We start from the raw sequence: 269,547 nt of genomic DNA, 5'->3' as shown, positions 1-269,547 counted from the left end.
AAAAACAGTCTCCTCAGATACACAAAGTAATTAAATCTAATAACACACAAAATAATGATCTTCTCGATTTGAATTTAGCTTAAGAATAAGTCTCCAATGTGATTAATCTGGTGGCAGAAAAAGGAGAACGCTCAAGAGTTTCCCTGAGTCTGGTCGAGTGCCTATCATTGCAGACAGTTAATCGGTACAGTTTAAAGTTCTGTGAGACACCCGTCACTGTCGATTTTTAATTGGCGAGATGACGATATCCGAGTTGACGAGCGTGTACCTCCCGGAGCGCACAGTCCGAGTGAGGCAGAAATTGGTGGAGGCGAGGGCTCCGGCTGTGACTGAGGGCTGCTGTGGTGAACCTCTGTGGTTGGGACTGCCCGTCCGTGGCTGGATGGCCACTTAAATAAAGCTTCGGCAGAATGGTATTTGCTCTGTGTACTTACACACGTTATTGGTGGTAGCAGGTACCAAGTAAATCTAATTTTAAGTGCAGCTCCTCACATAGGTCCAGTGTGGGTTTTAATTATTGTATGGCAGTAAAACTTGGTAGATATGCTAATGCATTGATGTGGAAGAGAAATTAGTTCCAATTGTGGCCATCAGGTGCAAATCTGGCACTACACTCTGTTTGTAGGACAGTACAATGTCCGACTGTCATTTGAGAAGCCCTAGTATGTGAACATTGTGGCTATTGAGAAAAGAACACATTTGCTGTTAGGGAAACTCTTTTATGTGAAACGGCAGCAATGACTGTGCTCTGCTAAGAGAGTACCGCCGACTGAAATGTCTGAGGAGAGGCCTTACGTCATTATGTGGTTTAAAGATGATGGTTATGAAAATGAAAATGAAATCTGAAAACACTGGTGTGGCACCTAGAAGAGGAAGGCCATCCTATCCCGGTGGAAGTTATTGACGAGGTGGTTGTTGCTGTAAATGACCGTGCAGCATGTGCTATAGTAGTGCTAGTGCTCATGCAGGCTCACAAGAATTGTGCATCCCGTGGTCAACAGTACGGAACGTTTTGTGGTCTATTTTACACTGGTAGTCATACAAGATCCAGACTGGTGCAGCAACTGAAATCTCATTATCCGCAGTGACATTCTGAATTTACTCTTTGGTATCTGGCACGGATTGTAGTTGATAACATGTGTCCAGGCAATATTATATGGAATGAGAAGGCTCATTTTACACTACAGGGTACAATGAATACACAAAGCTGCTGAATAGACAGAACTGCAAAGGTTTTAGAGCTGTGTGACCTGCAAGGTCACATGATCTAAAGCTGAGACACTTTTGGCTCTGGTTATATCTATAAGAACACATTTACCGGGGATGTGTTTGGTCTCTACCTGATCCGAAATCCAATACACAGGAAGACGTCGCTCAGATTGCAACAGAACTGCTGCGAGCAACTGTCGATGTGTCATTTTACGGATACAGCATCTCACTGGTGTCTCCGGTGTTTGCATTGAACAAAGTGTGTAAGCAGTGGTAATAATAAAATCGACATTATGCCTTTCTCACATAGTTGGCCTTTTCTGCCTGTGTCCTGTTCCTAATCCATTACATACGGAAACATTTCTGTCTTTCTTGCATTCACAGTGCCACATTTGCAGCTGGTGGCCAAAATTGGAACTAATTTTTTAATAGCGTAAATGGCTTCCGCATTAATGTTAGAGTTTTGCAGTCTTACTATAATTACAGTCCACACCCGACCTCTGTGAATAGCTGTACTACACCCAGTAGTACTGTGCCTGTCGGGGATACAAACCTTCGACGAAGCAGGTGCTGCTCGGTGTGTGTTGTGGTCGGGCGTACAGTCTTGCCGAGTTAGTCACCGGCAGTGTCAGAGCTTTGCCGACCTGCCGGTCGTGCCTGTATTTCTGGTAGAAGAATTGCCCGATACAGCAGAAGCCGTGTCCTCTTCCTCCTCCACCTCTGTCTGCGTCCAGTGGCTGTGTGATTTCGCTGAAATTTAACCTTTTGCACCAGATTTTCAAATTTACGTCTGCTGCATATCACCACTCTTCGTCCTGTTGAGGGCTCAACGTTTTTGTAGTAAATTTCATTCTTGTAATCAAACAGATCAGTAAACTATATAAACTTCAAGCACTGTAAATTACTTGTCTGGTAGCCTGTAGTAAATGATTTGTACACTGCAATGTCTGCAGTTAGACATATAACACGCCAACCTTAGTTGCACATTGGTTTCTATTTGGAACTGAGGCTGACATGTTATATGTTTAATTATCATAGCTGCTGACGGGGCTGCACGATGTTAAAAATTCTCCAGTTTTACACAAGTGAGGCTGACTTTCACTGAACTTTATTCACTGAAGACTTGGCCACAGTTGACAGCAGCTGTTGAAGCACATCTGTAGGACAGTTACCACTAAATGTCAAAATACAAAATTATTGCATTTTCATTGGCAGCACAAAAAGTCAGGCATACCTGTCTTTTGTATTATAGTTAATACGGAAATCCGTCACTACAGCTGACTTGTTCATCACAAGAGAAGCTGTATACGAGTGTTGTGCCAAAAGTAAGGTTCTCAATGAGCTACAGCCTCGAGGGAAGGTGCTAGGCTAAATCCGACAACAGTGCCATGCGCAGTGGTTCCCTCTCTCTCGAGCCCGTCCGTCCGCGATTTGCTACGTCGCTCAGTGTCGGCTCGGCAGCTGTCGGAGATGGAAGAGTCGATCGCCGCTCCCGCCAAGTGCTAGGTTCGACCAGTAATCCGGTTTCACCACGCGAGGAAGTTACCGCCCGTGGAGATTCGTTAGCAGCTGACTGAGGTTTATGGTGGAGAGAGCATGTCCGTCCAGCATGTCCGCAAATGGTGCAGAGCTTTTGCTGAGGGATGCATGAAAGTTCACAGTGAAGAACAGAGTGGAACACCAGCTGTTTAAGATGCGATTGTCCAGAAGATCAACAGTGGCGCAATTGAAAGAACTTCAAAAGAAACGTTGGTTATCGCAAGGTGTGCACTCGCTGGGTCTCCCCAGATGGTGATTGATGGACAGAGTGACCAATGCCTTGACGGTGCTTGCAAGTTTCTTCGACATTGTGAGGCGGGAGGCAACAAGGAGAAGTTGTTGGACTCTATTGTCATGGGAGATCAAACAAAACAACAATCTCGTCAGTGGCATATCTCCGGTTCACCGCCACCAAAGAAATACAGACAACTGCAGTCGGCAGGAAAGGTTATGGCGACTGTGTTCCTGGGATGACAATAAAATCAGACAGATATTGTGAAACATTGACCGAACTATGGCGAGCAATCCAGAATCGCCATAGAGGAGACTGAAGGAGGGAGTAGTGCTTCTTCACGACAACGCTCGACCCCACGTCGCTCGTCAAACACGAGACCTTTTGAAGAAATTTGGGTAGACTGTTATGCCCCATCCCCCACACAGCCCGGGCTTAGCTACCACTGATTATCACCTCTTCCTAAAGCTAAGGGATCACTTAGGGGGAAAACGTTCAAGAGTAACGATGAAATCTGAGCGGAGGTCACACGCCTCCTCAATAGGTTGGTGGGAAACTTCTTCGACTTATTAATACAAAAGCTGGAGCACCATCTTCAAAAGTGTGTCAAAAAAACTGGTGACTGTGTTGAAAAATAGACAAAAGTGTAAGCTTTCCAACGATGTATAAATTGATAATAATAAACAATGTTTTCTATTTGTAAAAAAATATGGGAACCTTTGGTACAACCATCATATTTGGAAAGAAATTACATTGTTTATTTTCTTTTCTCAATTGCACATTTTTTTATGTTGTTGTCGTTGTCTTCAGTCCTGAGACTGGTTTGATGCAGCTCTCCATGCTACTCTATCCTGTGCAAGCTTCTTCATCTCCCAGTACCTACTGCAACCTACATCCTTCTGAATCTGCTTAGTGTATTCATCTCTTGGTCTCCCTCTACGATTTTTACCATCCACGCTGCCCTCCAATGCTAAATTTGTGATCCCCTGATGCCTCAGAACATGTCCTACCAACTGGTCCCATTGTCTTGTCAAGTTGTGCCACAAACTCCTCTTCTCCCCAATCCCATTCAATAGCTCCTCATAAGTTATGTGATCTACCCATGTAATACTCAGCATTCTTCTGTAGCACCACATTTCGAAAGCTACTATTCTCTTCTTGTCCAAATTATTTATCGTCCCTGTTTCACTTCCATACATGGCTACACTCCATGCAAATACTTTCAGAAACGACTTTCTGACACTTAAATCTATACTCGATGTTAACAAATTTCTCTTGTTCAGAAACGCTTTTCTTGCCATTGCCAATCTTACATTTTATATCCTCTCTACTTCGACCATCATTAGTTATTTTGCTTTTCAAATAGCAGAAGTCATTTTTTCATACAGGGTGCAAATGGTAATGGTTTTCATTATGTTACAGTGGTGTAGAGAAAGTCAAGATGAGGAATTTGTTATAGGACACTTGGGGTGTATCAAATATCTAACTCAAATCGGTCTAGAGCAACCACCTAAACCACAGCACATGCACGTCACATCAGATTTTCAGTATTTTCTCGCTCTCTTCGTGCAAACTATTGGCCCTAGGGGAACAAAGGGAATAGGACCTTTTTAGTAGGAAATTAAAAGTAGTTTAATTTTGTCGTGGATACGTTTTCACTAGAGGCCGCCACTTGAGAGTTATTAAAGAGAAGCCTACAAACTTAACATTAAAATGCAACCCCACCAGCCAGGTTGATGATCACAGTACTCCTGCTACTACACTACAGAAATGTGCGACTACACAAATTAGTTCTCACGTTTGACTGTTTTTGGTCTTCATTGACTAGGCTATAATGCCGCTGGCTTAGTTGTGGTCTTACAGACTGTAAAACTGACTTTCGTGTAAATGTTTCCTCACTATTTGGGCATTTTAACAGTGTAAAAATAAAAATTAAATTATTTTGTTTGCTTGGCCTTGTTAAAAAAATGACTGTGCTTGTAAGGGTTCATCTGAGATTGATTTGTAAATATATTAGGTTGGTGCATTAGTTCGCAGTGTTTTTCCATAAGTTTAATAAACACATTAGATACACATAACAAAGACTTAAGTCATCAAGAATACATTCTCCTTCACTGTTTACAACAGTCTGACAACACTGGGGTAAGTTTTCGATTCCACAAATGTAGAAACCGTGTGGTTTTGATGTAAAGAGCTTGTGGAGCCGTGTTCAGACCACACTGGAAAGGGAGTCCCTGGAAGGTTGTTTGATAAGAGAGCGGAAGAGGTGAAAATCTCAGGGTTCCATATCAGGTGAGTAAGGTGGCTGCGGAATGATTTCCCAGCCCTACTTCTGCGTAGTGTTTTTTGTCAGTCTAGCACAATGCGGTCAGTAGTTATCGTGGAGCAGTCTTCCTGCTTGTTGTTCTCAGATTGCATCTGCAGGATGTCTCAGTTGTTGACAGTAAATGTCTGCAGTGACGGTTACACCGTGGGGAAGCAATTCACGGTACACCACACGGTCGCTGTTCCACCAGAGGCAGGACATTATCTGTTGTGGATGTGCGCAAGTCTCGTTACGGGAGTTGCTGCTTTGTTTGGGCTCAGTCGTTCTTTTCTTTTCCTTACGTTAGCATAAAGACATCATTTCTCATCACCAGTAACAGTACAGGATAGGAACAGTCGTATTATTGCCGAGCTAATTGGTGGTGAGCAAGCAGAGATGCACAAATGGCCACGTGATGACTTTTGTGATTTTGGCTTAGAGAATGTGGTAGCCGTACACGCAACTTTTGAACCTTCCCCATTGCACACAAATGTTCCACAGTGGTGGAATGATGACAGTTCATCACGTTTGCAGCACTGGAGTACACTGATGTGGACCATTGTGGATTAATATGTTTAAACAATCTTCTTCAAACACCAAAGGTCACCGGCCACAAAGGGCCGAGTGGTTCTAGGCGCTTCAGTCCAGAACCGCGCGACTGCTACAGTCGCAGGTTCGAATCCTGCCTCGGGCCTGGATGTGTGTGATGTCCTTAGGTTAGTTGGGTTTAAGTAGTTCTAAGTTCTAGGGGACTGCTGACCTCAGATGTTAAGTCCCATAGTGCTGAGAGCCATTTGAAGCCCAAAGGTCTTCCTGAACGTGGATAGTCACTAATGCCAAAATGATCCTATTTAAAATGAGAAAACCAGTTCCTTGCTATGCCATCTGCAGTAGCATTATCCCCATACAGGGTGCAAATGTTTCTGGCTGCTTCCGCTGCTGTCACTCCTCTGTTGAACTCAAACAGAAGATTATGTCGGAAATGTTCTGATTTCTCCACTCGGCACTCCATTTTCTAACGTCCACAGCTCCACTCACTACCACCAAATGCCAAAATCACAAATGTAAACTCGGCTAACAACAGTGAACTACAAATTAAAAATTATAATCAATAAATAAATCCATAGCAACCTGAAAAACAAAAACACTGTGAACTTACGCATCAACCCAATAATTAGATTTTGCAAAATGGTTAAAGTTTTTTTTTTCTTCATTACCCTCACATGTAAGCTTAAATAATAATTTTAATGAAATAGCTAACAAAGCTGGTGGCGTAACAGGCCAGGCAGTGAAAAACAGAAAAGATGCCTCTCATTTTGCCTCTAGAAATCAACAGTTTTCACTAAGAGAGCGAGAGAATATTGAAAATCTAACACAATGTATGCACACTGTAGGGTAAGGGGTTTTTGAAGGCCAATTTGAGGTGGTTTTCCAACTTGTAGACCCAATTGTCCCACATCAAATTGTTCATTTTGACTCCCTCTATAACATTGTGGTACATGGTAAATGGTTATTTTTTACACCCTGCACATAGAAAATGTAAAACTGAGTTGGCCAAATAAAGATTTTTAAAACATAAATACATGAAGTAATTTATTTTACTGTGGACTATTATACGAGGTTTTCAGTGGCCTAAATGGTAGGTTCTGTTTCATGTAGTGTAATTTTGGGCATCCCCAAGATTAGCATAGCCTACAAACAATTGTCTGGAAACTCAAGCATTTTGACTGAAGTATTTCTTAAACTAAAACGTTGTTCTAGTAAAAGGGTACATTTTTGGAAAACTGAAAAATTTGGGCAACAGGACAATAACACTTGATTTTTGAGAGGGTTACATTTTAAATTCCAACATCCTTGAATTCTTATGCTAGCAACTACCCACATCATAAAAAATTTTCACCACCTCAGTTCTGAGAGTTCCGGAGATCAACATAAACATCATTTTTGCACCTTTTATTGCTCGTGAAAACCACACATTGCATGTTGTACCACCATACAGCGAGACCTTCAGAGGTGGTAGTCCAGATTACTGTAGATCCAGTAGCATATCCTCTTGCATTGATGCCTGTATTTGTCGTGGCATGCTGTCCAGAAGTTCATAAAGGCACTGTCGGTCCAGTTTGTTCCACTCCTCAACGACGATTCGCCATAGATCCCTCAGACTGGTTGGTGGGATGTCGTCCATAAACAGCCCTTTTCAATCTATCTCGGGCAAGTTCGATAGGGTTCACGTCTGGAGAACATGCTGGCCACTCTAGTCAAACAATGTCATTATCCTGAAGGAAGTCATTCACAAGATGTGTGCGATGGGAGCACAAATTTTCGTCCACAAAGATGAATGCCTCACCAATATGCTGCTGACGTGGTTGCGCTATCAGTCGGAAGATGGCATTCACGTATTGTACAGCCATTAACGGCACCTTCCGTGACCACCAGTGGCGTACGTCGGCTCCACGTAATGCCACCCCAAAACATTACGCAACCTCCACCTTGCTGCACTCGCTGGACAGTGTGTCTAAGGTATTCAGCCTGATCGGGTTGCCTCCGAACATGTTTCCCACAATTGTCTTGTTGAAGGCGTATGCGACACTCATTGGTGAAGGAATGTGATGCCAATCCTGAGCGGTCCATTTGGCATGTTGTTGGGCCAACCTGTAAAGCGTTGCACGGTGCCATGGTTACAAAGATGGACCTCGTCGGGAGTGAAATTGCCCATAATGCAACCTATTGCGCACAGTTTGAGTCATAACACGACATCCTGTGGCTGCACAAAAGCATTATTCAACACGGTGTCATTGCTGTCAGGGTTCCTCTGAGCCATAATCCTTAGGCAGCGGTCATCCACTGCAATAGTAGCCCCGGGGTGGCCTGAGCGAGGCATGTCATCGACGGTTCCTGTCTGTCTGTACCTCCACCGTGTCCGAAAAACATCGCTTCGGTTCAGTCCGAGACGCCTGGACACTTCCCTCGTCAAGAGCTCCTTCTTGGCACAAAGTAACAATGTGGACATGATCGAAATGCAGTATTGACCGTCTAGACACGGTTGAACTACAGACGACACGAGCCGTGTACCTCCTCCCTGGTGGAATGGCTGGAACTGGTCGGCTGTCGGATCCCCTCCGTCTAATAGGTGCTGCTCGTGCGTGGTTGTCTACATCTTTGGGCGGGTTTAGCGACATGTCTGAACAGTCAAAGGGACTGTGTCTGTGATACAATATCCACAGTCAACGTGAGGAGTTCTGCGAACTGGGTTAATACAAAACTTTTTTGATGTGTTTATGTTGATTAATGACGCTTGGGTGCGCCGAAAAGTCCTGCCTCCTAATTTTTATGTGAAAGCTCGTAAACTTTTTAAATAAAACAAACATTATTAACATTCTACAGCTTTATTTTTCATTTCGACATATTTATTTATCAATATAGCCAACCTGGTGACAAATACATCTATCCCAGCAAGAGACCCGTTTGTCGATGATGTCACTGTAGAATGTTTGACTTTGTTGACAGAGCCACAAACTCGTCTCCGATTGCACCGCTTCATCACACTACCAAAGTGAGATCCTCGTGGGTGTTCTTTAAGTTTTGGAAATCGGATGGGGCAGAGTCTGGACTCTACGGAGGACGATCGATGACAGTGAACAGAAGGTGTCGGATTGTTGCAGGTGTCGCAGCACTCGTGTGTGGTCTGGCATTGTCATGCTAAAGAAGAGGGTACTCCATGTGTGGACAGTTACAAACTCAATACAGCGCACTTCCTCGTGCGGTGACATAGTTACATTACACATTGCCACGTTACATACTAGAATTCGGAGCCCTCTAGTGGCACAAAGTTGCAACTCGTTTCAGTGAAGTAAGAAAGTCAACAGAGTAACATGTGACATGCTATACCTCAACCAATGTTGAAAGGAGAGTAAAAAATTTGGAGACCTTACTCTTGAGCCCACCCTCATATTATAACAATCAGAAAGTCTACAAAGAAGACAAGGTCTTTGTTAGAAATAATAAAATTAGGGATTTCAAATAAGGTATGCCAAACGTAAAACAAACACTTATTTGCGGAGTCGAATTTTCAGTTGCGTGTAATTTCTATGAATTATAAATTTCAAATATTTCATTAAAGAAAACGTTTCTGCATGAACTGTTTATACTATTATCACTTGTAGTCCATAAATTATAATGTATTCCGCACATCTGTGTCCATATGGATGTATGAATTATATACAATTTTTACTTTGATGTAACTCGATAATGGCATGAGGGTGAAATAACTTGTCGCTAAATTACAAAGTAAAGTGGTTATTTCAAAACAAAACAACCTGTGGAGGATAAGGGCCTCTCTCAAGAAATAACTGTCGCTGCAGACCTGTACATAAGAAAGACTTCTGCTTCCTATTTTCCAGATACAAAGTGAAGTGTACCATCTTAGGCAAGAGTGTTGTGCGATCCACAATCAAATGCTTTGTTAAATCAAAGAAAATGCCTACTCTCCGCCTATCATTAACACTGTCAATGTGTTGCACACAAGAGAATAAATAGCATTTTCTTTGGATATTCTTTTTCTGTAGCCAAACTAAGAGTCGTAAGTTTACACTAAGTATATTTGTATTTGTCAGGGAACTAACCACAGCAGAAAGACAAATTAAACCAGTTACAGTGTACAGAACTAATACTGGTTCACAGATCATAATTCTACTTGAAGCTTTATCAAAGCTGTTGGAGTCTTCAAATGATGTAATGATTGACTCAGTTTCATCTTTGCTTTTTTCTTGTAGCTAAACATACAGGGTGTACATAAAGTCTGGGAACACTTTCAATTATTTATTGAACTAAACATTGTACAGATGTCATACATAATGCATTTTGAAGAGAAACTCAAAGTTTTTTTACAAACATTCAATATGTGAACCATGAGTGATCTGGCAGACGTCAATACAGTAATCGAATTTTTGCCATACCTGTCCCAGCATGTCATCGTCAACTTTGGCAGTCGCTTCCCGTATTCTCTCCCACGTCACGTGTTAGAGGCGGTACATCCACCAGATCTTTAATGTGTCCCCACAGAAAAAAATCACACAGAGTGAGATCTGGTGATTGGGGAGGCCATTTCGTGAAACAGCTGTCGCCTTCTGTAGTACGGCTGGTCCATCGACGTGGCAGCTCCGTGTTCAGGTACCCCTGAACTTCACGATGAAAATCGGGTGGAGCCCCATCCTGCTGAAAGATGAATGGGGAGTCCGACTGCATTTGAGGCATCAGCAATTGCTGCAGCATGTTCCAAGTAGAATATCCAGTGACTGGTCTCGGCGAAAAAGAATGGCCCGTACTGTTTTCAACATGACAAGGCACAAAGAACATTTATCTTTGCAGAATCAAGCTCAAATACAATGCATTTGTGTGGATGCTTTGTACCCCAGATTCGACAATTATGTCTGTTCACTTTCCCATTAGTGTGAAAAGTGGCTTCGTCACTAAAAATTAAGTGATCAACAATGCCGTCCCAATCCTCATTCAGTTGTTGCAACTGCGAACAAAACTCAAAACACTTCTCTTTGTCATCATCATTGAGCTTCTGCACTAGCTCCAATTTGAATGGTTTCATAGACAGCTTCTGTCACAGGTCTTTCCACACTGTCATTGGAGCAATTTCCAAGTTCACAGGATGCACGATGCACCAATTTCTTTGGACTCCTTACGAATGTCTCTTGTGTGCGCTCCACATTCACTACACTGACACTGGGACGTCCGCTTCTCTTTGCCGGGCACAAGCAACACGTCGTAACGGATTTGTTGAGCCAGAGGTAAATGGCCTGCCTTGTTGGTGGCTTCTTACTGTACTTGGTTCTAAACATCCGTCGAACAGCTGTAGCACACTTGTTTTTGTCGAACTCCAACACACACAAAGCTCGCTCCGCACCTGAACTGGCCACATTTGCAACTAGCGCCGACTATTGGCAAATTACCAAACTAAGCTGTGGTGGTATACACGAAAAAAGCTTTCAGGGTTTCTCTTCAAAATGACATATGTATAATATCTGTACAATGTTTGGTTCTTGTGCAATAAATAATTGAAAGTGTTCCCGGACTTTGTGTACACTGTGTATAGTCGTCTCGGAATGCCATCTCTTGAAAGTGTTTCCTATTTATGTGTACCAACAAAATTTTGATTTATTGCACTCCCCTGGGACACACAAGACTTTACTTCAGTACCTGTAGATGACACCCCTTCCAGGATAATGGATCATGGTCCAACTGTCAACAATTTGCAATCCAGTCGCAAGCCTGTTTTGATAGCCCACAGGAGTGATAGAAGAGGTCGATGAGGTACCAGATTGAAAGTTTTCCAGTCATCTAAAAATACAGAATAAATCTGGTTCCCATTCTCTGTAACACAGGATAATGTGTACAAAGAGTGTAATTTCGAAAGGTCGATGTTTTCCAAAATCGCGCCAGTTGCCACAGAAAAGGTTGCAAGTGGGTGCGAGTGATAATAGCATACATTTGCAGGCGGGTGTGACCGGCGTTCTTTCACAGTTGCAGTAAACCTGTCTCCGCTGAGGGATTTGCAATAAACTGAGAGCAGAGCGTACTGGGTACCTGTGGCAGGGCAGTATTTAAGAGTTATACACTCAAAGACTGAACTTGTGGTATGGGCACCACCAGGGGAAAATAGCATTTTAGAGCGATTTTCATGCTGAAAGCCTATAACACCAGCAGTTTAGGTTTATACGAATGTGTGGTGTCTGTTCTTTTGAACATGTCTAAAAGAACAGACACCACACAGTCGTATAATTTGACAGGCCTAGCTGAGCAATGAATACACCTCCTTCAATGCAGATGCACGGACACGTCAGCCCTCCTGTGGGAACCACAGAAGAGCAAATATGGAGGAAACGGGCAGGGGCTGTGGATAGGGGGCACTCGATGGGAGTGAGGATCGGCCGTGAGGCGAGGCGAGACAGTCCGTGCAACTACGATAACGCTGTGTCCCGGATGGCGCAGTGGTTACCGCACCTGCCTAGTAAACAGGAGGGTGCCGGGTTCAAATCCTGGTCCAGAGCGAACGGTGTGGAGCAACTTGCTTATTTAAAAATTCAATTTAAATAAAGTAATGCAGATATATATTTTAATTCTTTAACTGCATCAAGTACAATATTAAAATTTTATGTTAACACAATTTTAGAGATCTCCTCAGGCTGTATCCTCAATACACTGTGTTAATCAAACTCGGAAGTTTTGTTCACCCCTTTACAGCGTATAGACAGGTATGTTGGCAACAGATTGTCAAATATTGGTCTTCACACAAGTTGCCGGCCGGAGTGGCCGTGCGGTTCTAGGCGCTACAGTCTGGAGCCGAGTGACCGCTACGGTCGCAGGTTCGAATCCTGCCTCGGGCATGGATGTGTGTGATGTCCTTAGGTTGGTTAGGTTTAATTAGTTCTAAGTTCTAGGCGACTAATGACCTCAGAAGTTAAGTCACATAGTGCTCAGAGCCATTTGAACGCACGTTACGGACCTACGACGACGTTGTAAATGAGTGACTTTAGACGGCCTCATCAAAATTAGCCACAGAAGGCTAAATCAGTTGACTGCACTGGCCAGTGCAGAATGTCCTGGGAAGTGTTGCTGCAGAACAGTCATTGACAAACGCACTGTGTGTGCAGTGGCACTGTACTTCTGGATTCGTACATTTCCCACATCCATCTCATTGGGTGTTGGCAGCAAATTTACTTAGTTTGTTACATATTTAATAGATTATTTTAATGATTGTTTCATTGAAATGATGTGGAACACATCAGTTTACAGCATATGTATACATTATTAGTGTTAATGACAATGAACACACTATCGTTCTGTTCTTACTCGTGCAACTACACATTGAAAACACTGAATTATGTGGACATAACGGTCCCCTCCCCTTCCAAATACCGTGGATAAGGTATTACAACTTGCGATAGTGAACACCGAACAATTACACATTGTGAGTGTAGAAGACACTGGTGAAATTGTCTGATGTAATCAGGGCTTCAATAATGCACATTAGCCTTATTCACAGATCCCAGAAGACGGAAGTGAGCATTATCACTGAAGAAAAATAGTGTGTCATGAGACGTGCCGAGACGTTTTCTCGAGCAACAAAATCGTGTGGATTAAGTTCCTGCACGGCAACCAACTGCAAAGTGATAAAATTTCAGTTATTCTCGAAGGATTCACCTTGCAGAATGAGAAGACAACCCAAATAGCAGGTGCACATTTGCAGCCAGAGCTCCGAGGGGATTGCAAAACATAAAACCTTAACATTTCAGTGTTTTTGGTAGGTGCGGGGGATTTGGAAAGTGCAAGTTTGCATCACAGCCAGAAAAACACAGTTTCTTCAAATTTGGCTACCTTCCATACCATAGCTTTGTTGGAATTTTTCCCTCTAAAGCTGAAGCTACACTACAATTAATGATAGAAACAGCTGCCAGTAACGCTTCTATCCAAAATTGCTTTGTAAGTTTATATCCAAGAATCGTACAACGCCACTCCATTTTGCTGAGGTTTGTACATAAGGGGAAACTATAACTGCACTTACTTTTCATCACACAATTTCGCCATTTAGTTTGAAATGTATTCACAGCTATTGTCACGTCTAAATCACTTTTAAAATGATCAGTAAACATTCCAGTGTATACTTTAAAATAATGAAATACTTCAGACTTTGAAGAGTATAAGCTCTGTAAAGTAAGTCTAATTGCAAGTGAAAGTTAGTATATATTTCTTTACATCAAAACAAACATGTTGTAGGACCAAGCACATAACTGTGTGCCAGAACAAGTGTTTGGCTCGAACATCAGACTGAATGTGTGGTGATTGTTTTTGTTTACCCTCTGTGAAGGTCAAACATTTATTTACGGGTTTCGAAACCATTACTTTGTCCATTCTCTCCGATAGATAATGAAGTGTCTTCATATTCTTCAGGTTCAATTATCCTCAGCATTTATGTCACAACTCCATACCACTATCTGAAACCCAAGTACTGCACATGGATCTCTTAGTATGTTTGAACAGAGTATATACGTGCTCGAATCTTTTCTGTGAGCTACATCTGTAACTTTATCACCCTTTCGAATTGAACCCACCGAATTTTCAAAAACAATGTAGTATCCAGCCATTTCTAGTTTACACACAATAAATTATTTAGCAAATGTGACACTACAAGAACAGCTTTTATTTCTATTTGAGATTTCTTTCCAGAGACAGTGCTTTCAAGATCAACTTCTCCAACCTTTCTGGCAAACAAAAATGTGTGTGCTTTGACAATGTTTACTCTTATTGGATTTTTCAGTTCCTTCAATTTCATCAAAGGAAGAGAATCGTTAACTAAAAGTTCTGTTGCCTCGAGTCTAAAAATCACTATACTTTACCATCTGGAAAACTTACAGCGATAGCTGAGGAGGAAAAATTATTTTCACTCCCACCTACTTCTTGCACATTTTTTGTTACATTTGCAGAATTGTTACTTTTATGCTGAGGAAGAAAAATTATTTTCCCTTCCACCTGCTTCTTGCACTTTTTTTGCTACATTTGCAGAATTGTTACTTTTATGCTTTTGTGACAATTTAACTGTGCCTTGTAACTAATATGACCTGGTTTCCCACATCTGTAATAAATGTATTTAGTCAGAGCTTCGATTGAATCGTACATACCTTGAGAGTTGGTTGTCACTAAATACTTTCTTTGGCCTTGCTGAGACAAATACTATCTATGAAGACAATTCATTTAATGATTTTTTTTGTTACCTTTAGGAATACACATTTTGTTTGTTCGTCTAGTAGTTTACCCTTTACAAAACTCAGTTTAAATTGCTCACTTGATGAGGTTTTGAGAGCGGCAACTACAACTTTTTGTTGGGTAGGCATTGTTAGTAACAAAATGCACACTATATCAGTTTCTTCAATATTAAAATCATTGTGGTTAACAGCTGAAGCATTTTCGACGAAGTGTTGAGCAACAGAAAGCTGGGTGAAATCTAAAATTGACAGAAGTGAGATTTTTGGGGAAAATTTTAGTGTATATCAAAAGGATTGCCTAATGGGATATGGAGGTGGTGTATTTCTCACAGTAGGCTAGGAATTCAGATCCACTGAGACAGAAATTGAAGCTGAATGTGAGGTGGTTTGGACGAGACTCAGTATCAAGCACGGTCATTAAATAGTAATTGGATCCTTCTATTGTCTACCAGACATATCTCCTGATGTTGCTGGAAACTTTAGGGAAAACCTCAGTTCTATTGTACAAAAGTTCCCTAATCGTACTGTAGTCATCGGTGGAGACTTCAATCGTACAACAATTAATTGGGAAAATTACAGTTTTGTTAGTGGTGGGCATGATATGACATCCTTTGAAGCTTTACCAAATGCTTTCTCTAAAGACTACCTGGAACAGATAGTTAGGAACCGCACTCATGATGGAAATGTATTGGATGTGATGGCACCAAATAGACCCGCACTCTCTGATGTCCACACTGACACTGGTATCAGTGACCATGATGCAGTTGTGGCAACAATGATTACCAGGGTACAAAAGACAACTAAAACAAGCAGGAACATATATATGTCCAGTAAACTAGACAAAAAATAAGTAGTGTCATATGCGAATGAGGAACTTGAAACTTTCAGCACAGAGCAGGAGCATGTAGAGCAACTCTGGCTCAAGTTTAAAAGAATAGTTGACCATCCACTGGATACATATGCACCCAGTAGAACAATAGGAAGGACCTCCATGGTATACAGTCACTGTAAAGAAACTTCTAGAGAAACAGAGATTACTGCATAATAGATGTAAAATAAAGCATAGGGCTATAGATAGAGTGTTGCTAAATGAAACACATTTGGCTGTCAAGAGAGCAATGCATGGTATCTGCAGTGATAATAATACCGCAATATTGTCAAATGACATTTTGCAAAATCCAAAGAAATTCTGCTCGTATGTAAAGGCTGTTAGTTGTACCAAAGTTAGTGTCCAGTCCCTAACAAATGAGACAGGAACTGAAACTGAGGATATCAGTGCAAACATTGAAATGTTTAACTCCATTTACAAATGTTCCTTAACAAAGGAAGACCCGGGAGAATTATCCCAGTTTAATTCTTGTGCTACAGAAAAGATTAGTAAAATCAAAATCAGTATCAATGTCAATGGTGTTGAGAAACAGCTGAAATGGTCAAAATTGAACAAAACTTCAGGGCCCGATGGAATCACTGTTAGATTTTATACTGAATATGTGACAAAGTTAGCCTCTGTTCTAACTATAATGTATCGTAGATCCCAGGAACGAAAAACCGTGCCCAGTAGATGGAGAAAGTAAAGGTCACACCTGTCTACATGAAGGTCATTAGAAGTGATCCACAAAGCTACCATCCCACATCCTTGACATCAATTTGTTGAAGTTTCTTAGGACATTTTCTGAGCTCAAACATAATGAGCAATGTTGAACAGAATGACCTCCTCCGTGCCAGCCACCACGGAGTCCGAAAACATCGAGCGTACGATACCTGACTCGTAGTTTTTTCTCTTGAAATACTGAAAGTTGTGGATCGAGGCAGTCGGGTAGATGCCAGAATTTCTTGATATCTGAAAAGTATTTGACTCGATATCACACCTACATTTACTGTCAAAAGTTCAACCGTATGGGGTATCGATTGAAATTTTGTGACTGAACTGAGGACGTTTTGGTAGGAAGGATGCATCATGTTATCTCAGATGGAGAGTCATCATCAGACGTAGAAGTAACTGCATGTGCCCCCCCAGGGATGTGTCTTGGGACCCTTGCTGTTCTTTTCATGTGTTAATGACTCGAGCGGTAACCTCACACGTCTTGCAGATGATGCAGTTATCTGTAACGAAGTACTGCCTGAAAGAAGCTATATAAATATTCAGACAGATCTAGATAAGATTTCAAAGTGGTGCAAAGATTGGCAACTTGCTTTAAATGTTCAGAAATGTAAAATTGTGCACTTGTCTTCAAAACATGAATAATGGCTATAATATCAGTCACTCACCGTTGGAATTGATGAGCTCATACATATACCTGGGTGTGCCACTTTGTAAGAGTATGAAGTGGAATGATCACATAGGCTTAGTGGTGGTTAAAGAACGTGGTTGTCTTCATTTTAATGGTAGGATACTGGGTAACTCCACTCAGTCTCAATGGAGATTGTTTACAAATAACTCGTGTGACCCATTCTAGAATACTGCTCAAGTGCATGGGATCTGTACCAAATAAGACTGACAGGGCATACTGAATGTGTACCAGAAGGGAAGCTTCAATGGTCACAGGTTTGTTTAATCCGTGGGAGAGTGTCACAGCCATGCTGAAGAAAGTGATGTGGCAGGCTCTTAAAGACAGGTGCAAACTAACCCGAGAAAGTTTCCAGAGCCAGACTCTAGGAATATACTACAACCCCCTATGTGTTGCTTACGTAGGACTCGTGAAGATAAGATTAGAATGACTACTGCATGCACAGAGGCATTCAAACAATCATTTTTCCCATGCTCCATACGTGAATGGAATTGGAAGAAACCCTAATAACTGGTACAATGGGATGTACTCTCTACTATGCATTTCGCAGTGGTTTGCAGAGTATATATGTATCTACAGATTAGCACTCAACACTTTTAAATCATGTAGTAACTTACCAAACTTAAAAAAAAATAGTATTATAATTTGTGTTAAACTTCATTGTCAACAGAGTCTTTCTTAATAAAAGTTTATTAACCCTTCCTTCCCACTCAGAAATTTGAGTTAACATTTGCCACAAATCGTAGGCAGTTTCCTTGTGCTTGGCGTACTCCAATAACTGTCTGAAATTCTTTTAATTATTTGTGACTTACATTTCTTATCATTTTTGTTAAGTTCTCCCAGAACATCTCTTGCACAATGTCCAGCTCCTTGATCCTGTACACATTTCTGTGTAGGGCTTTTCCACAAAACTCTGTAATTCCAAACTTCCGGTTGCTAAAGTTTGTCATCAAACAGTGGTAGCGTGTACTTTTCCATCTCCCGACACATCTTTGTGAATTGTGTACTGAACTCAACTGGCTTTTACGCCTTTATTTGTTGTACTACAACGCTTGACACCTCGGCCCATAACCTGTTGTTAATGATAGACATTATCAGGTATTTAGATTAGTAATATCAATTTATTATTTATCACAATTATGACCATGAAGATGAGGTACAGATAGAAGGAAACAAGCACATATAAAAAACAAAGAGAAAATAAGCAAAAAGCATAATCATTAAACTATCATTACTGCAACTTGGGTGCTATCTATTCATTATTGAAATGTGTTTTACCTATCTCCAAAGAAATAAATGGGCAGCTAACATTTGCCCATAGGAAGGTACATTGTTCACTGGAGGCGTGACATCTGCAACACTCGAATATATTTATGTACTTATGATGCAGCAATACATTTATAAAGATTTGATGTAGTACTTTGGGCAATAGTGGAGTTACTTTTGTGATTTTGTGTTTCCTTGCTAAAGTTGTGGGATTCCACCATAGCAGTGCCTATCATTATTATGCCCCGTTGTTACATTTCAGTCATCTGTACTGCTCTTGCTGTTTTATAACTCTGTTCAGTAACAGAATCTCTAGCCTCGGCTACAGTGTGCAAAACAAGAAGTGTCAGTGAGAGCTAACAGTTGAGGAATGCAAGAGTTTAGATTAGTGTGTGTTCCTGGTTTATAGGCCTAATCTGTCTCTGCAGTTGTAGCTAAGTGAAGGCAACAGTCACTAAGCAAGTTACTGTATTAATCGTATGCTAAACGGTATGACTGGTAGGTCTATAATCGCTGTTCCACTGTCAGTTCCATTCTGGTTTAGATAAACTTTATCTCTGCTGTGTCGTGTTATCCTCTCTTCAGAACAGCCTGAATCTTCTGGAGTGTGTGGATTACTATTTCTTATGGATTACACCCTACTCTGAAAGAAAAAGAAAAATTAATTTTACTGTACTTTTGGCACAGGTGACTTCTGTCAGTGCATCAGTCCTCCCTTCTCACAGCCTCTGATCTCGTTCCTGCTCTCTGCACACAACACACTCAGTTTCGTGTTTCAGTCTAGGTATGACTGTATAAACCTTATCTAGAACCTACATGGTAGAAAAGTGTCTAGAGTGCAAAAACGTGAGACATCGGAGCTTTTTTATGTATGCCTGTGCACCACAAATCTGTTATCTGTAAATGAGTAATTGCCTGTCTTTAGTTTTTGATGTGAAATTCTAGTAATGTAATTGGTTGGACATTTAGATAATAGACTAAGAAATAACCATCGTCACTCATGAGTGGAAGAATAAGCAATAAATCGAAACACCAGGTTGAAAAATCAACAATAAAAGAAAAAGGAACCGATGCTTGAGGTCACTGCATTTTCTATTGGAAGGGAGACACCACTTGATAGCAGATTCATATGTAGGACAAAAATCCCCATGGAATGAAAGCAGCTAAAGAGTCATATGTCAGAAGATTTATTCAGGTGCAAGATTTCATACAGTTGTGGGCTATCAGTACTTCGCTATTATGTTTGGTCGATGTGGCCACGTGGCTCCACTGGAAAGATCACTTCGTGCATAGTTGTTTCGTCAGTTGATACAGAAAGCTCGCTAATCGTAGGTCACACATTACGTACCAAAAGTCAGATATTGATGACACACTGTTTTACAGTGGCTAAAGATCGTGCTATTTAAACATTGCTTTAGAAGTTACAGTGAACCTCTACCAGATGCTGTAAGCCTGATGGGCATTGTTTTAGACCACAATGAATGAACTCTCGCCACATTTGACATTTAGTATAGTATTGCTATTTTGAAAGCACCCCTACTAGTCAGAGTCTATAGATTCCGGTGTGGGGATGGGCTTATAGTTCACATGTTGTAATATGTCTTTTCTTGTGGGAACAAACTAGCAGCAATTTTTGCAGACATAATTTGTTCTCACTAAGTAGCACTGATTGTAAAAGAAGTACTGTATTGGTCTCTCACATAAGCCTCTAGACATTGTTGTCAGATAAATCAGTCCTGAGATTCTTAGATATTGTCTCCCATAACTATAAAATAACTTCCTTTTCCATTAAGCCCCTGACTGAGTGAACAAAAGTGTCAACTATCAATGATAACTTTAGGCACAATATCATCTATTGTTCAATGAAACATCCATTAAAAAAAGATTAATATACTTCACTTTTTTTATACTGCTTGTGTGTTTTACATATGCAGTCAGTCAAATTTTATGGAATATTGTATTTGTTACCAAGAGGAGGACTAGGTATCAATTTTGTCCACGTTTTTACGTATAATTATTGTCCCTCAATGCCCTGAAACCATTGAAACAGATAAAGAGAAGCAGAAAATGCTACATATGTAAGATATATTAAGTATAGAACAGTTATCCCTTAACAACCTGGCTGACTTGTGTCAGTGCAACTAAATTATTCGTCATTTCTAAAACAGTGTTATATGCTACTAATTGTTCAAGTCTACATAAACCTTATGATTTGATGTTCATTTGTACAGTCAATGCAATGAAGAGAATTTTGCTTTGATACAACATACTTTTCAGATATAGTGCACTTGTGTGCTTCTCTATGAAAATGACTTAGTTTTGGGTAATAATTGTGAATTGAGCTGTCTAATGTGCAAAATCAACTGTGATGTGAGGTCACAGATATATTCAAGAGTTTAAGAATCAGTCTCAAATTATATAAAACATGTTCCTGCATCATTCCACATTTGTAGCCTCCATTATCCTCATCAATTGATTGTTTACTGAAACTAATTTCTCCAGAACAGTTTGCCAAATAATAACATGCTCTGTGTAGTAAACACTTACCACTGTTTAAATAATTCAATAGTTCTTGAACATTCTTGATATGTAACATTTACTCAACAGTTTATTTAATAGTTCTCATTTCCCTGCCTTAAATGACTACATAACCACACTCGAGGAAACTTTGTGCAGGATGTTTGCTCAGTCACAGCCTCCAACTCAAGTACTGCACTGCTTTTATTTGGTAAAAGTGGATGCCAAGTCCCTCACATGCATTTCTCTAAGCTCAGCTCCAACTTTTTACTATGGGAATATGTGAAGCATATTCTGTACTCAATATCAACAATAACAGTAATTGCGTTTTTTGAGTATAAATGCATCTTTCATAAACTGTTCTACAGAAATCTTAATAATAATTTCAGCAACAGACTTAAAATGTCACTAAAGCTTCATTAGTACTTAATGGCACTATTAGGTTTATATTTCAGTATACACAAGCATATGAAGGCTGATTAGCACCATTCACTACTACCAGATAGATCAACCTTTTTTTTTCTGCAAAATGTTTTCATTGTACGCATATTATCAGTGGAACATTATTGCGCACGTTCACTACGACGCCCAAATCAACTCTCACTAAGGCACTGCTTTTGATTTTTAGCTGTAGGATGATCATGCCTCTACATCTGAATGAAATAATGAGGGGCGTAAATTTTTTAGCACAAATAGAACAGTTGACTGACAGCTTGAAAGCTTCTTTATTGAACAACAAAAACTGATTTTTCACACTCTTTACAAGACTTATAACATTTAATGTACAAATAATTGTACAAGTTGGATCTCGCCATCTCGTCGCTTTATAGGGTACCTAAGGGATGTCGCATTCTCGGAATGCTGTACAACAGTTCGAGCAAATAACATTAGTAGTTTTATTTCGATAAAGCAAATTGACAATATTTAACTTTGGAGTTACATCGGTGTCACAAGTAATGTGCAAACAGTAATGTTCACAGCTATAGACAAAGTTCCTGCAAGTTGACACACGTTACTGGTAACTAACAACGGTCTACAACTGTTCCTATACTGTCCATATACTGAGCCGAGGCTGGCAGGAGTGGTGCTTATATTGACTTCTTCGCAGAGGGCGCTCCTGGCACGGCACGGTCCTTGTCGGCAGGCTACGGGCTGACATCGCCGCATCACCTTCTCTGATTTCGTGTTCTTGCTCTTCGTTCCGGCACTTGTGGTTATGCCAGGACAGTACACAGAAGAATTACATTACAGTACATAATTTTAACAAGACTGATGAAATGCAGACTCAGTCCAGAAGTATCAACATTACTTGTTACAGTATTTCATAAACATAGTTTTTGCTTTATATCTACACGAGACATTGCCTCGATTTTACCAGCTGCATCATTAAAATATGAAACATGGTAATACAAACATAAATGTTGTTTCTGACGTGTCTAACATCCTATAGTTTGGTGCAGGGAGTAATTCTGACAAAAATATTTTCAGTTATCTTTTTTTATGTTAATACTTCATAATATTACTTAATATAAGTGTACATAATAGAGTGACTTGATAAATATGTTCCAGTTGGCATCTTAGCAACATTGGTTTGGGTCATAGGTGAATGGTATACTTTGAATTAACACAAATTTTAGTATGAAAGTTTTCTTGGAGAATGCCAGAAATTTCTTTTGAGTTGGCTTTTGTTGGGGTGAGGTGTTAAACCTTTATACTGCATCACCCACAGGTTGTCGGGAAAACGTCCCCTTAAAAAACTGGCACCAGGATGACTTACGGCATCTGCTTTACAATGCAACACATCATCTCGAGGACAACTTCAGGTTGTCAATTACAGCAGGTTGACGACAGCATCGGCTCGGTAATGGCAACGAGTTGTCGATAGCAAGGAAATGGCAATAGGAATGTTGGTCTGCGCGTTGTTCGGGACCTCGCGATGGTGCTGGTGATGTACAAGGAACAGGTTATATGACAGGCATTAGTTTCACACCACAGTAAACAACAGCAGGATCTCGGAAGCATTTAAAGGTCCCATACATTCACATTACAGTCGTGCGGAAGCAACTTTCACACTGTGCGTCACTGACAAGTAAAAAGCTCAGTCAAACTCTGACTGTACACAAAAATTACTACAGTATGATGTAGAAGGTAACTGAAAGAAATACACAATGAGATGAACAGAAATGATGCTTTCACTCGAGGACAATAATTACACTAGTCTGCACAGTATCAGTCGACTGAAAACTAATATGTGACACTACCTGAAACTTTTACGCAGATTCCAAATCTGTTTTCAGTTTTTTGCTATCACGTACAGTTTTGCCACAACTTGACTTCAAAAATATATTGCTGTGCCAGTAGGTTATGCGTATTGTTGGAGGGAAATTTCTCAATATGGGCCTTTATACCTTTAGGTTGTTACACCTGTTGATCCTATTTGTTATTGTGTGACACTGAAAGTGTTGCTTATCTCAGAGACTTCAATTAATTACCAATGCTATATTTTGATTCTTCTGTATATTTAAGACAGTATTAAGAAACAACTTTGCCCACTGTTGATAGTTACTACAATGTCAACACGCAAGTGTGTGGAGAGCCTATATATTTTCTGTTACATTTTTGAGAATTATGCAGTGGCCAAGCAGACTTTGTGTAAGAAGGTTACCATGCTTATTTGAAAATGAACCTTGGTGATCAGGACAAGGGATGGGCACCAGTGACAGTTTGCCACTGTTGTGTGGAGAGGTTAAGATTGTGGGCAAAGGGAAAGGAAACATGCATGCCATTTGTGATTCCAATGATGTGGAGGGAGCCTAAAAGTTACCTTAATGACTGTTGCTTTTGCTTAGTTAATGTTCAGTGCTGAAATTCGAAAAATAAGAGATAAAGTGTGTATCCAAACATTGATTTAGCCATTATGCCAGTTTGCACGCAGAGAAGATCTGATTCTTCCTCTTCCTCCAGCTGCTGTAGAGAACATGGCAGAAGATGATGAAGAAAATGAAGTTGGTGCAATTACAAAAGACGATAGTGATATCGACCAGCCTAAATGTGACTTTACTCCATAACTGTCCTCTCTAATCTCGTACGAGATTTGAAGTTGCATAAGGAATCTGTGAAACTACTCGGCTCCCGGTTAAAAAGCAAGAATCTTCTGGAACCAGGAATAAGTTACTCGTGGTACAGATGTAGAGAGAAAGAATTAGTTCATTTATTCTCATATAAAGAGTTAATGCACTTCTATGGCATTGATCATGATCCTACACAGCGGAAACTTTCTAGACTCGTCAATGAGGAGTCTGAAAGGCACGTTATTGCATAATGGAAACGTGTATGCGTCCATTCTTGTGGCCCATTCAGTTCAAATGAAAGCGACATTTGAGAACATGAAGTTACTCATAACAAGCATCCGTATGAGGAACTCGCTTAGCTTTGAAAAAATGACTTGCTTTCTATGCGAATGGGACAGTCGGGTAAAGCACAGTCATTGGAGTGTGAGAATTTGGTCAGAGAGGAGAAATTTTGTGCCTGTAACTAAAAGTATCCTGCATGAACTGCTTGTAGAAAAAAAAAGTCTTGCTTCCACCTCTAAAAGTAAAACTGGATTTGATGAAGTAATTTGTAAAGGCTCTACCACTGGATGGACAAGGCATCAAGTACCTTTCCAAGAAATTTCCCTTCACCACACAAGAAAAATTAAAAGCTGCAATTTTTTTTTAGTCTTCTAATAAAGAAATTGATGAAGGACAAAGATTCTGAGAAGACAATGAAGAAAAGGGAGAAAGTTGCATGACTGTCTACTGATCAGTTACTGAGAACTTCCTACGGAATAATTCAATTTGATTCAATTTATCATCGTCCATTTTATCATATACATGATATAGGAATTGTCATATAGAAAGAGGGAGAGAGAGAGCACGATTTATATTTTTAACAATTAAGGGAAATAACACTTTTTAAATTACGCTTTACATATTTTGTCTTTTTTTACATGCAAGATGAAAATAATTACAAGGTGTATACAAAAAAAAAATCCATTAAGGGAAATAATATTTTCTTAGTTACAGTTTAACATTTTCTTAATTACACTTTACATATTTTGTCTGCTTTTTACATGCAAGTTGAAAAAAAGGAAGGTTTATACAAAAAAAAATCAAAAGATGAGTACTATCTGTTTAGATAGCAAAGAATTTCAACAACATTATAGAAACTTTGACCTAATAGTAGTCTCTTTAATTATTTTTTAAATATGTGTAAATTTTGTATGCTTTTTATTTCTTTTTTATTTCTTTTGGTAAGGCAATGGACATTATTTTGCCTAGATAAATCACAGTATTTTGGTACAAGGCTTTTGAATGTATGGAAATCGTGCCTATTTCTGGTTTGACAGTTGTGTTCTTCTCTGTTTAGAGAAGAGAATCCTTGATTTGACCTGAGGAAGCACACTGATTCACAGATGAATAAACTAGGGAGGGTCAAAATTTTCAACTCCTTAAAGAGTCCTCTAGATGGATCTCTGTAGGAAACACCCTTCAGAATATGAATATCTCTCTTTTTGAGCTTAAAGCAATATTCTGTGAAATCTGTATTCCCCCAAAATATAATACCATATCTTAGATTACTATGTATGTAAGAGTAGTAGGCACATAGTACTGTTCCAAAATTGATGTTTTCTTAATATATAACAGTATTTACTAATTATCGAACGAAAGCGCTGGCAGGTCGATAGAGCAGTGTATGTGTGGATGGATATGTGCGTGTGTGCGAGTGTATACCTGTCCTTTTTTCTCCCTAAGGTAAGTCTTTCCGCTCCCGGGATTGGAATGACTCCTTACCCTCTCCCTTAAAACCCACTTCCTTTCGTCTTCCCCTCTCCTTCCCTCTTTCCTAATGAGGCAACAGTTTGTTGCGAAAGCTTGAATTTTGTGTGTATGTTTGTGTGTCTATCGACCTGCCAGCGCTTTCGTTCGGTAAGTCACCTCATCTTTGTTTTTATAATTTTTCCCACGTGGAATGTTTCCTTCTATTATATTGATAACAGTATTTACTAAGTTTTTTATTCAATAGTTCAACACGTTTTTCCCATCTTAAGTTACTGTCTAGCCATACGGTTAAAAATTTTGTAAAAGAAGTTTGTTCTATTAGACATTCCCCAATCTTTACTCTTATGTTACTTTTTACTTTCTTCCTTATGTGCCTAAAATTCACCCAAGTGTTTTTTTGTCATTTATAATTAAGTAATTGTCCTTGAACCATTCAGCTGCCTCATTCATTGTTGAAGTTATTTTTTCTTGTAGGTCAGCTTCACTAACTCCCTTGATAAAAAGGCTCATATCGTCTGCAAAAAGTACTGATTCTTGTTAGAGTGTTGGGAAAATCATTAATAAAACTAAGGAGAGCAGAGGCCTAGAACTGAGCCATGGGGTACATCAAGTTGACTTTCTGGTATGTTGAGTAGTATTTTGTGCCATTATGTATTATTTCAACACTTCGATATCTGTTGCACAGATACAATTGAAACCAGCTGTTTGTTTTTCCACAGACTCCATAGCAATACAGTTTCTCTAGTAAAATATCATGGCTGATGAGGTCAAATATCTTGGATCGATCTAAAAATATTCCACAGTTTAGGTCCTCATTATCCATTGCAGTTAAAACCTGTTCCAAGAAGTGATCTACAGCTGTTTCTGTAGGCCTGTTTCCTGAACCCAATTTGTGTATTGGTTAAAATTATGCATTTGTTTGTGGCCGAGTGGTTCTAGGCGCTACAGTCTGGAACTGCGCGACCGCAATCGTCGCAGGTTCGAATCCTGCCTCGGGCATGGATGTGTGTGATGTCCTTAGGTTAGTTAGGTTTAAGTAGTTCTAAGTTCTAGGGGACTGATGACCTTAGAAGTTAAGTCCCACACTGCTCAGAGCCATTTGAACCATTTTTTATGCATTTGTTTAGGAAACTGAAGAGTCTCTTATGCATAATCCTTTCAATAACTTTAGCAAAACCTGACAGTTGTGACAATTGTCTATAATTTGTGTAGTATATGGACAGTCTTTTCTATAAAGTGGCTTTATTATTGATTTTTTAAGCGCAGAAGGGAATTCACCAGTTTTAAATGATGTGTTAATAATGTCAACTAATTCAGTTATTGTTTCGTTTGCACTATGTTTTATGAGCTTATCAGGAATACCATCACATCCACAGGACATTTTATTTTTCAGCTTATGAATTGCATTTCTTACTTCTGAAAGCATAACTGGGTACAAACACATTGTCTTTTCATTTGTGGGAACTTTTGACTTACCACCTTTTGAGTTCCCCAGGTTCTTAATAAGATTTTGAGCAGTGTTAATGTAGAATTCATTGAACATATTGGCACCACACAGAGGGTTTTCAACAACATTTCCTCCTTTTTTATAATAATATTGTCACTTTGGATTTATCGATGTTATGGTTTATGACCTTCCAAACTGATTTGGTTTTATTGCTGCCTTTTCTGACAATTAAATCATTGTTCAGTTATTTTGCTGCATGAATAACTTTTCTGTAACATCTAAGATATGGCTTTAGTTCTGCATTACACTTTGAATGCCAACCCAGATCTCTAAGAGTACTTGCAGATTTCTTAATTCCTGCAGTTAACTGTGAAATAGATTTGAGAGAGATTTTTAATTTTATAAAGGGGGAAACGACATCAAAGCAGTATTTATTATCAGAGAAAAATTACTCATATTTAGCTTTGTTTGGGTCTCTCTCCCATTCGACACTATGCAACGTACTATGAAAATTCCTGACTACTTTCTTGTTTCTTCTACTATCTTGTTTCTATATAGTTTCCACTGCCATGTTTTTTTCTAACCGTATTTTTTAGAAAGAGCTTGATTAACATGTGCTCAGAGCAACTGGTATCTGTTAGTTCAACCTCATAACTACAGGTCTCTTTGTTAATAAACACCTGATCAATTGTTGTCTCACACTCCTCTCCATACTTGGTGACATCAGTGACTGTGACTTCTAAATTATATGAGGTGAAGAGATTTAGCAACTGATCCATGTGTGCATTATTATTACTCCTAAAATTGATGTTGAAATCACCCAGTACAACTGTTGATTTTGACCTAAGTCTTAATTCATTCATTAGATCCTCAAGATTTTTTTTTAAAAATAAAGGAATATTCCCAGAAAGTGGCCTATATATACAAACAATTGCCAAACCACAATCAGTCAGTTCACAGACACAGTATTCAAATTATTTTTCTATACACTTCACATTGCTTAACTTAATTAAGATTGTCTCTAACATAAATACATACACCTCCACATCTGTGCTTTTCTCTGCAAAAACTGCTTTTATTTATTTATTTCATGCTCTGTAGATCGTGGAAGCGAGTGAAACGCAAGGATATGGAATGTGTCAAATTGTAAATAGTTCAAGCATAACTTGTATAAATACATACAATAAAGATATGATGTAAATAAAATCAATAGACAACAGCACAATCAGTAAACAGAAAATTGTTTTTCACATATTAAGGATAAGTAATATATATATATGATACAGCATGTATTTGATTGTACACACCTGAAACATATCTTACATAAATGCAACAAAAAGATAAAATGTAAATAAGATACCAACTAAACAACAGCACATTCAAATAACAGATAGTTTTTGTTTCACATGTTAAGGATGAGTAATATATACAGGAATCAAGATAAGTTCACTATTCCAAAGGAAATACAGAAATACCAATAAACGATTTTCATATGCCTATTCAAAACAAAATTAATTACACTATTTATACAATGCTAGCAAGTTTAGTGATTATATACATTTTCTTTCACATATTCATCAATTGTAAAAAAAAGATTTCTCTATCAGGTACATCTTGAGAGTTTGTTTGAATGCTGGCAATCTGTTGTTAAGGCATTTGATGTGTGGTGGGAGAGCATTAAACAGCTTAATACTGGAGTAGTAAGCTCCTTTTTGAACCGTAGTGAGACTTTTCAATTCAATGAGCAGACTGTTTTTGGTCCTTGTGTTATAGTCATGGAATTATGATTTTATATTTGGAAAGGGCTGCTGTACATATTTGAGAGTTTTGTAACCGGTGTTCACTGACACATTCAACAGATACTTGGTTAAAACTGTCAGTTAACAAGACTTCAAGTTCACCCAACTTCTTACGTAAACCTCATACATTTTGATATAGGACTCAAAACGCAAAGTCAAATAAATTATTATTTATCTTAACGCTGCTTTCTTGAGGTTCTCTGACACCAAAAAATTCCTTGAGTTGTTTTGGCTGTTTCACACTTCTTCTAATTTGTAGCTCAGAAATTATTGCTGCCACTGCTGTCGGTTCTGACGAAGTGGTTCCTGAAGCTGGTTGTGGTGTTGGTTGGGCTTCTGCTGTTACTGGACTGCATACTGCTGCTGATGTTGGAGTACCCACTATAGCAATGGTCTCTTCATTCTTCTTTTTATCTAGCAATTGTGCCATTTTATGTCCAAGTAGTGACTTTCCACTTGCATGCAAATGCGACCCATGTTTAGTAAAGTCTTCTCTCTGCAAACAATGATCCTAATTACAAGGCCAGTGTTGAAAAAAAGTTCCAAAATTTCAAGAAGACGGTTTGTTAAATGAGTGTGGAAGTTTGCTTTATACACTCACATATCGACTACTTTCTGGAAATCTGGCACATTATATTAAAGAGCGGAGTGAAAGTTTTCACCGAGACATTAAGAGGAGATACCGCCACCGCAGCACGACTGCTGTCAGACGTCAGAGAGGGACAGTCACCGTATACGAGGATATACGAGGAAGTCGAAGAAGAGAAATTTTAAAAATTTATAGAACATTGTTGACTTGTATCTGTACAAGGTAGTCACGAAGCAAATTAGGAGATTTCTGAGGAGTATTTTTTAAATGTATTTAATTTTTTAAACGTGTTTTCATTAAAAACAAACTTCGTGTGAAATTGTGTTAGAATATATTTGTGGGCTCAGAAGTGAAAATCGTCAAAATGTTACATCTTATTTTGTGTATAAACCTGACGTGACAGACAAAAACGGTAGTTATTTCTAGAATCGGCATAAAAAATTGATTCGAGAACATCTACTTTCAACAATTCGTCTGACAAAAAGTTTTGAAATGCAGACTAGTGTTATACTAAAGTCACTGCGATTTATGATGGTTGCCTGGATATTACAAAAAGCAGGATATGGTCCTTAATAGAGACAATGTACATCATGTTTCTATGCAATCTCCCTCCTTCTCAATGCACTTGGCCCAGTGGTCAACGAGCTTACTTATTCCTTCCAAATTATTGGTCTGCAGTCGGTCGTGAAGCCACTTTTGCTCCGCATTTTGTACATCCACATCTGAGGCGAGTCGGCAACCGTGCGAAACATCCTCGAGTGGCCCAAACGACTGAAAGTCACTCGAAGTGAGGTCTGGGCTGCAGGGAGGGCGTTCCAGTACCTCAAATTTAGTCCTGTTGACGGTTTCAGTAGTGTGACAGGCTGTGTGTGGCCGTGCATTGTCGTGCGACGACGACACCTTCTGTGACAGCAAACCCCAGCATTTGGCGTGAATTGCTGGCTTCGGCTTCTTTTCCGACACTTCACTATACCCCGCACTGTCGACAGTCATTGCCTTTTCCGTGAACTCTGTCAGTATGGGCCCCCGTGAGTCCCAAACCCCGGTTAACATAACTGTAGTAACCAAAACCAACCGCGGGAATGCCTCGGGCTGCGGATCGGAGTCGCCAGAGGGGGAAGCCGCCGGCAGCGGAGCACTCACCAATGGGTAAACACAAGGACGAGTTGGACGACAGACCAATGACAAGCGGCAACAACCGACAACGACCGACTATGACCGACACAAGAAGCAAGAGATAAACAACGGAGGCTTGTAGAAACCACAACACCAAACACCAACAGTAAATCCACTCGAAACCAGAGCCAGGCAAATGTCAACAACGAGCAACGACCAGAACGCAGTACCGCCGAGATAGAGACGCAACCCAAAGCGAGTACCAAACTGACTGGACTAGGGCAGAGCGGGTCCCTATATACGAAACCGGAGGGAGCGGCTATTGGCCGTGGTCTGCACGTGGTGTAGCGGTGGCGCCCTCGCTGTGCGAGAGCCACTGCGCGGAAGAGCCGCCGCGGATGTGGAGCACACTATAGGCTGACCACGTCCATTTGTTCTGGTGCATGTTCAACTTCCGCAGTGGGCGGTACTAGAGTAACCTTTCCTGCGGATGGCCCCGTCTCGAATTTTTTTCCTCAGTGGCGATCCAGGGTGTTTACACAGCATACTCTGGCTCTTTGACTCGGGCTCATAGTGATGCACCCAAGTTTCACCTCCGGTGACAGTTCTGCTTGAACGTGCATCACCTCTGTCGTTGAAGCGAGCGAGTAAGCGTCGACAGAGCCTAACACGGGTGAGCTTACAGTTGTCGGTAAGCTTTCTCGGTACCTACGGTGCACAGATGTTACAGAAACCGAGCTAGTCGTGAATGACGTGATGGGCGTAGCCGAGGTTGACGTTCAAAGCGGATGCTACCTCATCGATAGTGATTCGCCAGAACTGTCTCTCGAGCTTGCCGAATGTCGTCACCTGTAGAGGAGGTCGACGGCTTTGCCGCTCCCTCTTCAGACGTTACACTTGTTCGACCACTTTTAAACTTCTCGATCCACAAAAACACAGTTTTACGTGATAGTGCACTTCTCCCATATTGCGATGGTAGTCTGTGATGAGTATCTGGCCCTTTGACACCCTCTGACCAGAGGAATCAGATCTCTGCCTGTTGTCCCTCTTTGGTGCACACTTCTAATGGAGACTCCATGCTGTATCTGTAACAGAAGGAAGAACCGTGGTGGAAATAAGATCAAACTATCGCAGCATTACCACAACAGTATAACAATGACATTTGTGAGGACAGAAAATAATGTGTGCAATGTAACAAACGTTGTGGCAAAAGTGTAGGTAATTTTTTAGTTTCCCTCATACATTTCCCCAACACACTCTCAATGCAGTTAAAGTTAAGGGAATGGGCAGAGCAGGCCGTGCCATTTGGCGAATATCCACTCTTTCCGAAAGCTCCTGCTCCTGCGCTGTTCGTTGCAACTGCAAATTGTCATCTGTAAAAATGAAGTCGGAGGTGATTACACTCCTGAAATGACAAACTTTGGGAAGTAATAGAGTGTCACAGTGACGACTGGTGAATATACTGTGTTCAAAGATTTGGAGGCAGTAAGCCCATGCTTATGATGGTCCAAGTAGAGAGGATATAAAATGTAGACTGTCAATGGCAAGGAAGGCGTTTCTAAAGAACAGAAATTTGTTAACATCGAATATCAATTTAAGTGCCAGCAAGTCTTTTTTGAAAGTATTTGCACGGAGTGTAGCCATCTATGGAAGTGAAACACGGACAATAAATAGTTTAGACAAAACGTGGTGCTACAGAGGAATGCTGAAGATTAGATGGGTAGATCACATAACTAATGAGGACATACTGAATAGAATTGGGGAGGAGTTTGTGGCACAACTTGACTAGAAAAAGGGATCAGTTGGTAGGACACATTCTGAGGCATCAAGGGATCACCAATTTAGTATTGGAGGGCAGTGTGGAGGGTAAAAATTGTAGAGGGAGACCAAGAGATGAATACACTAAGCACTAATGCATCACTAACTCTAGGTATTTTCCCAGACAGGTTAAAATATGCCATTGTCAGGCTTCTCTACAAAAAGTGGACACCACAGATGTCAATAATTATTGGCCAGTATCCTTGCTTACAACATTTTCATAAATCTTCAAGAAAGTAATGTACTCAAGAGCAGTTAGCCATCTCAACAGTGATGGGATACTTAGTAAATCACAGTTCAGACTTCAAAAATGCTGTTCCACTGAGACAGCAATATACAATTTCACTGTCCACATAACACGGTCTTTAAACAGTAAAATGTCACCAATAGGAATTGTCTGTGACTTGTCCAAAGCATTTTATTGTGTGAACCAAGACATTATGTTACAGAAATTACAATTCTATGGTATAAATGGAATAGTGTATGAGTGGTTTAACTCATACCTACAGAACGGGAAGCAAAAAGTTTCCTTATATGGGTCAAGTGATTTAACTAAGTTTGCCACTTCATGTAACTGGGGTTCCACAGGCTTCAATCATGGGCCCTCTTCTGTTCTTGATATATGTGAACAACCTTCCTTCCTACCGGTATCTGAAACAGGAAACTGAAGTGACACTGTTTGCTGATGATGCAAGCATCATTATTAATCTGGTAAAAGAAACTCCAATTGAAAATGATACAAATAAGGTCTTTGAAAAAGTCATTAATTGGTTTTCTGCAAATGGGCTTGCTCTAAACTTTGAAAAAGCACAGTCCAATTTTCTGCTGCAAAAGGTACAGTTCCTTCAATAAATATAACGACAGAAGTCAGTAGGCAGGGTACAACATACTAAGTTTTTCGGGGTACATACAGATTAGAATCTTAATTGGAGAATTCATGTTTTGGATCTTCTAAAGTGACTAGGGCCATCAAATTTTGCAATCAGAATAATTGCCAATTTTGAGGATATAGAAATTAGTAAGCCAACATACTTTGCATGCTTTCACTCTCTGATGTCATACAGAATAATATTTTGGGGTAACTCAACATTTAGACAAAAAGTATTCACTTCTCAAAAGAAAGTGGCTAAAATAATGTGTGGGGTTTATGGTCACACATCTTGTAGGCATCTTTTTAAAAGATTGGGAATTCTTACAACAGCCTCACAGTACATTTACTCACTAATGAAATTTGTTCTCAAGAACATGGACCAGTTTAAAAACAACAGTGACATTCATGATTATAATACCAGAAAAAAGAAAGACTTACACTATCCTTTACTGAACCTATCTTTGGCACAGAAAGGGGTAAAATATGCTGCAATAAAAATTTTCGACAAATTACCAGATGAAATAAAATGTCTGATAGACAGCAGTAATAGCTTCAAAAATAAATTGAAATCATATCTCCTTGGCAACTCCTTCTATACCATAGATGAATCTTGAATAGGAATAAGTAAATCTATAAATATAGCATATGCATTTTGTGTCATTTAAGGGAATGGGGTAAATAATAGAGATATTAATCTTTAACTCTGTATTGTAATACATATATATTAAAAAAATCTTGTTTCATATGTGCATTTCTTGTGCATTTGACACATTCCACATCATAACAGCTACTGTACTGTGTGACTGATCAATGGAACATGCCATCAACCAACTAACTAGCAGATTCAGAAGGATGTAGGTTGCAGTAGGTACTGGGTGATGAAGAAGCTTGCACAGGATAGAGTAGCATCGAGAGCTGCATCAAACCAGTCTCTGGACTGAATACCACAACAACAACAAGCCGATGCAACATTGTGTCACCCCTACCCCTCCTCCCCCCAAGCCGTAATACCTAGTGCACCAAAACAATCAGCTTCGACAGTGTTCTCGGGCACATTAAATGTTCTCACCTCTCGCCATAGGGGGCCACACACAGTGCACCCAGGAACATTGTCGAACATGATCATTTTGGTGTGCCAGGTGTTACGGTGTGGGGAGAAATAATGTTGCACGGGCGTACTGACTCCTAATCTTTGAACACCACCAGTCAACAGCCTTGTAGCAGGCTACTTCCCGATATTTTTCTTTTGAGTAGTGCCTTTGGCCTCGACTTCATTTCTGTGGATGACAATGCGGAACTTCACACACCTGCACTGGTAAGGAACTCTCAGTACGAGAAGATATACGGCGAATGGGGTGGACTGCCAATTCCTCTGCCTCAACTCCAGTAATACCGAGGCATTTTCCATAATGGACATTACCGAGGGGAGGAGGGATACTTTATGCCACCCTTAAAAACACAAATACAAAACTTAATTAATTGTTGTTGAATTGTATTAGCTACATACTTTTTAAAGACACACTGGTGTGTAAGTTGGGTCAAGAACCTGAAAATACTTATTAGCACACTCTTAGCAATATTAATGTAGTTTCAATAATATGTTCTACCAATTTACTGAAAAACTGCCAAAAATAATTTAAAAATTCACATTTGGTTCATTGTTGATTTTTACTCAATGTAATGTGTAAGGCCCTGAACCTAGAAATATTGAATATAATATTCATCAGGAAAGTGACATGTACTACTGAGATTTAAACTTTTGGGTTAAGTGTAATTGAGAAATTTAAAACGTACTTGGAATCTGGAAGAAAATTCAACAATATTTTTTTTCAAAAATTTAAAATATAAAGTAATTGACTAGATTACAATATTTTCAAAAGGTGGGTGTAAAGTATCAAGGGTTAATTCTCATTTAGCATGTCATATACTGCAGCACATCCACACATACCGAGGACCATCCTGCCACTGTCAACTGTGCCCGTAGAAGAATGGAACGCCGTACGACAAGAACTCCTTACCGAGCTCGTGGCCCGCCTGGAAGCGCATCACAGAGCACACGTTGCCGTCTGTGCTGACCACACATCCTGTTGAGAGATATGTCCAGTCTTTTGTAATATCCAGACTTCTGATTGAAGCTCTAAACATACAAGTGTCAATTATGATAATTTATTGGTCACTTAACAATTTTGTGAAATCGCCTTAACCGAGAAAAGACACTTAATCCTGGATTAAAATCAGCATAACTGCACCTCACAACTGGAAAAACGCTTTTCAGTCTAATGGGAACAGGTGTGTGTGTGTGTGTGTGTGTGTGTGTGTGTGTGTGTGTGTGTGTGTGTGTGTGTGTGTGTGTGTCCCCACCCCCGCCCCCTCTGCCCTCACTTCCACAGAATATTGGCTGAGTCGATGATGACGTGACAGACAAATCTGTCGCATCTCCTGAGGTCTAGGTTAGATTGATGGGTGGCAATTTGGTTACAAGTCTGTGAATGTTATATAAGTAGCACAATCCGATTTTGAAGTTTCCTACCGCAAAAGTACAAACCGATACAAATACAACAAAACATACTGTAAATATGTTATCTTACTTGCCGGAGACTCCAACTCCGGTTTTGTTACTATTTCTTTTCCATACACATTTCCCAGATGGGATCATCATTCCTGCCATTTCGAGCACATGTAAGCTTCACACTCTGTACTTATTAAAAAAAATCGGACGTGTGGTAAGCATTTTCATAAAGCAAACCAACAGTGTTCGTATTAATCTTTGCACGATAAACACGACAGTTTAACAAAGGAATGGTATACGTGCTAGGCATATTATTAAAGAAACCAATACATTATTGCTGTACGTAGTCACACAACATTACAGTACATCATATTATGTTCAATACTTTCCTTACCTGTCTAGACCAGTGAGTTTTCATATGTGCATGTCGAGAAAATCCACAGATTTGTCACAAATGTGACAGTTTTATCTGCCTTGCTGTTACCGTAGAAAATGCACATATGTTTCCATATGTTATCCCTGTGGGCAAAACTCTTCCCACTACAGGGTGGAGAAAAATTGTGTCACTAAATTTTAACTCTTTAGCCAGTAGGAACCAAAATTACTAATGTTGTGTACGTCAACAATGCACCACTTTTAAACTGCAGGAACTCGGTGCTACACACTCCGATTGGCCACAGGATTGCACTCTCACCATTTGTCGGTTGACAGACAATGCTGCTGGTGTCAGTTCACACATACAAACATCCCTCAGCCCGTCACTGCCCCAATGTGATACGCACACTTGTCGAGTAGGTCTCGCTGTTTGTCAGCACCTCACGTCGGAGGCATACACACGTAAGCTCCGCTTCGGAGCACACACGTCACCTGCGATTTAGTCGTACAGTAAGCACGGTGGCACAGTATTTGTTTGAAGAATGATGAGATATGGTTTTTGTTTATGGACAAGCCGACACTAGTGCACACAAAGTTCGACAGTTGTATGAGGAACGGTACCTGGCAAGTCTCCACTCACACCTGCAAACATTTACAGCGTTCACCAACGACTTGGTGAAACAGGCTGGAACACCTCGAACATGACGGGATACTGCATTTGAAGAGACTGTTCTCGAGCACTTCGAGGAAGCACCTACGACAAGTCCTCGAGTGGTTGGACACGATGTGGGGTCACTCATCGGTTAGTCTGAGAGGTTTTGAGGGATGACAGCCAGCATCCATTTAATTTCCACCCTGTCTGAGACCTAAGTACTGTGGTGAACTGTGAACACAGGTTTGGGTTTTGCCGGTGGTTTCTGCAACGTGTTGCACGAGACCCCGACTTACTCGCCATGGTGTCATTTACCGACGTGTTCACCTTCCATCGGGATGGCCTTTACAACACTCGAAATATTCATTACTGGGCAATGGGAAATCCTCATGTCATATATGTCCACAGACACCAGGAACAATTTTTGCTCAACATTTGAGCAGGCGCTGTCGGTGACCAATCTGATTGGGCCAGTCCGTCTGCCTCCTCGACTTATTGGGGCGAATTACCTTCACCTTTTGGAAGAATCTCTATACGGCCTGCTGGAAGATGTTCCCCTGGACATATGGCTACATCTGTGGTTGCAGCCAATGGGGCGCCCAGCCCACACATAACAGTCGTACGGTATATTTAAATGAACTCTTCAGCGGTGGGGGAGTTGGCACGGGTGCTCGTAGGACGTGGCCCCGGCGATCACCAGACCTCACGCCACCAGACTTTTTCCTGTGGGGATTTTTCGAGGTTATAGTTCACCCACACGGACGCTGACTGTGTAGAATAGAAGAGGAATTAATGGATCACATTCAACATGCCCCCAATCACATCAGGGCAATGCCAAGAATCTTTGAAAGAATTCGCCAAAACACCGTTCGATGATACTGAGCTCGTGTCGCGTCAGAGGGTCACCAGTTTGAGCACCTGCTTTAAGTAAACAGTGCCCTAGCTGCAAAAAAGGCAATTTTCAGGACTGACACAATCTGTAAAAGACTTGCTGTATGTGAACTAACAGCTGTCGATGGGATTGTTCCCGGCACATCTTATCGTGAAACTGTAACGGATATGGCGCGACCCTGGCGGATTCGCCCCTGGGCCTCCAGAGTGGAAGGCTGCCTCACTACTGACGAGTGAGCAAATGCCTCGGATACATCGTGATCTCCGGCAGGCAAAGCATTCGCGGTCACGTGTTGTCCAGAACATCTGGAAACAGGACAATACCGTGGTCAATCGGAGCGTGTGGCGTCAAGTTTCCGTAGTTTAAAAATGGTGCGTTGTCGACCTAAACGACATTAGTAATTTTGTTTCCTACTGGCATCAGCTATCCAGGGTTAAAATTTCGTGACACACCTTATCTCCACCCTGTATAGTTGGAGCCACAAATGATTGCAGGCGAATTTAGGCTTGTTCCACACACCTAAAGCTGGGTTTCACTAGCAAGTCGCTTGCAGAAGTTACTGCTGCAAGTTATTGCCAGCCACTTGGAGCTGTGTTTACACAGCAGCGCAAGAACTAGGCAAGATTCTTCCACAAGTTCTTTGGCAAGAAACTTGCGTCAACAACTTGCTGATACTGTTTACATATGCTTTCAGTACCACTACGAGTGACAGCCGAAATGTAAAATGACAAGTAGGTGGGTGAGATATGCTGCAGCTCTTCTAATTGTAATGAAAAACGTGAAAAAGAAATGCCTATGCTAACCTTTTGCAAGAACTTAGTATCGAGAGCATGGATACTTCTGAAAACTTTTGCAGAACGTCCTCAAACGATCTAGAGTATTTATTGACGTTAATAGCGCCCGTCATATCAAAACGAGACAAACTTCCGTACTGCCATTTCAGCAAAGTAACGTTTGCTAGTTATTCTACAATTTATAGCTACAGGTGAGCTACAAATAAAATAGGCATTTCCTTTATTCATGTGAAACATACAACCAAAAAACGTTTGAATTTTGAAATCTTTTCTTTGTAGGAGACTTGTACAAGTCCCTAATGTACTTGTTTCATATTCCCATCAGCACGGTTTCTCTGATCGTATCCGATGTATGTAGAGCCATTTTTAATGTCTTGAAAAGGGAATATTTGAAGATATGTGAAAACACAACAATGAAATTAAATTTTTATTGAAATAAACTGCATTTTACAGGATGATATGCTTATAAAAATGTTTTTTTTTCTAATGTTCATAAAATGGAAAGTGACAAGCTAATTAAATAGAACATGTAATAATTACACATCGTCTTTTTCTAGACTCCTAAAACAGCAAGCGAGTGACAAAGGGGTCGTGTCTTCAAGTTACGCTACTTTCTCTGTACTTCTTTCACAGATGTGTCGAATATCGACGAGATTTCATTTAATGCGCTCATCTACTTCACTCTAGCCTTAAAGTCTCGGTTATGCACGTTCCATATTTCGGGGTAGCTCTCCACGGCTTCAATAAAATGTTCTGTATCCTGCTTCATCCGTTCCCGTTTCTCCTCCATTTCTGAAATTTGTTGGCATATAATACGTAAGATGGTTGCATATATTAAGTCACAACATTAAGTAAAATGTTAAATATGAGTGTTATGCAGACAACATACTTACTATAACTTGCGCTTCCTACTTGCAGGAAATAGAAATAAATCCTAAAAGCTACAAGTTACTTGCACATACTTCTCGCGTGGTGTTCACACTGGAAGCGGAAAATGTGCAGCAAGTCCCTTCTGCAATAAATTGCTAAGGTCGCAAGTCGACTTGGCGATACGTTTACACTTGCAAATCGCACGGCAAGTTCCTCCGCGCAAGTAAATTGCTGCAGTAACTTGCTAGTGTAAACCGAGCATAAGTCACGCATTCTCCGGCAGCTGACGAGTGTTCGGCAGTATTCTGAGCGCTCTGCTGCGAATGTTATATGCAGTGCAAGCATTGTACACAATTGTGGCGAGTTATTTAGTGAATTTTTATTCCATTCGTTGTGAGTTGTCAGGACTGGTCGTGGTGCTAAGTGAAATTTTGACCAAGCAATCGAGAGACATAATTTGCTTTCACCAGTTGCAAAGCACCTGTGGGTGAGCACCGTAAGTGCTGCCCGTAACCAGCAGCAATACAGTCCCTGTCAACTTGTGCGAACCACCATCATTAGTGGATCGGACTGTAACATCCCAGGCCGCGACACATTTGACCCGTAGCTAAACCACGTGGATTGAGCCTGTATAACGTGTACAAAACACTCGTCGTATTTGAAAATTGAGCATTTTTGTTGGCTGATGTAATCTCTATCGTCATTGACTGACTGTGATGTGGAGCAAATATTTTTCGAATGTAAAGTATTTTAGGTTGAGGAAATAAGCACCCGTACTCCAAACTTATATGCTATGACTAAACTAAGTACCACATGGGACTTTTTCTGCATTTTGTGTCGGTAATCGAGCTTATCTAGGCTAGACGCATCTTGTTTTCATCTTCACTGAAGCACACCTGATCAAAATAAGATTTTATTAAACAGTAGCAGCCGCTGTGTAAGAGATTAGATTAATACTTGTTCCATAGATCTTGAATACGACACTTCGTAATGATGTGGAACGTGTCAGGTTAATAAAAGATGTCTGTACAGGATATTACATTACACAAAATATTGCATGACACTAATGTTTAAGTTTTTTTCCCCTTAATTTATATCTAAAACTTCAGCCAATGAGTAGAAGGAGTTGTCATCCAGAAATTCTTTTAATTTATTTTTAAATGTTAGTTGGCTATCTGTCAGGCTTTTGATGCTGTTTGGTAGGTGACCAAAGACTTTTGTGGCAGCATAATTTACCCCTTTCTGTGCCAAAGTCAGATTTAACCCTGCATAGTGAAGATCATCCTTTCTCCTGGTGTTATACCTATGCACACTGCTATTACTTTTGAACTGGGTTGGATTATTAACAACAAATTTCATAAGTGAATATATATACTGTGAGGTTACTGTCAGGATCCCTAGATCCTTAAATAGAAGTCTGCAGGATGACTGTGGGTGGGCTCCAGCAATTATTCTGATTACACGTTTTTGAGCAATGAATGCTTTTCTACTCAACGATGAATTACCCCAGAATATGATGCCATACGAAAGCAGTGAATGAAAGTAGGTACAGTAAGCTAATTTATTGAGAACGTGAACATCCTTACTTTCAACACCTTGTGGATTTACTGTTTTTTTTTTTTATCCTGTTAAATGTAATGCAGGCGCAGCAGTCTGAAAGATACAGCACTTAAATCTGCTGCCTCACTAGACTCTGTGAGCACACCTTCAGTTGCGCATGTTTTAAGCAGCTTTTGCGCACGTGCAGTTGACGTGATGGATCTGATAAAAACATGCACGGTTCCTGTTGTGCACAGCTAGCTGTTACTACTCAACTAGAAGTTTACATCAGTGCCACCAGGTGGTAACACACTGCGGCAAACTTTTGTCCCCGTTCACTCGTCATAAATCCTCTAGATGATAGCACACTCCCTAAATACGCTAATTAACTCTCTATATACTGCAGTAAAATTAGATCGGACATCAGTATATGTTAAAATTGTACTTGCAGTAAACCTATTTTGTGGGTTTATGAATGAGTTATAGTACATTAAGGTACGAATTTTATAATACATTAATTCATTCATTCATTCTTTATCGATCCACTGAATCATTTTGTGTACAGAGAGTACTACACAATATGGGACAAGTTATTAAAGTAGTTAAACATTTAAAAAATACATAACACCAAATTAAATACAGATAGACTTACACAATTGTATGATAGTTATAGATTTGTCGTACACTCTGTTGTTACACATCCATGACAATGCTCGCCCACACACTGCTGGCACAACCCGATGGCTCCTCGAACAATTTCAGTGGGACATTTCCGATCTTCTGCCGTACAGTCCTGACCTGGCAGGACACCACATTTTACAGTTTGCATATCAGAACATGAGACTGTGGATTTTCCTGAAGGGGTGGCCTCCCATAACTGCACATACTCTTTTCTGTTTAGTAGGTAGCTTGCAAACCAATCATAGGCATTGCCCCGCATGCCATAATTACATAGTTTTTGTAATACACCCTTCAAGAAAAGTTTTGCATCACCTCGGTTCCGAGAGTTCCAGAACCTCTACAGAAAATTGGAATAGAGATGAACATAAACATCATTTCCGACCTTTTTATTGGTAATGCAAACTACATATTGCATGTTCTAGCACCGTACAGCGAGACCTTGAGAGTTGGTGGTCAAGATTTCTGTACACACCAGTACCTCTAACACCGAGTAGCACATCCTCTTGTATTGATGCATGCCTGTATTCATCGAGGCATACTATCCACAAGTTCATCAAGGCACTGTCAGTCCAGATTGTCCCACTCCTCAACGGCGATTGGACGCAGAACCCTCAGAGGGGTTAGTGGGTCACGTTGTCCATAAACAGCCCTTTTCAACCTATCCCTGGTGTGTTCCATAGGGTTCATTTCTGGAGAACATGCTGGCCACTCTAGTCGAACGATGTCATTATCCTGAAGGAAGTCATTCACAAGATGTGTGCGATGGGAGCACACATTGTCGTCCATGAAGACGAATGCCTCGCCATTATGCTGCCGATGTGGTTGCACTATCGGTTGGAGGATGGCGTTCACGTATCGTACAGCTGTTATGGTGCTTTTGATGACCACCAGTGACGTACATCGGCCCCACATAATACCATCCCAAAATGGCAGGGAACCTCCACCTTGCTACACTCGCTGGACAGTGTGTTTAAGGCATTCAGCCTGAAGGGGTTGCCTCCAAACACATTTCCAACGATTGTCCGGTTGAAGGCATATGCGACACTCATCGGTGAAGAGAATGTGATGCCAGTTATGAGCAGTCCATTCGGCATGCTGTTGGGCCCATCTGTACCCTGCTGCCTGGTGTAGTGGTTGCAAAGATGGACCTCGCCATGGATGTTGGGAGTGAAGTTGCGCATCATGCAGCCTATTGGGCACAGTTTGAGTCATAACACGATGTCCTGTGGGTGCACAAAAAGCATTACTCAACATTGTGGCATTGCTGTCAGGATTCCTCCGAGCCATAACCCGTAGGTAGCGGTCATCCACTGCAGGAGTAGCCCTTGGGGGACCTGAGCATGGCATGTCATCGACAGTCCTTCTCTCTGTATCTCCTCCATGTCCGAACAACATCGCTTTGGTTCACTCCGAGACGCCTGGACACTTCCCTTCTCGAGAGCCGTTCCTGGCACAAAGTAAAATGCGAACGAGATCCAACCGTGGTGTTGAACGTCTAGGCATGGTTGAACTACAGACAGCACAACCCATGTACCTCCTTCCTGGTGGAATGACTGGAACTGATTGGCTGTCGGACCCCCTCTGTCTAATAGGCATTGCTCATGCATGGTTGTGTACATCTTTGGGTGGGTTTGGTGACATCTCTGAAGAATCAAAAGGACTGTGTCTGTGGTACAATATCCACAGTCAATGTCTATCTTCAGAAGATCTGGGAACTGGGGTGATGCTAAACTTTTTTGATGTGTGTAGTATTCTGTGGTTTACAGTATAAAAGGCCTTTGTAAGATCAAGGGACAACCCCACAGCAGGTTGTTTCTTATCCACAAGAGTGAGAGTTGTATTTAGAAATTTATAAACTGCTAGAATCCATATTGAGCTGGAGAAAGGATACTATATTTATTCAGAAATGATTTTAGTCTGTCAGCCACAACATACTCAAATATTTTACTAAACACAGAGAGGACTGCTATTGGCTGAAAATTATTTTGGTCTTGTTTAGAGTCTTTTTTTGTGTGTGTATCGGTATAATGTTTGCTATGGTAAGTAATTTAGGGCATATGCCTTCCATAAATCAAGAATTAATGATTTGTGATAGAGGCTTACTTATTATACTTAAACATCTGTGAACAAGGAAACAGGGAATTTCATCTTGTCCAGTAGAAGGAACTTTTTTTATTTTTTGGCCAATTGTATTTTGATTTCTGCTTCTGAGGTTAGTGATAAGAATAAGCAGTCTGGTTTCTCAAAAGAAGGGCTGGCATAGGGTTATTCTTTAAGTGACTAGTAAGGTTTTCAACAGAATTTGCAAAGGAGGAGTTAAATTCATGAGCCATTTCTTTTTTGTTAGTGATCAATCTTCCATTTATTTCTCGGTTACTGTTATTTGTAATGTTTTTAGTCCTACCTATATTAGTGAAAAATATCTGCCACATACATTTACTTTTGTTGGTTGAAATTTTGAGAAGTATGTCATAATGAAATTTTTGGGCTGCCTTGACAACATTTCTGAATATCTTTTTATAATCAGTGAAGTATTTTTTAAACTGAACACTCCTGCCAAAGTTTGTTTTGCTCAGGTAGAAAAGCTCCCTCTTTCTTTTGGAGGAAGTTATAACGCATAAAGTGGTCCACTTTCTGTAATAGCCAGGGACAACTTTTTTTAATTTCGAAGTAAAGTGGTAATTGACATAATTGGAGAAAAAGGCTTCATACTTATCATCTACTGTTCGTGATTGGTAGACTGTCTGGCAGTTTTCTTTACTCGTGTGGGATAGAAAATTTAGAATATTGTTTTCTGAAGAAGTTTCTGCTTTCTCTAAGGCATCCCTAAGTGCTAACTTTGCATTTATAATTAAAGCATTGTGGTCTGATAACCCTAGGTGTACAGAGTTTTCAACACATTCTATGTTAGTGGCTACTTGGTCAATACAGCTACTACTATGGGATGAAATTCTAGTTGCAGATTTTACTTTCAACTGAAGGTTAAAAGAATTCACCAAATTTATGAAGGCTGTCTGGGTGCTGCCATCATTCGAGGAGTCAGTATTAAAATCGCCGCAGATTAAGATGTTTGGAATGCTTCTCTTTGTTGGAGTTTCAAGAAGAGATGTAAAGTTTTTAAAGAATGAGCCAATGTTTATAGAGGGTGGTCTCGAAACAGTTATTAAGAGTAAATTGAGGTCAGTACATTGAATTCCAGATAATTCTATATACCACTGAATCTGCTTAATTTGTAAGAAGGAAAGGATCCCAGAAGAATGGGAGACATCTGTCATCTGCCCTATACTAAAGAGAGGAGACTCAATGAGACATAGCAACTATAGAGGAATCACACTACTATGCACAGCTTATAAGATCTTGAGCCTGTTGTTACTGAAGCGACTAACACCACAGGTCATGAATGTACTGGGATTCCAACAAGCAGTTTTCAGAAAGGGAAAGTTAACCGTAGACCATTTACTTAGAATATGGCAAATGCTAGCAAAAAGCTGGAATCCCACAAAAATGTTCACTGCCTTTTTGTGGACTTCCAAAAACCATATGATCATGTGAAGAGACAATCAATATGGTAAGAACTCGGAAGGGCTCAAGTTCCCAGAAAACTTATAAAACTGACACGGATATGCACTCATGAGACAACATACATGGTGAAAGTGACTGGAAAAATATCAAAGAAGTTCAAGATGAGGACTGGAGTGCGACAAGGAGACTGTCTCTCCCCTCTTCTGTTTAACCTGGTACTGGAGGGAGCCCTGACAGAGGTAGCAAGTCTGGAGGCAGGAATACAGCTGGGAAGAAGGAGCAACAGCCTGGCCTATGTGGATGATGCTGTTTTAATAGCAGAGAAAGAGCCAGACCTGGTTCAGATGACAAGAATATTAATGGAAAAGGAAATGAGAGCAGGCCTGAAGCTGAATATGGATAAGACAAAATACGATGTAGTTAGCAGAGAAAATGACGACAGACCCCTGAAGGTGGAGGACAAAGTTTTGGAAAGGGTAAAAGACTTTAAATATCTTGGGGCTATACCCGACAAAATGAAAAAGATAGAACAGGAAATTACCGCTCGAATACAAGCAGGAAACAGGTCAAGGTTTTCACTGGGAAAGCTGTTAAAGTCCCGGCTTCTATTGCGATCCTCAAAGACCGAGATCTACAAGACTATAATACAACCTGTAGTCTTATATGGAGCATAGACCTGGACCATCACCCAAAAGGTGGAAAGAAAACCCTGACATTTGAGAATGCCATGCTCAGACAGATTTTTGGGCTAGTGAATGATGGAGATGAATGGAGGAAAAGAAAGAACTGTGAATTGCAAGAGCTATACAAGTCTATGAACATCGTGGCATTGGCCAAAGAAAGACGACTGAAGTGGGATGGACACGTAATGCATTGAGAAGGCCAGATCACCAGGCAGGTAGTTTAGGAAGATATTAGAGGCGAAAGACCACAGGGGAGACCACGACTCCGATGGATCGATCAGGTCAGAGAGGACATGAGTACGCTGGGGCTGTCTGAAGAAGAACACATGGACCGAGGACGCCGGAGGAGGCTGACTGGTTGCAGTTTGTGTGGCCAGTAAAGTAAGTAAGTAATAACTATAACATATACTGACATCCTATCTAATATTAGTATATTGTGAGTGAATTTGAATATCAGAGCAAGGTGATAACGTCTAGCAGGGCTTACGCCAAGCAAATAGGGATACAAGTCCGTTGCAGTATGCTACCACCTGGTGGCATTGATGGAAAATTCTAGTTGAGTACTAAGGACTACCTGTGCACACTGTCAACTGTGAACATCGTTTACCAAATCTGTACCTATTTGGCCTGTACGGCAATTACGTCACATCAGTTGTGCATTCGCAAAAGCTCCTTAAAACGTGCACAACTGAAGGTGTGCTCATCACCCTGATGCCAAGTTTCACCGAGTCTGGAGAAGCAGTGTATCATAGCACAGTAGATTTAGTGCCACGGATTACAGATTACTGCATCTACATTAGGTTTAACAGCATTCAAAGAAAAATCAGTGAGGTGTCAAAAGTTAAGGAACCTTCCTACAACCTTATCACATTGTCTGCACCTCTCCCTATGTCCTTCACCAGACTGATAGTCCTCGCCCCTTGGCGTAAGGTAGGGTCACTATTGGCTACCTTAAGTATATCTTCATCCGTATTCAACCCCTGCTCAATGACCCTACTGAACACCTGATCCTCAGCACATTCCCCCCCCCCCCCCCCCCCCTCACCATCACCTGTGCCACCATATATGTCTGTCCGGCTCTTTCCATCCCCTACCTCTCCCATGCTGACCACACCTTCTCCACCTACATGATTGCTGCAGACCTTAGCATTCATAGCCCCGACCCTGCCACCATCTGGCAGTGGCATAAGTTCCTTTCCACGTCACGAAGCGATCTTGTCCCCCTCCCTCGGCTTACCCATCTGGAAAGAAACACGACCCCCTGATGTCGTTCTCACTTCCCCATCTCCTTTGCACTTATCGCTACCGTAGTCCTTGATCCCAGTGGCATTGACCACTTCCCAGCCCTTTTCACTATCTCATTTGCCTCTCACCCTCCCCCAGCTCCATGCCCTGTAGCCCTTCCGAAGGTCATTCATGACTACCGCTGTGCTGGCTGGAATGCCTACCAGAGCCATTGACACCCAAGTCAGAATCCACGATCTTCATTTCCACCATCCCGACAACATTGTTCACGCTTTGTCCTTCCTCCAAAAGACCGTCCTTGACGTTATGCTGGCCCACATTCCCACCAAACTTATCTGCCGCCATCCTACCATTCCTCCACAGGCTGTACTCTTTCTCCGTGAATCACGCTGCCTCTACTGTTCCTTCCTCCACACTCTTGACCGGGACACACTCCTCTGCTCTCAGAAATTACAAAGATGTGTTGAAAACCTTCTGATGACAAAGAAACACTGGGACCGGCACCATACATGCATACGACTCAATGGCACCCCTCTTCGTCAACTCCGCCAAGTACTGGTAGCCACCCTGCCTCACATTACCCAATCCTCCATGACAAAAGCCTCTTTCCTCCAAATTCAGTAAATCTAAACATTTTGCTTCGCATTCTCCGAAGTCTTCTCCACACCAAATGACCCTCACTTAGGTTATTCCCTCTTCCCTGATGTCCTCGACTGCATCAATACCACTGACCCACCACTCGCTCACAGCTTCCAGTACTTAGACCAGTTACTGCCCTCAGAATTGAGCACTCCTATCACAGTACAAGACATTTAACTCATCCTCAGCTCAAAACGCAACACTGCCCCTGGTCACGACTGCATCGCCTACCGCCACCTCAAGGAATGCCCTCTCTGCTTCCTCACTGCTCTCGCCACCCCACACAACACCATCCTGTCCACTGCCTTTTACTCCGACCAGTGGAAGACTTCCCACATCCTGTTGTTCCTTAAACCTAACAAACCTCTTTCTGACGCCTCCTCCTATTGCCCCACAAGCCTCGCCTTTGTGTTGAACAAGGTCTTAGAGTTCATCCTCTCCTGCTGTATCCGTCACCACCTAACTCGACACCACTTCCTCCCTCTTACCCAGTGTGGCTTCTGGCCCTCCTACTCTACTGACAGCCGCTTCCATAACCTTACCCATCTCCTCTCCCGCCAACTTAACTTCTGTCACCCTGCTATTTTTGTTTCCTTTGACCTCCAGAACACCTATGACCATGTGTGGCATCCCGGACTACATTTCCAGGTCCAGACCTACGCCCTTCCTGTCAATTCCATCCATCTCTCTGCCTCATTCCTCTCCCAATGTCCTTCCTATGTCACCATTCGTAATACCAATTCCCATATCTTCTACCGTACAGTAGGTGTGCCCCAGGGGTCTGTCCTTTCTCCTCTCCTATACCTCCTGTAGACTGCTGATATGCCCAAACACCCCCACATGTCCATCTCCTTCCTTGCCCTCTATCCTAACCTTCAACGGTCCCAGAGCTCCCTCCAAACCCACCTAAACCAGTTTATCACTTTGTGCAACCAGTGGCTCCTTCAAATCAATCCTTTCAAAATCCAGGGAATCATGATAGGTTGTACCAATCCTTCCTTCTGGCTCCACGATTTCTACCTCGCCGTCTATGACCGCTCTAGTCAACTTACCCCCACCTCGAAATACCTTGCCCTCACCCTCGACCATCGCCTCACCTGGACTTCCTATCTCCTTACCATCCAAAGCAAACCCAACAGTAGGCCAAGCCTCCTGAAACTCCTGTCCGGCCAGACACGGGGATTGCATTCTTCGCCCATCCTTCATACCCACAAACCCTCGATCCGTCTCCTCCTACACCAGTGTCCCCTGAGTCTCCGCCGTCCTAAATTCTATAAAGCCCTCTAAGTCCTTGAATGGCATGCAGTCTGCCTCACTTTTTGTATCCATCTCCCAAACCGCACGAGGATCCTCTATGGCCTCATCCCCTTCCCACATCTTCTCCTATTTCTTGAACACATCTCTATCCTCTACACCAACCACAGTCTCACCCATTGGTGCCTCTTTTCTCCCCACTCTCCACCTGCTGTTGCTCCTTTACCAATGTGTCCCACCTGCTTTCCTCTTTACACCCTCCACTTCCTCTCCCAAAGGAATTCCAACATCTCCGCATCCCGGATGATGTGCTTCAGCCAGATATTTATCCTTCCTTCCAACTCTGACCCTCCTCTTTGCCTTCCCTCCTCCTTTGGGCTCCCCCCCCCCCCCCCCCTCTGCTGTTTCCGCCCTCCTACCCCCCTCCCCCTTGTTCTTCCCACTTCTCCATTCCCAGTCCTTGTGCTCTCTCCTAGGCTGCTCCCTCCCCACCCTCCCTGTTTCCTGCCCCTTGGTGTGCTACTGGCTTCCTCCTTTGTACCCCATCCTGCCCCCTCCTCCACCAACCCCCATCTATCTTTCTTCTCTCTTCCCTTGGCAGGTCCTTCCGTTTTTAAGCCAGTTACATTGTCATGTTTTGGTGCTCACTGTGTATGTAACAAAAAAAATGGTTCAAATGGCTCTGAGCACTATGGGACTTAACATCTATGGTCATCAGTCCCCTAGAACTTAGAACTACTTTAAACCTAACTAACCTAAGGACAGCACACAACACCCAGCCATCACGAGGCAGAGAAAATCCCTGACCCCGCCGGGAATCGAACCCGGGAACCCGGGCGTGGGAAGCGAGAACGCTACGGCACGACCACGAGATGCGGGCTGTATGTAACATCATTGCAGTGTGTGTTCAGTGTCGATGTCCCATGTGTCTCTCATTACTGTGAACACCAATTGTAATAGTGCTCTTCATGCCAGCAGTGTTTATGTGCTGTGTCTTCATCAAGTAGAATTTTAATTATATGTGGATTTTATATAAATGTGCCCCATGAAACTAATTTTTTGTATCTTTTAACTGCCATTGTTTCCCCTGTCGTGTATAACCTTCATCTTTTATCCCTGTATTTTATGTATGTACTGTTCTCCTGTGTTGTTTTATGTAGTCTCTTGACTGAAGAGTGGTAAATTGTGCTGCTGCCAGCCCACACCTGCCCACATGGGGCAGGGGCATGAAATAACAATAGAGGAAAAGAAAGTTAAGATGTTCACGTGCTCTTCTGCTCTTACGCAGCAGCCGCCACTGCTGTGAAGTATTCAGTTGTTCAGTATTTCCCATTTCCAGGCAACTTTAAAGTCTTCAAGCGTTTTAGTTGTAATTGATTAGGAAAAGAGAGAGAAAGAGGCCTACAAATTTATGAAAACTGTGGCGAATATTTATGCTACGGCGGCTTAATAGCACAAATCTCGCATCTGACACCTCAACGAAAGAAAAAGATGGGGTATATGGTGTCCCACAACAAGCTGCTACAATCTAATAGGGAAACTATGGATGAAAACAAAGAAAAAATACAAATTTGGGAAACATGACCTCTATTCTAAGAGATTGTGGACTCCATTATGTTTCCGAATTTGTCGAGACCGAGGTAATTGTTCTATGTATTATTTTTTTTAATTGAAGTTGTTTACACAACATTTTTTATGAAAGTAGAATACAAATGACACACTGAAAGTCACTTAACCCTCTAATGACTAACAATGTTCTTTACGTATTTCCCAGATTCAAGAGTACTCAGTAAAATGTTCTGCTCTTAATTGCAAAATAAATAAATAAAATAAAAAAATAGTGTTATACAGGTCACGGATGGGCATCTAATGAAATATTATTTTACAAGCGTTGCCGCTGCGTAAATTGCATTAAACATAGTGTTTCTTGGTTAGAGAGACAAGTTCTCAGTTTTCCAAACACAGCATCAAAATCTTGCTGTGACCTCCTTCAGAAGTCTGCAAGCAACTCATAGCCTTCATGTTGCATTTCTCATACAAGTACTACCTCTGGTACTTTGACACTGTATCACCTCTTGCTGCCTTTCAAAGCAATTAAAGCAGTACAAATTGCCAAAAAAACGATGTTGAGCCTTCTTGTGGAAAACACAATGTAACCATTCATTTTTGTTTCCATTCATCTGCTGTAGCAGAAGGGAAAACATAAAAGCTCCATTAACAAAAATGATCAATGAACCATTCAAATCCGGCTGTTTCCCAAGCACCTAAAACAAGTGAAAGTAATACCCATACTTAAAAATGGTGATGTGAAAAATGTAGAAAACTACAGACCAATCTCTCTCTACTGTCAACCATTCCCAAAATTATTTGAAAAAGTAATGAAAAATAGGTTAATGGAGTCTCTAAATAAGTTTAGCCTTCTTTGCATAGAAAAACAGGCCCAAAGGAGGTACAGAATCGGCCATTGCACAGCTTACACAGGTCATTCTTGATGCATTAGATAAAGGTGATCGTGTGAATGGAATTTTTTTGGATCTATCAAAGGTATTTGATACAGTGGACCACATAATTTTATTACATAATTTAGAGTTACTAGGAATAAGAGGTGAGATTAAGGAGTGGTTTCAGTTCTACTTTGAACATCGTATGCAGTGTGTTGAGATTTCACATACTTCAGGAAGATTTGTAGTAAAACACTTATCAGATCCAAAAAAATCAATATAGGCGTCCCACAAGGTAAGTGTATGAGGTCCAATCCTTTCTCTTATTTACATTAATGATTTTCTGCAGAGTATCAGACGTGGGGAAAATTCACTATTTACTGATGGCAGCAACACAATGACGACAGCCAAAACTCCAACACAGTTGACAGAAAAGGGCAATGCAGCCTTCATAGATGTTCACAAGTAGTTACTGAAAAACAAAGTAACTTTAAATGCAAAGAAAACTAATTGTATTCACTTCCAGTTCAATAAAAGACACTTGAACACAAAATCTTCATGCCAGCACTGCAGTTTAAGGCAGCGTGTTGCACAAGAAGTGGGTGCCTCAGAAACCGCGCCAACAGGGTCACGTGCAGCGGACTGCTGCGTAAGCGGTGGAATGTCACTCGAGGTCACGTCGGCAGCACCAGCAGGCGTGGTGCCGGCGATAGCAGGCAGATCGGAAGTGTCCATATGCGGTTCTGAGATGGACCACGCCGGTTTTAAGTGTTTAACGGAAACTGTTTTAAGTCATCCATTGAGATGTATTACGAAAGTACTCACTCCGCGACATCAGAAGTGATGCGGGTCCGTGTAAGGCAGTTGCAAAACTGGACGCTCGGAGTCGTCGTACAGCGTCACAAATTCACACGATGGACGAACACCAGTCGCGTAGTATGAGTGTGAGGTGGGGGTGGTCGCAGGTGAGCAGCTTGTGCACACACCCATTCCACAAGGGCTGGGAGGTCAATGGCGTCAGCCGGTGGTGCATACTCCACGAATTCTGCATAGGATCTCCACCAGTGATGCATTCAGGTCCTCCTTGTGGGGGCAACAGATGCCGAGTAAGACAAAAAGGAGGGCCTCGGACCACAACCCACCGTGGCACACGAGTGCGGCGTGCCAGCACTCGACCAGGCTGTTCACCTGCAGGTGATAGGCCGTAATGTAGAATTTTGCTACATCGCACAGATCGCACAGTCGAGCAAAAAGCTCGGACTCGAATTGTTGTCCTCGATCAGTAGTGAGTGAAAGAGGACAGCCGAACCTCACGGATAAGAAAGCGTGGTCTCTGCTGTTATGTTGACGAGAGGGACTGCCTCATCCCAACGGGTTACGCTGTCCGTCATAGATAATATGTATTTGTACCTGTCAGAAGGGGGCAGAGGATGAACCACATCAATGTGGACCCCTTTGGATGCCCAACCGGCCTAAAGGAGGCTGCGCGTGTCTGCCTACTTTACTACATTATCAAGGGACACACACGTTCGTCCAAGTGTGGCAATTGTGTCGCACACAAGGCCAGATGATTCATACGGTGACTAGTATTGTCGTTTCCCAAATTCCTCGGTGGGTCAAGTTGTGCAAAACATCAAAGATACCGTACTGAAGAGTTGATGGCACCAAGGGGGGAGGGGAGCCTGTAGAAACGTTGCAAAGGACCGGGGTCACTGACCTGTGCACGACAAGAGGTCGGATAGAGAGCAAAGACTCGTTGTCCGAAACTAATCACTGTTTATCGATGTCTTCAGTCTCCAGTCAGGCATGGTCATCTAATTTCAACGGTGCAGCAATCGCCGAGATAGGAGATAGATAGTCAGCTACAACATAGTAGATAGTGAAAGGGTGCCCCTCCAGATTGTTCCAGAAAAGTGTTTGATTGCCTTTTAAACTGCAAGAAGCTGGTGGTCAAAAGCCGACCACTTACATTGTTTCCTGGTTAGATTTTTGTTTTTTAAGTGGAGCAGCTGAATGGAGTCGGTGGTGTGCTGTTGCAGGCCTCAGGTTCAGGGTGGGTGCGAGTGACAGCTTTCGCGATGGCAGATTTCAGATTATCAGATGCATCGAGCATGGGTTTACTTCCCCCACGGTATTTTTACCAGAAAGGTCGTTGTCAAGGGCTGATTGGATGGAGGCAGCCTGAGGGATAAGGCGATGATAAAAGTTTAGCATACCCAGAAAACGTTAGAGTTGGGCATAATCTTTAGGAAGACGGAGTGCGAGATTGGTGAAAGTCTGTCGGCCGTGACAGCATGGCCTAGGAATGTAACTGATGTAGAGCAGAGTTGAGACTTATCGTGATTGATCACCACACTGTTGGCTGCGAGAGATGAACAAACTGCATCAAGGTGAAATGGTGCTCCTCAGCAGACGAGGAAAAAATTAGGATGTCATACGAATAAGAAAATGCGAAAGGCAGATGTAGCAAAATGGAATCAATGACACGTTGCCTCTTCTCTGCAGCATTTTTCAAGCCGTAATGCACATAACAGTATTCAAATAGGCTGAAGGGTGTGATGATGGCAGTCTTCAGAATATGCGGCGGGTTCATGGTAATTTGGTGATACGACTTCGAACAATCTAAGAGAGAGAAGAACTTAGAGCCAAGCAGTAATTGCGTTAAATCCTGGATGTGAGGAATTGGAGAGTTGCCAGTAATTGTCTGAGCATTAAGGGACCTGTAGTCCTCGCACATGTGTAAGGAGACACCCTTCTTAGGAACAAGGTGGATAGGTGAAAACCAATTGGTGTCCGATGGTCGGAGCATACTGGAAGCCTATACATCCTCAACGATTTCTTTCGCACGCAGAAGTTTGGAAGCATTTAAGACACCTAGCTTTATAACATACAGGTTGTCCCTCCGTGGGTCGGAGGGGATTGTATGACAAGTACTTATGGCCAGATCCCGCAAAGAGCGGTAGGTGGGGGGGGGGGGGCTCGAGTGCGGGGTCAGGTGTGATGACGGTTCACCGATCTTACTGGACCAGAAAGGCGTGCACGGGTGTCAGCAGCAGATGACGATGGAGGACATAGTGCGGCAGCCATGCGATGCGAGGTATTCCATGAAGCGAGAACATGAGCGCCCTGTAGATTCATCTGCGCCTCTGTGGACAGACTGCAAATCCTATTCCATGCGTGTGATAATTCAGAGAGTCGTGCAGTAATATGCTCGATCAGAGATGCACATTTGGAAAGTGTAGCCAAGGAGGCGATGAGTGGAGTCGTGCTGAAGTTGTTCGACCATAGAACGGTATAACAATACATGTGGTGGAGCGTGGCGGCCTGCAGGTCTGGTGAAATTTCGTAATGGTGTAGGAAGTACAACCCAATCACAGGTTCATCCACGTCGGCAATGTGCAAAGTCTGAGGGAAGGTGGCGACTCGTGATAGGTGAAGCAACATCTTGATGGAGCCTAGGCCCACGATAAGAGAGTAATTTGCAGTGATCATAGCGAGGTTAGCACAAGAAAGCATGTCGCCCGTGTGTTTGGCCGAGATAACGCCGAAGTTAGCGGTCATATCGAGGAGTAAGCGAGTCCCCAACGACAAGTCCGTGACGTAGAGGTGTCACGCCACTGGAGCAAGTGCAGCGGCTTTGGACGGTAGGCTCTGTGGACGAATGTGGCAGGACGTGGCGCATAAACGTGCACGCCTAAATAGTTTGGGTACGTGCAAGGCGGGTAGCAGTTGTGAGTGTCGTCTCCGAAAGTGGCACGGTACCAGCATAGCGGGGAAGCTCGGAGGTGGCATTGTGGAGTGGGCGGGGGACGCAGTGACTGTGTCATCGCTCGATACCGCTGGGGCGGGGTCGCCTGCTGTCAGGAGGCCGCAGGCAATACCTCCTGTAGGCCGCAGGTGGCAGCACCTGACAGGCCGCCGAGGTGCTGAGGCGAGCACACCGATGGTGCAGGCGTGCCAACTGGTGGCGACGGGCATGTCGCCTGTGACAGGCAGTGTCGGTGACGAACGTTTGCATACGTTCGATCGGCCACGCGTAGGCGAACCTCGAGAGGGTCGGTGATGTGAGGTAGCAGGTGAAGTTGTAGGACTGACAGCAGTATGACCATCCAAAGCATGGCATCCGGTAGTGTTTGATCATCAATTAATGCATGAAGGCACTGGCAGAGCTGCAAAGGCGTGCGGTCGTCAAGGTGCTCGTCACGGATATTGTGCTGAATAGCCTCCCCTGGTGGGCAGGAAAGGCATTCGAGGAGCAATGTTTTCACTGTTAAATACTTGGGTGAGACAGGCGGTGAGAGGAACAGATACACTGATGAGGTCTGGATGAGCATGGAGGTGGCTCACCAGGCAGACGAAACGTGCTTTGTCGTCCGAAATCCGGTGGATATCCATTACGTAATCCACCAATGCGAACGAAGTCTTAGGGTTGTCCTTTTGCAAAGCAGGCAGCTTAGGAAATCTGCCAGGTAACACATGTCGATGCAGCACTGGTAGACGAAGGTCTTTGTGTGCAGGGCAGGAAGCCCCCAATACCGGGAGTGCAGTAGTGGTGGACGGTGCGTCACCTGAGGTCTGCTAGGGGGGGCCGGCCGGAAGCGGTACACGATGTGGAGTGAGCAGGTGTGACCGACGGCACGATGTGTCCCAACTGCAGGCCCGATGGCGAATGTGGATCGGATGTAACAGCCGGTGCTGTTTGCGACAGCGGGTAGAGGGCAGTAGCAGTGGAGCCATGGGGGCGTTGATCTGATAATTGCGTGGGTGGATGGCCACTGCCATTACACAAGCGGGCGGATAGCGATCGTGGTGCGATCAAGGAGCGACGGTCACAGAAACTGGTGTAGTCGAGGAGACTGGCGTCGCCGAGATGGCGTGTAGGGGGGAGGGGGGGTGTGGGTGTAGTGTCATAAGGCATATAAGAATGTGTGACCCTGTGCACTTGAACGTCTGAATTACAGTTCTTGAACTTCTTCAGCACATCAAACCAAACCAAAGGAGACTGTGTAGCCGAGGGATGAACTACAACGACCTTCATTCGATTATCATTCACAATGCCACTACGTGGCGTGCACTGTCCATGTAGCAGCCATTAGCCATTGCTGTGTAGTTGCACTTCACGGTGACCATGTTGTGCTGGTTAAGATCAGGTGGGCTGGCCGTAGGTAATTGTTCACTTTTAACCAAAGGCACTTTAGGTACACCTGTAGCTATGCTAGCACAGATAATTGGGTGTGAGGCACTAGCACAAAGACATTGGTAAGTTCATTGATCTGAAGATAATGTAGGCTGGCACACGAAGTCCGTTAATGATGAAAAGAAGCACAAAATAATTCGCAATCACACGACAACGATGTCGGGGTCATCACTGTGGCTATTATGTGTCGTAGAGTGGTAATAACACACTTTAGATGTCGAATATACATTTATTTAAGTGGAGAAGAAAGCTAATACTACATGGCTGTACAAACGTAGTGTGCCGAGAGAGAATAGACGAAGGTAAATCAAAGATGATCGAGTCAAAAGATATGGCACTTTACACCAGAGGCGCCACAAGTATTTAGAATAATTGTAGATAGCTATTTAGTAGACACAAATACTACATAAAGCTACATAAGGGACAGTATCGTACCAATCGCTCCTTCCTGCTCCTTGATTTTCCCCTTACAATCTGGGCTCGTCCTGTCCGCCTCTCCCCCACCCTAACATACCTTGGACTTACCAATGACCACCACCTCACCTGGATCCCTCAACTCTGCTCTATCCAATCGAAAGCCCACAACCACCTCCACCTCCTTAAACTCCTCTCTGGCCGGACATGGGAGTTGAACCCCTCTACCATCCTCCACACCTACAAATCCTTGATCCATCCCATCCTCTGCTATGCCAGGCCCTCCTTTATATCGCCCCCCCCCCCCCCCCAAATTCTATAAGCCTCGATCGCCATGCCTTCCATATATGCCTCCCATCCCCCATGCGGATCCTCTATGACCTGATTCGTTTCCCCAATCCATGAACATATCTGCATCCTCTATACCTCCCACCGACTTGATCCCCTTCATCCCTTGCTTGCTCCTCTCCTCTCCAACCCCTGCCCACCATTGCGTCTCCACTACCCTTGACCTCTACACCATTCATCTCCTTTCCCGAGGTGGCTTCCACCAACTCCCCCTCCAGGATGATGCCCTCTCTCCCTATATTTATCACTCCTATCAACTATGATTCCCACCTCCATCTCCCTCCCACAGTGCAGTGTTTCCGTGAGTGTTCAGTATTGTGTGTCCCCTTTTTAAAGTGTTGTGAACTGACACCAGACTGACACTGTGTTGTTTCATTGTGCCTGTCTATTTCCTAAGTGTTTTTAATCAGTATCACTGGCCCGTTTGTTTTTTGTTTTCTTTACACCTTTTCCTTCATTTCACTCGAAATATAGTACGGACGTCAATGCGAGATGCTTTTAATAGTTTCGACAATGAAACATTGCCTCAAAATATGTTAGAAAACCCAAATAGATTTTGGTCGTATGTACACCAGTACCAAAAAACAGTCAACTCCATCACTGCGTGACAGCAATGGAAATGTGACCGATAATGGTGCCACTAAAGCAAAGTTACTAAATACAGTTTTCCATAATTCCTTCACGAAAGGAGATGAAGTAGATATTCCAGAATTTGAAACCAGAACAGCTGTTAGCATGAGTGACATAAAAATAGATATCGTAGGTGTTGCGAAACAACTCAGAGCACTTAAGAAAGGCAAGTCTTCCAGTCCACATGGTATACCGATCAGGTTCATTTCAGAGTATGCAGTCACAGTAGCACCTTTCTTAGGAATCATATACAACCGCTCACTTGACGAAAGGAATGTTCCTAAAGACTGGAAAGTAGCACAGCTCACATCAATATTGAAGAAAGGAAATAGGAGTAACCCATTGAATTACAGACCCATATGACTGACCTCAGTTTGCAGTAGGATTTTTGAGCATATACTATACTCGAACATTATGAATCACCTTGAAGAAAATGACTTATTGATACATAACCAACACAGATTCAGAAAATATCGTTCTTGTGCATGAAGTAATGAGTGCTGTCGACAAGGGATCTCAGATCGATTCCATATTCCTAGATTTCCAGAAGGCTTTTGATACCATTCCTCACAAGCAAATATTAATCGAATTGCATGCACATGGAGTATCATCTTAGTTTGGTGACTGGATTCGTGATTTGCTCTCAGACAGGCCACAGTTTGTAATGATAGATGGTAAATCATCGAGTAGAACAGAAGTGATATCTGGCGTTCTGCGAGGTAGTGTCATAGCCTCTCTGCTGTTCCTGATTTACATAAATGATCTAGGTGATAATCTGAGCAGCCCCCTTAGATTGTTTGCAGATGATGCTGTAATTTACTGTCTAGTGAAATCATCAGATGATCAATTCCAATAACAAAATGATCTAGAGAGAATTTCTGTATGGTGCAAAAAGTGCCAATTGGCACTAAACAAAGAAAAGTGCGAGGTCATCCACATGGGTACTAAGATAAATTTTGGGTACACGATAAATCGCACAAATCTAAGCATGTCAATTCGACTAAATACCTAGGAATTACAATTACGAGCAACTTAAATTGGAAAGACCACATAGATAATATTGTGGGGAAGGCGAAACAAAAACTGCACTTTGTTTGTAGAACACTTAGAAGATGCGACAAGGCCACTAGAGAGACAGCCTGCATTACACTTGTCCGTTCTCAGCTGGAATATTGCTGTGCCGTGTGGGATCCTTACCAGGTAGGATTAACGGAGGACATCGAAAAAGTGCAAAGAAGGGCAGCCCGTTTCGTGTTATCGCGCAATAGGGGTGAGAGTGCTACTGATATGAAATGCGAGTTGGGGTGGCAGTCACTGAAACAAAGGCGGTTTTCTTTGTGGCGAGATCTGTTTGCAAAATTTCAGTCACCAACTTTCTCTTCGGAATGCGAAAATATTTTGTTGACACCATCTACGTAGGGAGAAATGAACATCATAATAAAATAAGAGAAATCAGAGCTCGAACGGAAAGATTTAGGTGTTCCTTTTTCCCATGCGCAATTCGAGAGTGGAATAGTAGAGAAGTAGTATGAAAATGGTTCGATGAACCCACACCCACGCCCACCCCCACCTCCACGCCCACACCAACGTGGTGACCAAACCAAAAGTTCTACTGTCACCTCTATATAACATGTTAGTTTTTGAACCAGGAGCTACAGGATGCGGGCTGTGATGTTATCCATCTGGGTAAGATTACTAATTAACATGGTCCATCAGGAGATAGAAAGTGGACGAAAGTGATCGGAGGGTAGCGGTTGTAATGGCAGAGGAAGAAAAGTGCCAAGGCAAGCGCCAAGGGAAAAAACCTCTGCGACAGTGCATGCAAGTTGTGGTTACGTTAGTGCGAGGTATCGTGCATCGTTACTTTTGTGTACAGTACGGTTTCCCTGCGGTTGCCTGTTTTTCGTCGGGTCGAGCATCTGTGTTGCTGGGGCTCGCCTGTACTGTGGTATTGGCGTGCTATATAGACCATAGATGTTTAGTTCCTACCCAATAGTGTCTTTGGTCCGTTATGCTTCCATCTATTTTTGTGGTCGTAATTACCCAGAGAAAGGATAAACGGGTTGCGCGAGTCTCTCGGGTTATTGTACAGTCGTGTGGAGAGTTTTAGGAATACCTGCAAGATGGTACCTAGCCGATATTCCCGGTGAAGGTCCGCGATGCGTGTGTAGCACGGAGCGTTGCTTATGATTTTGAGTACTTTGTTCTGTATGAGCTGCAGACGGCGCAGGCGTGTGGGCGCAGCGTATCCCCAGACAGGGGCTGCGTACGTCATCAGGGGCCTCTGCCAGTCACTTACGTGTGAATTGCAGAGTAACCATGTAGATGTAGATGTACCAGTTTTACACTGTCACCGTTTTATCACCTCTTTTTGTTATAACCCCTCACTACGTTTTTTAACTTTATCTGTAGGCTGCAGCTCGCCCAAAACAATAAAGAAAAAAAATGCGACAGTATATAGCATAATTACAAATATTGTGAGAACTGACCTGTAAAAATTGTAAGAATTGAATTGTGAACATAGTAAGAATCCATGTATGTTTTAGTTCGTAAGACACAATTGTAGACATCCATAGAATTTGCATTGTTATCCGGAGGAATAAATATATCAATCAACAGATCAGATATCGCATTAACACTCGTTCATGACACACCCGCGTATATACTTCTTTAACGCAACTTACCATTTTGAAACTGCAGCCTCTATTTACCTGATACTTACAGCCTTAGACCAATATTTATCTAAGGCCTCCAAAAATTAATTACCGCTACACTTTCTGTGAAGACTGCAAGTCTCTTCAGTCCGTGGACAGTGGTTCCTTGGTATAATATTTTATACTCCAAGAAGAAATGCAATAAGTGTGAACATATTTGCTTGATCCATGATAATTTTTCAAAGAAGTGAGACGTTCATGTACAGAAAAAAAAAACAAAAAATAGTGTTAACCCAATATAAATGGTTATCAATTGTTTAGTTTATCGCAAAATTTTGTATATCTGTAACGACTACGATTACATTGCTTTGCCGCCATCGCGCGGCCGAGCCGAGAACTAGGTTATCAAAAGACCCAACAGATGTCACTCGCTGAATCAGAACGGCAAGATGAACGTAAATTACATATATGCTAACCGCATGTTACACATACACGTAACTAAAAGGTAACTACAACCAGCATGTGAGTTGTTTCGGCTTTTGCGACTGCAGTAATGTATTTTCAGAGCGTCTCACTTTCTTTTAAAGCATTTTCAGTGAAAGGCATCTGGTCTAAATACGACGTTACCATGTAGTCGCAAAAGTGGCTTAACTCATATATCAATTCTGCGACTGCAACTGTAAAAATTACTGAAAAACAATAAAAGAAGCAAACAAGTAAACGATTAATATTTTGGCAATTTCGTTCACTGTCCACAGACACAGCACAGGAAAAGAAATACTGACATCAGACGTGAAAACGAAACGCTCTCGTCGAAAAGTGGGAATCTGGTGCTATGCACCATGCTGTCTAAAGACTTTTTGGAAGTAAGAAAATCATCTGTTATGACTACGGACGTATAAGCTCTTTGGGAACGTTTTAAACACGTAGGCCTACGTGGCACAATATGAAATTAGAAACCTTCCTCCCTGCCACCAATAAACCGCTTTAGACAAAAAGTTGTAATTTAATAACAGCAGTTCTGACACACTTTTTCCACTCAAACCATACACAGTCTTCTACTACACACTCACAGAGTAGAGAAACAGTAAATAGCATCAGAAATGTTCTCATTTTGTTCTGGTATTCAGTCCAGAAAACGAACAAATTTTAATTAACCGTAATTTGCATTTAGGTCTCACCCAGTTGAATCTTTAGTGAATAATGAAGGGTACGAAAGAAAGCTGTTAGGCCTACTGTCTGCAACACATTGAACCAAGCAAATTATTTGATATAGTGTCACATGACATAATGATCAAAAGGTTAGGATAGTTTGGCACCGAAGTTAAATGACTCCATTTATTCAAATGTTATTCAAGTGATAGGTTAGAGCTTGCATAATAAATAAGTAGAACTCAGAAATACTTTTAATAAAAAGATGAATTACCGACGGCACTGTTCGTGGACCATTCCTGCTCATTGTCTGTATTAATGAGTTTTAAATTATATCCTGTGTAAGAATGTACTATACGTTGTCAATATGGTGATAATGACGTTAGGAGAGAATTTACGAACTGTTCTAGATAATAAAAGGGAAATGTTGTAAATGACCAGTCACTGGTGTCAGATGATAAGCAGAAGAAATAACTTTTAATCTGCAGGTAATTAAAAATGATAAACAAACAGTGAAAATGGTTGGACTGCACATAGGTCAATAAGCTGCCTGGGTAATGTAACATGAAACAACAAATTAATTAACACCTTTTTGTGTCCAGAGACTAACGTTCAAAGGTAAGAGACAGTTTGTCCAATTCCGCATAAGACTGAAGCAATTACACTCGGAAGTTACCTTATTTGACGTTCACTTTTCTTCTGTCTTCTTTTGATCTTCTCGAGTTGGTATCTGAGCAAACATATCGGAATCCATATATGAAGGTAGTGTGTGTTTCTCAGAGAACAGTTACCGTTGATGACCTTGCAGCTTTCATTAGAATGAAATGATAATTAAATGGACACCCTAGCTGCAAACAGGCAGTATGATGGGCAAACATCTATTAGGCGCACTACGACTGCAGTGGACATGTTGAGAATGTGCGTCTCACGGGGAGCGTGCAAGGGATAAGTCCCTGCAGGCGCCCTCGGTGACTCAGATGGATAGAGCGTCTGCCATGTAAGCAGGAGATCCCGGGTTCGAGTCCCGGTCGGGACACAGATTTTCAACATGCCGAAGTGAAGATTATCAGTGCTTGTTTGCAGCTAGTGTGTCCATTTAATTATTATTTCATATCGGAATTCGTCACTGCTCTATGTTAATTCTAGTCAGTGAGTTTACTAGATTTAAACTGCTGTATTAATAGGCCAGGAGCACAGGTACTGACGCACGAATTTTGTTGAACGCAGTAACGGAAAGATGCAGAGAAAATACCTATAAAGAAAAAATAACGTTTCTTTCATGTTATTATTAACCACCGTATGGAACGCACACACAGTTTTATACCTGTTTTTAATATGTTTAGGATCAGTTGTTATGTTATGGCCACCTGCACATATCCCCTGAGGTGTCGACATCAACGAAGGTACATTATAAAATTCGCACCTCTAAGACGTCATTGTTAATTTCTAATTTTTGTCGAGAGAACCATTAACACAAGCATCAGGGATTTAAATGTAAACAGTTGGCTGATGGAATCAAATTAATACTATCACATGTATCTATATAAGTAATATAAATTGTATATGTTTGATATGTTTTGGAACTTTAATATGCAGATGCTACAGGAGGAAACACAAATCAGCCACACTGCAAATGCGCTCGTGTAATTTTTTATTGCGTAAATTGAAAAGGAGTGTTAGCAAACAGTTTTTGCTACACTCATACACTGTTTCTTCCTTTCTGAACGAAATATTGCTTTGGAACTACAGCCCAACAGGAAAATTTATTTTCATATGGATTTCTGATGTACCGGTATTAGCATCCAAAGAGTCCTAGAGGAACTACCTTAAATACCATTGCCAAACTATTACTTAGATAACTCTTTGACGTACACTAGAGGAAATCTGTAAAATTTCAAAATGAGATGTGGTGTGAACTTACTTACTGTTCCAGTGTGTCATACGTGAATGGAATAAGAAGCATCCGAATAACTAGTACCGTGGAGAGAACCTTCAGCTACACACTTCACAGTGGTTTGCAGTGTGTGGATGAAGAGCAGTGGCGAGCAGTAGCTGGCAGCTGTGATGTCAGGAGGCAGTGGCTGACTGATCTGTGACCAGACCTGCCAGGTCCGGGGGAGATGTTCAGGAGATGCTGCCAGTCTGATAGCGACAGTCTAGATGCTTCCCTGCTTTGGAGGCCCTAGGCAAAAGTGTGCGGACAACCCGAGGAGTTGAAGAATACTCTGCCAATAGAGGTGGGAAAGTGTAAACTAGGGTTAGTAGTAGCGAGGGGTTATGCTGAAACGTCAGAGGAGGCTCTTCTGCTAGAGTCGGCGCTCTGGAGTGAAATGTGTGAACTATTGCAGAACTCCCTGTGCAACAATGCCGAGTAACTCCTGTTGTATTTTTAGGCCAAGGGCAGGACCCAAAGACGTCACCTGTGTTTTAGGATGTGTGAGAAAAATTTGTAGTACAGAATGTTGGGTACTGCAAACAATTTTGACAGTAAGCTTAAGTAGGCGATGCCGGCCACATCAGTGGGAATGTTCCACAGAGATGTGAAGGTTGCGTCACTCTCTGAGTGATATTGTAAACCCTGGATGTAGTGTTCTCTGGAATGTGAGAGGGACATTCACACGTGAGTGTCGTCGGTGAATTGTCGCTCACATTGTTGTATCAAGTAAGGCATGGTCTGTATGTGACTGTTTCTTGTGAGACTTTACTTGCACAATTAATTTCCTGAAGCATCTAGTGTAATTGGAGCACGGTCCCAATCAGTGCGATTCCCGATATTTTCACCTAGTGTTTCTTAGGACAAATGCTTCTGAAAGACACAGCTGCGAAATCACTATAGACACAGTTGTAATAATACTTGCAGGTATAAAAACGCCAGCCGTGACTTTGCAGGGGATAGCAATTGTAATACATATGGACGTGTATGTTAAAATATAAGAATCCTGTTATATATAAAAAACGAACTCATATTAGTACAAGAAATTGAAAAATGTAAATGTATATCTACAGATGTGCTGTGTATAATAATAGAACATGACTTGAAAATCACAGAGATTACATAGATGCACACAGACTGACACAAGTGAGTATCATATTATTGTAGGCACATTATGACTGGGGGGTGGGGGGATGGGTGGCTATTGCACAGAAAGTGGAAAAATTTCCCAGTCATATATTCTTTGAATACTGCGTTTAACACCTGTTTAAGTTCTGTACTCCAGGAATAGACGTGGAAACATCCAAAATAACCGTTCTGACAGTCTATAGAACCCAACAGCAAATGTTTTGGACTTCACCAAGCAATTACTAGAAATAACTGAGATGCCATAGTATGTGGATATTTCAGTATAGATTATGTCTCTGATACTCATGAAGTATTGACATCTGAATTAGATTTGCCCGCCACAGTAAGATTCCCAATAAGAATATTTCTAAATGTAATAGTTTATAATGAAATGGACATCAGATCTTTAACAAATAGTATATCTGACGATTTTAGTTAAATGGCAGTAATGAAACCTCCCCATCAATTCGGTTTAATTAAGAAAGGAAAAGGAAAATTTCACGGAATGGTGAATGCTGACTCTCATTACTCAGAGTATTAGCAGGATGACAAATTGGAAAGGAGTTTTCGAAGGACACACAGTAGATTGGAAATTTAATTCTTTCTTAATTACATAGCGTACGTACATTGTTATAATTCCAAGTGTTCTTTGTAGTACATACAAAAAACTCAAAATTCCAAGCAAAAGTCAATGTCAGTTTTTAGCTGTATTAGATACAAAAAGAATAAATGCAGCAATTGAACAAGTGTTGAACTCCCAGATGACACTGGGAAAAGGACAGATGACATGAAAATCAAGTTTCTGGCTATTAATTTCAATGAAATCTTCCTAACAGCATCTGGAAACCCAGGGCAAAATACTGTCAATTGAAAGCACATCCAGTAAATGTACTTAGACAAGTAACACATATTCAGACATCAGATACCAATGTAGCCAACTCAGATATATGACAAAAATTATCAGGTTACTATAAAGTAGTAAGCTTTGTGGCTAGTGTGGTATCTCAGGCGAAATGCTAAAATTTAGCTAGGATTTGTGTTTTATTTAATATACAGAGCAAATTTTCCCACTGTGTAGAAACTCTAGGGAATGATCGATGAGAGGATACAGAACAAAAAAGATGTAATGAACTTATGTGCGGAAATGCGTGGTTTCCATGCTAGAGACCATTTCTTCAGTCACACTTTGTTACAGAGACCGCTGTCTAATATGCGCTGTACCGTGCAGCCACGGTTACAGTATCTGTGGTGCTGTTCCTCATACGTCATGCCCCACTACCCTCTCCTGCTATAGTCATCGGTAATGTTGTGTCCGATTCACTTCTCTTGCTGACCCACACTACAGTGGATGTGATATAGCTCTGTACACAGTGGTCACGTATTCGAATCGAGATCTTTCCGACACGGTGTTTACTTACAAAAATGCAAATGCCAATGATCGGCGGCAGCAAGATTGTATCAGGAGACCTAACCCACCAACAACAACCACAGCACTCAATGCTTGCTACAGTGTTTCACCATTTGAGATGGGGTCGTTTCAGGAAGCAGGAAATCGTGAAGGACACGCCCTAAATGTTCGGTCACTGTACTTTGAGGAGTATGTGATTAACACTGTGGAAGCTTACCGCTGTGTCAGTACCGGGCAGATTGCCCACCTGTACGGGGTTAGCCAGACAAGAGTGTGGAGCATTATCCAGGGCAGTTGTTACTAACCTTAGCATTTACAGCATGTGAAGGGCTTACTACCGACAGATTTTCCTCTTTGGGAGTAGTTTCGTCACTGGTTTCTACACCAGGCAACCAAAGTTCCGTGGTTTTTGTTGTCCATCATATTCACAGATGAGGCTAACTTTATGCAGAGTGGTATCTTCAACTTTTGTAACAGTCATCTGTAGGATAGTATGGAGATTTCCCACGGTATGGTGACACCGTATCATCTGCATTGCAGCTCGAATGTGTGAGCCCGGATAATTGGTAACTGCATTTTGGGACCAGTCATACTTCCACGTTGCCTAACAGACCAGAACTACCGGTGTTAGCTTTAGCTGTGGGTGACTTTGTCACACCTGCTGGAAGACGTTCCAGTGATGATTTGAAACATTATGTGGCTGCTACGTGGTTGTGCTTCAGCCCACTTCGCTGTTAACTTCCAGGCGCATCTGAATTGTGTCTTCCCTGGCTGTTGGGTCGGGCAAGGGGGTCCAGCTGCATTGGCTGCTTATTTACTGGATCTCAGTACATGTGATTCGTGGTTATGGGACCATCTCGAAAGTACTGTGTGTGCAGAGTCCATTCCAGACGTGGAGACACTGGAGCAGCATAATCGTGCTGCCTTTAACACTGTTCAGATGCAGCCTGGCTGATGTGAACGTGTCAGACACAACATGCTACGGTGTGTACACGCATGTGTTCAGGCACGTGGAAACCATTTTCATCACATTGTTTAACTGTGGCTGCATGTACAGCACGTATTGGACCGCAGTATCCATAACAATGTGTGACTGAATATTTGGTCTTTCGTATGGAAACCACGTTTCCAGACATAAGTTCATTTGATCTTTTTCGTTCTGTATCTTCTCATTGATCGATCCCTAAGTTTGTACGTGGTGGGAAAAATCACCCTGTATATCTAACGGCAATATTCAATTAACATTTTCGCCCCCTCGGTTTAAATGTTTGTACGCCAATGCTTGCTCAGGTTCTTATTAATTGGAAGCAAGTTGTATGCCATTTTAAATTTATGTAGTCTAAATTTTCTTTAGTGTAGAGTTTGAGAAATGAAAAACTGTAAATCAACAAAGGCCTCATCTTTTGATCTGAAGTACACTGCAGCAAATTTGGCCATCATAAGTAAAAGAAATTAGTATGTGTGATAGACTGGGAAAATTTGTAATCAGTTCTACTGTAGTCACAACATTAAAAACCAAACTTCCTACAAGACTAACGATTACATTCAACACACGTAACTGTTTCTTATGATCCAGTTCTATGAGATAAACCTAAAACAAGTTGCTTGAATAGCAATGTTTGTGAAGAGTCTACATATGGGATAACTGGGTATCATTCTTTAGCTAACAACTTTTGCTACATTGCTGCTTGCTCACATTACGTATACTAAAACAAGGCCACCAACACAAATGCTCAAAATAACAAGCTCATCACTGTCAATTCTCACTCTCTTGTTTTATTAACTTTGTTTTTGAGACCATTAGCACAACTTTCCTATTTGATACACATTGCCTCTCGTTCAAAGTTTTGTTAACATACCCAAAATGGTTATTGCTGGTGTAAATGCAGCAGTTAACGTTGGAACTGTTTTCTATTTATTTACAATGTTCTATGGATGAGGGATATAATACTATTACATCAATAAATCATTATATTTGATGCAAACGAACAGTTTTCTACCATTTTACACATAGTTTCTGTGTTTGTTAGGCACAACTTTTCTTCAGTCCTTGCGTTCATTGAAGCCCATGTTACAGTGTGATAAACTTTAAATATTCAAAAATACTAAAGTCTCAAGCATCTCACTCACATGTGTACGAAGTACTCTTCAGGCTACAGTCATGAAAATATACTGCACATAGAAAAACCAGTTTTCTTGTATCCATGTTTTATACTTACAGCTTTTTTTTGTTTGAATGGGAGAAAGTGTTTAAAGTAACAAACTACATAGCAATATGTTCTTGTATCTGACATGGGCACTAACCGTATAGCAAGAAGATTTAGTAACTTCATATGAATAAAAGTAAAATCCGGGATGAGAAAATAGCTGAGCTTTCTTTTTGCTAGAGTTTTCCATAGGTAGGCTAGCATATTGTACATATAGTACAATAGTATCGGTGACAGAGCATGAGAGTCGAAATTGTAACCCTCCAATGGACTGGCTGCTGCTTTATTATTTAGTTAATTAATTTCTTGCAAATGTGGATAAAATTAAAGAATTCAATATTGGCCCCATCAGAACATACAAATGCAACTACACAGAGAATACAAAGTGATGATTATGACTATTCATCATCTGTATAACTGTTTTTTTATGATTCGATGATGATTATAACCTGGGACTGATTAATGTACAAATAAATTTTAATGGGACAATGCCTGAATTTCACATCGAAGGTAGGCTCCATTTCACATGTTTCCTTCTATCAGCCACCAAATGGCAATACGGAAGAATGAATATTACTCATCAACACATGCTTCGAAATACGGAGCTTAACTTTCTGTATCCACTGAAAATCACAGATTTTCAGTAATGTAAGACCCAAAATGGGAACAGCAAAAATGATATGCCACCACTTACCAAATGTGCTGCATACTGCAACACAGAGCAGCAGTGTGTGTTTAATGACCAAATCTTTTCATTGTCAGATCAAGAAGAATGTCCACCTTTGGTCGGAACCTATGTAAGACATGCATTTTTCACAGATTTTGTGATTTAAATGTGATTTGCCCCTAGTTGATGTCCACTGTAATGGCAAATTACCGCAGATATGCTGTCTTTTATTTTAAAATGATCCCAACATGTAAGAAATATGTTGAAGTTCACTTTCAACAGCTGCTGATATATTGGGAAACAAGGGCAGAAAATTATCTTCACTAAAATAGAAGTTATTGATTGTATTTCAGTCTCTGTTTTGGCAAAACTATTGGTTGCTAAAACCATAGAATTTTCTAATTTAGACTGAAGTGCAGCGCACTTTTAGTAAGGAATGCACAGGAAAAATAAATGTTTCAGTCAGAGCTTGTCACATCACTGATGTCTTTCTCACTCCAGTTCCTTTCGCAGATACTCCCACAACTTTTCTGAATAGTCCCCAGTCTCTTCTTGCTGTTCCAATCATGATGATTTGAACCCAATTTCCCAATTTAGGTAAATTTTACTACATAAACATGAGTTTTAAACTCACTTCTCATATCTGCAGTTAAGGTGCATTAATGTGTTCTCTCTCATCCTACAGCAAACATTTAACAACTATATTCCTGTGCATAGTTATCAAGTTGCTGGATTTGTAGAAATTATAGTATATGGCTATTATTCCTTCTATGTCGTGAAAAGTTTTGACTTTACTCCCGGGAATCTTTTTAATTACATGTAGGTCTAAACCATCACAGCTTTTACTTTTATGTTTCTTGTGGGTATGACAAACTAGTATAGTGCTTATCTAGACTGGATTTACAAAATAAATAAAATGCTATAAAGAAGTAAATATTTTGATGAGAATGTAACTATTTTCTTAAAAAAATATTTTGTCTAAAACAATATGCATTATACAGAAGAAGAGTAACTACTTTTTTTAATTTGTGTCAAACTCATGAATTACAAGTGAATTAACTGAAATTAACAGTTATAAAACTTGTGAGTGGACAATGGCCATTGACATGTAAACATGAAAAAGGGCAAAGAAATCTATAATTAACTTGCTTTTTCCCAAAAGTGAGCTACATTCAAAGCATTACAGTTAGCATACAGTTAGAAGTAATTGTACATAAATCAACATTCATAAATACACTTAAGTATAGACTAAGAGACACTGAATTAAATTGTATTCACCCAGAAAATTTCAACGTCTAACTGGGCAGCACCAACTCTTCTTCTGTGCACAATGACGCGCAGAGATGGCAGTAGTGCAGGGGAGACAGTGAATAGTGAATAATGTTCCTCTCCACACTCACAAGTTGAGGGTCCTCTAGCGTATCCCCATTTTTCAAGAGTCGCTTTACACCGTCCAACACCAGTTTGTAATCTGTTGAGGACTTCTAGGTACACCAGCACTCATTATCACCGTGAGGTATTTCTTCTTTGGTTGTCTCCAGCCGAGAGGAGCAGTCTCTACTTTCTTTCGCCACATGTATAGCATTTGGTTTGTGTTGTTGTTCTTGTTGTTTACATAGACCATTACAAAACTTTTTCTGGACTTCAATCGAGGTGATGCTGGCGGATGGCCAAATAATTGGTGAGTGTCAGATGTCGAGGCTCTACATCCTCCTGCTTGAGCAGCTGCTTCACGCCCGATGTCGGGCAGAGCTGTACCTGCTAGATGATACTTTAGTGGGTCTCTGGCAACCGGTGATGATGCGGCACGCCTCATTCAGAGTGGTGTCCACGTGCCTAGCACGGCAGGAGTTATGACAGACAGGCGCTGCATATTCGCCTGCAGAGTAGCACAATACTAAAGCCGAAGTCTGAATAGTGACTGGCTGTGCACCCCAGTTAGATCCCCATGGTTTTTGTACGATATTATTCCTTGCGGACACTTTAATTTTGGTGTTTTGACTATGCGTTTTGAACATCAGGGTCCGATATAGGGTCACCCCAGGATACTTTGGGGAAAATATAAGTTCAAATTGATATTTAGTTGATGGTTGGCCAGTCTGTTCTTTAGGTGGAAAGCACAGACTTGTGCTTATTTAGGGCTCGGCCTTAAGTTATTATTTTTGTAGAACCGTCCTAGTTCTTCCAGTGCTTCAAACAGCTTATTTTTTGACGTCATGGAAGTCCTTTCCCTTGGTGGCCAATGCGAGATCGTCTGCTTACAGAAAACTCCTGGTGTACAGCGGGAGTGGTTGATCATTCCTATACATATTAAAGAGTATAGGGGCCAGAACACTGCCCTGGGGTAGCCCATTCCTCTGTAATCTCCATCTACTGTGCCATCCTTGAAATTCCACGAAAAATCTCCTGTTGCTAAGGAATTTGGCTAATGAGGTGGTTACAGTAGAGTCATTAGTGATGTCATAAAACTGTTTCACGAGTATTTTATGGTTCACAGTATCGTACACAGCAGACAGGTCAACAAAGGCCACTGCGGTTACTATACGTGATTTGAAACAGTCTTCAATGTACTGGGTGAGACTGAGGATCTGTGATGTGCAGCTTTTTCCTGGTTTAAAGGCAGCCCATCAAAGCATGAACGGAGAGTCAGTTGCTTCTCTCAAGCGGTTGAGAATCACTCTCTCCAAGATTTTATACAAATGGTAAAGGAGAGATATTGGACAGTAGTTCTTAACGTCATTGTTCTATCTACCAGGTTTAAGGATAGCGATGATATCACTCTTTGACTGTAGAGTAACTGCTATCCTATTGCTAAGCACACTTCACAAAGTTAACTTAAATTCATTGTATTTTTTGAAGTGATGATGTATTTTGAACCTATTGTTAACCAAACGCATTCAAAAATGCTGTTGTTACTTAATATTGATTTGTGTGATTTTAAAATGCAGAACATATTCATTTATAGAAAACGATATTTGATATTATATTAAAAATAGAGAGTGGTAGCAAGTTGTTTTATTATGTCACCATCTGCAGATGTTTTTGCAGCACATGTTTTACCCCATATTAAAAACAAAACTGTTGAAGTAAGTAGTAAGAGGGCACGTTGATTTCTCTCAGGAGCATTTATGTGAACCTACTTTTTATGAACAGAGAAATGACAAATTTTTTATATAACATATTTTATTTTTATTTTTTTTGTATTTTTTACTTCATGTTTTTATTTTATGTTTTTATTTTATTTACTTTATTTATTTATTGATTTTTATTTTTAATACTTCCAGCAGGAGGATATTATTCCTCTGGAATTCCATATAAAAAGCATAAAATATGATTAGTAATCAATATAGTTTTTTTCTTGAAATATGGCAAGGTGAAAATGGCATTCACACTAAAAATTCCAAACCATAAAATTCATTATTACTTTTCATTGTCTTCAGTCTATTTTATCTCAGTTTAACCTGCCCGCCTTCAAAAAACAAAGTTTCAAATATCTGTGCGGGAAAATAATTTTAAAGTCATTATTAACCTCCATGCAAATTTTCTACCATATTTAGTATTCAAATGTTCACATACAGTAATGTTAAAATTGCGAGTATTTTTGAATTTCTTGATTAGGGGCTCCACTTATATAGAATGAATTTGTATTAAAAAGATTTAAATTTAGTTTAAAATAGCAAAACTCCAAGCCATATCAGACAAACCTGGAGGCCCTTTCCTTGATGTTTCATGTGTGCTGCTTATTTTCATCCTCCGGGTTTTTTCTAGTGCTGCTGATGTGTCATTTTTTCTGTGACACTGGTGCCATCTCATCTTCTTCTGCTTGTAGACTGACGATCTGCCAGAGTTCTTATGTTCTTGAATGATACAGGACACCAAATGATTTAGTAATGGCCAGCCAAACCATTAGTTAATGCAGCAGCCTTGCCTGTGCGGGCTAGCAAAAACCGGTTACAAATCTGATATACACTAGTTGGTATTCCGAGTGGAAAAGTTGATTCGAGAGCAAAAAATGAGACACCTTTTAACAGTTTCCTGAACTAGCACTACACGACAAGTTTATCTTTAGTGGAAAACAAAGGCAGAGGAAGTTGTGATCTTGATATCTAGAGGCAGCATGTGGCGCTGTATCATTCACGGACACTTCTGAAATCGGCTAGTCGAGTCAGTTCTCTCGAACAGGAGAGACATATATATTGCAGTACTGTTTCTGAGCTCCAGAATAGAATGAGTTTTGTTTACTTCCCAGCCAAATATTAGCAGATTTTAAAAATTTAGAAAGCTACCAGAATCTAAATGAAAACGACTATTCAGACATAATAATAAATCAAATCTGATATCATCTTCTAATTGAAATAATAAATTTTTTTATCTAGCTTTTTCGAGTATCATAAGTTACATTTCTTTTACCATAATATATTATGTAAGCAATAGTTTTCTTGGGAATTTTATCATTCAGTGTGGCAAACAGCATAATTGTTGTCATCTGTGTGGCAAATACATTCATTCTCTTTGACGTATTTATGGCATAGGTTTCATGTCTTCTGGTAAACCTTGCGGGATGTAAGGTCGTGGTCCATGAAACTCCGTTTCGTCCAGTGCTTCGCTGGACATCTTCAGAGGGGTGTTTCTCCTCCGGTGAGTCTTGCCGACATCTGAAGATGTCCAGCGAAGCACTGGACGAAACGTTAGGAGCTGAAGAGTTTCATGGACCACTACCTTACATCCCGCAAGGTTTACCAGAAGATATGTCATCCGGTCGTGAAAGCCTTCATACTATGATAGGTTTCATGATTTGTTATAAAATTCTATAGGTCAATATTAACATCACCATTCAATTTTATAACTCATTTGATGTGATCAGACTGGGATGAGTCAGCACACTGACTGTTTTTTTTATTAGTTTGAAAAATGGCAAAAATAAAATAAAGCGTACCAAATACTGCGGAATTATAGTAATTGGTGATATCTAGCTCAAAATTTCTCATTCGATTCACTTTAGCAATCTTTACAGTTTGTGGTACGAAGAAGGATGTGGGAATCTTCAAATTTTTTAAATCTTTCTTGCTCTAGCTCAAGTGAATATTCTGGTTCATATGAGCTACAGGAATGCGGATTTTCATTGATTTCACAAAAATTTTGCCTTCCTTAGGACGTGTGTTCACATTCTAAACTCCAGCTCAGTTACAGTCATCCCATCAAAGATTGGCTTCGTTTCCACTAGAACTCCAAATAAAAATTACAGGAATATCTGCTTTCCAAATCACTCCATATGTTGTTGCTGTTGTGGTCTTCAGTCCAGAGACTGGTTTGATGCAGCTCTCCATGCTACTGTATCCTGTGCAAGCTTCAGTAACTACTGAATCCTACATTCTTCTGAATCTGCTTAGTGTATTCATCTCTTGGTCTCCCTCTACAATTTGTACCATCCACGCTGCCCTTCAATACTAAATTGGTCATCCCTTGATGCCTCAGAATGTCCTACCAACCAATACCTTTTTCTAGTCAGGTTGTGCCACAAATTCATCTTCTCCCCAATTCTCTTCTCCCCTCCTCATTATCTAATCTTCAGCATTCTTCTGTAGCACCACATTTTGAAAACTTCTATTCTCTTCTTGTCTAAATTACTTATCGTCCCTGATTCACTTCCATACGTGGCTACACTCCATACAAATACTTTCAGAATAGGCTTTCTGATACTTAAATCTATACTCGATGTTAACAGATTTCTCCTCTTCAGAAATTCTTTCCTTGCCATTGTCAGTCTACATTTTGTATCCTCTCTATGTCAACCATCATCAGTTATTTTGCTCCCCAAATAGCAAAACTCATTTACCACTTTTTTTTCGTGTGTCTCATTTCCTGATCTAATTCCCTCAGCATCATCTGATTTAATTTGACTACATTCCATTATCCTCATTTTGCTTTTGTTGATGTTCATCTTATATCCACTTTTCAAGACACTGTCCATTCCGTTCAACTGCACTTCCAGGTCCATTACTGTCTCTGCCAAAATTGCAATGTCATCGGCAACACCTCGTAGTTTTTATTTCTGCTCTGTGGATTTTAATTCCTACTCAAATTTTTCTTTTGTTTCCTTTACTGCTTGCTCAATATACATATTGAACTACATTGTCTCACTCCCTTTCCAATCACTGCTTCCGTGTAATGCCCCTTGACTCATAACTGCCGTCTGGTATATGTCCAAATTGTAAATAGGCTTTTGCTCCCTGTATTTGACTCCAGCCATCTTCAGAATTTGAAAGACAGTATGTCAACATTGTTATAAGCTTTCTCAATGTCTACGAATTCTAGAACTGTAGTTTTGCCTCTCCTTAATCTTTCTTCTAAGGTAAGTGGTAGCGTCAGTATTGCCTCGCGTGTTCCTACATTTTATGGAATCTAAACTAATCTTCCCCAAGGTCGGGTTCTACTAGTTTTTCCATTCATCTGTAAAGAATTTGCGTTAGATTTTGCAGCTGTGATTTATTAAACTGATAGTTCGGCAATTTTCACACCTTTCTTTGGCATTGGAACTGTTACATTCTTCTTGAATTCTGAGGGTATTTCACCTGTCTCATACATCTTGCTCACCAGATGGTAAGGGTTTTGTCAGGGCTGGCTCTCCCAAGGCTATCTGTAGTTCTAATGAGATGTTGTCTACTCCTGGAGCCTTGTTTTGATGTAGGTCTTTCAGTGCTCTGTCAGATTCTTCGCACAGTATCATATCTCCCATTTCACCTTCACCTACATCCTCTTCCATTTCCATAATATTGCCCTCGAGTACATCGCCCTTGTGCAGACCCTCTGTATACTCCTTCCACCTTTCTGCTTTCCCTTCTTTACTTAGAACTGGTTTTCCATCTGAGCTCTTGATATTCATACAGGTGGCTCTCTTTTCTCCAAAGGTATCTGTGATTTTCCTGTAGGTGGTATCTATGTCATCCCTAGTGATATATACCTCTGCATCCCTACATTTGTTCACTATCTATTCCTGCTTAGCTATTTTGCACTTCCTGTTGATCTAATTTCTGAAAATTTGTATTCCTTTTCACCAGCTTCATTTACTGCATTTTTATGTTTTTTCCTTTCATCAATTAAATTCAATATCTCTTCTGTTACCCAAGGGTTTCCACTAGCCCTCGTCATTTTACCTATTTGATCCTCTGCTGCCTTCACTACTTCATCCCTCAGAGCTACCCATTCTTCTTCTACTGTATTTCTTTCCCCCATTCCTGTCAATTGTTCCCTTATGCTCTCCCTGAAACCCTGTACAACCTCTGATTTAGTCAGTTTATCCAGGTCCCATCTCCTTAAATTCCCACCTTTTTGCAGATTCTTCAGTTTTAATCTACTGTTCACAACGAATAAATTGTGTTCAGGGTCCACATCTGCCCTTGGAAATGTATTACAATTTAAAACCAGGTTCCTAAATCTGTGTCTTACCATTATATAATCTATCTGAAAACTTCCAGTGTCTTCAGGCCTCTTCCACATTCCACGTATACAACCCCTCACCATCCAGGGGGGTAACCACTCTTTGGCAGGTTCGGTGCCCCAGCCTTTGCAGTATTTTTCCATTCTGTGCTGCATGTCTATCCTCTTGCTATTCTTTTTCCTCTCCCTTGGGAAACATGTCTGCGGAATTATTGGGAATGTTCTGCATTCTGTCACTGACATACGAACAGTCTCACCTTTAGTTTTGGCTCCCTTTTCCTTTGTTTGTTTCTCTTCTTCTCTCATTCCTCCGCTTCAGCATTTGAGGATCATTTTTTTCCCTTCTTCCTCCCTGTGCACTCTTGAACGCCGGCCCACGCGTACCAGGTGACTGTGTAATGCGTAATTCCCAGCCCCAGGGGCGACAGGTAGGGTTCACACGTATCCCCTATTACGGGCCAGGCCTAGGGAGGCGTGATTGCCTGAGCTGCAACCTTCCCAAATTACCGATTGGTCCCTCTGTCAGATTTTTGGGAGGTGTTACCTGAGGTGGCTGTGCCCCCTTGTGAATGGAGACCCCAGTTGGAAGAAGTACGCCATCAGATACGCTGGCAATGGTGGTGGATTTTCTCACAATGAGTCATTCATCTTCCCAATCAACGTCTACAAAATGTAAACGAAATGAGGCTAACACTTCAAAGACCCTTCCAGCTGCACCACGATTCCTCGTGGTCTCACGTACTGGAGACGGTCAGTCCTTCGCCATGATCAATCCGTTTGTTATTTGGCAAGGTTTTGATGCAACTGCTGGACCTAATAAATCCTGCTCTCATTTAGAGAATGGCACTTTTCTGATGGAGATGGCTTATGATTCTCAAACACAACTGCTTGCTGCCTCGCTTGTCCACAGCTACCCTGTTCATGTCGAGGCCGACAGAACTTTGAATTCTTCACTTGGTGTATTTTACACCACACTGCTTGGCAGTGTAACCGAGGCCGAAATACACTCTTACCTCTCTGGTCAGGGTTTCATTGCCGTCCATTGTGTAATGAAAAAGATAGATTCCTCCTTAGTGCCCACCTGCAGCCTTTTCCTCTCCTTTGATAGGGTGGTCCTACCGTCCAAGCTCAAAGCAGGCTATGAAATTATCAAACTCCAGCTGTACATTCCGAACCAGATGCGCTGCTACCACACTGGAACATCTTGTCGACAACCAGCCAAATGTGTAACCTGTGGCAGGGATGCAAACGAGGGCAATTGTCCGCCTCCTCCTCCCTGCTGTATCAACTGTAGTGGCGGCTGTGCCATCTCCTCTCGGGATTGTCCCGTGTATCTAGATGACCGGGCTGTCCGAGAGATTCGGGTAAAGGAAAAAGTGCCTTACCCAGTAGCTCGCAAGTTACTGGATAGTCGCAAACTCTGTTTTCTCCCATCTGGCACCTACAGTTCTGTTCTCATTACCCCTCGCTCCGTGAATGATGTGGCCACGCAGACACGCGACATCAGATTCGGCTCGGAGATTGTGAAATTGCCCGGTGTCGAGGTAACATCACCGTCCCCCGTCCCGCTGCATGACAAACACTCAAACTCCTGGCTCGAGGGGTGAAGCCACCGACTACACGACCGGCAGGCAGGAAAGGACAGAAGATGTACTCCCGTGAAGACTTCCTCCGTCCCTCCAGCCAAGCAGTACCCGATTCTTCCTCTAACTGGATAGGCTCAAAGAAGTCCGCTAAAGGCAAACGGTCTTCTCCATCGCTAACTCGGAGATCCTGTTTGACTGTGTCGCCATGTGGTACCTTAGCCCAGTCAGTCTCTGTCTCGCCAGTGCACACCACCGACTGTTTTTCAGCATTGGACTCCTCAGACTGACCACACAAGCAAGCCGATGCTTCTGTGGACACCACGGTGCAGGATCCTCCTGTTCCTGTGCCCTGTAGTAGTGACTCTACACCGGGTGTCACTCAGTGGCCGCCAAGTTGACACCCCTCCGTCCCTTCCTCCTCGTGACTGTCCTCCAATGGAATGTTCGGATCCTTCGGTCCCACAAAGAGGATTTACGGCTGCTTTTAGCATCGCAGCATCCCCTTGTCCTCTGCCTTTAGGAAATGAAATTGCGCCCTCATGACCGCTTTGAGCTTTCACATTACTTACCGATCCGTTTTGAACTTCCCCGTCACATGGGGCGTTATGCTGCTCATACTGAATGACCTTCATAGTGAACCCATCTCCCTGACTATACGTCTTCAAGCTGTTGCAATTCCCCTTTCCCTTTCCCACCTGACTTCCTCCCTCTGTACCATTTATGTACCTGCGTCATTAAGTGTCACCGGGGCAGACTTCCTTCAGCTTATTAGGCAGCTACCTCCCCCATTTTTGCTACTCGGCAACTTTAATGCGCATCAGTCAGGCAGTAGTAGCCAACCGAGACAGGTGCAGCAACAGGGAAGTAACCGCTTTTCTGACATTTACGAGTTTGTAACAAGGAGCGAATTTTATTATATCATCTGTGTGCTTTAATAGTTTAGTTTCTTGAGTCTCTGCGTGTAAATTTAATATCTAATAGCCACAGTTCTCGCGTTTTCGTTTGCATCGGAAAGTAAACCGATTTTATGACGTATTACAAGTTCCTAATCGGGGGCGAGTTATTTAGTTTCACCCGAGTGCTTCGGTAGTTAGGTTTTTGAATATCTGCGTGTTATTAGACACAGTTCCTGTGATTTCATCAGGGTCTACAGTAGAGTTGCGCAGCACATGCCGATAGTCCGTTTACGTGCACGGTTTGGTTTTCCATGGTCTTTAGTATGGAGAAGGTGTGTGCAGATGTGTGCCTAGTTGGTGAGACTTTGCTCTCAGCTTCAGGCTGTGATGGCTTCGGTTACACAGCTTGAGGCTGCAGTGGATGGGCACTGCCGTTGTGGTCCAACTGTAGGGATGTAACAGAAGTCCAACACATCCAAGTCCTCTGATTGATCCAAACTGGTGACCAACACAGTTACTGCTCGCACCGAGATTGACCCCTCACCTGTGGTCGAGTGGGAAGTCACCCCAGGGCGAAGCAGGTGGCGAAAGACTTCCCAGGCGGCCGCACGTAATGCCTCCCCAGTTTGTCTGACAAACAGGTTCCAGGTGCTGTCTATGGCTGACACTGTCGCTGAGGCAGATGCTGTCACTGTCATGTTTCAGAGGAAACCACTCAGCCTGCAAGATCCAGGCAATCGCAGACGGTGTGATTATTGGTGGGTGGGAGCTTCAATGTTGGGCGAATTTTGGGACTTGGCTGACAAGAAGGGTAAGAAAACCAATGTGCACTCCGTGTGCATACTGGGTGGAGTCATTTATGATGTGGAAAGGGTCCTCCTGGTTGCCATGAAGAGCACAGGGTGCAGCCAACTGCAGGTGGTTGCTCACGTCGGTACAAATGATGTGTGTCACTTTGGATCAGAAGAGATTCTCTCCGGTTTTGAGCGGCTAACAGAAGTGGTAAAGGCTGCCAGTCTTGCTTGCAAGATGAAAGCAGAGCTGACCATTTGCAGCATAGACCACAGGACTGATTGCGGACCTCTGATACAGAGCCGAGTGGGGGGTCTGAATCAGAGGCTCAGAGGGTCCTGTGACCGTGTAGGCTGCAGATTCCTCAACTTGTGCCGAAGGGTGGTTGAGTTTCGGTTTCTGCTGAATAGGTCAGGTGTCCACTATACGCAGGAGGCAGCTACACGGGTAGCAGGGGCTGTGTGGCGTGGACTGGGCGGTTTTTTAGGTTAGAGGCTCTCAGGAAAACACAAGAAGGGCTTAAGTCACAAAGGATGCAGGCCGAACACAGGAAGAACATAGATACAGGAACCATCCACGTAACAGTTGTAAATTGTCGTAGCTGTGTTGGGAAAGTACCAGAGCTCCAAGCGCTAATAGAAAGCACTGATGCTCAAATCGTTATAGGCACTGAAACCTGGCTAAAGCCGGATATAACCACAGCCGAAATTTTTGCAAAGAAACTAACGGTGTTCCGAACGGATAGGCTAAACACGGTTGGCGGTGGCGTGTTTGTTGCTGCTAGAAGTACTTTAACTAGTCGCAAAATTGAAGTAACTACTTCCTGTGAGTTAGTATGTGTAGAGGTCATTGTTGCCAACCGGAATAAAATAATAACAGGATCCTTTTACCGATCTCCCAATTCAGATGATACAGTTGCTGAAAGGTTCAAAGACACCTTGAGTTTGATTTCAAATACGTACCTGACTCATACGATAATAGTTGGTGGTGACTTTAATTTACCCTCGATATGTTGGCGAAATTACATGTATAATTCTGGAGGTATGGCTAAAATATTATCCGAAATTGTGCTAAACGCATTCTCTGAAAATTCTTTTGAGCGTTTAATTCATGAGCCCACGCGAATAGTAAATGGTTGTGAAAACACACTTGACTTCTTAGCAACAAATAGTTAATAACGAACATGAAACCGATTCAAGGATTAGTGAACACAGGGCTGTCGTAGTAAGATTGAATATTGTAATCCCCAAAAATAAGCGAACGATATACCTATTCAAAAAAGCAGATAAAAATTCACTTGACGCCTTCCTGAGAGACAATCTCCACTCATTCCAAATTCATAATACAAGCTTAGACCAGGTATGGCTTGAATGCAAGGAAACAGTAGCGGCAGCAATTGAGAGATTTATACCAAATAAATTAACAGACGACGGAAATGATTCTCCTTGGTACACAAAACGTGTTAGAACACTGTTGCAGAAACAACGAAACATACATGCCAAATTTAAACAGATGCAAAATCCCCAAGATTGTCGATCTTTTACAGAAGCTCGACATTTAGCGCGGACTTCAATGCAAGATGCTTATATCAGTTTCACAACGAAACTTTGTCTCGAAATTTGGCAGAAAATCCAGAGATTCTAATCGTATGTGAAGTATGTCAGCGGCAAGAAACAATCAATGACTTCTCTGTGCGATAGCAATGGAGATACTATCGAAGACAGTGCTGCCAAAGCTCAAAGCTGAGTTACTAAATACAGCCTTCCGAAATGCCTTCACAAAAGAAGACGAAGTAAATATTCTGGAATTCGAATTGAGAACAGCTGCTAACATGAGTAACGTAGAAGTAAATATCCTCGGAGTAGTGAAGCAACTTAAATCACTTAACAAAAGCAATTAGGTTCCCTCGGAATATGCTGATGCATTATCTCCATACTCAACAATCATATACTACCACTCGCACGACGAAATACCCGTACCCAAAGACTGGAAAGTCGTAGATGTCACACCAATATTCAAGAAAGCTAGTAGGAGTAAACCATATCTTTAACTTCGATATACAGCAGGATTTTGGAACATATATTGTGTTCAGACATTATGAATTACCACGAAGAAAACTATCTATTTACACCCAGTCAACATTTGTTTAGAAAACATCGTTACTGTGAAACACAACTAGCTCTTTATTCACATGAACTGTTGAGTGCTATTGACAAGGGATTTCAGGTCGATTCTTATTTCTGGATTTCCGGAAGGCTTTTGACACTGTTCCACAGAAGCGGCTTGTGGTGAAATTTCGTGCTTATGGAATATTGTCTCAGTTACGTGATTGTATTTGTTATTTCCTGTCAGAGAGGTCACAGATCGTAGTAATTGATGTTAGGTCATCGAGTAAAACAAAAGTGATTTCTGGCGTTCCTCAAGGAAGTGTTATAGGCCCTTTGCTGTTCCTCATCTATATAAACGATATAGGAGACAATCTGAGCAGTCGTCTTAGGTTGTTTGCAGATGTCGCTGTCATCAGATGTTCGAAACAAATTTAAAAACGATTTAGAAAAGATATCTGAATGGTGCGAAAATTAGCAATTGACCGTAAATTACGGAAAGTGTGAGGTCATCCATATGAGTACTGTACTAAAAGGTATTCCTCAAACTTTGGTTACATGATGAATCAGTCTAATCTAAAATCCATAAATTCAACTAAATACTTAAGTATTACAATTACAAACAACTTAAATTGGAAGAAACACACAGAAAATGTAGTGGGGAAGACTAAGCAAAAACTGCGTTTTATTGGCAGGACACTTGGAAAATGTAACAGATCTACTAAGGAGACTGCCTACACTACACTTGTCCGTCCTGTTTCAGAATACTGCTGCGCGGTGTGGGGTGCTTACCAGATAGCACTGACGGAGTACATCAAAAAAGTTCAAAGAAGGCAGCACGTTTTGTACTATCGCGAAATATGGGAGACAGTGTCACAGAAATGATACAGTATTTGGGCTGGACATAATTTTTAAAACAGGCTTTTTTGTGTTACGGTGGAATCTTGTCACGAAATTCCAATCACCAACTTTCTCAATCGAATGTCAAAATATTTTGTTGACACCGACCTAATGTGGAGAAACGATCACCACAATAAAATAAGGGAAATCAGAGCTCATACGGAAAGACATAGGTGTTCGTTCTTTCCGCGTGCTATATGAGATTGGAATAATAGAGAACTGTGAAGGTGGTTCGATGAACCTTCTGTCAGGCACTAAAAAGTGATTTGCAGGGTATCCATGTAGATGCAGATGTAGATCATCCCCTCTGGGGCTCTCCCAGGACCTGTAAGAGAGGTGTCCTATTGGCTGACCACCTTAACCAACTTAACCTCTTCTGCCTTAACACTGGAGCACCCACTTTCCTTTCCAACTCTTTGCAGACATATTCCCATTTGGACCTATCCTTTTGCACTGCCCAGCTTGCCCATCATCCTGAGTGGTCCGTTCTTTCTGTCACCTATTCAAGCGGCCATTTCCCGTGTGCTCTCCATTTGCTGACTCCTACCCCATCTCCATGCAAGCCTAAATGGCAGCTTACTAAAGCTGACTGGCAGCTTTCCTCCTTTCTGGTGACTTTCACAGAACTAGATTTCCCCAGTTGTGATGACCAGATGGCCTATCTCACGAATGTTATCCTTACTGCTGCAGAACATTCCATTCCTCTCACTTCCTCTTTACAACGTCATGTTCCAGTCCCTTGGTGGACTGAGGCATGCCGCAATGCAATCCGCACACAGAGACATGCTCTCCCATTTTTTAACTGCCACGCTACGCTGGCAGACTGCATTCATTATAAACAGATGCACGCAATGTGTCATCACGTCCTTTGGGATAGCAAACGAGCTAGCTGGCTTTCATTCACTACTTCCCCTGTCCTGTGGGCCAACTTCCCATGGCTCTCTGGGACCAAGATCCATTCCCCAATTTCCTGCCTGACAGTTGCAGACAATGTTATTGTGGACCCTGTTGCTGTCTCCAACACCCTGGGCCACCATTTTGTGGAAGTTTTGAGCTCTTCACACAATCACCCTGTGTTCCTCCATTGGAAAAGAGCGGAGGAGGCTGGGGCGATACACATCTCTTCTCCGAATCGTGAGTGCTACAATGCCACATTTACTATGAGGCAGCTCCATAATGCTCTCATTTCATCCCGATCCTCCACCCCTGAGCCAGACGCCATCCACATTGGGATGTTGCAGCACCTTTCTCTCGCAGGCAAGCAGTTTCTGCTTAACATTTACAACCGCATCTGGGCAGAGGGCACATTTTTTCCTGGACGCCGGCATGAAGCCACCATCGTACCCACACCTAAGTCCGGCAATGACAAAAACCTTCCTTCTAGCTACCACCCCATCTCTCTTACCAGTTGCGTTTGCAAGGTGATGGAACATACGAGTCATGCCTGGCTGGTTTGAAGGCTTGAGCCTCGCACTTTACTGACGAATGCACAGTGTGGATTTAGAGCACAGCATTCTGCAGTTGACCATCTCCTTACTTTGTCCATCCATGTCATGAACGGTTTTTTGCAGAAGTCCCAGATTGAGGCTGTGGTTTTCGATTTGAAGAAGGCCTACGACACCTGCTGGAGAACTCTTTACACGTGGGGCTTCCGTGGCTGACTGCCCTGTATCCTTGAGGCATTTTTACAAGATCAAGTTTTCAAGGTGCGTGTGGGTTCTGCCTTGTCGGACACCTTTAGCTAGGAAAATGGTGTGCCTCATGGTTCTGTCTTGAGTGTTGTATTTTTTGCTATCGCCATTAACTCTATCATGGCCTGTCTCCTACCAGGCATCACCGGCTCCCTTTTTGTTGACGATTTTGCCATCTGTTCAGCTCTCCACAGATGTGTCTAACTGAGTAGCGTCTTCAGCACTGTCTTGATCATCTTTACTCCTAGAGCACTGATAATGGATTTCGCTTTTCCCCTGACAAAACCGTCTATATGAACTTCTGGTGGTGCAAATGGCTTATCCCACCATCTCTATATCTTGGGCCTGTTGCCCTTCCGTTCGTTGTAACTACTGAATTCCTGGGGCTCATGCTGGATAGGAAACACTCTTGGTCCTCCCATGTGTCTTACCTGGCAGCCCAATGTACGCGGTCCGTCAGTGTCCTCAATGTAATTTCCTGGGGGTGCTGATTGAACCACCCTCCTCCGTTTATACCGATCCCTTGTTTGTTCGAAACTCGGCTATGGGTGCTTTGCTTATGCATCTGCACGCCCATCCCTCTTACACCGTCTCAATACTATCCACCATCGTGGCATCCAGTAGGCCACGGGCGCCTTTTACATCAGCCCAGTTGAGAGTCTGTATGCTGAACTACGACAGTCCTACCGCCATGACTTTCTCCTCAGCAGGTATGCCTGCCATTTGTCTGCTATGCCTGGCAACCCCTCTTATGCCTCCCATTTTGACGATTCCTTTCAACGTCAGTACGGGGCTCATCCCTCTTCTCTGTTACCTCCTGGAGTCCGCTTTCGCCATTTGCTATGGTGGCTTAACTTCACACTACTTGCAACTATTCCAGTGGGTGTGAACCCTTTACCACCTTGGTTTCGTGAAGCGGCCCACGTTAACCGTGGCCTTCATTCGCTTCCCAAGGACACTAATTCAGTCTTGGTCTATCGCCTCCAGTTTCACGAACTTCCCATGGAATTTGGCGATAGTACCTTTGTCCACACTGATGGCTCTCAGACTGATCGTGGTGTCAGGTGTGCCTTCGTCATTGGCACCTGTGTCTTTCGATCTCTGCTTCCGGCACACTGCTCAGTATTTACAGCCAACCTCTTGGCACTGTACCAGGCCACGGAGTATATCCGACAACACACACTTTCCAATTGTGTCCTCTGCTTAGACTCACTGTGTCCTCCAAAGTCCATGTGCACTGTACACTACTCATTCCTTAGTGCAGGTCCAGGAAAACTGTCACTTGCTCACTCTTTGTGGAGCTAGTGTCATGTTTTTGTGTTTCCCTGGTCCCTGCCGTCTGTCAGGAGGTGGTGTCCCTTTGGCATCGCCAATGGTCCTCCCCTCACGGGAATAAACTTCGGCTTATTAAGCACCTCCCAGCGCCTTGGACGGCCTCCCTCGGCCCTCCCGCCAGGAGAAGATTATTTTAACTCTGTTGTGTATTGGGCACTGCCTATGTAGCCACCGACATTTGCTAAGTGGTGCTACCCCACCACTTTGTACACATTGTGCCAAAATTTTAACTGTTCGAGCAAAGGACCTGTGGGCTGTTGACCACATTTTACTTTTTATCTGCCGAATCAATATGGTGAAGACCATTTAAATTATGGTTTTGGACCTCCATTTCTGTATGGTATTTTTTTTAGCCATTTTTCCATGTGCCTGTTTTAAGCTCTCTCCTATTCTGTCCATAGGGAGTGACGTCTAGTCATTTAAATCTTCTCTGTGTTCGTGTTCTATAGTTTTGTCTTGGGCACGTATGACAGCAGTTATTTCTGCACCATAAGCAAAAGCAAAAGCAAAACAAAAACAAAAAACGTATGCAACCTTCTTTCATGATTCTTAAACCAAGCTTTAGCTATGATTAAGTTATGCTCTATACAAAATTCTACCTAACCTCCATTCCATGTTCACCTACTACCTTTCCTTCTCTTCCTACTATCGAATCCCAGTCCCCCACGAGTGCTAAATTTTCGTCTCCCTTCACTGTCCGAATAGTTTCTTTTATCGCGTGATACATTTCTTTGATTTGTCAGCTGTGGAGCTAATTGCTATATAAACTTGTACTACTGTGTTGGGTGTGGGCTTTGTGTCTATCTTGGCTACAATAATGTGTTCACAATGTTGTTTGTAGTAACTTACCCATGCTCCTACTTTTTTATTCATTATTAAACTTACTCCTGTGTTACCCTACTTGATTTTGTACTTCTAACCCTGTTCACCTGACCAAAAGTCTTGTTCCTCCTGCCACTAACTTCACTAATTTCCACTATACCTAACTTTAACCTATCCATTTCCTTTGTAATTTTTCTAACTTACCTGCCCAATTAAGGGAACTGACATTCCATGCTCTGATCTGTAGAATGCCAGTTTTTTTTTCTTCTTATAAGGGCATCCTCATGCCTTGCTTTCAGCCACTCGCAGTCCCAGCACAGCAAGGCCGTTTTGGTTAGTGTTACAAGGCCAGATGAGTCAATCATCCAGACTGTTGCCCCTGCAACTACTGAAAAGGCTTCTGCCCCTTTTCAGGAACCACACATTTGTCACTTCTTTATGCTCTTTAAATAACCCACCAAGCAAGTCTAGTGAAAAACGTACTTTATTTTTCATACTTTTTAACTTTCCATTACTGAGGATATAGCCTTCCACAGTTAACTTATTGGCGAGAAACGAAGTCAATCACATAAGAACAAATGAAGAAATAAACAATGATCCATTCTAGACGAAAGATTGTTTCCTTTCTTTATTGTGATAACCTCAAGCAGCTTTGCCACATAAGTTATCAAATAATTTTTGTTGGATCTTCCATCATATGTTATATAATCTGTGCCATCAGCTCCAATAGGACTGAAGCACATATACAGTTGGGCATGATTACGATGAACCCAATGATCCCTAATATTTACATTGATCTGTGTGTTCTTGTTGGGAAGATTTAGGTTATTTTTAGTCTCTCATTCACAGGGAATGAGTAAAACTGGTAGCTCTAAATCCTATTCATTTATACAGGATAAAATTTTATTAATTAATTTCTAGAATGGCTGTTACAGTAGACTATTGAGGTCATCATGTTATCATTGTCACCAGTTACAGTTATTTCCATGTCCTTAATTATCTTCAACTGGAATAAGAACGTACAGGGTAATGTGGATCATGAATTAATCTACATCTACATCGATACTCCGCAAGCCACCCAACGGTGTGTGGCGGAGGGCACTTTACGTGCCACTGTCATTACCTCCCTTTCCTGTTCCAGTCGCGTATGGTTCGCGGGAAGAACGACTGTCTGAAAGCCTCCGTGCGCGCTCTAATCTCTCTAATTTTACATTCGTGATCTCCTCGGGAAGTGTAAGTAGGGGGAAGCAATATATTCGATACCTCATCCAGAAACGCACCCTCTCGAAACCTGGCGAGCAAGCTACACCGCGATGCAGAGCGCCTCTCTTGCAGAGTCTGCCACTTGAGTTTATTAAACATCTCCGTAACGCTATCACGGTTACCAAATAACCCAGTGACGAAACGCGCCGCTCTTCTTTCGATCTTCTCTATCTCCTCCGTCTACCCGACCTGGTACGGATCCCACACTGATGAGCAATACTCAAGTATAGGTCGAACGAGTGTTTTGTAAGCCACCTCCTTTGTTGATGGACTACATTTTCTAAGCACTCTCCCAATGAATCTCAACCTGGTACCCGCCTTACCAACAATTAGTTTTATATGATCATTCCACTTCAAATCGTTCCGTACGCATACTCCCAGATATTTTACAGAAGTAACTGCTACCAGTGTTTGTTCCGCTATCATATAATCATACAATAAGGGATTCTTCTTTCTATGTATTCGCAATACATTACATTTGTCTATGTTAAGGGTCAGTTGCCACTCCCTGCACCAAGTGCCTATCCGCTGCAGATCTTCCTGTATTTCGCTACAATTTTCTAATGCAGCAACTTCTCTGTATACTACAGCATCATCCGCGAAAAGCCGCATGGAACTTCCGACACTATCTACTAAGTCATTTATATATATTGTGAAAAGCAATGGTCCCATAACACTCCCCTGTGGCACGCCAGAGGTTACTTTAACGTCTGTAGACGTCTCTCCATTGATAACAACATGCTGTGTTCTGTTTGCTAAAAACTCTTCAATCCAGCCACACAGCTGGTCTGATATTCCGTAGGCTCTTACTTTGTTTATCAGGCGACAGTGCGGAACTGTATCGAACGCCTTCCGGAAGTCAAGAAAAATAGCATCTACCTGGGAGCCTGTATCTAATATTTTCTGGGTCTCATGAACAAATAAGGCGAGTTGGGTCTCACACGATCGCTGTTTCCGGAATCCATGTTGATTCCTACATAGTAGATTCTGGGTTTCCAGAAATGACATGATACGCGAGCAAAAAACATGTTCTAAAATTCTACAAGAGATCGACGTAAGAGATATAGGTCTATAGTTTTGCGCATCTGCTCGACGACCCTTCTTGAAGACTGGGACTATCTGTGCTCTTTTCCAATCATTTGGAACCCTCCGTTCCTCTAGAGACTTGCGGTACACGGCTGTTAGAAGGGGGGCAAGTTCTTTCGCGTACTCTGTGTAGAATCGAATTGGTATCCCGTCAGGTCCAGTGGACTTTCCTCTATTGAGTGATTCCAGTTGCTTTTCTATTCCTTGGACACTTATTTCGATGTCAGCCATTTTTTCGTTTGTGCGAGGATTTAGAGAAGGAACTGCAGTGCGGTCTTCCTCTGTGAAACAGCTTTGGAAAAAGGTGTTTAGTATTTCAGCTTTACGCGTGTCATCCTCTGTTTCAATGCCATCATCATCCCGTAGTGTCTGGATATGCTGTTTCAAGCCACTTACTGATTTAACGTAAGACCAGAACTTCCTAGGATTTTCTGTCAAGTCGGTACATAGAATTTTACTTTCGAATTCAATGAACGCTTCACGCATAGCCCTCCTTACGCTAACTTTGCCATCGTTTAGCTTCTGTTTGTCTGAGAGGTTTTGGCTGCGTTTAAACTTGGAGTGGAGCTCTCTTTGCTTTCGCAGTAGTTTCCTAACTTTGTTGTTGTACCACGGTGGGTTTTTCCCGTCCCTCACAGTTTTACTCGGCACGTACCTGTCTAAAACGCATTTTACGATTGCCTTGAACTTTTTCCATAAACACTCAACATTGTCAGTGTCGGAACAGAAATTTTCGTTTTGATCTGTTAGGTAGTCTGAAATCTGCCTTCTATTACTCTTGCTAAACAGATAAACCTTCCTCCCTTTTTTTATATTCCTATTAACTTCCATATTCAGGGATGCTGCAACGGCCTTATGATCACTGATTCCCTGTTCTGTACATACAGATTCGAAAAGTTCGGGTCTGTTTGTTATCAGTAGGTCCAATATGTTATCTCCACGAGTCGGTTCTCTGTTTAATTGCTCGAGGTAATTTTCGGATAGTGCACTCAGTATAATGTCACTCGATGCTCTGTCCCTACCACCAGTCCTAAACATCTGAGTGTCCCAGTCTATATCTGGTAAATTGAAATCTCCACCTAAGACTATAACATAATGGTCCACTAAACTCAGCATTAGACTTGAACGAACCAGTAATATTAGTTTCGTGATAAAAGTGATCAGTCTGACTCTCAAACATTCCGTCAGATAGATAATAGTTTGTTGATTAATTCGAAAGGAATAATTTTAGGAACATTGTTAGCAACAGTCTTTCTCCTCCAAACGTGAAAATATTTTGTTGATGCTCTGACCTACATAGGAAGAAATGATCATCACAATAAAATAAGGGAAATCAGAGCTTGCACAGAAAGACGTTTGTGTAATGGAAATACATGAAAGGGCGTTAGCATTCTGCCACGAGCATTTTGCTTCTTTTTCTCTGTGAAGCGTCGTCAGTAACATGTCATATACGCATGTTTTTGTACATAATTGTGTTAGGAGGGAGAGTCAAATGAAAACCTTAAATTTGTAATAACAAATCGAAATTTCACCCCGTTATCCTGTAAGTTGGTAAGTGTGCTACAAACAGCGTGCAGAATGGCCTGTACGGGGGTAGCATAGTGCAGATGCACACATACCATCGCAGTAACAGTATAAAGATGGCCGCCCCACTTGCGACTTGCGCCAGGGAAGGAAAGAGTTCTGTTATTCGGTTTTTGCATAGTGAAGGTGTGAAACCTATTGAAATTCAACGACGAATGAAAGTTCAGTACGGTGATGCATGTTTGTCACAGCAGCAAGTCTACGAATGGAGTAGGAAGCTCACAAATGGTGTAAGTTCAGTGGAAGATGCTCCTCATCCAGGTCAGGCACAACGAGTTGTGACTCACAGAACATTGCAGCAGTTGAAGCCATAGTGAAGGAAAACGGGCAAGTAACACTGAATGACATTGCAGCATGTTTACAGACTAGTCATTGGTCAGCATATCACATTGTCCATGATGTGGTCCAATTTCACAAAGTGTCTGCAACATGGGTGCCTTGGCAGCTGACTCCTGAAATGAGAGAACGACGTGTTGATGCTTTTGAAGAACTACTTTGGCACTTTGAAATAGAAGGTGATGGCTTCCTTGCATGAATCGTTACTGGGGACAAAACCTGGGTTCACTTCCACCAACCGGAATCGAAGAGAGCGAGCAAGGAATGGTGCCATTCCTCATCAAAACCAAAGAAGTATCGAACAGAACCATCAGCAAGGAAAGTTATGCCGACACACTTTTGGGACGAAAAAGGCGTCATGTTGGAGCGTTACATGCCTAGAGGGACCACTGTCACCAGTCCATCATACACAGATCTCCTAAAAAATCATCTGCAGCCTGCAATCAAACCAAATCGATGTGGATTGCTGTCAGCAGGTGTCCTTTTGCATCACAATGCAAGGCCCCACACTGCCCATACAACAGTTGCAACAATCACAGACCTCCATTTTGAGTGTCTTGCTCATACATTATACTCACCAGACCTTGCCCCCAAGGACCACTCAACGATGCAATGGGAGGAAAGAAGTTCCGTTCTGATGAAGAGGTACACCACACGGCACGTGAGTGGTTGCGCGGACTACCGAAAGAGTTTTTCTTTTCCTAAAGGAATTTACGCACTTTGTAAGTGCTGGAGGAATTGCATTTAGCGTGGGGGAGATTATGTTGAAAAGTGATACAGCTTTGTACCACTTCTGCACAATAAATAATATTTTAAAAAATATTTAAGGTTTTCATTTCACTCACCCTTGTACATAACAATTACAGATTTTTGTTATTCTATTATTTTTGGGTCAGAAACAACTTTTTGTGGCACAAGTTATGGATGTTAAATTACTATTTGTTTCTACATATGACTTGTGATATTTATCCATATGTGCCGTCCTGGAGTTATGCTCAGTAGGTCTTCATACCCAGAATGTCAGATACCCCAAGGTACCTTTCCTGAACACTGTCAATGTCTTGACTTTTTGATGATAATTAAATACTGATGGCTCTGAGACGATTGTCCTGTTGAAGGAAAAGGAGAGAGTGGGGCCGGAGGGGAGGGGTCGGAGTGGAGGGAGTGAGGCGGGCGGGCGTGTCGGAGTGAGGCAGAGAGGCAGACCGGGCAGGGAGGGAGGCAGACCGGGAAGGGAGGGAGGCAGACCGGGCAGGGAGGGAGGCAGACCGGGCAGGGAGGGAGGCAGACCGGGCAGGGAGGGAGGCAGACCGGGCAGGGAGGGAGGCAGACCGGGCAGGGAGGGAGGCAGACCGGGCAGGGAGGGAGGCAGACCGGGCAGGGAGGGAGGCAGACCGGGCAGGGAGGGAGGCAGACCGGGCAGGGAGGGAGGCAGACCGGGCAGGGAGGGAGGCAGACCGGGCAGGGAGGGAGGCAGACCGGGCAGGGAGGGAGGCAGACCGGGCAGGGAGGGAGGCAGACCGGGCAGGGAGGGAGGCAGACCGGGCAGGGAGGGAGGCAGACCGGGCAGGGAGGGAGGCAGACCGGGCAGGGAGGGAGGCAGACCGGGCAGGGAGGGAGGCAGACCGGGCAGGGAGGGAGGCAGACCGGGCAGGGAGGGAGGCAGACCGGGCAGGGAGGGAGGCAGACCGGGCAGGGAGGGAGGCAGACCGGGCAGGGAGGGAGGCAGACCGGGCAGGGAGGGAGGCAGACCGGGCAGGGAGGGAGGCAGACCGGGCAGGGAGGGAGGCAGACCGGGCAGGGAGGGAGGCAGACCGGGCAGGGAGGGAGGCAGACCGGGCAGGGAGGGAGGCAGACCGGGCAGGGAGGGAGGCAGACCGGGCAGGGAGGGAGGCAGACCGGGCAGGGAGGGAGGCAGACCGGGCAGGGAGGGAGGCAGACCGGGCAGGGAGGGAGGCAGACCGGGCAGGGAGGGAGGCAGACCGGGCAGGGAGGGAGGCAGACCGGGCAGGGAGGGAGGCAGACCGGGCAGGGAGGGAGGCAGACCGGGCAGGGAGGGAGGCAGACCGGGCAGGGAGGGAGGCAGACCGGGCAGGGAGGGAGGCAGACCGGGCAGGGAGGGAGGCAGACCGGGCAGGGAGGGAGGCAGACCGGGCAGGGAGGGAGGCAGACCGGGCAGGGAGGGAGGCAGACCGGGCAGGGAGGGAGGCAGACCGGGCAGGGAGGGAGGCAGACCGGGCAGGGAGGGAGGCAGACCGGGCAGGGAGGGAGGCAGACCGGGCAGGGAGGGAGGCAGACCGGGCAGGGAGGGAGGCAGACCGGGCAGGGAGGGAGGCAGACCGGGCAGGGAGGGAGGCAGACCGGGCAGGGAGGGAGGCAGACGGGGCAGGGAGGGAGGCAGACGGGGCAGGGAGGGAGGCAGACGGGGCAGGGAGGGAGGCAGACGGGGCAGGGAGGGAGGCAGACGGGGCAGGGAGGGAGGCAGACGGGGCAGGGAGGGAGGCAGACGGGGCAGGGAGGGAGGCAGACGGGGCAGGGAGGGAGGCAGACGGGGCAGGGAGGGAGGCAGACGGGGCAGGGAGGGAGGCAGACGGGGCAGGGAGGGAGGCAGACGGGGCAGGGAGGGAGGCAGACGGGGCAGGGAGGGAGGCAGACGGGGCAGGGAGGGAGGCAGACGGGGCAGGGAGGGAGGCAGACGGGGCAGGGAGGGAGGCAGACGGGGCAGGGAGGGAGGCAGACGGGGCAGGGAGGGAGGCAGACGGGGCAGGGAGGGAGGCAGACGGGGCAGGGAGGGAGGCAGACGGGGCAGGGAGGGAGGCAGACGGGGCAGGGAGGGAGGCAGACGGGGCAGGGAGGGAGGCAGACGGGGCAGGGAGGGAGGCAGACGGGGCAGGGAGGGAGGCAGACGGGGCAGGGAGGGAGGCAGACGGGGCAGGGAGGGAGGCAGACGGGGCAGGGAGGGAGGCAGACGGGGCAGGGAGGGAGGCAGACGGGGCAGGGAGGGAGGCAGACGGGGCAGGGAGGGAGGCAGACGGGGCAGGGAGGGAGGCAGACGGGCAGGGAGGGAGGCAGACGGGCAGGGAGGGAGGCAGACGGGCAGGGAGGGAGGCAGACGGGCAGGGAGGGAGGCAGACGGGCAGGGAGGCAGAGAGGCAGACGGGCAGGGAGGCAGACGGGCAGGGAGGCAGACGGGGAGGGTGGGAGGGAGGCAGAGAGGCAGACGGGGAGGGTGGGAGGGAGGCAGAGAGGCAGACGGGGAGGGTGGGAGGGAGGCAGAGAGGCAGACGGGGAGGGAGGGAGGGAGGCAGAGAGGCAGACGGGGAGGGAGGGAGGGAGGCAGAGAGGCAGACGGGGTGGGAGGGAGGGGGGGAGGCAGAGAGGCAGACGGGGTAGGAGGGAGGGGGTGAGGCAGAGAGGCGGCGGGGAGGGAGGGGGGGAGGCAGAGAGGCAGACGGGGAGGGAGGGAGGGAGGCAGAGAGGCAGACGGGGAGGGAGGGAGGGAGGGAGGCAGAGAGGCAGACGGGGGTGGGAGGGAGGGAGGCAGAGAGGCAGACGGGGAGGGAGGGAGGGAGACAGGGAGGGAGGGAGACAGGGAGGGTGGGAGGGAGGGAGGCAGAGAGGCAGACGGGGAGGGAGGGAGGGAGACAGGGAGGGAGGGAGACAGGGAGGGAGGGAGACAGGGAGGGAGGGAGACAGGGAGGGAGGGAGACAGGGAGGGAGGGAGACAGGGAGGGAGGGAGACAGGGAGGGAGGGAGACAGGGAGGGAGGGAGACAGGGAGGGAGGGAGACAGGGAGGGAGGGAGACAGGGAGGGAGGGAGACAGGGAGGGAGGGAGACAGGGAGGGAGGGAGACAGGGAGGGAGGGAGACAGGGAGGGAGGGAGACAGGGAGGGAGGGAGACAGGGAGGGAGGGAGACAGGGAGGGAGGGAGACAGGGAGGGAGGGAGACAGGGAGGGAGGGAGACAGGGAGGGAGGGAGACAGGGAGGGAGGGAGACAGGGAGGGAGGGAGACAGGGAGGGAGGGAGACAGGGAGGGAGGGAGACAGGGAGGGAGGGAGATGGAGGGAGAGGGAGAGGGAGGGAGGGAGATGGAGGGAGAGGGAGGGAGGGAGGGTGGGAGACGGAGGGAGGGAGGGAGGTGTGTGTGTGTGACAGAGAGAGAGAGAGAGAGAGAGAGAGAGAGAGAGAGAGAGAGAGAGAGCGCACAAGTCTGTAAGTTTGTGGTTGACTGAAAGTGTTTCTCTCAAAATTATGTATTTCTTTAAAAACAAACTGTGCTATTATACTTGCCAGAATTTCAAAATTGATGGAGGACATTCGGGTGAAGCTGTGGAAATCTAATCTGTCTTCGATAGTCACCTCCCATAACAAGTTATCATCACCACCACTTGTTCTTTAGTACTTTTTCATCCACAAAAGATGACATCTCTCTTTTTGTATGTGTGAATCTTCAGGTATTAACAGTGTGGAACCACATATCAGTACTGCATGTGCAAACCAAGTTGACACTTCATGCAATTTCGTGCCCACAATCAGTCGGTTCACGTCCTTGTCTGGCTTTCGTTCTTGATGTGTTTGGATCCCTTTTATTTCGCATTTCATCACACTTGTTGATCACAGCAAATGGAGTATTCCCAGCAAGTTCCCAGCACCCAGAAACATGCAGCTTCCTGTTCGATAGGCATCAGCACATATTAGTTGATTATATAAATCTGGACTGCAGTTACACCACTTCTGTACTCTACCCAAAAGGAACCAGTTAATAATTACAAAACTCAGTGCACCATCCCATGCATTGGCCAAATTCAGATAATATCATTCCAAAGTTAAAGTCTTGCAACTTCAGGCCTTCATTTTATAATACCAACAACATATCAAAATTTTTGTTCAATAGTAAAGACAAACTGCAACATTTGGCATGGAGGGGTATGTACAAAATCACATGCAAGCACTGTGGTAATGGGTCAGTCAGGCGAGCTGTGGCGATTAGGTTATCTGGACACGAGCTAAGCTGGAAGTTAAGAAAGACAGTTTCAACGTTTACCAAACACGTCTCTTCATAAAACCACATCTCTGACGTAGAAAGTGAAGTTTTGCATTCCGTTAAGAAAAACAGAAAAATGAGCAGAATGCCAGCTTAGTAATAAATGACCAAATGCAGTTTCCATTCTCCCCCTCTCTTAAATAGTTGCAGTTATACAAACATTACAACTGCAAATTCAACTTTAATTTTTATCTGTTATTAAATATAACACCACATCAATAACTTCAGGTTTAGTTTTATGTAATAGTTTCTGGGTGACAGAAAAATGTAATACTTGGCTTTGTAAACATCTCACTTGTCTTAATTCTTGCATATCCAATATTTTTTGTATAAATACAAGGTGTAGAACTTTTCTTCTGCCATTTGCTGATAGGTAGCGACAACGGTAAGTAGCGGTCGAAAGAAACAGATCGCCGATATAACTTCATTCAAACGTTAGTCGATCTGTGTGTGCATCGCAATGTTGTTATCGATTGAAAATGTCAGTTTACGAGCCTAATTCTCATCATTTGTGAGAGGTGTTACTGTTTTGTTTGAATATGAAGAAAACAGGAGCTGAGTCTCATCGAATGCTCTCAAGTACGTATGGTAAAGACGCTATGAGTGAAAGAGCGTGTTGTGAGGGGTTTCAATGCTTCAAGAACGGTGATTTTAATGTCTTAGACTGGCATGGTGGTGGGAGAGAGAATGTTTTCGAAGATGCAGAACTGGAGACATTGCTGAGTGAAGACTTGCGTCAAACTCAAGAAGAATTGGCAAGATTAGTGGGAGTGACACAGCACTATCAGTTTAATAAGTCTTGGCTTCAAAATACTAACACGAATTCTTTACAGACAAATGGGAAGACTGGTAGAAGCCAACCTTGGGGAAGATCAGTTTGGATTCCATAGAAATGTAGGAACACGCGAGACAATACTAATCGTATGACTTATCTTAGAGGAGAGATTAAGGAAAGGTAAACTTACGTTTCTAGCATTTGTAGATTTAGAATGTAGATGGCAATGGCAAGGAAAGCATTTCTGAAGAAAAGAAATCTGTTAACATTGAGTATAGATTTAAGTTCAAAATGGTTCAAATGGCTCTGAGCACTATGAGACTTAACTTCTGAGTTCATCAGTCCCCTAGAACTTCTTAAACCTAACTAACCTAAGGACATCACACACACCCACGCCCGAGGCAGGATTCTAACCTGCGACCGTAGCGGTCGCGCGGTTCCAGACTGTACTGCCTAGAACTGCTCGGCCACCCCGGCCGGCTACATTTAAGTGTCAGGAAGTCTTTCCTAAAAGTATTTTTATGGAGTGTAGCCATGTATGGGTGTGAAACATGGACAATAAATAGTTTAGACAAGAAGAGAATAGAAGCTTTCGAAATGTGGTGCTACAGAAGACTGCTTACGATTAGATGGGTAGATCACGTAACTCATGAGTAGGTATTGAACAGAATTGGGGAAAAGAGGAATTTGTGGTACAACTTGACTAGAAGAAGGGATTGGTTGGTAGGACATGTTCTGTGGCATCAAGGGATATCCAATTTAGTACTGGAGGACAGTGCAGAGGGTAAAAATCATAGAGGGAGACCAAGAGATGAATACACTAAGCAGATTCAGAAGGATGTAAGTTGCAGTAGTTACTTGGAGATGAAGAAGCTTGCACAGGATAGAGTAGCATGGAGAGCTGCGTCAAACCAGTCTCTGGACTGAAGACAACAACAACTACAACAAAAGCCATGTCATTGTAACATGTATATTAAAACATGAACTAACATGAAAAATACTATTATTTGTCATCTCACAAAAACAGTATTCCACTATCTCTGCAAGTTATATCTCCAATCTGCTTTGTATCAAGGTTTTGGCAGGATGAGATGCATCATAGGAGGCAGTAAGGTGGCTAAGCAAATAGAGTGGAAGGGCATGCTACAATGCAGTTATATAATTCCTGATGTTATTTGACAAAGATGTTAACAATGGATGGATGTACAAAAATAAACACTCTGTCTGTCTCTGCTGGATTTGAGACGGTATGTGCCAAGGTACAGTGTACCACCACCTTTGACGGAAACAAAGCATTAAAAGCACATTTTAAGATATTTACATTTAAAAAATACACCCCTTCTGCCCCCCTCCTTTTTGTTTTACAAATCAAGCACTTATATAAGATTGTTATGAATTATGAAATTAAAACAATTTAAATTCTGACTACTTAAAAAAATCTAAAATTATTGATTGCTTCTGTTTCTTTGTGACAGAAAGTAGCTCTACATCTCTCTCCACAGTAAACAAAACATCAAACGCATTATCACCACCTCATGCACTACCAATGTACTGCCTCAAAATATTAATAACTTCCATAGTTTCTCCACTGTTTGGCACAACTGGGTCATTGTCTTGCTGCATCAAACGATGATGTCCAAATGAAACACAGAAGCAAATGTCATTCGTGAAACCACATTAAAAAGATAGCTGGGGCCTAATGTGAGACTTACTGAGAATCATTACAAAATTATGGTAAATAAAAACTAACAAAATATTGCTTAAAGTACTAACATTGTCAGTCTCTGTAAACAGAGAACAATAGGCACAAAATCTACAGGTTGTTGCTGTCAAGGAGGTCACTGGGCTCAGGGAGTCCCGGGTGAAAAAAAGAGGACAGAAATTATTGTCATTTTACAGAGCAGCCTGAGGAGGAATGCTTATATCTGATGTCAGGTCATACCAACCTAAGACTGTGCGCCTAGTATAGATTAACGTATTTCAACGTGGACGTAACGACGACTCGTGAAAGCCCATTACAGAGATGGCAGCCTTCAAAAGTGGTGTTTATTTGTTTAAATGACTGTGAAATTAAAGAAAGTTGTTCTAATATAACACAATGAGTGGAAGGCAGGATGCTACTAGAGTCACTATTATCAGATCACAATTACCATTAAGGCAGTGACTCAGCATCCTTTTCAATCCTTACATACACTGTGAACCTACAGTACAGGCGGCCGTGACCAGTGTGCCTACAGTGAATATCTCGCTTACTGCACTAACGGCACATTACGAGATCGATAACTTTGCTTGTAGCCTGTGTTTTCTGCTTTCCTCCGAGACTGACTTTGAAAAGAATATGAAGCAATTTTTGCAGCAATCTGTATTAAAATCAGTGTTAAAGGTCAGGATAATGTCAAAGAAAACTTAAAATAAGGAAACGTTGTAACACAAAATCATTAATAATGGGAAAGCATTGTATAGAGACTAGGACTTCTCTCGAGACTGACAAAAATGAATGTAAAAAGTGGGAAAATGTAAAATGCAGGAACATAAAAATGGGGTTTCGCTGTATATATTGGGTGATCAAAAAGTCGTATAAATTTGAAAACTTAATAAACCATGGAATAATGTAGATAGAGAGGTAAAAATTGACACACATGCTTGGAATGACATGGGGTTTTAACAGGGGGGGGGGGGGAGGAAATAAAAAGAAAGTTCACAAAATGTCTGACAGATGGCGCTCCACAGCAAAACGTCAGTGAGCGCTCCATGGCAAAACATCAGTGACTGCGCATGACAATTGTGTATAAAAGGAGCTGTAGTAAGAGAGAGAGAATCAGATGCGCCAGCAGTCGCAGTATGTTGACGTTACCTGAAAAGACGCTTTTAGTGAAGCTGTATTATCAGAATGGGGAATGTGATAGTTCAGCGTTACGATCCTATCGCCATAGGAAGGGGATTCGAACGGGTAAAGGTCAGTTGACAAATGCAGCTGTGGCAAGAATGATTTCGAAGTTCGAAGCCACGGGTTGTTTAGACGATAGACCCTGTAGTGGCCGACCGAGCACGAGGCGTAATGCTGCCGAGGCAGTTCAGGAAAAAATGGAGACTGTAGCGGGTTCGTCTATGCACCGGGAAGTCAGTGCTCGTGTAGTTGCATGTCGCACCGGCATTCCATACACTACTGTTTGGTTGTCACTGAGGTGTACCCTCCGATGCTATCCGTACAAAATACATCATCATCATGAACTGTTACCTGGCGATTTAGTGAAGCGGAGGGCATTTGCGGTGTGGGCGTTTCAAAAGATGGCGGAAGATGAAGATTGGTTGAGTAACGTGTTGTGTGGACCGACGAAGCTCATTTCACGCTCCGAGGGTCTGTCAACACCCACAACTGCAGAATTTGGGCTACCGAAAATCCTAGAACTGTCGTGGAAACTCCATTGCACAACGAGAAAGTCACGGTATGGGTTGGATTTACCATATCTACAGTTATCGGGCCTTTTTCTTCGAGGAAATGCGTGATTCTAGTTTTGTAGCTCCTACCGTGACGGGTGAGAGGTATGCCGATATGTTACAGAATCACATCATCCCCAGCCTGGCTTATAAACACCTGCTGGAACGTACGATGTTTATGCAGGATGGCGCTGCACCCCATATTGCTAGACGTGTGAAAGATCTCTTGTGCGCGTCGTTTGGTGATGATCGTGTGCTCAGCTGCCACTTTCGTCATGCTTGGCCTCCCAGGTCCCCAGACCTCAGTTCGTGCGATTATTGGCTTTGGGGTTACCTGAAGTCGCAAGTGTATTGTGATCGACCGACATCTCTAGGGATGCCGAAAGACAACATCCGACGCCAATGCCTCACCATAACTCCGGACAAGCTTTACAGTGCTGTTCACAACATTATTCCTCGACTACAGCTACTGTTGAGGAATGATGGTGGACATATTGAGCATTTCCTGTAAAGAACATCATCTTTGCTTTGTCTAACTTTGTTATGCTAATTATTGCTATTCTGATCAGATGAAGTGCCATCTGTCAGACATTTTTTGAACTTTTGTATTTTTTTGGTTCTAATAAAACCCCATGTCATTCCAAGCATGTATGTCAATTTGTACATCTCTATCTACATTATTCTGTGATTTATTCAGTTTTCAAATTTATGCCGACTTTTATCACCCAGTATATTCACAAACTGAACAAGTCAATAACTTGTCGGGCCACCTCCGGCGCCTACGTGAGCAGCCGTTAGGCTCGGCACCGATCGACAGAGTTGCCCGATGTCCTCCCGAGACGTATCGCCTCAAATTATGTCCAAATGGCGCATCTGACTGTCAAAATCCTGAGGTGGTTGGAGGGCTCAGCCCACAATGCTCCAAACCTTCTCAGCTGGAGCGAGATCTGACGACCTCACTGGCCGAGGTAGGACTTGGCGAGTGTGAAGACGAGCAGTAGAAACTCTTGTCGAGTGCTGGTGCGAGTGGGGGTGGGAACTGTCTTGCTGAAACTTAACCCCAGAATGGCTTGCCACGAAGGGCAACCAAAACGGGGAGTAGAATATCATTCACGTACCGCAGCCACAGAATGAGTCCTGCTACGGAATGAAGTGGCACCCCGGACCGTCACTCCCGGTTGTCGGGCCGCGCGGTGGGTGACAGACAGGTCGGTATCCCACCCCTGTCTGGGGCACCTCACTGCGTGGAGTAGAACTGTCTCTAGTAATGTGTCCTGCTTTGAATCAAATCCTGATGACCCGCGAAGACTTGCTCAATTTGTGAACCACTTTCTCCTCTGTACATCATCTGTGTTTTCTGAAATTGGAACCATTTGTTTGTCTCTACAAGTACATCTCATCTACCAGTTTCTGCCTCATTCGGATACTTTCTGTACGTCTCTTTGTTTAGGCTAGAGTGTATTATTAAAAATCAGATGTCAAAATTAAATGAAAACTGCCAGTTTCTCATGTCGTGTGCAAAATACAAAGGATCTAGGCACCTACGAGAATGCCTACGACTGAAAATTGTCGAGAGCATAAACCGCCCACAAAAAGAAGTAAAATTTATGTTTTGCTTCCCGTTCTTGAATAATTGTGCACTGCAACAAACTTTTTTATTCTGGAGAAAACTGTAATTACAGTTAAAATTCGTGTACATCCTGTAGTCGAGAACAATAAAAGTGAGAGCATTGCCCACTGCCGACGCGCGGGACGATTACCGCGGCCCCCCGGAGACTTCGTTTGTATCGGACGGGTTACACAGTCGTGGTCTGGGAAAGTGGGACGGTGTGGAAAGCAATCGTTAAGAAAGTCACACGGGAAAATAAAAACCACACATTTTAATGAACACTTGCCATCTTAAATATATGTACATATAAAACGCCTGCACGTTTGTACTTGCCGGCCGAAGCCTCTCACTTACTAGACGACAGCCTTACGTCTGAGTTTAAAAATACACAGCGTAAGTAAGCGCACACGCACGCTAAAAATATTGAAAAATCTGTTTGTGTACATAAAAGTAGATTAGTCAGTGCCTCGCAGATACTGTGCAGAATTTCATTCGGACACTACACGAACGAAAATTTCTTTACCTGGGTGCTTCGCACAGGCAGCAGTGGCTTTCGAGGATCTTCCAGTTTGAATTTGTGGCCTACTACATTCGCGACATCAATTGTCCCCAATACAAACAGTATTACTATTGACAACACATTTAAATTATACCCATTTGCCGTCAGGCAAACACAGAAGACAGAGACGTAAAGTAACTGATCGACCTTTTGACCTTTATTCGTAAATATTGCGAACATTAAGTTGACTTTAAACTGCTCTTAAGAAACACTAGATATTTTAGAATAAGATATTTAAAGTTAAACATGCAAGTCTTTCTTTTGTTTCCTTCACAGACCACTGAAGAAACCTAAGACTGTTATAGGAATGACATTATGTAAGTCTCTAAGGTGCTGTTTGATTATTTTTTAAATTTGTGACTACATTTGTTCAAAGATCTTATTCCAGCACTTCTTGTACGTATGCTGTGGATACAGGAAAATTTTGGATGAAAAGGAATGTTTCATAATTGCAGTAAAATTACAGGAAATATTTACAGCTTTCTGGTAATAGTAAGAGTTATACATACAACCAAAAATGTAATATTTACAAATAATGTTTAGCCAAGCAGAGAGAGATGCACAGAGTGCCAATGACTGACAACCACCCAAGGAAAACACAAAGTAAAATGACAAAGAGTTGTAGTTGGTCGAAACACTTAACGTAAAAAGGCCACAGTCGCTGTGTTCTTTCTACAAGTATTATTCTCGAAACAAGATATAGCAAAAAATTTCAATATTTTTATGTTTTTCAGTTCGAAGTGTTTGTTCAAAACAGAATTTGGTTCTTTAGCAGCTTCTAGCTCTTCCATGCCTCATGTAAAATAACAGCATTATCTTTAGTTTTATCCAGTACAAATTTTTCACTAAGGTTCGTTTGTGATTCTTTGTCATTCTATTTTCAGTGTTCCTTGGACAGATGTCTATAATTGGCAATCCATGCATCTAGTCCTGTACATCTAAACATTATTTCTTTACATATATTATAATTTTGACATTGTTTTATATATAAATTCTGCTGTTAACAAATAACTCTTAGTATTGTTTGTATTTTTAGGAAAATTTTCAAATATCCTTTTCATCTGAAATTTTCCATTATCCATGACATGTACGGCAGGTGGTGGATATGACTTTTGACTGAAACCAATTGCACATTAAAAAATAAATCAAACAGGGGCTTACAGTATTTAGTGATGTCATTGCTACGATTTATCAAACTAGTCAAACACAGCATTAAGATTTATGTGAAAGATGTTTTAGATGAAACAAAAATGAAACTCAGTTGTGAAGAGTGGGTAAGAGTTGTACATCTACAAAATAAACAGTACTTCACTGTTTGTTTCTTTTGGCCGATTGGTTTAACTGCCGCCCTGCTCCATTTGCTTCTATAAACACATTAAATTTCATTAACTGACACATCACAGACGAAGAGCAGTAATTCATGTATGACCCTTTCTCTATTACTAACTGAAGAACCTCGTGACTACCCGTTTTTGTGAACCATCTGATACTAGAGATCTATTTCGAAACTACAGGACAAAGCCGAAGGTGCATTTAGTGCAGAAACGAGCCCGATATGCTGAAAAATATGCTGTCAGTCGAGTTGTTTGTATGTCTGTGAAGATCCTCTGCAGTGGCAAATAACATGACACGACACGACACGTGAGCTGGAAGCAAAGTGTCGCGCAGCTGCACCTGCCAGATATACCGCAACATAATCGAGTGTAGTGAATGTGAAATTTTGCACAGTACTTTTTCTTTTTTAAAAAAAATCACAGCATTTCAGCCTACAACTACTGCACTACAGCTAGCCGATTAATTATTAAAGTTGCCTCATTTCTTCCACACTCATTATTAAGCATACAGAAAGACTAAGGGGATAGGAACACAAGAGAATATGTACCACACAACTCTCAACAACAAAGTATTAACATCCGCTATTACAAAACATTTCTCTGTTGCCACCTGTAAATGTGAAACACACACGCTCCAGTTATTAATTAAATCTTACAGTGTCATCCACAGAAAAAAATTAAGTTGAGGCAAGTTGGTAATACTACATTGTAAGTATATACACTGAAGACAGTTCAAAACTTAAAGTGGAACAAAATGAAACACAATACAATACAATAATAATGATGATAATAATAATAATAATAATAATAAGTCATGTCCATAAAAACAGTCATATGAAAACCCCTTTAAAAACTCTTACATTAGAAACAGTGCACGAGAAAAATTAATCACAGCAAGCTTCCAATACCCTCCTTTCACCGATTTACCACAAATGCCGACCAGAAACGTAAGATTAACAGGTATGTGTACAAACGACACGAAATGAAGTAGCCGCGATTGTGCCAGCCGAAATATTCATTTGTGCATAAAAATATTGCAGCTGTGTACAGGAAGTCAAACATACAAATAGCGCATCACAGGAGAATCACTTTGTAATATCTCAGCGAACATCTTCAGTTCAAAATCTTATCCAATGCTAGGTATTCCAAACACAACTCTGTCACCATTACATCACCGCAGTGGGAAGTGTGGAACTAAGTGCTGTTCAGTAATCTGCAGTGAATAGTTTCTTCAAACTTCGAAGTGCCGCACATATTAGACAGAGCTTTGCAGTGTACATTGTGGCAATGTGATGTACGCACTAGGCACCTATAGCATTAGGCAAAAATATTGCAGTAGTCACATTTGTACAGAGGTGTAAAACTTTCTCGGTGTCCGTGTTGTGTAACATCCGAGCTCAAACTCCAGCTTTCAAAGATGCGCGCCATTTCCTTCATCAGAAGGTGGGACTGACACCACCACCACGTTTCACACAATTCCTTAGCCTTTTATGGCCAGTATTTCAGTGCTCGGTGAATTTTGTAACACCTCGTTTAAGGAGCAAGAGAGCAATTGTCATTTGGGGGACACGGATAAATTGGCAGTAGCAATGATGGTGCCCTAGGGCTAGAGAACCACCAAATTTGTTTCTCCGATACTGTGGTTTCATCTGAAGCCAAACTTTATTGTGCTACGATGAGCAGAGGGGCCATTAAAATTCAAAACAAAAAAAGACAGTTTTAACAGAAAAGAATAAGCATTGATGTTAGCCACATTTTGGGACTGAGTGCTAAATAAAACAAACAGTGCTAGTTCTTCCCCACCCCGAGCTCCTAAATACACAGTCCGCGAGATGCCGCGACCTCGGGGAAGCAGCCGAATTTCACGACCTGACCATTGCACTGGTACTTATAAACAGTTCAACTTGCAGAGTTCAATTAATTTGTAACCAGTATCTCAGCCTCAACCCTCTGATAATATCTCTGACATTATGAGGCAAAATATTAAGCACAAAAATACCAGTAAAATGTTTTTTTTTTGGAGCTTTTCTTTTGTGTTAGGGGAAAGCTGGACACTGAAGAAGAATGAAAGAGACAAAACTGAAACATTCATGATATGAATTTGGAGGAGAATAGTGAAAATAAAATGTATGTGTGAAGTGAGGAACAGTAAATTAATGGAAAGGCTAAAAGAACAAAGAACTCTACTAAACCCAATTGAGAAAAGTAATGCAGACTGGGTGGGGCGACACTGCAAGGAAAAGGGCATTCTCTCGATAGTTATCAGAAGTGCAGCAGAAGGACACGAGAAGATAGAAAGGAGAAGGCTAAAAATGCCTGATGAAGTGAAAGAGGAAGTCTCAGACTACAAAACCACTTACTCTGGAACAGGATCATATGGAGACTGCAATGCTTTCAGGAACGTGTTAATAGGCAGAAAACCTGATGATGATGCTCTGCTTATAGTGCCCAATACCACATTTCACTGAGGTCTCTGTTAAATTTACTGGGTCACATCCAAATTCCTACAACCTTTTTTGTTATAGAGTATGGTGAAGCACAAGATAAGATCTTCATATCCTCAATGGAACAAAAGATCTCCTCTCGTGCTTCATCTTACTGGAAGTCTACAACAACAGACCGATACAAATTCAGATGTGAAGTAATAATTTTAACAGGGAAATCAGCTACAGTGGCACTAGACACGGACCGTACGCAGGACGTCAGAAGTAGAAAGTTTCACAGGAAAGATGTAGTACTGGGTGCGATCAGCCTGTATTGCTTCCATTCTGTAATCCTGACTTGAGGGCACAGGAGAGAAAGATTTACTCCATTCAGTGTCTCTCCAGCTTCCAAGAGAGGAGACAGCAAATATCTCCAGAAGCTCCAGCTCTACCTCGAATGTGCGATACGGACAGAACACCGAGACAATTTTACACGCATTTGCTGGAGAGGAAAACTTTGAAACGACATCTGTACACAGTTTATGTGGGTGTATCTACAGAAAAGAAAATAATAATTATTTGTGTCACCCGTGAGACGAGAAGAGTTTTTCTCGAGACACGGATGGGCAAATAAGCTGGCAGTCGGGATAAAAATTGTCACTCGAAGCTTTACAGTTTTTTAAGTTTCCAAACACGGGTTGTCCCCACTTCTACCACAACTCTGTAATCGGCTCCCACACACCAGTTGCCACCGGTTCGACCCGTCGGGCAGCAGACAGAGAGGTGCCGTCGACCTGCAGACCGTGGCGGCAGTGCGTCCGACAGCACCAAAGCGGGAGGCGGAGGTGTGGAGCACGCCCTGCAGCCACGTAGGGCGGGACCTCCGCAATCTGTGACTTCCGAGGCCTCGGAGGAAGACCGTCTACACGTCCTGCAGTCCCTGAAATGTAGAATAACTTCATGTACAGGGGAGAGGAGACGGAGGGAGGTGGGCTGGGAGGGGGGGGGGGGGGGGTTATCATGGGGAGCATGAGCCCATCACAAAAAATGTACACAGAATGTTTCTCAAAGTCATTTAATACGGGCAGTAATGGTAAACGTAGAAGTGGAAAGCTGTTTGCTGAGGAAATAGCAGGCAAATGATGCGAGCAGCTTTCGGTAGCAAATGAGAACGTCAGTAAGTACGAGATGGGGCAAATAAAAGTGGCCCAGATGAGTGGATACGACTGGCAGCATTAACGGAAGAGGAAAAAACCTACAGATACTCCCGACACTGTGGAACGACTGCCCGTACGACTCCTGACAGAGTCGTTAGCAGGGGTCAGTCTGGTAGTGGCCCTAGCTGGCCACTCCGGTCACCCGATCTGTCAGTGTGCGATTACTTCGTGTGGGGAGCTCCGAGTCCGAGGTGTATCGCAATGACACTCGTAGCCTTCCCACAACTGCAGCAGAACATTTCAGATGAGACTTTAGCGATACCAGCAGTTCAGTTACGATCTAGCTTCGGCAACTTGCTGACCAGAGCCCAAAAGTGCCAACTTTCAACATCCGCTACAGTCAGGGTAGTACTGTATATCTTTTCTTCTGCCATGTTTCTTTGTATCCGGAAGTTTGTTCTCGGGGTCACTTTCATTTGCCCCACCACGCATATGGGCAATGCATTTGGGGGGGGGGGGGGGTTAACTTATGAAAAGTCACATAAAATGATAAAGCATGAAGATAACATGACTAATAAATGTATGGAACAAAATATTACTGCAGAAGTATGAACTAAAAGAAAATAAACAGGATAATTAGTACGAATAAAATGAGTAAGAATACATCCGATATATGGGACAAAGAAAATATGTGACTCGATAAATTACATGCTTTAGATTTAACAGACAATAGTGGTGAGAATCAGAGGCAGTGACAATATTCAAAACAAAGTTTCAAGTAAAAATGCTAAATTAAAGACAAATATTTCTGTTGTTAAATAAACCATACCAAATGTAGACTTACTTGTTGTTTAAAGTAACAATAACGTAACATAACATAACACGCATTAAAAAACAAATGCCACACTATACAAAACAGTACCAAAGAAGAACAAAAATGAACGGGAAGATTTGTACGTCAAAAGTATCTGTTGGGAGAAAAAAAGGGGAGTTTCACGATGTTGAGTCTGTCTTGTAATGACAAATTTCTATTTAATGTTACCGGTACTGGACATCATTACTATTTGTGTAAGCATACGAGAAAAGCTGGGAATGTCAATGTGAGGAAATGTGTGTATGTATGGCCAAAGCTGTAGGTAGTATGTTTACATTATAAGGTTACAAAGAAAAGTGTTAAAAGGAAATGTCAGTGTGTCACTGCTGCATTTTGTGAAATTGTTTCGCAGTGAAATGCAGAGGTATTACACACAATCAAATTATGTCCTCGGTAACAACAGATTGCGCAGATGGCAACGGTAAGGCAAATTGGCGCCGCGAGCTGTGTAGTATGTGGTACTGTTTCCCTGTTCTTTGTTCTTATGTGCTTCATCGTTCTCCTTCTCTTCTGTGTGCCTTTTTCTGCCACTCTGTCCCCACTCTGATAAGTAGTAAGTGTTGACATGCTAAAATTTATTGAAAATAACCTCACAATAACATGGAGAATTTAAACCTCACAATAACATGGAGAATTTATTTACAAGTATTGCTGAAAAGCAAAAATTCTTCTTGTTCTTATGAAATGGAAGCTGTAATTAATTGTTTCTAATTTGAGAATACTTCACAAAGTAATGACAGTATATTTTGTATTTCTGTTCTGTCAGGGGTCAAAGGTGTTTATATGTTTGAATAGCGACTGAATTTAGGAAATTATTATGCTTTATCAATGACATTAAGGTATATATGGGAAATACTATGAGTTGTTTAAAAGAATGTGGATATGTTCATAGTTCAGGAATTGGAGGCAGCAAGTGAAGCTTGTTCATTTATTGTCATATTGTAGGGCTGTAGCCACCAAATGTAATACGATTATTAATGGGGAAACTGAAGCATTACTTAGTAATGTTGCGAGTAGACAACTTGCAACGGGAATTTCAAGTATTTTGACGACTTTGTTATTTCGATTACACACTGAAATGAAAGGTGATTCGAGAAAGGAGGTTGTGTACAAGACCAGGCAAGTAATGAAATTTTGAGACCTACGTTTTATATGAGAACTGTTTGAGTAAACTGGAATAATGTTGAAAATGCTTACAATAAGAAGGCGAAAGTTTGTAATACATACTACACAGTTATGACAATGGTATGAAAAGGATAGTTGCTACTCACCATATAGTGGAGATGCTGAGCCGCTGATAGACACAATAGAAAGACTGTCAGTAAGTAAGCTTTTGGCCTTATGAAATGAATATGAATACCCTGCGTTCAGAATGATTTTTATAATGGGAGTCTGATGATGATGATGATGATGATGATGATGATGATGATCATGAATGTTGATATGAAGTATATATAATATTGAAGTATGGTGGTGATACAGATGACGATCGTGGTGGTGGTGATGGTGATACCAGTGTTAGTATTCTTGATTCTGAATTGTGGTAGTTCACATTAATTATGTCAAGTGATATGTATTTACAGCAATGCTTGAGATAAGTTTGTGATCTGACTGTATGTCACATGATTATAAGAAGTGCCTCTGGGATGAAGTAATTACACTCATGCTCATATATTAAGGATAATGATGATACATGATGAGACAACACTCTGGTGGGCAGTTTGCGGGTTTAAATCACCTCGGGGTATGACCGTGCATTGCATTTGACCTGCGGTCGTCACACGGTGGTGCTGGCAGCAGTCCACGTACGCAGAGGTGTGTTGGTGCATATCAGAGTACAGAGCAGTGAGTAAGTGTGCAGACATTTTCAGACGTGCTAATGGTGACTGTGTGTGTAAAATGGCTGAAAGAACACATATTGATGACGTTATGACGGGCAGAATACTTTGGGGACTGGAGGCCGGTCAAACACAGCAGGTCGTGGCGTGGGCCCTCCGTGTGCCACAAAGTGTGATCTCAAGATTATGGCAACGATTCCAGCAGACAGGAAACGTGTCCAGGCACTACAGTACAGGACGTCCACAGTGTACAACACCACAAGAAGACCGATATCTCACCGTCAGTGCCCGCAGACGGTCACGGAGTACTGCAGGTAGCCTCGCTCGGGACCTTACTGCAGCCACTGGGACAGTTGTCTCCAGACACACAGTTTACAGATGACTGAACAGGCACGGTTTATTTGCCCGGAGACCTGCGAGGTGCATTCCGCTGAGCCCTGGTCACAGGAGAGCCCGTAAAGCCTGGTGTCAAGAACAAAGTACACTGTCATTGGAACAGTGGTCCCAGGTTATGTTCACGGACAAGTCCAGGTATAGTTTTAACAGCGATTCTCGCTGTTTTTTCATCTGGGGTGAACCAGGAACCAGATACTGACCCCTTAATGTCCTCGAAAGGGACCTGTACGGAGGTTGTGGTGTGTAGGGTGGGATTATGATTGGTGCACATACACCCCTGCATGTCTTTGAGAGAGGAACTGTAATAGGTCAGGTGTATCAGGACATCATTTTGCACCAGTATGTCTGCCTTTACAGGGGTGCAGTGGGTACCACCTTCCTCCTGACGGATGATAACGCACGGCCCCACCGAGCTGCCATCGTGGAGGAGTACCTCGAAACAGAATGGAGTGGCCTGCCTGTTCTCCAGACCTAGACCCCATCGACCACGTCTGGGATGCTCTCGGTCAACGTGTCGCTGCACGTCTTCAAACCCCTACGACACTTCAGGAGCTCCAAGAGGCACTGGTGCAAGAATGGGAGGCTATACCCCAGCAGCAGCTCGACCACCTGATCCAGAGTATGCCAACCCGTTGTGCCGCCCGTGTACGTGTGCACGGTGATCATATCCCTTACTGATGTCGGGGTACATGCGCAGGAAACAGTGGCGTTTTGTAGCACATGTGTATCAGGACGGTTTTCTCAGCTTATGACCAATACCGTGGACTTTCTGTGTCGTGTGTGTCCCCTGTGTGCCTAAGCTATTAGCGCCAGTTTTGTCTAGTGCCACGTTGTGTGGCACCACATTCTACCATTATCCTTAATTTATGAGCTTGAGTATATATAACTGTATGAATATGCATATTACTGGAATTAATTTTTTTTGCATACTATTTATAAAATCTATTTTTCATGCTTTTAAAATAATGTGAAGATGTATAAAGAAGTATACGTATGAAGTATGTTCAAAAACTAATGCAAGATTTTTGTGAAAGCAGGTTAGTTTTATTCAGGGTTCCAATACACCATATAATTCCCCAGTCTTTCGACTATGAGAACCTATCTTGCAACACAATCTCCATTCAAAGCAATGGCCTTACACCACCTTACCGGGAGAGCCTTTACGCTTGCACAGTACTACTCTACTGGTCGACGTCTGAGCCAATATCTCGCTGTACTAATAACCTCCTCCGCTTCCCGCAGAGTGCATCCTTCTCTGACCCAAACAGATGGAAGTCAGAAGATGAGAGATTTGGGCCGTAGGGTGGCCGGGAGGGACAGTACAATTAATTACTGTGAGCTGCTCTCAGTTGCACGAACGTGTGCGAGGCCTCGCGTCGTTACGGAGAAGGAGAAGTTTGTCTGCATTTTTATGGTGACAAATGCATTGCAAGAGTCAAAGCTGCGTGCGGCTGGCGAGAGAGCAGCAGATCTGACAGATTAGCGTGACCTCGCCGTGACAATGACAGGTGCCTCACCCGACGACTCGCCGTGCTCTCCTTCACTGTCAGCTCTCCACAGACGTTCTGCGAGTGCCCACGAATGTCGGCGATGCGCCGGTTTTTTGCAAAAAGAAGCTCAACGACAGCTCTCTACTCGGAAAGCAACTCCGTTACAGATGTCACTTTGGAGGCAATGTATAGTGCCACTAGCTCTTGGAACTATGTGAAACTAAGGGCGAAGTAGGAACATTCCAAGATGTCCCACAGCAAATTCTTAATTTTTTCAATTGAAACTGGCCGAGGGGGGGAAAAAAACCGATGTGGCATTACTTATTGAATGCTCCTCACATTACAGTAAGAAGTATTTGAGAAGCTACAAATTTAAAAATTCATTATGCAAACATAAATGTAATTTTTTCCTTGTGGAATTTCTCCTTCACATTTTCAAGTTCTTTATGTAATGTATGGTATTTATGTTCTGCAGGATTTTATCTCTCTGTAAATTTTGCCACGAGATGATCATCTTGCCAACTGTGTGAAGGTTCTTGACACAGGTACATTTTGGATGTTAAGTAATGACAAAGTGGACAAAGGTTAGTTTAACTGCTACGTGAAGCAGATATCCCAGGTACTGGCGTCTGGTTACAAAATTTATGAACATAGTGCAACTGATCTGAACATAAAAAGTTTTCTTATATTAATGTGGATACACCAGGGAACTATCTTAAATCACCCAGCAAAGTCACATATGGTATTTCTAGATGAGTAGATGTGGAATAGTCCTCAACATTCAAGATTTACTGGAAGTAGCAAAATCACTGCTTCCAGTACTGAGGAATTTTGAGTCTACATTTGGTATGATTTTACTATGATACATTGCCTGTTTAAGTGTGAGAAGTTTATTTTTGTGATTATTTGTTATGTGTGTTTATGCTAACAAGTGTGATGACCCCATTTTGAGTTTTGAAGGGGAATAAAATAGCGGACAGTTGTGTTTGGGCGGTGTATTGAGTAGTTCAGTAAAATTCTGTTTCCTCTACATATCAAATATTCCATTACAGTGTCTACTTAGATATACGTGGTTAGCTACTGAGGATTTATCAAAGTGCTTGAGCCTACTCTTTGGGTTGTGTACAGAGTTTTCCTGCGATTTTGACTACGTACGACGCAGGGCGGCTATTTCACTGTAATTTACATATTTCTCTGTCAGCACGTATACGCTGAGGGGGGGAGGGGGGAAGTACAAAAAGCCACGTTTTGGAAAGATCTTTGACGTACTGCAACATGTACGCTGCATATTTTCATATTATGAAAGTACATATTCGAATTCCACCAAACACAGCACGTTAGTGTCGAAAGTATTGAAACTGAGATTGCGGTGGGCTTTTGTAAGCCAACCATAGCTCATGTCACATGATCTCACAAGTTGATTACAGCACATATTCAGAGCATAGGACACGTGACGTAGTCAGCCAATAGCAACATCACTGTTAAGCAGCGCGAACACACAAATAGGAAAAATTAATGGTTTACATTAATATACATAGTACAGCTACAAGAAAAGCTAAGCTTAATACGTCAGTCAAATGTGCCAGCAAAATTTTAAATAATGACATAAATGTCTGGTCAAATGTGCCAGCAAAATTTTAAATAATGACATAAATGTCTGGTCTTCTGGGCTCAAAATTCTTCTACGTGGCTTGCCCTCACCTTGTTAAGCTTTAAATTGGAATCAAATGCTCTACGATTTCAGAAATTGAGAGCACATTCGCACACGTAATGTAACTCATCTTGCGTGAAATGAAATCTACTTTGACAGTAACACTTTTCAAAACACCATTCACAACATTTTTCTGTGACCGGTTAGAATTCTTTTCAGCAATTGTCAGAGAGCACCAGAAAACGGTGTTGCTGTGCATGCGCAGCTACGATGACATGTATGACATGTATGTTTGAACGTATATAGCATTAAGAGCTCTAAATTACATCATAAATGAAAAAGGACATCAGAGGATACACCAAGAGCATCAAAATTTCGTAAACCAAACTAAAATGCATAATTTGGCTGAAAGTGCACATTCGTATGTCCAGATTCAGGCCCAAACATGATATTAAGATTTTCAGTGTGGTTTTCAGGATGCAAGTTTTCTTGGAGTGCCAGTACAGTATTATTTCATGTTTGGTTCTTTTTTATGGCATAATGCCATACATGCCACAAGATAAAAATGTGCACTCTGAATTCAGCAAACAGTTCACACTAACCATTAGTATTTCAAACAAACTGACTGTCTCTGGACAAAAGATGAATACAAGCCAAATTTCTTTAGGAAATTCACAAAAACAACTTCATTGTTCTACAAGGCAATTAAGGCCCCACTGCCAAAAACCTGGAGATAAAATAAAATAAGAAAACTGAAACTATATCTTATTTTAGCCTTCCATGACTATGTGAATGTATTTTAATTCACTTGCTAGCTCCGGGCTACAGGAATCCATTTTGTTTTCATTTGATGTGAGAGCTGTAAACAAAGAGGAAACAGCAAAATCATTAAATGTAAACACGGGTTATGTGGAGACTACCCCCTACCCACTACAACTCAGACTGCTCTGCGCACACGCAAATCTGGCAGCTTAGGCGCGACAGAAAAATTTTCCCGGGTAGCATCTGGCTGCTTGTTGCTACTGCTGATAACGGCTAACAGCCACACTTCACGCAGCCAGATGGGAGAGAAGGTACTGCTCACACGTGACTCGACAGCGCATGTGTGTGTGACCCGCTGGCAACTGCTCAAACAAACGTAATCTAAACTGTTGTGACATCACGCTCATTGGAAACTGTTTATTGTTAAGAAGTAGTGCATAGTGTTCTTCCTATAACCTTTGACACATTTTGCTGTTGGCAGATGCTTGCCCATGCATTGTGTTGTAAATAGCCATTTCCTTTGTTACTTAAGTTTTATTTTGGTTTTTTCCCTCGTTTATGTTTTATTGATGCAGTATTATTCTGCAGTAGCGGGCTAAAGTATCTTCCAGAGTATCAGTTTTTACCAGTCAAAACTACAAAAACTAGAAAGTATAGAACAATGAAAAATTCCCAGTTTTCTATCAGATGAAAAAAATTCCCGGCTTCTTCCCAGATTTCCCGGGGAGTATACACCCTGTCTGTGTTCCGTTATCGGGGTTTACAGTGCGAGACAAGTGGTGTCGAAGTTTGTTGTTTGCGGAGAAAGATATTTTTATATTGGTATTTCTAAAGACGACAGAAATTTTTGAATTTTTTGTGATGCGATTCCAAAGTAGGAATTGTTCGTGAAAATTTATAAGTCAACAGCTTCTTTTTTGTAGTGCTTCTTTTATTGATGTCGGGCAGTTTGTCAATCGACTTTTGGAAAAATATAGTCTTCACAATTCTGGAGAAACAGGCCAGACAAGCACGAAAGCTGTTGTTCGATCAGGTTAACGACTTTTGCATAAAGCATACTGACAAGAATAAATAACACACAGATAAATTGTAAAGGTAACTAAGTATTGGTAAATGAAGATCAGTTTAGTTTTAGGAAAGGTAAAAGCGCCAGGGAGGTAGTTCTGATGTCGCCAACAATAAAACAAACAAGGCTCACGAAAAATCGCAACACATTCACAGGATGTGTCGCAACCTCGAAAAAAGCATTTGACAATGTAAACTGGTGCAACTGTTCAAAATTCTCAGAAAAATGTAAGCAAGCTGTAGGGAAAGGTGGTTAATATAAGGTGTGTGTTCAAGTCATAACATGTGATTTTTTCCCTCACAAGCTAATCATAAAAAAAAAAAAAACCTTGTGTCTCTTCTAGAGGCAATCTCTCTGCAGTCTTACACATTTTTGACGATGATGATGCTGTAATTCTGTAGTCACACAGGAAAATTGTATCCACATCTCATCCACCGTCACCCTCGACAAATAGGGAGTTCCATTCCTGCCGTCGTCATGCGTCAACATTGCACGACAAAATGTCAGATGCGAAGCCTTGTCGTCTGCAGTGCCCAGCTGGAGGACATTTTTCGTCATTTTAAGTATCAAAAACTGACCTCATTTTACCGCTAGAGTTCAGCGCGCTATACAATGCCGCAGACTCGTCACAAACTCTCAACAAGTGCACACGTATTTTAAAACAAACTGCATATTTATATCTGTTTCCAGTATTTAGGAGGAGTAATTGGAGATGGTATAGCTCGGATGCACCTTGTACAATAATTGAAACAACTGAGAGGGAACAATAAGAATGGAAGACCGAGAATGAAGTGCTCAGATAAAAGAGGGTAGAAGACACGAATGCATTTTGCTCCTACTGTTCAATCTACACGTCAAAGAAGCAACTGTGGAACTAAAAGGCAGGTTTGAGAATGTGATTAAAATTCATGGTGAAAGGTTATCTCAGATAATATTCACTGATGTCATTGTTGTCCTCAGTGAAAGCGAAGAAGAATTACGAGACCTGTTGAACGGAATGAACTTTCTGACAAGTACAGAATACGGACAGAGTAAATTGAAGGCAGACCGAAGTAATGAGGAGAAGCAGAAGCAGATTAGTGATAAATTTAACGTCAAAATTGGGGAATACGAAGTTATAGAATTCTGCTACATCAGAAATAAATAACACAGGACTACGAATGTACGAGAAAATAAAAAGTGGACTAGCACAGGCAAAGAGGACATTCCTGGCAAAAAGAGGCCTATCAGCATAAAACAGAGGGCTTAATTTGAGGAAGAAATATCTGATGATGTACGTGTGGAAGTGAATTACTGACTGTGTGAAAACCAGGAAAGTGAACTGAAGAGAAGGTGTGATGCTATAGAAGGATTTTGAAAATTAGGTGGACTGATATGGTAAGGAAGCAGGAGATACTCTGTAGAATTGGTGAAGCAAAGACCACGTGGAAATACGGAAAAGAAGAAACAAAATGATGATAGTACTTGTGTTAAGACATCAAGAAATAATTTCAATGGTGTTAGAGGGAGTTGTAGAAGACGTGCGGTGCGAGTGCTATTCTGAGGTGAGGACCTCGGCACGGAAGAGGAAGCCGGTGGCGGGAAACTGGTGACGTTCGCCATACCCGGTACTACGAAGGAGGTCCGTGGCCGTGGAGGTGCCCGCGACTGCCCGGGTCCAGCAGCGGGGTGGTCTCGACGCTGCGTGGGGAGTGCGTCGTCCAGAGGTCGGGCGCGCTGCTCTGCTGGTAACCTTCTCCGGCCCCCACCCCCACCGTGCCGGAGGCCGGTCCCCCACCTCCACCGCCGACACCGACTGCCGCCTCTAGTCGACCTCCCTGGTGCACCTGCGGGCATACGAATGAACACTACACTGGTCCGTTTGTAAGAAGTGCTCTTCGATACTCATTTAGAACGCTTGACGGCAATTTTTGTGTTACTCTATGACCTCTGTATAGAGTTTATCAAACTGAACCTCAATTTCGAAGCAGCTCTCTCTATTCGCGTGTCGTGTGGGAAAGTATTCCGACACTAATTGAAATGGCCACCGGTGCAGACAGAGCATTTCTCACACTGAGCTTAGCACTGTGTGAAAGGGGAAAAAGAAAACGAAATGCTGGGCCAGGGAACAGCTAAAATTGAAAGATAAATATAACCAGGAAACTCTGCTTAAGAAAATATTACATTCATACCTGATTACATAAACTTTCTCTAAATGAACTCTTAATAACTTTTACTGTTACATAATAAGTCGCGCAAATCTGAAGGCTGTCAGTTCGACTAAAAATGTAGAGATTACTATTACTACAACTTAAATTGGAATTGTCGCACAGGAAGTGTTGTAGGGGAGGCGAATAAATGACTGTTTTATTGGCAGAACACTTAGATCATACAACTTGGCTACTAAAAGGACTGCCTACTCTACACTTGTCCGTCTTCTTCTATAATATTCCCATGCAGTATGGGATCCTTACCAGATAAGATTGATAGAGGAGATCAAAGAAAGTTCATAGAAGGGGAGCTTATTTTGTATTATCATGAAATAGGGGAGAGAGAGTTACAGGGGCTAGGTTGGCTATCATCAAACCAGAGCCATATTTCAGTGCGGCACGATCTTTTTGTGAAATTTTGATCACTAACTTCCTCCTATGAATGTGAAAGTATTTTGCTGATGTCCACCTACATAGGAAGAAATCATCATCGTAATCAAACAAGAGAAATCAGAGCTCACACGGAAAGATTTAAGTGTTCCTTTTTTCCCGTGCTGACTGAGAATGGAATGGCAGAAAAAATAGACTGAAAGTGGTCCGATGAACTTAAACGTTAATTGCAGAGAAGCCATGTAGATATAGATGAACTTGTTGGTATTACTTTATCCTAACATTGAGAAAGAAGACACAGTTATGCAAAAATTTATTCTAGTTTTCTCAACAATTACAGCTTTGAGATTTATGTCTACTGCAGCAGATCTCAAATATGAGTGACATTATGGAAACATATGACGCAATAAATGAGGTATTAAAAGAAAATACTATTTTGCTGCTCTCTCCCTTGAACATAATGTGTAGAATATTCCATATTTTTTCTTTGTTTTGAATCGGAAAAAAATCAGACACATGTAGTATTTGATTTTTGTCCATTTAATCCTTTGATCTTAGTTTGCACAATTGTGGAAACTCACGACACAAAGAGGTAAACTGAAATAAATTTTCTTCCATACTCAAGATATAACATTCATCCTGTCGTTATTTTCTAAGTCTGGCAAGCCAAATAGGAAAAAAAAGAAAGTATTAGAGAATCCTGCTGGACATCAAGAAAAATGCCATACATGCATGACTCTGAAAAGGAGAACAGGGGGATAAACTTTTAAAAAAGGCCTATTCAACTTTGATGTAATCAGTAACACTCAGCTTATAAAATTTTGCATCTTTTCACAGTAATAGATTTGTTGTATTACTTTCATGACTCGTATTTTTTATTGAGATTTGGCTTAACTGAAGTTGAACAAAATCTGTTTCGAACGCTACCTTTTTTGTGGGCTCATTAAGTAAAGCGTAGTCCAAAACCAATGTATGATTAGATGAACGTGGGAAACTTCCCAAAACAATCCTCAACTTCACCAACGGAATCAACTTTACGCACCCAGTACAACACCGAGGTAATGCTCATCTCTCCAAATTGTAACACTATTGCGCAACTTTCCACTGCCTAAAATATCAGATGGAGTTACTTCTGTGACAGCTTACACAGGCAATCGACCGTACAAATGTCACATCTTTTTCCCGTGTCTTCTAGCACAGAAAAGGGTTCTATTTTTGAAGTCCAGCTACTTTGAAGCCTTTTGCGCGTAAAAAGCTTTACTTCAGTTCTTTGACAGATCTCAAATTTTAAAATTATGTTGAAAGGAAGCATAATTTTCCTTAAAAAAAGGAGAGAGAGAATTTTAAAAAAATCCCGGAGGTGAGTTCTCGAGCAGTCTCACATGAAATTCACTTTTGTATTGAAAAGTGTGAAGTATGCTGGCATGCAAGGGGTATGCTGCAACTGGGGAAATACTAGTTTGTTTCTTTCCTGCCTGTTTAGCTGGTAAATTGTCCCATCTTCTCCAAAAAATCTTCTAACCCCATGTTGGATGATGCTTTATTGTTAGATTCTTCTGCACGAAAGACGAGATTAAGACAAATTAAACAGAAGCAGATGGTAATTACAGCAGCGGTGTCTGTAGCAGCAATATTAGTGACAAAAAATTGGAGATGACTGCAGAGTATCTGAATATTAATCTTCTTCAGACTGTTTCCAGTCGGATATTTCTCCATCCTATCCATAATTGTCGAATTCTTCCTCTCGAGCTTCCAGAATTTCTCACTCGTTTAAGAAACGTGACACTTGTAGCAGAGTTACAGCAAACTGCGGGACGTAACAGGCGCATCATTCACATAAACATGACATCATTAAAAATTTAACTCAAAATTCACTTTGCCTGTCCTGTATTAGTACACAGTGCACATAGCTAGAATTGACCATAAATGAACGGAAACTCTAAGAAGATCCACGTCGGTCATTCAGTCTATCGTCTTCAGCTGAAAGTTTGTCAGAACAGTGTGCACTGATGAAGATTTTACTCGTTTGTCGAGAATATAAATTAACAAAATAGTAATGACGTGTGCATTTTCCCCACGTTTACATTTTTTCCTGTCAATTCTACGGGCTGGATGAGTTACTTTGCCTTTACCAGTGCTGTGCGTTAGTAGAGCAGAGGCAAAGTCATTTTTGTGTTATATTTTTGATAATGTCACGTTTACATGAATGTTCACGGTGATAGGTTTCTAAATAGTTTTGAGATGCTATTGAGATGCTATTTAGATGCTATTTGAAACAGACATAGTGCACATAGTTTTCTGCAAAGTGAGCTAGATGGGCAGGGGGCACTTCCCACCTGCTAAAATTTGGGTGCAGCCTTTTTATTCGTTACTGAATGAATCACGAATTTCTAGCAGCGATTGTCTGCGACTCTGCTAAACTGCAAACTAACGTGATGAGAAATATTGCAACTTTAGCAACCTCGAAGTATCTCAGGCTTTCTCTGTTGTTGCTGTGTTCTCAGAAAATAGAGACAATTCCTCGGTGCGACTGCAGTTTCAGTGCCGATCTGCAGTAGAGATGGATACGAACTTTTGCAGAACCGTGCCAAAACTGTATCTTTAGTCTTTTTCTATTGCTGCCCCACTTGTCTCTTATGAAACACCAGAAACACTATTGACAAAATAATGCAGGTGAAGATTTATATGAAGTGAGGTTTATAAACAAAATGAAATTCAAGCAGAATAAGTTATAGAAATAATTATTGCAGCAGGCTGGACAAATATATAAAATGAAATTATTGACAGTTTTGAGGTTCTAGTCAACAAAAGAATTACCAAAATTTTTAGTTGCAAAAGAGGGCCACTGAGGTGAATGACAGTGAAATGTGATACTTGGGATGTTGTCTTCATCACTGTAAAGATGATTTAGAAAGTCAGTCCCACCTCTGGGACCTGTCCTCACAAGAGTACTTAAAAAAAACAGGGCTTTGACGGGGGAAGTAGAGTCGAGTGTCCCAGGTCCAGTACTCAGTGGGAGGCACACTGACCCCAACTACCCCGCCCCTTGTCCCAAACTGCAGTTTAAAACATTATATCTGAGAGTAAACTCGAGTTTATTGGAGGAAATGAAGAACCCTGTGAACTGTACGTACATCACCTGCCACCGTTAGTGGTGTAGAATTTCGAAGACTGAGGTCGGCACAGGGCAGGATGAGTGGGTATTCCATCAGGATGTGAGCTACTGTCCATAACGCTCTCGAACTAGAACATGCAAGTGCTACAATTTAAGTACACGTTCAGCTGTAAGACTGATGCAGAGGTGAACAGGACTGTGGATTCCCTCTGGGAGGAAACGAAGGGACAAAGGTTAAAAACGAAGGGCAGGTGAGGGATGACAAGGGGATGATGACTGGCACTCGTGCAATAACTATGGGAAATCAGAGTCACTCAAGAGACACAGCATCAACTATAGGGTTAAGAATGAGCAGAATAGAAAGTACGTTCATTTGTTCTGTTGTAGGGTAACTTAAATTACAACACAATTATTTATTCAGTGTCTGAAGTGACTGGTATTCACTACAAATATGACCTAGCAGATAGGAACACGGAAGCAGCACGTCAGCTTTATGCCGAACAGAACCGCGGTAGGCAGTTACCGGGTGCGAGAATGTCTGTACGACTTCACTGACGCTTTCGAGAGACGGGCTCATTTCAGAAGTGTGTGGCACGGGATCTCCAATTACCATAAAAATCACTCGTGAGAGTACAAAAACCCTCACGAAGTAAGACGGGGCAGACACCGACAGAGGTTCAGCCTCGGCGTGTGGGGCAGACTCTTTCGTGATCGTCACATACGCCTGTATTTCTTTATGCAATGTCTCGCTGAACAAACTTGTCCGTAATTTCTCTTACATCAATTCCTTCAGTTACTCGATGACGTACAGCAACATGTCATCCGAGAATCTTGGCTTATGCACTGTGGCATTCCAGCTCACTTTACACTGACAGTTTATCAGCATCTTGATAACCAGTTTCTAAACCGGTGGATTGGTCAGTAGAGACCCATTGTGTGGCCCACCTGATTGCCAGATCTGAAACAGATGGTTGTTTTTTCTTTTGAGATATTTAAAACGCTCAGCTTAGTCAACTTCTGTACCCACTGGGAGGATCCATATTTAAAATGGATTTGACTAAACATGCAAAACACCGGGAGCTTTCCACAACATAAGGCAAAGTATGGAATGCAAGGTCAAGGGATCTATGTGTGACAAACTAGATTGGCTCCCACCACCTTACTTTATATGCACTCCTATTTCATGTATTAATGTCTATATTAATTTTTTTTTTTTTTTTTTTTTTTTTTTTTTTTTTTTTTTTTTTTTTTTTTGCTAACTTTCTTTTCAAAATTCCAAAGTTAAACTTCCTATTTTAAGCACACGTCACACAAATTATCAGAACTGTCAAGATAATTAGTTTTGTCAGAAATAATGGCAATCAATATTTATTGCAATTATAATATTTCATCCATCCAGCTGTAGGGATGTCTCATGCTAATAGATAAATTTGAAAGGGAAGATCACTTCCAAATTAAAGAACTATTTTTCCAATTTTCAATAAACTTAATTAGCTTAAAATGTATGCATAATTGAAGATTTGACCTGGTTCAAATTTCCAGTAGCAATTATAACCAAACTACCATAGGTTTCCGTTATTTCTTGACACGCTTCTGACTGCCAGATTTTTCTGAATCACAACTATATGATGGATCCCATGGTCATAAACTCAGGATTTCTAACTGCATTAGTATAAATTAGTACTGCATATTTTAATAGATGCTGATCATGAGAAATTATATGCAAACAAAATTAATAGCCAAAAAAGATAAACTTTCTGGCCTATAGAATTTGGAAACTATTATTGATTAATCAAGTTGAACAATATCATAGAGGGAGTCTTTGTAAGGCCAAAGCTCATACCATTCCAGTCAGTCTTACTTTAATTTTCACTCAGGCTAGTTACCAGCTGCATACACTGCTAATTTTGCCCTTTTCTTTGTTCAATTTCCTTGCCTGTCACAACTAAAGAAGTTTAATTGAAAATTAAAATAATGAAAAATTCCCAAAATTGTAAGACATTCTCGGGTACATCCTGGATGAAGAGATTCCAGAGATTTTCCCAGATGTCCTGGGGCTTATACACCCTGAATAAATCCTTTCCCTAACAAAGGATTTTCAGACCCATGTTCATATGAATTTTCATAATATGTCGATTTCAAGAATAAACCTGTAAAGTTCCTGAAGCACGTTTCTATAGACCCCGTATTGCGAGCAGTGAGCAGCCTTACGTACCAGGCGGTGGTGGACCTCGTGCAGGTAGAGCGCGCTGAGGCTCATGTCGGCCGCCGTGCCCTCCGCCCCCGGCGCCAGCAGAAGCAGGTCTTCGGGGCCCGCCGCTCCGCCCCCGCTGCCACCGACGGCCGCAGCCGCGGCCGCCACTGCCGCCGCCTCACCCGCGGGGCCGAACACGGACGCGCCCATCGACAGCCCCTGCTGGTTCAGGCTGTGAAAGGGAAGCGACCGAGTCACCGCGGGTTCTCCCGAGAGTGAATGCAGTCGACCTACACACTGTCTACGATACGAGTATTACAGTTCGGCATAATAGAGTAACTCTGGAATCGATAATGTGAATAATAGTTTGTTGAAAATTAATAAGTGATGTCCTCCGAGTGGACTGTCACTGAGCTTCCGTAGTGCACAAAGACTGAGCACACCGTCAGAAATAATGCGTGAAGGTAAGTCAGTCTCAGAAGTGTTTTCTGGTATTGGAAGAAGCACTGGTACAATTTATAATGTCCAATGGGAGACTACTATGAACAAAATAACATTAACAAAGACAAGTAATTGTAAAAAGTAAATTTTTACAACCAGAAATTTCACAATTAATAAAATATTTCTGACTATTATGTTGTGATATCCACGACAGTAAAACCCAATGTTTCCTCTCCTTCTGCAGAGTACTTTTTCGAGGGACAACTGGCCCTCGTCAATTGCTGTCATCTCCCGTTACTATCACCCCACGGTCTAAGACTTTTAAGCACCTTCTTCGACAGTGGGCTCTAGATGTCATTCAATTTCACACCCACCTCCTTCATACTGAAATTCCTGGGGTGTTTAACAATATCTATGGCCTCTTGTACAGCCTTTCTTGGTATCTGCTCGTGGCTGCCAGTACCAGAGTCCTATCAAAATGAATGTGGTGGTTTCCTGGCTGCAAAGCACATTCCACAACAGCTGATCTGTCAGTCTATCCATCTACATCATACTCTGCAAGCTACCTTATGGTGTGTGGCAGAGGGTATTTTTGTACCACTAACTGAGGCCTCAAACCCTGTTCCACTCACAAATAGCGCACGGGAAAATTGATTGTCGGTAACCCTCTGTATTTGCTCCATTTTCTCGAATTTTCTCCCGGTGGTCATTACACGAGACATATGTGGGGGGAAGTAATATGTTGTCCGATGCTTCCTGAAAAGTGCTCTCTTCAAGTTGCAATAGCAGATCTGTTCCTGATGCACAACTCATCTCTTGTAATGTCTGCCAATCAAGTTCGTTGAGCATCTCCGTAAGCCTCTCGCGCCGGCTACACGATCATGCGACAAAACACGCCGCTCTTCGTTAGCTCTTCTCTCTCTCTTTCACCAGTCCTGCCTGGTAGGGATCACAGATAGAGGAACAGTACCCAAGAATCGGTCAAACAAGTGCCTTGTAAACCACCTCTTTTGTGGATGAGTTTAAGATTCTTCCTGTGAACATGGCAACTGCTTTTCGCAGTATTTGCTTTACGTGTTTGTTCCACTCAAGATCGCTCTGGATAGTTACACCTACATGTTTTACAGTACACACTGTTCCCAGCAAATTGTCATGCATATTGTACTTTTACAGAACGGGATTCCTTTTCTACACACGCGCAGCAGGTTACTTTTATTTACATTCAGGATCAACTGCCAGAGACCGCGCCACTTATCAGTTCTAGCAGCAAGGAAGTCTTGAATCCAGCTGCAAAGCTGCTCCAATACTTGATAAGCTCTTATTTTTTCACTAAACGGCAGTGCGGGACGGTGTCAAATGACTTCCTGAAGTCGAGGAACACGGCATCAACCTAAGCACTGTTGCCCACAGTGCTGTGGATCTCGTGGAGAAACAGAGGTAGCCGAGTTTCGCAGGCTCTTTGTTTGCAGAAACCACGTTGACTTTATAGAGGAGATTGTCCATCTCTAAAAACATCACAATTGTTGACCACAAAATGTGTTCCATAATTCTACCACAGACTGACAACAACTGTGCGCATCTGTCGTATGGCCCTTCTTAAAAATGGGAATGACCTGTGCTTTCTTCCGGTCGCTAGGTACCCTTTGTTGCTCAAGCAATCTACGATAAATTACTGTTAGAAGGGGAGCAAGTTCTCTCACATAACGTTTGTAGAATCTTAAAGGTACTGTATCTCATCTGGTCCTAACACCTTTCCACTGCTAAGCAGTCTTTTGAGTGAAACTTACTGGCAGATTAAAACTGTGTGCCAGACCGGGACTCGAACTAGGGACCTTCGACTTTCACGAGCAAGTGCTCTACCGACTGAGCTACCACAACAACATGGTGCAGGTTGCAAAACGGACTACTCCGACTAGTCCGTTTTGCAACCTGCACCATGCAAGTAACGAGCAGCCCTTAGTGGCTCACCATCACAATTTTCTTTATCTTTGTGACTAATGACCTTTTGGCATATTTGTTATTTTATAAATGACATAAGTACTGCCAGTACTTGCACAGAGCACAATATAATCATAACTAACACTTGGTTTAAGAATCATGAAAGAAGGTTGTATACATGGAAGAACCCTGGAGATACTAAAAGGTATCAGATAGATTATATAATGGTAAGACAGAGATTTAGGAACCAGGTTTTAAATTGTAAGACATTTCCAGGGGCAGATGTGGACTCTGACCACAATCTATTGGTTATGACCTGTAGATTAAAACTGAAGAAACTGCAAAAAGGTGGGAATTTAAGGAGATGGGACCTGGATAAACTAAAAGAACCAGAGGTTGTACAGAGATTCAGGGAGAGCATAAGGGAGCAATTGACAGGAATGGGGGAAATAAATACAGTAGAAGAAGAATGGGTAGCTTTGAGGGATGAAGTAGTGAAGGCAGCAGAGGATCAAGTAGGTAAAAAGACGAGGGCTAGTAGAAATCCTTGGGTAACAGAAGAAATATTGAATTTAATTGATGAAAGGAGAAAATATAAAAATGCAGTAAGTGAAACAGGCAAAAAGGAATACAAACGTCTCAAAAATGAGATCGACAGGAAGTGCAAAATGGCTAAGCAGGGATGGCTAGAGGACAAATGTAAAGATGTAGAGGCCTATCTCACTAGGGGTAAGATAGATACCGCCTACAGGAAAATTAAAGAGACCTTTGGAGATAAGAGAACGACTTGTATGAATATCAAGAGCTCAGATGGAAACCCAGTGCTAAGCAAAGAAGGGAAAGCAGAAAGGTGGAAGGAGTATATAGAGGGTCTATACAAGGGCGATGTACTTGAGGGCAATATTATGGAAATGGAAGAGGATGTAGATGAAGATGAAATGGGAGATACGATACTGCGTGAAGAGTTTGACAGAGCACTGAAAGACCTGAGTCGAAACAAGGCCCCGGAGTAGACAATATTCCATTGGAACTACTGACGGCCGTGGGAGAGCCAGTCCTGACAAAACTCTACCATCTGGTGAGCAAGATGTATGAAACAGGCGAAATACCCTCAGACTTCAAGAAGAATATAATAATTCCAATCCCAAAGAAAGCAGGTGTTGACAGATGTGAAAATTACCGAACTATCAGCTTAATAAGTCACAGCTGCAAAATACTAACACGAATTCTTTACAGACGAATGGAAAACCTAGTAGAAGCCAACCTCGGGGAAGATCAGTTTGGATTCGGTAGAAACACTGGAACACGTGAGGCAATACTGACCTTACGACTTATCCTAGAAGAAACATTAAGGAAAGGCAAACCTACGTTTCTGGCATTTGTAGACTTAGAGAAAGCTTTTGACAATGTTGACTGGAATACTCTCTTTCAAATTCTAAAGGTGGCAGGGGTAAAATACAGGGAGCGAAAGGCTATTTACAATTTGTACAGAAACCAGATGGCAGTTATAAGAGTCGAGGGACATGAAAGGGTAGCAGTGGTTGGGAAGGGAGTAAGACAGGGTTGTAGCCTCTCCCCGATGTTGTTCAATCTGTATATTGAGCAAGCAGTAAAGGAAACAAAAGAAAAATTCGGAGTAGGTATTAAAATTCATGGAGAAGAAATAAAAACTTTGAGGTTCGCCGATGACATTGTAATTCTGTCAGAGACAGCAAAGGACTTGGAAGAGCAGTTGAATGGAATGGACAGTGTCTTGAAAGGAGGATATAAGATGAACATCAACAAAAGCAAAACAAGGATAATGGAATGTAGTCTAATTAAGTCGGGTGATGCTGAGGGAATTAGATTAGGAAATGAGGCACTTAAAGTAGTAAAGGAGTTTTGCTATTTGGGGAGCAAAATAACTGATGATGGTCGAAGTAGAGAGGATATAAAATGTAGACTGGCAATGGCAAGGAAAGCGTTTCTGATGAAGAGAAATTTGTTAACATCCAGTATTGATTTAAGTGTCAGGAAGTCATTTCTGAAAGTATTCGTATGGAGTGTAGCCATGTATGGAAGTGAAACATGGACGATAAATAGTTTAGACAAGAAGAGAATAGAAGCTTTCGAAATGTGGTGCTACAGAAGAATGCTGAAGATTAGATGGGTAGATCATGTAACTAATGAGGAAGTATTGAATAGGATTGGGGAGAAGAGAAGTTTGTGGCACAACTTGACCAGAAGAAGGGATCGGTTGGTAGGGCATGTTCTGAGGCATCAAGGGATCACCAATTTAGTATTGGAGGGCAGCGTGGAGGGTAAAAATCGTAGAGGGAGACCACGAGATGAATACACTAAGCAGATTCAGAAGGATGTAGGTTGCAGTAGGTACTGGGAGATGAAAAAGCTTGCACAGGATACAGTAGCATGGAGAGCTGCATCAAACCAGTCTCAGGACTGAAGACCACAACAACAACAACTGCCAGTCTTTCACGACGATTCCTTACTTATACTCTATCATACGTTTTTAGTCATAATTCTGTGACCACGTTATAGAATATAGACCATTCTTTGTTTTAAATTCTGAGGAAGCCTCTCCTAGCAGTGTCGAAACCAGGTTAATTTGTTAAAAATAGTGACCGAGTGCTGAATATCTTTCAATTGTAACTTCAGACATTATTAACTTCGTTATTTTCTCTGGTGTTATATCTGGTACTGTTACAAGTATGCCACTGGGGTAATGTGGAGAGATGACACGTAGCAGAGGACGAGACCTGTACAAGAGGCCGCGGTCCGGGTGCAGCAGCGGACCCTCGGCACGGTTAAGGCCGCCCCGCATTGCCGGCGGCTGCGATGACGCCATTGCCGAAGTCTGCTGCGACGACGTCGACAGCTGCTGCTGCCGCTGTAGCTGGTGCTGCGAAGGCAGTGTTCCGAACGTGGGCACCAGACTCGGCAGAGGGTCAGGTTTGGCGAGGGTGTGGCGAAGCGCACTCGCCACCACACTGTTCAGCTGTACGGGAAGGGCCACATAAAAAAAGCAATTAGGTGAAAATTATAATGCACACAAGCACAAAACTCAGCAAGCCCAAATTGGTAAGTGAGAAAAATATGTAGCTAATAAAAAATGCTGGAAAGAATACCAGAATTTCAGCTGGGGAGGGGAGGAACACCATGACAAATACAAAGAAAGAGAGAGCACCGCAATACATAGAAATACAAATAGATCCAGGCGAGATCAAATTATTAGACTGAAGACATTTTTTCCAAAACTTTACATTTATTACACATTTACATCCAAATACAGATTATATTTGTACATTCAATACTTTGTATGCATGCCTTTGCTCTTAATCAACATTTTTGTCATGTTTAGCATAGTTTTTATTCACTTTTCACATGACATTCTAGCTTCTCTGTGAGTTCTTGTTTGGCGGTTATTCTAAATTTCCTCATCCTCTGATTGACAATAGCCCATTAATTTTCAATTGGGTTCATATCATGGCTTTTCTTCCATGGACTTGGAAGCTCTTGGCTTTGTGGCAAAGTGCCCCATCATGCATAAAAATAGCATCTTTATTAGGAAACCACTCATTTATTTGGGGGAAAAGTTCCTTTTCAAGGATTTCTCTGTATTGTTTTTGCCTCATTGTCCCTTCAACAAAGTTGAATCTACGAGGACCTTTCACGGATATCACACTCCAGAATATAACGGAAGTTGGATGCTTCACACATTGCTGCACACAGTCAGCTTTTAACTGTTCTCCAGGTCTGCAATGAACATACTGGCTGATTTCTTCCATCACAGTGAATACAGATTCATCACTGAAGCATACCGGAAGCATGTGCACAAAATTGCAAGTTAGAAAAGTGGGGAATAGTAGCACAGGATACCTCAACAGTCACAAATTCAAATGTGCATTTCTTCATTATTAATAAAACATCACAATTTCAAGTCAAAACTTCTAAATCTGAAGATCAGACCCACTTAATTTACCATATCATTGCCCATACCTTGGCCCAGTCTGCACTTGTCCACTCCTGAAGTAGTTTAGCCCATTGCAAGCTTTTGGTTTTCACGGCAGGTGTGATTTTCTGTTTTTTCCTCGGTCAGCATGCCTTTAAACCACATTCAAACAGCCTCACCCTCACTGTCATGGGTGAAACTTCAACACCAAAAACTTTCAGCTGATGGCTCATGTCTGTAGAAGTAAGTTTACGCTTCATTATGCCATGTTTGGAAGTCCTGTCATTGTTCTAGGACTGATTTTTCTTTTACGCCCACATTTTCCTTTCCTGTTTGGCCTGTATTCACCACCTCTCTGTACCGACAGTTTGATTCTGCTGACAGTTTTCCGTGATTTTCTCATTCTGTCAACAATTTATTGCTGTGTATAATGATTTTCAGCAAGAAGTGCTACTACAACCAAAACTTTCTGAGGTGAAACATCTTTTGTCTTCCCCATAACCTCACTTTCTTTGGAAATTCCGCTGGGCTTCTCGCCACCTACAGAAGATCACAAAGAGCGACAGAGGACCATCTGTGCAGAATAGCTCACGCATTGCGAGGCCGGCTGTGGCAGTTTTTTATCGGACGTCATTGCAGGTGACAGAACGGGGGTTCGTCCCTCCAAACCGGAAACAAAACGACAAACCACAGAATGGTGCCACATCGGCTCTCCTCTGAAGAAAAGGTTCGGAGCCACACCCGCAGTGGGTAAAGTTGCGGCAATAGTCTTCTATATGAACTCTGAAGTGTATTCCGCTACCCTCAGGAAATTGAAGAAACACCTTTAGCGTGTCTCTTCTGAGATTCTGGAGAGGTTATTCTATTTGATGTCCTCTCTCTTGGTGCAATGATCGACTCTGAAGCTGATGATGGCTGAAATACAGAGGGGGGAAAAATGTACACTGTCTACGACAAGGCACACATTTCTGAAAAAGGGAAATTTATTAATACGGAATATAAATTTAAGTGTCTAAAGTCTTTCTCTAACGGTATTTGTCTCAAGCCTAGCCTTGTACAGAAACAATATGTGGACAATAACAAGTTCAGACAAGAAGAAGACAGGACCTTTGGAATCTTACGATAATGATAGAAGTTGGGAATGAATTAAAATTTGTGCCACGGCTGGCACTCTGACGTGGGTTTCCTTGGTTACTAGGCAGGTGTGCTAGCCATGACATGTCCGCAGCAGTACACATAACACAGCCAATACCCTCCCCTTAACACAAATTTCAATTCATGTCCTCAGCTGATCTGTAGATCTTATACAGTTAACTTTTCCTTGAGATATAAGAGTCTCAACTTCATCTACACCAATGATACAAGCTGCGGTGGTGTAATGGCTAACATCTGTGTAGTCAGCAAGGAGACTCTTGTTCAAATCCCGGCCGTGGCACGAATTTTAATTCATTTCTTCATCTTCTATCATTTCATTATCAGATATAAAGTTGAGACTCCTACGTCTGAAGAAAATTTAATTATATGAGATTTTCCGAAATCTGTTACTATAGAAGAATGCTGAAGATTAGGTGGGTCAGCCAAATAACTAATGAAGTGATGTTCAATCAAATCGGTGGGAAAAATAAATAAATAAATAAAATAAAAAACTATTGATGGCACAACTTAACTTGAGATCTGTTGCTAGAACACATCCTGAGATATCAAGGGATTAATTTGGTAATGGAGGGAAGTGAGGGGGGTGTGTGTGTGTGTGTGTGTGTGTGTGTGTGTGTGTGTGTGTGTGTGTGTGTGTGTACTTGCACAAGCAGACCTAGGCACAAATACAGCAAGTAGGTTCAATTGGATGTTAGCTGCGGCAGTTATGCTGAGCTGAAGAGGTCTGCCAGATTAGTGTGGGGAGCTGCATCAAACCAGTCTTCAGACTGGAAGCAACAACAACAACAACAACAACAACAACAATTAGGAAAAAAGAAACAGAATTAGGAATGTAAAATCAAATGAATATGAAGTACTACCAATAGAATTACGAAGGAAGAAACAGAGTATTAAACTAAGCTTCCTGGCATTTGCACATAATTTTGCTATGCTATCTGAAAATGTAGCAGGTGCAGAAATGCAAAGAATAGATATAGCCTGTAGAACATGTTTAAGAATCTCTGTGGAAAAAAAAAAAAAAAAAACAAATTTACTAGTAACACAAAATGTGCATCAAAAATTTTACAGAATAGAAAAGTTCACAAATTTAAAATATGTAGTAAAGTTGATTCAGGGAAATGGGCCAAAAATTGAATATCAGAAACTGCAAAAATAATGCACGACAACATGGCAGTTACACCAGAGTGCCTTCACACAAACTAGAAATATTACACACAAGAATTGTGAGAAAAGTTTTAAGTCCAATAATAACAAAAAACAAATAAAAAAGAAAAGGAAGCCTAGAAATTATGAAGCAATGAGGAAATGTATCAAAATATAGAAACTATAATAAGAACAATATGGAGTAGAAGACCGACGTTTTCCAGACAGTTATATGGAAGGGGTGATCCGTCTGGATAGGTGAGCATTTACAGGGCTCACCTCTGGGGCACTGAGAGGTGTGCTGGCCCCAGATCGAATCCATCTCACAAATTAATGACAAAGGTCAATACTGACCAGCCTGGATGTTGTTTCGCACATCCACCGATATAAAAACCAGGCTGGTTCCCACGCTCCAACCTCAAAGACAATGTGCAAACACTTTGAAAAATGTTGTCACATTCGATTGTGCTATGTACACAGACAGAAGGGGTAACCGATTCCCGCTGGCAATAGCTTTAAAATGCCTCTGGGAGTGGCAAGCACACCACCACAATAATAGCATATATTCACATACGCCTTTTTTCTCCGTGAAACTGACAAAGTACTGTACCGGTCCCAGACTAGGACTGGTTGTAAATGGCACAAGACAGGGAAGACAGAACACAGAATGTAAAACAACTGGCTGAAAAAACAAAACTCCAAGACAACTGGCTGAAAAAACAAAACTCCAGGTGTCTCTGAAAAAATAACTTAACAACAAACTGGGCACAAGAAGTTAAATGAGATTTAGGATACACAACGTGAAAGGACTAATTTTATGAGCAACCTAACGTTAAGAAAACAGATGAAAGGAAGTAAAGGCTGTGAAGAAGATATTAGGAAATAGCCCAATCTAAAACATTTAAATTACACAGTAACATGGAGCTAAAATTACAGGCGACATTAGGTAAGGGTATCTAATACTGAATCGGCACATCCACAGCATTGGGAAATTTGAGATCTTATGTAACATACAAGGATGCTACTTAATCTGTTTGATGAAATACAAAAAAACTTCGTATCACAAAATTTATCATTAGCAAATAAAAAACATAATATAAGAGACAAAAAAGCTATAAAATAATTATTATTATATATATAAAAAAAAGACGCAATTTCTGCAAAGGTGACTCAGAATAACTCCCTCTATTTTACTCTACATTGCATCACTGGAAAGTGCACTTGAAACATAAGGACAGAAGCAAATAGGACACAGTAAATAAAATCTGTACAACTAAACTGGCTGTAACATGATGACATAAAACAGTGCCATAGCATATGCAGTTTACTTACACTTGGAGTGTACAAAAAATATGAGTGTAACTGGTTGCACGTGGATGTGCACAACCTAGAACCACACATTTTACATTCCTACATGTAGCACTGTAGACACGTACTATTGAAATGGTTCCAACTACGATTGTTTAATATGCAATGTAAGTTAACGAGCTACATTTCATACCTGCCGATGAGACAAAAAAATTATGGTAACTGCTCGTTGCAAGATGGGATTCCGCCTGGTGGTGTCATGAGAAAATGATGTGATAAGGATGTTACAATGTAAAGTTAAGGGTCGATACACCACTTGGGAGCGATAGAGCAGAGATGGTGTGACAAGACGTCAGCCAATCGTACGCTGATCGACCCCCGTCCAGGACGACAATGCGAAAGCAGCGGCCCCTATGTGAAGAGCACAGAAGCACCGTGCTCGACTGGTAGCGGCCCTGTTGAAAAGGAGCTTCAAGATTAACAACCTGAATAGAAGTGTCAAAGCTCGTTACTTCACTTGTATTAGAATTGTTATACCGAAGAAGCTTGTTTATTTCGGATTGACGGCCTTTGCTTGTGTCACTCCTATGCAATTCTCAAAGTTAAGTATTGTCATTTACTTTTCGCAATAAAACTCATTAATACGATTTGCTCGAATTTTTGTCTAGTGATCTGAGAAAGGTTTCCCAGACACCCCATATTCGATGAATAGGCAGGATTCAACAAAGGAAATTATGAGGGACAGTCAAATGAAAATTAAAAATCTGTCACATGCCCATGGAATGGTTCAATTCAAAAGTAATCAGCGCAAGTGTTACATCATTTATCCTACTGTTAGACGAGACAATTAATTCCCATTTTGTCGAACGTGGTCGGTTGCCAACAGACCCACAACCGCACCCGCGCCCGCACACCCAATTACCACTCATTTGTAGATATAAATAGCTTCAAGCCACAATCCATATAACCTCTACAAGATGTTATCAAGTAATGATAATTTTCAGGAAGGAAATCAATAAAACATACTGAATTTAGCACAGAAAGTGCTGAAACAGGTATGGGTACGACAAAATCAATGAAATGGTACCTAGCAATTTTTTACATAAAAAATAAAGCAAGACAAGACCCAGTATCGATACCCACAGTACACCTGTACCGAAGTTGCAATTTTGTCGTGAACACACCCGAGGTTTCTTAAAGCGAGTTTCTGCATCCTTTCAATCAGACAGGCCGATACACAGTTTGCGGAAAAAAGCGCTACATTCGGACACAGAAGGAAGGCGAGCTCACCCCCAGTCCGAGCCCGGAGATGGAGCCGAGCGACTCCGAGTAGTCGTAGGCGGGGTCCGGCAGGCGGTGCGGCCCCAGACCCAAAGCGGCTGCCGTCGCGGTGTCGGGCGACACCCGGCCTTCGGCGTCGGGGGCGACAGTCGCGGGGACGGCGCCGCCCGGTCTCGCGACTCCTCCGGCCGCCCCCACGTCGCGCAGAACGCGCTCGCGCAGCGCCGCCACGAAGCCGCGGGCCCCCGCCGTCGGCGGCCGCCACTCGGGGTTCGTCAGCGTGAAGTGCACCAGCGACAGCTCCGTCTTCCCATCCTCAGCCTGCCGGTGCAGTGGGAGCTGTGGTCAGGATTCTGACATGCACACAAGCACTCTCTCTCTCTCTCTCTCTCTCTCTCTCTCTCTCTCTCTCTCTCTCTCTCTCTCTCTCTCTCCTCCCCCCCCCCCCTCCCCCCCTCATCACACTATCGCAATGACCTCCTGCATACTGACAACACATTTAATTTCTTAATACCTTGAAACGCACCATGATTGGTCACCTTGAGGTGTTATGCAGCTTGCCTCCCACCTTGCTAGGTCATTACCAACCTCTCAGGAATGGAATATTTCGCCACTGGTGGCAAAGAAGCACTGTTTGACCTATCCCTGAGAAGAAAATGACCAATCGCCTTGTGAATACTAGCCAATTAGTATGTTACCCCTGTATCAAAAGCCCTGGAATACACTGTTCACAAATGACTGACTGAATCGTGTTGTATGACAAATGCAAGCGCAGGGTTCTAAGTACCACAGTGCCAAAAGCACTGCACTAGTTAAGGTAACTGACGACCCAACACTTGCCACAGACAACTTCGGTATCACAATACTGACATTACTACATTTCTACAAAGCATCCAAGATAATCAGCTTTGACATTCTGCTTAGAGAAATTACACACCTGAAATGTTCATATAGTGTATTGACACAGTTTCAAAGTTACTCGAGTAACAGTTACCTGTAAGAACAAGAAGTTGCCCTAGCAACATATTGTCTCTGGGATGCCACACGGGTGGGTGCTGGACTTACTATTGTTCTCCTCATTTGGCAATGACACCTCGTCAGTTCCGTCCTGCAAATATCATTTCCGTGCCAACGACCGTGAGCTTCATTACGTGCTGAGCTTGAAGATATCGGCACTGTCGTCATACAGACAAATCACAATTTGTCTTTAGTGTTGAGGTGGGCACAAAACTTACAACTTAAATTAAATACAAAGACATTCCAAGTAATTTTAATATCCCGTCAGAAATTATTTCTGCCTCCTGTTCTCCTCAACAATATCACATTTTCACTGCATCAGAAGAAGACGAACAACTCGGGTACAACTTTGGATGGGCACTTTAAATGGACAAACAGTACGGTTCCCACAGTGAAGAGAACTTCTGTTTACTGCTATCCCCTCCAGGAGTTTCAGAACATATATCTGCAGTACATGAAAAATACACCTGGGGAATCACTTGTTCATTACTTGTTCTGCAAAATGCCCACCATTACATTCCAATGTAATCCAACAGCATGTTTGATCTCTGCTTAAGACAGTATTACTACTCAGGGCACATATTGGTTGAAAGCACCGATGATGGCTGTTAATCAGTTGAAATTGATTTGCAAAAGTGAATAAATAAAACATGATTTTGTGACTGGTTGCTGCAAATTTTGTAATTTTATGGTTTATGGTCACTGCACGACTTGGGAACCACACACAGGCCACCATTCATAAGATGGCAATGATTGTGTATTCTGTAGGTCCGATTGATCCTCGAGACAGCCAGTAGCACATATCCCAAATGGCTCGGTCGCAAGGGATGGATTCCTGAAATACTTTCAAAGTTGAGTTGGACCACTGAACTAAATGCCCATGACTGAGGTTATGCTGAGATTTTCAGTGCCTTTGGGCCAAAATTATATGTCGCCGAATCCAGAGTGTTGTTTCACCAGCCTCTCCACACAGGCTCTGAACTGGGATGGTCCGACAGGCTCAGTCTGCATCTGAATGCCCTAATAGTGGACAGCGTCTAACATCTCGAGGAGGAAGTACGAGCTGATCTGTAGAGCGTGCTGCCATAATCTCAATGCGATTGAACAAATGCCCTATGAAACTGCAGGAAGCGGGACATGTCAGTTCCCCATGCTTTTTCACTACGGCATTTCAAAATGTTCTATGACTGGAAGCCCTTTGTTCATAAGTCTTTCAGGTGTGGGAGCCAAGTTTATATTGAGTCAAATAATAAACAAAAAAAGCACAGAGTCTCCTGAAAACATAAAATACTGTCTCCCACTGTGAGGTCTGGTCGATTAAAACTTTGACAAGTACAGTTAAAATTAACACAGGTAGTCCCTCTAGTGAGAACTGAAAACCAGTTGTCTTGGCCCAGGTTTCCAGCCTCCTGACGGTCAGCTGTAGCTACCTCATTGTCACCGTAAGATTGGAGAAAGAGAAGACGATTGCGAAATCATCCGCAAATGAGGAGATTTTGACACAGCTCCTCACTGTGGAGGAAATCACCGATAGCAACGGCAAACATTGTGACAGTGAGTACACTGTCTTGCGGGACCCCATTCTCTCAAACACAGCAGTGAGACAAGGCATCACAAACACAATATCAAAAGAGTCGGTCCGAGAGGGAGAACTGGCTAAGAAGTGGTAGACGTCCACGTAGTCCCCACTCGTGAACTTGGCGAAGAACGTTGTACCCCCGAGAAGTTCTGTACGCTTTTTTGAGGTCACTAAATACACAAACCAAATGTTTTCGACATAAGAAAGACTCCTGTAACACTGTATCCAGTAGAATTAAATTGTGAAGGGTGGAACGGTAGTGCCACTGTCAAAGTGAGGGTACTGCTTGTATCTTTGCAAATATTTTCACTTTTATTTCTACGTTATTCACATATTTTTAAGAATTTTTTATACTCCAACACAGATCCTTCCTCGTTCCATCTGCACCAATACAGAAAAGATTCCTATCCCTAGTCAGAACCCAGTCCCACATACTGTTCCTGCGCGGTTGTTTAGCTCGTGGAATCCTCCCAAATGGCCTTACTGTCAAATTACTGACCGCTGGCTGCGAGCCGTCCTGCCCCTCTGACCGCCTGTTCAGTTTCCGCCAGTTCTTAACCCTCACCAACACAGCCCTACAAAACAATGAAAATCAGGCCCAGACTTCCTTACAGTATCTCCTCCTCTCCATTTGTAAAATTCTTCAACTGTGCAAGCCTAAATTACTTGATCCCATCTTGCACACAAACCCTTGCCCTCCAGGAACTAGAGCAACGCACACAGAACCATATCAAAACACTCTCCGCCCTGCTCACTTGTGACTCCCATCTTGGTCTACCACTCTCCACCACCTCTGTAACAACCTCCAAATCTCCTCCACATCCACTCATAGCAGACAAACTCTGCCTTGCAGACGAACACAATTACCCCAGCTCAAAAACTCACACCCACCACTACACAAAACCCAGAACCCAAACAGACTAAGTACAGTCATGAATCTTTCCTACAAAAGCCTTAGTCCCACAGAAGTATCAGCAGTTCTTTCCACAGGCCTCAACTTTTGCCCCTCACCTAAATTCAATTATGCAGGATTTGTTAAAGACCTCCTCTCCTTCTCCTGGTGGGAACATATTTTCGCCACCAACCCTACCGATCGGGTACAACCAAACACCGATGCTGAACCCTGCCTGACTCAGTTCACTCCTCCATCCACCCCAGTGCCCCCAAATCACCATGCTTTAACTTTTCAGAATTTCTTAATTTTGAACCTTTCTCACAGTCATTCCCCAAATTCCTCAACATGCAGGCTAACCTTACATTTGAAGAAACAACCACAATTCACCACCTCAAAATGGATGCAGACCTTATATCCTACCTGCTGACAAAGAGTCCACCACTTTTATTTTGACCTGCAACGATTACCTGGCAGTATCAGGCAGGACTCCACACGGTGTCAGATTCATCCACTTAGAAAGCTTGCCACAATAACCCCACCCCAAAAATCCAGCAAGATCTCTGTCCCTCCTCAAATCCTTAGGCCCGTACAAAACCTCACCCCAGAGTCAGTCTGCCCCCTCACCTCTACCACTCCCCGCACTCGTACCGTCGACACGCTTTCTGACGTCCATACATCCGACCACACAGGATGCCCCATTGTAACTGATAAGTGCACCCCCACTGGGAGAATCTCTGCTCTCGTAGGCCGACACCTTCGGACTATCACCCACAACCTACTCTCCTATATAAAAGATTACGATTTCCTGTTCCTTTACCACACAGTGCCCTGCTCACTATTATTGGTGCCACCTCCCTTTACACTAACATCCATAATGCCTGTGGCCTTGCCACTATTAACACTACCTTCCCCAATGAATTCCAAACCGACAACCTCCTTCCCAGTCGCCACAACCAACTATATTCTCACCCAGAATTACTTATCCTTTGAAGGCATTATCTAGAAACAAATCCCACATATGGTAATGGGCACCCGTATGCCACCATCCAACATCAACCTATTCTTGGGCCATCTAGGGGAATCCTTCCTAATCACACAGACTCTCAAACCCCTCATCTGGTTCACTGATGACACCTTCATAATCTGGATCGAGGCTGAGGACACGCAATCCACATCCCTCCAGAACCTCAACATCTGACCTCCAAGATGCCTACATCAGTACCTCCATCCGTATCAAACCTACCACCACCAGTAAAACCTCCACTTCAACTGCCGCCACTTATTCCGTACTGAGGAGTCCCTTCCGTACAGCCTAGCCACCTGTGTCTGTCCCATCTGTAGTAACAAGCAGCCCGTCTCAAAATATACCGAGGGTCTGACTGAGGCCTCCACACACAGTAATTACCTTCCAAAGCTTGTACAGAAACAGACCTCCTGTGCCTTACCTCTACAGTCGTCAACCACCTCCCAAAGTCACACTGTCTGGCCACAGAGGAGCATTCCCCTCATCACTCAGTACCACCCAAGACCAGAGCAACTAAATCACATTCTCTGACAGGGTTTTAACTACAATAGTGCCCTGAAAGGAGGAATTTATTACTCAGTATCCTCCCCAACCCTCCCACAGTGGTATTCCGCTACCCATCGAACGTACACAATATCTTCTTCCCTCCGTACACAACGCCTGCTCTCAACCCCGTGCCTCACGGCTCGTATCCCTGTAGTAGACCTAGATGCAAGACCTGTCCCATACATCCTCCCGTCACCACCTACTCTACTCCGGTCACAGGCATCACCTGTCTCACCAAAGGCAGGGCTGCCTGTGAAAGCAATAATTTGATCTACGAGCTAAGGTGCAACCACACGTGGGCCCGACAACCGATGAGCTGTCTGTCCACACTAATGGCCACTGAGAGAGACTGTGCCCGAGAAACAGCTGGACCGTCCAGTTTCTGAGCATGCTGCCAAACAAAACTTTCTTCACTTCAATGACTGCTTCGCAGCCTGTGCAACCTGCATACTTCCTACAACAGCAGCTTTTCTGAACTTTGCAGGTGGGAGCTCTCCCTCCAATATATACTATGTTCCCGTAACCATCCTGGCTTCAATTTCTGTTAGACGCGGTCCTTCACACATCTATAGCTTTGCTGTTTCCACTACACAGCCTTATATTCCACAAGTGCACTCACAATCATTTTAGTACACAAATGTTTTCGGAATAATGTTTTCCTTATAAGACTTTTAATTGTATGGGTGGTGAACACATTAAAATAAGAAAAAAAAGAATGGAAAAATTATTTGAAATTGTTTTTGGTGAAATTCCTGTAGCGTGACTCAATTCATACTCAACTGCAAGCACCAGTTTTCAGAAAAGTGAACTGTTATGCATGGAATGCCGCAAAATTATTGCTGACAAGTGGAACCTTTGGCAATTTTACCAAATTTTCTTTTCTGAGTAAGGCTCATACGAGAAATGTTGCTGTGGTAAACCTGCCATTGCATGATACTTTGATGCTAAGAATTTCTGTTTCCCATGTTTCTGCGGTCAGCATCATCCACGGGGATGTATACAAACTTCTTGAAGAATAAACATAAAAATAAAATATTTAGAATTAATAATTCATATAAGAATATGTGAATTAAGAAAGACATACACCCCCCCCCCCCTTGAAAATAACACACACACATTGTGAAACCTAATCGTAATTTTACAATTACTATAACACACCTGGATCCCCAAACTTTATAAGAAACATACATGTAGACACAGGTAGATACATGACACAGTTAGATATATGACAAAAATAAAATAAATAAATAAACAAACAAATAAATAAATAATCAGATTTCAAACACTGGTTGCGAAAGTGAGAGGTCGAGTCGCTAGCCACTAGGCTACCAGTTGGACCCATAATGTCATGTGCTAAAAGGCATCTAATTTCTGTCGCAAAATCTTCATGGTCATTTTCTCAACAAGTATATACAAATAAGCTGAAAGGTTTGTGCTTATTTTGACTCCTCTGCCACCGAGTGAAGTTTCTCAGATATTGGATTGTGGCACTTGCCATAACACTTCAGTAGCAACACTCATCAACAGCCTTATAAATGGTATACTCCTAAATTAGCTTTATCTAATAACATTAGTTTTACGACAATACACAAATTAAGTTTTACGATAATATGTGTAGAGTAAATTAAGTATATCTGAACTGCCGTGCCTCTCATCCACCAACACTTACGAGGTACAGAGGGGGGACATTCTGTTACCTAAATTCCCAAAAGACTTCTGCACATTCTCACAGCATGTGGTAATTTATCAGCCCTCACTGTTTCATCAGCGAGACACACATTGCAACGTTTTGACATTCCTTTTCATTGAGAAGGAATCAACCTCTAATCGTGTCCAGTGGACCATAAGTGAGAGACCGAATGTGGGCGACAGATCGCTGCCAGCAATCTGTCACTCGTGCACGAGCTCCTTACACTCCGAGACCGAACTGCGCACGTGTGGCACCGACCTGGGCGTAGGGGTCACGAGCCGGGGTCACGCCGACGTCCGGGTCGGGGGCGCCGGCCTGCCAGGCGGGACTGCCGTGCCGGCGGACGTCCATCTGGGCAAACGAGCAGACATCGCCGACGCCAACCACCTCGACGGTGAAGTTGCGCAGGAAGTCGACGATGTCGAGTGCGTGCCTCCGCAGCAGGAAGATGATGACGAACGGCGTCACCAGCGGCGAAGCCAGTTCCTCCAGTACGTATACCTAGGGCATGAGGCAGACTGATACTTCAACTTTTCCATTTTTTCCCCTTTTTTCTCATTGATTTTTAGTTTCCTTAATTTTTTTTGTCTCAGTTCGACCAACAATTTGGAATAATGGTAACCAGTTTCTCACATGTCCACTCATTATCAAACCATTACCTGACTGGATGTGAAATTATTAATGAAGTAACATTTGTATGTTTCAAGCTCTTCACAACTGTTCAACTTGAAACCCAATGTAAGTGAAATGTCTACAGTTAGGAACAGTACAGTACAGTAGGTACTTAAATTAAGGACACAAGAATGTTCAAATTTGAATTTTGTAAATAGTCCAAAATGTACATTTGTTATTTCATTAATCATTTCAGGCCGACTCGGGTATCGGTTCAATAATGAAACACATTCGAAACCAGTCACCATTAATCCAAACTGTCGACGCAACTGAGACAGAAACACGAGGATAAAATAAGACTGAAAATGTTACTGATCCTTTGGTAATATAATGTTGGAATTATTCTTTCATAATTGATCTCTCTGCCTTTTCTTTCTGTGATAGAGTCTGCACCATTGCAGAACTTCCCAGTGGATGAAACTGTGTGCCGTATCTGGATTCAAACCCAGAACTTCAGCAGCCACTTCCTCCACCTGAGCTGGATAAACGCTGACATAATGTATGTTTCACAGAATAGTAACAGGCACAGGGAATCTTACTCTAAATAGTGGTGTGACACTGACAACACACTAGGCAAGTTTACGCATCTACAACAACACTCCACATTGTCTTTATGTATGTTCATTTGTATTTATTTAAAGGGACTGCAAAAAGTAAGTGACATGTTGTTATGGCAGACCAAGTAACTTTTGCTATTATGCTGTGAAGTCTAAATGGCACATCGGGCAATATGGAATATTTGGTAAGACGCGGGTTCACCTCGAGTGTGCAGGAGCTGGGAAAGATCATTACATTTGCGACTTCAACAAATAGATGAATGTAAAATGAATCATCTTGACTACATAAAGAACATCGTTTCAAGTTGTAAACTTAGACGTGTTACCAAATCAAATTATTTTTTGTTACTTGTAAGTAATTCTTTTAAGTGGTTAAATTAAGAGCAATCACTGAATTGTATTTTGTCTACATTAAATATGTTTTCCCCACAGTTACACAATTATCTGCATTTTTAACACCAAATTCCACATTTCCCACATAAACCATTCCCCCCCCCCCCTTCTGCGAGGGGGGGAATCAAGATTTTTTTTAAATTTTATTCAGAGAAATGTCAATACTGACTGCCAAACAGTTGAAGTTTGTCATAAAATATGCTCAAAAGCTAAGAATGAGCTCACTTGTAGATATAAGTTCAAAAGTAAATGGTATTTCATAACTATTGAACTTCCCATGTGACACTATTTTTAACATAGCACATCTTCATAAACAACGTATGCTCAAATCCTTGTTGGTAGAAATCTGTTTCTCCATCACAGTGCCATTCAAAAACCACTGTATGAACATCGTAATCATTGTTCCATTTTTGCAAATGTATGATACTCTGTGAGTGTTTCCAAAGAATCTGGCTAAACTTAAGTAAGCACACACCTAAAGTCTGTGGTTCAGTAAAAACTAATTCTGGTGGACAGGTGACGTAATAAGGTGAATGACTGGCAGATAAACAAAACCTGATACATAAGTCCACAATTACATTGTTTGAAGATTCTTAAACTGTAATAGCACAACACACCCAATATTTTGTTGTGAAAAAAATTACTACTACTACTCTACTACTACTACTACTACTACTACTACTGTTCTAGTGCTAGTCCACTACTCACCGCCTTGTACTGGAAGAGCTGGGCAAACTCGTCGCGGACGCGCGCCGTGTGCGCCTGGCCGCGCCAGCTGTCGGGCAGGTAGTGCGCGTGGGCCAGCACCGCTGTCATCAGCTTCTCGGGGCAGAACACCAAGTTCTCATCCGGGATGAACGATCTGCCGGAACACCGTTCGAGCAGACAGCTAAGTTAGGGGGACACTTCGACATAAAAAAATAAAAATAAAAAATTGAGCTGTCGTTAGGGCCACAAACTGAGAAAGTACTGCCGCAATGTGGGGTACAGCTGTTTGAAATGTTATGAAGAACAATGCGCATCTGGTTGTTGTATTAGGAATTTTGTGTTTGTGTGTGTGTGTGTGTGTGTGTGTGGGGGGGGGGGGGGGGGGGGGCGGGTGTGTGGGCGGGTGGGTGGGGTGGGGGGGGGGAGGGGGTTTGGGGAGGGGGGAGTGCATACGCCCATGCACGCAGTGATTCACAGCTCCCACACTACAAGTGTTGAGCATTTCTTATGATTTGCTACCAATGACCGGTAGTTGATGTAGACAACAAATGGATAATAAAGTAAACTCAAATTTATTGAAGGGAATGAATTATCTTAATTCAATAAAGCACACATTTTCTTATGGTTCTTGAAGTTCTTCCGGCAGATACATACTTCATCGTATTTCGGGTGGGCAACTGGGACAGTAATAAATCTTGTTTCAATACTTGGGAGGATAATCGTACAACTGTCTTCAGACAAGTCAGTGACCGAATTAAAATCACCTGTCACAGCGATACAGTTTGTTGTAGACGTGTGTACACCAGAGATAAGGCAACTGGCACAAGAGTGTCCAATACCCATATAATTTTATGTGTCTAAGGATAAAATGTAGCAACTGCCGAGGCAGCAAATCCACAGAAGGCGAGTGTCGGAATGCCAGGCAGCAAAGGTGTGGAACAGTAATTCCTCCGAGAGGGCTGAGGTGAAACGAGTGCATCAAACAGTTGGGATACACTCACCTTCCACAGCCTGGCGAGTCTGCTGTGGCTCAACACTGTACCTCCAAAGATTACGGGAAAGTCGAGATACTGGTCACAGCCGCACCCTATCGGGATTCGGTGCTCGAGGAACCCGCGGAAATACGATCGCCAGATGACTCGCTCGACAGAGACTAGGAATTTCAGCTCGATAAATTGCGGAAACCACTCGCTTCACATCTGCACTCTCACTCCCAGGGAAACCTGCCATTCCGTCTCTATGCTGCCCGAGATTCGAATTAGTGTCCTTTATTTTAATAATTAACCAGTTAACTTGCAGGCACTGTGCTCTTGCCGACTCTGGGGCCTGCCGTGTTTTATTGTCACGAGGAGACCACACGGCACTCAAAATTTTGCAATTTTCTATATCTATGTTATGAGAAGTAAACACCTCAAACGTCAATCTCTCAAAGCAACTCTCTGTAGTGACTGCCACTTCACATCGCGGCCAGATACGAAGAAGGGAGACAGTCCGAGCAGTGATAGCCCCGTGGCCGGCTACAACTACTTCGGGCAATCCACCACAGAGATCGACGACGACATCACTAGGCACAGCATACGAGGAATCGCTGCTGGCCACGCAGACCGACTCGAATACGGCCGATAGAGGGCGAACCGTAGTGATCCGTAAGCGATTCTCGCATTTGGCCACCGCCACGATCGCGAAGGCACAGTTACTGAGAGTGGCATTACTTAAATGAATGCGCCCGCCCTACAGTCAGTTCATCTCGCTTCGCTGTGCTGTGCTACGTTGCTACCGACGTTGACGATCGACAGCTAGGACCGCACTGCGGATTATAGACTAGCGCTCTGGCATATTCCGTCATTCATTGTCTACACTTCATCAGACTACCTGGACACTATTTATCAGAATGGACTTAAGCATGCGAATTTGGTTTATATATTTGTGGTGTGAATAATAAATAATGTCAGTAATTGATTCTGTGTTCTTTCAGTCCTAACACAGAAAGTGGCACTGTTTAATAATGGATTCAACTCAGTCATACGACCATACTGTTCAAGTGAGCATTGCGCAGGTGATGGCACAGCAAAGGAAGCTGAGAGAGGCACAAGATCCGAGCACTTAGAAACACAGGCAGACGCAGCAGCAGTCACCAATGACATGTGGCTCAGAGATGATGAAATGGTCGTAATTTGATCTCGCCAGCAACGGCAGGTTGCAAAAACACTGCACAGCAGGCCAACTTTCCAATTGAAGTCGAAAAATTGGGGACCACTACTGTCGTGCCCCAACTGTTTTAAGAAACGCTGTCAGGACGACTGCTCAGCTCGGTAGAACTTTTAACACGCTTGCAACTGAGAGGGGTGTACAGCCTCTGCCTGCAGAGCAAAGCCCCTCTTCCCAGCAAAGCAGACCCACGGATGTTAACAAGATTGAAGAAAGGCTAAGCTTTCTATCGACCTTACAATTAAGGACAAAACAATCTGGCTTCCCTCACACCAGCCCTGTCAGAAAGTTCTAGTGGTAAATATTCCCCGAGGCCTCTCTAAATTTTAGACTGGGGTTTGGCACCACCAGCGCACCTGTGATCTTCCGGCATTTTTTGGAGCAGCCAGATCAGGATGTGCAAGTGCGACATTGTCACAACCGGACACACGCCGGAAGGACATTTAACGAATGTGAGACTGTGTTTCAGGTCCTGCAGGAAAGTGGGTTCAAGAGCAACTTAGAGAAGTGCAGTTTTTTCAAACCACAAATCGAATACTCGGGCCACATTAACTCTGCTGCACGAATTTGACCGACCGACAAACAGATATAATCGACAGCCGTGCTGACCGGGCCGACAGCTGTGAAGCAGTTACAGTCCTCCTTAGGGACAGTATCGTACTACCGAAAGTTCCAGGGAGCTCCAGCAGACACCACACATTGGTTGTGTAAAACAGGTAATCCTTTCACGTGGACTGGTCAATGTGGACGTGTATTCTGCCCAGCAAAACTGGAAATATGGTCCGTGTCAGGTACATCTTCGTATACGACGGTAAAGAGAGGTGGGCTACATAGTGGTGTGGCAACAGTCATCGTAGGAAAACTGGACAGGAGAAGAAACGATTAACGAACAATTAATGTAACAAATTTACTTTAAGCTTATTTTTCCTAACGTACGGAGACTCATTACAAATTATGTAGCAAGAAACGGAGTCCAGCTCGTACAATAGAAAGGACGACAATGTCAGAGCTGCGACTAAGCGGCGTCCGCACAGAGTCCCTTAGTGAAGTGGCTCCGAGTGCGACAGGGCAGAATTGCCGCCACTGGCAACTCCTTTGTGGCACTAGAGGACACACTTAGTCCAGAGCCGCCACAGGAGTGAAGGCTATACAGAAAATCTGGCAACGTGCCGAGAAGTTCATCTCCAGATCACTAGAGCCGCTATAAGAGTCGTGAAGCTATCTAACTGTCCAATTGGAGCCCACACGAATATCCGACAAGCTGTCCGATGGGATCCAACTGTGTCATTCTGTACTGCAATCTGCAGTTTGGTTTCTTTTTATAGTCTTTCTCATTTCATATCTGCATATGCAAATTATATTTTGTTACATCCTGGTTATAATAGGACCGTACACTTAAAATTCTGTAAGATTTACCGCTCAAAAAGAGTCTACAATTAATACTGATTTAAGATATCTGATTTACAGTATTTTAATTATTTATAAATGAAATGTATAATTTTTTTATCATGAATTAAGCTGTGTGGTTTTGTTTTTGTTTATTTAAATAAGATTGATGTGTGATTAACAGTTGTTACAGTGAATATATTGAACTATTTTTCAGAATATTTCATGAACTGAAATACTCCTATGAATTCCCATGCTTTTCATCTGGATATTAACAACCAGCATTCCTACAGGTTTCCCCCACAAAATCTCAAGAGTCGCTTCTGCTGCAGGAAAGTGTTTGCAAGCTGTCACTTGATGTGGACTGTCATACCGCTTTTGTTTGTGAGGACCATTTCTTTGAAGAAGATTTTATGAATAAAAATTAAGCATGTGCTAAACAGGTGCTAGTTTGCAAAACATTTGACGAGTGTTCATTATGGAGCTGCTAATACCAGAAGTGGATCGGATGAAACCAGTGTTAGTAAATTACCGAGCACTAGTTGCGCTGAGCCGTGTAACTCTCTGATGATACACTGTGTAAATTTTTTGTTCCCTCTCAAAATGAACCTACAGATGGTCAGTATGCATGCTTAGCTGAAACATCTTTTAATGAGAAAAGTGGAGTTTTGAGTAATGGAAGTTTCAAAAGCAGACTTATGTCCCAGAAAATCAAAAATGTACAAGATTCATAGAAATATTTTAACAGGGCTAGAAAAACTTAAAACAAAGCTACATCTTGGAAAAAATGAACTAAAACACTCAATAATTTGTATGGTAGCAATATTTTCTCTTTCACAAAAAAAATTAAATTATGTAGCCAGAGTTTTTGCAAACAGCCAGTTAAGGACCACCCATTGACCAGCAATGTGGATGAGGTATCTGCTCTGTCCCGATACGAGAGAAGCCCTCGCCTGTCAGTTCATCGTTGCCTACCGTCTGTGAGGCATCTGTTGTCTATTGTACCTTTCGAGCCCACGACTGAATCCTGCAGTGATGAATGTAATAAATGCAATTTGCAACAGTGTCAAATGTTGTGCTTTGCTGTTTGCTGAAATGTCTTTGGAGAGACATGCATTGTTACTCCTAGTCAGGGGCATACATGAAAGTTGGAAGCAGGTTATAGCATATTACATCACTCAGAACTCAGTTTCGAGGACTACTACAGTTCTCATTACCTATTTTATAAGGCAACTGCAAGAAATATGGCTAAAGATAGTTCGTACAGTCTGGTACCAGGCTACAACTGACCAGAGAGCACATAAGGAACTCTACAGAGCGAAATTAGTTAGTGATGAAGCTACCGCTGTGATTTATGTCATTCACACTTACTAAAGAGGAATGGTCTACTACGAAATAAAATACAATTTGGGTTTTTAAAAAAAGAGGCCATTTATGAATTTATTCAGAGGACTTTTCTCCTGGATCAGCAGATGATGTTGAAGACTTTGGCAAAATTGCAGAGGAGTCATTTTGACTTTAAGGTTTTTTTTTTTTTTACGAAGTGGTTGCAGCCCAGCTTAGTCACACAGTTGCTGCCGTTATTGAGACCTATGGAACATTTAATATTTTACCTGCAGAGGCAATATATACCGCAGAATTTGTTGAAAAGATAGACTGCCTATGCAATTCACTAAACAGCTTCCATTGTTATCCACAAGATGGCAAGTCTTCCAAGTGTGCCCTGGAACTGAAAAGTTGAAAAGTGCTGAAGCTAGGAACAAGGAGAGACAAGACAACAATGTTCAGTTTTGTAAGTGGATGGCAAATTAAAACAAGATTACTGATATTCATTTGAAACAGTTTTTAAAAAATTGGCTTCAATTTTTTAAGCATGACAGCCTTCAATTGAGATCCACTGGAAAATGTTTTTTGTTGTGCGAGGCAACATGGTGTCTCAAACACCTACCCACCCAGCTTTCAGTTCAAAGCAACACTGAAAACAGTTAAAATCAACAACATGCCCCTACCTACAAATTCATTAGGTGACTGTAAGGATGTATGCCATTAAGCGATTTAAGGCAATTTCTGGTATCACGTAATGAGAGCTTTCTTGACTCCACTAAAGACTATTGCATAGCTGACAAAAATGTTTTGTATAGTGTCCTTGCTGATGGTGGTGGCGGTGGCAGTGGTGGCGGTGGTGAAGAGGCTGATGTAAGGAATGCCAGAGAAGCACTTGCATATGTAGCTGGTTACATACTGCAAAACACGAGTTAAAAACCTGGAATCGACTCTGATGACTGTGAGACGACTCTGCTTTCGCCAACACTCACAGAGTATCATACAGTTGCAAGTTTCAGGGAATTTGGTACCTTAAACAAACAATTACTGTATGCAAGTGACAGCCTAAAGCATTTTTAACTAACATTGACAGACAATTGTATGCATTTTTACATAAATATGGGCAACAGGAAAAATTGGAAGATAAATTCCATTCACTGTTTAGATTTCTAGAAGGGACAACATTTTGTAAAGCCTACTTTCCTGAGAAATATATGTTATGAAAATGTGTACCATTTTTGATTTACAAGTATGTCAGAGATTGAAAACACACCATCTGTAAGCAAAAAAAGTTTAAAGCTGTGATAAATTTTACTGTGTGCTAAAAAAAACTGGCAGTTCATTTTTGTTTTCAGTTAATTGCTTTTACCCCCATGTCCTATATGTGACACTTTTCTCTTAATTTTGATGTTGTGTCTGATTTTGTGTTTAAGCATTTACACTACTTTCAGGATGTAGGAACATTTTAAAGGAAGTCATAGGTTAATAATGCAAGTTTCTTGAAGTAGTCCTACAGTTGTGACAAATTTTAGATAAAAAGTAGGCCTACGTAATTCATCTGCTTGTGCTGTTGACATAGAAGCTAAGCATGGAAGAGATGGAACCATTTCTCTGTGGTGGTGCAGTAATTCTGATCATCGAAACGAAAGTTGTGAAGGTCAGCTGGAAAAATTACGTACTAACAGGTTGCGAGATGTAAAAATTAGCTATTTATGCTACAGTTACTGCTATAAAGGTATGGTAGAGGATATTTTTTACTCTTGGTAAGAAAAGCTCAATAAGACAGTTTCACAAACTGTTAACAGAAGCCATGTGGGAGACACAATATGCCAAGTACAGTAATTTGTTTGTCTGCAGGTAGGCCTACTTTTCAACACACTCATTCTCTGGTTACATAGGCACGTGGAAAACACTGAAAGCTGTATTATATAAGTTGTTTGATGCCTTTAAAGATCCAACTGACTTCAAGATGGCATAGTTTCTGTTGCATAGAGTAGCAAAGGAGGCAAAATAACTATTTCCTTCAACAGTTACAAAATACTTAGCTTACATACTTTGGTATGGCAGAAAGGTCACAACCGTGTTCAGCGGATACCCTGATGTCACAACTGACAACAGCGCGAAATCAGCTGAGTGGCTGCGCAAAGCCACCCAAAGAACTGCACCAACTTTCGTGTTTAATGAAACACCATTAGTAACGGTGGCAAAAGATTTGTTTCTGTCAAAAAAAAACAGCACCCGATTTCTTTGCTGACTGCACAACTTAAGGGTACGCACTTCAATATGAAGCGAGCAGCTTCTGAACTCGACATTGCTCGGCACTGTGTAGTAGTTTGAAAGACACTGACCTTTTTGCAATTCTGACCTCTTCATCCAAATAGTCCCCAACATTTTTCTACTGCTGTCATACAAAGACAGACAAGGCGACATAATCTACTGCCCCATAAATTTCAAGTTGTCTCGAGTATAGGAAGATGGCAGTCTGTTCTTACACACATTTATAGGCTGCGTTCCGGCTTCGTCATTTTTTGGCAAAGGAAAACATACTCCTCGAGGCACTGGAGACAAAAAACAACCTACAGAAAGCAGCAGAGATACTCAGCAATTCCCGTGCTACTGCCGACGAGACTTACGATACGGGGAAGAAGTTCATAGCAATGCACTGTACTTTGAAAATGAAACAAAGTCACTGACTAACGTACTTCGTTATCAAATCTTCTAATAAATAACTGTTGAAGACAACATTCGACCTCACCTCTTCGCCTCCTACACGAGCAACTGCTCGACAGCACTCTCTGAGAATGTGCTTGCAGGTGGAAGTTTCGAAAAACTGACCCACTAGATTCACTGCAATGGGATCGGAAGGCTTCAAAGTTTGGCCTCTTGCCTAGTCCCACCAACTAAAGAAGCAGCACCTGCAAGACAATTTACTGCACACGTGGCTTGGTGTGCCGTGGAGATTGTTCCTGCGGGAAAAAACAGCAAGAAGTGTTTCACCCTTTATATACTCTGCGAAGACCACCCGTACTCTGACGTTGCAACTGATATCCTTATTATTGGCGTTAATGACTGTGACACGGGTAATGAATCTTGGAGGAAGGGAGAAGAGATCCCACTGAGGATATTAATACAGAAGAAACGGTAGAATTCGGATTAATGTTATTTGGTCCCTCTCCCTCCAAGTGTCATAGAGAAGTAACAGTTTAAAAAAAGGAACAGTTGTATTTAGCTAAATGTTAACATTTTACACTAAGTTTGTGCTATTCTGATGCAATTTTACATAATCCTATGAAACTCTGTTTATTGTTAACTGAACTAAGTTTCTTTATTCATAATCTAACAAGAATAAACGTAATTTATTTCTTGTCATTTACACCCATGTAAACAAATTTTTGGTCCTATATTCAGGTTGTTTTAAAATCCTTTCCACAAGCCCCTAGAGGCTGTAAAGAGGACTTTATCGAGGACTTCATCTACCAAGTCCTACATAGGAACCCACTTCTGGAAAGTTCATCCGACGACACTACAGAGCGTCAAAATAATAGGTGCTTGTGCCTGTAAATTTGTGTGTACACAGGGTGGTTCTACAATGATGTTACAGACTTTCAAGGATGATGGAGAAGGATAAATGTATCAATTTGAGGTAAGGGTCCCTGTGCTGGAAACAAATGAGTTGAAAGTTGTAACTGAAAACCGTTATGACACCTCTGACAGTGGAGAATACATGTACTACTACTGTTGTTGCTAAGATTGTAGGTAGGAACTTTCAGAGGTGATAGTATGGACCAAAACAAGGTTAAAAAAGTCCAGTAAACATGGGCCCTAAAATGCATACCTTAAGAGCCATGAGCACTTGTTCAATACAGGAGATGTCTTTGACAGTAATGAAAATGAACAAGTTCCCATAGCTCTTAAGATATCCTTTTTAGAGCCCACGTTTATTGGACATTTTTAACCTTGTTTTGGTCCATACTACCACCTCTGAAAATTGCATACCCTACATTCTCAGCAACAAAACTGCTGTATATAAGTGCATGTAGAGGATCACTGTACATCAGTTTTGGCTCACAAGATGAAGTAGATAAAGCAATAAAAGGACTAAAAAATTCCAACTCTGCAGGCACTGACTGCATACCTGCAACAATATTAAAGAAGAGTGCATCAAACCTAATTGAAATACTCACACATTTATGTGACTGCTCACTTCAGGCAAGCACTTCCCCTGATTTATCGAAAACATCAAAAATTATTCCTGTATATAAAAAAGACGATAAAGATAATGTAAATAACTACAGACCTACCACAATTTCCTCCTGCATCTCTAAAGTATTAGAGGAGTTATGTATGACAAACTTATGAAACTTGTAAATAAGAACAGTATCCTATGTAATCAACAACACAGATTCTGAAATAAGAAGTCAACGACAACTGCAATTTACGAGTGCATCAATTCCGTCCTAAACCTGATGGACAAAAAACAGGAATCAATAGGAGTATTTACTGACTTGTCAAAATCTTTTGACATGGTGGCTCATAAAATTTTGCTATCAAAGCTTGAAAGATACAGTATTCTAGGTCTGTCCGACAAATGGATCAGTTCCTTCCTTAATAATCGTAAGCAGACAGTGTGCATCAAGCACACAAATATTGGACTAAAAACTGTATCTGAACACTTATCTAACTATAAACAAATTAAATGTGGTGTACCCCAAGGAGCAGCAATGGGGCCCTTTCTGTTCCTTCTGTACATAAATGATCTAAACTTAAATGTTGAAGCACATAAAACAATCATATTTGCAGATGACACCGCAATACTACTAAAAGGAGACAGCAATGAACAGCTACAGCAGTCAGTAAATGCAGTCAGTAAATGCAGTCATGAAACAACTTAGCAGCTGGGCACAGAATAATCAGCTTGTAATAAACAGCAAAAATGCCATTGCACTAAAATTCCACAATGTTCTTGTCAAGGATATGTTTATCCCATTCGTCTCTATCAATGACGAACCAGTTAGTAACAGTACTGAAACCAAATTCTCAACACTTTGGCTGCAGAGCAACGTCAGATGGAATAAGCATATTGAATATCTCAATTCAGAACTGAGCAAAACATGTTACCTTCTTTGCTCATTAAAATCATGCTGTAGTGAGAAAACAGTAATGAATGCGTATCATACCTACTTTCATTCTCATCTTAGATATGGGGTCACCTTCTGGGTAAACACTGAAATATCTAATAGCACATTTAAACTGCAAGAAGAGCTATTACAATCTTGTTTCAGTATAAGCCTAGAGAATCTCTTGAACCTCTGTTTAAGAAATGTGGTATTCCTCTGTTTCCATGTGTACACATTATGTAATCCCTTTTATTCTTTGAAATAAATGTAATAGGTAAGGACTGCAGTCTGCAAAAAAACTGTGATACACGTGATCACTTACCAGACAAAACAGAAACTTACATATAACTCAAGTCAGCACAGCTCTGTGCCGAAAAGGTACTTTTCACAGGGGAATTAAGCTTTATAACAAACTTCCTGAAAATGTAAAAGCTATTACTGAGATCAATACCTTTGCAAAATCTCTAGTCATATTTACAGCACCACTGTTTTTACTCCATTGAAGAATATTTAAATTTATGAAGTGTGCTATATAAATACTTATGCATAAAGTGTGTTATTGTAACCTTAAATAAGCATGCCTAGAAATGACTTTCAGCTGTATATTTATAACTTGAATTGTCCAATGTCTTATGCATAAGCTACTTTGTAGACAACAGGACCAATAAATACAACAACCACAACAAGAACAACAACAACAGTGCCGGTACATGTATTCAACTGTCAGGGCTATAAGAATGATTATCATTTGTACTTTTAACTCATTCCGTTTCAAAACCATATTTACCACAAATTGATGCATCATCCTAGACAGTTTGCATCATCATCATCATCATCATCTCAGAATCATCCTCTATATACATACAGGCACCAGCAATTATAATTTTGACGGTCTACAGCATCATCGGATGATGTTTCTGGGCATTGGTCCCTAGGTACAACTTTAACTACTAAGCCCACTTTACAACCTCTAGAAGTGTACAACATGAATTATGAAACACCCTGTCTAATACAATATATTACTATTATTATTATTATTATTATTATTATTATTATTATTCTGTTTCCATAGTTTCAAAACTATTATTTCGATTACATGTGGGTTAGGTATTAAGTATCAGTAAGAGCAATAAAAGAGTGAATGCTGTGAATTTTCATAGAATGAAAAGTAGAAAATTGATGCTGGTTGCTAACCATGTGATTCACTTGTAATTGTATAATGGTGATATTTACGACCTGCTAGGATTTTTGGCCACTTACTTTGACTTTCTGAAAACACAATTTGACATTCTACAATCATTCTTCTATCAAATTTTTGCATCAAATTAGTCAATTCTTACGATAGAGTGAATTTTATAGCAACAACACATGGTTTTCGAAAAGTGTAAAGGTCTTCTGTTTTCTGATGTAATTTTTCTATAGGAAAATTTAATCAAATAGCAAAGTTTTGTGCTCCATTGGTGTAGAATTTAATACTCTACACTTTTTGTAACTTCAGAATTTTCAATTAAATGCTTGGTTTTCGTGGCAGAACCAGAAAAGGCACAATATTTTGATGTGTTTTATTTATTTATTTTTAATCACAGCTGATGCTCCACCCACAAATCGGGGAAAACTCAGATCATTCACATTTGACCTACACTTGAGTATTGCTCATCAGTGTGGGATCCGTACCAGGTCGGGTTGACAGAGGAGATAGAGAAGATCCAAAGAAGAGCGGCGCGTTTCGTCACAGGGTTATTTGGTAAGCGTGATAGCGTTACGGAGATGTTAAGCAAACTTGAGTGGCAGACTCTGCAAGAGAGGCGCTCTGCATCGCGGTGTAGCTTGCTGTCCAGGTTTTGAGAGGATGCATTTCTGGATTCCAGAATTCCACTAATTTTTTGAAAGCTGAACTCTAATTTTCTTGGCTTAATATTTCAATGTTTATGAAATCATTTCTCATGAACTGTGTGCCAAACGTGCAGGTACATTCTGTGGTATATGTGGGTACTGTTTGCAAACTGTGTTTTGAATAGAGTTACTAGTAAAGAAGTAATAAATTAAAATGTCACAACCGATGTTGCCATTTTACTGCAAAAACAGCAAAAATTTAGTAAGTGATGAATTTTTGTCAGTTTTGTCTGGGGTGTCAGTGACAAAAAGTTTCAAAAAGCTTTGAGATTATATTTAAGGTATGCTAGAAGTTATTACATACTACCATCCTTAAATACTCCGTGAATAAAATCTGGGTACTCGTGTGCCAGAAGTTATGCTGATCCGAGTCACTGACACACTAAACAAAATGATGAAAGGAAGAAAGTTATTGCTTACCAAATTCTTGCTACCTGAGAAGTAAAAAGAGGAACATCGGGCAAGATGTTTTAATTTATTACTTCCGTATTACTTATTCTAATCACAACACAGTTTGCAAACAGTCTCTATCTTTATCATTGCACAACATGTAGTTCAGAAACTATGACTTTATAAACACTGAAGTGATGAAAACTAGCTTTTACTTCAAATGGATTGCAAATTACTCGGATTATATTCATTCAGCGTTTCATAATGGCAGCACTTAGCAACTACCAACAAACTTTAACCCTCGCAATACAAGGTGGGGGAGGTGGGGGGGAGTGAGTGTACTTTATGCTTACTTTTTGAAAGATTTGCAATCTAATCAGTAACTTTATATTTTAAAATTTTAGCACAATATTTGTCATTTTTAATGAATTATTCTACCAGATTCCACATATGCTTTAAAATTTTGTGTTAAACTTAACCCACAAATTTAAATCTCGGTAGCAGATGTCACTTTGCCCAATGTTATATTCAATATTTTGCGATTCAGGACCTTACTTACACATCAATATCTTTTTGTAATGCATGTTGAGAGTAAAAGTCAGCAACAATGAATGAACTATGCATTTTTTTAATTTTTTTTGTGGTGGTCATGAAGTTGGTAGTACACATTATTAAAGTGCGTTGGTATTGCTAAGAGTGTGCTAAAGGTATTTATCTGGTTCCAGACCCTACTTACACATCAGTAGCTCTTTAAAAAGTTAATGGAATTCAACAGAAATTTATGATTTTTCCCCCCTTCTTCTCGGGTGGACATAAAGTAACCCCTGGTAATGTGCATTATAGAAAGTGCTTCAGTATTACTAGGGAGAAGGATAATGGTGACACGGACAATAACATGATGGTGGATATTGTAAATAAATAGTTTTACAGTTAAAGCTGACCACGAAATCCTTTAAAAATTTTTACACAATTATGAACCCCAACAATGAGGACTTAATTATTGGACTCCACAGACCTAGAACTGTGGGCAAACACAAGACCAAAATGTAAGTGTACCTAAGGAAGTTGGAGATTTGAGAGACAACTAAGTGGGGGGCTGCCTATTTTTTCTGAAATAATAAATACACGCAAGACTTCTGCACCCTCATCAGCTATAGTGGGCACAGAATACCGCGGTCAGTAGATGCGCAGTGAGCAAGGCACGAGTGGGGAGAGCGGCAATAGGAGAGTTAACCACAAGTGCCGAAGGGAAAATGCTGAGCGCTGGAGGGGGAGCGCCATTCTAAACTAAAATCTGCACTCACACTTTTTCTAAATATTAAGTGAAGCCCCTCCACACCCACACTTGCATGGTGACCATTCAAAAACCTCTATCAACCTCTCCTTTGGTTAGTATCTAAAAAGAATTCTGCTGAGAATGCAGCAATTTATTTTTGCCTGGCTGGTTACCCATTTGTAACTTTCAGAGGAGCATCATGAGGCAAATTTTAAGTAAAACCTACACAATTCTCTGATTGCCGTGTTCTAACTTGCTTCTTTGCCAAAACACACACAATGTCATCTCCGTAACATGTTGCGCAGGCGCAACTGTGAGAGAATTCTGGACCAGTGGTTTATTGAGTTCATTAAGTGATGAAATGAGGAAAAGGAAGGTCAGTAGCCTATGAAAAGGCACATCTTCAGTACAAAGTAGATGTGTAATGTCTTCACTCATGTTGTTCCAAACCCATAGCATTTTTCATTTCTGAAGCTTTTGATGGCCCTTAAAAATTGCATTCTTTCAGCCAAGAAGTCTGTAGTTAGTGAAATAACACGGTAGATAATGAAGTTTTGCATATTAAGCATATCACAAAATACTCTCCTCTTTGCGTGCTACTATTTGCCAAAATCTCATTTCGATATCTCGAACAGTTTATGAAAATATGAGGAATGTTGCGGACATTTCACTCTGCTGCTGTGTGATCACAAATGAGTGTGCTACATCTCGAGGTTCGTGACAGACAGATACCTCCACCCAAGTCTAAAGAAAAATTCAATATGTTATCTAAATTTCATATGCAGCAACACATTATGTAATATGCACTAAATGCAAAATCATAACGACACCTATTTTTTCATTGTAAACTTTTTAAAATTTTGCACAGTATCTTACTTCCACTTAAATATCACAATAACTATAGCCATTAACGAAACTAAGGGCACATAATCACGAAACTGATATACAGAGTTTCAGAAGCAATGGTCAGTATTCAAGAATATGACGGGAATAATCATTCGAAACAAAAAAGTCAAGTAAACAAGGGGGCTAAAATGCATACCTTAAGAGCTATGAGGAATTCTTGATCTTCGATACTGTGAAACAAATCTCTTCTACTGCAAGCTCTTAGCTTTCCATATTTTGGGAAGCGATAGTATGGGCTAAAACAAGAAAAAAAAGTCCAGTAAACATGTGCCCTAAAATGCATAACTTAAGAGCTATGAGCACTTTTTTATCTTCGCTATTTTGAAACATAACCCTTCTAATGAACAAGTGCTCACAACTTTTAAGGTATGCATTTTTGAGCACATGTTTACTGAACATGTTTTTATTGTTTTGATCCATACTACCACTTCCCAAAGTATGGGAAGCAAAGAGCTTGCAGTAGAAGAGATTTATTTCACAATATTGAAAACCAAGAATACCTCATAGCTCTTAAGGTATGCATTTTAGCCCCCATGTTTACTTGACTTTTTTGTTTCAAATGATCATTCCTGTTATATCCCTGAATATTGACAACCACTTCTGAAACATCCTGTATAAAGCAATAAGTAACGCAAAAATGAAATTTTTTTACCAAATAGTTTTTGTAAAATCATTTGAGAAAGATTGCAGAGCACGCGCCTCAATTCTGACATCGCCGACTGGTCGAAAGGTAGCAAACACTGATGGCCGCACCTTCCAAACAAACAAATGAACTCGCCCAGCACTAGCAATGAAACACTTTCACCACACATCGCCCACTGTATCCTTCACAGACTCTTACTACGTTTCGTGTGAGTACGATTCGGGAAGAAGCAACAGAAACAGTGGGACTCACCGGCAGCAGGCGATGATGCCACCAAACACGGTGATGGCAGTGAGGACGTGCTCCACAGTCAGGACATCCTCGTCGTAGATTGTGAGGATCAGCAGCACGGCCAGGAAGGCGCCCGTCATGAAGGAGACATTCCTAAGGGCAAAAACACCGACAATGACAGTAAATTTAACGGGGCTCCATGTCAGGAGAGCCAAAGGCGAGGAGACTATAAAGTTCGATTTAAATTACTTAGCACCTGACGGTTAAGGCCCAAAGGCGGAACTTGACAGCAAAAAGTACTGTGTGGATACAGTTTGCAAAACGCCAAATTTTGCACAGTGACAGAAAATCATTTTAACAGTTTGACTGCTAACCCCATTAATTTGTGGGTACAGAAATTTCAGCAGACAGCTGAGGTCATCAGTCCCCTAAACTTAGAACTATTTAAACCTATCGACATCACACACATCCGTGCCCGAGGAACGATTCGAACCTGCGACTGTAGCAGCAGCACGGTTCCAAACTGAAGTGCCTAGAACCGCTCGGCCACCGCGGCTGGCTGCGTTGAATGTCGACATTTCTGTCGTAGCCCCAAATATTTAAATGACCAAGAGAGATAAGTCACAAGAAGAAAACAGCGTGTCCAAATAAAAATGGAAAAACTTGAGAAACAAGTTTTACATAAGCAACGTCTTCAAAACTTTGTAAAATGTATAATGTTGGTACACTTGCCGCAGAACTTTAAGATAGTGACATGTGCATCCAATGCGGTGTGGTTGCAAAACCTAAAAACTGCTATCTCGACAGCCACTTATAACGTGCAGGCCTGCGTGCATTCTATGATATGCTTGCTACACTGTCAGCACGATAACTGATGACGTGGCATCTAGAGGCCTTTCTTTTCCTAAATGTGTAAGTGACTGATGGTGCAGCATCTCATTTTAAATACCGCTTTCAACTTTATGAGCTTGGAACACACTGTAAAAAAATTAAGACAAAAAACTGATGTTTTCAGCAACAGGGCATGGAAAAAGTGCATGTGATCGGATAGGAGGTCTTTGTAAACAACTTGCAACAAGATTTAATCTCCAGCATGAAGCTGTTGATACTTTAGGAGGTGCTATTGGATTTGCACAAACCATATCAAAATTACTACAAAACACGAAAATCTTACTTCCAAATGAAAATACGAGAGCTGTCCAGAAAGTAAGTTACGATTGATCGCGAAATGAAAATCACAGTGAAAATCAGAAATGTTTCATTTGTAACAGTTAGCTACACCTTTCAGCTACTTCTCTACGTAGTCGCCATTCTGACTCAGACATTCGTCGTAGCGTTGTACCAACTTTCCAATAACCTCATCATAGAAGGCATACACCAGTGCTTTCCGCCAATTCTCTACGCTGGCCTAAAGCTCGTTGTCCGTGCCAAAATGTTGTCTTCATAGCCAGCGGTTCGTTTGAGCAGAGATGAAACTCAGTGGGAGACAATTACGGGCTGTATTGAGGGTAACCAAACATTTCCAATTGAAACGATGCAGGAACATCTTCATTGCCCCTGGAGAATGAGGCTGAGAATTGTCTTGAAGAAGAAACCGCACGACAGTTATGTAATGTTGGTTGCATAGCTTCAGGGGAAAATTCTCACCAGGCCCTCGTACTTGGTGGGAGACACTATTTTCTATAACATCTTTACGCGCTCACTAAGAGCTCAGGAATGAAAAGAGTGACATAATCCTACCTAGAGTCATACTGCCCAACGCATCTTTGCAAACCTTTATCGGATTTTCATAGTCGTTTCCATTTCGTGACCGATCGTAACTTACTTTCTGGACAGCCCTCGTACATTAGGGGAATTCCATTTAAAAAAGCGACAACAGTAGTCTGCTATGAAGCCAGTGGTTGGAATTCAGTCAAGTCAGTGCTGGGATCTATCCCGGAGTGGCACATACATTGCAACAACAGTTTTCCACAAAGTGCGGCCTGTTACTGCGTGTGAAAGGTAGGTACCTCAGTATGAGTTAGCAAACATTGTTGTAACTTCCTTCTGTGGCGGATAGGTAGATAATTAGACCCTCTCATGTGGTGCAAGATGTAGCCGTCTCCTTTATGACACCATCATCCGGCAAATTCTTTCAAGCGGCCATCATCAACAGCTCAGTGTGCAGTTCCCATTTCCCAAATACTCCTCTGATTGGATCATCCTTATCCACATGCAATTTCAGCTCAGGAGCAGATGGAAAAAAAAAAAAAAAAAAAAGAAAATCAAATGAACCCTTTTCAACAGTGCAGTGTTGACTGTTAGGAGTGTAACCAATTTTAATTCATGGAATATGATAAGGAAGTAAAATCATGACACAAGACAATAAAAATTTGTGAATAATATCAGAAACAGAAAAATGTATATACAAAGCGATTTCTATACCTAATTTTTTTATGAAGTGCTTGAACAAAATGAACAGTTGTTTCCCATTCACTTATATGTAAAGTAATTATGTTCACTATGATATAATGATTTGCATCACATTTACTCAACATCTGCAATCGATTTAAATTTTTAAGTGTCCTGGATTTTTTGACTTTAAGAGTAGCTAGGTCTAACATAAAAATTTCTGAAATTTTACACTGCAAAATATTGCCCACTCCACTTCTACCCTCCATAAGTACAGTGTCCAACTAATGCACAACCCAATTTTTAGAATATTCAGGATGGGGGTTCTAGAGAAAAATAATTCATACAAAATAAAAAAAATTCACATACTCTTATCTTCACATAGAAACATTTTGATAGTTTAAGAATTTCAGGTGTTGATGCCATAGATGGTAGTTAGTAGTCTTTCCATTTTATCAGTTCTCAAGGCAGTTAACATCCTATGATTATGCATATTTTTCAAAACATGGAAGTTTGCTAAAAGTTACAAATGATGAAGGTTTTTATTAAAAATAATTTCACATTTCTATCGCTCATAGTTTTCTTATTACATTTTTCCCCATATCATCATGACATTTTCACAAATACTCTCATTTAGAGAGGTTATAACATTTTAACAAATCATCAGAAAATTAAACAATGAAAAATCCAGGATGGAATGTAACTATATTATGAAAAGGAAACTTACTACTCACCATATAACGGAGATGGTGAGATGCAGATAGGCCCAACAAAAAGACTGTCACAAATAAAGCTTTCGGCCAGTAATGCCTTTGTCAACAGTACACACACACACACACACACACACACACACACACACACACACACACACACACACACACACACGTACATATCTGCAGTCTCAGGCAACTGATACTGCACACACTCTCTCTCTCTCTCTCTCTCTCTCTCTCTCTCTCTCTCTCTCTCTGTGTGTGTGTGTGTGTGTGTGTGTGTGTGTGTGTGTGTGTGTGTGTGTACTGTTGACGACGGCATTACTGGCCGAAAGCTTTATTTGTGACAGTCTTTTTGTTGGGCCTATCTGCATCTCACCATCTCCGTTATATGGTGAGTAGCAACTTTCCTTTTCATAACATTGTTACAGCAGAAAATTTAAATATTTCAGTATTTGAAAGGTGTCTCATGGAATTTCAATACACCATTTTTTTTTTCAGGGAACTTGGAAATAACAATGTAACACACTTGCTCTTGGCCTACATGATTTGAGATGAAACTGCCCTGATGCCTCAGCAAATGTCCTATCTACCAATCCTTTCTTTTTCCCATTCAGCTGAGTAGCACTTCATTAGTTACTCTATCTACCCATGTAGTTCTCAACGTTTTTCTGTAGCACCTCATCTCAAAACCTTCTGTTCTTTTCATGTCTGAACATTGTGTCATGCATGTTTCACTTCTGTGAGATGCTACACTCCACACACATCTCCAGAAAAAGACTACCCAACACAGTAATCTATACTGAATATTAACAAATCTCTCTTTTTCAGGGGTGTTCTTTCAGTGTCTCACTTCCTAAGCTAATTCCCTCTGCATTGACTGGTTTAAATTGTTTCACTTTTTTCTCTCTCAGCTGGGCCCACAGCATACATGATGTCAAAATATGACATTTTTATATAAATTGATTCCCAGCTAGTTGCGAAATTTTTACTGACTCGTGCTGGCCATATTTCTTCACAACAAGCAGGTTTTTGCTAGTATGCCATTGTTGAATGTACCTGTTGATGTTACAGTTAATATAGTATTAATAATAATTAATAAGTATAATAATATAGCCTATGTATGTTTCATATAAAGTTGTTTTACTAATTTAATTACATGGTTCACGATGTGGGTTCCTGTAGTCATGTCCTAGTTCATGAACCACGGGCAACGTATGAGTGGCCAAGTAAGTGGTCCCGACAGTCGGGATACCAGTTACTTTGGAATAAGACTGGGCATCTCTGACATATTCTGGGTCGTGGTCACCTTTGTGCTCATACGGCAAAGACTACCAAATCCTCCAGTTAGTCCCTCAGCCGTTAGGGGTAAAACCCAATGGGACTCGGGGCAAGTAAGGCTAGCAACCTGCTTCCCTGGTATTTTAAATATGATGCTGGCAACAATCAGAGCAAAATGCCTCGGACCTTTGGAGGTGATGGAGTCCCACCTCTAACTGACAAACCAGGGACTCCTAAGATACGACTTGGCAAACAAATGGTAATGAGATGGGGAGAGCTATTAATATCAATGGGGGCTACTCTGGGAAGAAGGTAGAGCTGGCAGAGGCTGCAAGTAAGATGGGGCTGGACGTTTTAGCTGTTAGTGACATTCGGGTAAGGGGTGAGAAAGAAGAGGAAGTGGGAGAATACAAGGTCTACCTGTCAGGAGTCAAAGCAGGAATAGCACAATGGGGTGTAGGGCATTAGATCAGGAAAGAAATGGAACCCAGCGTAGTTGCAATAAGGTATGTAAACGAACGACTGATGTGAATAGATTTGACAGTGTCTAGCAAGAAAATTAGGATTGTATCAGTATATTCGCATTGTGAAGGGGCAGATCAAGATAAGATGGATAGTTTTTATGAGGCACTCAGCGATGTAGTTGTTAGAGTAAAGGACAAGGACAGGGTTCTGCTCATGGGCGATTTTAACGCCAGGATTGGAAATCAAACAGAAGGGTATGAAAAGGTAAAAGGTTATGGGTAAATTTGGAGAGGATATGGAGATGGAGACCAACAGGAACGGGAAACAACTCTTGGATTTCTGTGCCAGTATGGGCTTAGTAATCACAAACTCCTTTTTTAAACATAAGAACATTCACCGGTATACTTGGGAAGGCATAGGAACCAGATCTGTCATTGACTATATAATAACAGATCATGAATTCAGGAAGGCTGTGAGGGACGCACGTGTATTCAGGGGATTCTTTGATGACACTGATCATTATTTAATCTGCAGTGAAATTGGGATTGTGAGGCCGAAAGTGCAGGAGGTCAGGTCCATATGTAGGAGGATAAGGGTGGAGAAACTTCAGGATAAGGAAATCAGGCACAAGTACATAACAGCGATCTCAGAAAGGCACCAGTTAGTTGAATGTAGTCAATTACAATCAATGGAAAAGGAATGGACAAGTTACAGGGACACAGTACTAGAAGTGGCTAAAGAATGTCCTGGAACAGTAGTGTGTAAAAGTAGGATGAAGCAAACAGCTTGGTGGAATGACACAGTCAAGGCAGCCAATAAAAGGAAAAAGAAGGCGTATCAAAAATGGCTACATACTAGAACTCAGGTAGACAGAGAAAGTTACGTTGAAGAAAGAAACAAAGCCAAACAGATAATTGCAGCATCCAAGAAGAAATCTTGGGAAGACTTTGGAAACAGGTTGGAGACTATGGGTCAAGCTGCTGGAAAACCATTCTGGAGTGTAATTAGCAGTCTTCGAAAGGGAGGTAAGAAGGAAATGACAAGTATTTTGGACAGGTCAGGAAAACTGCTGGTGAATCCTGTGGATGCCTTGGGCAGATGGAGGGAATATTTTGAAGAGTTGCTCAATGTAGGTGAAAATACGATCAGTAATGTTTCAGATTTCGAGGTAGAATGGGATAGGAATGATGATGGAAATAGGATCACATTTGAGGAAGTGGAGAAAATGGTCAATAGATTGCAGTGCAATAAAGCAGCTGAGGTGGATGAAATTAAGTCGGAACTCATCAAATACAGTGGAATGTCAGGTCTTAAATGGCTACACAGGATAATTGAATTGGCCTGGGAGTCGGGACAGTTTCCATCAGACTGGACAAAAGCAGTAATCAAACCAATCTTTAAACATGGAAACAGAAAAGATTGTAACAACTACAGAGGCATCTCTTTAATCAGTGTTGTGGGTAAAATCTTCTCAGGTATTGTTGAAAGGAAAGTGCGAGTATTAGTTGAGGACCAATTGGATGAAAATCAGTGTGGGTTTAGACATCTAAGAGGTTGTCAGGACCAGATCTTTAGCTTACAGCAAATAATGGAGAAGTGTTATGAGTGGAACAGGGAATTGTATCTATGCTTTATAGATCTAGAAAAGGTATATGACCGGGTTCCTAGGAGGAAGTTATTGTCTGTTCTACAAGATTATGGAATAGGAGGCAAACTTTTGCAAGCAATTAAAGGTCTTTACATAGATAGTCAGGCAGCAGTTAAGAGTTGACGGTAAATTGAGTTCATGGTTCAGAGTAGTTTCAGGGGTAAGACAAGGCTGCAACCTGTCTCCACTGTTGTTCATGTTATTTATGGATCATATGTTGAAAACAATAGACTGGCTGGGTGAGATTAAGATATGTGAACACAAAATAAGCAGTCTTGCATATGTGGATGACTTAGTTGTGATGGCAGATTCGATAGAAAGTTTGCAAAGTAATATTTCAGAGCTAGTTCAGGAATACAGAAATACAAGTCGCTGAGGAATGAAATAAATAGGAAGTGCAGGGAAGCCAAGACGAAATGGCTGCAGGAAAAATGTGAAGACATCGAAAAAGATATGATTGTCGGAAGGACAGACTCAGCATACAGGAAAGTCAAAACAACCTTTGGTGGCATTAAAAGCAACGGTGGTAACATTAAGAGTGCAACGGGAATTCCACTGTTAAATGCAGAGGAGGGAGCAGATAGGTGGAAAGAATACATTGAAAGCCTCTATGAGGGTGACGATTTGTCTGATGTGATAGAAGAAGAAACAGGAGTCGATTTATTAGAGATAGGGGATCCAGTATTACAACCGGAATTTAAAAGAGCTTTGGAGGACTTACGGTCAAATAAGGCAGAAGGGATAGATAACATTCCATCAGAATTTCTAAAATCATTGGGGGAAGTGGCAACAAAACGACTATTCATGTTGGTGTGTAGAATATATGAGTCTAGCGATATACCATCTGACTTTCGGAAAAGCAACATCCACACAATTCCGAAGACAGCAAGAGCTGATAAGTGTGAGAATTATCGCACAATCAGCTCATGCATCGAAGCTGCTTACAAGAATAATATACAGAAGAATGGAAAAGAAAATTAAGAATGCGCTACGTGACGACCAGTTTGGCTTTAGGAAAAGTAAAGGGACGAGAGAGGCAATTCTGACGTTACGGCTAATAATGGAAGCAAGGCTAAAGAAAAATCAAGACACTTTAATAGGATTTGTCGACCTGGAAAAAGCGTTCGACAATATAAAATGGTGCAAGCTGTTCGAGATTCTGAAAAAAGTAGGGGTAAGCTATAGGGAGAGACGGGTCATATACAATATGTACAACAACCAAGACGGAATAATAAGAGTGGACGATCAAGAACGACGTGCTCGTATTAAGAAGGGTGTAAGACAAGGCTGTAGCCTTTCGCACCTACTCTTCAATCTGTACATCGAGGAAGCAATGATGGAAAGAAAAGAAAGGTTCAGGAGTGGAATTAAAATACAAGGTGAAAGGATATCAATGATACGATTCGCTGATGACATTGCTATCCTGAGTGAAAGTGAAGAAGAATTAAATGATCTGCTGAACGGAATGAACAGTCTAATGAGTACACAGTATGGTTTGAGAGTAAATCGGAGAAAGACGAAGGTAATGAGAAGTAGTAGAAATGAGAACAGCGAAAAACTTAACATCAGGATTGATGGTCACGAAGTCAATGAAGTTAAGGAATTCTGCTACCTAGGCAGTAAAATAACCAATGACGGACGGAGCAAGGAGGACTTCAAAAGCAGACTCGCTATGGCAAAAAAGGCATTTCTGGCCAAGAGAGGTCTACTAATATCAAATACCGGCCTTAATTTGAGGAAGATATTTCTGAGGATGTACGTCTGGAGTACAGCATTGTATGGTAGTGAAACATGGACTGTGGGAAAACCGGAACAGAAGAGAATCGAAGCATTTGAGGTGTGGTGCTACAGACGAATGTTGAAAATTAGGTGGACTGATAAGGTAAGGAATGAGGAGGTTCTACGCAGAATCGAAGAGGAAAGGAATATGTGGAAAACACTGATAAGGAGAAGGGACAGGATGATAGGACATCTGCTAAGACATGAGGGAATGACTTCCATGATACTAGAGGGAGCTGTAGAGGGCAAAAACTGTAGAGGAAGACAGAGATTGGAATACGTCAAGCAAATAATTGAGGACGTAGGTTGCAAGTGCTACTCTGAGATGAAGAGGTTAGCACAGGAAAGGAATTCGTGGCGGGCTGCATCAAACCAGTCAGGAAAGGAATTCGTGGCGGGCTGCATCAAACCAGTCAGTAGACTGATGGGGGAAAAAAAAGAAAGAAAGAAAGATCAGAAATGTAAGGACTATGGTATGAAGATTAGCATCTCCAAAACGAAAGTAATGTCAGTGGGAAAGAAACAAACGGATTGAGTGCCAAATAGGAGGAGCATAGTTAGAACAGGTGGACAGTTTCAAGTACTTAGGATGCATATTCTCACAGGATGGCAACATAGTGAAAGAACTGGAAGCGAGGTGTAGCAAAGCTAATGCAGTGAGCGCTCACCTACGATCTACTCTCTTCTGCAAGAAGGAAGTCAGTACCAAGACTAAGTTATCTGTGCACCGTTCAATCTTTCGACCAACTTTGTTGCATGGGAGTCAAAGTTGGGTGGATTCAGGTTACCTTATCAATAAGGTTGAGGTTACGGATATGAAAGTAGCTAGGATGATTGCAGGTACTAGTAGATGGGAACAATGGCAGGAGGGTGTCCACAATGAGGAAATCAAAGAAAAACTGGGAATGAACTCTATAGATGTAGCAGTCAGGACAAACAGGCTTAGATGGTGGGGTCATGTTACATGCATAGGAGAAGCAAGGTTACCCAAGAGACTCATGGGTTCAGCAGTAGAGGGTAGGAGGAGTCGGGGCAGACCAAGGAGAACGTACCTGGATTCGGTTAAGAATGATTTTGAAGTAATAGGTTTAACATCAGAAGAGGCACCAATGTTAGCACTGAATAGGGGATCATGGAGGAATTTTATAAGGGGGGCTATGCTCCAGACTGAATGCTGAAAGGCATAATCAGTCTTAAATGATGATGATGATGATGATGATGATGACATCTATGTGGAGGGACATTTATAAAACACATGCCAACTAAGTAGCAATGGTAAACTGTATTGTAGGTACAATTGCAGATATGTTCATTAACACCCTAGAAAAAAATTTTTCATTTCTAATTGGTTACACTTATCTAAATTACAGTAGTGATATATAGTTTTGCTGACATATTACTAATAACAGCTGGAGACAATAATGACATAAAAATAGTTTACCACAGTTAAACACCTTAGTCCAAAAATAAAATTTACAATAGAAACAGGAAAAAATCTATACATTGTGGACTTACAAATAAGTGATAGCAATAACCGTGACATATTCGAGGTCTACAGGAGAACAACCATTATAGATAACACCATAAACAAAAATGCATGTCATCCAAACTCATACAATTATGCACTTTTCAAATCAATGGTTAATAGAAAATACAAAATGAACTTACAACACCAGAGTACATAGCACAAAAGGATAATTTCTACTTAGAAATAGTGCTCAAATTATATGAACCAGACACAAAATCTAAAACAATACTCATACGTAAAGACATGATAAATGAAAAGGGAAAACAGACATAAAATGAGGCAAACATACATAGCAACAACACACTTACGCAGCATATCAAACACAGTGAATAAATTAACAATGTAGGAAAAGACAGATTACTACTTTCCGTAAAGAAGCGTCAAGTTGCAGACAGGCACAATTAAAAGACACTCACACAAAGCTTTTATTCACTGTCTTCATCAGCAAGATTTGATGACTGCTTGGCTGTTGTTGCAGGGTTTACGAGAGTGAAGTAGACAGCTGAAAGCTTCAGACGCCACGGAACTTCAGTCAAATGCACAATGTGTGTTTGCTCTGAACGTGTATTACAAAATCTTAGTTAATTTTGTTAAATGTCAATGCACATTTACATCAAGAGTTTAATTTACCCCCACTGTCTTCCATGCAGTCTACTTATGTTTTCTAATAATGTTCCGGTATTGTCACCTGTCGATCACCTTAGATAATATCTCAAACCGCACGAACATCTCTACACGTAATGCTGGTCCGAGGAAGGTAATTGTGTTGCCAATTTTCCACACATCCTCGTTCTTCCTCAAACTCTTTACGCCAGGCAAATACACACAATCACGATGACGTTCGATCACCAAATGGTGCAGTCAATTGCTGGAAAATTTCTGTCGCTTGCACTCCTTCACAAGAGGGAAAAATTTATAATTATGCACTGCGCAGCAGAAAAACACACCTGTTGCTCAGACATCATGAGCGTTACTGATGACGCCGACAGAAGTATGTAACAGTCGGCTCCCCTCACTCCTAATGACCCCATCGAACAATACTAGAAGCGTGGGTCTGCTCCTAGCTGATGCTCAAGAAGAAAAATCCCATTTATTGTTTATCTTTAAGTGTGCATGTGTGTGTGTGTGTGTGTGTGTGTGTGTGTGTGTGTGTGTGTGTGTGTCTGCCGTATTTTCCTGTGAGAAAGTGTATTATACACTCCTGGAAATTGAAATAAGAACACTGAATTCATTGTCCCAGGAAGGGGAAACTTTATTGACACATTCCTGGGGTCAGATACATCACATGATCACACTGACAGAACCACAGGCACATAGACACAGGCAACAGAGCATGCACAATGTCGGCACTAGTACAGTGTATATCCACCTTTCGCAGCAATGCAGGCTGCTATTCTCCCATGGAGACGATTGTAGAGATGCTGGATGTAGTCCTGTGGAACAGCTTGCCATGCCATTTCCACCTGGCGCCTCAGTTGGACCAGCGTTCGTGCTGGACGTGCAGACCGCGTGAGACGACGCTTCATCCAGTCCCAAACATGCTCAATGGCGGACAGATCCGGAGATCTTGCTGGCCAGGGTAGTTGACTCACACCTTCTAGAGCACGTTGGGTGGCACGGGATACATGCGGACGTGCATTGTCCTGTTGGAACAGCAAGTTCCCTTGCCGGTCTAGGAATGGTAGAACGATGGGTTCGATGACGGTTTGGATGTACCGTGCACTATTCAGTGTCCCTTCGACGATCACCAGTGGTGTACGGCCAGTGTAGGAGATCGCTCCCCACACCATGATGCCGGGTGTTGGCCCTGTGTGCCTCGGTCGTATGCAGTCCTGATTGTGGCGCTCACCTGCACGGCGCCAAACACGCATACGACCATCATTGGCACCAAGGCAGAAGCGACTCTCATCGCTGAAGACGACACGTCTCCATTCGTCCCTCCATTCACGCCTGTCGCGACACCACTGGAGGCGGGCTGCACGATGTTGGGGCGTGAGCGGAAGACGGCCTAACGGTGTGCGGGACCGTAGCCCAGCTTCATGGAGACGGTTGCGAATGGTCCTCGCCGATACCCCAGGAGCAACAGTGTCCCTAATTTGCTGGGAAGTGGCGGTGCGGTCCCCTACGGCACTGTGTAGGATCCTACGGTCTTGGCGTGCATCCGTGCGTCGCTGCGGTCCGGTCCCAGGTCGACGGGCACGTGCACCTTCCGGCGACCACTGGCGACAACATCGATGTACTGTGGAGACCTGACGCCCCACGTGTTGAGCAATTCGGCGGTACGTCCACCCGGCCTCCCGCATGCCCAGTATGCGCCCTCGCTCAAAGTCCGTCAACTGCACATACGGTTCACGTCCACGCTGTCGCGGCATGCTACCAGTGTTAAAGACTGCGATGGAGCTCCGTATGCCACGGCAAACTGGCTGACACTGACGGCGGCGGTGCACAAATGCTTCGCAGCTAGCGCCATTCGACGGCCAACACCGCGGTTCCTGGTGTGTCCGCTGTGCCGTGCGTGTGATCATTGCTTGTACAGCCCTCTCGCAGTGTCCGGAGCAAGTATGGTGGGTCTGACACACCGGTGTCAATGTGTTCTTTTTTCCATTTCCAGGAGTGTAGGTGTAAAACTGATTCATTGCCTATCACAGCAAGAGGTTGCTATCACTATCCACAAAACCTGCAGATAACTAAACTAAGCTAAACTAAAGCAGAGCTGAGCAGAGAGTAGCATGACTCACTTGGCGACAACGGTGAGCAGTGGCGAGGTGAAGCTGCCCATGTAGCGCGAGGCGGGCCGGTAGGCGCGGTTGAGCCGCGCGTTGAGCTCGTGCTCCAGCTCGTTGAGGTGGCGCAGGTAGAGCCGGCCGAACAGCGACCAGCGCCGCGTCCCCAGGCTGCCCGGCTCGCGCTTTATCATCTGCGGGCACGCGAGCGGCACAGATCACTACGGAGCACCTCCTCGCGCCCCGAGAGAAGTTCGTAGAGCGCTAACGAGCGACCGAAGTTAACGGAGACGAGTAGAAAAAGCGGTCCTCGCAACACGAGATTATTTCCGAGCTCAAAGGGAATTTCTGAATGGAAAAAATATTCTTTTCGGAAAACAATATTCAGGTGGTCTGACTTGAGTGAAAAACTATAAATACGATGTAGCTTAGACACTATACATAGCTCTTGCCATTTGTTGAAGTTTTAATACTTTGCTCGTCTCACATGTACATATGAAAATTGGAATTGTTTTAGTTTAACAGAATTAATGTACATTGAATTTTAAAAGTAACCGTGAATTACTTGACACTGTATTTCGTCCAGTCATAATAAAAACAACATTTACTATATTCAGGGGCCTGAAGACTGTGTAAGATAACACCAAAATCAATTGCAATTAAAGTAACACACAAAAATACAGCTAAAGGTGTCATCGTTGTTACATATGTAATATAACAACAATTGTCACCCCACAAAGTATTGAAAGATGGAAGTACCAAAATCTAATTAAAAGTTGTGGGTATGTATTACCAACACACCTACATACCATAAGTATACCTACTAATACAAATCATAATGATTGTCAGAAATATCTCAAATATGGGACAGCAGTTGGTAATAAGAGATCACAGAAATGATACCAGAAGTGTGTTCCAAAAGCATCACTAGTACAAAATATAAATACATGGAAACTGAAAATGAAAATACCAGTTAATAGGGGCTATAAATATTTTATGCATAGTGATACACAAATAAGAATGATAATAAATAAAATAAACTTAATTTTGTTCTTCATAGATGTTCTATACAACTCCCCTTGGTCTGACAGACATCTAGGCAACAATCCAAGTCTCACCATACATTGAGGGCGAGTGCAGAGTCACAGACGTGCACATCAGAAATGCATATTTTGAGTTATGTACTAGTTTCTGGCAACAGACCCACATAAGCAAGGTCTTTCACATAATCCCAAGAAATCTCTGGGTGTCACATCCAGCGATCTAGGTCATCGAGGACAGAGCATCATCATTTTGTCACACTGCCAGTACCCAGCACACTACAAAGATAAATATCTTCTGCAAGACCCATCTGAAGACAAGCTTGAAATCCCTTGATAACTGGTTCACAGAAATGGACAAATCTCTATTTACATTCAGTCAATAAACACAAGAATTCGACAGAGCTCTGAAAGACCTATGTCGAAACAAGTTCCCTGGAGCAGACAACATTCCAACGCAATTATTGAGATACTCGAAAGAGCCAGCCACGGCAAAACTATCCCCCTGAGGTGCACGATATATGAGGTACACGAAACGTTCTCACACTTCGAGAAGAATGTAATAATCCCAATTCCAAAGAAGACAGTTGCTGACATTTGTATTATTGAACTACTAGTTCAATAAATTGTGCCTGCAAAATATGAACATAATTTATTTACAGAAGAATGGAAACATTGGTGAAGATTATGTTTTAGAGAAACACAGCCCACAATTTATCTCAAGATGATAAGCCAAATAAATTTCAACTTACGTTGTAGATTTGGAGAAAGCTTTTGGCAATTCTGACTGGAATACATTCTTTCAAGTTTTGAAGATAGCAGGGACAAAATACAGGGAGCAAAAGGTTATCCACAACTTATACAGAAATCAAATGGCAGCTACAAGAGTCAAAGGACACGAAAAGGAAGCAGTGATCGAGAAAGGACTCGGGTCATAACCCGTCCACGACATTACTCAATCTGTACACTGAGCTAGCAGTAAAGGAAACTATGGAGAGCTTTGGAAAGGTTATTAAAGTTCAGGGAGAAGAAATAAAAATGTTGAGGTTAGCAAATGACATTTTAATTCTGCAAGAGACTGCAAAGGACCCTGGAGAGAATTTGAACAGAATGGGTAGTATCCAGAAAAAGAGAATATAAAATGAGTACCAACAAAAGTAAACGAAGGTTAACTGACTGTATAAGGGGAGTCAAATGAAAACGAAGAACTTGCCACAACGGAACCACTGAATGGTTCAATTCAAAAGGAATCACCACAGTTTTCCACTGGGATATGAGACGATCAGTTCCCGTTTCATAGAATGCAGTTGGCCACTGACGGATCCACAACCACTCCCTCTCTCGCACTTCCTCGTCAGAGTGAAACAGACACCCGTGCACGTCTTTCTGCAGGTTGCCAAAGACACGAAAAATCACATAGTGAAATATCTGCACCGCACAGAGGATGCCACAGTGTCCCCCACTGAAATAGGTGAAACGTGGCCTTTGTCGGGTCGGAAGTGTGGGACTAGGCAATATCGTGCAACAGTACGATTCTACCCGACAGAATTCCCAGGTATTTTGACTTCACCGTGTGTCGCACTTTCTACAAAGTCTCTTCGTAACACTGTGCACCGATTGCAGTTCCACACTCGAGCAACTCGACAAGCAGGAAGACCCTGCAGTTGAAGGAGGAGTGTCTGAACAGCTTTGGATATTTTGCCAGAGGAAATGTCGGCTGTCTCTGCTGTCGGCTTTGGCGTCTGCACTCGGGCTGCCGGATGGAAACATCCTATCGCACGATAATGCCCGGCCTCACACTACCATTCCAATGAAGGCTATGCTTCAGTGATTTGAATGGGAAACACTGCAACATTCTTCATAAAGCCCAGCTCTCTCACTGTACAAATTTCACATCTTAGGTGACCAGAAGAAAGATATGCATTGATACTAGTTTCACTCAGACAAATAAGTGAAAGAGTAGATGTGGTTGAGTATCCATCAGCAGCTGACAATGTTCTATAAAACACGAATTCATTACCTTATCTACCAGTGAGATAAACGTCTTCAACTGTGTAGTGAGTGTTTTTGAACAGAACCATTCCGAGGTCCCGTTATGGATACCCCTCGCAGTCAAATTAAATCGGTCAATGCTGGGGGAATTAGATTAGGAAACGAGACACTTAAAGTGGTAAATGAGTTACATTACTTGGGAAGCAAAATAAATGACTACTGATGAAGTGGAGAGGGTATAAAATGCTTGGCTATAGTGAAGTAGGCATTTCTGGAAGAAGGAGAAGGGGGAAAAAATGAATAAATTTAAGTGTGAGATGGTCTTTTCTTGAGATATTTGCCTGCAGTGAAACCTCGTACAGAAGTGAAACGTGTACCACGAACAGTTCAAACCAAAAAAGAACAGACGCTTTTGAAATGTGGTGCTATGCAAGAGTGGTGAAGATCAGAAGGGTAGATTGATTGATTAACACATGTTAAGACATTTATCCCACTGGAAGATGAGACGATCAGGGAAGTGTGATAGGACCGCTGTTGTTCCCTAGATATATAAATGATTTGGTGGACAGGGTGGGCAGCAGGCTGCAGTTGTTCGCTGAAGATGCCATTGTGCACGGTAAGGTGTCAAAGTTTAGTGACTTTAGGAAGGTACGAGAAGACTTGGACAAAATTTCCAGTTGGTGTGATGAATGGCAGCTAGCCCTAAATGTGGAGAAATGGAAGTTAATGCTGATGAGTAGGAAGAACAAACCTGTAATGTTCGGATACAGTGTTACACAGTCGAGTCATTTAAATATGTGGGCGTAACGTTGCGAAGCGATACGAGGTGGAGTGAGCGTGTGAAAACTGTGGTAGGGAAGGCAAATGGTCGACTTCTGATTAATGGGAGAATTTTAGGAGAGAGTGGTTTACCTGTAAAGGAGACCGCATATAGGACCCTGGTGTAACCTTTTCTGGAGTATTGCTCAAGTGTTTGGGATCCGTACCACGTCAGATTGAAGGAGGACATTGAAGCAGTTCAGAGGCAGGCTACTAGATTTGTTACCAGTAGGTTCGAACGACACATAAGTGTTGTGGAGATGCTCCGTGAACTCAAATGGGGATTCCTGGAGTGAAGGCTACGTTCTTTTTGAGAAACACTACTGAGAAAATTTAGAGAACCGGCATTTGAAGCTGACTGCCGAACAATTCTTCTGCCGCCAACATGTATCGCGTGCAAGGACTATGAAGATAAGAAATGAGAAATTAGGGTCATACGGAGGCATACAGACAGTCTTTTTTCCCTCACTATTTGCAAGTGGATCAGGAGGGGAAAAGACACATAGTGGTACATGGTATCCTCCGCCAACAACCGTACGGTGGCTTGCGGAGTATCTAGTAGATGTAGAAGTAGATGTAGATGTACCGAGCTGGATTGGGGAGAAAATAACTCAAAGGCAAAAGTTAACCCTCTACTATCCTGGTTACATATATGTAATTTAAATTTTGTACGGGTTTTACTGGTTTTTAGCCAATGCTAATTCACCAATTCCCACTGTTACACATTTATACAAGCCATGCAGTGCATCCTGTGACGAATAATTGGAACTACTGTAGAAATATTATCTTTACCATATTTGTAACTTCTTAGGTGCTCCAGGGCAGAAGTTGGTCGCCATCATGTCACACAAAGTATGTGGGCTCCTCTGTGTGGATAATATGTTTTTAATCAGATAAATACCAAATATTTTCTCTCTAAATAAGTACTAGTGGACCAATTATTTGTATTCTTTTGGTTTTGCATATTGAAATACCCTAGGAGTGTTGAAATGAACACGTTGTGTATGTGTAACAGTGGGCATTTAGGGTTACGTTTATGAATGTCCATATTGTGATGTTTAGGCATTTTCTTTTACTTCCAGTTAACGATTCTTGAGGTTCTAAATAATCCCGATACAACTGATTTTTATAAACTTGACGATGAGGACGATGATGAAATTCTGACTAACGGTAGCACGTACTACGACGGTGGAGGAATTTCTGCTCCGGAGGTGTTGCAAGAGTCGGCAGTTTTTGATTCAGTAAATCCTGCAGATGTTCCAGAAGGTACAGAGTTGTCATGTACCGATGGTGACTTTTCTCCAGAAATTCATCCATTTGTGCAGCTTCCAGAAGAAGTGCTCACCCCTCTGCAGTACTTCAGATCTCTTGCAACACTGTAGTGTTCAACAAACTAATATTCCAGAATGAGATTTTCACTCTGCAACGGAGTGTGCGCTGATATGAAACATCCTGGCAGATTAAAACTGTGTGCCCGACCGAGACTCGAACTCGGGACCCTTGCCTTTCGCGGGCAAGTGCTCTACCAACTGAGCTACCGAAGCACGACTCACGCCCGGTACTCACAGCTTTACTTCTGCCAGTACCTCGTCTCCTACCATCCAAACTTTACAGAAGCTCTCCTGCGAACCTTGCAGAACTAGCACTCCTGAAAGAAGGGATATTGCGGAGACATGGCTTAGCCACAGCCTGGGGGATGTTTCCAGAATGAGATTTTTCACTCTGCAGCGGAGTGTGCGCTGATATGAAACTTCCTGGCAGATTAAAACTGTGTGCCCGACCGAGACGCGAACTCGGGACCTTTGCCTTTCGCGGGCAAGTGCTCTACCATCTGAGTCACCGAAGCACGACTCACGCCCAGTACTCACAGTACTCACAAAACTGTGATTAACAGGGGGAAATGCTTTACCATGTTAACATGTCTTCTTTCGTGTGGCGTCCAGGTCTTCAAAAATCTTCTACTTCGTTTCTGCGTGAAAAGTAGCAGCTGCTCCGAAATCTTGCAATCGTCCAGGAATCACTAATTTATACAAATCAAAATTGTCTTGAGATTAAATGCAATGTATTTTATTTTGCTGCTTCCATCCTCTGAATTTCATACAATTTTCCACAGTACATCTGCACATCAATAAGTTGTTTCTCATCTTAATCAGACCAAGACTAGCTAATAAGTTTTTACGTCTGCCTTAAGCTTCCACTCTCTAGAGACAAAAGACGGATAGAAGACAAAAAGAGTTAAATTTTTAGTACTTTCCTTTTCTTATATACTTTCTCTTTGAGAATCACGAAGCTTTTGACAAAATTTGCTGCAGTATCTCTCAACACATTCAGTCATCTCGAGAGAATCGGTAATCCGAGAAACACGTTGCGTAGCACCTCACTCAGTGACTGACAGGCAGCGACTGACGTGCTGTAAGGCGGGGACAAGATTCACGCATGCGCTTAAAAGGTCTCTTCCTTTACTGTGTACAGTGGCGCTGTGCTATCGTCTCTATTTTGCGCGGGAAAATCAAAGGTCGGGTACTTTTTAGACAGACCTCGAACAATTGATATTACTTGTTGTGGGGTCCTAGAGGGTTAAATAAAAGGAGGGAATGGTTGATAGGAAACACGCTACAACATCAAGGAATTGTCAGTATGGAAATGGGGGTGGGTGGGGGGCGAGAGTGGTCAGTATTGCAGAAAAAAAACCAAGACTAGACTACACTGACGTGGCAAAAGTCATGTTATAGCAATATGCACATATACACCCAGACAGTGGTAGTATCGTGTACACGAAGTATAAAACGACAGTGCATTGGCAGAGCTATCATTTGTCTCAGGTGAATTATGTGAAAATGTTTCCAATGTCATTGTGGCCACACTATGGGAATTACGATACTTTGAACGTGGAATGGTAGTTGGCGCTAGATGCATGGGACATTCCATTTTGGAAATCATTATGGAATTCTGTGACAAAAAGTGTTAAGAGAGTGCCGAGAACACTCGATTTCATCCGTTATCCCTCACCACGGGCAACACAGTGATTGACGGCCTCAACTTTATGAACGAGAGCAGTGGTGACTGCGCAGAGTTGTCAGTGTTGACAGACAAGCAACTCTTGTGAAATAACCACAGACATCAATGTGGGATGTAAGACAAACATATCCACTGGGATAGTGTGGCGAAAGTTGACGTAAATGGGGTATGGCAGCAGATGGCTGAAGCAAGTGCCTCTCCCAAACTCACAATTGTACCAGTTGGGTCCTGGTTCGAGAGTGGTGCAGACTCCACTAATCAAGTTGTCAACAAAGCACCGAGTAAGCTGTTCGTTGTTCCATAATGGTGTGGACTGTGTTTACATGGAATGCACTGGGTTCTCTGATCCAACTGAACAGATCATTGAATGGAAATGGTTATGTTCAGCTACTTGGAGACCATTTGCAGAATTTGTGGACTTCGTGTTCCCAAACAAGACTGTCACGTTACCGTGCCACAATTCTTCGTGACTGGTTTGAAGAACATTCTGGACAATTCGAGTGAACAATTTGGCCACCCAGCGCCTGATACAGATGCAGCAGAGATCACTATTACTGCAATGACTTGTCGAGTCCACGCCATGTCGAGTTGATGCGTTACACTGGGCAAAATGAGGTCCGTCACAATATTAGGAGGTATACAGTAACATGTGCAGTAAGAAGCTTCAAATGTATGTGGGTTGCACAGATTCGGAGATGAAGAGGTTCGCACGGAATGGAGTAGAGTGGAGAGCTGCATAAAACAGCGGTCATCCACTGCAGTAGTAACCCTCGGGAGACCTGAGCGAGGCATGTCGTCGACAGTTCCTGTCTCTCTGTATCTCCTCCGTGTCCAAACAACATCGCTTCAGTTCCCTTCGAGACGCCTGGACACTTCCCTTGTCGAGAGTCCTTCCTGGCACAAAGCAACAATGCAGATGCGATCGAACTGCGGTATTGACTGTCTAGGCACGGTTCAACTACAGACAACACGAGCCGTGTACCTCCTTCCTGGTGGAATGACTGGAACTGATCAGCTGTCAGACCCCCCCTGTCTAATAGGCACTGCTCACGCAACAATACAAAGGGTAGTTAAAACTTTTGCCATTTCATTATGGGGCTGCTACAGCAAGCAGTATGTATGATATGAACAAAAAACAGTTTCGGTTGCAGTGTTATCATTTTCTAGTACTTCCCGAAGGCGCATTTCACCTCGATTTTGGCATCTTTGGATTGACCGATATTTGGTAGCAAAGGGTACACGAGATACTGTACATAAAAATATCCCAGCAGTTAAATGTTGCTTGTCAAACCTTTAAAAACGCTAAACAGTGTCTTTATTATGGCATGTGGCAATTTAAGCCAAACGGGTTCAGGCCTATAATAAGTCTTTACATTATAAACATACCGGAGACATAATGCATACGCGCACACCTCCGAAACGTTATTGACTTAAGGATTCGTCTCGGGCCCGATCCCGTTCGGTTTGCTTCGGACTGCGCCACGTGCTGTAATAAGGACACCGTGTAATGTAGTACTAAAGTATACGTGACCCGAAGGACACACAAAGGATCGGCTCGACGTACTCGCGAATGTGTAAGAGTGGCAAACTTCCAAAGCGGGTGCGCAACTGACCTCCGTGTAGTTGAAGACGGAGTAGAGGATCTGCCAGAGTGTGATGACGGGCATGAGGGCGAAGTTGGCGACGCCGACCCACAGCATGTGTGTGGCGAGCTGTCGCGCCAGCTCCTGCCGCCGCGCCGCCTTCTTGTAGTCCTCGCGCAGGTGCCAGCTGTTCTCGAACGGCGCCCACGGGCCCCCTGTCGGCAGACGGCCCCGCTGCAGCACAGTCGCCACACACCACGCGGTACCACTCTTTCGCCGTTTATTGTACAGTGCACAGTCTAACGGCAAAAACTCGTCTTACATTAATGATCTTTCCTTCATTGGGGACCACAGTCTATAAAGGTTTTTAAGGAATAACTCTGCCGCCACGTAAGTGGCACGGACTTCAATGCGAGATGCCTTTAATAGGTTCCACAACGAAACATTGTCTCGAAATTTGGTAGAATACCCGAAGAAATTCTGGTCGTATGTAAAGTACACAAGTGGCAAAACGCAATCAATACCTTCGCTGTGCAGTGCCGATGGTACTGTTACCGACTACTGTGCCGCTAAAGCGGAGTTATTGAACGCAGTTTTCCGAAATTCCTTCACCAGGGAAGACGAATGGAATATTCCTGAATTTGAAACACGAACAGCTGCTAGCATGAGTTTCTTAGAACTAGATACCTTAGAGGTTGCGAAGCAACTCAAATCGTTTGATACGGGCAAGTCTTCAGGTCTAGATTGTATACCGATTAGGTTCCTTTGAGATTACGCTGATACAATAGCTCCCTACTTAGCAATCGCATACAACCGCTCGCTCACCGACAGATCTGTACCTACAGTTTGGAAAATTGCGCAGGTCGCACCAGTGTTTAAGAATGGTAGTAGGATTAATCCATCGAACTACAGACCTATATCATTGACGTCTGTTTGCAGTAGGGTTTTGGAGCATATATTGTATTCAAACATTACGAATCACCTCGAAGGGAATGATCTATTGATACGTAATCAGCACGGTTTCAGGAAACATCGTTCTTGTGCAACGCAGCTAGCTCTTTATTCGCACATAGTAATGGCCGCTATCGACAGGGGATCTCCAGTTGATTCCGTATTTCTAGATTTCCGGAAAGCTTTTGACACCGTTCCTCACAAGCGACTTCTAAACAAGCTGCGGGCCTATGGGGTATCGTCTCAGTTGTGCGACTGGATTCGTGATTTCCTGTCAGGAAGGTCGCAGTTCGTAGTAATAGACGGCAAATCATCGAGTAAAACAAATGATATCAGGTGTTCCCCAGGGAAGCGTCCTAGGACCTCTGCTGTTCCTGATCTATATAAATGACCTGGGTGACAATCTGAGCAGTTCTCTTAGGTTGTTTGGAGATGATGCTGTAATTTACCATCTAGTAAGGTCATCCAAAGACCAGTATCAGTTGCAAAGCGATTTAGAAAAGATTGCTGTATGGTGTGGCAGGTGGCAGTTGACGCTAAATAACGAAAAGTGTGAGGTGATCCACACGAGTTCCAAAAGAAATCCATTGGAATTCGATTACTCAATAAATAGTACAATTCTCAAGGCTGTCAATTGAACTAAGTACCTGGGTGTTAAAATTACGAACAACTTCAGTTGGAAAGACCACATAGATAATATTGTGGGGAAGGCGAGCCAAAGGTTGCGTTTCATTGGCAGGACACTTGGAACAGGCAACAAGTCCACTAAAGAGACAGCTTACACTACACTCGTTCGTCCTCTGTTAGAATATTGCAGCGCGGTGTGGGATCCTTACCAGGTGGAATTGACAGAGGACATCGAAAGGGTGCAAAAAAGGGCAGCTCGTTTTGTATTATCACGTAATAGGGAAGAGAGTGTGGTACATATGATACGCGTGTCGGGATGGAAGTCATTAAAGCAAAGACGTTTTTCGTCGCGGCGAGATCTATTTACGAAATTTCAGTCACCAACTTTCTCCTCCGAATGCAAAAATATTTTGTTGAGCTCAATCTACATAGGTAGGAATGATCACAAAAATAAAATAAGAGAAATCAGAGCTCGAACAGAAAGGTTTAGGTGTTCGTTTTTCCCGCGCGCTGTTCGGGAGTGGAATGGTAGAGAGATAGTATGATTGTGGTTCGATGAGCCCTCTGCCAAGCACTTAAATGTGAATTGGAGAGTAATCATGTAGATGTAGATGTACACCTTTTATTTCTTCGTCCGCCTCCGCAGCCAAATTGTCGGCACAGACACCTGTCTCGTCATAGATCTGGGTACCGTCAGGAATTTTTCCCGCATGCGAGGACCGGTACTGGTCGTACTCGGCCCCGAGATACCGGCCGAGGAGTTACTGCGGCGTTTAGTTGCAGCTCCGAAGCCTCTTAACCCGACAGTGGCCGGGAGACCGGTGTGCTGGCTCGAGCCCGACTCGCCGTATCCAAGTGACGCCTTCGGCTGACGGGTGACGGGGCAGTCAGTTGCGCCCCATTGGCCGTCAGTGGCCAGAATGGCACAGCTTTCCTTTGTTTCCTTTTATTTTTCTTCTATGGCAATTCTTGCTCTCGAACCATTATCGAGAGTAGCTTACGTAAAGTGTGGGCTTCTATCGAACACCGGGCCGAATAAACTATTTCCCACCGTACTGAGGACTATCTACGTAACACAATCTTACAGTGGTTTGTATCACTTACTCGAATAATGATCCCTGAACTGTCACAGGTAACACTGCCAACTATCATTTAGACACTTTTGTGCATACAAAAGCTCTACGTTTGCTAGTATTAGAATTGTACAGGTTGTGAAACTGTAGCTGCTATGCACAATGTTAATAAAATGTAAACTTCATGTACAATCTGTTCATATATTTTATGACAAGACATCTGGTTCATATATAGAGAAATGAATTGTAATATTTTGAAGACAATACATTATGCAGACATGTGACATGTACTATATATCATAAGAAATGCTCCGTGCCATCAGGCTTTTCACGTGTAATCACAATATGCCCTCTATTTTAGCCTTTACACATTTTATTGCTTCCATTTTCCGAACTGCAGTCGATACTGACTGGAAAGCCAAAAATTGTGGAAAAAATAAAATGGCAGCAGTTTTACCATTAAGGGAAGGAAAGTAGAAAGAAAGACAGAAATTGTGATAAATTGCACAGCACACTGCTCTCCTCACATTGGTTTGACACTGTCCACTCTACAACAAACAGTCCAAAAAATCCACCGACAATGGCCACCACTGCCCAAGTGATTGAACCTATTGATATGTTCCGGAGATGTGGTGCCCAGGTATTACAAATCTTTTGTCAGTTGGTTGGTCACAATTTAAAATATATAGGATGATTCTGCTGCACTGTTCACCTCAGATAAATCCCGAGTTCTAAATATTGCAATTTCTTCAAAACATCTAATCCAACTTTGAAAAGTAAAAAGCTGCTGATTTAGCCTATTTTAGACTACGATAGTTGCAGCAGAAATAAGTATAGTTTCATTTGAAAAAGAAATGTTGAAAACTCTACTACAGCTAAGAAAAGAGGCTGTATGTCATTTAGTGAGGGGATTTCGGTGAAAACAGAATTACGATATCTTAAAGGTTTCAGGAAGTATGCAAAGTGTGGAACTTAACTGGGTCACCATGTACACACATCACAAAAAGGTTTGCATCACCTCGGTTCTGAGAGAACCGTAACCTGTACAGAAAATTGGAAAAGAGATCAACATAAGCATCATTTCCACCCTGTTTATTGCCCACGAAAACCACACATTGTATGTTGTACCTCCATACAGTGAGACCTTCAGAGGTGGTGGTCCAGATTGCTGTACACACTGGTACCTCTAATACCCAGTAGCACGTCCTCTTGCACTGATGCAAGCCTGTATTCATCGTGGCATACCATCCACAAGTACATCATGGTACAGTCGGTCCACATTGTCCCACTCCTCAACAGAGAATCGGCGTAGATAGCTCAGTGGTTGGTGGGTCACATCGTCCATCAACAGCCCTTTTCAATCAATCCCAGGCATGCTTGATAGGGTTCATGTCTGGAGAACATGCTGGCCACTAGTCTAGCGATGTTGTCCTGAAGGAAGTCACTGAAAAGATGTGCACATTGGTGGCATGAATTGTCATCCACAAAGGCGAATGCCTTGCCAATATGCTGCCAATACGGTTGCACTACCGGTCAGAGGATGGCCCTCGGGTATCATACAGCCATTACAGCGCCTTCCGTGACCACCAGCGGAATACGTCGGCCCCACATAACGCCACCCCAAGACACCACGGAACCTACACCTTGCTGCATTCATTGGACAGTGTGTCCAAGGGGTTCAGCCTGACCGCGTTGTCTCCAAACACGTCTCCGATGTGTGTCTGGTTGAAGGCATATGTGACACTCATCGGTGAAGAGAACGTGACGCAAACCTTAGCGGTCCATTCGGCATGGTGTTGGGCCCATCTGTACTGCACTGGATGGTGTCGTGGTTGCAAAGATGGACCTGGTCGTGGACATCAGGAGTGAAGTTGCGCATCATGCAGCCTACTGCGCACAGTTTGATTCGTAACACGATGTCCTGTGGCTGCACGAATAGCATTACTCAACAAGGTGGCGGTGCTGTTAGGGTTCCTCCGAGCCACAATCTGTAGGTAGCGGTCATCCACTGCAGTAGTAGCCCTCGGGCGGCCTGAGCAAGACATGTCTCAACAGTTCCTGTCTCTATCTCTTCCATGTCCGAACAACACTGCTTTGGTTCATTCCATGATGCCTGGACACTTCCCTTGTTGAGAGCCCTTTGTGGCACAAAGTTACAATGCGGACGCAATTGAACTGCGGTACTGACTATCTAGGCATGGCTGAACTACAGACAACACGAGCCGTGTACCTCCTTCTTGGTGGAATGACTGGATTAGAGAAGGTTCAAAATATGGTTAAAGTCTGTTGGAAGTTGCTAAGTGCTCTTATTACCAAATATTGGATGAATATAACCTTGGTAATGTGCACTCATTTTAAGCAAAAGCAAATTTTTCACGCATCTCAATGTTTATGACACCGTATCTCCTGAACAGTTTGCCTACAATAACACAAGTCTGTGGGTACATCCAGTGGTATATGTGGACACTACCTGCAACCTCTCTTGTGAATCCAGTTAGTATCAAAGAAGTAATAAATTAAAACACCACGTGTGATGCCGAAGTTTTATAGCATGAATTGTGAAAATTTAAGATAGTGATAAACTTTTTGCTTCCATCATTTCTGGGGAGGCAGGGACAGGAGTTGCCAGTGAGGAAAAGGTACGTAAAGGTTTGAAATTATGTGTAAAGATTGTGGTACGTCACCTGGTGCTCTCATCTCATGTAATGGACATATAAGGTCCAGGTATTTGCACACCACTGGATACGCTGCATCGAGATAAACACAGTTTCTAGATGTAATACTTGTCTTATTGTGTTAATTCTTAATACAAGATTATACCTGTCATCATAACAATTTTGTGTGCCTCAATGGCCCGGTGCAAGTTTTGCTATCTGACACTGCTTGAGCAACTAGCGTGATCTTAACCTACCCCAGTTACCTGACTTGGGAATAGGGAACTACAGTTTAATGTGGAATACAAGGTGAAGGCTAGATTAAAGCGCAGAGCGTTAACTCTGAGGTCCGACCGGCTTTTGACCCTTTGACCACTCTGTTTCTAGTCTAGTGCCTTACCGTTAGACCACCCTGCCTGTCAACACACTACCTGTTAAGAAGTAGGTTACGACAGCATTTTGAAATAAAACTGAAATTTAAAAACGTTTGTATGTCCTCTATTCAATTTGAAGGTGGAAAGTACTTTATTGTATAATGATGTGACAATAAGGTTAAGCTTACATTGACAAATGATATGCAACAATTAGACATCGTGTCTTCGGCACAAATCGATAGGTTCGATCAGCAGGGCAATGGTGGCCGTTGGTGCTACACCTCTGAACTCCTGTTTGTTGTAGACAAAACTTTGTAAGATCAGCACGATGAGAGCAGTGCTGTGTGCATGTACGAGTTTTATCTTTACTTACATATGCCACTGTCATAATACTTTTATTTGAAGGGTTGACATTTGTGGAATGTGATAGACACACACTGTCTACGCCTTCATACTCTACTTTGGATACAAGGATACGATAACACTCGGCACAAATCACACGGCATGTACATGTATGTAATACAGACTGCCCCAGTGATTTATGAACATGACATTGTATGATATGTGCAGTATGTATTATACATTGCTTTCAGAGCAAACATTTGAAAATAGAATGTCATCAAAATCAGCTGACAGCATAAAAATAAATGGCTGTGGTCATATCGATGACAAAGGAATCCTACTTTAATAAATTTGTGGTCGTGGCACCCGATACGAAAAAACATAAAACTGTCACGATACTCACTGTTGCTCTACGTTGTCAATGTCTGACAGATGGAGTGATATTGACGCACCACCCCAACTGCAAGAAAGCTATCTGTCCTATTAATTATGTTCTTAATTCTTCCTTTCCATAATTTATAAAACAGTTAGTACATTTTTGCATGGGTATGTGTATAGAATGTAATTACTAATTACACGAAACACAAAATGTCTTACTGCTAAGCAAAAAAACACACAGTGCAAACAATAGCCATTCACAATGTCCCACACCGGTGTGGAGGAAGTCAAAACAAACTATTTGATGTAGGACAGTTCCGGTCTATCAAGTTGGGAAACTACCTCAAATTGGCCTACAGAACCACTTAAGCTGCAGTGTATGCGGGTCGCATGAGTTTTTCAGTGTTCTCTCACTCTCCTCGAGTGAACTATTAGTTCTAGGTAAAAAACGAATTGGGCCTTCTCTGTACCAAATTTAATGTGGTTTAATTTTGTACTGGGATACACTTTCACTAGAGGCTGTGGTTTTTGAGTTAGTCGAGAAAAAATATATGACAGTGATCTTCAAATGCATTCCTACCACACACTCACCTCTCACCAAACAGGACTTTTAATATGTCGTTCACGGCACTCCCTCCAATCAATGTACAAAAATTTGTGATTACACGAACTGTTCCCCAAATCTGATCTTTTTTTTTGTCTATTGCTCCACCTACTTAATCGTGCACTATCAAGTTGTGAATTTTAATGGCACAAAATTAATAATGAAACTGTTTTGTTTGTGTGGCCTTATTACTATGAAATTCCTGTGCTTGTAAGGGCTAAGTTTAGTTCAAATTGTAAATTTAATTAGTTTTACCATAATATTTACAAAAGGCTTTTTTCTTTCATTACCGCATGGGAAATTTTAAATTGATACTGTTAATGAAACAGCTGACTAAATTGGTGGCGTAATAGAGTGACAGGATATTGAAAATCTCTCAAGTTTTGCACGCACTGTAGCTCAAGTTTTTTTTGCAGGTCAATTTGAGGCCATTTCGCGACTCGATAGACGGCAAGTTTCCAACAGTAATTTGTTCACCTTGACTTCCCCTGCAACACTGTGGTATGTTGAAAACAGTTACTCTGTGTGTGTTAATGATACATCCACAAGGTGTGATCAAAAACTAGGTCAAACAAATCCTTTTAGCATCAAATGCTGACACTACGACCATGCAGTGTAATTTATCTCATAATCTGATCTGTTAAGAAAGGCAGCATCAAGTTGAAACACGTTCTCACTTGGCAATCGGCATCCAGGGACACTAGAGTGAGATTGTGTTTGTCACGTTCGTCCAGCATTGTGGATTTCGAACAACATTTTAATATTAAGTTCTGTTTCGAGCAGCAAAAAAATGCCGAAGAAACAAAATGTTTAAACTGGGTTTTGATGATAATGCAGTAAGTCTGAAGACTGTTTACCAGTGGCATGAGTGATGTGAAAGTGGAAATAAGTTTGTAGAAGACGAGCAACATTTGGTAGGTCCATTAATCTCAAAAACAGAGAAAATGTGAAAAGTGGCAAAAATTGCTAGTTCAAACAGGTGAATAACTACCCGAGAGCATCTCGTACAGGTCTGTGCAAGGCATTTTAACTGATAATTTGCAAATGAGACGAGTGAGTGCAGAATTTATTCCCAGACTTTTGAGTGACAAACAGAAAGCGAATTGTGTGTCAGTTTGTACAGAGCTGAAGGATTGTCTTTGCTCAGATCCGGACTTTGTGTCGAAAACTGTAACTCGAGATGTAACTTGAGTCTACACGTATGAACCTGAGACAAAATTTAAGAGTTTACAACGTTTAAAAATTTTAAAAATAATTTTAAAAAAATAAATGGAGTGGGGGGTGGGGGAATCCTCTCACTCTTAACAAGGTATGTCAGCCAAAATCAAATGATGATGTCAGTCTCCGTGGAGAGCAACTGTACATGCCCAATTTCACAAGGGTATAATATGAAACGACGTATGAAGAAAGAGACCAGAAAAATGGACCGACGGTTTCCTCCTCCGTTACAACAATGTGCCATGCCGCATCGCATTTCCGATTCACGAATTTTTGACCAGAAAATGCGTTCCTGTCTGTCCACATCTGTCTTATCAGATTTAACAGTGTGCGACTTCTGGCTTTTCCCAAAAATTAAGACTGCCTTAAACGAAAATGTTTTGAGAGCATTCCTGACACAGAGTGGGCTACGACAGACCAGCTGAGTGCCCTTCCAGTCTCAGATTCAATGTTCGTATGACTGCACTGCTCACTAAGGACAGTACTTTGAGGGAGATTAAACCAAATTCCATGTATGGTTATTACTTTATTTCTAATACAATTATTCACTGTGTTTTTTCTTATCACACCTTGCATACACAGTGTGTTCCTCTTAAGAGCTATCAGGTATATTTTCTCCGGTGTTTCGCCAGATATTTGCATTTTTTATTTATTTATTTATTTATTTATTTATTTTTTGCAGTGTGTAGCTGGATCAGCCCAAACAAACACAGCTCATCACGGCCTTCACGCAACACACCGTGCCGAGGCAAAGCTTCAGTTCATTTCCTGTTTGGGACAAAATTTTTTTTAAACAGAATTTTACACATCCAATCGATAAAGCATTCCCACATCAGTCTATTGTGGTATTTGTTTTATCGACACTTATCGACAGGGACAGTAAACTGAGAAGAATAACCAGTACTCCAGCAGCGACAGAGCAGCATTGTTGCAGAAAGGTAGCAATGAGCAGCACAGGCCATGGTGGTGCCGTCGCTGCGGAATACCGGTTATTCCTCCCGGTTTACTGCCCCTGTAGATATGTGTCGATAAAACAAATATCGCAGCAGACTGATGTGGGAATGCTTTATAGAATGGACGTGTAAAATTCTGTTTTAAAAATAATTTTGTTCATAATGGAAAACAGGCAGACACTCTGCATCAACAGTGTGAGTTGCAGGAAAGACTCGATAAGCAGTATTTATTTGGGACTACTCCAGCTACGGACCGCTAAAACAAAATCACACATATCTGCAGAAACACAAGAGGAAATGCGCCTGATGACTCTTTGGAGGGACACACGGTACACTTAAAGAAACAATTATTTACTTACAGCAGTGTAATCCTAGACACTTACTTACCTAGCATCTGAGAGTGGAAACGACAACTAGCTTGACAGCAGGATTTCTGTTTGCAAACAACTTACCTCTCAGCAGTAAGAACAACAAATAGGATGCACTACTGCCACCAGTCTACCTGCCGCACAGCGCAGGCGCGGTACTCACAGAAGAGCAGAAGCTCGATGTTGTACTTGAGTCCGCGCGTCAGGAAGACGATCTCCCCCAGGAAGGGCACGCGCCACCGCAGCGGCAGCACTGACTTGTTCACCATCGCCACCATGTAGTTCTTGAACCTGCGGGCCGAGCCGACGAGTCACTCGTAGGGCACGGGTGTGCAGAAAATGACTGCCACATCGCGACTCGCGTACGAGAATTTTGTGGGAAAATTTAATATTGTCAGATTAAACCCGTTTGGCTTCCAGGCAGATGGTGTACAATATATTTCTGAAAACAGACATTGTGACAAATGCAGCTGCAGCTAAATTATAAGAAATACACTTGGTCCAGTAACATTAATGTGAGCGTGTTTGATGTCAACAACCAATAATGACTCACAGGAGGCAGGTAGCAGCTAACAGCTCCAACAGTGAAAGGAATATGTCGGGTGAGCGGTGGTGTTTTGCAGTAGAACCCCAACATGTGGCCACATGGGCCCAGATCCTTGTCTCCTCTCCAATACTATTCTGCGACACTTCTAAAGGCAACCAACTTCCCCATTTTAAATAATGTCCCCATTCATCAAACATTAGGAGTTCTTTTACATGTTCGAGTTTGATTCTGTAAAGAATCTCGGTGCAGAGTTACTGGTCATCTCTAAAATGACGTAGTTATGAGAAGAAAAATATTGTCACACATCAAATTGAAATTTTAATGGAAAAACAAATGTACATTAAATGTGTTCTACCACAGAATCATTTACAACAGGGCATATGTGTATATAAAGTTTTTGTTTCAATGGGCATTCATGTCATATCCCTAAATACAAACCATTCCTACTGGGAACCTTGTTTCTGAGGATATGACAACAGGTGTTGAGCTCACTGAGGTCCTCCTTGCACATTCGCACTCAGCCCCCCCCCCCCCTCCCCAAACACACACACCCACACACCCACACACACACACACACACACACACACACACACACACCAATCAGGTGCTCCCTCATAGCCTTTTTCATTACTGTGGAAAATGACCCTTCACTCTTTGTTCTTAAAGAGTATGACACATAACATACCAGTATCATTTTGTGATCAACACTATCAAATTCCCACATTAAATCTAAGAATATTGCTAGTGTTTTGCAACTTTTTGTTCGACCTGTCCACTGCCACAGGGAGAAGAGAGATTGCAGCATTTTCAGTTGTTAAAGCACTTCTAAACCTCAACTTTACATTTGATACCAAATTGCAGGTATCGAAATGATTAATTACCCTTGTATAAACAGTGTTTTCAATACCTCTGCAAACACTGATGGCATAAAAATAGGTCTGAAATAGTCTAAAACATCCCTTCCACATTTTTTTACAAACCAATTTCACTATTCACTGCTTTCCTTATTCGGGAAACTGGCTGTTCCTAAAAGAAGAACTCCAAATATGGCTAATTAGTGGGCTAACACACACTACAGTGCTCCAGTCCGTATGCTGCTACATACCCCGTTATATCCATCAGAGTCCTTAGTCTTCGGTGATTTAATTATTGACTCAACCACGCTCTTGTGAGCGTCACAGGGGTGTAATTCAGATATCAAGTCTTGGAAAGCTACTTCCAAAGAGAGTTATACCATTTCCAGTACAGTCCAAGCTTTTATTTAATTCAGCTGCTACATTCAGAAAATGATTGTTAAATATGACTTACCAGTAACAAAAATATTTTGAATATGTATTGACCTTATGCTGTTACCAGACACTTCACAACTGACAATAGGGTTTACTTGTACCTTGAGAATTAGCTATTCTATTTGCGTACCGCAAGCTTTTTGCCTTCCTAATAGCATTCTAAGAAATTTACAGTACTGCTTGTAATAACTTACTGCAGCTCAATTGTGACAATTTTTAATGTCCTGACATAACACCCACTTTTTTCTACACAATATGATCCTATCAGTCAGCAACCCGTGTCAGCTGTTAGTGACAGTACCCTGTTTTAGAAGTTGTAGTGGAAAGCAAGCTAAGAGAATTATATATATTATTTATGTTATTGGTACTATAAACATCCTGCCACTGCTGTTCTTTAACGAGTTTTAAAAAACTCTGTTGTTAGTGGATAAACATTTCTAAATAATTTTAAATTATATTTAATGTGTGTGTATGTGTGCGCGCGCGCGTGTGCTCGAACTGCCAAGATTCAAGATCTAAACCCCTACTCTCACGTCTGAACCTACCCTACAAAATGTGTGTAAAACCAACCACAATGCACAGTCAGCTTCTTTTGTGTACAGTGATGTCAAACTTGTATTTGGGTGACACTGAGAGAAAATTATCTGCTCTCACAATTATAATATTAATCCATTGTTATGCACAGTATAAATGTGAATTATTGTTTACGATGTAGAAGGTTTCATTTTAGTGTTAAAATTTGTGCATCGTGGCCGAAAGGCATTTACCCTTTTACTAAAGCAGTGCCTATGCTTGTGAAACTGTTCCCCTGCACTTTAGTTGAGACGATATAAATTACGGAAACCTCCCAACATTCTTTTCCTCGCACTATAGCTGATGACACTAATATTGAAGTTACCACATACAACTAATTTTTGGTACATTGTATAAAGTAAACCGAGAACTCTCTCTAGCTCTAACAGAAATGTTCTGGAATCCGAGATACCCGCACCACATACAATGAGCCGTTCGGCACAGTGGTAGGCACTTTACTGGGACAGGGTGTGACGGACCGACTTCCTGCCAGCTGCGACTGACCTGAGAATGCGGTGGTAGATGTCGAGCTCACTGAGGTCCTGCTTGTGGATGCACATCTGCTGCTCGCGCTGCACCTCACGCACACGCCGCTGGACCTCGTGCCACGTCAAGTTGTCCAGCTCCGACTGCAATGTCAGTTAGTAACACTTCTGTTATTTGATATTTTGCCATTAAACTCTGAAAAGACACTCTGTATACAGTTCAAACTTTTAACTCGTTTCCTCCCAGTAGTAGTAGTAGTAGTAGTAGTAGTTGTTGCTGTTGTTGTTGTTGTTGTTGTTGTTGCTGCTGCTGCTGCTGCAATCTTCATTTCAAAGACTGGTCCGATGCAGCTCTCCGTGCTGGTCTATCCCGTATGTGACATCCTGGTGCAGCACCTCTGGACAAATTCTGCTACATGCCAGGGTAGTAACCCTCGTAGACACTAAAAATTCATCCCAGTTCTACCTCGGCAGCTCCCAGAAACCAAATTGCCGGGGTCGATGACCGGAATACTGCCAGCTACAGAGAAATGCAGAAAGAGTTGTGGCAAAAGTGGAAGTTGTTGCGGCACAGTGGAACAAACCGAGCACCCGAGTCAGCGAGTGAAGAATAATGGTGCAACGTATCTCTCGGCTTCTGCTATACTATAGTCCGGTCGTCATATAAGAATAAATCTGATGTGAACATTGCACTGTGTATTCTTCTGCATTTTCTGGAACCTCATTTGATTTCTATTTCAAATGGGACTGTAGCCAAGCTGTCTCCAGTACTGTCAAGTAGGATAATAAGGGTACATGTTGTGCTGTGCGTTATGTGCACATCGACTGGGCGACAACACGGGACAACAGCTTTACCGGCTGGTACAGCTAGCCTGCAGTGACGTGGCCAGCTGCAGTTCACACGTAAAAAGAGACGAGCAGAGGAGCAATACAGCTACGAATGTAATTTAATTTTTATGAAGAATGCTGCAAATATCCCACAATATGCTCCTTAGACGACTAGACGAAAACCGCAACACGTTATCGATTTTAGCTAATGTACTATTGTAATTAATAACAAGAATGATGAAAATTCCTGACTTAACCACAGGGTGATTTTTCTGCATAAGCTATGTATAACATAAGAGTACTGAAGGATATCACCGTATAGTTAAATATTGAAGCCACTGAAGGTATTACCTACAATCAGTTGTGTGGTAATCTCTCAGCTCCTTTCTTATCCGAATTGGAGAAATACGTTTCAGTTCTGGAAGTGTCACCTGCTAAATTGATAACAGACCTATCAGCAACAGAATCCACAAAGCCAACCTGGCACAGCATTTTCTCTTCTTCTTTTATAAAGAGCCATTCTACATCCCACCAGCGTTCGGGAGTGACGTGTGAAAAAGCTGCGTGCGTTAGTTCCAGCATGTCTAGAAGCTTAACAGTCTCGTTACTTCTCCAGCCAAATCCCTCAGCTTGGCTCCAGCTCAGTTCTGTTGGGTTCATATCAGCATTTGCATGATGTGCACGATGCTGTGAAAAGGATTGTTTTTCATGGTTTTACGATACTCATCTACCTCTGTGGTATAAAATGATGGACATGGTCCAAATGAAGAGGATTTGGCTTTTCATTGTTGTCCTAAAAATTAAATTTTTATGTTTTCTTAATTTAAACAACTTTTATGAACAGTATTTCATTAAACGTTGATAATTAAGAATTTTTATTTGAAATGGAAACAGGAATTTTGCATCCAATATGTAATTAGAAACAAGACGATGTGCATTATTCATAAAAAATGATGATGAGTTTTACAATCACAAGATGTGGGTATTTCAAATTGAATGAGAAAACAAAATGATACTAGCGTGATTTGAACCAGCACACGAATAACCACAATTCGTTCACATTGTATTACACTACCGACAGTGCTACACTTTCAATGAGGGTTTTTTTATCAACTGCAGTGTATACAGAAAAACTTCAAAGCCAATTATGTCCATAAATTTAAGAAAAACATTAAGAACAGCCTATTTCTCGGCACTTTTTAACCGTGTTCCACGTGCATGTTTCACTACGGAACAGAATGCAGCCTCATAAGTTTACATACTGTGCATTAACAGTGCGACAATCAGAGCAGAATGCTGCAGAAGCTGTGACTGCACACAATTTTTGATCTACGTAGCTAAAGCGTGATTAAGAAAAATGTTGATGGCTGTTAATACATTTGAATATCTTAAAGTTTCATTTAACGTAACTCAGTAATAAGATATCTAATAGATAAGTAGGACCTACTTCTAAAAGCGTAACAGCAGTAGTGTGCATGTGTGCTACGGCTTCTGACCAATCATCCCATTTGTGTTTGTTTACATCAGGTTTATTCTTATGATGAACAGATTATAATGGCAGAGCAGTGTGTCATAAGAAAGGCTAGGTACAATGTGACAATAAGTACTAAGGTGGTGAAACGGCAGAAAAGAGTTTCCAAAAGGTGAAGTTGCAAAAGTCTGAAGCCTCTAGGGGAGCTGACAGCGAGAGAAAACTGACACACACGATGTCACAGCCGTCCCCACTATCACAGAGCACACGGGAAGCGCCAACATAAATACCCCTCCCTCCTTAACAAACGTCCGAGTGCAAATTGGTGACTGCCCAGTGAGTAGTCTCGGCCCTCGTGTCAGTTGCAGGTATCCAGTCAGAGGGGAGGCTACAGAGGTCGACCCTCGGCACACCTAGCAATCTCCGATCGTCTACGGAGCCACGATTCCGGCCCAAAGGATACTGCCGACTTCCAAAGCCACAATGACAGGGCAGCCACCGTCACCCTTTAGGCTTACCAGAGGCTCGACGTGCGTGGCCCAGACACTGACTGCCATCCGCTTTGGAGACGGACTGCACCAGAGTTGCACATCCCGTTTTCCGTGGTCACACCGGTGCCGCCAGTTCCCGTTTCCCGAAGGGGCACCGAGAGCCCACCCCTGCGACCTGGCAAGTACTTCGAGTGGACCCGGGGCACGACTCCCGAACGGAAAGCTTCGACATCGACGAGCGCACTGTGGAGGTCGATACGTAGAGCTGTGGCCGCCAGAGTCCACGGGGCGACAGCCTCCCCGTGTGTAACGACCGCCACCTGACGCGTCACTGCACCGTCAGTACTGCCAGACGGGTGCACACTGACCTCCCGGTGCTGACGAGGTGCCGCTCTGCCGGCCCACAGTGTTGTGGAAGAACTCTAGTATTACTGGACAATAAATGTGTTATTGTTAATGATGTTTTCTCAGCACTCTCGAGCACTCTAGATCCTCACTGCAGTATCCCATCTGGTTCCCTCCTGCCGACTGGGATCGGACTCCTATAATTTGGCTGTTGGCTGTACCACAACATATTCAGCCTTTCAGTGCCTGTCCCCACCCCAACTCTACCACCAGTAATAAAACTAGAGACACGACATTAGGGATGACAGTTATTGCTGGAGCGACTGCTACTCAGTCATACTGGTTTTCTCCATCTCCAGTTTCACCACACTGTTAAAACCAGTCAACAAAACCAGTTTCTGTATAACCAATTTTTGATTTTTTTTACAGTTATTATTTCCACAAATAAATTTAGACATCGGGCAAAGATTCAAAAATCCTAAGACTCCTTCAGACTTTTGTATTATATGCACATTTCAAGATATGTAGAATTAATATATAATGCTATTTGGGCATTACGAACAGTCAGTGCACGATGGTGAAAACTGCTCGCCGCCAGGCTGTTGAGAAAGTCATGAACATCTTCCTTCACCTCTTAGTGGGAGCTGAATCGCTGGGACCACAACTAACAGTGACAGGTACTGTGAAACTGTGAAAAAACTCAAACGGGCAATTCAGAACCGGAGAAGAGGACTGTTGAGCAAGGGTGTACACATTCTCCATGACAACGCTCACCCTCACATCGGTCGGCAAACCGTTGCTCTCCCGCAACAGTTTCAGTGGAACATAATCACCCGCCAGCCCTATAGTCCTGACTTGGCACCCAGTGACTATCACCTGTTACCTAGGTTAAAAGAACATTTGGCCGGAAAGTGATTCAACTGCGACGACTAGGTGAAAAAAAGAGGTTCGTAACTTTCTGAACGGGATGGCGGCGAGCTGGTATGACATGGGCATACAAAAACTGCCACAGCGTCTACAAAAATGCATCGACAGAAATGGTGATTATGTCGAAAAATAGCTAAATGTTCAAGCTGTAAACTGATGTAAACTGTTGTATAAATACACTGGTCTATGTAATTATAAAAAAATAGGAGACCTTTCTATTGGGATTGCCCTCTTAGAACTACGATGTTTCTTCACTACAAGTGAAGTTTTCATCAATGGCATTGCAGACATTTTTGTATTCCATAAGGACAGAGTTTCCAAGCTCAACCAAGAAAGCACTGAAGTCATTTGCAACCTCCTATCTCTGCAAATGTGGGTGTTTGGCAGTGACTGTCATTAAAACCTAGTGCAGTTCGAGAAATGAGGATAGCTGTACCTAATTTGGTTCCAAGATTTGATAAGTTGTGTAACAAGCCGCAAGATCGAATGTTACACTGACGTGAGTGGTACTTTATTCATAACTCTTTTTTTATCAATTATTTCTGTTCTTACAACGTATCCTAGAGGGGAGCAACAGGGATACCATGAACTTAGCAAGTCTGCAAACAATGGCAATAAACCAATTAACATTTCAGGCACAAAGGGTTGTAAAGCAGTGGGGGAAGGGGGGCGGATGTCTTATTAACTGATGTCATCAAAGTGAATCAACATTTTTAAAAGTTTATTTCCTGTTTTTATACTTTCAGAAATACCATTCAGTGACAGTTTTTGTTTGTAATTTTTCTTTATAAACAACAGGATTTCCTTGGTCAATTTGATTTTTTTCCTTTTTACCTAATTAAGATTTTTTTTTTTAATTTTCAGTGTCATCTCAACATTATTGGTGCGTGAATAAAAATACCCACAGAGAGAATTTTACAACTATATTTCCTATCTGGCTGGATACGCTGGATTTAATCATACGTGAACGTAACTGCAGATTTTTAAATGAAAAACATGGCATCACTAACTGCAACAGTAATGTTAATAGATATACTTTCCATATACTGATAAAATATGTTTACCTTTTAGGTACAAAAGGTATCTGCATTGAAACATATTTATTGAGCGGACAATAATCTGTCGGACACAACACATTCAAACTCACCAAATTAGTTACATCAAAAATAACAATTCTAGAAGTCTCCTGTCTCTTGGATATATTTGTGTGGACGCCAACGATGGTATGGACAGTCTCTTGAAAATAGGTTGAACACTAATAGAAAGAAGACAAAGGTAATGAAATGTAGTACAATTAAGAACTAATCAGGCAATGCTTAGCGAATCAGATGAGGGTGGCAGGGGGAAAGGGGCAGGGAGAGGAAGATGGGAAAATACACGGAAACAGCCGAAGTGTCCCGCAGATTAGTGATAGCAGGAAAAGTATTTCTTAGAAAGAGAATACAAATTTGTGTCTCAGGAAGTGTTTGTGGTGCTACAAGGATGTTGGAGATTAGATGGGCATATCAAATAACCGAGGAACAACTACAAAATTGAACCAGACAGAAATAAACTTTTGGCATAACTTGATTAAAATAACAGATTGATTGACAGAACATATTCTGAGGCACCAACATTTAATCAGTTTTGGCATCAAGAGTGTAGAGGGAGACAAAGAGACGGATAAAGCAAGAAGATTCAAATGAATGCATGGTGTAATAGCTATGGAGAAATGAAAAGGTGAGCACAATATAGACTGGAACGAAGAGCTGCATCAAACAAGTCCTTCGAACAACAACAACAACAACAACAACAACAACAACAACTACTACTACTACTACTACTGCCATTTTTTCACACAACTGAATCCACAGACATGGATCTCAGACAAGATTAACATGGAAAAATTAACAAATGCATGGCCTCACAACTCTAGCAATAATTCTGACAGTGTTAAAAAGTAAACAAACAGAGAGGAGGGAGCCCCCTGTCCCCCTGGAACTCACATCGGGGATGCGCAGGGCGCTGTTGAAGAAGGCCTTGATGTCCCAGAACTGGACCAGGTGGTAGGCCACCTTGACGGCACGCAGCAGCCAGAAGACGCCCGCGACGAACAGGCAGAGCCACGTGACGGGCGCGACTTGCGCCACGCACTCCCCGCCCACCACGACCGCGTCCGGCAGCGATACCTTGGTCGCGTTGCTCTTGCCCCTGGAAAAGTACGGCCAGGGTTGTCATTTTCATCTTCTGCCTCCCTGTCTAGCTTTTAATGACATTCGTCTCAAACTACTTCAGTCAGTATACCAATTACCTCAATGGCGATATACTGTATTCGTTACAATCCTGTTCTATCTCAATTTCTTCTGAGACTGTCTGTTGTAATATTCCTGTTCTCTTGCTAAACAAATAAAACAATTGAAATTTGAATTTTAAATAGGCTGTGCCTCGGCTATTGATCGAGGAGAATTGTAAATCGTATAAATCTTAGAACGACGTCTCGTCCCACCAGGCAAGTCTCTCTTGCCCGAAGGTCCTGGGTGACTTGCTTGAACTCAGCCCCTTTTCCTAACCCTCACCAGTCCACTTCCTTCACCTTCAACCCTTCTGCCAGGAGGAGGAGCCTCTGCCTCCAAAAGCAAGCAAACTGTAATATCTCTCACACGTGTGTTCTCCTGCCACCGCTTGGTGAGTTGCTTTTTAATCTACTCAGTTACTTATATTCATAATAGGAAACGCTATTTTCAAAGTCCATACTTAGACTGTAATATTCGTTGTTGAAATACACTGTTGTCCATGTCTGTTCACTGCAGAAATCCTGTTGTCTTCACTTTTGAAAAAAATGCAGAGTTCTGTTTTTCAATTTATGAAGAGTAACTTCTTGAAATTATGAAATTGGACACATCTTAACTGATGACTGATTCGTTTATTTGAGCCAACTAAATGCCTTTTACAAATTGTTTCTGTTGACTAACATTAACAACCGCTGAACTGCCCTCCTAGTCAGAGTCATGGTCATTTGTATGAAGACCGGGCAGTACAATATTCTTTTAAATTCGACAACTTTATTTTACCTAATTACAAACTCATAAATATTTTATTACGTATTATTAAAATTGTGATTTTGTCAATCATGTTTTGTGTTTATTGTCAGTTGGCATACAATGCACAATTCTGTACTGTACCACACAAATCTCTCACGCAACATTAAACAATGAATAATAAATGTGAAATGCGGTCACCATGTATTACAATACTCGATACAGTGTATAGAGTACAAAACTGAGAGCTACCTATTGTACATTCCAATACCAAACTGGAGGCTATTATACGACAATGTCTATAACCCGACTTTAGCCTAAAAAATGCACTGCTCCGACTCCAGTAATAGCAGGAATTTTTGCCTCGTGTGCTTACTCAGTCTGTGAGATGATCTGCAATCACGATTTGTAAGCCCCCCATCTCTAAATCACAGCAACAGGTCGGCACAGATACAAGACTATTTCAGTCAAAAATAATCTGTTCAGCTCTCTTTTCACCAGGCTGACAGATGTGTTAATCCGGACTAGTTGTGGCACAGCAAATCCTCCACAGACTCCACACGAGCCTGGCTACTGCTGCTCATATTTCGTCCAGGTGACATTTAATGTTATACTCTACGTTACCAGCCAGGCTGTTCCTGACTCCTGCTATAAGCACATGGTCTCTACATATAACTGTACCACACAAATTACAATGTATAAAAAAATTTCATTTAACACTTTTACATTACTAGAATTCAGGATATCAACATGTATTTGGACATAATATAAAGAAATATAGCAATTAAAACAAATGCTTCGGTCCAGCTTCAGAAATGCATCCTGTTTTATACCACTGATGTACATTTATTCAAGTAGAACATATACTAGAAATAACTATTTCTTTTCTGAGTGTTTATCCCATCTAATACGGGGTCTGCTTTTTCAGGATTTGGCAAATTTTATTTTATTACTAACTGGCCACGCACTTCACACGGTTTTCATTTTTATTTGTTTCCTGCAATCTTCCCAGACCACTCAAGAACAAAGAAAAAATTAACATTCAATAAACTGTAAAAACATTAGTATGCCATATTAAAAAGTACTCTCGTATGCTCAAAAATATTCTCCAGCAGTCTTACATCCACTATGTATTCAGTTTAAAGTACGGCAGTAAGGAAATTCAAAAGCGTGCTGCTAGCTTAGTTATCAGGAGGTTCAGCCGAGGAGCGAGTGTTGGGTAGAGGTTTTGTGCACTGAAATAGGAACGTGTGGAGGGAACATGTTGATTGTCAAACACTTTTGAGAATGTTTAGAGAACAGGGATTTCCAGATAACTGCAGAACAATTCTACCGACACCAACACACACTTTCGTATGGGCCTCTAAGTCAAGACAAGAGAAATGAGGGCTCTTTCAGAGGCATTTAACAGTGGTTCCTCCTTGCTGCATTTGCAAGTGAATAACAAAGGAAGTTACCGGTGGTGGTACACACTACTCTGTGCCTTACACCATACAGCTGGTTGCAGAGTACATATGTAGATGTAGATGAAGTAAGGTACTGGAATGTTATGACCCGAGTATTGAACAATACTGTTGTCATATGCAACAATTATATGTGTACGCGAATGTAAGTCAGTGAAAAGCTCTCAGGACTCCAGCCAGATGGCAACATCAAAATACCGTGGGATTTCTGACGATGTGTCGTGATATGCCGATGCTGTGATATTTATACTAGTTCAGCTGATCGTGTACAGCCCGGCCAGTGGGCCGGCGGGGAGGGGCGAGGCTGCAGTGGCAGGGTTAGCGGGAGCTCCGTGTGTGCATTCCGGCTGCATCTGGTGAGTCTGACAGTGCCAGGTTCTATGCCACACTTAGTCAGTATCCTCCATCTCCGTTTACCCGACTGTCACGAATCCATATTTTGACGATTCCTCCGTGACACTGTCCCGATAGTCAGTCGCTCGGCAAAGCACCTCGGTGTTCCGAAAATCAGAGGTGAGGCATTTCTCAAAGTTACGTTCCGCTGCTGCCGATTTTTCTGTCTGTCCCAGTTGCACGTGCCCGAAGCGCTCCTGGCAGCATTTTGAAAAACAGTGCCGCGTTTGCCCAATGTAGTGCCGGCCACACTCACGACCAATGGCACAGACTCCTCGTATGTTCACTTCTGGTGGTTCTTAAGCAGAGCCACTCTTTTGTCTTCAGCGGTGGTCACAAGACAGTTTTTGTGCCATCTTTTGAGTAGCCTCACAATTTTGGCTGACAGCAGTCCCAAGTACTGCAGGAAAGTAAATGCTCTTTCTCTTCCCAGTTTCCACCATTCTGTCGCTTCTCGAATCGAATACTAACATGTGCTTTCCTGCAGATGTCATAGTTCTGTCCGGAGGCTTATCGGAGAAGACACGGGCCCTACGTGCCTCGGTTGTCGGCACTGTTCCCCGTTGCGCTGGATGGGGGCAGCTGGTCGTGTGCAGGTACAAGTCTCATAACTATTGGAGGCAGTGAAGAAGTGGCCGTGTCCAGGGGCGCCGGCATCCCCAAGCCTGTACCGACTACGGAAAATCGACAACGGGGGCCTGCCTCTGCGGCCAATACCAGACACCTTCAATTCACACAATTACAGACTAGCCAAATATTTTGCTACACTTTTAAAACCTGTAGGCAACACTCAGCAACACCCACACTAGAGAAGCAATAATAAAAGCAAAAATTGTCAGGATATAAGGAGGGTGATACTGAAGACTCCACAGCTGCCACTAGACTATAGATTGCTACCAGAACGAGGGGGCACTCAGGACAGAGCCATGTGGGACCCTGATCTCTTTGATACAGGGGTACTGACAGAAGCAACCACTTGAATCTGGAACAAATGCGGCGACAGGAAGTTCTTAACAGGAATCTATAGTGGACCCCGAAGAACCCACTCTTGTAACGTAGTAAGGATGTGGTGATGTGTAGTGTCTTGAGACTTTACTAGGTCGAATAGACAGCAATGAGATGCTGACGATGTGCAGAGGCCATCTGGATGGTGGAATCCAGATGAATGAAATTTTCATCAGTGGAGCGACCTTCGAGAAAACCTCCCCGAGATGCATCCAAAATGTCCCAAGATTCGAGAGGCCGACACAGCCACTTGCTCACCCTGCATTCGAGCAAGTTACAGAGAACGTCAGTATGGCCGATTGGGCGATAACTGTCCACTACCGGAATTATCGCACTTTCTAGCCACTGATATGGGAACTCGCCCTCATTCCAGATCTGATTAAAGAGGGTAAGGATGTGACAATTACAATCCACTGGCGGATGTTTCAGCATTTGATTGTGAATGCGGTCTGGTCCTGGGGCAATATCAGGGCAACAGGCTAGGCACAAGAGTCCCACCCACTGAATGGGGCATTATATGGCTCCAGGTGGTGGGTAGTATGAGCCAAAAGACGGGGTGATAATTCTCAGACACAGAATGCTCAGCAAATTGTTCGGTGATAACACCTGGATCAATATAAATGGCGCCATTAAAGGAAATACTTGATACACCTGCAGGGGGCTGGAAGCTGTAGAAGTGTCTTATCGTTGCCCATACCTGTGACGGAGAGGTACACAATACACTTGTGTAAACGTACCATTCTCAAGAGTCTCGTTTTAGTCATTTTATGAGGCAGTGGACACAGGCATGGGGCCCTTTAAAGGCAATGAGGTCTCCAGTGAAGGGTGCCGCTTATGGTTACAATCTCTAATGGCCTCCGCCATCTCTGGGATCCTCCGGGACGCCGTCTTCAGGCAGAGGGTTCCCGAGGAAGAGGGGATGGGTCGGTCGGCTGCCAAATGAATGGCTCCCTTTGTACGCCAAACAGCCACATCGATACTTCCTCGCTACACAGAACTAAAGAGAATGACAGAAGGGAATGCATCTCTGCCAGCATTGCGAACCCAGCTGCGTGGGTGTCCAGAGGACCGACACTCGGGGGAGGGACAGAAAGATTGGGAAGTGGTCTCTACGACAAAGTTTAGTGTGGACACTCCAGTGGGTAGACGGTAGAAGACCAGGGCTCCACAAGGAGAGATCAATGGCCAAATAAGTTTCTTGAGCCACACTGAAGGGGGCACCAGGCAGAGAGGCACAGTTCGAGACGTGCTAGTAAAGTTTTGGTATCTTTACCACCGCCAGTGATCATTGTACCACACCGAAAAGGGTTATGGGCATTGAAGTCAGCCAAGACTAGGAAACATGGGGGAAGCTGAGACAATATTGCATACAGTACATTCCAGAACACGACATCATTAGGAGGGAGATAAACATTGCAGATGGTAAAATCCTGATGTGCCCTTACCCAAACAGCCACAGCCTCCAAAGTTGTATCGCAAGGCACAAGGTCACTGTGCAAGTCCAGCACATACATACAAACTCCACCTCTCTCACAGTCTGTACAATTCTTAAAATAACCTCGGTAGCCACAAAGGGCAGCAGTTCCAGTTGCTGGAAAATGCGTTTCCTGGATGGCAATACAGAATGCAGGGTAAAGCAGCTGTAGCTAATCCAGGTGGTGGAAAAATTCATTACAGTTCCAATGGAGTACCGACTGAATACTGTGGAGGCTTGATGTGATCAAGGGTCATGTGCTGCCACCAGTTGAAAGATTAGAGGATCCACTGACAGGTTCTGCGGCACACTGCCTGGGGATATTGATGTCTTAGGTGCCACTGGGATCTCCACATTTAGCACGGAAGGAGTACATGCAGAGTCCACTGGCGTGTGGGCCACAGAGTTTCCTTCGACATAGAAGACTACTACTTGTCTTTCTTGCTCTCCTCCTCCTTAGACGATGAGGACTGGGAAGGAGTCCCCGAACTGGTTTCACAGACAGCAGAAGAACGAGAAGTCCGACAGCCGGCAATCTGTGGTTCCTTCAGCCACTGACTGGTATCTGGCTGTGGACCGGCAGGAACTTTGGAAGGAAGAGCCCCGAGGGGCCTCTTCGTAGCTAGAGAAGCCGGAGGAGGATGAGGTCACCTCCGGCTGGAGGATGGGGGCCAGTGTGCCCAGCAGGTGGGGAGCCGGCCGATGCTGAAGAAGTGGATGAAGTGGAAACACCAGAACAGCCCGCCTAACCATGTGGGAATAGGGATCTGCAGGTGGCTCTGAAGGCCCACTGTAAGAGACGCAAAAGAGGAAGGCACCGTCGACAGGGAAGGCGACGACATTGCAGCTGTGGCATAATATTCTGTAATTTGTAGGGGGTTAAGACGCTCGTACTTTTTCTGCCCTCTCGATATGTGAGCTTATCCACAGTCTTTTACCGCCAGATTTTCTTGTCACAATTAAAAATGGAGTAATCTGGTGAGCAGGGAGCTCGCTGCAGTTCACACAGAAGGGAGGAGCAGAACAAGGAACGTTTGCACGCAGCAGACGTCCACAAGCCTTGCAGGCAGCGGTAGTGGTGCAACGGTAAGACATATGTCCGACTTCATATACCTAACACATCTCATACAATGGGGAACATAGGGTTTTATGTCACACCAGTAGATCATCACCTTGACCTTCTCAGGCAACGTATCACCCTCAAAAGGCAAGACGAAGGCCTCAGTAGCAACTCCGTTTTCCCTCGAACCCCTACGGACACGACAGATGAAATGCAGACCCCGTCACTCTAAGTTGGCCCGCAGCTCATCGTCAGATTTCAAAAGAAGATCACAGCGAAAGATGACAACCTGGGCCACACTGAGACCCTCGTGAGGAGTGACAGTCACGAGAATGTCGCTCAACTTTTCACAAGAGAGCAGGGCCTGTGACCGGGCAGGAGATTACGCTTGGATCAGGAGGGAACTGCTCTTCATCTTGGAGATGACTGCAACTTCACTAATATTCTTCTTCATTGCAGTCCACAAAAAATTCAGGTTTTGTGGCCAGAAAGGCGTCCCTGTCGGGCTCGATACAGATCAATATCGGGGGAAGGATTTTGTCATCTAGTCCTGCACTCCTCCCACAGTATGGCAAGGGAAGGGAACGCATTGGGATTGTATTTTGTTGCACTGTATGAGCCCTTTCCATCGGACGAGACAGCTGGGGCCGTGTGTACACCAGCAAGAGAAAGTTTAAGTCACTCCATGTCTGAATTATCTGCCACAGTGCCACCCACTCTGACAAAGGGCTCTCCCGTGGGTGTCACCCAGCCACAGCAACCTCACCAGTATTCTGTCACTGGGAGTCCCTGTGCCCCAGTCACGGCGGGCACATACTCCACGGCACACGCGGGGAGTGTGCAGTGCGGGCACCGACAATGTGATCCCCGTGTAGTCAGGGGGCTACCACTGTGCACGTACTTGATGAACCCCCACTCCCCTCCACCACAATACGATGGCTACTGTGCTGGGTTTCGGACAGACAACAACAGAAGGAAGGGTGCCAGGGTGGAAAGGCACAGAGGTGGAGCATCCACCATGGCGGGTGACCTTCCCTGTAAAATTTGGAAAAGATGGCAGGTCAATCCCAATAATGGAGACCATATAATCGTTAATGAAAGGTGAATGGAAGGTGACTGCAGAGCTGGGGGTGAAAATAGAAATTGAGACCAAAACTGTAAATGAAGTCAAGGAAGGGTCTGCACCAGAAAACATCTGACAGAACATTAGAGCAGGTAAGAGGTAGTCTAAGGGTAGGTTTGCAGCACAGAAAGAGGGGGTGGTGGTGCTAAAGCTGGGGCCCAATGTAGTTGAGCACATACTCACCAAAGAGTGGTGACCCTCCTGCAGGAGCGGGGGAGGGGGGGGGGGGGGGATTTGGAAAGACACACAACATCCCAGCCAATCTTCCGTGGGTGGGGGTTCCAGGCCACCAATGCCATATGATCATTTCATTTCTAAACTGCACCACACGGACAAATCGATTGCAATCCCACAAATAGTCATAGGGCAATGCAATTTGCTACATTGTTACCACACATAGCGGTGTACCGATTTGAAAAGATCAGTCATGTTCAGACGATGTCGGTCATAGACAGAATCCGTCGGTGTCAGTTGCACTGCGATCAATCTTCGGGCTACGGCCAGGCGATTTTTGCGGCGGGGTCGACCTGAGAAAAATGTGGCAGGAATTTCAGTTAGTGTGCACCTCCTGTGCAGAGGAGGGTGTTGTCAGATGACCACACTGCACAGAAGCAACTGCTGGAGAACTGTGGCTGACAGTGTGTTTCGTTAGAAAGGGTTTCAATTCCTACTCTGCATTTAGACCTCTTCCATTTGCATTTGTGGCTGATGAGCTGTTTGCCCTGTGTGAAAACCTCATAAGACATATTCCAGCAAAAAAACTTAGTGAGAGAGAGAGAGAGAGAGAGAGAGAGAGAGAGAGAGAGAGAATGTGGTGGGGTGGGGCTTTTGACTACAGATTATAAAGAGCAAGGCACTTTGCAAATATACATTTGGCATTTTAACAAATGAAAAGGCCAACAAAACTAAAATGAAACAGATGGAAAAAAGTAAGTAAATTGTCTGTTGTTTCAAAAGTAATCCCCATACTGTTAATACATTTATCCTGCAGTGAGGCAAGGCAGTCAGTGCATCCGTGGAAATGTTTGTGGTTGTCTACAGAACCACAACTATACAAACAGTTACAACTCTTCATCTGAAGCAAATCAACGGCCACAAATGCCTTTCCTCACGACTGGAAAAACACGGAAATCTCACAGGGAGAGATCGGGACTGTACGGAGGATCTGTAAGAGTTTTCCAATGAATCTCCTTCAACATACTGAAAAAGATTTCGGCAACATGTTGCCAACTTGTGGCAAGGCATTATCCTACAGCAGAATCATTCTTAGTTGTTTTTGCATCCTAAAACACAACAAAGTTCATACGCACCTATGTCAGAACTTTTGAACACTAATATGCAAAAGAGAGCTAATGACAAGGACTTCCTCTTTGAGAAAGGTCCACAAAATACACCCTAGAGACAATGGAGGTCCCAAACTAAAGATTAAATGTCCTTCGTATATTTCCACAATGTATAAAAAGTAAAACACAGTCAACACACCGTGTGTTCTTCGATGAAACGGCCAATAACTCACACGGCAGACGTACATTACAATGTTAAGTGGTTAAAAAAAGGGCATTCGGTCAGGCAATGGTGAACAGTCAAAGGTTGTTGACAGTGAGCACAAAGTGATGGGGGATCACCACTTAACAAATGGCTACAGTTAAAATGATAGTGCTCAATAAGCAACCCAGCTAAAATGATTTCACAGTGAGAGGACCGAGTGGAGGTCGACCGATGCGATGGGAGCGGCTTAATAACCCGGAGCTCGTTCCCGTGAGGAGATGCCAAAGTGACACCACCTGGTAACAGACAGACGGAGATCATCGGAAGGCACGGAACAACTAGTGGGCTGAGGTAGGAGCCTCGTTCCCCGTCAGACCGACATGACCAGGAAACCACGTAAACATTGACAGTTATCAAGTGGAAGGTTTCTCGCACACATTGCACTGTGGACTGTGCATACATCACACTGAGGCTCTACAGGGCACTGAGAAATTGGAGCATATGACACAATTACACAGTGCATACGTGGACAACGCAAAAAAATTCCCGGATTTTTCCTGGATTTCCTGGTTAAAAATACACTTTTTCCATGTCAAGTGACAGTATATTTTCCCCTCAGATCTGTAAAACTTATTAATCCTTTGAATGGTTAAGGTTTTATACACTGGCATAAAACTTTCCAACCCTGTAGAAAATGAACCCCAGGGAGGCGAGGGAAGGGTGGGCAGGGGGCGGGGGGGGGGGAGGGGGGGGGGGGGAGTGAAAAAAGAGAAAAAAATTTTTGAAAAGATCTTTGATGTGTAGTAGCATGTAGGCTGCATATTTTTGCTGTACGATATGCTGCATATTTTCATGTTACGAATGCACGTATTCGAATTCCACCAAAGACAGCACATTAGTTTCCGAAGCATCAAAATTAAAATTGTGATGCACTTTTGTAAATCAGTCATACCTCATGTCACATAATCTTGCCAACCAATCATAGCAAACATTCAGAGCATTTGACACACGATGCAGTCAGCCAATAGCAACATCACTTAAGTAGTACGAACATGCAAACAGGAAAGGGTAATGGTTTAAATTAATATACATAGAATAGCTACAGAAAAAGCTAAGCCTTTTACATATAATATTGGTCTATTTTGCATGTGTTCCACTTTGAGATACAGCAGACAAATGTGCCAGTACAGTTTTAAATAAAACCACCGTTCGCAATATTTTCCTGCGACCTGTTAGAATTCTTTTCAGCAACTGTAAGAGAGCGTCAAAAAACAGTGTTGCTGTGCATGCACAGCTATGACGATGTGGTAAGCCCATATGCTCGTACGTATCTAGCATTAAGAGCTCTTACATTACGTCATAAATGAAAAAGGACATCAGAGGATACTCCAAGAGCATCAGAATTTTGTAAACCATACTAAAATGCATAATTTGGCTGAAAGTGCATATTCGTATGTCCATATTCAGAACTGAACTTGATATTAAGGTTTTCAGTGTGGTTTTCAGGATGCAAATTTTCTTGGAGTACCAGTACTGCATTATCTCATGTTTGATTCTTTTTTATGGCATAATGCCATGCATGCCAGACGATAAAAACATGCGCTTGGAATTCAGCAAACAGTTCACACATACCATTAGTGTTTCAAATAAATTGACTGTCCCTGGAGAAGAGATGAATAAAAGCCAAATTTCTTTAGAAAATTCACAAAAATAACTTTATTGTTCTACAAGACAATTAATGTCTGGCTGCCAAAAACTGGAAATAAAATAAAATCAGAAAACTGAAACTAATAACATACTTTTGCCTTTCATAACTATGTGAATGTATTTTAATTCACCTGATAGCTCCTGGACATAAAAATGCATTTTTCTTTCATTTGATGTAAGAGTAAACAAAGAGGAAACAGTGAATCACTGAATGTCAACACGGGTTATGTGGAGACTACCCCCTCCCCACTACAACCCGGACTGCTCTGCGCATGCGCAAATCTGGCAGCTCGGGTGTCACAGAAAAAGTTTTCCAGGTTGCATCTGGCTGCTTGTCCCTACAGCTGATAAGTGTAGCCCAAAGCGAGAGACACTATCGCCCATACATGACAACTGCATATGTGCGTGACCTGGTGGCAACTGCTCAAACAAACCTAACATAAACCATTGTGACGTCATCCAAATTGGAAGCTGTTTGTTGTTATGAAGTGTTGTGTAGTCTTCATCCTAAAGCCTGTGACACATTTTGTTGTTGGCAGGCACTTGTGTGAGTGCTGTCATAAATAGTGTGTTTCATTTGCAACGTAAGTTTTAATTTTGGTTTCTTTCTCTCATATATGTTTCACTGGGGTGGTATTATTCTGCAGTAGCAGGCTGAAGTAAAATTCTTTGTCAGAGTATCAGTTTTTACCACTGAAAACTACAAAAATTTAACTGAAAAATAGAACAATGAAAAATTCCCAGAATTCCAAATTTCTCAGTTTTCTCCCAGGTGAAAGAAATTCCGGGTTTTTACCAGTTTCCCCCAGTTGTCCTAGAGTGTATACACTCAGAATTAAAAACCCTGTGTCACCACAGCGAGTCCTGATAGAGGGCAAGGAGCTCTACAGTAAATATTGAGCACTGTTCTGGAAGCCAATACTGCAAATGGTCAGTGCCAATGACGAAGGCACACCCAATACCACGGTCAGTCTGAGAGCAATCAGTGTACACAAAGGTACTATTGCTAAGCCCCTTGGAAAGATGAAGAAACTTACAGTGACGGATTGAATCTGGAGCAGTTTCCTTAGGAAGCAAATGAAATCCAAGATGAACACGATCCGCTGCATGAAGCCAAGGTGGTGAAGGGTTGACAACCATTGGGAAAGTGGCAGGTAGTGTGAAGTTAAGCTGCCAGACTACTGGCTGAAAGCAAACTCCAGGATGTAACAGTAAGGGGAACGCATCCCATGCTGGCAGTCAAAGGAGTCATCAAAGGAGGAGGCATAGGATGGGTAGCCGGGCGTGGCAGACAAACGGCACGCGTATCCACTGAGGAGGACAGCAGTAGTTCAGCAGCTTCTGCATAGAGACTCACAACCGATGATCGGCACATTGCTGAAGATGCCACTCCAGGAGAAAAGTCCGTAGAGAACTGCAATAGACTGCAAAATTGTAAACGAACAGGGAGTCGGAGATGCCTGGTGGAAGATAGGCCATATCGATGTTAATGGCTATAACAAAGAGGACAATGCTGAAGTTGGAACCCAGAGGCATGCCATTTTGCTGGATAAAGGTGTACGACACTGCAGAACCCACACGTACCTTGAAAACTGTCTTTTAAAAATTCTTGCAGGAAATTGAGCAAGCGGCCTGGATGCCCCACGTATAGAGAGTACAGAGGATACCAGTCCAGCAGGTATCTTCAGCTTTCTCCACATAAAATAATATGGCCACAGTCCAATATTTCCACAGAAAACCATTCACGACACGGGTGGACAATGTGACAAGATCGTCAACTGCAGAACGGTGGGCTCGAAATCCACACTGTGCAGTGGCAAGTAGATTGCGAACCTCGAGCCACCACACTAGCCAGGCAGGAATAATATGTTCCATCACCTTGCAAACACAGCTGGTATGAGAAATGGGCCAGTAGCTACAATGAAGATGTTACCCTTACCGGGTTTAGGTGTCGCTATCAGTGGCTTCGTGCCAGTGTCTGAAAAATGCGCCATCTGCCCAGATGCGATTCTACGTACGAAGGAGAAAGTGCTTGCTCACAAGAGAAAGGTGCTGCAACATCTGAATGTTAACATCGTCCGCCCCTGGGGCTGAAGATCGGCATGAAGTGAGACCAGGACGCAGCCACCTCCTAGTAAAGGCAGCACTGTACCATTAACGATTCTGTGAGGAGAAGGGCATTGCCCGAGCTGCCTCCACAGGTTTTCAATGGAGAAAAGCAGGGTGATAGTGGGTGGAACTCTAAAGCTCCGCAAAATAGTGGCCTAGGGTGTTGGAGGTAGTAGTAGGGTCCACAATAACATCATCTGCTACGGTCAGGCCGGAAGTTGGGGAACAGACCTGGGTGCCAGAGAGCCGTCAGAGGTTGGCCCACACAACGGAAGAGAGAGTGGAATTGTTTTAAAAAAAATAATCCAGAATATTTTTTTTTCCTATTCTGAAGACTGCGACAACATTGTGCACGCATATGTTTGTAATAAATGTAGTTTGTCATGGTAGGATGATGGTTAAAAATGCAGATAGCAAGTACCCACACAGGAATTGTGTCACGACGTGCCCCGTCCACCAAGGGACCGGGACATGGTGCCATAGAGAGGAAGTGCGAGGAAGGGAACATTCTGCGGCTGTAAGGATATTCTACCTGGTCCTCACAACTGGGGAAATGTTGTTTGTTAGAGGTCACCATGGAGGAGTACAGCCTCCAGTCAGCACTAGAAAGATGTCAGTTGGGTTTAGATGTAGGTGGGCGAGGAGTCGGCAAACGGATAGCACACAGGAAACCGTCACTTGAGTACGTGTCGGAGACAATGGACCACCCGAAACGACGAGCAAGCTGGGCAGTGCAGAATGGTAGGTCCAAATGGAAATAGGTGTGTGCGGACTCTGGAGGAATACAGGTGCTGCAGTATTAAGGCAGAGGAGGTCGAGTCGACTGAGAAGCTCAGCCGAGAGGCGCATCTCTGACAGGTTCTGGAAGAGCACCAAAGGCAGTGGTGTGCATTAAAGCCACTGAACAGCAAAAAGGTGTGAGGAAGTTGATCAATAAGCCGCAGGAAGTCTGCCCTGGTGACACTGAAAGATGGAGGGATGCAGAAATTACGAACAGGAAGGGTGAAGTGAGGAAGGAAAATCCAGACTGCAACAGCTTGCAGCTGGGTGTTCAGTGAGACAGTCCGATTTCCCGGAGGCAGAAAACAAGGAGTCGCAGTGATTCCACGAACAGCCACAACTACACCTTGTCAGATCTAGTGTTGCGAAGATTCCCCCAGAGAAGAGTCATAATGGGGTACAGGGAGGAGGGAACAAGCGAAGGGCAATCCACCTAGGCAGACTCTCTGCTACAAGGCACAAAGGTTGGAGGATTCTGTCCCACGAAATCTACAGAGGCCATGGCATTTCTCCTGGTTCAGCCTGCAGATTCCAAGGAAGAAAAATACAAGGCGGGGCACACTGGCAAAAGTGAGGTCAGCCAGGTGAGTGGTGATACCACAGAAGAGGACCTCCGAGACGCAGAAGTAGAAGACTGTTTGCCTTTATTCGATTTCTTAGAGTCTTTATGGGCAGCACGCGAGTCTCAGATGGTTGTCAGCCAGACGGGCATAAGAAATCTTCACTGGAATATTTCTATTGCCCTTTCTGGCCTGCTGGCTGTGATTTCACTGCTGGGGATGAGGATTTAGTGGCTCGTTGCACGGCTCTAGGAGAAGGAGACGGGGACGCTACCACGATACTGGGCGATTTTACAAATGCAGTGCAGAACTGGAGGTCGCAAGTCTGCACAGGTGTGTCCTTTGTGGAGCAAGGTGTAGGAAGAACAGTACTGTAAGTGCTGGGTGGTAAAACAGAGGGCTTTCAACTAGCCGACAACTTGCGAGTGATAGGGTAAGGTATGTCTTCTGCATCCAGATCTCCCGGATGGCCCGCTAATCAAGATACACGGGACACTCACAGGATGAGGCAGCACAGTCTCCGTTGATACAGCGAGGAGAATGTGGTCGGCAACTGCCCTCGTGAGTATCCCCTACCACAAGCAGCGCAATTGGCAGTACTTTTAAAGGACATCCGAGTGTGGCTCTCGATAGTGGAAGCAGCGCACCGCGTTTAGAACGAACGGTCGGACAGTGATGACTTCGTAGCCCGCTTTGATATTCGACGGAAGCACTACTCGATCAGCAGAAAGAAAAAGAGTGCACATACGAACTGAGGAGGCATCAACCAATGGACTGCATTGACACCCTTGTTAGAGAGGTAAGTCTGGATTTCTTCATCAGTCAGACCGTCAAGCAGCCGAATGTAAACAACACCACACATATACTTCTGTGCTCGACGGGCCTCGACACAAACAGGCTAGCCGTGGAGGAGAGGAGCTGTAAGCAGCTGTCGGGCTCGAAAATTACTATCTGTTTCCAATGGTAAAGTCCCATTGTGTAAACGAGAGCAAGGTGGTGGACAGTGTCTTTGAATCCTTAGCCTCATTCCATTTCGCTTTAGTAGACACACACTGAGATGATGAAGAGTGGCTCACTGCAAAAAAGTCCCCCACAATTACCAGCATCTCCGACAGTGGTTTCCTTCCAACTGGAGGGCCTCGGGTGATTGTTCACACCTCAGGTAACACCCCCTGAACATCTGAAAGAGGGACCAATCGGCACTTTGAGAAGTTAGCAGCTCAGGCAATCATCCCTTCCTGCCCTGGTCTGCCCCAGGGGATACGTACAAACTCTACCTGTCGACCCAGGACTGGGAATTATGCTTTACCCAGTCACTCGTTATACGTCAAACGTATAACCCCTTCAGCAGTGCACAAAGAGGAAGAAGAAACGGAAAGGACCCTCAAATGTTGATGTCCGGCTATTAAAACCTCAGAACACATTCTGAAAAATATCCCAGACATATTCCCCAATAGAGGGGAAACGACTAGCACGAGGATGAACACGCAGCACGGAAAGGGAATGGCTGCTGCAAAGGCTGGGGCCCCGTGGTAGCTAAGCACTAACCTGCCAAAGAGTGGTGAGCTCTCTAGGAGGAGAGGACGGGGGAGGGTGGGGGCTGTGCAGTGGAGGGGCAACACAATCGTGCCATCCGTCAATGTTCCTGGGCATTTGGACTCGATGGCACATTTCAATTTTTGGAAAGTATCCACATACCGGTGCCTGTTAATTGTGGCAGTGTGTTCCAGGAAACCAACGAGCGGCGGACCGTTGCAGTCGGGGAAAAATGTCATTGTAACTTTGCACCATTTTCACTATACACTGTGGAAATTTCGTCAGGAATCTCTTGCACATCCACTGTTCAGTCCCAATCTCTACCCGTGCAATTTCCACATTTCTGGAGCCCTGAAGAAAGACATTCCCGGACACCTTTGCTTCGGACGAAGAGGTGCACGCCTGGCTACAACCGCAAACATTTTTCTGTGAAGACACTGAGTGTCTCGTGTCACAGTGGCACGAATGTATGAACACTTAAGGGGATTATTGTTGAAAAAATATACAATTTACTTACTTTTTTCATCTGTCTCAGTTCCATGTGACTGCCCCTTACATATAGCTGCCGTTTATCTGCTGTTACTAGTTCGAGTTATCCACCATCCAACGAAATCGGCATAGCTACCAATGTTCCTCCATTATATAAGTGGACATACTCTCTGGTAGCATACAGAAGTTTCACGGCTCCGTGACATCTTTACGGCATAATTTCGCAAACTTAGTAACGTACCACATGACCTACAGACAGGTACTAATGATGATGATGATGATAGAGGAAGTCATTAAAAACTTGAGATGGCGTACCGATTTGACACAGCGAGAAAAACCATATATTTATCAAAGAATGTTGCCACAAAAAATTACGTTCTGATTCTCATCTCGTATTGTATCTTAACTTCAAATTATCCAAGTAAGTCAAATTTTAAGCACTCGCACAGTCGTGCTTGCCTATTTCAGGATGGCACGACACATCTGGCGATGTGGCCTCAGACTGAGTGCCACCGAATTTAAAACCTTACGTAGCTGTGCAATGTACCTCAATAAAGAAAAAATCTGGGATGGAATAACAACAATTAAACAGGAGGGACTGCTGCTCACCACACACAGAAAACACTGAGCACGATGTTTCATCAGGTAACATGCCTAACCGCAAACTAACAGCAGAACAGGTATTGCACAATAGTCAAAGATTTTCTTGAATATGTAGTTCAAGGTATTAATGAGAGAGGCAAATAGTTAATAATGAAATTAATGACAAGGACATTATATTGTTAAAAAAAAGTTATATACAGGGTATACATAAAGTCCGAGAACACTTTCAATTATTTATTGCACAATAACCAAACACTGTACATATATCGTACATATGTCATTTACAATAGAAACCGTGAAAGTCCTCCCCCTCCCCCTCCTCCCTCTTCCCCCCACCCCCCACATATACCGCCACAGTGTAGTTTGGTAATTTGCTGACAGTCAGCGCTAGTTACAAACGTGGCGAGTTCACGTGCGGAGCGAGCTTTCTGTGTGTCGAAGTTCGACAAAAACAAGAGTCTACAGCTGTTTGACGGATGTTTAGAACAGAGTACGGTAAGAAGCCACCGACAAGAAAGGCCATTTGCCACTGGCACAACAAATTTGTTACAGCGGGTCGCCTGTGCCCGGCAAAGAGAAGCGGACGACCCAGTGCGAGTGAAGTGAATGTGGAGTGCGTACGAGAGACATTCATAATGAGTCCAAGGATATTTGTGCGTCGTGCATCCCGCGTTTGTAAAAAAAACCTTCCAGAGTTTCTCTTCAAAATGCAATACATATGACATCTGTATAATGTTTAGTTCTTGTGCAATAAATAATTGAAAGTGTTCCCGAACTTTATGTACACCCTGTATTTGTTCAATGCAAAATTAGTACCATAGTATAAACTTTCTAAAAGTTACTATAGCTTCAAATATGGAAACAGGAGACAGGTTTTTGAGCACAGTAGGAGATTAACTGGGTAACCTGCACATACGGAGAAGTGGTTGTATGAATAAAAAAGGAAACATTCTCAGAAGAAGTTTCTCAGAGAAAAAAAAAAAAAAACATTCTCACAGAAGGTTTTCAGTTTCATATGAATAAAAAAATCTACATCATATTCTCTGATGAGGGACTTTCATATCACTACCTTCACTCCTCCTCAAGAGGGTTGTCAGTGTGTGGCATTTGTTTGGCGAAGAACAAATGCGTGACATCACATTTCATTCGACTTGCTCAAACGGGCAAGTTATTTGATGTACAAATATGGAAGTGGCAATGTCTTCTGGAAGAGTTGCGCAGTATTTTTATTTTACTTTTATGTGCAGCAAAAATTATTAAGATGATTACGAACAGTTTATGAAAATGCATCTTCTGACAATGATATCAAATTTTTCATCTGCAGGAAACTTGTTACGGAAGTTAGGTGAACACATTATGTAAACAAAATCACATTTTCATCTTCGCCAAAATGGAACTCTGTCAGTTTTATCCAACATGAGATAATTTTGGTTACACGTGATGCACAATGATCCACCCGTGTCTCAAGCACTTGAGCGGTCACTCTTGTGTTTTTGCTATGAGAAACAGATCACTAGGTTTGTAATAAATTAGTTATTAATTTTTCTGGACCACTTTCTTATTACTAACATAACAAAATATAAGACCGTTGCTATGTGAGAACTTCATGATAAACATCCGAAAATGTCGGTAACACAATTGCACAGTCTATACTTAAGTCTTCTCATACACTAGTCTGAAACTTAGGTCCGCTTTATACCACAAAGATGTTTTCATTTTCACTTTGTTTGAAATGTTGTCCCCTCTTCTTTCACGGTTTTCGAGAAGGAAATTTGCCGGCCAAATAAAGTTTTTATTTTCAGTGCCATAGGGTCTGCAGCTGTGATGAATTTTTTGAATGATTTCTTGAAGCCTTCAGCTGCCATCTCTTTATATCTTACACAATTTTATGGGAAAGTAACGGGCTCCTAAAATAGTGTGAACACCTCTAACTAATTTATGAGAATAACATAATGACATAGGAGCAACAACGTATATGACATAATCTGTTACTAAAAAAATCATCCATAAGATACTTGGAAATGGCATACGGCCAAAATGGTACAATTGTACAGGAAATAAAGCGAATGGCAGCTGAAGGCTTCAAGAAATCATTCAAAGAATGTTTTTATTGTTAAACATCTCTAAACTTCTACAGTTTATCTCTTCAGTATTTCTTTGGGCTATGTACATCATCTTTTTGCCCTTCCAAGCTACATAAACTCTGACACTTTTACTAATAAAACTATCTGTAAACCTTACACTCAACAGAACTTACTCAGCTCTAAGTATGCTACAGAGCTCATGTCAAAACAACTGAGAATGTGAAGTATATTCTCCAACTCACTTTATTCCTGCGAACCTGAGAATGTTCTCCGAAATTCCGAGAATAGTTTTATTCATACGGTCCGAGAAGAGGTGGAGAATACTTTGCGGTGTTCCAGTACACTCTCTGTCTCCGTCCCACATTACGCCACAGTCCAAACTCCAGCCTTCACGTACCCCTGCGATGCAGAAGTGAGTGCCAAATGCTGGGTGTATTTCTGCTTCTGACTGTCACTAGATAAATTTTACACTTTAAAAACTACGGCAATCGCTCATTAACATAATGTTCACTTTGTTGTTATGGTCTCCAGTCCAAAGACTGGACTGTGCAGCTCTCCATACTACAATACTCTGTGGAAAGTTCTCCAATCTGAATAACTACTGCACCCTACATCATTCTCAGTCTGTTAACTGTGTTCGTCTCTTGGTTTTCCTCTGCAATTGTTACCTCTCCCGTGCCCCCCCCCCCCCCCCCCCCGCTTCCTCCAACACTAAATTGGTGATTCCTTGACCTCTCACAATGTATCATACAACCAATCTCTTCTTTTAGTCAAGGTGTCTCTCCCAATTCTATTCAGTACCTCCTCATTAGTTACACAACCTACCCTACTAATCTTCAGCATTGTTCTGTAGCACCACATTTCTAAAGCTTCAATTCTCTTCTTGTCTAACCTGTTTATCATCCATGTTTCACTTCCATAAATGGCTACACTCTAGACAAATACCTTCAGAAATTACTTCCCAACATTTAAGTCTATATTTGGTGCTAACAAATTTCTCTTCTTCAGGGACGCTTTTCTTGCTATTGCCAGTCTACATTTTATATCCTCTCTACTTGGATCATAATCAGTTATTTTGCTCCCCAAATAGCAAAACTCAACTACTACTTTACATGTCTTGTTTTCTAATTAATTCCCTCAGCATAAGTTGATTTAATCTGACGCAACACCTTTATTCTTGTTTTGTTTTTGTCGATATTCATCTTATATGAACATACTGAGACACCACCCATTTCGTTCAACTGCTCTTCCAAGTCATTTGCCGTCTCTACAGGGAATTATAATGCCACTGGCAATCGCAAAGATTTTATTTCTTCTCCCTTGGTTTCCTTTACAATTTGCTCAGTGTACAGATGGAATAACATTGGCAATAGGCTACAATCCTGTCTCATTCCCTTGTCAACCACTGCTTCCTTTCGTGCCCCTCGACTTTTAACTACTGTCTGGTTTCTGAGCAATTTATAAATAGCCTTTCGCCTCCTGTATTTTACCGCTGCCACCATTAGAATTTGAGGAAGAGTATTCCAGTCAACATTGTCTAAAACTTTCTTTAAGCCTACAAATGCTATAGGTTTGTCTTTCTAAGCTATTTTCTAAGGTAAGTCACAGGGCCAGTACTGTCTTGCATGTTCCTACATTTCTCTGGAATCCAAACTGATCTTCCCTGAGGTTGGCTTGTAGCAGTTATTTTATTGTTCTGTACAGAGACAAATTGGTCTGGGGAAAAAACTTTTAGTGGGGCAAGTTTGGTGCTTTTATGGCTTTAAGTTGGCATCACTGGGTTGAGCCCTGATCAGCTGATGTATCAACATTGTTTTGTTTATAATGTCAAAAATACATTTCAAGATGGTGAGTCTGCTTGAAATGTCCACGTTAGTTGAACAACGTTCTGTTATTCATTTTTTACTTGCTGAAGGTGAGAAACCAGTGAATATATACTGTAGAACGTCTAATGTTTATGGTGCAGGTTATACGAATTGTGCAAATTTTTACAAGTGGGTAGAGCAATTAAAAAATGGTCTTTACTCAGTGACTGACGAACACTGTTCTGGCCGACCAGTTGCAGTTTCAAATCCCTCACTTGAAAGTAGAATCATGTTGCCGACCGCCGTGTGACTGTGGAAATAATAGTTGATAAGGTTCAAGTTAGTACTGGTACAGTTCATAACATTATCTATAACAAACTGAAGTACCACAAAACATGTGCAAGATAGATCGCAAAGGAGTTGAAGCAGCTACAGAAGGAAACAAGGTTAAGTGTGTGCGCAGAGCTAAAGGAATATTATGAAAGACGTGGTGAGCACTTCCTCAACAAAATTTTAACCTGTGGTGAAACTTGGGTTCACTATTGTGAGCCAGAATTTGATTTCCATTTGTATGGTGCACACTGAAGGAGGCATTACATGGGAAGAGGTTCCAGGACAACGAGGAAGTGAAAAAGTTTGTGGGAAATTAGTTCAAACATCAAGACAAAGAGTTCTTTGCAGCCACAATAAAAAGCTTGTAGCCTGTTGGAATGGGGTGGAAGCACACCAACTCACCTGTGAAGAAAAAATTCAAAATCCAAGCATCAGCAGGAAAAGTCGTGTTAACGGTGTTTTAGGATGCTGAAGGTCCAGTTTTTTTGTGATTATCTGGACGTACAGCATACAATAAACAGCCAATACTGCTCGGATTTGCTTTTCAACAAGGTGAAGCCAGCCAGGGAGGTGTCGTGGATCTCAGAGTAGAGGTACGATTCTCCAGCAAGGCAATACACGTCCTCATATTGCTCAACAAACCCGTGAAACCAACAACAAAATGGGCAGGGAATTACTGCCTCATCGCTATTACAGTCCTGATTTAGCACCTAGTGATTTCTATATACTTGGTGCACAGAAGGAGGCATTACATGGGAAGAGGTTCCAGGACAACGAGGACGTGAAAACATTTGTGGGAAATTGGTTCAAACATCATGATAAAGAGTTCTTTGCAGCCGGAATAAAAAGCTTGTAGTTCGTTGAAACAAGTGTATAAATGTTCAAGGGGATTATGTTGAAAAGTAGAAAATTATTGCTTTGTAAAAATAAATGCTTTTTTTCCTCTTTAATTACTGAATGACCCTCGTATTTTGCAACTGTGACTCAATAAACTGATAATTCGATACTTTTCATACCTGTTAGCAACTGCTTTCTTTGGAATTGGAATTATAATGTTCTTCTCGAAGTCTGAGGTTATTTGATCTGTCTCTTACACCTTGCACACCAGAAGGAAAAGTTCTGTCACAGCTGGGTCTTTCAAGGCTATCAACAGCTCTCACGGAATGTTGTATACTTCTGGGACATCATTTTTACTTAGGTCTTTCAGTGCACTGTCAAATTAGTCTCGCAATATATATCCTACGGTGTTGCTTTCGAGTACATCTCCCTCGTATACACCCTCTGCTCAACGACACCAATAATGTCGAATATCGTCACTGCAGCTCAGCTGACACAAAAATCGACAATAAATCCCGAAGTGCACGCTGCAGTCAGCCGCTACCAGGTGGAGCGTAAAGTTGCCCTCGCCACCGTGTACCGAACCCACCGCCTGTCGCCTTACGCGCACTCCGATATAGTGAAGGTGCCGCGTACCTGAAGAGCACGGGGTAGTCTACGCAGTGCAGCAGGAAGGTGGCGAAGCCGGCGACGAAGACGAACTGGCCCAGCTCGAGCAGCTCCTGCAGCATCATGCAGGCGAAGCCGTGCTTCTGGTGGTAGTGGTACATGCGCGTGAAGAACGCGTCCAGGTCCTCCACGTGGTTCCAGCGTGCTGTGACAGAACGGAATAGAATGCAATCCGCACTGTAACAGGACACAGCAAAGACAATTATTCGATCGAAACACCGGTACCTCGTTAGTAAGTCCGGCCGAACGGCTACACAGGTACAGGGGATCGGACCAAAATATGCAAACACAAAAAACAAAACACATTACCGTGCCTAATATGGCGTAGGAAAATGTTCGGCTTTCACAACAGCTTCCAGTCATCTCCAAATGGGTAAATACACCTCCCGCACAGTTTCTGAGGGAAGCTTATACTACCATTCCTGCAAAATAGTGGCAAGCTCAGATAACGATGATCAAGGTGGACCTTACTCTCTACAGGAAACTGTAGAGGCTCAGTAATATTGTAATAATACGAGTCAAGATAGATGTAATGGAACTTGAATAGCGTATTTGCCTCTATTGGTTACGGTAGAGAGATCGATGTTTCGGTCCTGTCTGTATGTGTGAGTGATATATATATAAGGAAACATTCCACGTGGGAAAAATTATATATAAAAACAAAGATGAGGTGACTTACCGTACCGAACGAAAGCGCTGACAGGTCGATAGACACACAAACAAACACAAACATACACACAAAATTCAAGCTTTCGCAACAAAGTGTTGCCTCATCAGGAAAGAGGGAAGGAGAGGGGAAGACGAAAGGAAGTGGGTTCTAAGGGAGAGGGTAAGGAGTCATTCCAATCCCGGGAGCGGAAAGACTTACCTTAGGGGGAAAAAAGGACGGGTATACACACACACACACACACACACACACACACACACACACACAAGCAGACATATTTAAAGACCAATATCCCTCGTGGAATGTTTCCCTCTACTCTATTTATATATAATATTGCACGAATAAAGGCTGGCTATCGTTAAAAACGCACGCCGCGCAATTTGTTACGATTTGGTCAGTCATAATAACAATAACATGCTTTTGAATGCAATTAAAATATAACAGTGATACCTGTTTAGTGTTATTGGAAATAATATATAGTAAATTAATGAGTAAGGTAGCCAATCATATAAGAAGAGGTAAAATTGGGCATATTGAGGTGTTTTGCTTTATATCAACGAAGCCGATGGTACGGCGTCATTTTTTCATTTACTCTTAGAAAAAAAAAAAAAAAAACAAGTAACGAAGTGCTAATTGTGTGTTGTGAAAAAATATAGAGGCGAGTTTTAAATAACTACAGTATGCGATCAGAGTAACAAAAGTACATTTAGTTACACAAAACTGCGGATAGCCAAGTGTGGTCCTTAAATAGAGTACACCTACAGGGCGGTCAATTCCGGGATAAATCTATACACATCTCACGAGGGTAACATTATTGAGACATTATTTTTTTATTTTTTTTTTAATTATATCGTGGAGAGCTGGCTCCAATTTATGAAAAGGAGAAAAACGTTAACTTTTACGCGAACCCTTAATAATAGCGGACCGGAGAGAAAAGTGCGTAATTGTCTTACGCCTAACAAACATTCGTGGAGGGCGGTGGCTAAACTAGAAGAGTCAATTACAAAATATTGTATCATTATCATTGACTGTTGGTGTCGAGCAGCCAAAACTGTTCATCAAAGGGTTTTGATGGAACTTGGGAGTTAGGGTTCAGGCATTCGCATGTACTCTACATCAGAGTGTAAATGAGTGGTGAATGCGAAATAAAACTGTACACAAAGTTACGTTAAATAAAATAGAAGAAATAAGACAGTGTGGTCATATCTATTATTATTCCATAAACTGTAACGTTTCTTATCATTGTACGAAGCTTTTATAGACGATCTAAATGACAATTTGCTTCGAAGGGATCTCGTTACGAGTTAAGTTTTGGGGACCTGGTCAAGAGGGGGTAGTTCGTAGATCCTAAACTACTGCAGCTACTCTGGAATCAGGTGCTACCATGACCGCTGTGTGTTGTCAATGACTTAAGGTCACCGTATCTCACGCTCTTAAGATCGACGCGCCTTTCCACTCGGTATAACGGTGCCTCACGGCAACAACAACAATGCCGAAGACAAAGGAAGATGCGGTAGAATATCCGATACCTGGCAACTGTAATGGCCAGGGGACACGCGACAATTAGTCCTCGCGCTCACAAAACCGGTCTCCAAAGATGCGAGTTGTGCTAACAGTGGCTCTATCATCTCCGAACACGGCACCACCACTGGGAAACAAACACAGTACGCTGAGACGGACCTCACCACTCAAAACTGTCATAATCCACAATAGTAATACGACCTGGCAGAATAACCGTGGGGGCCGTGGAATACCACAGTACAGCTACCCAAATCATCATTGGTCCCCCGTCACTCTCCAAGAATTACTTTCTTCCACTGCTCCACAATTTTACGACTTGGGCACCACGTTTTCTCGCTACGGGGCATTCACATCACACTGACGTGCAGTTTTGCCATTCCAGCCTGCCCTACTATTGCCTGCTTACAGAGCTCCGCTCGTGTCGCTTCGGTGCCAATAGGGTTTACGAGTGCAACATTCAGTTCTGCAATGACTTTTGCAGCTTCCATCCTCTTAATTTTCGTCAGAATGTGCTTCGACAACCACCTGTCACGATTGTTCGACACACATTTTTGTCCGCGTCATGACTTGGCGGACAATATTTTTTCGCTTTCCCTGTACACAGTAGGGGTCTTTGATAAGGTGTCTCTCAAAATGGCAAACACTTCAGTTACCTCGAATGAGATTTTCACTCTGCAGCAGAGTGAGCGCTCATATGAAACTTCCTGGCAGATTGAAACTGTGTGCCCGACCGAGACTCGAACTCGGGACCTATGCCTTTTGCGGCCTTCTCATTCTGCAAACATTCCCCACGCTGTGGCTAAGCCATGTCTCCGCAATATCCTTTCTTTCAGGGTGCTAGTTCTGCAAGGTTCGTAGGAGAGCTTCTGTAAAGTTTGGAAGGTAGGAGACGAGATACTGGCAGAAGTGAAGCTGTGAGGACCGGACGCGAGTCGTGCTTCGGCAGCTCAGTTGGTAGAGCACTTGCCCGCGAAAGGCAAAGGTCCCGAGTTCGAGACTTGGACGGGCACACAGTTTTAATCTGCCAGGAAGTTTCACTTCAGTTATCTCGGTTACAGAGGCACCCACCATAATGGCACCGACAATTTGCCCGTGTCCAAATGAACTGAACTCCAATGTAATGCACTAGCAGCTACACATAATACTGTTCTCACTGACTCTTTCAGTGTATTGCAGACATTGTGGAGGTGTCATTTGCGGTCAAATACGACACCACGGCCCGTAGCCTCAGCCGGTATACGCACCGATGTTCGAGCACACACTTCTTGCTGAATTTCCGTATTTTTGTCCGACTCCTGTACATAGGAGATGATTTTGCTAAATGTCAACAAACCGTAGGAAATGGTGTTCAAGAGGAAAAGGAGCAACAGAGGTGACAGGTATATCCACACGAAGGTGGGGGGAAAAAAGAGCTTTGACAGCTGTAGTGATACAAAATTTAGGCTGCACCACTGTCGATTTTTCTGCCTCCGCGATATACGATAAAGTACGTTTTATAATCTACTTTTACACACAGTAGTGAATTTTGTGATTTTTAATTGTTATTTGTACAAGACTATAAAATATTTATAATTTTTACTTCACTTTCTCGAGCACAAAATTTCTTGAATAGAGTTACAAGTTTTGGCTACACAATACCCATCTTCATAATCTACAATGGGAGTAAAACAAATTACATTATTAACTACCACATTAAGAGAACAAAAACAAATGACGGAAGTTATAACAAAAACATGATATACCTCTCATTCTGCTGTACTGCAAGAAGTCATAATGAGTGAAAAAAACACAAGTTGAAACTGCCATGCATGCTTCAACTGGTTATGTATAGGATTCAAAGCTATCCCAGACATCGTTGATGCATGCATAATGTGCAAACAATTACAATTAGGCCTTCAGCAAATAGTTGGGAAAGTACACTGGGAGGACAAAATTATGTACGTGTGTGTGTGTGTGTGTGTGTGTGTGTGTGTGATAGATCTGCACCACTGCCCTGCATGAGGGGCTGCATACACATGCATGAAAAAAAGTTTTGCATCACCCCAGTTCCCAGAACTCCTGGAGACAGACGTTGACTGCGGATATTGTATCACAGACACAGTCCCTTTGACTGTTCAGAGATGTCACTAAACCCACCCAAAGATGTGAATAACCATGCATGAGCAGTGCCTATTAGACAGAGGGTTTCGACAGCTGATCAGCTCCAGTCTTTCCACCAGGTAGGAGGTACACGGCTTGTGTTGTCTGTAGTTCAACCGTGCCTAGACGGTCAATATCGCGATCCACATTGATCGCATCTGCATTGTTACTTTGTGCCAGGAAGGGCTCTCAACAAGGGAAGTGTCCAGGCATCTCTGAGTGAACCAGGGCGATGTTGTTCACGCATTGAGGAGATACAGAGAGACAGGAACTGTCAATGACATGCCTTGCTCAGGCCGCCCGAAGGCTACTACTGCAGTGGATGACCGCTACCTACGGATTACGGCTGGAGGAACCCTGACAGCAACGCCACCATGTTGAATAACGCTTTTCGTGCAGCCGCAGGACGCCATGTTACGACCCAAACTGTGTGCAATAGGCTGCATGATGCGCATCTTCACTCGCGACGTCTGTGGCAAGGTCCATCTTTGCAACCACGACACTGTGCAACGTGGTACAGATGGGCCCGACAACATGCCGAATGGACCACTCAGGATTGGCATCACGTTCTCTTCACTGACTAGTGTCGCATATGCCCTCAATCAGACAATCGTCAGAGACGTGTTTGGAGGCAAACCGGACAGGCTGAACGCCTTAGACACACTGCCCAGCGAGTGCAGCAAGGTGGAGGTTCCCCGCTGTTTTGGGGTAGCATTATGTGGGGCCGACGTACACCACTGGATGTCACGGAAGGCACCGTAACAGCTGTATGATACACGAATGCCACCCTCCGACAGATAGTGCAGCAATATCTGCAGCATATTGATGAGGCATTCGTCTTGATGGACGACAATTTGCGGCCTCATTGTGTACATCTTGTGAATGGCTTCCTTCAGGATAAGGACATCACTTGACTAGAGTGCCCAGCATGTTTTCCAGACCTGAGCCCTATCAAACCTGCCCGGGATAGATTGAAAAGGGCTGTTTATTGATGACGTGACCCACCATCCACTGTGAGAGATCTACGCTTAATCACCATTGTGGAGTGGGACAAAATGGTTTAAATGGCTCTGAGCACTATGGGACTTAACATCTGAGGTCATCAGTCCACTAGAACTCAGAACGACTTAAACCTAACTAACCTAAGGACATCACACACACATCCATGCCCGAGGCAGGATTCGAACCTGCGACCATAGAGGTCGCGCGGCTCCAGACTGTAGCGCCTAGAACCGCTCTGCCAACCCGGCCGGCGGAGTGAAACAATCTGGACCAAAAGTGCCATGATATACTTGTGAATGGTATACCACAACAAATACAGGCATGCATCAATGCAAGAGCACGTGCTACTGGGTATTAGAGGTACCGGTGTGTACAGCAATCTGAACCACAACCTCTGAAGGTCTAATTGTATGGTGGTATAACATGCAATGTGTAGTTTTCATGAGCAATAAAATGGGCAGAAATGATGTTTATGTTGATCTCTATTCCAATTTTCTGCACAGGTTCTGGAACCGAGGTGATGCAAAACTTTTTTTGAAGTGTGTCTTTATGTGCACATAGTCATATTCTCTATTGCTATGAGTGCCTTTTTGCTTTACCTAAGTTAATTCTATTTTTATTTTAATTCATGCACACGTGTCACTCTGCTTTTTCATCACACAGATGACATTTGCTTATTCTTCATTTCTAGTATCTTCTATGCCGGCGTTCATTTTTAATGTGACGTATACCCCTGGCACTAATTTTAGGGCAAGTCTTTAACATTTTATACATTATCTCTTTTCCAAATTCATGCTACTAAATCATCTCAGTAATATGAGATATGACTGTACCAGTTATACGTAACTTTGTCCTCTCCATGTACTTTCACATTATTTGATGAAAAATAAATAATTTACAAATTTGTAACTACTGATTGCTTTTACAGTTGATTTAGAAGTACAGTTTGTTCTTTAAAATATTCCATTGTAACTGGATAGATAAAAAAAATCTACTCGCCAAGTGGCAGCAAGAGAACATACATATAAGGGCATTTAAATCTGCAAGCTTTTGGAGCCAGTGGCTCCTTCTTCTGCCAGAAGGGCTGAAGAGAAAGGACAAGGGGCAAACGTAAAGGACTGGTGAGGTCTAGGAAATGAGAAGTGTTTTGAAAAGTCACCCAAAACCCTGGGACACAGGAGACTTACCGGACTGGATCTGCCAAGTCTCCCCTGACCCAGGGTTTTGGGTGACTTTTCAAAACTCTTCCCATTACCCAGACATCGCAATTCTTTTCCTTTACCCCTCTACCTTCACTCCAACCCCGCAACGGTACAGACTCGACCCGACTCGCTGCGCGCACACACTCACCGCGGCCACTCTCGGGCACGACGTGGATCATGACTCCGCTCTCCTGGGGCGTCTCGTCACCGGTGTCCGCCGGGTCAGCCCCGAAGGGCTGCAGCGGCTGGTAGCTCGCCTCCAGAGTGGCCGTCATCCTGACGGTCGGCCTGTCTCCGCTTCACGGACTGCGAGGCTTCCCCTGGAAACAGTAATGTCCATTATCTGTGCATTTTTTTTTGCTAACACTACAATCTGGACACAGAATATGATGAAATTATCATTATGAGGGGGACAAACTTGTACAAATCATTTGTCATTCAGTTTAGGTTTTTTTGTAGTAGCTGTGTTTGCAGACAAAAATCACTGGCTTTCAGGTCTGCCATTATGCATACAATCTTTTTATATAAACTCAAACAAGTTTCGCCATCTCTGTACTGTCATCATTGGTTAGCCTTTATTCAGTTCTGCAAAAATGTGAGCATGTTATAAATAATACACTATGTGATCAAAAGTATCCAGACACCACCAAAAAACACACATTTTTCATATTAGGTGCATTCTGCTGCCACCTACTGCCAGGTACTCCATATCAGCGACCTCAGTAGTCATTAGACATCGTGAGAGAGCAGAATGGGGGGCTCCACGGAACTCGTGGACTTCGAACGTGGTCAGGTGATTGGGTGTCACTTGTGTCGTACGTCTGTACGCCATACTTCCACACTCTTAAACATCCCTAGGTCCACTGTTTCCGAAGTGATAGCGAAGTGTAAACGTGAAGGGATGCATACAGCACAGAAGCGTATAGGCCAACCTCATCTGTTGACTGTCGGAGCTCACCGACAGTTGAAGAAGGTCGTAACGTGTAATGGGCAGACATCTACCCAGACCATCACACAGGAATTCCAAACTGCATCAGGATCCACTGTAATTACTATGATAGTTAGGTGGGAGGTGAGAAAACTTGGATTTCATTGTCGAGCGGCTGCTCAAAATCCACACATCATGCCGGTAAATGGCAAACAACACATCACTTGATGTAAGGAGCATAAAAATTAGATGATTGAACAGTGGTAAAACACTGTGTGGGATGACAAATCAGGGTACACAATGTGGCGATTCGATGGCGGGTTGTGGGTCTGGCGAATGCCCGGTGAATGTCATCTGCCAGCGTGCGTAGTACCAACAGCAAAAGTCTGAGGTGGTGGTGTTATGGTGTGGTCATGTTTCTCAAGGAGGGGACTTGCACCCCTTGTTTCGTGTGGCACTCTCACAGCACAGGCCTTCATTGATGTTTTAAGCACCTTCTTGTTTCCCACGGTTGAAGAGAAAATCGGAGATGGCGATTGCATCTTTCAACACGATCGAGCAGCGTTTCATAATGCACGACCTGTGGCGGAGCGGTTACACGACAATAACATCCCTGTAATGGACTGGCCTGCACAGAATCCTGACCTAAATCTTGTGTTACACCTTTGGTATGTTTTGGAACACCGGCTTCGTGCCAGGCCTTGCTGACCAATATCGATATTTATCCTCAGTGCAGCACTCAATGAAGAATGGGCTGCCATTCCGCAAGAAAACTTCCAGCACCTGATTGAAGGTATGCTTGCAAGAGTAGAAGCAGACATCAAGGCTAAGGATGGGCTAACACCATACCGAATTCCAGAATTACCGACGGTGGGCGCCACAAACTTGTAAATCATTTTCAGCCAGGTGTCTGGATACTTTTGATCACATAGTGTCACTATTCTAACAAAATTAGGCTTGAACACAGATTTTGTCTGTTGTTGTTATTACCTTAATTTTCACTACATTATTGGGTTATGCAGGATACTTCACACATTACTGTATATTCATAACTTGTCATCTGGAATAAAATGATATAGCTCTGAGTTTGAATGGAAAGTTGTCAGCTCACTTTACCTATAAACGTAATTTTACTGCACAAAAATATTTAGAGCCCATATCTTGTGATTCACTGCAGTTAGTTTCGAAATATCTGTTCTGATCTGTTGTTGAAATCCACAGAGACAAAAATTGTGAAAGACTGTTACTCAAGAGCAAGGTCACCTGTTTGTAGGAGGACTGGCCAAGGTCGACAGGGGGGGGGGGGGGGGACACGGAGTATTTTTAAATATCTATAATATCTAGGAGGACGAATGACAACATGTGAGTTGCAATAAAATAGTTGCTGTTCCGCCCTGTTAAAAACCTACATAACACCAATTTTTAAATCATTTTCTCGAAAGAAAAGCACCTGACTACACTATGTTTCTTCCTTTCCTTGGGAACTAGGGAAAGGGGAGCGGGGGGTGGAGGGGTGGGGATGACATGGCCACGCCTGAGTGCTCACAACTGGGATTCCGCAAAACATCTGTCACTTTTTTGTATACATTTCAACAGTAGATCTCTCTTCTTTTTCTTGTATCGTTGTCCCACATTGCAACAAGGTTCAGCATTGTTATTAATGAATTTGGCATCGTTAATTTAAAGGATGTGTACCGCAACTGCCTGTGTGTAGTATTAATCAACAGGTGAACAAAAGCGAAATTTTTCTTAATGTCTGCAAATCCTATAACTGAGGCGCGACTCGGGTACCAGCCCAGCACTCACCTAATGGAATGTGGAAAACCGCCTAAAAACCACTTCCAAGCATGCCGGCACACTGACCCTCCTCGTTAATCTGCCAAGCTGATCTGATTCGATCTGGGGCCAGTGCATTTCCCCATCCCACAAGCACAACTATAACAAGGGTAGCTATCTGGGCTGCGTGAATTTCAACAACAGACAAAAACAGGTATTTCGAAACTAGCTGTAAGCAATAACAAAACACAGTAGCAAAACAGTTTTGTGCAACAAAACTACATTTTCATATAAAGTCATTTGTTAATCAGCAAAACTCACAGCAACACCATTTAATTGCAGATGACAAGTTACCAGTATACAGTAATGCACACAGGGTTCTGCATAAACCAATAGTCTAGAGAAAATTAACGTAATGACAACAATAGGCAGAAACACGTTTAAGCTTAATTTTGTTAGAATAATTATTAGTTGAAACATGTTAACATTTTACAGAACTCAATAAAGAATACCTCTGATGACAGCACAGGTGGTGAAACGGGTTTGGGATTACACAACAAAACAGTTGTCTGCGTGATAGGTGGACGAGACATTGAGTAAGAATACTATACAAAGCCGTTCTGGTGCTGGCATATGCAGATGATAATGGTGTAATTGTACAAACTCACTGATGTACTTATGTCGTTACCAATATTTCTCCTTTCACAAAAAATGGCTAATAGCACGACAATAACACTAGGACCTAAACCGACCTTAGCGAGACCTCAAAGTGTAAACATTAATACACAAAGGATTCAGACATGTGCATACACATTATTCAACAACTTACCAAACCCCATTTAACATCATTTAGATAATGAGGTGTAGTTTAAATCTGAAGTAAAGATCTTCCAAAGGGGAAACTCCTACTCAATTGAAGAATATCTTCACAGTCACACTAAAATTTGATGATTTAGATTAATACATAGCTGAAATTATAAGGTATGTCCAAATGAAAACGAGGCTACAGTTATACGTAACACTATTACAACTACAGTTAATGCGGAACTGTACAGCTTTACATAATTGCAACTGACATTGACACACTGATGCTGGCACACAAGACAGAGAGGATAGCTCCAGTGAAGAAACTCCTGGGCTGTGGACAGATCCAGGTTTCTGCAGTGCCGTGCACTTCCTTGTCACAAGTTAACCTCTAACCTTTCAGAGATAATTTTAGGAGACCAAAAATCTGCGAGTCACACGGGGAGATGCTGGGGCCGTAAAGAGGACATTCGAGGACTGCTCGTCAATACTTTTGAAAGACCTCGAGGATCTTTTTGATGACGTGTGGTCAAATGCTGTCCCGGAGAAGCACTACGCGTTACGAGAGCTGGCTGCTGCAGTCTTTCTCGACGTACCACTCGTGCCTCGGCGACGTATCGCAATACTGCTCGGCATTAACTGTCGCACCCTGCGGTAGCCGGTCGACGAGTAGTTCTCCTACTCTGTCAAAAAAGAAATTGAGCGTCACTTTTCCGGCCTTCGGGGATGAGGGATGCCGTCAATCTGTGCTCGTCCTTTGTAAGCGGCATCAAAGTGGTGGCACCAAGTTCCACCACGTGCCACAATACGAGTGACAAAATCTGTTCCTCACTCTGCATATCCCGATAGACCGATGGGGCAAACACTCATTCTTCTGTTTCTCTAAAAGATGCTTGGGCACCTACTGTGCACCAGCTTTTCCAAATGGAACTTCTCACTGATTACAAATGTGAGGTGGAAAACAAAAGTTAACTTGTGAGGAAGGTGTCAGAAAGGACATAAGGAAAACTGGAATTCAGAAACAGAGGAGTTGAGGACTAAAACATGAAAGAATGAGAAATTCGTGGAAAGCCAAGTCTCACACGAGGCTGTCGAGTCACTGACGGTGATGACCCGACAGATATTTTTGTGCGAAAAAATGTACTTACACCACTCGGTCAAAAGTATCTGGACACTTACTAGTTGACTTTAATACAGGGCGTGTCACCTCCTGTCTTCGTGACAAGTTTAACTCTGCCGGGGACACTTTCAGTGCGGTACCCCAGTGCCTGCGAAGGAACGGCAGCCCATTCTCCGAGAGCCGAGACTAGAAAAGGTAGTGAAGTCGAACGCCAGGATACAAACCGAAGTCGATGTTCCAATTCGTCCCAGAGGTGCCACACAGGGTGCAGTTGGCACTCGGGGTGGGCCAGTCCATTTCGGGAATGCCGCCACCCACAAACCACACCCTCACAGATGCCGCTATACGACAGGCTACACTGCCGCGCCGATCGTCATCCCGAACTGCTCCCCTACTGTCCACATTACACGGCGGTGTAAAATGGTTCAAATTCTTGTGCATTTAACATTTTGTTAAGTGAAATAAGGGGACCACACTAACCACGAAAAACATTTCTGCACTGTAACACCACCTGCTCCGCACTTCACTGTCGGCATTACACGTGATGGCAGATACGTCATCCAAGTGTTTGTGAAACCTGAACCCTCCGTCGGACTGTCACAGGGTATAGGACCATTCGTCACCTGTATCATTCATTTCCAGCCACCCCCTGTCCAGTGGCATCACTCTTTACTCTGTTTCGAATGCCGCTTAGTGTCGATTACAGAAATGCGTGGCTTACGAGCAGCTGCTCAACCCGTGCAGCCCACTCTTCTTAACTCTCTAGACACAGTCATTGTGTGAGCTGAACTGCCGCTAGCACTTCGAGTGATTTCTCCTACAGATTTCGTGCGATGTTTTACGACTGCCTTCGGCATCACTCTACCGTCCCCACCGGTCGATACGCGAAGTCTGGCCTGTCTCCGATTCGCGGCAGCCATTTCTTCAAATTTCAACTTCACGATCGCATCACCGACAGTCAACTGTGGCAGCTTCAGAGGTGTCGAAATATCTCTGACGGATCTGTTACTCGTGTGGCATCTGCCGACCGGACCACAACTGAAGGCACCGAGCTCTCCTGACTGACCCGTTCCGCCGCTTCTGTCACTGTACAGAGCACGCGGTGCTCCCCACCACTGTTCAAACTGCACCTCGTAACATCTAGTGGCCGATTGTCCATTACGTGTTACTGTTTTTTGAACAAGTACTCGTCACGCAGGATCGGACAGAGTACCTGCCACTTACATCACTATTTATTATTTACTTTTGCGAGCTCAATTTGGGGGAAATTAGCCCACTGTCTAATATTGCTGAAGAATTTGGAATGTTTACGCACACGGTGCAAACTGCCTCCCACAAGCACACTGTTTTTCACTTTATAATAAACCATTCGCAGTAATTTCTGTGATCCACCACTGTCTACATTTCAGTCCTGTAGGGGTCACGAAGATGAGACCTGGCCGATTGCAGCGTGCACAGAAGTGCTTAATCAATCTTTCTTCCTGCACTCCGTATGTGACTGGAATGGGAAGGAGCTCTAATAACAGTACAGAGAGAAGTAACCTCTGCTGTGCATTTCACAGTGGTTTGCAAAGCACGGATGTAGATACAATTTTGAACAAGATGTGCACACAATCGAAGCAGCAACAAAATAGGCTATATTATACACTGACAGAAAAGAAATTGCAACACCAAAAAAATTAATGTAGAGCAAGGAAATTTCAGTACATCTGTCTACATAACATATTTAAATGATCAACATTGCAAGATCACAGATTAGCGTAAACGCGAAGTATGTCACTGCAAACGCAAAATGTTTGTACGTGAATAACCAATGTAACTGAAGAATGTTGAATGCAAGCATGCAAACGTGTCAAACAAATGCTGCGTATTAATTAGTGGGATAGAATACCGTGCATGTTACACTCGGTCAGTCAACATAGGGACGGTTAATTCAGTCTGTGGATGATGCCGGAGTCGTCTTCCGACGATATCCAGTATGTGCTCGATTGGAGACACGTCTGGCGATCGAGCAGGCCAAGGCAACGTGCCAAATCACACCCTAGACTGTAACTCCAAGTGTAGGTCCAATGTGTCTAGCATGCAGACAGACTAGCTGCAGACCATCAATTGGGGAGAAGAGAAATTTGTGGCACAACTTGACTAGAAGAAGAGGTCAGTTGGTAGGACATGTTCCAAGGCATCAAGGGATCAACAATTTAGTATTGGAGGGCAGCGTGGAGGGTAAAAATCATAGAGGGGGACCAAGAGATGAATACACTAAACAGATTCAGAAGGATGTAAGGTTGCAGTAGGTACTGGGAGATGAAGAAGCTTGCTCAGGATAGAGTAGCATGGAGAGCTGCATCAAACCAGTCTCTGGGCTGAAGACCACAACACAACATGACACTTATTGTAGGCAATGTCACAAATGAACGGAGAATTTTAAATTTGATACCAACTTTGAAGGTCATTTACTCAGAATACTGATTTTGTATCCTACACCCCTTTGCTTTCCTTCATTTCTATTGACCTGCCCAACACTGTGGCCTGTAAGCCCATACTCTTTATTACTACTGGAAGAGACAGAGGTGCTAAACCAGAGAGGTCTAGAACTCCCCGAAGTGTCTGATATATTGACTGGAGTAACTGAATTGCAAATTCATCACTGTAAGACTGTAAATACTCTCCCTTGTCGATGCAAAAATGACTGTGGTGATAGCTCAACTAAACTTTTTGGCATTCAAGTTGATTCAAAACTGACATCTTGTTGCCATTGTGGTCTTAGTTCAAAGAGTGATCCGATGCAGATATCCACACAAGTCTATTATGTGTAAGCCTTTCCATCTCTGAATACCTACTGCAACATACGGTTTCTTGAACCTGCTTATTGTATTCATCTCCCGGCCTCCCTCTACAATTTTTATCCCTGCACACTTCCCTCCAACACTAAACCGGTGATGCCTTGATGTCCCAGAGTGAGTCCTATCATCCAATCCCTTCTTTTAGTCAAGTTGTGCTGCAAATTTCTATTGTCGCCAATTCTATTCACACCTAATTAATTATGTGATCTACCCATCTAATATTCAGCATTCTTCTGTAGCACCACATTTCAAAAGCTCCTATTCTCTTCTTCTGTGTACTATTTGTCCTTCACAGTTCACTTTCAAGCAAGGCTACACGGCAGATAAATACGAGGTGCATTCAAGTTCTAAGGCCTCCAATTTTTTTCCTCCAGACTGGAAAGAGATAGAAACATGCGCATTGTTTTAAAATGAGGCCGCGTTCATTGTCAATACGTCCCAGAGATGGCAGCACCGTACGGCAGATGGAATTTTACTGCCAGCGGCGAGAATGAGAACTGTTTTAAATACTTAAAATGGTGACTTTTCCTTACTTGAACAGCGTGCAATCATTCGTTTTCTGAATTTGCGTGGTGTGAAACCAATTGAAATTCATCGACAGTTGAAGGAGACATGTGGTGATGGAGTTATGGATGTGCCGAAAGTGCGTTCGTGGGTGCGACAGTTTAATGAAGGCACAACATTGTGTGACAACAAACCGAAACAACCTCGGGCTCGCACAAGCCGGTCTCACGACACGATCGAGAAAGCGGAGAGAATTGTTTTCGGGGATCGCCGAATGACTGTTGAATAGATTGCCTCCGGAGTTGGCATTTCTGTGTGTTCTGTGCACACAATCCTGCATGACGACCTGAAAATGTGAAAAGTGTCATCCAGGTGGGTGCCACGAATGCTGACGGACGACCACACGGCTGCCCGTGTGGCACGTTGCCAAGCAATGTTGGCGCGCAACGACAGCACGAATGGGACTTTCTTTTCGTCGGTTGTGACAATGGATGGGACGTGGATGCCATTTTTCAATCCAGAAACAAAGCGCCAGTCAGCTCAATGGAAGCACACAGATTCACCGCCACCAAAAAAATTTAGGGTAACCGCCAGTGCTGAAAAAATGACGGTGTCCATGTTCTGGGACAGCAAGGGCGTAATCCTTACCCACTGCGTTCCAAAGGGCACTACGGTAACAGGTGCATCCTACGAAAATGTTTTGAAGAACAAATTCCTTCCTGCACTGCAACAAAAACGTCCGGGAAGGGCCGCGCGTGTGCTGTTTCACCAAGACAACGCACCTGCACATCGAGCTAACACTACGCAATAGTTTCTTCGTGATAACAACTTTGAAGTGATTCCTCATGATCCCTACTCACCTGACCTGGCTCCGAGTGACTTTTGGCTTTTTCCAACAACAAAAGACACTCTCCGTGGCCGCACATTCACCAGCCGTGCTGCTATTGCCTCAGCGATTTTCCAGTGGTCAAAACAGACTCCTAAAGAAGCCTTTGCCGCTGCCATGGAATCATGGCGTCAGCGTTGTGAAAAATGTGTACGTCTGCAGGATGATTACGTCGAGAAGTAACGCCAGTTTCATTGATTTCAGGTGAGTAGTTAATTACAAAAAAAATCAGAAGCCTTAGAACTTGAATGCACCTCGTACTCTCAGAAGAGACTTCCTAATGCTTATCTCTCTTGAAATTTTTCCTTGGTTTCCTCTATTACTTGTTCAATCTACAGGTTGAATAACATGGAGGATAAGCATCAAACCTGTCTTTCTCCCTAATGAACCACTGCTTCTATTTCTTGTCATGGGAATCTTTCAACTGCAGTCAGGGTTCTGTACAAGTCGTGGATAACTGTTTGCCCCTGTATTTCATTCCTGTTACCTTCAGAGACATCAAGGGAACACCAATTTATTATTGGAAGGAAATGTGGGCAGTAAAAATCCAGTATGCAGATTCATACTGATTTAAATTGCAGTAGTTATTCGGGGATGAAGTGGCTTGCACAGGATAGAGTTTCACGAGAGCTAAATCAAATCAGTCTTAGCACTGATGACAACCACCGACACTGCAACAACAACAACTTTCAGAACACCAAAGTGAGTAGCCCAAGTAAAGCTGTAGAAGAACACACAGCAACAGTCTATACACAACTACGATTCAGATCACAGGCTGATTACTGACACCCCAGTTACAAAACTTAAAAAGACATAATACAGTAATATGTATGTATGGACACAATTACGTAATATGCAACAAATTCAAGCATGCTGTGTGTCACAAAGTCTTCTGGAACACTGGCTAAAGAAAGATTAAGCAAAAAGCATTTTAGTCAGGCCTGGTGATCTGGTGGTAAAGCGCATGTATGGAAACCAAACGGTAACAGTATCAAAACCCACAGAATTTTTTCAGTCTATCTGTACCCAAGCTTTCACTTCTCAATGATGTGACAATTCACCAGGAATGACACATTTCAGATTCAACATTAAACTGTAGGTCTCCTGTCTGTGCTTGAATAACTGGTGTAGATTAGACGGAACAAGAGGAATGTTTCCGATACGAGTCATGAGCATTGGCCAGTGACACAATGTTAATGGCTGGTGTCACATCACCTTTTGGTGCTTATATTCACAGTTTTGTTGTTAGTTGGCAAAGCCAACAAATGTGAAAGAAAAAGAACTGATTATAGCGGCAAATTAATCTGTAGCTTAGCCCAACATATGGGTCAGGTTGGACGGTAACAATTTGGATGAGAGTTGGTGAAGCCAATGCATGTGACACTAAACAAAACCTGGCTGTGTTTACAGACTGATCTGTAGCTTCACACACTTGAAAATAACCACCAATATTGTCACATTATTGTCGTCACATCATATACGGTGTTTGTCACATATTTCCTATACAACTGGTCAAAGCAGAAAACTCGTATTGAACAATGCTCTATACTCAGAGACAAACAAGTTACTGAAGTAGGCGCAATTGACAGACTTGAACTATGCAACTGAGCCACACAAAAAAATATATGTGTAGATTATTATTATTATTATTATTATTATTATTATTATTATTATTACTATTATTATGTCTTTCCTTTCTCAGATGTTATGTCTGGTTAAAAATGGAAAGTGACGCAGACCTTGATCAAGCGCGACTTCCTTTTAACTGTTCGGAATATGTTACATTGCATTTAGGAACTTTCGGGTAATTGAACATGTACCAATAATTACAGATTTCTGTAGTTGTATATATAAGTTTGGATGTAGCTGTATTGCATTGATGTACTGGTGGATAGTGTGTGGTATGACTCCTGTAGTTGATAGTGTAATTGGTATAATGTCAACTTTATCCTGATGCCACATGTCCTTGACTTCCTCAGCCAGTTGGACGTATTTTTCAATTTTTTCTCCCATTTTCTTCTGTATATTTGTTGTATTGGGTATGGATATTTCGATTAGTTGTGTTAATTTCTTCTTTTTATTGGTGAGTATGATGTCAGGTTTGTTACGTAGTTGTGTTTTATCTGTTATAATGGTTGTGTTCCAGTATAATTTGTATTCGTCATTCTCCAGTATATTTTGTGGCGCATACTTGTATGTGGGAACGTGTTGTTTTATTAGTTTATGTTGTATGGCAAGTTGTTGATGTATTATTTTTGCTACATTGTCACGTCGTCTGGGGTATTCTGTATTTGCTAGTATTGTACAACGCTTGGTATGTGATCTACTGTTTCTATTTATTGTTTGCAAAGTCTGCATTTATCTGTTGTGGTATTGGGATCTTTAATAATGTGCTTGCTGTAATATCTGGTGTTTATTGTTTGATCCTGTATTGCAATCACGAATCCTTCTGTCTCTCTGTATATATTGCCTTTTCTTAGCCATGTGTTGGATGCGTCTTGATCGATGTGTGGCTGTGTTACATGATACGGGTGCTTGCCATGTAGTGTTTTCTTTTTCCAATTTACTTTCTTCATATCTGTTGATGTTATGTGATCTAATGGGTTGTAGAAGTGGTTATGAAATTGCAGTGGTGCAGCTGATGTATTTACGTTCTATAAAGAATTTTCTTAAATTGTCTACCTGTCCATAATGTAGGTTTTTTATATCGATAATTCCCCTTCCTCCTTCCTTTGTGCTTAATGTGAATCTTTCTGTTGCTGAATGTATGTGATTTATTCTATATTTGTGGCATTGTGATCGTGTAAGTGTGTTGAGTGTTTCTAGGTCTGTGTTACTCCATTTCACTACTCCAAATGAGCAGGTCAATATTGGTGTGGCATAAGTATTTATAGCTTTTGTCTTGTTTCTTGCTGTCAATTCTGTTTTCAGTACTTTTGTTAGTCATTGCCTATATTTTTCTTTTAGTTCTTCTTTAATATTTGTATAATCTATTCCTATTTTTTGTCTGTATCCTAGATATTTATAGGCATCTGTTTTTCCCATCGCTTCTATACAGTCACTGTGGTTATCCAATATGTAATCTTCTTGTTTAGTGCGTTTTCCCTTGACTATACTATTTTTCTTACATTTGTCTGTTCCAAAAGCCATATTTATATCATTGCTGAATACTTCTGTTATCTTTAGTAATTGGTTGAGTTGTTGATTTGTTGCTGCCAGTAGTTTTAGATCATCCATGTATAGCAATTGTGCGATTTTGTTTTGGTATGGTCCAGTAATATCGTATCCATAATTTGTATTATTTAGCATGTTGGATAGTGGGTTCAGAGCAAGGCAGAACCAGAAAGGACTTAATGAGTCTCCTTGGTATATTCCACGCTTAATCTGTATTGGCTTGATGTGATATTATTTGAATTTGTTTGGATATTAAGTGTGGTTTTCCAATTTTTCATTACTATGTTTAGGAACTGTATCAATTTAGGATCTGCTTTGTATATTTCCAATATTTGCAGTAACCATGAGTGGGGTACACTATCAAAAGCTTTTTGGTAATCAACGTATGAGTAGTGTAGCGACCTTTGTTTAGTTTTAGCTTGATACGTCACCTCTGCATCTATTATCAGTTGCTCTATACAGCCTCATGCTCCTTTGCAACAGGCTTTTTTGTTCTTCATTTATAATTTTGTTCTGTGTTGTATGTGTCATTAATTTCTGGGTAATGATTGAAGTTAATATTTTGCATATTGTTGGTAGGCACGTTATGGGACGATATTTAGCTGGGTTTGCTGTATCTGCTTGATCTTTAGTTTTCAGATAAGCTATTCCATGTGTAAGTGTATCAGGGAATGTGTATGGGTCTGCAGTGTAACTGTTAAATAATTTATATAAAAACAAAGATGATGTGACTTACCATACGAAAGCGCTGGCAGGTCGATAGAAACACAAACAGACACATACACACAAAATTCTAGCTTTCGCAACCAATGGTTGCTTCGTCAGGAAAGAGGGAAGGAGAGGGAAAGACGAAAGGATGTGTGTTTTAAGGGAGAGGATAAGCAGTCATTCCAATCCCGGGAGCGGAAAGACTTACCTTAGGGGGAAAAAAGGACAGCTGTACACTCGCACAAACACACATATCCATCCGCACATACACAGACACCGTGTATGTGCGGATGGATGTGTGTGTGTGTGTGTGCGTGCGCGAGTGTATACCTGTCCTTTTTTCCCCCCTAAGGTAAGTCTTTCCGCTCCTGCGATTGGAATGACTCCTTACCCTCTCCCTTAAAACACACATCCTTTCGTCTTTCCCTCTCCTTCCCTCTTTCCTGACGAAGCAACCACTGGTTGCGAAAGCTAGAATTTTGTGTGTATGTGTCTGTTTGTGTTTCTATCGACCTGCCAGCGCTTTCGTATGGTAAGTCACATCATCTTTGTTTTTGTATATATTTTTCCCACGTGGAATGTTTCCCTATTCTATTGTTAAATAATTTAGTTGGACGTGAATGTGTTGAGGTGAACTTCTTTAGCCAGAAATTTGCTATTTTATCTTTTCCAGAGGCTTTCCAATTGTGAGTAGAATTAATTGCTTGGGTGACTTCATGTTGCAAAATTATCACTTCAGGCATTTGTGGTATCATCTTGTATGTGTCTGTTTCTGCTTGTATCCACCGTGCATGCCTGTTATGTTGTACCGGGTTTGACCACATGTTGCTCCAAAAGTGTTCCATGTCTGTTATGTTTGGTGGATTGTTTATTTTAATGTGTGTGTTATCTATTGTCTGATAAAATTTCTTTTGGTTTGTGTTGAATGTTTGGTTTTGTTTCCTTCTATTTTCACTTTTTTTGTATCTTCTAAGTCGTTTGGCCAATGCTTGTAATTTCTGCTTCTTTTCATCTAATTGCTCTATTGCTAACCGTTTTCGTTTTTTGTATGATATTTCTTTTCTTATAAATTGTGTTAGCTGTCCGATGTCTTTTCTCAGTTTTTCTATTCTGATCTGTAGCCTGTGTTGCCATGCTGGTTTTGTGGTTTTCTTCTGTGTGTTGGTTGGTTCCGATCTCTGCCTAGTGTGTATATTTAGTGTAGTAAGTGCTTCTATATAAATCAGTAGTTTTAACTCTTCCATAGTTGTATTTTCATTTATTTTGTTGTGTATGAGTGTGCTGATAGTTGTTTTTGTTGTTTCGACTTGTGGGTTATTTGGTGGTCTATGCAAGAATGGTCTAATGTCTGTATTTGTGTCTTTGAATTCTACATATGTCTGCTGACATTTTTCTTCTGTATCTAACATGTGTATCACTTCGTGTTCTATTTGTGCTTGTTCTGGTGGCTGTCTTAAGATTTTGTTTTCCTCTGATTGTTTAATTGATGCATGGTGTTCTTTGTTTGTTTGTTTGCTCTGGGATGTTTGAGTCCATTACAGTATTTTCTTCTTCTTCTTCTTCTTCTGATTGCACATTATTTTGTTCCAGTATTTGTTGTACTTGTTGTTTGATGTTTTCTAATTCTGACTGGGGTGTCCTGTTATTTTTTATTATTACACAGATCTGATCAGCTAGTCGTTGTTCTGTTAAAATTTTTAATTCTGGGAATCTGGTAATAAATATTGTGTATACTTGTGATCTGTATCCAGTTGTGTTGGTTCCCAAGTTTGTTGCTTGGTAATAACAGAACATGAGGTGTCTGTTAACTTCATCTGACCATCTCATCCTCTGTCTTTGTTTTCCTTCTAGAGTGGTCGCAGGAAGCATATCCTGCAAAACACCTCTATTTGGATCGAAATCATTTTCCATGTGGCTAGCAGTGTCGTTACCATTGTGGACGGGCATAGGGTTCAAGCGTCATCCCCGACGGTGACAGCGCTTGTCCGAGGCTTCATTAGTTCTGTCCTGAACCAACTAATCACACTAAAAGGGGGGGGGGGGGGGGTTAGCCCTGTTAGCAGTTTGTTCTTTTCATCGCCTTTTACGACTGGCAGAACATACCGGAGGTCTATCCTTTTCCCGGGCCTCTACGGGTTTTATTATTATTCCTCTTTCCTGTCTCAGCCGTTATGACATTATTATTATTATAATACTATACATGAATTTAAAACATTTGAGAAAAGATATCTTTTCTATTAATGCTGCTGTTGCTTAAATTGGTATGACTACTAATATCATTTTGTATGTCTAGTATTGTACTGTATAATTAGATTTTTTAAGTGTGTATTGTTAATTGCATTTGTTGCATGCAATTGACTTTCATTAATATGTAGGTAATAATGATACATGTGTTTACATAATTATGGGATCTCTTGCTCTGGACAAACTATGACAACATCAATAGCATGTACAATGCTCAAAATATTCTTGTACTGCTCAAGTACTGCACATATTGAATTGTCAGTTACTAACGAAAATCCTAATTGTGCAAGATAATTAATAAATATAAAACATTTCCGAATTGCATCCCTCACATGCTAACATTTGGTGGTAATTCTGTCTCTTCTAAACAGCATTGTATAACAGCAATTGTACAAATAAGACCAAAAGGGTACTTTATCTTGTCATCATGAAATGAAATGGAAAACTGTGCTGCTAAACATGAAACCATTATTTCCACTTTTCAATCCATTGATTTCTGTGTAAAAGTAGGCTTCTTTTCCTAAATGCTTTTGAGGATTACCACTAAAATTAGAAGTACAAGTTTGGTTCAAATCACACTGTAAAACTTGAGAAGTTGTTAAAATAGCTCTAGGGAACAGAGACACCATGCTTCTAAAATGTAAGGGCACGGAGAACGCATTAACAACACACATCTACAGAATACTGAAATGCACACAGCAGAATCCATAAATAACACAGGGTGCTTATCTTCAGAATCGGATAACAGTTATTTAAGAACACCTAACAGGAATCTTAGGTCGTTCACATCCTGCATATCTATTTACACGTTACACACTAACGTGTAAAGCATCTGTAAATAAAAGTTTCGAAAATGTTTTACATAGCAGGCCTATAACAGCTCTTACTACAAACTGCAATAATACCGAAGAATGTACTAGCTTTGACTGGCTCTTCAAAATTAAAACGTGAATGAAATGCTCTCCAGGAAACAGTGGTGTCACCAGAAAACTTCCCTCGTCAACTGCTAATTGACGATCCATCAGTAATATGACTTTAGAACATTCTGCTACTCCGACAGTGAATTACATATATAAGCTGTATGCTGAAATATGGAATCCATATAAACTTGATAAGTCTAACATTTGATGCTGCTCTAGCTTACATGTCCAGCTACACAACAACTTGGTAATTTCATTTTCTTATTACAGGGCATTCTTAAAGATCGTTGAAAGGAAATTTAAGCACGAGACTTTATTGCATTTTGAGAATATAGAACAATCTCTCTGCGAGTAGGGTTTTCAACTCAAAACTATGAAACACAGCTCGCAACATCAAAGTTCTAGTAACTTTTCTTATAATGTGGTGATGAATTAAAAACTAAAAGGGCGGAATTCCTGTAATTTTGGTTGAAAGACACAATACAGCGTACTTCATACTACCCGCCAAACGCCTCCTATTCTCGTCGTCGATCTTTATAACTCACATTGTTTACAATTATGAAGTTACAAGCGAACACAGATATTAACATATCGCAGCACATATTCAGTAAGCGTAATTACACTCACGAAGAGTGCAGATCAAAATTTCGACACTGTTTCAAAAAACGAGATGTAAACAACGTAACTTTGCAATCATATGTATTAAGACCTCAGGAAGTTAAAAAGCAAAGCTATTTAAGTGACTAATGTAACCTCACCATTCTCCGTCTCAAAGCGCAGACGACGAAACGCATGCGAACATCTCACAGTTTCGCACAGCAGTGACCTTTAAATATAACTCATTACACAACAAAAAACACTACTTGACAGCTGATCTCAGTAAACAAATCGAAACACACAGTACTCACCTCGGGGAGTGATCCCAAGCTCACACTAAGCCTACAGACTGGGCGTACTATCGCCACATGTTAATCGAATTTCTTTGTGTCTTCTTCGCATATAAATCCACATTACGAAAACTAAGCGAATACCTTAAATCTTCACACTGCACCACTGGCATTTTTCCTTTGTCAGTGCGAATGACTGTCGCGCCTCTAGCGGCCAAGTGGGGCACCAAACGAATTGCTTTAGTAATGCGCAAAAATTGGTAGCTATCTCAAGTACGTTGTCATTGTCTACGTATGTAGTGATATGTTCCACGTTGGAATTATGTAGAAATTAATTCAGCTGTTCTCGTAAATAGTTTGGTTATATAAAACAATAAACGAATGTAATAAAAATGAAGAGTTTTGAAAACAAATTGTTTCATGTTCATTAGGTAGATTCACAAGTAGTCTTCGAGCCCGATGACAGTAATAACATATAAAGGTCACTAATTATAAGTGAACGAAACCCCACTAATTAACATTGTTAGGATAAATATGGATTTTAGATGTTTGAAAACAACTGTTGTATTTACCTCTGTTATCTTATAAATGTACTACCGAAATTAAGTGCTGCCCTGTGCATTGGGGGTGCACCTACGTTAATAGCAGCTTGTAGAATTTGTTCATGTAATGTGCAGAGTTCATAATTATTTACCAACTTAAATCAGAAAAACGTATAATGAGCGATACCGCTACTGCATGAGGTGCAAAATGCACAGAATATCTTGATGTAGTCCACACTACGCATGAAACGTAACAACTACTTCACTCAAACTGTATTGAAAATAGAACATATTATCTCATTTGTAAACTAACGGTTACCGTTGTTTTTGCTGTTTCTACAGAAACCAGACTGCAAAGGTAAGGGTTGAAGGGTATGACAGTACTTGAGAAGGCATTGAGACAAAGCTGTATCCCATCCCACACTTTATTAAACATGTACATAGAGCAATCAGTACAGGAAAGTAACGAGAAATCAGGAAGAGGAATTCAAATTTGGCGAACAGAAATAAAAGGTTTAGGGTTTACCAATGTTTTTTCGATTTGTTCATTTAGCCATAGTGTAGAGGTAGTCTAAAGATACATGATTTACATTATATTTATACACAGAACATTACACAAACATGTAATAGTACAGGTAATGCTTAATTAATCATACTTAAATCTGTTCACCGTTGCAAGATTTTATCTACACAAGTTAAACAAGATACAAGCAAGATTAATTACACTTTGATGTCCACACAAGTTTATACTATACTATAGTATACTGATCATAATTATACACTTTAGCTGCTGTGTTTGTATAATCTACACCAATAAACTCACTGACTGTCACTATTTCACACTTTGGCAGCTTTTCTTTAGTAAAAAAGCACCCAGCCTATATATATCTCCCAGTTTATGGATACACAGATATCGTAATAATTTCTTGTTTGATGGAGATCCTTTCTACTGTCTGACTTCCACGTGTTCTTTTAGACTATACAGAGAAGATGACAGAGTAAGTAATTTCTTAATGTATTTTTGAATACGTATGTCTATTCAGTGCATTTTTTCTGAATGGGAAGCTATTTTATAAAATGCACCCAGCCAATCTTTAATCCATTTTGGTTAATTTAAGCCACTTTGTATATAATAATCACTGCATCTTCTGATATGGTAATCATGTAGGTCTCTATTTAGCTGAGCAAGACATTAAATATTAAGTTATCTGAATTTATTTCTGCAGGACTGTTTGCGGTCAAATTTGCACTTGTCTGACAGCCTTTTTCTGAAGCTACACTAACCTGTGTAGGCCCTACGAGTATGCATATGTGCTGAGAGTTGCCACAGCTGAGTAGGTGCCCCGGTTCCCTACTCCCTCATTACTACTGCTACTCTCCCCTTCCCAACCTACACCTCCCCTCACCTTGGAGTCAGTGCTGCCACCACTTCTTGACACTAGCCTAGCAGCTGCTGACAAGAGGCAGGGAGACACGAGGAGTGGTTCGTTTGGATGATTCTGAGAGACTGTAGGCAACAGTGCCCGGTGACGGCGGCCATGTGTGCACGAGTTGTGTCGGAGTGATTGTGTGAATGTGCACGTGCTCCCATTTTCTGACAAAAGTTAGGGCTGAAAATTTAGTTGTGAGAATGTAATTATCTTTTCTAGATGCCTGTTTTCGGCTCAGCAATCATGTTTATGGTGAGTTGCTACCTATACTCATTATTATTGATTCTCAGAATATTTGAACGAGTTATCTGTTGCACGGACTGATCACCGCGGTCTCATTTCATCGACACGTCTGTGTAGCTGTTGAATAACTGAGTAGATTTCCACAATTGGCCAAAACTGCAGTCCGTTTCTGCAGGTATCTGTAATAGATCGTGCCTGCTGATCTGAAGCTATTTGGCTCCCACTAATATGCAGACTCTGCCCATCAAATCCAGTCTCACTGATCTCCCAGCAGGCCAGGTCTGTTTGTGTGTGGCATAAGCAGCGGATTCACACGGTTTATCCGTGGACCAGGTGTAGTGGTTAATAAAAAAGAAAAAGAGAAGAAAAGAAAAGGTTGAAAATGTGGGAAGAAATGGTGAATAAAAAGGGGTTTTAAAATCGTTAATGACTGTGAAAAAGGGAAAGAACGAAATGCAAATCGGACTTCGTATTACAGAAAAGCTATCGGTCTTCGTGATTCGGAAAAGCTATTGCTCCTTCTGAGCAAAAGTCAAACCAATTTCCACTACAAAAATTATTTGAAAGAGAACAGAGAATAACAAAATGTGATTAACAGGGGGAAATGGCGTAGATAAGAGTTCATTCATTACCGAGGTAATATGTCTTCGCTCGTGCGGCATCCAGGTCTTGTTCTCCAACAATCTCCTGCTTCATTTCTGCTTGAAAAAGTTGTAGCTGCTCCAAATCTTGCAGTAAATTTCATCATCCAGGAATTACTAATGTCTACAAATTAAAACCATCTTGATATTGAATGCAATGTATTTTACGGCTTCTTCCATCCTCCAGATTTCATATGAGCTTTCACAATACAATATGTTTGCACATCAATAAGTTTTTACGTCTTAATCAGACCAAGACTAACGAATATGTTTTTACATCTGAATCGTACCGAGACTAGCGAATAAGTGAAGTTACGCTTTTGCTCTCAAGAGACAATAGCGGGTAGAAAACAAGAAGAGTTACAATTTTTGTACCTTCATTTTCTGATAAATATTTTCTCTGCTGTCGAGCGCTCATACAGCTGCGACGGTATAATTTATATCTGGGCGAAATTCAAAGTCCCGCTACACAGGGCTGCAGTGCTCATCATGAGCCCAGAGGCCACGGGTGATGGATTTCAGGAATTGCGGCTGTCTCACCACAATGCATTGTACAGTCTGGCATTTTATAGACATTTTATTTGTTCTAGTACATTTTGGCACTTCAAAAGTGGTTTATATGTTGGAAAATATGGATGATGAGAAGAAGAAAATTGTGTCAGTCGCCGACAGTTTGTATGTTATGTACTCGGCTGAGCCAGTTGAAAGAAAAATCACAAAATACTGTAAAATAATAGATGTAGCACAGTGGGTAATAGCTGACAATAATGAACATGGTAGTACTGACATTTTATTGTGGTCACTTACAGTGTTGATTTACACAGTACTTTCCCACCATATGCCCTTCTTTCAAGAGGCCTACTTTTTTTCTGAGGCTATGTCAGAAATCAGTGAAGGTATTTTAAATCTGTCTAGTGACTCCAAGGAACTCTGGATTCTTGTTGTGAAATGGGTTTCCTTTTATTTAAATAAAATAACATCAGTGGTCCAAATGAAAAACATATACCATCTGGCTTGCTTTGTCCATCTAAAAACAGTTCATCGCAAAAGATGTTGATGTTGGTACTTAATATTTTTGCTCATATCAGGAAACATCATCTGCTTGCAAGTTTTTGTCAGATATTTCCTCACTTGCACTACCGTTTGTTGTACCATAGCCGCGAAGACAGCTTGTCGAGTTACGCCTTAACTGACCCTTTAGATGTCACAATTTGTCAGGGAAAAATGCTAAAACTTGTGTGGAAATAAGGGATTTCTCTCGGGGAAAGTTGTGGCAACCCTGGTGCTGCTTTTTCCCCCAATTTGATATTGTAGATGCCTCAAACAAAAATCTGTGTCCAGTAGTTGGAAGAAAGCACAGGTACCCACCCCTTACAAAAAGGGTAGTAGAAGTGACCCAAAAAACTACTGTCCAATAACCTACACATTGATTTCTTGTAGAATCTTAGAACGTATTCTGAGCTCAAACATAATGAGGTATCTCGAACAGAATGATTTCCTCTGTGCCAATCGGCACTGATTCTGAAAACAAGTTTGTGTGAAACCCAACTCGCACTTTTCTCACGTAATGTAATGAAAGATTTGGGCTGAGCCAGTTAAGTAGATACAGTATTTCTTGATTTTCAAGAAGTGTTTGACTCAGCACAACATCCGTGCTTATTGTCAAAAATAACAACAGTGTAGGAAAAAATAGCTCTCTACTTACCATAAAAATAACATTCCAAGTCGCAGAGAGGCACAATTAAAAGACACTTATACATAAGCTTTCGGCCAGAGCATTTGTCTGAAAAAGAGAAACATCATTTATTCACACAAGCAAGCACCCCTGACACTCATGCGACTGCCACCTCTAGCAGCTCTGGCCCGAGCTTATGCACAAGCGCCTTTTAATTGTGCCTGTCCGCAAGGTACCACGTTATCTTTACAGTAAGTAGCAATCTTTTCCTACATTATTAATATTCCTACCTGGAGTTTGCATTGTTTGATATTGTCAAAAATATGATCATACAGGGAGTATCAAGAGAAATTTGTGACAGGATTGAGGGCCTTTCGGTAGAGAGGACACAGAATGTTATCTTAGATCCAGAGACTTTGTTAAATGCAGATGACAGTTCGGTTGTGCTTCAGGGAAGACTGTTGGGACCCTTGCTGTTCATATTGTATATTAATGACCTAGCAAACAATATTAATAGTAACTTCAGACTTTTTAGTGGTGTTGCAGTTATCTATAATGAAAAATGTAGCATTCTACAATTATAATATCTGTGAGGTTCACTTGGAATTGACCAGCTCCTACAAATACCTGGGTGTAACACACTGTAGGGATATGAAATGGAATGATCACACAGGCTCAGTCATGGGTATCCGTCTTTGGATTATTGGCAGAACACTGGGAAAATGAAGTCATTCTGCAAAGAAAATTGCTTACAAATCACTCGTGTGACCCATTCTGGAATTCTACCCAGTTGTGTCAGACCCATACCAAATAGTACTATCAGGAAATATTGAATGTGTACAGAGAAAAACAGATCAAATAGTCACAGGTTTGTTTGACACACCGGAGAGGGAGATACTGAAGGAAATCAACTGGAAGACCCTTGCAGACAGACGTAAACTATCCCAAGAAAGTCTGTATACAAAGTTTCATGAACTGGCTGTAAATGATAATTCTCCGAACACGCTAAAACCCCCTATTTATCGGTCCTGTAGGCAGGCAGTGTGCACAGAGGCGTTTGAACAACTGTTCTTCCCGTGCTCAGTACATGAATAGAACTGGTACAATGTAATATACCCTCTGATGTGCATTTCGTAGAGGTTTGCAGAGCATAGATATAGAGGTAGAAGTGGGGAAGGACTATGCCGTAGTACCCTGTGTCTGTATTTACTGCCATAGATATTCTTGTCTTTGAAGTATGCTGTCACTTAATGGTTTTGAAGTTTGGTGACAGTCAGATCCACAGCCTACATCTACATGAACACCTACACTTATACTCTGCAAACAACCATGAGCTGCATAGCAGAGGGTATGTCCCATTGTACCAGTTATTAGGACTTCTTCCTCTTCCATTCACATTAGGAGTGCAGGAAGAATGAGCATTTGAATGCCTCTGTGTGTGCAGTAATTATTCTAATCTTATCCTCACGATCCCTCTGTGAGCGATACGTAGGGGGTTGTAGTATAGTCCTAGAGTAATCATTTAAAGTTGGTTCTTGGAACTTTGTTAACAGCTTTTCACAGGATAGTTTATATCAGAGACACAACTGAGAACGGACGTCGAGTGTTGACGGATAGGAACCATCCAAAATTGTGGAGGGTAGTTGCAAAAAGTCACACAAAATTAGCAGAAGGAATCAGTCGTGTGTTCCAAAGTGCTTTCCGCAGTCCAGCTAGTACAATGTGGAGTTAAAAAGAATGGGCTGCAAGGGTCGAGCAGCTCCTCGTAAGCGGCAGATTTCTGTAGTCAGCGGTAAGCGACGCCCGAGGTGGTGTAAACAACAATGACTCTGGACAGTGGAGGGCTGCAAATAAGTAATTTGGTGTGGTGAGTCTCACTATATTCTACGGCAAACTGACGGAACGGTCTGGATTTGAAGAGTGCATGTAGAACATTACCTGACATCGTGTGTAATACTGACAGTGAAGCACGGCAGAGGAGGAGGAGATTTGGGTTTAATATCCCATCGACAACGAGGTCATTAGAGATGGAGCACAAGATTCCGAACTGTAGTTGATTATGTTCAGGATACCACAAACACTATTTCTTGGATCCAGCCGCTATGACCGAGCGGTTCTGGGTGCTTCAGTCCGGAACCACGCTGCTGCTGCTGTCACAGGTTCAAATCCTGCCTCAGGCATGGATGTGTGTGATGTCCTTAGGTTAGTTAGGTTTAAGTAGTTCTAAGTCTACGGGACTGATGACCTTAGTCCCATAGTGCTTAGACCCATGTTTCTCGGACTAGACCTATCAGTTTCTCACACTCCATATTTCGTGTGCGATAACGTCGGTCAATTTGACTGAAGGCAACAAACTGAATAGAATTTCACCAATTGTCATCGGAAGTCTGGAACTCTGGGACATAAGGTCTGCTATAGCCTGACTGCACACATAATGGTGTACTGATCTGAAAAAATCGGCCGTCTCAGGCCGATGTCGTTTGTCGGCAGAATCGCCTGATATCGAAGCCGCTATGACCGCAGCCTACGATGACTTACACGTGGAAACATCCAAGTAACACATTATCACACCAGCTTTCATGTAAGTTATTGCCATAACATTATGATAATATGATCACTTATTCGTAACAGAGTCATATAACATAGTTTGACGTGACGAAATGTATTAAAAAGTATTGTAACAGAGTATGAACTTGCTGAGTTTCATATTACTGCAGAACAGTCAGGCTTTAAAGATTTAAAATTACTTTTGTCCCTCATTAAAATGCTGTTCAAATTCATGTTAGTGCTATCATTGACTAACGACTATTCTGCACAGTAGTACAATGTCTGTTACAAAATTAAGTATGGTACCGGTAAAAAGAATGCATCTTTACAGGACCAGTGACCTGTCAGAACCTGACTAACTCTGAAAATAAAAACTAAGCTGAACTGTTGAAACAAAAATGTAAATTTCCAGTGAGCGAGTACCATCAGTCCATAGTAGATACCATAAAAATGTACAAACAACGCTCTTCCGAATGCGATGCAAATATTGCAGTGACTCCAGCTGCCAGATACCATATTTCAATACTATTTGTAATTTAATAAAAGTTTGCACAGCATTACACATATGTGTATTCGACTTCAATGCAGAGCCAGAGATATGGCTCAAAAAGATTTCAAAATTGATGTCATTCATTTGGAAATGATTTGCGAACTAAACTTCATCCTTAGCAGATCAATAGCGTACTGGAGGTTCCAAACGAGTACTACAAGATGCTTCCAGACCTAACATTTCGTAAACATCATTATAAGCTTTTTGGTGTCAAGCAGCTAAATCCCATATGATTAATTTCATTTGTCACCATCTTCAATTTCTTTTCTTTGCTGTCATTTTTATACCTTACAAACAAGGTAGGCCAGCGGTGGCCTATTTATGCCACTCTTCGGCCATAGAAAAGACGTACAGTACCACAGGAATATAGAAAAACAAACATACACGGAGGATAAAAATGGGAGACAAACATAGCAAAATAAATGAAGTCATTCACTGATGCCCTGCGCAGATATAAAAACATTCAACACTGCACACAATGGAGAATACAGAACGTCACACGTGAATGGAGGAGCTCGGACGGAGAGACACTGATGCACTGACGGGACGACAAACACGAGCACTACGGCGACAATCTCTGGCGCACGAAGATGCACTGTTCACACAAAAAAAGCCAGGAGCCTGCCAGAGGGAAGAGGGGAGGGTAGGAGGGGGAGGGGGTTGATGCCAGTGGAGGAGGGGAGAGGGTAGAGGGTGTGTGGAAGCCCAGTGAGAAGGGGGAGGGGAGGGAGGGAGGAAGTGAGGAGGGAAAGAGGGTGCCCTGGAGGAAAACACAGGAGGAGGAAGGAGGTTCAAAGTTGGTGGGGACGAGGGCATCATCAGGCAGGGGGAGTTGGCGGAAGCCACCTTGGGCAAGGGTATGGAGTGTGCAAGATGGAGAGCAGGTAGGATGCAGGAGTACAGGCAGGCGCGGCAGCAGACGGGGGTGGGAAAGGATGGGAGAGACAAGCGGGTGAGGGGGATCAAGTTTGCGGGAGGTGTAAAGGATCCGTATCCGTTCGAGGAAAAGGAGGAGGTGTGGGAAAGGAATTAAGTCATAGAGGATCCGCATGGGGGAAGGGAGGCAGATGCGTTAGGCGAGGCAGAGTGCATGATGTTCCAGGATTTGGAGAGATTTGTAGAAGGTAGGAGGGGCGGAGATTCAGGCGGAATAGTCATAACAGAGGATAGGGCAGATGAGGGATTTGTAGGTGTGGAGAATAGTGGAGGGGTCCAGACCCCACGTGCTGCCAGAATGGAGCTCGAGGAGGCGGAGTCGGGAGTGTGCCTCGGCTCGGATCGTCCAGAGATGGGGGGTCCAGGAGAGGCGACGGTCAAGGGTGGCGCCAAGGTACTTGACGGTGGGGGTGAGGGTGATAGGATGGCCATAGACAATAAGATAGAAATCGAGGAGATGAAAGGAAGGGGTGGTGTTGTCTACAGTGATCGCCTGTGTCTTGGAAGGATTGACCTTGAGCAGCCACTGGTTACACCAAGTGGTGAAACGATCAGGATGGGATTGGAGAAGGTGCTGGGAGCATTGCAGGGTGGGGGCAAGGGCAAGGAAGGTGGTGTCATTGGCGTACTGGGGAAGGTGTAAGGAGGCTGAACGAGGGGGCATGTCTGCCGTGCGAAGAAGATAAGGAAGAGGGGAGAGGACAGAACCTTGGGGCACACCGGCGGAGGAGTTGAAGGTGTAGGAATCTGTGTTGTGGATGGTGACATAGGAAGGACAGTGGGAAAGGAAAGAGGCAATCAGACAGATGTAGTTAATAGGAAGGGTGAAGGTTTGGAGCTTGAATGCCATACACGGACGTAGGCACATTCGAGGTCGAGGGAGAGGAAGATTATGGAGTGATAGGAGTTGAGTTGTTCAGAGAGGAGGTGAGTGAGGTGAAGGAGAAGGTCATCGGCAGAGAAGGACGGCCGAAAGCCACATTGGGTAGAGGGAAGGAGGCGGTTCTGGTGGAGATGCTGGTGGATGAATTGGGTGAGGATGGATTCCAGGACCTTGCTGAAGACCGAGGTAAGGCTGATGGGACAGTAAGACAGCGGAAGACAGTTTGTTGTGTTTGACGAACATCAAGATCGAGGAGGTTTTCCACAGGTCAGGGTAGAAGCCAGTGGACAAGACCACATTATATAGCCTGGCCCAGGGTGGAGAGGAAGGAGGCAGGAGCTTCACAGAGGTGACAGTAACACATTCGTGACCGGGAGTGGTGTTGCGTTTAGTGCAGAGTGTAGCAATGATATCTTAAGTGGTGATCGGGGTGTTGAGTTCTATCAGGGATGGTAAAGATATTGGAGTGGTAAGAAGCAAAATGGTTATCAGGAAATTGGTGGTCATCATGATGGAGAGGGTAGTAGGGGGGGGGGGGGGGGTTAGATCCGGCAAGGTGGCGGAAGGCTGACAAGTACTTACACGAGTCAATAGGCAGGGTAGCATTAAGACGGGTGCATGTTTGTCGCCAGTCCCGCCGTTTCTTGGCCGCGAGCGAGTTTCGCATGTGTCGTTGGAGTTGCCAGTGGCGGCGTAGTTTGTCCCGGTCCTGTGTGTGAAGGAAGGCACAGAATAGAAGGTGGGATTCATGAAGGAGGAGAACGACCTATGGGAGTAAAGTGGGGTGGTGAGGGTGTATGGTGACAGTAGGGATGCGGGGCTCCACGGCCTCAGACAAGGTCTGCTGGTGAAAGCAGGCGGCATGGGTAACGTCATCAGGGTGGTGGTACGTGAGGAGGTGGCTATCAATCCGGGCAGTGAGGGTATCCTGGTAGGCATTCCAGTTGGCACGGGAGTAGCCATGAACATATTTTGGGGGAAAGTCGAGGTGAGGCACAGGTGGGGAGACATCTGTGGCATCTTGGGGGGGAGGAGGAAAAGGCTGGGACTTCTCGGGAGCTGAGGAGGTGGGGGTGCCACTGGGGCACTTAACAGCAGCGAAAGGGTGGGAAGAGGTGTGGAGGATGGGACATTGGTGCTGGTGTTGGTGTTGGTGATGGTGATGGTGATGGTGATGGTGTGTGGGCTGTTGCCCTCCAGGCCACTGCCCTGGTGGGGGTGACAGGGGTGGTCGAAACAGCATGGGGCAGTGGAGGAAAGGGATCGGAGGAAGGAGCTTGGGGGAAGGAGCAAGGAGCAGGGGATGGGGCAACTATGGGTGCAGGAGTGGGAAGGGTTAGAAGCGGGGGGATGGATTGGGGAGGGGGGGGGGCGACTGGGTGCACCTCATAATTGTGGTGGTAGCGGCAGAGGGAGAAGTATAGATGATGGCCGTGGTGGTTGCAATGGTGGTGGGGGTAGTCATGGTAAGGGTGATGAGGGCGAGAAGGGAAAAACAGGACAGGAGACATGGGACAAACAAGGGATGAAGACAGTGATGGAGCACACACGAAGATGAAGACATAGACAAAAGATGGAGACGGAGACGAAGATGGAGACTCCCACTGGGGCCGAAGCCCCACTCCACTGCCTCCGATGGGAGGGCGACTGCAGGGGGGCGGAAGAGCTGCTGCCGGGGGCAGCGAACGGGCTGACCGTGTCTGCTGCTGTCGCGGGGCCGATTGGCTGCTGGGCTGTCCAGTGGGTGGTGCTGTGACCGGCTGATGTCATTAGGGACCGGCTGGCACTGCTGGAAGCTGCCGACGCTGCTGCAGTCGCCGGGAATGTGGCTGCTGCTGCTGCTGCTCAAACACCTAACGCTTCGACAATTGTGAATGCAATCCTCGATGGGCGGCACTCGAAACGAGATCTGCCGAAGATGACCATCTTCAACGACACGTGTGCACTTCGAGCGATGGCGTGCATGTACAAAGGATGGAGACTTGCGTGCAAGTGTACCATGCTATTGATACATACACACTTTCTTGTTAATCATTGGTAGAGGTGGCAAAAAATAATGTAACTGATAGAAATAACTGGTTACTGAAAAGTAATGGTTACTGTGATAACCGCTCATCTGATGCTGACTGTTATATCAATAACTGCCAACAGTGCCTCGTGCCATATGTTGACCGAAGATCGTACTATGCTTTCGCTTCAACTCATCAGAGATATGGCTACAAAAAAGAGGGATAGACCATTTGAAGGGCGTTCTATAGGTCATGGAAATAACTATGAGGTTGCACTTCATCTGTTGATAGAACTGTGTACTATTGTGTGGGCCTTCGCTACTTTCAGTACAAACAGTTAAATAAAGTTGAGGTCAGAGCGATGGCTGATAGGAGATGCAGTACAGGTATTGACATGTACGGTCGTTCCCTTGAGCCACTGCCTTATTTGTCAATTTAGTTTGGGCGGTTAGTACAAAGAGAGTTACCATAAGGAATTTGAGCGAATTCTGTCAGAGGTCAGTATTTTTCTCGATGATGCCCTCTCTCCCTCCATTTATCCCTCCTATCAACTCTGATACTCTCCTCCCCATCCTTTCCTCTGTCCTCTCGCCGGGCTCCCTCTTCCCCCCCCCCCCCCCCCCCCCCTTCCATCGTGTTTTTTCCCCGCCTACCCTCTCTCTGCCTCCCGCCCTCCGCTGTGTTCTTTCTACTCTCCCCTCCACTGCCTTTCCGACTCCTTCTCGCTTCTGCCTAGTCCCCCCCATTTCTATGTCCCCTCCATCCATTGGCTCCCCCCTTTTCCCCCTCATTGTTCCGGGTCCTCCCTCCCCCCCCCCCCCTACCCCCCACCCCCCCACTCTCTGCCACCGTGTCACCCGTATAGTGCTGTTATAACTGAGTGTTTAGTGTTGTGCATATCCTGTCAGTGTTGCGAACAGCAGCCATACTGTCGCTAGTTGTGTTTTTTATCTCATGCAAACAGAAACCAGACTGTCGCCGTGTTTATTAATTGTGCTTGTCTACTTCTTGTGCATCTTCATCCGCAATGCAACCAAGTGTTTTTACATTTTAAATTCCACAACTTACCACCATTTTACAGTTTTTTTTACAATGTCACTGTTTTATCACCTGTTTTTCTTGTTTGTTTCTATTCTCATGTTTTTTAACTTTTATGTAGGTTGTAGAGCAGCATATTACGCTGCTGCCAGCGGGGGGAGGACATACACTGCCTGGGCTACACTCAGGGTTTACTCGTCAGTTTGGAAGAGCCCCCTGCCATTTCTGTCTGTCGGTCTGCCAGCCACTGTCGTCCTTTCGTCCGTCTGCATGCCGTTGCTGTCGCCGCTGATGCATCCCAGCATTTGCCGCCACCCGCCGCTCACCGCCGTCATCGCCTGGTGATCTCTGTCGACACCACCTGCCGTTTAAGTTCCTTTTGCACTTCGGCAACTCCTGTCACCAGTGGATGCCACCTTCAATTGTGGATACTCCCACTACCACCATCACCTACACCTCCCCTTCACCTGCCCCCACTGTAACCTCGTGGAGTGCTTCCTCTAGGCTTAACCCGTCTCATCCACCTCCCCTACTCACGGTCTCCTCCCCTTCTGTCTCCTCCTCATCCCTGTATCCCCACTTGTATGTTGCTCCTTCCCCTGCTCCAGCCCCCATTCCACTGCTGTCGCCCGCCGAGACGACTGTCCCCCCCTCCCTGGTAACCCAACTACTCCTGCTTCACCAGCCCGAGCTGCATCTTACTGCGCCACAGTCACCACTGCAGAGTGCCCCACCCTTATACCCATTGCTGCTGCCTCACAAGAGGGGCCTGCCTCCCACCACGTTGCCATCCATCCAGTTCCTCATCCCTCCTCTCTGGACACACCCACCAAAAAGCCTTCCAAGTGGCCAAGTGGCGATCTCACCTCCAACCCTCCTCCACCTCCTCCAAGAAACCACCGCCCCCCCCCCCCACTTCCCTCTGATCCCAACGTGGATACCACCCCTCCAGCTGCCTCACAGCCCCCACCCTGTTTACCTTCGTCCTTGCCAACCCTGATCCAAAATTCCTAGGTGCTCACACCCTCACAAATACATCCCCAGTGCACCCATCCTCCAACCCTCACCGCCTTCATCACAAAACTCAGCTCTGTGGTCACGGAGGCGGAGGTGTTGGCAGAACTGAACGCCCATCCCACCTTGGAAGTCCGCTCGGCCTGTCGTATTTACAACTCCTCTGGCCCTACCTTCCTCATGCGTATATTTACAGAATCCATTGATCAGCTCCTCACACAGGGAGCCCTGATTTTCAACCACTGCCACCCTGTTGACCCGTCCTGTTCCCCTCCTCAATCCTACCACTGCCAGCGCTGTCTCCTGTACAATGAGCACCTCACCAAAAACTGCAAGAACCCCCGCAACTGCCCCCATTGTAAAGCCTCCCACATCCTTAAACAGTGTCCTAACCTCGTCTCTTCCCTTCCTGCAACACCTGCAATGAATACTACCCTGCTTACTCCTCCAAATGCAAAGCAAAACCCCCTCCCACCAATCCTGAGCTCACTTTCCCCATTCGCCCCATCCACCCCAATAATTCCCTCTGCCCTCCCTCTACAGCAGAAGACATCATCTGGTTCCTAACCATTGTCCTGCAGAACATCCACCCCTTCCAGCACCCCCACACTCTCCAGCAGATTCCCCTCGCTGCCCGCTACATTTTCCACTTAATTACCTACGCCACAGAAACCAGATGGCAGTTATAAGAGTTGAGGGACATGAAAGGGAAGCAGTGGTTGGGAAGGGAGTAAGACAGGGTTGTAGCCTCTCCCCGATGTTATTCAATCTCTATATTGAGCAAGCAGTAAAGGAAACAAAAGAAAAATTTGGAGTAGGTATTAAAATCCATGGAGAAGAAATAAAAACTTTGAGGTTCGCCGATGACATTGTAATTCTAGCAGAGACAGCAAAGGACTTGGAAGAGCAGTTGAACGGAATGGATGGTGTCTTGAAGGGAGGATATAAGATGAACATCAACAAAAGCAAAACGAGGATAATGGAATGTAGTCGAGTTAAGTCGGGTGATGCTGAGGGTATTAGATTAGGAAATGAGACGCTTAAAGTAGTAAAGGAGTTTTGCTATTTGGGGAGCAAAATAACTGACGATGGACGAAGTAGAGAGGATATAAAATGTAGACTGGCAATGGCAAGGAAAGCGTTTCTGAAGAAGAGAAATTTGTTAACATCGAGTATAGATTTAAGTGTCAGGAAGTTATTTCTGAAAGTATTTGTATGGAGTGTAGCCATGTATGGAAGTGAAACATGGACGGTAAATAGTTTGGACAAGAAGAGAATAGAAGCTTTCGAAATGTGGTGCTACAGAAGAATGCTGAAGATTAGATGGGTAGATCACATAACTAATGAGGAAGTATTGAATAGGATTGGGGAGAAGAGAAGTTTGTGCCACAACTTGACCAGAAGAAGGGATCGGTTGGTAGGACATGTTCTGAGGCATCAAGGGATCACCAATTTAGTATTGGAGGGCAGCATGGAGGGTAAAAATCATAGGGGGAGACCAAGAGATGAATACACTAAGCAGATTCAGAAGGATGTAGGTTGCAGTAGGTACTGGGAGATGAAGAAGCTTGCACATGGAGAGCTGCATCAAACCAGTCTCAGGACTGAAGACCACAACAACAACAACCTATGCCACCTTCTCCCACAACCAGGCCCACTTTACCTTCACCCACCTTGACAGCCTCATTTAAGCCCCTCTCTCTTCGCCGTGCTTCCTTCCCCCCTCCCACCTCCTGGCACGTCACCAGTATTGTCACCTCTACATGCAAATCTACATCTACATCCATACTCCGCAAGCCACCTGACGTTGTGTGGCGGAGGGTACCCTGAGTACCTCTATCGGTTCTCCCTTCTATTCCAGTCTCGTATTGTTCGTGGAAAGAAGGATTGTCTGTATGCTTCTGTGTGGGCTCTAATCTCTCTGATTTTATCCTCATGGTCTCTCCGCGAGATATACATAGGAAGGAGCAATATACTGCTTGACTCTTCGGTGAAGGTATGTTCTCGAAACTTTAACAAAAGCCCATACCGAGCTACTGAGCGTCTCTCCTGCAGAGTCTTCCACTGGAGTTTATCTGTCATCTCCGTAATGCTTTCGCGATTACTAAATGATCCTGTAACGAAGCGCGCTGCTCTCCATTGGATCATCTCTATCTCTTCTATCAACCCTATCTGGTACGGATCCCACACCGCTGAGCAGTATTCATGCAGTGGTCGAACAAGCGTACTGTAACCTACTTCCTTTGTTTTCGGATTGCATTTCCTTAGGATTCTTCCAATGAATCTCAGTCTGGCATCTGCTTTACCGACGATCAACTTTATATGATCATTCCATTTTAAATCACTCCTAATGCGTACTCCCAGATAATTTATGGAATTAACTGCTTCCAGTTGCTGACCTGCTATTTTGTAGCTAAATGATAAGGGATCTATCTTTCTATGTATTTGCAGCACGTTACACTTGTCTACATTGAGATTCAATTGCCATTCCCTGCACCATGCGTCAATTCGCTGCAGATCCTCCTGCATTTCAGTACAATTTTCCATTGTTACAACCTCTCGATACACCACAGCATCATCTGCAAAAAGCCTCAGTGAACTCCCGATGTCATCCACCAGGTCATTTATGTATATTGTGAACAGCAACGGTCCCATGACACTCCCCTGTAGCACACCTGAAATCACTCTTACTTCAGAAGACTTCTCTCCATTGAGAATGACATGCTGCGTTCTGTTATCTAGGAACTCTTCAATCCTATCACACAATTGGTCTGATAGTCCATATGCTCTTACTTTGTTCATTAAACGACTGTGGGGAACTGTATCGAACGCCTTGCGGAAGTCAAGAAACACGGCATCTACCTGTGAACCCGTGTGTATGACCCTCTGAGTCTCATGGACGAATAGCGCGAGCTGGGTTTGACACGACGGTCTTTTTCGAAACCCATGCTGATTCCTACAGAGTAGATTTCTAGTCTCCAGGAAAGTCATTATACTCGAACATAATACGTGTTCCAAAACTCTACAACTGATCGACGTTAGAGATATAGGTCTATAGTTCTGCACATCTGTTCGACATCCCTTCTTGAAAACGGGGATGACCTGTGCCCTTTACCTCAACATTCACTTCCTCCCTGCCAACAAATACCTCTTCATGCATACCCTATTGCAGCACCAGGTTGACTCATTGATAATTAATGAAACCGTCCTCCAACATCACCATGTTTTCCACACCTCTCTTTATCACCTTCACTGCACCAACAATCCTCTTACCCTTGCCTGAGGTGGGGTCGCTACTAGCTACCTCAAGCATCTCCCTGTCCGGGCACAGCCCCTCCTCAGTGACCCAACTGAACACCTTCTCCTTAGCATCTTTTTTCCGTCCCTCACCATCACCTGTGCCACTATCTACATCTGTCTCGCAGCTCCTCTCCCCTATGACTTCATTTCCCATGTCGACCATATCTTCTCCACCTACGTGATTGCTGCTGACCTCAACATCCACAGCCGTGACTCTGCCATCCTTCGGCAGTGGCATCAGTTCCTTCCTACCCTCTGTGGTGGCCTTGTTCCTCTCCCACAACATACCTGTCCTGAAAGTAACTCCACCCCCGATGTCATCCTCACTTCCCCCCAACCTCCTCGGTCGCATCACCACGGATGTCCTCGATCCTGTCGGTAGTGACCACCTCCCCGTCCTTCTCACCATCTCTTCTGCCCGTTGCCTCCCTGCAGCCCCCCACCCAGCTGCCCCTCCAAAGTCCTTCCACGACTACTGCCATGCCGACTGGGGTGCCTACCGGGAATCCATCGCCTCAGGTCGAAAGCCACCCACTCACCCTTCACCATCCTGCTGACATCACCCATGCCTCTTCCTTCCTTCAGAAAACCATCATTGATGCTGTGGAGGACCATGTGTCTACCAAACTCATCCACCCTCACCGCCCTACACTTCCTCCACAGGCCTACCTTCTTCTTCACGACTCCCACAGGCTCTACTGTTCCTTCTTCTGCACCTGTGACTGGGATACACTCATCCGCCACTGGCAATTACAGTAACACATCCGGAACTTCCTTACAGCGAAGAAACGCCGGAACTGGCGCCAGAGATGCACACACCTCAACTCCACCCTCCCTGTCAACTCCTCCAAGTACTTGTCAGCCTTCCACTGCCTTACTGGTAGCCATCCCACCCCGCATTACCCCACCCTCCATGACGATCGACCCTTTCCTGACAACCTCAGTAAGGCTAACCAGTTTGCTTCCCACTTCTCCGTGGTCTTCTCCATTCCTGACGATCCCCATTTTGATTACTCCCTCTTCCCCACTGTCCTTGACTGCACTGATACCTCTGTCCCACCGCTCGCCCCTAGCTTCCAATACTTGGATCAGTCACCCCCCTCAGACATCAACACTTCCATCACCGCACACAACATCACACTCGTCCTCTGCTTCAAACACAACGCTGCTCCTGGTCATGATGGCGTCACCTACCGCCACCTCAAGGAATACCCCCTGTCCTTCCTGGAACCCTGTACAATGTCCTCATCTCCACTGGCTTTTACCCCGACCTGTGGAAGACTTCCCATTTCCTGCTGTTCCCTAAACCCAATAAACCCCCCTCTGATACCTCTTCCTATCGTCCCATCTGCCTCACCTCCTTGTTCAGTAAGGTCTTTGAGACCATCCTCTCCCGCCATATTCAATGCCACCTTAACCATCACCACCTCCTTCCCCTTACCCAGTGTGGCTTCCAGCCTTCCTTCTCAGCCAATGACCAGTTCCTTAACCTTACCAATCTTCTTTCCCTCCAACTTAACTCCCGTCTCTCCACTATCTTTTTTCCCTTGACCTCCAGAATGCCTACGACCGTGTCTGGCATCCCGGGCTCCTCTTCAAACTCCAGACCTATGCTCTCCCTATCAATTTCTTCCATCTTGTTGCTTCCTTCTGCTCCTGTAGACCCTCACTATCCACAATTCCAACTCCCGTACCTTCTATCCCTCTGCCGACGTGTCCCAAGGCTCTGTCCTTTCCCCTCTCCTCTATCTCCTGTACAATGCTGATATGCCCAAATCTGCCCCACCTGTTCATCTCCTCCAATTTGATGATGACACTGCCTTCCTCACCCTTTATCCTACCCTTCAATGGTCCCAACGTAGCCTCCAGACCCACCATGATCAGTTCACCACTTGGTCCAACCATTGGTTCCTACATATCAACCTCTCCAAGGCCCAGGTGATCATCATAGGCCGCACCACCTGCTCCTTCGGTCTCCATGATTTCTACATCACCATTTAGGGCCATCCTACCCACCTCAGTCCTATCCTCAAATACCTTGGCCTAACCCTCGACTGCCACCTGACCTGGACTCTTCATCTCCTTACAAACCAACGCAAAGCTCACAACAGACTCCGCCTCCTGAAACTCCTGTCTGACCAGACATGAGGACTGCATCCTTCCACCATCCTTCGCACCTACAAATCCTTGATCCACCCCATCCTCTGTTATGCCAGTGTTTCTTGGATTTCTGCCCCTCCCCGGTTCTATACAGCCCTCCAAATCCTCGAACGCCATGCGCTCCGCCTCGTCTTCCTCATCCACCTTCCATACCCCATGTGCATCCTCTATGACCTCATCCCCTTCCCCACCTTCTCCTTTTACTTGAGTACATCCGCACACTATATATTGTCTGCTGCATTGATCCCCCTCACCCCCGGGTGTCTCCATTTCTCTCCACCCCCAGCCCATTGCTGCACCTTTACTGTTGTGTCCCACCCTCTCTCCATCTCCACAACCTCCACCTCCTTTCCCAATGCAACTTCCACTGTCTACCCCTCCCGGATGATGAGCTTCGCCCTGACATCTACCCTTCCTACCAACTCTAACCCCCTCTTCCTGCCTCCTCTTCAGGGCTCCCTCTCCTCCCCCTCCCTTCTCCTGAGCGGCTTCCCCCTCCTACTCCCCCTCCCTCTCTTGTGCTCCCATTCAGTGTCTCTGCACTCCCTCCTGCCTTGTCCTCCCTCTTCATCTCCCGCGCTGCCCGTCTCCTGCCTCTTGGTGCACCCTGTCCCCCCTTTTCTTCTTCCTCCCACCCCCATCACTCCTCCCATATTTTTTCCTCCAGTCCTTCGTCAGGTCCCTACCAGTAGTTTTTATTCTTTGTGAGTGTTCCGTCGTTTCTAGTGGTTTTGTTTTTTTAAGTGTCTTGCTTTGTGTGATTTTTATACTGTGGCCAACTTTTAACTTTTGTTTGACTCCAGTGATTTTCAGTACCCAACAGTTGCCAACTGTGTTCTTTTATCTTTATGTTGACTTTTTAATTGGCCCACAGTGTCCCCATATTAGTGTAATTTTGACTCCCATCATCTCCATTTACTGTATTTTTATGTCCCCATTTTTACCCCCGGTTTCTATGTAAGAGTTCCCCTTGTATAAGCCATTTGGCTGAAGAGTGGTGGACTGTGCCACTGCCAGCCCTTCCCCGCCTGTATGGGGCAGGGGAATGAAATTACAATAAAGAAAAAAAATATTTTTCTCTGGCAGTTTTCATTATTCACTCACTGTTCTCGTTCTCTGACAGTTAACGGGGTACCACTACAGGTAACCTGGAACTTGGTGACTAAGAAACCGTGTTCCTGACTCCAGTGAAAGATCGCAGACTCTGTGATATTTCCAGAGAGGGTAGTAACAGTGAACAAATATTTTTGTACTGCTACAGAAATAGCCGCTATCCATCAGGAAGGGGGGAGGGGAGAGGGGGATGATAAATAACATGTCAGAAAGTATAACATAAAACTTTTCAATATAATACTTATTATCCTCATCAGTTGTCAGGAGATTGTCAAAATATGCGAATGTATTACAGTAAACTGGAGCTGCTAATATTTACAAAATTAATACACTACCAGAATAAAGCATAGTTATGCACTTTTAATACATTTATCATACACAGAATATCTTATCTTAACTGTTGTGACCAAGTGCTGTCAAAACTGAAATACAGCAGAATTTCTGCTTAAGCTGGTCTAAGAGTCTCTGCAGTTAAGATGTTCATCTATAGAGTAGGAGATGTCTATCAAAAAGACTTTCAAACTCTCTGTAAACAGTGCTTTATCTGACACCAAGTTTTTAATGGTTGCTGACAATTATTGAAAATGTGTGTTCTGAAATATTAGACCACTTTTTGGACCAGGTAAATGATTTTAGGTCTTTACGTAGATTGTTGTTCTTATTCCTAGTATTGATATTATATATAATATATATTATATACCCCCCCCCCCCCCCCCATGAACAACCATGGACCTTGCCGTTGATGGGGGGCCTTGGACGCCTCAGTGATACAGTTAGCTGTACCGTAGGTGCATCCACAATGGAGTGGTATCTGTTGAGAGGCCAGACAAATGTATGGTTCCTGAAGAGGGGCAGCAGTCTTTTCAGTAGTTGCAGCCGCAACGGTCTGGATGATTGACTGATCTGGACTTGTAACACTAACCAAAATGGTCTTACTGTGCTGGTACTGCGAACGGCGGAAAGCGAGGGTAATCTACAGCCATAATTTTTCCCGAGGGCATGCAGCTTTACTGTATGGTTTAATGATGATGGCGTCCTCTTGGGTAAAATATTCTGGAGGTTAAATAGTCCTCCATTTGGATCTCCAGGCGGGGACTACTCAGGAGGACATTGTTATCGGGAGAAAGAAAACTGACATTCTACGGATAGGAACGTGGAATGTCAGATCCCTTAATCGGGCAGGTAGCTTAAAAAATTTAAAAAGGGAAATGGATAGGTTAAAGTTAGATATAGTGGGAATCAGTGAAGTTTGGTGGCAGGAGAAAGAAGACTTCTGGTCAAATACAAAATCAGGTAGGGGTAATGCAGGAGTAGGTAATGAATAGGAAAATAGGAATGTGGGTAAGCTACTACAAACAGCATAGTGAATACATTATTGTGGCCAAGATAGACATGAAGTCCACACCTACCACAGTAGTACAAGTTTATATTCCAACTAGCTCCACAGATGACAAAGAGATTGATGAAATGTCTGATGAGATAAAAGAAATTATTCAGATAGTGAAGGGAGATGAAAATTTAATAGTCATGGGTGACTGGAATTCGATAGTAGGAAAAGGAAGAGAAGGTGAATATGGAATGGGAGTAAGGAATGAGAGAGGAAGCCACCCGGTAGAATTTTGCACAGAACATAACTTAATCATAGCTAACACTTGGTACAAGAGTCATAAAAGAAGGTTGTATACATGGAAGAAGCCTGGAGATACTGGAAGGTCTCAGATAGATTACATAATGGTAAGACAGAGATTTAGGAACCAGGTTTTAAATTGTAAGACATTTCCAGGGGCAGATGTGGACTCTGACCACAATCTATTGGTTATGAACTGTAGATTAAAACTGAAGAAACTGCAAAAGGTGGCAATTTGAGGAGATGGGACCTGGATAAACTGAAAGAACCAGAGGTTGTAGAGAGCTTCAGGGAGAGCATTAGGGAACGATAGACAAGAATGGGGGAAAGAAATAAAGTAGAAGAAGAATGGGTAGCTCTGAGAGTTGAAATAGTGAAGGTAGCAGAGGATCAAGTAGGTAAAAAGACAAGGGCTAATAGAAATCCTTGGCTAACAGAATAAATATTGAATTTAATTGATGAAAGGAGAAAATATAAAAATGCAGTAAATGAAGCAAGCAAAAAGGAACACAAATGTCTCAAAAATGAGATCGACAGGAACTGCAAAATGGCTAAGCAGGGATGGCTAGAGGATAAATGTAAGGATGTAGAGGCTTATCTCACTAGGGGTAAGATAGATACTGCCTACAGGGAAATTAAAGAGACCTTTCGAGAAAGGAGAACCACTTGTATGAATATCAAAAGCTCAGATGGAAACCCAGTTCTAAGCAAAGAAGGAAAAGCAGAAAGGTGGAAGGCGTATATAGAGGGTCTATACAAGGGCGATGTACTTGAGGACAATATTATAGAAATGGAAGAGAATGTAGATGAAGATGAAATAGGAGATATGATACTGCGTGAAGAGTTTGACAGAGCACTGAAAGACCTAAGGTGAAACAAGGCCCCGGGAGTAGACAAAATTACATTATAACTACAGACAGCCTTGGGAGAGCCAGCCCAGACAAAACTCTACCAACTGGTGAGCAAGATGTATGAGACTTTAAGAAGAGTGTAATAATTCCAGTGACAAAGAAAGCAGGAGTTGATAGATGTGAAAATTACCAAACTATCAGTTTAATAAGTCACGGCTGCAAAATAACTAACACGAATTCTTTACAGATGAATGGAAAAAATGGTAGAAGCCGACCTCAGGGAAGATCAGTTTGGATTCCATAGAAATGTTGAAACACATGAGGCAATACTGACCCGATGACTTATCTTAGAAGATAGATTGAGGAAAGGCAAACCTACGGTTCTAGCATTTGTAGACTTAGAGAAATCTTTTGACAATGTTCACTTCAATACGCTCTTTCAAATTTTCAAGGTAGCACGAGTCAATTAAATTGGGTGTTGCTGAGGGAATTAGATTAGGAAATGACACTCTTATAGTAGTAAAGGAGTTTTGTTATTTGGGGAGCAAAATAACTGATGATGGTCGAAGTAGAGAGGATATAAAATGTAGACTGGCAATGGCAAGAAAAGCGTTTCTGAAGAAGAAAAATTTGTTAACATCGAGTATAGATTTAAATGTCAGGAAGTCGTTTCTGAAAGTATTTGTATGGAGTGTAGCCACGTATGGAAGTGAAACGTGGACGATAAATAGTTTAGACAAGAAGAGAATGGAAGCTTTCAAAATGTGGTGTTACAGAAGAATGCTGAAGATTAGATGGGTAGATCACATAACTAATGAGGAGGTATTGAATAGGATTGGGGAGAAAAGTTTGTGGCACAACTTGACCAGAAGAAGGGATCGGTTGGTAGGACATGTTCTGAGGCATCAAGGGATCACCAATTTAGTATTGGAGGGCAGCGTGGAGGATGAAAATTGCAGAGGGAGACCAAGAGATGAATAGACTAAGCAGATTCAGAAGGACGTAGGTTGCAGTAAGTACTGGGAGATGAAGAAGCTTGCACAGGATAGAGTAGCATGGAGAGCTGCATCAGACAAGTCTCTGGACTGAAGACCACAACAACAACATATTGAGCTATTGGTTGGAAATACTTGCAAAAAATTTCATTAAGTAATAAATATACTAGGAAGCAGTGGTTAGAATATGATGTTTCTTGAACAGGTTTCTGCATGATGTTCTTGAATTTATACCACAAATGATTTTTATTACACACTTTTACATGCTAAAAACTTTTGCTTGGTTTGATGAGTTACCCCAAAATATGATCCTACATAACATACTAGAATGAAAGTATGTAAGCCTTTTTATATTTATGTCTCTTACATCTGACATCATTCTCACTGCAAAAACAGATTTGTTTAGATGCTTCAGCAATTCTGTGGTATGCCCTTCCCAACTGAATTCATTATCAAGTTGTAATCCCAGAAATTTAACACTGACAACCTTTTTGATCTGCATGTCTTCATATGTTATACACATACTGTAGTTGCAGAAATCAAGTAGTTTTCCAAATCTCAAATAAAACTTGGATTAGCATACTCACACTTTTCCCACTATCTTGTACAGGGGTAAATGAATCTATCACATTACGTATATTTTTGTTGTATTACAAGGCCACACACTTATTCCATTAAGTGCACAGCACAAGAAATTAAGCTTTGAATTTAACCTACAGTATTCAGCTTAGATATTACTTCATACTTAAAAATGCATAGTGCTAATATTTTACTTAAACAGTGCTGTGGTGAAGTTCCACATACTTTCTGTTGCAGCTGTGAGGATAAGATTTCTAATAGCAACCGATAACCTACATACATATAATATGAAACACTAATAATCGTTCAAACATCAATTGAAATGAACCCACAGATAATTAGCTATGGTTATGTCATGATTCATACGATATTCCTGCTGTTTCACACTATTTGTAGTTGGATTGATAACTAAACTGATGGATTTCAGCTAAGTTATTAGTTAACTGACCCATCGGAATACTGAATATTCGTTAGTGAAATATAATAGTTACAAACTGGACCCTTGGGCACTTTTCCAGTAATTAGTGGCGCTGTCAAAACTTTAATCTATTTCATCCAGTCGATTGTTTTTTTTTTTCCTTTCTTTATTGTATTTATTTCAATTCCCCATTGGGGTGGGCTGGCAGCAGCATATGCGTTGGTCTTCAACTGAAAGACATAAAACATACAATAGAAGACAGTTAAAATTAGACAAAGGAGAGCATATGGTGAACATAGTATAAAAAAGGGGGAACATCATGGAAGGCAATAGTCAAAAAAAGGGGCAACTGTAAAATGGAGATAAAAACCGTAAAAAAGTAGCATATACAAAAAAACCACACACTGGGACAATTAAAAGAAAACAA

The 269,547-nt window shown here is 42.6% G+C and overlaps 1 protein-coding gene across 2 annotated transcripts; it reads right to left on the bottom strand.

The window, feature by feature from the left end:
- Positions 1-102,380: 102,380 nt before the first annotated feature.
- Positions 102,381-244,743, bottom strand: LOC124553612 (autophagy-related protein 9A). 2 transcript variants are annotated; one of them, XM_047127466.1, is made up of 16 exons: positions 244,591-244,743; positions 227,924-228,095; positions 221,212-221,389; positions 198,695-198,899; positions 192,667-192,791; positions 189,917-190,044; positions 180,242-180,426; positions 171,775-171,953; positions 159,253-159,384; positions 143,859-144,012; positions 141,787-142,029; positions 134,787-135,098; positions 128,698-128,936; positions 123,584-123,794; positions 117,279-117,500; positions 102,381-107,380 (listed from the first exon to the last, which is right to left on the bottom strand). In XM_047127466.1, exons 2-15 carry the CDS (start codon positions 228,048-228,050, stop codon positions 117,285-117,287), a joined length of 2,634 nt encoding a protein of 877 aa, XP_046983422.1. In that variant the 5' UTR covers positions 228,051-228,095; positions 244,591-244,743; the 3' UTR covers positions 102,381-107,380; positions 117,279-117,284. The 2 variants fall into 2 exon arrangements, with proteins under 2 accessions (XP_046983422.1, XP_046983423.1); XM_047127467.1 differs by lacking the exon at positions 244,591-244,743 and adding an exon at positions 244,441-244,509.
- Between the last annotated feature and the right edge of the window lie 24,804 nt (positions 244,744-269,547).

This window comes from Schistocerca americana, chromosome 11, assembly GCF_021461395.2.
Source record: "Schistocerca americana isolate TAMUIC-IGC-003095 chromosome 11, iqSchAmer2.1, whole genome shotgun sequence".
Taxonomy (NCBI): Eukaryota; Metazoa; Arthropoda; class Insecta; order Orthoptera; family Acrididae; genus Schistocerca; species Schistocerca americana.
This window is presented reverse-complemented; position numbering and strand designations above follow the sequence as displayed.

Excerpts from the sequence above, each read along its gene's own strand:
- LOC124553612 (XM_047127466.1), bottom strand. The coding sequence starts at position 228,050 with ATGACGGCCACTCTGGAGGCGAGCTACCAGCCGCTGCAGCCCTTCGGG. Across the intron at positions 192,792-198,694 it reads GCGCCCTGCGCATCCCCGAT|TCGGAGCTGGACAACTTGAC; the intron begins GTGAGTTCCAGG and ends CTGACATTGCAG. Across the intron at positions 159,385-171,774 it reads CTGCTCACCGTTGTCGCCAA|GAATGTCTCCTTCATGACGG; the intron begins GTGAGTCATGCT and ends TTTTGCCCTTAG.